Source organism: Equus caballus, chromosome 1, assembly GCF_041296265.1.
Source record: "Equus caballus isolate H_3958 breed thoroughbred chromosome 1, TB-T2T, whole genome shotgun sequence".
In the NCBI taxonomy this organism is placed as follows: domain Eukaryota; kingdom Metazoa; phylum Chordata; class Mammalia; order Perissodactyla; family Equidae; genus Equus; species Equus caballus.
Window position 1 is genome coordinate 52,103,353 of NC_091684.1, and position 288,358 is coordinate 52,391,710.

General features: G+C 40.3%; 1 protein-coding gene and 2 long non-coding RNA genes across 7 annotated transcripts in view; 2 read left to right on the plus strand and 1 right to left on the minus strand.

The window, feature by feature from the left end:
- The first annotated feature begins 11,289 nt into the window (after positions 1-11,289).
- LOC138923570 (uncharacterized) lies at positions 11,290-15,608 on the plus strand. Its single transcript, XR_011437328.1, has 3 exons — positions 11,290-11,581; positions 12,028-12,058; positions 12,381-15,608. It is a non-coding gene; the product is annotated as an uncharacterized lncRNA (long non-coding RNA).
- A 36,179-nt stretch (positions 15,609-51,787) lies between these two features.
- ARID5B (AT-rich interaction domain 5B) lies at positions 51,788-227,386 on the plus strand. 5 transcript variants are annotated; one of them, XM_005602398.4, is made up of 11 exons: positions 51,840-52,371; positions 52,803-53,057; positions 82,780-83,005; positions 137,866-138,096; positions 149,464-149,556; positions 184,292-184,404; positions 190,517-190,721; positions 192,648-192,700; positions 202,191-202,288; positions 217,759-217,957; positions 221,290-227,386. In XM_005602398.4, the coding sequence occupies exons 1-11, from the start codon at positions 52,351-52,353 to the stop codon at positions 223,453-223,455; spliced, it is 3,660 nt and encodes a 1,219-aa protein (XP_005602455.1). In that variant the 5' UTR covers positions 51,840-52,350; the 3' UTR covers positions 223,456-227,386. The 5 variants fall into 5 exon arrangements, with proteins under 5 accessions (XP_001503550.1, XP_005602455.1, XP_005602456.1 ...); XM_001503500.6 differs by lacking the exon at positions 149,464-149,556 and having other exon boundaries at positions 51,788-52,371; XM_005602399.4 differs by lacking the exons at positions 51,840-52,371; positions 52,803-53,057 and adding an exon at positions 53,793-54,314.
- Positions 227,387-283,757: 56,371 nt separating this feature from the next.
- LOC138916070 (uncharacterized) overlaps positions 283,758-288,358 on the minus strand; it is an 8,645-nt gene continuing 4,044 nt past the window's right edge. The window contains exon 4 of the long non-coding RNA XR_011422707.1: positions 283,758-283,894. This is a non-coding gene — a long non-coding RNA (uncharacterized lncRNA). The remainder of the gene's footprint in view (positions 283,895-288,358) is intronic.

The following is a 288,358-nucleotide window of genomic DNA, read 5'->3' on the forward strand; positions in this document are numbered from 1 at the left end:
AAAACATGATTAATACAGTTGGGATTTTGAGAAAGACAATACTCTGTAGACTAGCCAGGGAAGAAGTAGGAATTGAGCAGAGGCCTACAGAAGGTAAGGTCTGGGAGGAGCCTCAGACAAAAAGAAAAGGAAATGCCAAAGCCTGAAGGAGAACAAGCCTGGGGCTTGAGGAGCAGCAAGAGGGCACCCCGTGGTGGGGTGTATAGGGGTGAGGGTGGGAGGAGCCAGACCACTCAGAACACTAGGTCATGACAGAGAGTTTGAGCTGTCTTCTGAATGTACAGGGAAGCCATTGGAGCAAATTGTTGGTTTGTTTGTCTGCATGTTGACTTCTTATTATAGAAAATTTCAAACATTTACAAAACTAGAGAAAAGAGTATAGGAAATCCTCATATTCTCATCACCCAACCGCAACAATTGTCAACTCAGATGGCCTAATTCCATCTAAACCTACATCCCAAACCCTGTATAGTATATAGAAAGAAATCCTCTACATCACATCATTTTATATATAAAGGTTGCAGCATATATCTCTAAAAGAGAACTCCCCTTTTTTTTTTTTTTTTTTTTTTTTGGTGAGGAAGATTGTCCCTGAGCTAACATCTGTGCCAATCTTCCTCTATTTTGTATGTGGGTCACCACCACAGCATGGCTTGATGAGTGGTGTGTAGGTCCTCACCGGGGATCCAAACCCATGAACCCCAGGCCACTGAAGTGGAGCACACCAAACTTAACCACTATGCCACTGGGCCAGCCCTGAGAACTCCTTTTTTAAAAAGCATGACTATAATATCATAATCATACCTTAAAAATAAATAAATAAAAATAATTCCTTGATATCAGCAAACATTCAGTAGTGTTTCCCCCCCTCCAAATTTTTATTTATATAGGATTCAACTAAAGTCTATCTCTTAAGCCTCTTTTAATTTATAGGGTTCTCCTCCCTACCCCACCCACCCACCTCCCCTACTGCCACTAAGGATGACCAACCGTCCCAGTTTTCATGCTAAGATCAGGAAAGACCTGGGCAAACAGGTACAAGCTGGCCTCTGCTTTCCTCCACCCTTTGCTATTTATGTGTTGAAATAGCCAAGCTATTCATCCTGCAGCATTTTCCAGTCTGGATTGTGCCGAGTGCATTCCCATTGTGTCATTTATGATGTACCTCTATCCCTTGTATTTCTTGTAAATTGGCAATTAGATCTAGAAGCTAGATCAGATCTGGGTTTAATATTTTGTCAAGAAAACTTCATAAGCAGTCCTGTGTACGTCCATACATGATGTCAAGTTGTCTCTTTTTTTGTCTGAAATTAGCAGTCATTAATGATTGTTGTCTAGAAATATTTTTTTACCAGGCGGTTTTTAAATGGTGGTTTTCTAATTGAATCTTTGTTTATTAGTAGAAATGCTTTTATAAGGAGAAAATTTTTCTCATCCAGTCTTGGTTATCCTAAGATATAGTCAGTGGAGGATTCTGAGAGGGCAGTGACAAACAATGTCTTTAGATGTTTTTTCTAAACATCACCCAGGCCACTGTGTGAACAGCAGACTGTCAGAAGTTAAGACTAGAACTGAGAAAACTGTGAAGAGACTAACCCAGCGTTCTAGGAAAGAGACAATAATGGCTTAAACTACTGTAGAATCCATGGAGATGAGAAAAAGTGATCAGATTCAGGATGGAGAGCCAATGCTGATGGGTTGGATATGGAGTGTGAAGGAAAGAGGGGAGACACGAATGACTCCAAGGTTCTGAGTAACCGAGTGGGTGATGGTGACATTTACTGAGATGGGGAGAAGTTGAGGAGAAACAGATTTGAGCTTAGAAAAGACAGAAAATAAGACGGTGAAACAAAATCTTGATGTCCAAATTGCATCAAGAGATTTGAAACTATTCCAGAGGATCTTAATAATCTCGAACTCAAGAGATGCCTAGGCCACTAAAAATGTGAGTTGTTTTTTTTAAAATTTATGATTCCTGCATCAAATAAGTTGACTCTTCTAAATACTTAGAAGGTGCTCTTTTTCCAGCCTATCACCAAGGCTACACCACCAATGCTGTCTATGAGAGCTATGACTGTCAGGACTCCAAAATGCCCATGTGAACCCATGATGGGGGGACATGGGATCCAAATTAAAACATACGCCACATTCACACATCTCCATTACAGCAAATCAACTTAGAGTGTCAGCTCACATTTCACAGAAGCCAAGAGCAGCAACTTTTCTTCATGTTGATGAGACTGTCCCTTCCAGGGCCACTGTCGATGGTGGCGCGATTACGACTCTAGGGAGGGCCATTCGTGCTGCGATGTATGTTCTTCCTCCTCAAGAAAATCTCACTTCAGGAAAATCCTGAAGAGAAAGAACGGCGACTCACCTAGGTGGAGGTGGTGTCTGTTCTCTCGGCAACCAGAGAAGCCCTGAGCAACTCCTCTTCCTGCGGGTTACTCTGCCTAGAACACCTGCCTTTAGTTGCACTTTTGTGGGCGTGCTTCTCAAAAATGAAATACTACTACTCATATATTCATAAACTAAAAAACGCCCTTCATACAGGGCTCATCTAAAGCTGTTCCTCTCCTCCCCTGTTGTTCAATGTCACGTGACCTTTTGCACTTTGCAATCTCTGGTGCAGTAAACCAAATGTGAGATGTAGGCCAGCAGATATCAGTGGGGAAGAGGAAAAGAAGCAAACCCACTCCTCCTCCAGGCTTCTCAGTAGGAAAATGCGATACACTCTATATTTGTTGGTGTGGGGAGGGATGTGGGTGAGTACATTCATAAATTTATTTGTAAATTTATTCACACTGAAAGAGCCTACAAGTGTTCCATCATGGAGTGGGAGGCCATCTTGGGGAGAGCAAGTGGTACTGAGCTGTAAAATATCACAAGACAAATGTAATAACAGCTCAGAGATGGATAAAATTTTACCCTAAGGAAGCCTTTTTGCATCATCTCTTGAATCCTGCAGCAACCTCGAGAGTTAGGCAGGGCAGGTAGTATTCATCCCATTCTAGAAATGACATAACTGAGGTTTGGAGAACATAAGTGATTTGCTCACAGTCCCACAGCTTATAAACCACAGAGCAAAGCTTCACAACCGTCTTCGGATCTCAAGGCCTTTGGGTTTTCTGGGCCTATTGCTTAACCAATAGCAAGTGGTGGACTTCAGGCTTTAGTGGGGTGGGTACTTCAGGCATTAGTCTTTCCCAGCGCCCCTCTTCATAAGCCGTGGTGTGAATGACCATTCTCGCCACCAATGCATTAGGCCAAAAGTGGACACTCGCCCATACCCTGGACTTCAGCCCCAAACCTAGCTGCCCGTCTTCACTGGGAGCCTCTTTCCTGGAAGATCAATGAACATGAGAAATGATTGTTTTCATTTTCTTTTATAATGTACTATTTATTTTCTTCTAATTTTAAGAAGTATAACAAGTTCATTGTTTCTAAAAATGAAGAATGCAGAAATGCTCCCTCATTTCAGAGATAAAAGTGATTAACATTGTGCTATAAATCATCTGGAATTATATAATACAGATGTTTCCATAACTACTCTACATACATTGGGATCATAATGCTATTCCATTTTATAGCCTGCTTTTTTTTCACTCTATATATCATGCACATAGTCCCAGCCATTAAATATTTTATAAAAACATTACTTTGGACTTCTGCAGAGTAAGTTTAGCCTACCATATGGAAGCACCAGTATGTATTCAACCATTTCCTTTTTGATTGACTCGTCCAATTTCCGTTGTTCGCTTTTCCTTTTACCTTTTACCATAAAGGAACAGGTTCATATGCACCCACACATTTGTCGTACACTTGACTTGACTCCTCCCTATCCCTGATTCCATACATCTGACCAATCACTGAGTCTTGCTGCCTTAACTCCTCCCCTCTTTCCCTCTGCCTCTTCCCCCTTCCATACCTACTACCAGAGCCCCAATCCAGGCTCTCCTACATCTCTCTTCTGGACCGGTGCAATAGCATCTTCCCTGGGCTCCCTAAAGTCCAGCTGGGCCCACCCATATCCATTTGCCAACTCCAGCCAGAGTAATCTTTCAGAAACTCCAACTGGATTGTGTCACTCCCCTGCTTTTAAGCCATTCAGTGGCCTCTCATAACCTAAGGATACTGCTCAGTCTCCATTACGTGGAGCATAGGACCCTTGATGATCAGACCCCTCTGAGCGTGTTGTCAGCCTCATCTCTTATCATTCTCAGCCTCCAACTTTACAAACCAGTTATAGCAATGGCCCCCAGGCCCTGAAACTGCCCTCAGCAGTTACACTGTGCATTTTCCAGCTCTGCCACCTCTACCCATGCTGTTCTTCTGCCCAGAAAAAGCTCTTTCCTCACTTCATTTCTTCACCTGGATAGCTCTTTTAATTGTTCAAAACTCTGATCAGGAACTTTTCCTTGGGGAAATTTTCCCTTAACGCCTCCCCTCATCTCTTCATTACCCCCAAGGCTGTGTTAGGAGCCCCTCTCTGGTGCTCCCACAGGCTCCTGAGCACACATCTATAAAATACTTTGCACACTGTGTTGAAATGACATACACACCTGCATCCCCTGCTAGACGGTAAGAAAATCCAATGCAGAGGCCAATTCTTTTTTAAATTTCAGTACCCATAGGCCTCTACATAATACTTGGCACATCATAGATGCTGAAGAAATGTTTAGTGAACTCAGCTAATTTATTCCAAATAAATAAAGTCCTGCGTGTGCTTAATCTCAAACTTGTCCTACATTGCTTCTGTCTCATTTCTTGAGATTTACTTAATTTGATCATCTATTTTTGAAGGTTTACTGATTATCTACATGCTGTGCATTTTCACATATATAATTTCACTTAATCTTCTCACAAACTGGTTGTAGTAGATTGCTGGTATTTTTACCTCCTTCTAGCATTCACTCTTCCTTCTTCTCGTAACCTTACTCCAGAACCAGGTGATCTGGGTAGAGCGAGGGGTTCTAAGAGTACCCAGCAGTGGATTAGGTATATATGACCAAGATTAAAGCCAAATACATATTACATTGCCCTGACTGCAGTGATTGCTTCAGCGATGGGCACATGACCAAATGAGCCAATGAGAGGCAAAGAAATGTGTCTTTGGGTTGCTAAGATAGATGTACATCTTCTTCTCCAGAAAATGTACTACCAGAATTGCCACAGCCGTCTTGCCCCACCTGAGCCTCCAAATGATGCCAACGAAAAGGAAAGCAGAGCCCAGAGAGGGGAGATGTGAGTTGTGATGACGTTGGATAAACTCTAGACTAAGCTGGGCTTGAAGCCACTCCTGTGATCTGAACTTATCATTTACATGAGCAAATCAATTCTTTTATTTACTTGAGTCAGCTGGAATTAGGTTTTCTATAACTTGCAAACCAGAAGAGTCTTAATCCATATGCCTATAAAGGAAGTGTTGTTGGAAAAAATTTTTGTAAATTAAGACAGCAAAACATCATGTTAGGCAAATTAAAGCTCATAAATAGCGCAGCTAAGATTTGAATAGGGGTTTTCCTAACTCTATACTTTGCTGTTCTCAGTCGTGAGATTAAAAATCTGGCGCAATGTAGATAAGGGAAAGCACACACACACACTCTATACTTTACAATGGGATTTTAAATGACCTCTGTGGGTCATTCAGGTCCTCTCTCCCATCAAGACAAACGATTACACTAGACAACTTTGAAGGTCTCCCTCACACAATACAGAGCAGAATTCCTAAAAATGTGAGCACCCATTGCTTTTTATTAGTCAAGTTTTATTTATAGATATATTCTTTATTCAAAGGGATTTTATCATGATCCTTCTACAAAGTGAAGAATCTTAATTTTGAAAAGCAAATTAGTGCCCTCATTTATATCTGGGCATTGGTCAGTCAGGGTTGCTTAAAAACGTCTGTTTTACAATTTAAAGAGAGAGGAAATGCTGACATCAGGCAGATCATGTGTAAAAGACAGAGTGCTTCCTACCCTCTGTTTCAAACGTTTGGACAAATAGATCATTCAAAATGTCCAAAATGCTTCCAAGGATCTCTTAGGGTAGAGATGCTCAACTGTGTCGGGAAAACCCAGCAAAACCTTCTCATTGGAACAATTGACTTATCTAGTAGGCATTCATTAAAAAAAAAAATTTTAAGCACCTATTAAATTCCAAGGACTGTGCTGGGAACTTGAATACAATATTAAGCAAAAATAAGAGAACTTGTTCCCTTGGTGCTTACAGCATAAAAAGTCTTCTCTGTGCTGTGCTAGAAACTGGGTATACAGAGATAAATAAAACAGACATCATCTCTGCACTCACAGAGCTTGACCGAGGACAATATCTCTAAATTATTTCTCTGTGTCATTAGAAAAACTCTTGAACACACATCCCTAACAAATGTATATTTACTTGTTTATAAATTTTATACTTGCCCTACATTCAAATATGTGTAGTATGAAGTATACACACCAAAAGAAAAGCAGAAAGCAAAAAAGATGAGACGAAAATTTGACATAAAGTATTGCAATATTTCCTTCCCACACTCCTCTTTGGTGACCACTGGTCTACTGGGCTGGGCTTCCGCTGTCCAAGCTTTGGCCTAACCTGAATCGCAGCTCTTGAATCCATGCCTAGCTGCCATCACTGATTCTGTCCAGGATTCACAGACACCTAAAACCACTCTTGAAACGAGGGCAACTATAGTCAAGTCAGTTGTTTAACGGATTGAGTTTTGAACCATTTGCTTTGGCATTGTGTAGACACACTGCTTGAGTGAATATTCCTCACAAAATATCTCACTTACACACCAAGAATAGCTGGTTTATTGACCAACGCCGGAAAACTCAAGGACCAAGGAAAACCTCCAGTGCATTCTCTCCAGAAATACATTACCTGGACAAGGCTGGCTGCACACTCCAACCAGGCCTTCAATTATGAAGCATCAGTATTCTAGTCATCCTCTAGTCCCAGGGCTAAATTGTGCAGTCCATGAACTACAATAAAATGGTGTTTCCTTACACCAGTTTCTACTCATATTCCTGCAAATTAATTCAACTAGCATTTATTGAGTGCCAACCTTGAACAAGACACAACAAATAGGAATTTATTTTTGCCGGATGACTTGAGCCAACATACATATGTGGGTTAAGAGACTCAGTTACATACAGAGGCCCCACTTTAAGAAAATTATTTCACAGAAAATGATTGGTAAGTGGAGTTAGCATGCCCATCCCCAGGTATCATTGTGAGCATACATTAGCAACCAACGGCATGCTTCCTGCCCGCATATGCTAATGAAAAATGATTGCTTGCCTTTCTAAAACCAAACCAATTACTCTTGTTTTTGTTGAATGGAAATTCAGTCTGTGTTTATTGACAGAAGAACTAAGTCAGTCTCATTTGGAACCCGAGCGTCAACGTGGATCCTGTCACTTTGCTGACAGGAAGTGTAACCCAGATAGCTTATTTGATAAAACAGGGCTATTTTGGCTTTGAAACAAAAAACTACACTCTTGCGACTTCAGAGCGAATGAACCACGTGCCCCCACCTCCATCTCTCTCTTTCGCTGGCGTCTGTCCGAACGCAGCACATAAGGAGCAACACTTTACATAACCAGCGGTATCTGCTCTGAGCTGGTATACAGACGCCTACCTGATTGAACATCACCGTTTCAGAACTGCTGCCTAATCACATTTTTTCTGGCTGTGTGAACAAAATAATGTTTCTTTAATTACGTGAACTCTTTATTTTTGATATTTTAATGACATTTTAGAAGATAGAATGGCCGCTTCTCCTAGATGGGGTGGTATTAATCAGGTGTGACAGCTAGTTATTTGATACATTTTTAAATCCCACTTGTATTTTCACACCAATAATCTGGGACTTGATTTCTCAGTCCTGGGTCTGTAATGTCACTTGTGTTTCTGCCCGTAATGAGCAAAATAATTGAACCAAATTAGTACTATCTATAATTCAGTGCTAGCTTAGAGGCCTTATTTTATTTTTTTAAATGAAATTAAAAAGCATTTTCCCCTCAGGATAAATGTTAATAAATAAAGGTCTTGGAGCTCTATATTTTTTATCGTGTGTGGAGCCAAAATACTTTTTCCCCTGGGCCTGCACCCAGGGGCCAGGCTATCCACAGGGCGGGCCATTTCTTCACTGAGCGTGTGTGCTGTGCTGGGGAGTGGCTCAGACACACGTGAGGGCTAAGGTACCTGGGTCAGGATGCTGGGGACCATTTAATGCATCTTCGATTCTGTTTGGGGATCACAGAGTATTAGCATTGAGTACGACCTGGGCATATGTTTGTCCTAAGTGCTGTAATTGTTAATTTGTTTGTCTCCCTGGTCCGCTGAACTGAGAGGCCCCTGAGGACAGCATGAGCTGCCTATGCTTCATTGGACTTCGTAGCCTCGGCGCCTGGCATCGTGTTAGAGACACCTGCCAAGAGGCCACACCACAAGTAAGTGTTTTTGTGACATGCAAAGTATAAATATGGCTCAGTCCTCTCATTTTACAGAGACAGATCATGAGGCCCAGAGTAGACTTGATCAAAGTCACAAAGCTTGAATTCCCTTCTCAAATCCCAGCCAGGTTTCCATCTACTATCCCGGCCTTGTCTCTAAAGCTGAGGGTCCAAACATCCAGTTAATAGTAAGACCTACAGAGCAGTGCTGCTTGAACTTTCATGTGCACGTGAGCCCCTTAGGGAGCTTGTTAAAATGCAGATTCTGATTCAGTAGATCCAAGGTGAGGCCCGACATTCTGCCCGTCTAACAAGCTCCAGGTGATGCTGGGACTGTTTGTCTGTGGACATTTGGAGTATTGATGCCAGACAGCAGAGTGATTAATCCTGCTGGCTCTGGAGTCACACTGACAGGGTTCAAATCCTGGTTCTGGTGCTTTTGCATGTTACTCTATGCCAAGAACAACACTGCTACTGTATGCCAGGATCTTCTCTGTAAGTCTACAGGGACCAGATGAACACAGCGGATAGTAGGGAATGCAGGAGACTAAGGCAAGCTGGAACCCACGTGCCCTTTCTAAGGCAGTAGCTGCTGTTTATCTTTATTTGATTGTTACCACATAGGAACAAGGGTCCTTTGCTGCCAGATCTTCTGAATTTTCAGAGAAAATCTTTACATCATAGGCTTTACATTTGGGGAGGGAAAAGATGAAGATAATTAGTAGAGAGAGAGAGAGAGAGAGAAAGAGAGAGAGAGAGAGATGATAGGTATTTTGGTGATATCTCATAATTTTTAAAAGTTGGCTACTGGGGCCAGCCCAGTGGCGTAGCGGTTAATTTCACGCTCTCCACTTCTGCAGCCTGGCATTCACCAGTTCAGATTCCCAGCACAGGCCTATGCACTGCTCATCAAGCCTTGCTGTGGCAGGCGTCCCATGTATATAATAGAGGAAATGGGCACAGATGTTAGCTAAGGACCAATCTTCCTCAGCAAAAAGAGGAGGATTGGCAGTAGATGATAGCTCAGGGCTAATCTTCCTCAAAAAAAAAGAAAAGAAAAGTTAGCTACTACTTAGAACACTTTAAAACACATTGTAGGCCACCCATGGGCTGGATCCTGCCTCCAGTTTGCTACTTCTTTATAAAGATGTTCTCATTGAATCTTCAAACAACCCCATGAGGTAATTATTATTATGATCATCATTTACTACAAAGGAAACTGGCTTAGAACTATTCCGAAAATCACTCCCTTTATGTAGCTAGATAGAGGCAGAGCCAGGACTCAAGCTAGAAACGGCTGATTCCAAAGTCCACTCACTACACAGCAGTGGCGATTGTCACCAAGGCCTGCCCAAATCTTCCCGGTCTCTCAAATGTCCCTTGGACCATGGCCGATGCACCATGTTCCCGCAAAAGGCAGAAAACACCGATAACCACTGAAAGGAATTTCCCTCTAGGCAACTCCAGCAGGCCTGAAAGATCAAACTTGTGACACAGTCCTCCCGAGCGCTGTGCTATCTTGTTCTCACCACAGGCCCTTCCCTGACACTGTTTGAAGGTAATGGAATGAAATAACTAAAAACAACACCTTGAATGTTGACTCTGCGAGCCACTTAATGTTGATAGGCCTCAATTTGCTAAAATGCTCGCTTCATTGGGCTCATGTGAGAGTTAAATGAGAGTCATGCTCATAAAGCATCTAAACCAGGCATGTAAGTGATGCTCAGTAAATCTCCACCATATGTGTACACAGTCCCTGCAATCTCCAGGGATCTCCCCTAGGACCTGCACACGGAATCTGAATGTTCCTTGCATGTCAGGAGATCTGATTCACAATGTCCCTTTCTTGGTAACTAATCAAGAGGAAATCTCAGGCCACTTGAGCATTGCGCGATGTCCCAGGGTGATCACTTCTAGTCTCCCTCGCTCGTCTCCTCTCCCTCCACCATCAGCACCAGCAATCCACCACTGAAGGTGATGCACTGCAGGTGGAAAAGCCTAGACTGTGGAGACAAGAGCAACCTGGTTTGGAATCTGGTTTGCCCCTGGCTGTGCCACCTCAGTTATATCACTTAAGCTATTGGAGGCTCAATGACCCTGATTGAGAATAAGAATAATAATCTCTATCTCCCAAATTTTCTTTTTGTTTTTGCAGAAATTAAATAAGATGATGTATGTAAAGTGCCTGATACACAGTAGGCACTTTGTATATTTAAGTTCCTTAACCCTTCTTTTAATTTCTATGTCATCTCTGGCCAACCCATCCCAGACTATCACTGGGTAAAGAGTAAGCAGATTATATCAAACCTACAAACATTCCTTTTCCAAGCTTTCAAAAAAGAGGCAATGCCTTGTAAAGAAGGCAAAATTATATCACATTCAGCTGTGGACTGGGAATCAAGAATTTAGACATTTATAAACAACTCATGGAAGTGCAAACTATCATTTACCTATTTTAAGGATGGGGAAACTGAGGTTTAGAGAGATTGAGACTCTTACTTGAGATCGTTCTGCTATCAACCAGCTCTCAGAGAGTCTATCCTATTCTTCAGTGGGTACATACCACTAAAAGTCACTTTGCTTCCTGTGGTCTCAGTTTCTACATCCATCAAATAAAGATATAGGAACTCTCCAACCACATAAGAAATTCACATTTTTGTCCTGGCCCTTGGGGATGTTCCCCATCAAATTCTTCGCTGAGACTAGACCTGGATGCAGCACCAGTGTAAAGGAGCCTGGAGGCAGTGGCTTGCTCTCAAACACTGTTCTCAGGCAATCGATTAAAGACAGGTCATGTTTGGTGATCTGCCCCAGTGTCCTTTCAAGCTGGCTTGTGTGGACAGTTGGGTAGTCTCTCTCTTGGATCTAAACTATTTTCAAGTGGCTCAGATTTCCAGGATGGAAAGGATCCTTTTGATACAGATCAAGTTCAGCTTTGATCATTAAACCGTTCCCTACTTCCCTGTGAATTTTCACCAAAGCCAGGAAACTGAGCCAATGCATGCACATCGGCTCAGAGGGTGGGTGCTGTGGATCAAGGCAAGAGAGAAGCAGGGGAGACAGCAGTCTCCTCTAAGCTGCATGAAGACACCCCATTAGGACCAAAATCCAGGGCGAAAGAGGTACTTTAAATAGAAATCAAATATCGCTACCCTCTCTTTCTCCCTTTCCACTCCCTTGCAGATAAACACATAAGGTTTATGATTTGGATAAAGGTTTGGTTTCTTTCCAAGCATAGAAATGGGTTTAGAAGACTTCAGTTTCCTGTCTCCTAACTTTCCTGACCACAAATATTTTTTATTGTAAGCCACGAAAGCAAAGGGTTATTTAATAAATTAACACTTCAAATGCCTTTAGTTCAATCCCCAGTTAATTCTAAGCTCAATTCTTGGCCTCCTATTCATTTAACTCAGGCAGTCCGGCCTCACCTGTCTCTTAATTCCTTCACCTAGAAAGCTCTAATTCCTATCCTTGCTGTATTTCATGGTTTTACAATACTTTATTGAATTGCTATATTGTAATGTTTCTGTCTTCCTCTCTCCCCACCCTTCAAATAATCCTTTATAAGGAAGCATAGACACCGTCTGGAATGCAGTAAGGTAAGCACAGCAGTTTTTATAGCATTTTACAAATTTCTCTTGGCCTCAGAAATCACAAAATAATCACATTAAAAAAACCTAGCCCTTTGCCTCCAGGACAATGCACGGTTTTTTATTAAAAGAGGAATTTAAATTCCTTCTGTGCACAGACTGTTTTAACTATAAAGACTTAGAAAATTAATTTTTGCCTATAATCTCTTATAGATAATACTATAAAAATAGTTCCTCTTTAAGAAGCATATTTCATGCAAATATCAAAAAGCCTTTTATCTGTGTTCAAGATTTCTTGTTCTATTTCTGTCCCGTGTTTCTTTCTCTGCAGATCTGACTTCAGGAGCCCTGGATCCGGGAACTTGCTGCTGGGAGGCAGAGCCCAGGGGGAGGCACAGGTTGGCCTGTTTGCCATTTTACAAGCTGAGAAACTGAGGCTCCCAGTGGAACGGCCTACTGTGTGCTGGGCACTGTGCCAAGTGCTGAGACAGAGAATGAGTGGATTCAAAGGGCAAGACGGGCAGGGTTTGAGCCAGAAAGATCCTCGGGGCGTGCTGCAGGAATAACAGACTGAGCTGGCAGTGCAGAGGAGAGGAGAGGGAAAGAGACAGAGAACATGTTTTAAGCAGTGTCGCCCAAAATTCCCTTACTCACAAACCACCTTCAGGATTTTTGCATGTCCTAAAACCACCTGTATTATTGTTTATTTAATATTTTTCTTTAGATGAGTCACTTTTTTACTTTAAGTTAGCCTCATCCCAAGCAATAATATTGGTGAAAGTCACTGTTTAATGAGCTGCTCTATATTTTTCTAATATACATTAAAATAAGTACATAACTATTAAAATAAAGAAATGTCCATCTGGGTACCCCTAGAAATTATCCCAGGAATACCGTCAGTCATGCCCACAACACACTTCGGGAAGCCCTGCTGTTACAGACTGAATGCTTGTGCCCCTCCAAAATTCATGTTGCAATCCTAACCCCCAGTGTGATGGTATTAGGAGGTGGAGGCTTTGGGAGATAATTAGGTCTTGAGGATGGAACCGTCATAAATGTGATTAGTGCCCTTATAAGAAGAGACACAAGAGCCCGCTCCAGCTCTCTGTTCTCCACCGCGTGAGGATGCAGTGAGAAGATGGCTGTCTGGCAAGGGGGAAGCAGCCCCTTACCATCCGCTGAATCTGCCAGCGGCTTGATCTTGGACGTCTCAGCCTGCAGAACTGTGAGAAATGAATGTTTGTTGTTTAAACCATCCAGTCCGGGGTATTTTTGTTATAAAAGCCTGAACTGATGAAGATACCTGCTTTAAGATATAGAAGATGAAACCAGGAAAGGGAGGAAATGAGCAAAAGATAGCCAGGACTTGGTATTAGTAGAAAAAGAGTTTCTAAACTGTATCTGATCGTGGTGGTGGTGGGTACCTCTTATCAGTACACACACCAAAGGAAGCACTGAAGTTGGGTGCACAAGATGCCTGCGTCCTCTTCTGATGTCCTTCTGTCCTCAGAGCAGACTCTCCAGGAGACCTAAGGCCCATACCCTGCAAACCCAGACTGTTTGACAGAATGCCGGGCCTGGATAGATTTGCCCAAATTCATTATGATCACTGGAACACCCATCCACATCCTATCATTGGAGTCCATAGGATGAGCTTTCACGGGGAAGAAAATTGGTGCATATTGTTACCTTCAGCTCACAGCAACATAGTAAATTTACTGCCCACAAAGGATAGGTGCGATATCTATCCATGCCCCAAGTATTGAACATATTGGTTTGCTAATTTTCTCTTTTGTTTTAATTATTTTATTGACATCATATTGGTTTACAACATTGTATAACTTCAGGTGAACATTATTATATATCCGTTTCTGTAAAGAGTGTATTGTACTCACCAGAAGTAGTCTAGTTTTTATCTGTCACCATACATATGTGCCCCTTTACCCCTTTTGCCCACCCCCACACCCCCTTCCCCTCTGGCAACTACTAATCTGTTCTCTTTGTCCATGTGTTTGTTTATCTTCCATGTTTGAGTGAAATCATATGGTGTTTGTCTTTCTCTGTCTGGCTTATTGTGCTTAACATAATACCCTCTGAGTCCATCCATGTTGTTTTAAAAGGGATAATTTTTGTCTTTTTTATGGCTAAGTAGTATTCCATTGTGTGCGTGTGTGTGTGTGTGTGTGTGTGTGTGTAGTGTGTGTATATCTTCTTTATCCATTCATCAGTTGATGGGCACTTGGGTTGCTTCCACATCTTGGCTATTTTGAATAAAGCTGCAATGAACACAGGAGTGCATAGATCTCTTTGTATTGTCGATTTCATGTTCTTTGGATGAATATCCACTAGTGGGATAGCTGGATCGTATGGTATTCCTATTTTTAATTTTTTGAGAAATCTCCATACTGTTGTCCATAGTGGCTGTACCAGTTTGCATTCCCACCAGCAGTGTATGAGGGTTACCTTGGGTCCACATCCTCTCCAACGTTTCTTATTTTTTATCTTGTCAATTATAGCCATTCTGATAGGTGTAAAGTGATATGTCATTGTAGTTTTGATTTGCATTTCCCTAATAATTAGTGATGTTGAACATCTTTTCATATGCCTGTTGGCCATCTGTATATCTTCTTTGGAAAAATGTCTCTTAAGATCCTCTGCCCATTTTTTGATCAGGTTGTTTTTTTGTCATTGAGTTGTACAAGTTCTTTATGTACTTTGGAAATTAACCCCTTGTCAGACATATGATTTGCAAATATTTTCTCCCAGTCGGTGGGTTGTGTTTTGTTTTGTTCATGGTTTCCTTTGCCTTGCAGAAGGTCTTTAGTCTGATGTAGTCAATTTACTTTTTCTTTTGTTTCCCTTGGCCGAGTAGACAGGGTATTTGAAAAGATCCTGCTAAGACTGATGTCAAAGAGTGTACTGCCTGTATTTTATTCTAGGAGTTTTATGGTTTCAGGTCTTACATTCAAGTCTTCAATCCGTTTTGAGTTAATTTTCATATATGGTGTAAGATAATGGTCTACTTTCATTCTTTTGCACGTGGCTGTCCAATCTTCCCAACACCATTTATTGAAGAGAATTTCCTTTCTCCATTGTATATTCTTGGCTCCTTTGTCAAAGATTAACTGTCCACAGATGTGTGAGTTTATTTTTGGGCTTTCAATTCTGTTCTATTGCTCTGTGTGTCTATTTTTGTGCCAGTACCATGCTGTTTTGATTACTATAGCTTTGTAGTACATTTTGAAGTCATATATTGTGACGCCTGCAGCTTTGTTCTATTTTCTCAGGAATGCTTTGGCTATCTGAGGTCTTCGTTGTTCCATATAAAGTTTAGGATTCTGTGTTCTATTTCTGTGAAGATTGTCCTTGGGATTCTGATTGAGATTGCATTGAATCTGTAGACTGCTTTAGGTAATATGGACATTTTAAGTGTTTTTTCTTCCAGTCCATGAGCATGGACTATCTTTCCATTTCTTTGTCTTCTTTGATTTCTTTCAATAATGTCTTACAGTTTTCAGTGTATAGGTCTTTCACCTCCTTGGTTAAATTTATTCCTAGATATTTTATTCTTTTTCTTGTGATTGTAAATGGGATTGTATTCTTGACTTCTCTTTCTGCCAGTTCATTATTAGTGTATAGAAATGCAACTGATTTTTGCATGTTGATTTTGCACGCTGAAACTTTGCTGTAGCTGTTGATTATTTCTAACAGTTTCCTGGTGCATTCTTTAGGGTTTTCTGTATAGAGAATCATGTCTCATCTACAAACAGTGAGAGTTTTACTTCTTCCTTTCCAATTTGGATATATTTTATTTGTTTTTCTTGCCTAATTGCTCTGGCCAAAACATCCAGTACTATGTTGAATAGGAGTGGTGAGAGTGGGCACCCTTGTCTTGTTCCTGTTTTCAGAGGAATGGCTTTCAGTTTTTCACCATTAAGTATGATGTTGGCTGTGGGTTTGTCATATACGGTCTTTATTATGTTGAGGAACTTTCCTTCCATACACATTTTATTGAGAGGTATTTTTTTTTTATCATAAATGGATGTTGGATCTTGTCAAATGCTCTCTCTGCATCTATTGAGATGATCATATGATTTTTATTTCTCATTTTGCTAATGTGGCATATCACATCAATTGATTTGCAGATATTGAACCACCCCTGCATTCCTGGTATAAATCCCACCAGAACATGGTGTATGGTCTTTTTAATGTATTGCTGTATTTGATTTGCCAATATTTTATTGAGGATTTTTGCATCTAGTTCATCAGCAATATTGACCTATAACTTTTCTTCTTTGTGTCATCTTGGTCTGATTTTGGTATCAGGGTAAAGTTGGCCTCATGGAATGAGTTAGGAAGCATTTCATCATCTTCAATTTTTTGGAATAGTTTGAGAAGGATAGGTATTAAATCTTCTTTGAATGTTTGGTAGAATTCTCCAGAGAAGCCATGTGGTCCTGAACTTTTGTTTTTTGGGAGATTTTTGATTACTGTTTCAATTTCTCTCCTTGTGGTTGGTCTTGGGAGGTTCAGTTTTGGGAGGTTGTATGAGTCTAAGAATTTATCTATTTCTTCTAGGTTATCCAATTTGTTGATATATAGTTTTTCACAGTATTCTCTTATAATCCTTTGTATTTCTGTGATGTCTGTTGTAATTTCTCCTCTTTCATTTTTAATTTTATTTGTTTGCATCGTCTCCTTTTCTTACTGAGTCTGGCTAAGGGTTTGTCAATTTTGGTTATCTTCTCAAAGAACTAGCTCTTACTTTCATTGATCCTTTCTATTCTTTTTCAGTCTCTATTTTATTTGTTTCTGCTCTAATTTTTCTTATTTCCCTCCTTCTGCTGACTTTAGGCTTTGTTTTTTCTTCCTTTTCTAGTTCTGCTAGGTGTAGTTTAAGACTACTTATTTGAGATTTTTGTTGTTTGTTGGGGTAGGCCTGTATTGCTATAAATTTCCCTCTTATGACAGCTTTTGCTACATCCCATAAGAGTTGGTATGTTGTGTTTTCATTTTCATTTGTCTCCAGGTATTTTTTGATTTCTCCTTTGATTTTTCATTGATCCAGTAGTTGTTCAGTAGCATGTTGTTTAATCTCCACATATTAGTGCCTTTTCCATCTTTTTTTTTGTAGCTAATTTCCAGTTTCATAGCATTGTGGTCAGAAAAGATGATTGATATGATTTCAATATTCTTAAATTTATTGAGGCTTGCCTTATTTCCCAACATATGGTCTATCTTTAAGAATGTTCCATGTGATCTTGAGAAGAATGTGTATTCTGCTGTTTTGGGATGGAATGTTCTATACATATCTATTAAGCCCACCTGGTCTAGTGTTTCATTCAAGGCCTCTGTTTCTTTGTTGACTTTCTGTCTGGATGATCTGTCCATTGATGTAAATGGGGCGTTGAGGTCCCCTACTATTATTGTATTGCTGTCACTTTCTCCCTTTAAGTCTGTTAATAGTTGCTTTATATATTTTCTTGCTCCTGTATTATGTGCATATACATTCATAAGTTGTGTTCCCTTTTATCATCATATACTGCCCCTCCTTGTTTCTCATTTCTTTATCTTGAAGTCTGCATTGTCTGACATAAGAATGGGAACACCTGCTTTCTTTTGCTTCCTATTTGCTTGGAGTACAATCTTCCATCCCTTCACTCTGAGCCTCTGTTTGTCATTAGAGCTGAGATGTGTTTCCTGGAGGCAACATATTTTGGGGTCTTGTTTTTCAATCCAACCAGCCACTCTGTGTCTTTTGATTGGAGAAATCAATCCATTTATGTTTACCATGATTATTGATATATGAGGGCCTAATACTGCCACTTTATCTCTTGTTTTCTGTCTGTTCTATATTTCCATTGTTTTGTTTCCCTTGTATTTCTGACAGCCATTTCAGTTCGGTGGTTTTCTATGATGGTTTTCTCAATTTTCTCTTTATTTATGATTTGTGACTCTGCTCTGATTTTTTATTTAGTGGTTACCATGAGGTTTGTATAAAAGATCTCACGGATAAGATAATCCATTTTCTGATAGCCTCTTATCTCCATTAGTCTGAGCAGGTTCCATCCCTTTCCTCTCCCTCTTCTGAGTTATTGTTGTCACAAATTATTCTTTTTTGTGTTGTGAGTTTGTGACTAAATTGAATTATTTATAGTTATTTTTGATGCTCTCCTTCTCTTTATCTTTTGTGTTATAATAGTGTTTACTAACCTATTCTGATATAGAGCTGTGATTTTCTGATTTTATCTTTCTACTTATCTCCTTGCTCAAGGTTTTGTAAACCTTTGCTTTTTAGTTTCAGATGAGAGGGCTCCTTTCGATGTTTCTTGTAAGGCAGGCCTAGTGGCAATGAACTTTCTCAGTTTTTATTTATCTTGGAAAACCTTATTTCTCCATGATATCTAAAGGATAGTTTCACTGGATAGAGTATTCTTGGCTGAAAGTCTTCGTCTTTCAGTATTTTGAATATATCATTCCTTTTTCTTCTAGCCTGTACGGTTTCTGCTGAGAAATCCACCAAAAGCCTAATAGGGGTTCCCTTGTAGGTTATTTTCTCCTCCCTTGCTGACCTTAATATTTTTTCTTTGCCTAACTTTTGCTAATTTTAATATTTATATGCCTTGGAGAATGTCTATTTGCATCGATGTAATTAGGAGTTCTATTGGCTTGATGTACTTGTAAATGCAGTTCTTTTCCCAGGTTTGAGAAGTTCTCAGTTATTATTTCTTTGAACAAGGTCTCTGCTCCTTTCTACCTTTCCTCTCCTTCTGGAAAGCCTATAATCCTTGTGTTGCTTTTCTTAATTAAATTGGATATTTCTTGAAGAATTTCTTCATTTTTTAAAAATCTTAGTTCTCTCTCCTCCTCCACCTGAAGCATTTCTATATTTCTATCCTCTAATTCACTAATTCTGTCCTCCATAAAATCAGCTCTATTTTTTATGGTTTCTAGATTATTTTTTATCTCATTAATTGTGTTCTTCATCTCCAGAATTTCTATTTGTTTGTTTTTTTAGAGTTTCAATCTTTTTTGTGAAGTATTCCTTCCACTCATTAATTTTATTCCTGAGCTCACTGAACTGTCTTTCTAAGTTTTCTTGTAATTTGTTGAGTTTCTTTGTGACAACTATTTTTAATTCTCTGTCATTTAGATTGTAAATTTCTATGACTTCAGGATTGGTTTCTAGAGACTTGTCATTTTCCTTCTGCTCTGAAGTATTACTGCAGTTCTTCATGTTGTTTGATGAATTGATCCTTTGCCGACACAATTGTAGCAGTATCAGGTTGCAGATTCCACCTGCCACTGCTGGGGTGGAGGGCAAGAGCTGTGTTTTCTGATCCTGCCTCATCTGCTGGAAGTTGTATGCCAGTAAGGCTTCTCTGCATTTGCACAGGCTGGCCACAGCTGCTTGACAGGCCATGCCCGCATGTACAGGCAGGGCCTCTGTGCTGCGCCATGGGTAGCTCTCATGCGGGTGATCCTCACCCACCCACTGTGCTCGTCAGGGGACCAGCCGAGCTGCTGGTCTAGGTGGGAGGGGCACTTTCTTTCACACACAGGCAGCTCTGCGATCACAGGTGGTTCAGCTGAGCTGTTGTGATTGGTAAGCCGGGCTCCTTTGCAAGGGCTGAGACACTGCCACTCGGTGGGGAGAGTTCCCATGTGCAGGGCCACCACAGCACAGTGGGAATTCCTGCAGGCCGAGCTACCACTCTGAAAGCATTTGCACACAGACTAGGCTGCCCCTGCCTCCTCTTACAGTTGCACCAGCTGCTGTCTGAAAATCCACAACTTGGATCACTGCCAAAGGGGAGGAGAAGAGGAGCTAGTTCCACCTAGTTCCACTGCTTCCTGGGGATCCAGTCCACCCACCTTCAGATGTATGGCAATGTGGATCTCTCAGGCATCCTGTTGTGCTGTGTAGAGAATGCTCTGTTGGTTAACAAATGTCCATTTAGTTGTAGCTTAGATGGGAGAGACAAAGGGAACAATGCACTCTGCCATGATGCTGATGTACCTCTCCTTGGTTTTCTAATTTTCTGAAGGTGGCTGTGGGATAGTGGAAAGAGCCAGGGTATGGAGTCAAGTCTATCTTGGCATTTCTGCCCAGAAACTGACCAGATGTGTGATCTTGGATAAGTTACTTAAATCCAACAACTCTCGACTTCCACATCTTTAAAATGGAGATAATGATACACACTTCTAACAATTTCTTTTTATGGAGGGGAGGACAAAATGTCTAATGCATGTAAAAACATAGTACCTAGCACATACTTTGAAATCACATGGTAAATATATTTTTTAATATGAGCTATGCAGCCATTAGAAATGACAGAATCACAGTAATGAAGACTATAAAAGCAATATCAAAAATCCTTAAGATAATTTTAAAATATTCCAATATTCCAGTGTGTGTGTATATTCACTCTAATTTCACATGAGAAAAATTATGCATACTAATAGACAAAGATAAATAAAAATATGGAAAAATAAAACTTTCAGTGTGTTAGAGCTGAGAGGCAATTTGGTGTAGAAGTTAAGAACATTTGCTCTTGAGTCCAATAACTGCGCTTAAATCCCAGTTAGGCCACTTCCTAAATGTGTTATCTTAGCTAAATTACATCATCCCTCGTTAAGCCTTAGTTTCCTTTTCAGAACAACAAGGATATTAACAATAGTATCAACCTCATAGACTGGCTTAGCTGGTATTGGTAAATTCTGGTATCGAATAAATTCACGATAAATAGTACCAACATTAAGATGGTAGGATTTGGGTGATAATTTTACCTTCTAAGACAGGATATTTGTTCATCAACGGAGACTGCAAATAGCCAAATTACAATGACATTCACTGAGTTTCTATTGTTCCACTCCAAAGTTGTACTGTGAGAAAGAGAGAGAAAAGCAAATGCACCACCACCACCAGGCTAACCTACACCTGGGCAGCTTGTGACCAAACCAGAGGGACAAAAGTTCACCTCCCACCTGGCACAGTCAAATGGTACCTAATGATCCAAGTGCTTTTTTCTCACACAGAACAAATGCATCTGAAATATCCCTGGGTGGTGTGTCTACCACTGCCACTTCCAATTTTACTTCACAGCTACATTGGAAAACTTTAAACCCTCTTCAATTTAGGCTGGTTTTATTTGTATTCAGACTACGATGGAGTGTGTGTGCCAAGAGACAACTTGACCATTAAAAAAATTCTGTTTGACTACATATATATTTATCAATTTAGGAAAGCTATCAAAGCAGACATTTTCACTTAAAAGCTTGGAAATAAAACTGATATTATCTGGTTGGGGAAAGGCTGAGGAAATCACTATAGCAAAAAAAAATCCTTTTGTGTATCCAATTTCACATTGCTGTTGTCATGTACAGGATGTATATTCAAATGTGTTTGCATATTTCTAAACTGATCATACATCAAAATTAGAGCCATATTGTTCCTTTTACAGTGAAACTGTTTATATAGGAAACATTGTACCAAACATTCCTTGCCTCCACCCTGGGTTGTGACTGATTGCGGAGTGAGATAAAAGTACTTATGTCCACAAACAAGAGAAAAGCCTATATGCACGCAAGAAATCAAAAGAAGGTGTGATTTTAACACAAACACTATTATCAACCAAAAAGATAAAAGATTACTGGAGTTTATGCAAATTCAGGGAAAGCAAAAAGCATATACTTACACACTGACACACTGAAAATTAGAGGTTGGGTTAGATAACAGGAGAATTCAGTTTGGTACAATTCAAAACAGCCTCTGGATGCTGTTTTACTTCCATGTGACCAACTGAATTAGAGTCATTTACACAAGACAGATATGACAGATATGACCCACTAATTAGGAATCCATTTCCTAATTCACTATGGGAAATGGTAATTTAAAGCTGGTCACTTGGTTCTTTAGTGTATTTTCTGGAAGGGCTGAGTCGACTTCAATAAGTTCAGTTGAATTTTCCCTCCTCCACACTCAGCCATTTTTTTCCATCTTCTTCTTGCTCAAAAGCTTGCTCCAAGTACAAAGTGAAGTGGGAAGTTGGCAATTATCCTATAAATCTGGGTTATATTGTTAGGTCAACAGAATTGTAGATTTGATGGAGCTTAAAAGAATTTTAGAGATTATCCTATTCCATAGCTTTCAAACTTGAAATATTTTATTAATAAAATCACACGTAGAATTCCAATATATAAATTAGGTTTTTAAGAGTATTTCACCGGTATAAATTTACTTAAAAAGCAAGCAAAAAGAAAACGTCCTAATTTTAACATTTACCTTTTATAAAACCAACAAATAAGAATGATAAAATTGATTTGACAAATCCAAAATATTGAAATTTGGGCTTATGAATGATGGTTAACAGTCTTGTATCCACCTCAGCATCTGTTATAAGGTCTTCATAGAAACAAGATAACCTGGCCACAGAAATAAAAGGGTTGCTAGACTCTAATATATAGAATTTAGGGGAATATGATTTTTGTTATTGCAATTCTTAAAATTAAACAGAAATATACTTTAAAATAAAACTCGAATTAAATTGCTGCAAATCCCTTCAATATGACTTGAAAACCGTTTGTCTAGTCCATCCTCCATATTTAGAAATAGGGAAGCCAAGACCCACAATTGAAATGACTTGCCCAAGTATACATTGTGAAGTAAGTGACAAAGCTTTCTCAGCTGCCTCTCTTCTTCTTGCATCTCCCACCTCTCCTTCTCTATAGATTATTCCTTTAACAGTAAAAAAAGTATGTTTTATTTTCTCCCATCTTTAAAATAAAGAAAGAATAAAGAAACAAAAAGCCTCAATGACCCAACATCCCAAATCTTAACATCATATTATTACTTACCTTTCTACTCCCACTTTTTGTCTCTTGAAATGTCTACGAATGCCATCATCTCCTCCTTAGTAAACTCCAATCTAACCATCCCTCCTGCTCTGCCACCAATTCCCACAGTCTACTTTCTTTTTGCTAAACTTTATTAGTCAATCTAATGTAGTCACTAGATTGCAAGCTTTACTGCAACAGAAATTTTTATATTCTGCTAATTGATCCATCTGATTACCTACTACAATGCCTCACTCACGTTAAGTGCTTAATAAATATTTGTTGAATAAATTAAGTCATGTTAGAGTCTCTATCACTTGTGAATCAGACAGATTATCAAAAATCTCTAAGAGCAGAGTTCAGTTTTCAAATAAAACTTGATAAGCGGCCAAAAGAAAAGGGTGATGGTTGGTCTAAAGCAATTGTCCTTCAATTATAGCTCAATAAATTTTTTAATTAAAATAATGTTTTTAGGAAGCAATTGCCCAGTAAGGATCACTACAAAAATAATCATTCAATGGCTCTAGAAACACTTGTATTGTTGTAAGAGACTAAGTTTTAATCTGACTTCTTCACTCAAAGACCTTCTCAGTTTTCCATTTTATCAGTGTAGATAACAAATGCTTCCACTTTCCATGAGTCTTGCAACTTGGAGGTTTATATATGACCTTTTGATTGTTCCTGTCAACCTGCCAGTTCATTTTCCAGCTCTTCTCCTTCTCATCAAATGCAGCCAATAGAACCAAGGCATAGTAGCATTATTTTGTTTCCCAAACTCCCATACTTTCAAGTAATCACAGATGACAATTTTTACTTCTGTGTATTATGTTATTTCACCTCCATATAACATGGATTCCCATCTTTCTATCTTCCAATAACAATTAATTGTCCATTAGCCAGCCCCAAATAGTACATAGTTTGGTGATGCTTCAGTAAGAAATGACCACAACAGTCTCGGTGGCTTATGATAATAAAGGCTTATTTCTCATTCATGTCACACGTCAGCTGTGTGACAGCTGCAGCTGTGCTCCATGAGTCTTCTTTATTCTAGCACCCAGGCTCAGGGATCAGACTCTATTTGAGATATTTCATTCTTATGGTAGAGGGGAAAAAAGCAGTGGTTCCTAAAGCTTCTGCTCAGACATAGCATGTGACACTTCTGCTCACATTCCATTGGCCAAAGAAATTCACATGGCAAAGCCTGATGCCAATGAAGTTCGGAATATATTTCTGCCATGGGGAGGAAGGCCCTATAGTGGAAGAGGCCCTGCAGGGATGGGACCAGTAAAGAGGTCCTGCAGGGATGGGACCAGTAAAGAGGGCCCTGTAGGGATGGGACCAGTAAAGAGGGCCCTGCAGGGATGGGACCAGTAAAGAGGGCCCTGCAGGGATGGGACCAGTAAAGAGGGCCCTGCAGGGATGGGACCAGTAAAGAGGTCCTGCAGGGATGGGACCAGTAAAGAGGCCCTGCAGGGATGGGACCAGTAAAGAGGGCCCTGCAGGGATGGGACCAGTAAAGAGGCCCTGCAGGGATGGGGCCAGTAAAGAGGGCCCTGCAGGGATGGGACCAGTAAAGAGGGCCCTGCAGGGATGGGACCAGTAAAGAGGGCCCTGTAGGGATGGGACCAGTAAAGAGGGCCCTGTAGGGATGGGACCAGTAAAGAGGTCCTGTAGGGATGGGGCCAGTAAAGAGGGCCCTGCAGGGATGGGACCAGTAAAGAGGGCCCTGTAGGGATGGGACCAGTAAAGAGGGCCCTGTAGGGATGGGACCAGTAAAGAGGGCCCTGCAGGGATGGGACCAGTAAAGAGGGCCCTGTAGGGATGGGACCAGTAAAGAGGTCCTGTAGGGATGGGACCAGTAAAGAGGGCCCTGCAGGGATGGGACCAGTAAAGAGGGCCCTGTAGGGATGGGACCAGTAAAGAGGGCCCTGCAGGGATGGGACCAGTAAAGAGGGCCCTGCAGGGATGGGACCAGTAAAGAGGTCCTGTAGGGATGGGGCCAGTAAAGAGGGCCCTGCAGGGATGGGGCCAGTAAAGAGGGCCCTGCAGGGATGGGACCAGTAAAGAGGGCCCTGCAGGGATGGGACCAGTAAAGAGGGCCCTGCAGGGATGGGACCAGTAAAGAGGGCCCTGTAGGGATGGGACCAGTAAAGAGGGCCCTGTAGGGATGGGACCAGTAAATATTTTGAAGGGAAAAAAAAAGTGATAATTCTGTCCTTCAAAGTCACAGTTGGAATAGTGGGAATGAGAGAAAGACTGAAGTCTAGAGGGACTCCCATGTTTCTCATTTGGAGAGTAGAGCAGACAATGGTGCCATTCCTCCGGTTCAGAAGTATAGATGGAGGAGCAAGTGATGAAGACAAAGATTATGGGTTCCATTTTGAACATGTTGAGTTACTGAAGGTTGTGAAATCTCTAAATAGAAATGCTTGTTTGACACCTGTTTTCACTAACTTGGACTAGAGGGACAGTAACTGTGCTGACATATAGTTCTAGAGTCATCTGCATGTAGACACGTGTGTGGATGAGATCTCCCAGGGAGTGTGAAGAACGGAAGAGATGAAGACTCAGACAAGCACATTCTTAGAGCTCCAAATTCAGTTGTCAGGAGTAGAATGTAAGCCTACAGAAAAGACTGAGAAAGAGAAGAAGAAAAAGATCCAAGAGAAGGCCATGTCACGGAAAGTGATTTCAGGAACTTGTCAACAATATCAAAATACTAATAACTAATAACTATCTAATGCTTACTAGGTGCCAATCACTGTTCTAAGCCCTTCACACATATTATCTCAATTAATATTCACAACAGCTCTAGCAAGTAAGTTCTATTTTGTAGATGAAGAAACTGAGACAGAGACAAGTTGGGTAACCTGTCCAGGGTCACACGTAAGTAACGGTGGAATGATGTGGAACTAAATTGTAAAGCTCCAGAAATCACTCTATACTTCAAAGGTTATGTAGGGAAGGAAGAAAAAGATGGGAGGCCGATCGTCAAAAGCTGAAGAGTACACAGGAGTTGAGGAAATGGAGTAATGTGAGAATCCAAAGGAGGAAACGATTACTTCTGGCTGAGCTAACCAGGGAAATCTTCATAATACTGGGACCAAAGGTGAACATAATGACATTCTTTCCTCCATCCACTCACCCTTCCTTGTCAAAGATATAGTTCAGAATTGTGATCTTCTGAGAGCTCCATCTAACGGGCAGACACACGGGAATTTTTTCAACCTGAGGAGGTTGTCACTTCCCCATAATGCCCATCCTGCCTTTGGATCCTGTGACAGAGGTTGCTGGCTGGTCACCAGTGCTTCCTCTTTCTTCTCCCTGTAAACACAGCTACATTTCCTAGCTTCCTTTGCATCAGATACAGCCATGTGAATGCATTCTAACAATGATATGTGGAAAGTAATGATGTATTCCAGGCCTGGCCCATAAAAAACTCCACGTGCAATCCCCCATTCTCCTCTCTCCTTTGCCTGATATATATGGATGCCCAGCATGACCTGCACTGAGAAGCCACGTGTTGAGCACGGCAGAGCCTCCATTCACCTGGATACCTGAATGACTGCATGAGCAACCATGCACCATTACTACTGAGCAACGTCTGCATGGGACGGTTTCACGAGTGAGAACATTTTATGGTGTTAAACCTCTAGTATTTTAGAATTTGTTACTGCAAATGTTACAACCCTAATCAATACAGATCTCTTTTTCTATTAGAGCCACCTCACATTTCCATTTGTTGAATGCCCTTGCGTTTTCCTGTGTACTTTTCGTATATCTCTAATCTTTCGTACACCATAAATTGTATAATCTCAGGAGAACAGAGAACAAGAAGATAAAATCCAAGTCCCTTTGGAGGAAGAGATCATGTTTCCACATGGGCGTTTGACTCTAAACACCTCTGGGCCCTTTTTCGTTATAGACAAATAAAAGCATGAAATAGACATGACCTAAGCTTCTTCGCAGCATGAAAAGTCTGCTTCTGTAACGCAGTGACAAAGGTGTCAATGAGAGCATGCACTGGTGCAAGGATATGGGGTCAATGAGAATGTGCATTAGTCTAATGGAAAGGTCACCAGATTCAGAGACAGAAAACTTTATTCCAGTTGCATGACCTCAGGCACATCACCTAGTCTCCCAGCTTCCTCATTTGTAAAATAAGGGTAAAGATACCTACTTTGCAGACGATATTGTTTACTTATTCATTCAACCAACATTAGTGAAGCACCAAATAGGTTGCAATGCTACATGAAATGAGCCTGTATACCTGAAGGTGCTTTATAATCCATAAAGCACTCAACAGTGGTTGGTGATTATGTTCCTGTATCTCTCTAGCTAGCTGGGTTCCTGTTGATGTGTGTCTGTGTTTGAAACCAGTAAGAGAGAGATGAATATGCAATATCATTATGTCCAAAGGATCCCAATCTATCTCGGAGACTGCAAAAAAGGGTTTTACAAAATTGGTGCCCATATCCCACTGACCACTTTGCTATTTCCTCAGCTTCAAAACATTGATTTAATTCCCTGCCTCATCCATGCATGCCAGCATCACCAACTCTAGGTTTCTTCCTCATTTACAGACTCTACCATTCCCCAGGTACATAAGCAAGCAAGAAACATAATTTCAACCAATGGCAAGTATGGAGCAGAGCCCATCAGCTCATGTTTCACTCACCGAGGCTGCTCCATCAGCATTAGGTAGGCAGATCTCACTAACTCTCACTAGATTTCTAGGCCATGTAGAAATCTGGAACCAAAGAGCTTTACTCTCTCGTGACCACCTGTCCATGCTACTATGATCATAGACAAAGAAGGCTGCCATCCTACTTCAGATTTGGGATCACTGAATGTCAGGACAGCACTGGAGGGCAAGGCTGGCAGGCTGTTCTCTGGTTCAATTTTTCTCTTCCAGAAAACATTTCAGTTTGTGAAAGAATTCTGCAGCTAAATAGCTACACAAAGGTTTGCCAACCACTAAGGCAAGTGTCATGAGGCAAGTGGCTTATTCTCTAATCATCAGTTTCCTCAACAATAAAATAGGGAAGTAAGACTTTTTTTTTTTTTCCTGCCGCACAAAATTGTTGTGAAGCACAAATGAAATCATTTGCACAAATGCAGGAGGTATTATCATTATTGTTTTTATCACTGTCTTATTGAAGACCAGCACCAAGATCTCTGCCTCAAACTCACATCATCAGCAGGGCATATTCTAGGTCAACCATACTGGATGTAAGACTACATTATTTCAGATTTAAAATATGTAAGATCTCTCTGAAATTAAGGCCTTTGATATTAGTAAAGTCTCAGGAATCCAGACTCTGCAAATTCAGAATATATCACCCCTTGGAGGGAGATAAACTAAAATATATCTTTGCACCAATTATGAAATAAGGACTTAACGTGTAAACAAGGCTTCAGGGGGAATATTGACCCCACTCTTGAGTTAGTCTTCAAGGCATTTTGCTCAGAACTTTAAAAAATGTTTTCAAAGCAACCTCTGCCTATAAATAAGTAATATAGCAATTCTGAAATATTCTTACCTTTTTGTTATAGCAAGTCCCATAAGGACCTGCTCATGAAGATTTTTGTTAACTGAGTTTTCCTAATGAAAAATGTATTTGCTGAAAATATTCTATAATTTAGACTTTACACCAAGAATAAAAATTACCTTTTATTGCATGCTCATTGATGTTAGGTCTGTGTTTTAAGCGTTTCCACACACATCATCTCATTTAACCCTTTTGACAACACAACAACTTCGTGATGTATTGTAGAGACAATTACTTTCTTTTCAACAATAGGAAAGCCAGACTCAGGGAGTTTAAGTAACTCCTCCACTCCCCTGAAGCTAGAAAGTGACAGAGCAGGGGTACAAACTAAGGTACAAACTCTGGCTCTAAAGCCCTTTCTCCTAACTATTTTTTTATTTTGTCTCAATTAATATTACCTTTAATCCACTTAGGTCAACCTAGTAGGGAGTTTGTTGCAATGAAATATGCCAACAGGGTCAGTTTCCACACCATCAGCTGGTATGTTCCCAGAAGACAGTAGCCACACTTGACCAAATCTTTGTTTTTTTGAATTTTTTTTAACTTTTTATTGAGATTATGATAGTTTACAACTTAGTGAAATTTCAGTTGTACATTATTGTTTTGTCAGTCATTTGTAGGTGCACCACTTCACCCTTTGTGTCTACCCCCAGCCCCGCTTTCCCCTGGTAGCCACTAACCTGTTCTCTTTGTCTACATGTTTAACTTCCACATATGAGTGGAGTTGTACAGAGATTGTCTTTCTCTGGCTTATTTCACTTAACATAATACCCTCAAGGTCCATCCATGTTGTTGTGAATGGGATGATTTTATCCTTTTATATGGCTGAGTTGTATTCCATTGCATATATAAACCATATCTTCTTTATCCAATCATCAGTTGATGGGCACTTAGGTTGCTTCCACATCTTGGTTATTGTAAATAATGCTGCAATGAACATAGGGGTGCATGGGGCTTTTGGAATTGTAGATTTCAAGTTCTTTGGATAGATACCCAGTAGTGGGATGGCTGGGTCATATGGTAGTTCTATTTTTAATTTTTTGAGGAATCTCCAAACTGTTTTCCATAGTGGCTGCACCAGTTTGCATTCCCACCAGCAGTGTACAAGGCTTCCTTTTTCTCCACAACCTCTCCAACATTTGTTCCTTTTTCTTTTGGTTATTTTTGCCATTCTAATAGGTGTCAGGTGATATCTTAGTGTAGTTTTGATTTGTATTTCCCTGATGATCAGAGATGATGAGCATTTTTTCACGTGCCCATTGGCCATTCGTACATCTTCTTTGGAGAAATGTCTATTCATGTCCCCTGCCCATTTTTTGATCGGGTTGTTTGATTTTTTGTTGTTGAGTTGTGTGAGTTCTTTATATAGTATGGAGATTAACCCTTTGTCGGATATATGACTTGCAAATATTTTTTCCCAATTGGTGGGTTGTTTTTTTATTTCAATCCTGTTTTCTCTTGCCTTGAAGAAGCTCTTTAGTCTGATGAAGTCCCATTTGTTTATTCTTTCTCTTATTTCCCTTGTCTGAGAAGACATGGTGTCCGAAAAGATCCTTTTAAGACTGATGTCAAAGAGTTTGACCAAATCTTTATTAAGTCCATTCAGCCTGGCTGAATGTCATTGTGTGTGGATGCCATGGGAGGTTTGATACTCATGATGACTTCCAAGTTCCCCTCATTGTCAGGGAACTGAAAAGTTTAAGAGATGACCTGCGTAAGGTGACAAAATCTCCCAGCAAATGGGAAGTGAGCATGCAAGGTTAACTCAGGGGCTATTAGGCTCATCTCCCATCCTCCCCTTGACCCTCTGCTGACATTGCTCCATGAAGCAGCCCTGGCACTTAGAGGGAGGGTAAAGGCCAAGAAGCATTGTCTTTCTCGATCTCTCCCAAGAAAGAAAAGAGAACCAGCTGGAAAGGGCAGTGCAGTTGTTGCACGGTACTCTAGGCTTCAGAGGGAGCTGGCCCCAACATCAGGAATGTGCAACTCTATCTGCTGCTGATTGTCTCCCCAAAGAGAGACCCTGTGGAACGTAAACTTCAACCAAAAATTGGATTTTTCTTACAATGTCAACAATTACTTTGTTATTAAAGAAAAAGTCTCAAGGGAGACAGCAGATGGGCACATCTGACAGGGGACAGGGAGGAGGGAGTGGTGTTCCAGGTAGTGGAGAAATTGTTCAAGGACAAATTTGTGTGTGAAAATATAACCCCTATAAATCTGCCAGAGCCAACAGGGCTGAAGACGAATCACTTACAGAAATGTGTCATCTCTCCCCAGCAAAGCTGACCACGGGCTTAATTTAGGTGCACACCCTGTTTGTGCTGGGTTTCAGATATTTTTTTAAGTAAGGCATGGGCAACAAAGAAGTAAATTGATATCAGTCTCCCTGCCTTGTCCATTAATAGCAACTTTTGCCTCCTGGTATTTTTAGAGCTTTGATTCAAAATATAAAAGTCTATGCCATAATCCAGACCAGTGAGCATATCATTGCCATGGCAATAGAATACTGGCCTAGGAGCAAGAGAGCCAACTTTTTGTTCCCAATGCCACCATCAACTTTCCTGTTCTTGTCGGCATGACTAAAAAGGATGGAAGAACTGATCCATTATTTAGCCAGTTGAGAATTGCCTAAGAAGCTCATTCAACCTATTAGGATATAAGTCACATTAGGGCAAGGATTTTTTTTCTTGTTCAAGCTGTATCCCCAGTGCCTGAACCATGACTAGTTCATAATAAGAGGTCAATCATTATTTGTGGCATTAATGAATGAATCATCCATCCAGTTATCCATCCTCAAAGACTAACGCAAAATATGCAGGGGTTTCTCTTCCACGGAATTGCAAATGATGCTCATTATCTCATGCAACTTTCTCTCTGAGACCACGGGTGGACAAACCTCCATATTATTTTAACTGCTGGTCCACGAGTTTGGAATAAGAACTCATCTCTGGGAATATCTTGCACCAACAAATACTTCCACTTAATTTCCAAACCCTCCCCTACCAACTCTTTATTGCTGTGGTCCACTTTCTTAACTTCATGTGTTCACCAGCTTGGATAATATAGGTTACAGACAATTAAACAAAGAGCTGTGCTGAGAATCGTTGCTCTCTAGATTATCAGATTCCAGATTCATTCCATCATGTTTCTTAAAATGAATGATCTGGTCAGCTTTTCACAGGAGATTTTAGAAGAGAGACTTCTGATATGATCTTGGTTACTTCACTTCTCCTTTATGGGACTTATTTCCTCATCCTGGATAGAAGACAATTGGACCAGATCAGAGGCACCAATACGGCAACACCAGAGTGGATAGAAACCATAAACATTTCTTATTTAACCTGCACAGAGGTTTATTGTTTTCTGTTTGTGTGTATGTGGTAGAAGGTGATGAGGGGCGGGAGGGGAGGGAGGGGAGTTTAGTTGCTTAGTTGCCAATAGATAAAGAAATTTTCACATAAAAATCCAGAAATCTGGGGGGCCGGCCCCATGGGCGAGTTGTTGGGTTCACGCCTCCAATTCAGTGGCCCAGGGTTCCCCAGTTGGGATCCTGGGCGTGGACCCGCACATCACTCATCAAACCATGCTGTGGTGGCATCCGGTATGGAGAACCTAGAGGGACTTGCAGCTAGGATGTACAGCTATATGCTCGGGCTTTGGGGAGCAAAAAAAGGAGGTGGATTGGCAGCAGATGTTATCTCAGGGCCGATCTTCCTTACGCACACAAAAAAGCACACCAAAACTCCAGAAACCCAAATTTCTGTCTTCTTTTAGAAATCACATCTGACAACCCTGGATCCAAAGTCTCACAAAGGGACAGTTAGGGGCTGTCCCTTTTCTACGTAGTTTGGTCTCTCTGGTTATCCCAGGGACAGCAGATTCACATCCCTCCTTAATGCTAGCTACCTGACCCCTGAATTAGGAGAGCTCTGAAAGTCCCTCCACATTGAGCATTTTCTTATTCTAGAATTGTATGAAATACTGCCAATTGGTATTGGGTCACTAATAAGAATGTAACGAGGGTCTACAGTGGGTAAAACTCCGTGTTGTCACATTTATGATTTATTTATTACTTAAGATCATGAGGACGCTTGATGCTCTGAGTTTCAGTTTCTTCATCAGTAATGGGGGAATATGCTTCTAAACAAGGGGCTATAAGCCCAAGGTCCCATGCAACCCATTGGCCTCACTTGGAATGTTAAAGCTAAAGGATTAGAATGCTACCTATGTTACTGCTTCTCAAATAGACTCAGATCTTAACTTTGAATGACTAGAAACTGTAACAGTTTTCTCATCGGAATTCTTCTAGTCAATGAAGTAGACAGTATAAGTTATAAGACAGTACATTTTTCCCATCAGACTCAATAAAGCTATTTTTATTTTGAATGGAAAATAAATGCTGCCCATAAATTTTGTTTATTTTTTATGAGTAATCCCTTCCATTTCTCAAATTCTGTGATTTTGTGTTTTGTTATGCCTTTTTCCACCCAGAAAAAAATACTCCAAAACTGGAGATGTTCTACAAATATCATATGGGTAGAAAAGAATAAAAGTGAAATTGCCTAAATATGTTCTAAGTACTTTTCAATATGATCACATTCTGGCCTCATAGGAGCCCTGCGAAGTAGATATTAGCATCCTACTTTTACTGTGAGACACCGGTAGGAGCAAGAACTCAGTGTGGTCTGATAAGAAATCCGAAACTTTTCCTACCATACTTCACGGCCTCCTAGAAATGTCTGCTTCCCAAACTGTAGGCAATTACATGATCTTAGATGAAAGCAAACAGCAATAAGCTGACTATCCCTCCATTACTATTAATAAACAGATCCATTCTTCTCAAAGAGGAATGTATTTTAGGTGTAGAAGTTTGTAAATCTCTCAGGTTTATCAATAACTACTTTCATTGTTAAGTTTTATTTTTTAAAACTTTTTAACAACATTTTCGTTTCCATTTACTTATTTTTATGGTTACCTTCTGTTTACTACAAGTCACATTGATTTTTGTTTTAGTCATGAAAAGTTTTAAAAGTGAGTCAATATAAATAACAAATAATAACTACGGGGAAAACAGTACAGGAGGCCAGCTGATGAGGCAAAAATCAAAAAGAAAACATGCCAGTGTCCGAAGTTGGAGATACACTAATCTGAAGGAGGAGGTGTGCGGTCTGGGCTCTTGGGAGGGGTTTCCTCTATCTACAAGTTAATTAAAGTCCCTTCCCAGGGAGCAGCCATCTTATTGGCTGAATACGGAAAAGAGAAAAAAAACAAATACTAAGTGTCCACAGGGAAAGACGTGAATCAAAGAGGAGACTCTTTTTGTCTTCTCAGCGTTCCTCCTCAATACACCTCTGTCTGGTCCCCCAACTCCACCCAACCCAGGGCCTATTATTTTTCTATTAAGAAGCTCATGCATTTTTAAACCCAGCTTAATTGGTCCCTGGCATATCTGGCTCCTCTCTTGAGCGCTAAAGTCACTCAACTCAAGTAAAAATTTTCTTCTCTCCTCAGTTCAGCAAATGGAAAGTATCAGCTTACAAAAAAAAAATAAAATATATAAATAAAAATTCCTTCTGCAAGAAAGAACATCAGCAAGACCACAAAGTAGAAAACGCCAAGTATTTAGAAAGACAAAATCAACTTCATTTTATTTAAATCCTCCATTGTTTGTAATAAATTCTTAATAGCTTGGAAATATAATTTTTTCCACTACCAATTTTATCCTTGACCGCTTGGCAAACACTGGCTTTTTTCTTTTCTGCCTCTGTTACCCCAGTGAAAAAGCTAGAGATTTGGATATTGTGAGTCCCGAATTATGAACCATTACATTAACAATATCAGCTCTGGGGCCAGCCTGTGGCTGGTGGTTAAGTTTGCGCTCCACTTCGGCAGCCCCAGGCTTGCAGGTTCAGATCCTGGGTGTGGACCTACACACCACTCATCAAGCCACACTGTGGCAACATCCCACATACAAAATGGAGGATGATTAGCACAGATGTTAGCTCAGGGACAATCTTCCTCAAGCAAAAAGAAAGAGGAAGATTGGCAACAGATGATAGCTCAGGGTCAATCTTCTTCAAACATACACACAAAAATTTCAGCTCTGTGCTGGGAATAGCACCAAGAGGTATAAAGACCCAGACTGTTACAAGTTATTGGCAGCAGACTATCTCTCCACCCTACTATAGAAGACACTCATAACACACAGAGAATAGAGACAGAAAGCCTGTAGGGGTAGTTGATCTGTAGTGAAACCCTTTTATAATTTAGGAGATACAATTGCATCTAACTTTTCAACTAACCACATATTACTCATTGCATGATTATTGCAGGATTGAAAATGTATGACAAATGTGCCATAACTCCCCCCACCCACACCATGGCAGACATTACTAATCAATCACGGAACTCTTTCCTACTAGAATAGAACTGAGGAAGGAAGGCCAGAAAGGGCAAGAATCTCCCCTGTTCCTGATGTTTGTTTCTTGAGGAGGCAGTGCCATTAGTGTAACACTTCTGGTTTCACTCTTTCTCCTCACTTACTCTTCCCCAGGGAAGGAAAAGTGACATAATTTGATCGGTGAGATTAGAAAGAAGCACTAGCCATGAGTTGCCAAGCACACGCACCCAAAGAACACGTGCTCCTGATTCTTCTCCACCAGCTACTGAATTTACCAGTGAAAGCCTTGGCCTGAAGGAGAAATTTGCAGTGACCCAGTGCTGCCTAAGACTGCATGTTGTTTCCTTAATGCCAGAGTTCAGAATGGGGAAACCCACTTGCACAGCAGGTATAATTCACATTTTTCACTATCGACTTTAACAATAACAAAGGTGATGTTCTGATTCTCTCTGTCTTACTCTTTTGCCCAGTTCTAATTGATTCAGACCCTGGGCCAAAAAGAAGGGGGATATTTACTGGGTCTTTCAAGATCCCCCAAAATAACAATTGGCTAGGGTTTTCACAGTAAATTCTGTGTGATCTAATACACTCCAGAAGCCAGAAGGTGCTCCAGTTTAAGTTAAAGAGAGACATGAGGTCAGTGTTGTTCAGAGCAGCCTGCTGACCACCTAGACAAGACCCGACACTGGAACAGCTCTTTCGTCACCAAGTTCCAGAGGCTTTGCAGTCCAGAGAGTCAATTTTGTCATTGCTGCAGACATAATCCGTGCCAAGCAACCAACCCAACTGATCAAACCCATATGCTTCTGGTGCAAGTGTAAATTTGTATCATTTTTTTATGGGCCAATCTAGCAGCATATAGCCAAATTGTAAATTTATTTATACTTTGCCCTGGCAATTTCATTTATGTGTATCTATCTCAGAGAAAATGCACAAAAATATATGTCCAAGTTTATTGCAACACCTATTGTAATAATGGAAAATTGGAAACTACTTAAGCGTCCGGCAATAAACGGTTAAATAGTTATGAGATATCATGCACTAGTCATTTTGTTTCTTAATGCAGTATATCTATACTATGTGTGAGTGCCTGGCATGGGGATAGGAGCAAAAGGAACACCCACTTATTATTCTATATTTCTTCCATTTGAAATTTTAAGTGAAGATGTTTTAATTTTATAATTAATAATTAATCAGAAAAATTGAATGCTGATTTAATAGTTTTTAATTCACGGTATTTTTTTTTCTGGGCACAGGATGCTGCTGCTCATCATTTAGGTTGTTACCCATTATGACAGTGCCTGGAAGCCAAATGGGTAATCAGAAGGCTGGTGAGCGAGCATAGAGTTGGGGCCAAGGTAGCAATTGTCTGGAGGAAGATGTCTCCCAGACCCAGGTGTGCCTGAGTAACCCTGTCCCTTATAATAGAATCCAGCTTTCCAAGGACTAAAGTCCTCATAACTGCCCAAATCAAAGTCTCCTCCTTTATAGTGCTGGATAAACAGCATTCAAGTCTTCCTCTTTTAGTTCTTGTTTCAGAAACGCCAAGCAGATCACGAACACTCTCTTTCTTCTGTCAGACCCTAATACAACAGGTTGAGTTTCAGCTTTGGCCAGGTTACTGCGCTTGAGAAGGTTGAAGATGCCTGCCTATCTCCCTCTTGAAGAGTCACGTGAGCGTTGTAAAGGCTGTGAGTGAAAATCCTATTTGACTTTGTCTAACTCAAGCTTATTTGACTCATTTTTCTTCCTGAAAAACCTGTCCTGTCTCACTTCAAACTTTAGGTAGCACTTCAGAAAAACTTGCAAGAATCTATTTTTCACCATATTAATATTCTCTCTTGATTGGATACGAGCTGTCCTCATCTCCCTGTGACCTCTTCAGCCACTCAGGCTTTTCCTTAGGGGATGTCAGTTCCAGCTAGTTGGTTTCATTGATCATATGTGAATTCCAGGTAGTGACCACCCATCCTTATAACAGCAATCTCCTCCTTGACGTAGGATTTGGTTTGTGATTTACAATAATGCCTTGGATAAAGGCTTTTTCACATCTGTTATTTTATTTTGTTCTCACAATAGTTCTATTAGGTATGAATGACTATGTCGTTTGTCCCATTGACAGATGAGGGAACTAAGGCCCCAAGAAGTAACTGAGGATATGTCTTACTGATGACCGAACCACACCTGTAAGCTGTATCTTCTACCTTTCAGTCTTGAGCTAGAAAACAACTAAACCTTTGCACAGAATAGGTTCTCAATACACTGGACTTTTCAAATCACATGAAGTCTTGTGCACTGAAGGCTTAGTCTGGTAGATGATGTCTAACTTCAAACCACCAGGCTTCTCTCTATTGAAGTAGACAGCCTTGCTCCACACTAGTTGCCATTGTTTTGCCATTGTTGTTATTTAGTAGAGTTCCTATCCCTCAAGGGAAGAACAATATAACTATAAAACTTATTCAAAAAGCCATAGCAAAGGAAAGTAGTACATGCTGCCTATGGAGTTCCAGGAATTTTGAGACAATTCTCAGCTGGCAGCACCAGATTTCTTTCTAGAAGATGCCCTTGAGTTGGGTTTCAATGAATGCTGTGGAGGGGAGAGATGAATAGAGGCATTCTAGGAACATAAACGTCATGAACAAAAGCATGACAGTCATGAAGGTTTTACCGTCCTTTCACAATCCTGGTTGCCACTATTTGAGAATATTGAGGATAATCAGAGGCAATAGTGAAAGCAACTCCTCTGTGTCTGAAGGTGCCCTGAGTTTAGACAGAGACCCAAATGTTAGGGCACTAGGCTCATTTTCTTTGCAGCCTGGACACTGATTCATTACTTGTCCTTGGGACTAAGTCACTTATCAGTGGCCCATTCTTTGATTTACACAACTGATGTTTTCTCATTCTGATGCTGAGTCCTGTGCAAACACAACTTGAAGAGAGTCACTCTTCCAGCTGTACCACCACCCCCAGAGCCCTATTGTTTAAAAGTTCTAGAGTACTACAGCATTTAGGACTTCCGTGTCTGCATTTCCCAACTAAATTATGAGAATGTAGAGGATGCAGAAGAGAAGATCAATGTTTATAAAGAAGGTATTGGGAAGCGGAGCAATGGGTGCCAAGCCAAGCCAGATCCCCAAGTTAGCAAATGAATAAAATTGATTTACTCCCAGACTCCTCTTCAGACCAGATGATCAGATATCCTTTGTGTCATGCTCAATTAAAACAAAACAAAAAATAGACACACACACCAGTAAAGCACTTTCTATCTGGCAGAAATGTTAACTGCCCCATCAAAAGTCACACAATATAGTTATTTACCCATCCTCGGTTCCTTCAGGGCTCAATCTCTAGTAATGGATGGTTTGATTTTTAACCAGATAAATGTATCCTCTGTGTTGGGTTAGCTAGCTACTATTCCTTTCCCCAGGAGAGGATGTCTTAACACCCAAAGGTCAACTTTATTCCTTTTTTTCTGAATCCTACAAATTATTCACATCCCCTTAGAAGCTTCCTCCTCAGTGAACTTGGGCAGGTTGTTTAATCTCTCCATACTTCAGCTGCTCAAAAGGACCATTGAGAGTGCTTATATCATAAGAGTTGTAGGGATTAAAAGAAATAATTCAATCAAAATATTTAGTAGAGCTCCTAGCACATAATGAGTGCTCAATAGATGTTAGCTATTAATTTTACTTTGAACGTTCTCTGGTTACAGTCACTGCCTGTTTTGCACATCTGCAAAAAGTTTTCCAGTGGCTAAGGCAAGGAAGTTCTAGTACTTTTTCTTTCTTAAGAAATAAATAAATTTTCTATATATATCGCATAAGCAATACATTGTGGAAAATTTTGAAACTACTGAAAAGTATAAACATAATTGACTTCATTCTACTATTGACATAAACTTGCATATTTTAAGTGAAAAATATTTTCTTTTTAAAACAACAGTATTTTGAATATGTTTCCATGTCAATAAACACATTTCTATTACATTAATATGTGCATATTTTTCCTTATTAGGGTTGCACCATGATTTATTTAGCCAATTAACTATTTCAATTACTTATGTTGCTTCCAACTTTTTGTTATTTTAAACCTTGTTCTGGTGTAAACTTATTTTCCTTGTTGTGAACTTGCTCAAAATTTTCCTTAGCATAAATTCATAGACATGAAATTTCTGGGTGTGAAGGTATGCTGTATCTAAAAGACTGACTATATACCACCAACTTGTCTTTCAGAAGGACTTTTCAAATTGACACTCCACAGTGGGGCAAATTCCATTCTCTTACTTCCAGCCCAATACTGGCTACTATTTAAATTCTTTGCCAAGTTGATCAATCATAAATCTAATTTCATTTTTTAATTTAAATTTTTTATCAAAAGTGGTAATGAAAACTGTTTAACACATTCATCAAACATTTGAATTTGTTCTTCTGCGATGTCTCTGACAGTGTCATCGAAGAGATGGTAAAATGTGTTGTTAAGAGTAGACTCTGGACTGATTACCTGAGTTTGAACCCATGCTCTCTTTCTAGCTGTGTGGCCTTGGGCAAAGTTACTTATCTTCTCTGTGCCTCTATGTCTTCACCTAAAATGTGGGTAATACTAGTGCTTATCACATAAAGTTAAGTACACGCAAGCATTCAGGACAATGAGCTGCTGTTACTGTTTGCCTATTTTTTAATTGGTGTGTTGGACTTCTTTAGGTGGATATGGTAAAGAAGACGAGGTGGGGGATATGGAGAAGAAGTAATAGCATAAACAAAGGCATAAAGGAACAGGGAGTGTCATATCAGCTCCTACATTTGAACCTTACCAATATTTTCATGTGTTTTAAAGAATGAAGAACAAGAATGTTTCATGCATTGTCTTCCAATTCATGAAACCCAGTTTAAACCAAATTGGGAAAATCCTGACAAGTCAACAACATGAAGTTTTCTTGGTCTGTGCATGACACTGTCCCCCAGGGTCTAGCAGCTCCCAGGTTGGGCTGTCTTTCACCTATAATGACCCATGTTGAACAGCCATGGTAAAGTATAGCCTTATGTCCCAGAATTCTATGGGCCCCAGCCTCTGGATCTCAAGATGCAAATCATACAAAAATGCCTCTCCTCGCCTTGTTACACAGCACAAAGGGGAATTATTAGAACCAACTTTGTGCTCTAATATTGTCCTCAAGATTGGAGGAGACTATCTAGAAATGCACACATTCCCGGAAATTTCATGGAGGGTCAAAAGGAACCTCAGAGCTCATCTAGTTCAACTTCTTCATTCACAGAGAAGGTTCTGGATCACAATAGTCACAAGGGATCCAAGAAGGAGGAAGCAGAGAGCTCAAGGGGCTTTCTAACTTTTGGAGTTTAGGAGTCTTCTATGTAATTTGTTTTAAAATCCCAGTGTTGATGGGATCAGCTACAGATGGAGGAGCCACAATTACTCCAGCCCATACTGCCCATACATCCTACCCCAGAATGGCTTGAGGAATTTTATGAAGTTGGAATTCCATAGCATATATTTGAGAACCATTTGTCTAATGACAATAAACCTCCTCTTTCTCCCCCCACCAATGTCCCAAACCTTTCTTTTAGAGCTTTGCCTTACATAAGTCACCCAACATCACTTAGAATCTCTGGGAGTCAGTTTCCTCATATGTAAAACAAGGGTGCTATTCTAAAAGATTCCTTCTGGAACAAACATTTCATGATTCCATGTACGGGCCTATATATTGACACTACATACTTTCCTGAGACGAAGTACTTTATGACAACGGAAAGTCACCTCCCCCATAATTACTATTATTGAAAAACAGCCCAAAGGCTCAATACAAATTCTCAGCCAGGCACAGGATACAACTCAGCTCTCCTTACATCCAGACCTTGACAAGCCAGGTACGCTCAAAATGGATACTCTTCAAAAAATAAAAACACGGGTACTAACTTAGGCAAGCGGGGGATTTAAAAATGAGCTTACCCAACTTTACAAACCAAACTTTTCAATAATTCCATGTAAAAATGTCAACGTTGTCTTTAATATTGCCTTCTCTGTGATGTCTTCCCAAGCTGCTGCAAATCCTCCTTTCCCCCCATGGTACCACGGTCCTTAGCGGCTGGACCATGATTCTCACCTCTGGTTGCACAATAGAATGCCCTCCTTGGGGGAAATTTCTATGACCTGTGTACCCACCCTCAGAGGTTCTGATTTAATTGACCTGGGAGTGGGACCCCAATGTTGCATCTTAAAAACTCCCCAGATGAGCCTATACTGCAGCCAGTGTTGACTGCCACTAGTCCAGATGAACTGGCTCCAAAGTGGGGTGCATAATCCATCAGCATGCTGAACAAAACTTTTAGAATGTATGTTTATATATTTTTTATATCATTCTTTTAAATTTCTTTATAATTTATATCTTTGAGTATATTAGTACATTTGTAACATAGTAGTGCAATAATAAGTATATAATTTATAAACAAATACACATTCATCTAGTGTAAATTCTAAAACAAGGATTTTCTGATAGAAGTATATCATCCAAAAGTTTGGATCTAAATAATTCATTGGGTAAGTACCATTTTTACTAAGAAGGCATTTCTTTAATTATAGTCTTTGCGGTCTACTGTTAGCTAACTTCTGTATTGTTATTTGCCTTTCATTTGCACATTATGTCTTGTCTCCCAACGTAGAATGTAAATGCCTTTAAGGCAAAGGCTCTGTTTCTTGCTTTTTTACCATCCCCCATATTCTTGACACGGTATACGATGCATGGTGGTTCAACCTTGGGCAAGCCTTAGTTTCCTCACTCAAAAAATACTGATAACAATAGTACCCACTTCATAGTATTATTATGAGGATTAAATTTGAGACAATTCATAGCCTGGTTCCTAATATATATTATGAACTCAGTGAATGGAAACTATTTTTTACTTATTTGTTGGATTGAAGTCTTACATCCCATACATATGGAACGCCAGGTACCATGCTGGAAAATGAAGAAAAAATGTATAAATGTCATTCCCCTTTAAGGAACTCATTGTCTAACAACAACAATAACAAAAATCTGGCATTTATACATGCAATCATAAGGCCACATAATAGATGTTCCGATATGCATATATATAAAGTACTATGACAATATAGCTAAGGGAGCAATTAATTTTTCCTAGTGCCTTGAAGAATGAATAGGAGTTTCCTTGTAGACAAGAAAGGGGTATATGCTTGGAAGAATAGCATAAGCAAACTCATAGAGTTCTCAAAGTGTAGTCTGGGGGTCTGTGGGAATCCCTGAAACAATTTCAGGTAGTCATAGAGTTAAAATAATGATCATAATAACGCTACGACATTATTTGCTTTTTTCACTCACATTCTCTCACAAAAGTATAGTGGCATTTTCTAGAAGCTACATGACTTGTGATATTCAACAGATTGAATGGTGAAGTAGCTCTGAGCATCCAGCTGTCTTCCATTAAAGAGATTTGTAAAAATGTAAAACGGTGCCTCTCTTTTCACTGTTTCTTTGTTTTAGAAAATATAGGTTTTTAATTAAAAAATACATTATGTCAACATGTAATGGGTTATTATTATTTTAAAATGAGTTAATGAATATTTTAAAATATTTTTCAATAATTCAATTATACTTTCTGATTTGGCAAATATTAAGATATCTGTATTATATATACATATATACATATATATACACACATATATGCATGTATATTTATATATGCGTGTGTGTGTGTGTGTGTGTATATATATATATATATATATATATAAAGCCACCATAAACAAAAGCTCTTTGAGGTCCTTAACAATTTTTGAAAGTGAAAAGGGTCCTGAGACCACTGGCATAAAGGCATAAAATTGCATGGTGGGTTCAAGGAATAAATGAATAAATGAATCCATGCAGTTAGCTGCCTCCAGTTCTTTCTGGAAGTAGGCAGAGTGTAAATTATAAATATATACATCACACATTCATACACAATGAATATGATTATTATATCCTCTGAGCCCATGAATACCAGATAAAATAAGCCAGAATGCTGAAAGGGTTAACCTGAATTTATTGGTGATTTTTGGAAAGGAGGAGGGAGCAGATTTAGTTAATCCAGTAAAAGTCATCGCATATAAATTTGCAAACTAAAATACTCCCTGAGCTGAGGTCATGTGTTTAATTTTAGCAAGTAGGGTGAATATGTTTGGGTAGGTATTTATACTAAGCAGTGGACTGAGCTGGAGATAGGTTTGACAGTGGAAACAGTGATATAACCTTTATTATTTTCAATGCAAAAAAAATGAACTATTAATGTGATGTTCTGGTTGAGAATTTAAACTCTCAAAAAATCTGGAAATTCAAAGTCATGGTACCCATAGCAACCATAACTCTGCCCCCTTGCATGCCCAGTGTGGAGTATTTTGTATTGCAGTACATGCTGTGAAATCTATGCCTAAATGTGCTATATAGCAGAGTTACAGTTGCTGTGGGAACTGTAACTTTGAATTGCCTGCCTTTTGTGTCATTAAACTTTCAGCTGAAGTATTGCATTAAAGGAATTTTTTTCCTCCACTGTGTTTCCTCATTTGAAAAAAAATTGATTGGGTATTTTTTTTTTAAAGAATATAAATGATGTTACATTCAAATGGAAAAATAATGCATTCTTGTTTCCTAGATATATGCACAGATATAGCATTAGTGAATTACCGCATTTACATATTTCAACCTGCAATAACAAGACATAAAATAATCCTCTATTTATATAGCACCTTTAATCCTGAAGGGTCCCATCACACACAAAGACACACAGTAACTGAACCACATTGGATGAGAAAACTCAATAAATATTCAACAGCACCCAACAAAATTATACAACGCTTTAGGACAAGTGGTAAGGAAGAAAGGCACTGTCATCCAGTGGTTGGCGCACAAACCAAGGACTAGGAAATCTCAAGCTCCATTTATATTTTTATGATGGCATTGGCTCTCTCCTTGACCTTGAGTCAATAATTTGAATCCCTCACAATTCTGAGTATTCCATTTCTCTATCTGTTTACTGAGGAAGTAATTCTAGGACCAATGACAAGAAAAGACTTCAAAAGGTCATTTGGTTGTGTCTGCTACTCCCAGCCAAGGAACGTACCTACATATTCTAGAACGGGCAACTTCTACTACAAACTTCTACTACAAAAGGCAAGATAGTAAATATTTTAGGCTTTGAGGGCCATGCAATCTCTACTGCTACTACTCAACTCTGCCATTTTAGCGTCACAGCAGCCATAGACCATGCATACATGAATGTGCATTGCTGAGTTCCAATAAAATTTATTTATGGACATTGAAATTTGAATTTCATATAATTTTTATATGTCATGAAATAGTATTCTTCTAGTGATATTTTTCAACTATTTAAAAATGTAAAACACATTCTCAGCTCATGGGTTATACAAAAGCAGAGGGTAGGCTATAGTTTGTCAACTCCTGCTCTAGAAGTTTGGGTTGTACGTCAGGCTCAAAGATACCTTCAGATAGAGGTGTGCTTCTAAATATGTAACTAGCTCCCCATCGCCCAAACAGTATGTATGTTTGTTTATATATATCCAGAGATAGATATAGATATGTACGTATGTGTACATCTAGATTTAGATATACACATATATATGTAGGTGTATAACTTCATTATACATTTTGCTGATATACAGGAAGTATAGCACACATGTACAAATAATAACAAAATATACATATAAATATATACATATAAAAATATACATATAAAATTCCATATAGCCAATCTATTCTCATAGAATCTTTTTGTTAACTATTTGCTGAACTCTTGCATCCATGTGATCACAATTAATGAATGAGTGTAGTTTCAACTTGAATGTTGGCTGATGTTTTCGTATACACTGAGAAAGACAAAAGTGAAAAAACAAAGATGTATCTCAGCGCTCACTCCTTCTTCAGAGACTTGAGTAACTTCTTTGCTGAATCAAATAATAGTTTTCAAATATTTTGTCAAGTTTTTGTACTATTCACAATATAATTGTCTACAGACTTGACACACTTTTAAGTTTAATCTATGGATTATTCAGGGCTCTCCAAAGAAACAAGACAATAGAATGTGTGTGTATATGTATGTGTCTGTGTGTCTATGTATATATATGTGTGTGTGTGAATATATAAATGTATGTACATATAGAACTGGCTCACATGATTTATGGAGACTAAGAAGTCTCCAGATCTGTAGTTGGCAAGCTGGAGACCCAGGATTGCTGATATGTAGTTCCAGTCTTAGTCCAAAGGCCTGAGAACCAGGAGAGGAGATGGTAGAAGTTCCGGTCCAAAAGTTGGCAGGCTCAAGACTCATGAAGAGCCAATGTTTTAACCTGAGTCCAAAGGCTGGAAAAGACCCACGTCCCAGCTAAACTAGTCAGGCGGGAGTTCCCTCTTACTCAGCCTTTTTGTTCTATTCAGGCCTTCAGTTGATTAGATGAGGCCCACCCACACTAGGCAGGGGCAATCTGTTTTACTTAGTCTACTGATTTGAATGTTAATTTCATCAAAAAGCATCTTCACAGACACATCTAGAATAATGTTAGACCAAATATTCAGGCACTTCATGGCCCAGTGAAGTTAACATATAAAATTAACCATCACAATCGCAATATTAACATTTTCTCCATCACTTTCTTAAGTCTAAACAATCAACAAAACAATAAATCAAGTCCTGATTTATAATATTTTCTGAGTTCCATGGTCTAAATAATCCCATCACAGCCAACTTCAAGCTACCAACATAATGCCAATGGATGTGGATTGGGAACAGATGCGCCGTAGCACACCATTATGTACTATTGCAACCATAACAATACAAAAGGTAAAAATAACCTCAAGACGGGCCAGCCTCATGGCTGAGCAGTTAAAATTCTGTGTGCTCCACTTCAGCAGCCCAGGTTTGCAGGTTAGGATCGCCAGCGTGGACCTACTCCACTTGCCAGCCATGCTGTGGAGGCATCCCACATAAAAAGTAGAGGAAGATGGGAACAGATGTTAGCTCAGGGCTAATCTTCCTCAAGCAAAAAAGAGGAAGATTGGCAACAGATGTTAGCTGAGGGCAAATCTTCCTCGGAAAAAGAAAAGAAAAACATAACCTCAAGAGTATAGATAGCAGTAAAATGTAGTAAAATAATCAGAAAGTGATGAGTTTTGAGTACTTATTACCTTTGTTTTTAATATAATTTACTTTGTTTAATTGTGAGTTTATATAATTTAATGTTGAATAATAGAAGTGTTTAATAGCTATCTTGTAAAATTCCTGACAATGTAACAATCAGCTCCGGTGAGTCCATAAGAGCTGGTTCCCGCACACCCTGAGGCTGGCGTAGTGTAAGCCCTGAGAGAGGCTCGCCTGGTCTCCTACCTTCTTTGTGGAAAGCCTGCCCAATTTCATTTTGACCAAAGCTTATTGAAGATGAGAACAGAAACAATCTCACTATTCTTCTTGGTATTATTTTTCTTCGGAAGTAGTCAGATCTCTTTACACCCTTAGTTAATTACTACATTTACATATTTCAACCTGCAATAACAAGTTATAAAATTATCAGTCTGTGGCATGACAAAATGTAGGTGGAGGCAGCCAAGGGACTTACTGGCGCTTCCGTGGGTTTGGTTGACGACTTAGCACAGGGGGCTGCCACTACACAGATGACCAGTCTGGATAATTCTGCCACAATTATCTGAGAAATTCCGACAAAGCCAGAATTAGGGTTTGAGTCCCGCAGATAATTATAGCCACGGACAGGGAGACATAGAAAATCAGTGAAGAATGGTCCCCTTGACTTTCAGTCTAGTGATTTACCTACCATACCCACTCCACTTCTAAGTAATGAGTTACTTAATGCTTGTCAAGTAATTTTAAGTTATAAATCACCAAATACAAGGCATCATTAACGTCTATTTGAAACTGCACAGAGAAATTTTTAGTAGGCAGTATATGAGTCCCCCAGTGGAGCCAAGATTCCACGTCTGTACATTTTCTTGTCTTCTTTTTTAAAAATCAGGTATGGCAAGATGTTTTAATCACCTCAGATGGCTGGGACCTCTGTTTTCAGTATGACCTAAGACAGCCTTTCCCAGCAATGCCTTTAATACCATGCAGGGGGTCAGTTTGATTGAACTCTTTATTAACATGTAGATCACAAATGAGTCTGAAGAACAAGGAGCCTGTAAGTCAGCATCACCCTTTTCCCCAGCATATCGCCACCTGCAATGGAATGGTGCGGCATTCCGGATAGAGGAACAAGGTCACAACGCAGTCAAAAGTCACATACACACCACTGCAGTGCATGCAATTTAAAAAAGAAGAAAAAGAAAAAAGAAGCTTAGTGATTTCTAAACTAAATAACCCATAAATGTCAAGGGCACTTGAAGGCAATGAATTGTTAAAATTAAGGGGTGTTTGTATGTATTTGTGATTGGGGTGAGGGAGTGGGACTTGGCTTAATTTACAAACAAATTAGAAAAAATAAACAGACTCAGCATTGTTATTGTAACTGGAAATGGCTTGGGCAAATTTAATCCAACTTCCCTGAGAATTCTTGATTAATCTCAGACCCGGGAGGAAAATCAAGATAAGATAGGAAGTCTCCATCTGTACCAAGGGCAGAGGCACTTGGGGCCACCAGTGCCCGCAAAGGGCATCACATGACTCCTCCCCAAGGGATCCCTTTCTCCGAGTTCTCTGCTTCTCTCTTGGCTTTGGCCTCGAGTCCATGAGAAATCTGTCCCAAGCTACCGGCCTTTATTGCCTGGATCTGAGTTGGAGACCCACCCCCCACCACAGCCTAGGAGGCAGGCGACAAATAGGAGCCCCAGATTTAAGATGTAGCTCAACCTTTGACCACTAGAGGTCTCCTGGAAAGCAATGACCCGTATAACCCGGTTTATCCTCCTTCTAACCAGTAGACTTGTTGCACTAAGACTTGGCGAGCCTGCTCAGCTGGAGGCCGCCTTATTAATAACACCACCCACCCCCAACGCTCACGATGGCGCCAGACTTGGAAGGGGGAGGGGACTAGGCGGTGGCTGACCCTCAGACAGTGCTGGCCTTTCAAGCCACGAATCCGTCTGCAGATTCCGTGGCTACCTCTTTGAATCCCACATCTTGACCAAGCAAGAGGAGAGAGAGCCCCTAACTCGAGGTCCCCAGGTGGGCAGCGCGCAGTCTGTCGGACTTCCAACCAGCGATGGACTAGCCAAAGGACCAATGTGTAGAATCACCTAGCATCAGGTCCACCGAGAGGCCAGGATCCTCCTCTCGCTTCGCCCCAGTCTTCCTCCCCGCCCCCCATCACCTCCTCCCTTTGCCTCGCGATCGTCAAAGTGGCCCGAGTTTAACCGGTGGAAGGAGATTAGGGAATCATTCACCATCCCTATTCTGATCCATGCGGTATTTTCTGGAAAAACTAGCTGCTTCTAGCTGGAAGAGGAAAGAAAAAAAGGAAGGGGGGCGCCGAGGGGGAGCAAGAAAGGAAACAGCCAGGTTGAATTCCCAGTCTTTATCAAGCAATTCGCTCACCAATGAAAGAAAGCTGCAGTGGCAGATTCGAGCCACATGCGGTAGTGTGTAGCAATTAGTAGATAAAATGCTGACTAAAGTGCTAAAACATGAAGTATTATCGTAGCCAAGGTCAAAAATGCTTCAGTTGTCTTTTGCAATTTGGGGGAGGGAGAGGCCCAGAGGTGCGCAGAGAGGTTTGAATTTTCGAAATGGTCGCCTTCTTTCTTCAAACTGTACTTTTTTTTTTTTAATGATCCTGTTTATTATAGCCCAAGCTGCCTAATTATGTCACTGCTGGTTTTTGCAACTAACTTAATCCTCCTGATCCTTTATGAAACGATTCACAGACACTGAAAAATGTGTCTACTTCTCCCCCATTCCCTTGAGGAGTGAGAATGATTTTTAATTTTTTACCTTTTAAATAAACCAAATAAAATAGAGAGTTGGAATTTTGGCTAGCAAAGCTGCAAGAGTATAGATGTGTGGGTAAAGGTTCCCGTGTCTCAGGATAAGAAAAAGCCCCGAATTGTGGGTCTTATAAACATATACTGCTTTTTTTTCCACTCTTCTTTTATACACAGTGAGTCCCAGCTACAAGGTTTTTTGTACATAAATAAAGCAGTTGCTTTCATGATTATAACTGTCCTGAATGGATTGTCTTCTTACAACATTCAATCTGTTTATGAGTATTTACTTTACATTAGCCCAGGGACCCTGCACTGCAGGAGTTTGCCTCTATTCCCCTGGGTGTCGGTGTCTCAAGTCTTACATCTGCTCTGTGATTGATGGAGCCTTGAATCCACGTTATTACTCTCTCACAAGCAGAAATCAAACAGGCTATTAACTACATTACTTCAAAGAACTGTTTCAATACAATCTCCTTATCTTAATTGAAACTTTCTTTGTATGGATATTTGCTACACAGATAATTTACAGGTGCCTATCAAGCGTCATATTAAAGAGGTAAAATAGAGGGGGGTTTTCGATTTTTGTTTTGGGTTTTTTTTGGTAAACACACACCATTGTGATCTATAATCTTAAAAGCCATTCACAAGATTGGACCGGTTTGATTGATTAGATTTTATTATTTTCATGGGGGGGGGGGTGGTGCTGGTGGTGCTGTAAAAAGAGAGGGAAGATACCCCTGTGATTCAGTTTTGAAATTTGTCTGATCTGATTACAAGACTGCAGATATTCAGAAATATTCAGACCTAGAGTCCTGAGATTGTTACCTTCTCAAAAACCTTATCCGGAGTTTACGAGAAGAGAGATTACACAGCATGCAGCCTAGTTCAGCGCCTACCTTGAAGAGACAGAAACAGGGTTTCTAATTAGGTGAAGTCTCTAACAGATACTTGAAGACTAACAGCACTGAAACCAGCAGAAGTTGCTTAGATGCTTTAAAGAGCTGTGTATTTTTTAAGAGAGAGATTTAATATACAATCGAGGGATACCCTCAGGCATTCTGTTGAGGTTTCCTGCATAAATGCTGCTGCATTGGTCATACAGGAAACTGACTCAGAGTTGATCTCAAATATGATCTTGTCAAAATACTGCAACTCAAGTTTTTTAATATAGAATTTCTTGAACTGGATGTATATATTTATGCTATCAGGACAGAGACTAACTGAAGCCTTAGGCATCTCTCACATATGTAAAAAAAATATGTAAAATGCCCTTCAGTCAAGTCCATTCATATGTAAAAAAATGAACAAAATGGGTTATTCTAATCAAACGTCTGCACTATGCATCATAAAGTTAGAGAGAGAAAGCGCGAGAGAGCTGTAATTTCTTTTTGTAACCCATGTTTATAAAATAGAAAGATCAGATGAAATTTCAAGGAAGATAATTAAAGAGTGATGTGCAAGTCATAATTTGACTAATGCAAAAGATGGGAGACAGCAAATTGTGACATTGTCCTCCTTCATGGTGCAGAGTTGTGATATTACTTTAAATTATTAAAATAGTTTTCGACATCTTTCAGAATACCGGCTCTTTGGCATGAGCTTTTATTACTTATTGTAATTGGAGGATCTGCCATTTTCTTTCGTTTATCTCAGTGTGTATAGAAACGAGATAGATCTTGCCTTTTATTACTTCCCCATGTTCTGAATCAAAAATGTGGTTTAGATAATGTTAAGTGTCCTAATTCTTACTGCAGCGGACGCAGACGTTATGAAAAGGCGTAAAAATACACACAGAGGGTCTTTCCACCTCAAGTCACTGAATATGAGGCATTTGTGCTCTGCCGAGTGTATTAACTTCAGCCATGTGAATATAATTTTCATTAAAGTAATCCTGTTTTAACTGGATGCTGTGACTAGAGGTGAAACGTTGCGAAAGCGTTAAAAATAGCTTACTAGTAATTTCAACATCCTGTAATTTTATCACAGATCAAGTTTCAACTGTCATACTATACAGACCTTATTCCCCATATAGTACATGTTTACTTTTTTAGCATGCCAGACCCACTTTGGAAAGATTGGTGCCAATATAATAAAATCGGGGGTGGGGGGGGGGTGTGCTGGAAGGAGTGGGAGGAGAGCCGGGAAGGGGGTGGGGGAGCGTGGGGGAAGCGAGTACACCATTTTACATCAACACTGCGAAAATGCAATCTAGCCTGGCGGAGGACCGGCAGCTGGGTCAGAGCGAGCGAGGGCTTTGCAGTCTCTGCCTGTTCCTTGTTCTGTCGCTCTTAAGTTTCTCCGTGTTTGCATAATAGCCGTGCATGCAAACCTCGCAATGCTCCAGGGCTCCAGAACAATAAATATACACATTTAAAGCTTTTATTGTCTTACGGTTCATGCCCCCGGTTTTCAACAGCTTAATTTCTGGTTGTATTTAACTAGTTTGCAAATGGATTTTTTCAGTTTCAAACTATTATTGAGGAAGCTCCCCTCCCTTTTTTTGGCGGGGGTGGGGGTGGGGTAGGAGTCGGTATATTATTCCTGTAGCGCTGGGTTATATAAACACATTATCATTTGAGAGCGCCCTTGGCGTCCATCAGCATTGTAAACACGTACTAGTGTATATACTTCAAAATTAAAGAATGCACACGCAGAACCGGGAGCCTGAATTCATATTCCGAGCAGACTCGCTGCTCGCATTTATTGATTTATCATGCATCGTTTATTGTTCCAGTCCCTAAATGCAGTCGCTGTCCGTTCAATATTGTTTGCAAAATCCCGAGATGTGTGTGCACTGCTCACTTGTCTTTCTGTTCTTTTTTTTTTTTTTGCTGAGTATTTTTTTTGCGAAGCGAACAAATGCATTAATATTTATATGTTTATATAATCGATAACCCACTTTTCCCTTCCATGTAAATAGGCATCAAAAGATAATTTAACAGATTAGTTCTCGAAAACATGGCAGTGAGGAAGCGTAATTTAACTATCAAACAAATCTACATGTCTAATAACAGCAAATCTGCTAAGGAGCATTAGAAAGAGGAGCAGCGCCCCGGAATCTCTGCAGGAAATGTTCTTTATATTAGACATATACAAGCAGGTCCTGTCAGATGCACAGCGGAGCTCGCTAGCACTGGTCTCCTCCAAAAATCTCATCAGACGACACCCCTAGACAAGGGAGACTGAGAAGAGGGCGATCTCATCTTTACACAGTTTTAGGGTGGATTTTATTTTTACAAACCTTCCTATAGGTTTTTTGCCTTGATCCAGCCTCTTCCCGCCGAGATCTGATGGAGCCTTTCTCCCGATTATGAATTTGATCAACCCACATTTGGAAGGAAACCTACACAGTTTTGACAGGAGCTGAAAATTGAGTCGTCAGAGAAATATTAGGACATATTTTCAATCATTTTGGTGCCGAAGGGGAGGCAACAGCTCAGTTTTATATTGAGACATTACGCCGGCTGAAGGCAGAGAATGTTTTTCCCTGCCAGGACCTGATGCAATCCATTCAAGCCAACAAGTTTGGAGAGAATGTTGAGTTCAATCAATTCAGAACGTCGAGATGGAGCCCAACTCACTCCAGGTATTTCGCTCTCCTCCGCTCCTCCGATCCCGGCCCCCCCCCCGGCTCCCGCCAGCCCCCCAGCTCACCCACACCTCTACACCCACCCACACCCCCCACAAACTTTTCACCAAACTTTTACCCTCTGCATCCCCCCAAATCATTTTTATTGTTTAAAAAATTCCCTGCACTGATCATACATACATAATGTAATTTTACCGCCTCAGATGGAGAGGTAGGGAGAGGTGGCGGTGGGGGGGGCCCGGAGTTTTTTTTTTTTTTTTTTTAAGGGAGGCAGAAAATTTGTGGGCTCTATTATTTTTCCACCCAGCTTTATATCTGTTGGCTCCTCTGTATTAAGAGTGTGGATGTCTGTGTGTAAATGTGTCTGGGAATAGATGTTTGTGCTCTGATGGCTACATTATTTATTTGGTGCTTTTTTTCCCCTGCAGTGGGTCGGCTCACCGTGTGGCTTGCACGGACCTTACATTTTCTACAAGGCTTTTCAATTCCACCTTGAAGGCAAACCAAGAATTTTGTCCCTTGGCGACTTTTTCTTTGTAAGATGTACGCCAAAGGATCCGATTTGCATAGCGGAGCTCCAGCTGTTGTGGGAAGAGAGGACCAGCCGGCAACTTTTATCCAGCTCTAAACTTTATTTCCTCCCAGAAGACACTCCCCAGGGCAGAAATAGCGACCATGGCGAGGTGGTAAACTTATCTCTCCCTCTCCTTTTTCTTTATTATTCCCCCCCCCCCCCGGAATGCTTATTACAGGGCAAGCTTGAAAATACTGTATTCACTTCTGCAGGCGAGCAGGATCGACTCCTTTTTTAAAGGGGTAGCGCCACTAGCTGGGGCTCGAGTATTTTGCCATTGTCAGAGTTTGGCTGTCAGCTTTACAAAGAGGATCCAACTGCTGATTTTAGTCAAGATCAAATAACTTGTTCGAGGAGGGTTTTGTTCAAGGTTCCGTGTGTGTGTGTGTGTGTGTGTGTGAGAGAGAGAGAGAGAGAGAGAGAGAGAGGGAGGGAGAGAGGGAGAGAGAGATTGTTCGCTCTCCTGCTACTGCTGCTTGAACATCACATGCTTTTTATATTTTTTGCCGTTTGAAAATTTACCTTCGCGTCTGGCTCGGTCGGGGCTGGGTGGATTTCTTTCGGTGGGTTTCGATATTGTTCGCGTTTTTTTTTTTAAGTAAGTATTTGATATGTTTAAGAGGGCGGAAATTACGAAATGGAGGCAGAGTGAGATCAAAAGCTATTGAGTTGGCAAAGACGTGTTGAATAAAGTGATAAATGACAGGTACTGGAATAATACATTCAAATAACTTGCAGATCTGCCCGGGCGGATTTCAAAGCGGTCGTGTAACCGGCACAAACACGTTAAGCATTAACAACTATCTCTCTCCCCCACCCCCTCCCCCTCGGACAAGCCATTTGATGTTCTAGTTTTCAATTACTCCACGCAAAGTGGACGTCTTCTAGTGCGATCTTTGGGGATGTGTGGGACGGGGACCGGGGAGGGAAGGGCAGAGGGGTGTGTATTCGCCCACTGGCCCTGCGGGCCCGGCGTCCTCCGTGCCCAAACCGCGCTCCCGGGGAGGGTGGGGAGGCACCCAGCCTCCTAGGCACGTTTCTGGGCGGCCGAGGGGGCGCTCGCCGCGCTCTCGGCAGGACGCCCGAGGTGAGCCCGCTGTCACCGGGCTCCAGGGCGGCCGCCTCCCTTCGGCTCTGTCATTTCACGTGTGACCGCAGTTCTGCGGGCTCCCCTCGTCAGCTGACGACCTCAGCGCCGTGGTACCTACCGGGGGAACTATTTTGGGGAGGCTGTGCCCTCGGCGCGGCGGGGAGGGAGGGCGCACGACCGCCTGGCAAGGCTTTGTGTTGCCCAAGCGAGAGCAGGGTAATCAAACTGAGACTTTTGAGGGCAGCTAGCTCTGTGACAGGCTCTCGAGCTTTCGAGGTAGGTGCAAGGATCTTTTTGTTAAATGAATGGTTCCCCGTTTAACTCATTCCGGAGCTTGGAGCTGCCTGCCAGTCCTTCCAGAATTCCTTGGGCTTACAGAGTTGATTGTACTTTTGGCATCGCAGTTCACTCCCTCTCCCCGGGATCAAATTACCCATCAGTGGTCTTTGCCGGTTAATTACTGGAGTTCGTCAAAACGTTCGCCCTCGAATCTGCCTCTTCGGAAATAAGCCCCTCCCTCCTCCCCTGACGCCTCCCCTCTTCTCCTCCGCCCTCCCCCGCCAGCTTTGGGTTTTAAACGTTCATATTTCCCGACGTCTGCCTGCAATTTTACAAAGGTGTTGTTTGGAAATACTGTGAAAAATCCTGCAACCTACCAACAGGTTGAGCTCCTTCCCTCTCCCGAGGTCTAGCTCGGCCCCTCCCCCGACCCAACTTTCCTGCGCAGCTGTCTTCCTCCCCCTCCCCCTCCCTATTTCTTATTATTTGCTTTTCAAATTTATTACTTCAACATGGCCTGTGATCTGGAAAAGGGAAGGATTAAATATCCAGAAAAGAGCTGGTGCCTAATAGACTTCTGACTAAACCCAGAAGGAAATTATTCAGTGTTTTATGGGATATTTTGTGGCCACTCTCTTTTTTTTGTTAATTGAAATTGGAATATTTTTTAAAGACCCCGAGTTGACCCCACTTGGTCCAGTTTTAATTGCTGTTGGTGTAATTAAATAGTGAATTCTGGTTTAAGAATAAAAGCAATATTAGCCGAAGGTTGCATCTGTTAGAACTGCTGAGAGTGAATAGATATATTTTTAAATACACGGCTTGAAAAAAATGGTTCGTTATGGGGAAATGAAAACGAACCATTGTAATGATCTGTGCGTTTCGTCGCTTCTACATGAGCCATACCTGAGAAAATTAATCTTGCCATTTAAAAGTAAACTCTAGGGGGCTTGGGGAGGGAGATGGCTCTATTTATAATCCTCAGCTGCATATACATCGTCTAATATTATGCATGATTTGTTTTTTAATGCTAACACGGCTGGTAATTAGCTGTATGATTATACTTGTATATTTCATTAGGACTTTGGCTGATGTCATTGTGAATTATTCAGCCATATTAAAACAATTTTCAATTGAGATAATGACACGCCTCAAAATTATGCAAATGCAGACTGCATTGTGCAAAATAATTATGACAAATGTAAAGCAGGTAGAAAGTTTCCCAATGCAGATCGGTTTTCCACCCTGGTGATGTCATTTCCCCCCTGGCCTAAGTTAGTCATTCATTAGCAGAAGAGGAGCAGCGGAGGAGAGCTTACAGAAACCAGCATTTACTGCTGGCACCTAGAGGGGGCAACAGGGCCCTCTCATTAAGAAATTTGCTTTGTTTTCGCTTACTCCATTAACTTGTTTATATACACTGAAATGATTTTTGTTATTGATTTTAAATAGTTCTGAATGGTGCATTTGCCATTTGCAATGTGTAACTGAAGGAGAAAGGTTTCTTGGTGATGCGCGCTGTTACTTGGAGAAAGCATTCAGCACATTTAATCAGCCAGTAGTTTATTTTAAGTAACCAAATAGAGGTTAATAATTTCTTGATTGACTGACATCAGCATCCATTTTGAAAGGCCAGCCAGGCCTCGGTGTGCTTTTTTGGTTTAAGAGAACCATTCTGTCTTTTTATGATTTCTAGAAATGCAAAGACGTCAGTTCTAAAAGCAGGAAAATTATCATTGGGCAAGATTAGAAATAGCGTCCCTGTGTGGTTTGCTATGATCTGCAGAGAGCTTTTTTAGGGAACATTTTCTTATTGGTCCTTGCAATAATTATAGGAGGCTGCATAAGGCAGGAACTTATATGCCCGTTTTACGGATGGAGACAGAGGCTTGGAGAGGCAGTGTGGTTTGTCAAAGGTCCTCAGGCTAGAAGCTAGCCCTTCTTATTCTTTAGGGTTGGTTTACTTTTCCGCTGAAACCTACCCTTTAAACCAGAGCTTGAATATATCATATTATATTCTAAGGTGTGTACTAATGAGGCCAGTTCCTTGCACAGTTGACTAGTCAATCAGCTTTGCCAAAAGTCACCAGATATTTAGGTAGCAGAACCATTCAGATTCTGTAAAGTTCAGCTAACCCTAGCCAGTGGTATATAACAATAACAGTTACATTTAATGCCAGTATTAGTAATCATTAAGAATTTATTATTAGTTTTAATAGTTATGGTAATGACATGCTTGCTTATATACACTGCTGCCTTTGCATCCTTCCTGTGCCGGCAGCTGGTGTTGAGGGAAAGCATTCCAGAAAGAGTCACATCTTGATTCGGCAACTTACTATTTGTTTGACCTTGAAGAATCATAAGCACTCTGAGCCTCAGTTTCTTCAGCAACAAAATGGGAAGAGTAATAAGGCTGACTGTGGATTGTTGTGGATATCAAGAGGCATTATATGGGCAAAAGTACTTTATAAGCTGTAAAGTTCCTAAATAGAAAAGAGTTATGATCATGGTGGCCCTTATTCTAGATATTCTTAATTTATAAATAATAAACATAATAACTTTTATGTCTGTATGGAGGTTCCTGGCTCTAATCATGATACTGTCTTAAATTACCATGAAAGTGAAGAGTAGGGCCATATGCAAGGAGTTAAGTGTCTTCAGTAATTACCCCAAATTGCCACATTCAGCCAGTAGCTCTTCAGAGGAAGAAAATGGCGAAGTAGGCGGGTAATTGGTTCTGTTACTGGGTAACTTCTGATTACATTCATTTCCAAATTGCCAAGTACTTAAGCTATTGCCAATATACCCTCTTAAAATAGGTGGATGTGCAAGCTTGGATTTCAGCCTGACTGGCCATGGGCTGGATTCTACAAGAAGGTTTGCTGGTCACGTGCAACTGAGTGTGGATGAGTAAGCTAATGATGTCAGGGAGTCAAGATCAAGCACATCTGGGCATTACAGATGCTAGCGTGCAGCCAGGATTTCTAAAAGTGGTTTGACTATCTCCAGCCTCACTATCTGGTTAAAAATTGTTTAAAATGGATATTCCAGAGCCCCTACTGAAATTAACTCAATTAGAATTCTGGAATTGGGGTCCAGGATTCTGCATTTTGTTTATTATTTATTTTTTGGTGAGGAAGATTCACCCTGAGCTAACATCCATGCCAATCCTCCTCTAGTTTGTATGTGGGATGCCTCCACATCATGGCTAATGAATGGAGTAGGTCTGCGCCTGGGATCCAAACCCATGAACCTGGGCTGCTGAAGTGGAGCGTGCAGAACTTTAAGCACTTGGCGGCAGGGCCAGCCCCAGGATTCTGCGTTTTAAACATTTTAAACGGTCTTGCTCTAGCTTTGTGATCTTGGGCAAGTTTTAAACTCTCCATGCCTCAGTTTTCTCATCTATAAAATGGAAATATAGCATCTACTTCCTAGGATTATTTAAGGATTAAATAAATTAAGACATGTAAAGTGCTTACAGCTGAGGTTGACACATAGTAGATTCTGCAATAGTGGTTGGCTCATTATTATTATCATTAATATAGTGTTATTGTTCTCATTGAAGTTTGGGACCACTACTATAGACCTTCCTAAACAAAGCTTTTCTCTATGAGAGGGCAGCATCTAGGTTAGTTTGCTAGAACATAGAGCAATTCAGTTCCCCCCAAATTAGGCTGGCTTTCATCTGTATGTTGAGTTTAGCTGTGTCACCAAAATAAAAGATTCCTTAAGGATTTGCATTTTAGTATTGAAGTATGCTGATTACTGGATCAACAGGCTATTTTAAAAGATTTGCCTGATCATATCACACATGGGGTTAGGTAGACACATTCTGCAATCTAGGATTGTCCTTGCTCTATCTGTGGATAGCCACTCCATCTCTGGTTTGTATTCATGAGCTGATTTTTCAGAAATTTCTGAGACTTCTTCAGTGACTTCATTGGCCTTGGACAATTTCTTTAAGTTTCCTGAGCCTCAGTTTCTTCATCTGTAAAATGAATTTAATGATCTCTACTTTGCTGTGAGAATTAGAAGACATCATAATGAAAAGAGCCTGGCAACTAGCATAGTACCCATACCTGAGAGCTCAGCAAATGATGGATGCTGTTATTATAGTTATTTACTTTTAGTAATGATCTTAAGCTCAGAGAAAGAATATCTTAACTCTGCCTGACAGGCCCTTTAGAACTTGGGTGAGAACTAATGAATTATATGGAGAGAATTTGTCAGACTGTGACAAGTCTCAGCAAACTAAGACCTGAGGGCCAAATCTGGCCCTCTGTCTGTTTTTGTAAATAAAGTTTTATTGGAACATAGTCAGACTTGTTTGTTTATATATTGTTTATAGCCTCTCTCAGGCTTCCATAGCAGAGTTGAACAGTTGTGACCATGACCATATGGCCCACATGGTGGAAAATATTTACTGTTTGTCCCCTTATAGAAAAGTTTGCTAAAGCCCCTGGTTTATAAGGAATGTGATTGTGTACCGTTTTCTCTTTCTTATTTGGCTTTGGAGCAAGATCCAGTAATATAAGAAGTAATTTAACATTAATATGTCAAAACATTTACATATACAAAACTCTTTCAACATTGAGTCTAGGATATTCAAATCTGAGAATCAGTAGAATATATACTAAGTTACATTTTGTATGGTTAGGATTCTAACTCTAGACCTAGTTGGTATCACCTATCTTGAGTTAATCAAAAATTACTTGCTGAGTGCTAACCACGTGCTCAGCGCTCTGCTAGGTACAGAGATGGATACGAAACCCTTCATCATGTGGCCCCTTTTCTCAAGAAGCTTATCAGTCTTGGTAGAGAGATGAGATCAACACATGTTTTTAAAAAATGTATAAACAATATAATATGCTGTATAACACGTTGGTGAATTGTGCTGACAATAAATGTAAAAATGTGTTCAAAGGAAGGCTCACTGCTTGTTTTTGCAAAAGGAATTTATTCAACTCCTCAGATGTTGATTGAAGACCTATTCTGTGCTGGACAATGGGATACAGAGATAAAGGAGAATGGCCCCAGCCTTCTGAGAGCTCATAGTCTACCCCATAGACAGACACTAGTCACAGAGCTGCTGCCAGATTCTTTCTGTCTATGTTCTTTAGTTAAAGTAGAGGTTAACTAAGGTTACTATTTATTTGTAGCCTTCTGTGATCTTTCTGGAAAGTAGAAAGTGAAGTCTCGTTCACTGATCCGTAGATCACCTACTTTGTGTTGCAGCCTGTTCTAGACCCTGGGGCTACAGCAGTGAACAAGACAGACAAGAATCCCTGCCCTCCGGAAGCTTACCATCCAGTGGTTGGTTTCAACCTCCCATGTACTTGGCAAATTGTGCCTTCTGGGATGGTTGGCTGTGTTCTTTTCCTTTTCGCCTGTCACTCCCCCTGTCCCCTCCCCACTACAGTGCTGTTCTCAGGAGCAGAGGGTTGTGCTTTATCCACCTCTGGGTCCCCCACAGTATTCAGTGCTATTCGCTAAGTAGTTATTGAATGACTGACTGAATCACATAATTAAAATACCTTCTTTCCCACAGTCCGCTTTCTTTAAGCATGGCCCAGTTTCTTTCTGGGAAAGGGGCTACGATTGGTCATTCACATGTGGGCCAACTCCAGCCCCCATCCACACTTCTTTCTCTTCTAAAACCCGTAGTCATTTTGCACTGGAGGATGTGAAAAAGTTCTAGGAGCACTCAACAAAGAAATTAGTAAATATTTGGGACTCAATGGTCAGGCTGGAGCCAGCATCTCCATTGCATTGAGTACTTTTCCAATCTTCAGCCATCAGCCCATAAAAAGTCCGGGCTTTGGGGAGGCAATCTGTGAAAAGACTAGACTTCAGGGACGAAGAGTCAGTCCTCACCTGAGCGTTGGTCGGCAGTTCCCGCGAGCAGCATATTTTTCAGACTGTTGGTCTTAACTAGGCCACATGTTTGATAGCAAGTCAAAATTGTAAGCTATTAAAACCTCTTTTCACATTTTGAGTGTCAGGCACATACTAAGGAAATGTTGTTTTTATGAAGTACACGAGTCCATACACGTAAATACTTCGTTATTAATTATTAATAAAGCATACCATTGTTCAGAGTGGCATCTAGTGACACATGATTCAGGCTCATTTATCAAAGTCTAGGTTTAACCAACATCCAGAATATAATTGCTCGAATCAAATGCATTTGCTTGTCATTTTTTATAGCCAGGATAGCTGGATATTTGCCATCTTCTACTCAGAATAATATTGTAGCTAGTGATTACCCATTGGCTTGGCTTTTAAAGAAATTTAAAACAAATTTATCGATTGTTGGCTTAAGGATTCATTCGCCTCTCAGAAATGTGGTCATGGATTCCTGCATTCCTTGATAAATCTGCTCCTGCGCCCTTGCACGAGGATAGCTTTCTTCAGCCACACCGTGATCTTCCCTGGCTTGCTGGGGATTAGAACCTGGGTCTTAACCTTCAGGGAACATGGCTCACACCCTGGACTGTGAGTGTCTGTATTGACAACACATTTCAAACATGCAGATGATGATGATTATTGAAAGGGTGCTTTAGAATCATGCTAATGGCATCAATCTCCAGCACACACTTGCGTAAATTAATTCTGCTTTTAAAATCAGATGCACTGTTAGCTGCGTTAAAGATGGATATTTGAGATTTATCATGCAGACTAGGACGGGTGGTTTAATCACATGAAATTTCTGTAGAATCTTTGTGGCTGTATAAACAGACGCACAGTGGCGTGTGTCCTTGCACACATGACCATCAAGTTCACAGTCCCATCTCCGTCCTTGTGCCACGGTGAGAAAAACAGGGTAGAGGCCACGTGTTGCTAGTCAGTATAGTGGATCCATAAACATCTTTCCCCCCTACCTTTTCTTTCTCATGACTCCGAGCATCCCTGGGCTGTGAAACATGCCCCCTCCTCTCCATGGTTGAGTTCCAGGCCTGATCAGTGGCACTAAACATTAAACTCTTGTCTTTGAGAATAATAGGCTTTGCTTTCTACACCCTCAAGCATGTTGAGCTACTGTGCAGGCTGGAAAATAAAAATGTTCTAATTGTGTCTTTTAAATAAGCATAGGAGTGAATTAATTAGACCATATTTTGTCTTTAGTTGCTTAGTTACACAATAGTATTCCTGAGCACGAGTAAGATAAATTGGCTCTTTTTGTGCTGCCTGTCCCTTAATCATAATTACTGTATTGCTTAGGAGAGTAAAGCATACATAGATTTTGAATTTTTTATTAATAGTCAAAAATATGCATATGATATATAAAGTATATGCTGTTCAACCTGTTTTATATGCTTTTATGTGAGAAGAAGTTTTATTGTGGTGGTAACATTTGCATTAGTTGCTCAAAGATGTAGTTCTGGGAAATACATAATTGAAATGTTTTTGAATTGCTTTTTCTGGCCTTTTCAATCTTATTCAAAATAATAGTGCCTCCAGTCCTGGAGCAGTCATTCTCATTTGATTTAACATCTTTCTTTGCGCCGCATGCGTGGCGCCCAGTTTTAACCCTGCAGAGCCTAGATGAGGTTCTGTGATTCATTGGCCTCATACATCGCTCCTTATGTTTTTGGGCTCACACTGTCCAGGGGCAGGGAGACAGCAGAGCACCTGCATCCTGCAGCTATTACTCCAGTGCCCTTCACCCTTGGCACACTTCCACGTTCCTTGCAGATGGCTCCAGGGTTAGAGAGCATAGGAATTTGTTTTAGCTTAAGCCAGACAATGCTATGTGCTTGCCTTCTGGGGTCTTGCAAAATGGGATGTTGCTACTGGAACTTGGGTTTCTAGCCCCCTACCCCCACCCTCCACTCCACCAAGGAAGGCAGCAAGAGTTGGGCAGCTTGATATAGTTATTGAACAATGGGAAAGTCTGCCTTAAGACCCAGGGTGCATGCTGGGTAAACGTATGTGAAAATTGACCCCATTGTTCTGTTGTATTTGAAAAGCAAGTAAATTATTTACAGATATTTGCTAATTAAAGCACATGTTTTACCAGCACAAAAGAACACAGTATAACTGGAGACAAAGCCCTAAGTGAGAATAATTTAAACTTGTTAATTCTGTGTGTTCTTCTTAATGGAAGAATGTGTTTTAAAAATATGTATATATACCTACATATTAAATTGTTTGTATATGGATATGGATGTATAGGGTTTTGTGGTTTTTTTACCCCTACAAGGGAAGCCTTGCATGCTAAAGAGAAAACAGGACAAGTTACCCTTCAGTTACTTGTCGCTAGGCCTGGCTCAAGTTCCCTACGGAACATCAGAGGTGGAAATCATTCCGATAGAATACTGTTTTCCGTTTGGTCCAAGCTTTGCTTGCCATCATCTAGTTTGAGGCCAGCTCAGAGTACTACTGGAAAAAAATCAAACTAGCGAGATATACCAGAGAATACGAATGTTCTCACTCATTATCTTGACCTCAGACGTTCCTCAACGACAGGCCCGGGTATAATTGTTTTTCTTCTGTGACCACCCAACTTTAAGGACGTTCTGGTTGGAAATTTCCATTGTGGAACGAAGGCCACTGACATGCACTGAAGGGGTCACATGCAGAGAAGGTTGCTTATACTGTTCCCAGAGACCTTCTCCTGGCTGGAACGTTGGCGTATCCATAGTTGCAGCTGGTCCCTCTGGCTCTGCCATCGGCACAGACACATTTGGTTTAAGGTGTGATTGATTGGAGATTCCTTGGCATTGTTGATAAAAACGACCAACAGGACTTGCCGTGGTTATCTAAGAAAAAGACTGGTGTCTAATTTGGCATGGACATTTTAATAGACTGACAGATTGAAGAGAATGCATCCAGCCCCCTTTATTTATAGATGCAGAGACTAAAGCCCAGAAAAATCTAGAACCAGTGAATGACAGAAGTGGAACTAGAACCCAGCGTCCTCAGGCACAGTGGTCTGCTGCTTCGGGGTAGGGCTGCTCTCTTGAGGTTATACTCTGAGAAAGTAGGCAAGTGTTTTCCATAGTTGTGTTTAGGGTGGGTCATTCCAGTCCCCTGTCTTATACCAGTAGATGGTGCCTCTATGGGACATCACTTTTATAAAATCACTAATGCAGAGTATGGACTTTAGTCTAATGACAAGATACTTGCCAAAGGGGCAGTGATTACATAGAAACCAGGCTTGACATTCAGGGTCCCCGACTGGATGTCACCTTCATTGCCTTCATTTCCATATTCTTTCCTGAAGCCGAGAGGGCCCTCTAATGGGGATATTTCTATTGACTTAAGAAAAGCTTTGTCGAGATATTGCTCTTGGTAATAAGTGGAATTGGCATTTTTGCCACCATCTCATATTCATAGATGGTTTCATTCATTCAGAAATGTTGAGTGTGTGCCTACTGTGTGTCAGTTCTCTGCACTGAGCATATAATAGTGAATATGACTAATACACAGATAAAGGTTTCTGTTCTCACAGAGTGAGCTTACTCTCCTGTAGTAAGAAGAAGCAACTTAATTGATCATTCAAAATAAAGGAAAAGCATCTCCATAAATTTTAGTCTCAGAACCACATTCACGCTTCCTCCTTCTAGAGTGTTTTCCCTTCTCTTCTCTATGTATTCATAATCCAGAGAAAATGTCCCAACTGTCTCTTCTTCAAAACCATCTGCAGAAGTTTCACACAGTGTTTTCAATGAAGTCACATTTTCTGTTTATTGAGTAGTCATTATGTGTCAAGCATTGCATATATATTAATATATAAATTAAATATTCATTTAATTCTTCAAGAAATTCTCTAAGGTTGTAGTATTATGACATTTTCATACTTTATTAATGAAGCAAATGAGACCAAAGAGATTAATTAACTTGCCCAAGGTCATATATAGCTAAGACTCAGAGCCAAGATTGAAACCCAGTTTCTTCTGGATTCTGCCAGGACTGATGACCTTTATGTCCCTCTATAACTTTAGAATATATTGAGAGCTCCTAACATTGAGACTTTCATTGTATACTGACCTATTGTCTGATTGAGCCTTTATGAAGAGTGTTTCTTTTGGTCTTTCATTTACTTATTCTGCGTATGGTTCTTGAAGGCTTCTATCTTGTTCTCTAGGAACCTGCTGTCAAATTGGCAGTTGACAGATACACAGATAACTCAGTAATAATACTGTGCACTTGTGTAATAAAATGTTTAAAAGGGCTCTTTAAATCGCACATCCCCACAGCAGGCACACAGTGCCTCTCGATCATTTCACGGGAGAGGGAACTTGGCCTCAATCCCTCCAGACTGCCTTCTCTCGGGCCCTGGAGAGACAGAGGTGGGAGACCAGGCAGATCGTGTCTTCTTGGAGCTTACCATCAAGTCGGGAGCACTCTCATGACTGATCAAACTATCACAAATAAGTGGGTGATTTTCTGGTGTGGTCATTGTGAAGAAGGGAAAATGCGGGGACCTATGATAGGGCTGCCTGATCCTGCCCGGAAGGGCTGTGGAGGCATTTGGGAGGAAATAATGTTTAAGCTCAGCTCTAACGAGATTCTGGGGTGAAGATTGGGAAGAGGTTTCTTGGCAAGATGTGGAGGTGATGGGAGCTGTCTCCCTGCAGGATGATTTCTGGGCTGATTCTAATCTTGGCAAATCCAGTAACAGGTTAGAGATGCCACTGATGCTCACTTGAGGCACGATTGTTCTAGATGTCATTGATATCTAGACACCTAGACAGCATCTTCAGAGCTGATTTACATTGTCTGGCTGTGGAGAAGGTTGAAAATAAGGGTCAGCAAACTAAGGCCTGTTGGCCAAATCTGGCCTGCTGCCTGTTTTGTAAATAAAGTTTTATTGGCACACAGCCATGCCCAGTTGTTTACAAATTGTCTCTGGCAGCTTGCACACTGTAGTGGCAGAGTTGAGTAGTTGCGACAGAGACTGTATGACGCACAGAGCCTAACATATTTACTCTCTGGCCCTTTACAGAAAATGTTTGCCTGACCGCTGGTCTAAAATGATATTCATAAAGGTAATAATAAAACTAAATGCTGACAGCTTTATAAGTGACCTTTTATTTGCTCCTCAGAACAATAACACTATGAGGTAGGTTCTAGTGTCATCTCCATTTTGCAGAAAGGTAATCTGAGAGGTTAGGTAACTGGTCCAGGTTTCGAAAGTCATGCATCAGGCAAATGACAGAGACTGAATGGGAACTCGAACCATCTTAATTCCAAAACACAGATGGCAGAAACATTGTGCTGTTGTGTTGACAAGAAGAGGAAACAGGGTCGGTGTCAGAAAAGGGGTATAAAATTGCTGAGATTTTCCTCTGTGAAATAAAACTGCACAACAGTTGTATCCATCTTTCAAGGTCCTGTTCAAAAGCCGCCTCCTCTGAGATGTCTTCCACTGACTCTAGGGGAGCAGGGAGCCTTGAGCAGAGGCACACGTGTAAACACCCACGGGGCCAGGCAGGTAAGAAGAAGTGAAGTCAGCCAGGTGTGCGAGACAATATAATGTTTGGGGGAACTGGGCAGCACGTGACTCGTTCTAATGATGCTTCTCAGGTCCTGTTCATCATTGCCGGGCAGGAATGTTGTCCCATATTGCCAGAACTTTCCATTTTTCCAGAGACATGCCAGAAATCCAGATTTTTGTGTGATTTTAGTTGGCAGGTCAATCCACTTTTTCAAAAACTGTGTGTGGCTAAACAAAACATGCCTTCAGTCTAGAGGCTGCCACCTTGCAATTTCTAGAACAAAGCTTTGGAGTATTACGATTTTTGAAACTTTTTCATATTTGGCTAATTTTCTATAAATAAAGCAAAAGGAATCTGTTGGTCCTAAAGGGGCAGCAAAGAAAGCAGTGGGGGAGAGCCGGGCTCTGTCCTGGGGGCACAGGTCCGCCTCAGGGAAGGTACAGGGATCGAGATGTGGAAAGAAAGAAGTGCGTGAGTGGGAAGGTGGCCTGTAGCCATGCTGCAGGGCTCCTCGAGAAGGGGAGCTTGTGAGCAGGCCCTTGAAAGTTCCCAGGGCTTTCATATTTGAATAATGAGGGTAAGAGAGGGGGAAATCTAGGCAGAAGAAAAGCTGTAGGCAAATAGGAAGGAAGGACATATGGACCAATACAGATAATACAATTATCTGCATAATGCAATGCAGATAAAGTCTGCATTTGGCAAGAGAGCAGGGTCTAGGGGAAATTAAGGTAAACTGAGGCCAGATCTCAGGGAGTCTAGCAGGTCAGTTTTAGAAGACTGGACTTGAATCTGAAGGCAGTGCTGATTAATAATTTCACATGTGTGTTTTCTCTTTCTAGTTAGAATATAAACTCTTAGTCTTGAAGCTTGGTGAACCAAATGTGACTATTTACTCTGCCAGTTAGTGGCTGCATATTACCTTGGTCAACTTAATCTCTGGGGTCTCAAGTTTCTTTATCTGTGAAATGGGTTAATCTTGCTGCAGTGTGAATATCAAATGCAAGTTGTGTGGGCGTAGAGCACCAAACCATGCCCTGTCTTATCCCAGGCTTTTAGCATATACTAGTCATCTGCCCTGCCCTTCCTGGTCAGGAACCAAATCCTAACTTTATTGTCCCTGTTAAGCCTGTCATGGTGCTAAACTGTTAATAGCCTCTTAATAAGTAATTTATTGTTTGAGTCATTAGACAACTAACTATTGTTTGAGAAACAATAACTAAGAGAACTATCCATTATAAATAGAGTTAAGCTTCCTGGTTCTCCATCTGTCCCAAGAGATGTTTCTGATGTTTAATTTCAGAAGTTTTGATCCCTATTTGAGGTTTCCAGTCACTGTGAAGGGGACACCCTCAAAACTATTCTGTTCTGTTCCATTTAGGTCTTAAAGGACCTTTAGGGGTATCTATTCCATCAGCCACAACAAAATAAAATGAGATGGGAGAATGATGGAGTCAAGAGACAAAACCTGCATTCCAGATGTTCCATCTCAGTATGCCAAAGAAAGTTCAAACCTGGTCTTTCCCAGCCCCTCCCCCGCCTTCATGATGCAACCTCCAAGAAACCTGGTGTTGATCTGCTGAATGTGCACAACATTGAATTTATTTTAAATACCCTCACTTTCCCACCATTTTTTACAAGCCTCTCCTATTTCCTATTCTTCAAAACACCCCTATTTTGAAAATTTGTTTCACCCTCTTCTCATCTCCTCCTCCTTTTCCTCTTCTTTTGGTGCTGGTGGTGGGGAGTGTGTTACAAGCCAACTCCCTTAAGATGGGTACTGCCAGGTTCTTTTAAAAAAGCAGAAAGCATTAGCAAAATGATGTAAAGGGAGAGGGTCCCAGCCAAAATGGCTGGGGATCTTAGAAGAAGGATCTTCAAAATAGAGACTGCCTGCTGAGCCATTAAATCCTTTTGCTTTGGGTTAATCCCACAGTGTATATCAGATTACTAGAATGCAGATGAAAACACTGCTGTAGGGCTCAGTCTCCTCACCAAATTATTCCAGAATCTAGTGTCCAAGGGTTATAAATACAGAAAATAATTGAATTCTGTATGTCTTAAGTGAAATAATCTGTTCCATTCTGTTTCTTGTGAGTATTCTCCATAATAGTCTAATTGTGTTTTGTGCTCCTGGGGGCTGAATGTGTTGGTTCAGCAACAATGCATTGGGTTGTAAAATATGAATCCCTAACTATCTGGGCAGGCAAAAAGAAGGTTCTAATAAAAAAGCTGAAGATGCTTTTCCTAATGCAAATCGCATGAATCATGTAAATGGTAGTGTCTTTTAAAATTATCAACAGGCTCTGTTTTTTTTTTCTTTACAGTGGTAGGTTCTGTTTCTCACTCCACATTTTTGATGTTACTAGATCAGTAATTCAATAGACAGCTAAGCAGGTGTTCAAATCACTTCTGACCCCCAGAATTCCTTAAATGACCCCTCGAAGCAGTGGAGTGAAAACATTCTCAGCATGTCAGAATATTGAGATATCTCAGTTGTCTTAATTTTTTTAGGGGAGGGGGCTTAATTTTTAAAGCCTCTTTTCTGCTCCCCTCCCGCCCCCCTTTTCTCTTTTCAAGCAAAGAGAAGGCTTGCCTTGATCTTGGCCTTCAGGACTGGGGGATTGTGTGTCTACAGGACCGGCAGATTATGCTTATAGGCAACACAGTTCTCACTGGGCAGCTGTGCCAAGGGCCTTTAAAAGATGTCTTGAAAAAGTGGGAGGAGGAAAAGAGACATGAGGCTTGGGATTTTTCGGTGGTAGCTAAGGACATAATATAATATTGCTCTTGAAAAGCATAACATTTCTATTTTTAAATATAGGCCTTTTGACTGCAAACTTTTATTCAGTTAAATTGAAGCAGTATTTATTGGTGTATATGAGGTACTATGGAGATGATAGAGATGGATAAGCTCTGCCCCTCTCCTAGTTGCTTAGAGAAGATGAAACCTAAAGTTAGCCTTACTGGGTAAGATTGTATTTTCCTTTGCCCCTTCCATCCTGAAAGGTATGCTGATACTGTTAAATAGTATTCCTGGAAATTTCTATGGGTATCCAAAAAAGAAAAGATCTCTTGTGTAGGCAGTTGCTTCAGGATTCAGGCAGTTGCATAAAGCATTTTTCCATTGGCTTGTCAACTTTTTAGCAGAAATTAATCTAATTTCCAGGCATGGTTGAAACTAGTATTTAGCACCTTGTTTCACGGGCTTAATTTCATTGTCAGGCAAAAATGTGTAAATGTATCCCACGTTAAAGATTAGTGTATTATTATCCATTGTTGCGTAATGAAGTACTTCAAATTTTGTGTCTTAAAACAAGATTTACTATTCACAGTTTCTGCGGGTCAGGAGTCTGGGAAGGCTGTCTGAGTGCCTCTGGTTCGGGGTCTCTCAAGGCTGCAGTCAAGGTGCCCGCCCGGGCTGTAGTCATCTCAAAGCTCTGTTTGGGTAGAATCCACTTCCAAGCTCACTCCCTTGCCTGTTGGCAGGCCTCAGGTCTTCACGAGCTGTGAGACTGAAGGCCTCATTCCTCCCTGGCAGCTGGCCTCAGCCTCCCTCAGTTCCTTGCCATGCTGCATGGGCTGCTCCACTGGCCAGCTTTCAACATGGCAGCTGATTTCCCTCACGGTGTGCAAGCGAGACTGAAACCACAGTCCTTTTGTAACCTAATCTCAGAAATGACATCCCATCACTTTTGCCTAATTCTGTTTGTTGGAAGTGAGACATTACATCCAGCCCACACTCAAGTGGAGGGGATTACACAAGGGCATGAATACAAGGGGTGGACATCATTAGGGGCCATCTTAGAGGCTGCCTGCTGCAGTCAGCAATGGGACCCATCACTTCAGTATAAAGTTAGTCTGATGAGGGTCGAATGATATTCTTCTTACCCTGTCTTGTTTTTTTTTCTTCTTCTTTTGTTGTTATTATGCATTCTCCTTGGGTGGTTCCTTCCAAACACCTCCCCACTCTTCGGGGTATTTAATTATAGATGACATACAGAGTAGACAGCAGGTTGCTTTAATCTTTTAAAGATTTGTTAGTCTTAGAGCATGTCAACAAGCTGTATTGGGTCTTTCTTAAACCTAATGTCTTGATCAGTGAATTTGAAGAGTTTTGCTAGAAAGGGCATTGTGCCTGGTGTGATGATGAGTCTGCAGGTAGAAGGGGAAGGAGGACCCTGTACCTCGTATAATTAAACAGGTTCCTTAACGCATAGGAAAATAGATATGTTTCATGCACGGTGGTTGAGGAGGGGCATTGAATCAGATTGGCATATGTCCATGTAAAGTGGTCCTAAACATCCAGCTGAAAGAGATTGTTGCCCCAGTTTTTGCCTCTAATGAGTTTGTCTGTAGGAGATGAGCATGTCCCCACCAGGCTTCAACCTTGTGCATATGTCAGGGAGCAGCTGGCCTTCCATCTCTTAAATTCTGTGGAAATTAGCTGATTCCTGGGAAAACTCTTTCCGGGAGGGTGCAACTTGGTTTTCAACAAAATGCTCAAAACATACATACGTAAGCATTAAAAGTTTGAGAAAAAGGTGACATTAAGCAGATTCTGGTCAATTTTTAAAAATGGAACTTGATTTATGGGGTAGCTTTCCTACTAACCCTACTGGAAACTTAGAGAAAAGGAGTCTGGATTCAAATTTAGAAGCATGCATCAGCTGTAAGACAATGCATGGGGCATCTTGTGTTTTTTCTTTTTTTAACCTTGAATTTGACAGTGTACCGTGTTCCTCCCAGCGCCTTTGTATCCCCTGTTCCCTCTGCATGCACAGTGTCCTGTGTTCTGCTCCTGCCTTCCCTCCACTCTTAACCTTGCTAGCTCCTTCTCTTCCTTAGAGTCTGAGCAGAGAGACCTTACCTGACCACTCATGGGAGATCACCCCCAGTTCCACTGCTTGTCTCCCGTTATTGCCTCTTCCAGTTCTTTTACTTTGGATTTTATTATTTTTCTGGCTCTTCTGCCCCACTCCCCTCTCCCTCAAGACACATACACACACACCCCACCCCACCCCACCCCACCACACCCTACACATGACTGTAGGCTCCAGGAAGGTAGGGATTTTTGTCTGTTTTATTCCCGACTGTAACCCCAATGCCTGATGTATAGTTAGTGCTCAATAAATATTTGTTGAATGAATGAAATCACTTATGACAGTTTCTTATTCTATAAATCACGTTTCGCTGAGGGCTGTTGTGTACTGTCTTTCCCTCCAACCTCCCTTCGAGAGTGGTGTCCATGTTTCCCCAGCTGTTCCTAGTGCCTAACACAGCTGAGAGTAGATGCTCAGGACATTGAGAATGAAAGAGTGAATGGCTTCTCTGGCAAAGGACTAGAAACATAGTAACCTTCATTTCCTAGGCAGGGAACAGGAGGCCCTGGGTACTGTGCATTTGAAGGGCAGCACCAGTGTCTTATTCATCCTTATCTCTCCATGGCTGGTATTCAGCTCAGTGCCTGGCACAGAACAGAGTTAATACAGGTTAATTGGATCAGACTGACTTGAGTTGGGGAAAAGCGAGAACAAAATCCCTCCTGACAGTATCCTTGGATGAAGCTCAGCTTGTGAATACTCCCTTAAAGGTGCTAAGCATGGGTCCTTCTGGATTCCCTTCTGCAACTGTTTTGTCGGAACACCCAGTAGCACTCATCCATCCATCCATCCATCCATTCTTTAAGCTCCACCTAGAACAGTACAGGATCTTGGAGGGCATGGAAGGCTATGCAAGTTTCAGCCCTGCCTTCAGAAAATTTACCCTGAGGAAAACCTGGGCTTTATTCTCTGGTTTATACAACCTCCCTGAGGTGGCAGAAGAGTTGGAATCAGGTGCCTGTACTTGCTGGAGTCTGTCCTCTGTGTTGGCCTCCACACCACAGTCTTTGAACAGGAGTAGAAAGGTCACCAACTGTGGCTGCAAATTGGCTCTTGCGTTAATCCTGGCTTACTCAAAAACACTCAATATTTTTCCAAACTGAGTTTAGAGCTTTTGATTGAAGCCTGAATCATTTACCGTGGCAGAGCACATTGCCAATATAGGAAAAACTAGAACTTAAAAATACAAAGCCCCTTTAAGTAATCCAATATAGGATAATTACATTATTAAATAAAGCTGCGGGTCTCAAATTATTCCGCTGCCATTGTACATGTGAGGATAATAATGTGAACTGTGCTAAGTGAACAGAGCAAAAAAATGTTTAACAAGAGGGAGCATGTCTAAATCATATGTTTATGTTTAAATAGAGGCTACACAAAACAGGAAGATTTACTTGGTTTCTACATTAAAGCATTCTAAATAGGCATAAGGCTTTCAGTGATTCTCTGTGAAGACGGCTCTTCTTATTAATGACAGCAGTATATCAAGACTCCGTGCCAGATCAACAATAACCTTGAAAGATTCAGACGGCTTCCACTGTGATTTTCTTATACCAACAGAGGCAAAGACTTTTCTTCTTCCTTTTAGGGTCTGTATGAAATATGGGCCCTGCTAAAACTGTGTACCTGGTCAGAGTGTCATATGCTTGTAAAAACTAGGTGAAAAAAGATCAGGAGATGTAAAAGTAGTGGTTTGAAGTCATTTAGCATTTTAGAACATCTGGATTGGATGGTGGTTGAGTTTGAGTTTTATTGTTATGGTCTTTACTTTTCTAGAATGTTCTTATAGGTAACTCAGCTGGGCCTTACAGGAGACCCTGGAATTGGGCTGATTTATCTTCTTTTGCTTATGTTTTAATGGCCAGAGCTAAGCATATGGGTGCCAAGGTAATTTTTATTATGGCAACCTGAAAGTAGTTAAAAAAATAGACTGTGAGTTAACACCCTATTCGATTGGCCAAAGGAAGGGTGGGCAGGCTCGACCATTGATGTAAGGCATCTTCTGTAGATATCAAATGCTTGCCTGTTTTGAGAGGAAATATCTAGGATGACTTTTCTTGCTTTTCATGTAAGTTGTTTTTAATTTGGGGGAAGGTAAAAGATGCATGCATGGTAAGTCCAAAAGGAAAGACATGGACCTGGGAATTAGTGAGAAGATGTTTCTGGGGCTTTCTTTGAAATTGGACTCCTGTCAGGGGAGCAGGCTGCAGCCTAACAGGTTTTAGATTAGTGTGTATTAAAAATGTATTTAGGAACATAAAATATTTAGGATTTTTGAATTACTTGTTTGATACGCAGACGCCTTTGGCTGTACCATGAAGGATGGTGGCATTACATTTGATGAATGCGCTTCAGAGTGGTCTTCTGTTTGCTTACCCCATCTAATTGTTCCAGGATGGGTTTCCAAAATTCATTGAGCCCCAAGCTTCACCCAAATGACTGGTGAGGGAGAAGGAAACAGTTGGAAGAGAAGGGGCTGGCTTGGGAAATTGGAACCCAATACACTAATGAGCCTCCATGGAAAATCCATTTCATCATGTTAAGGGGGTCAAATTAAACCTTTGCAGACTTGAGAGGATCTCTTCATCAGTCAGACAACATAAAATTCTTCACATTTTTAACCAGCACATGAATGGAGATTTCTGTAGTCTTAGTTTGGGGAGAAAAACACAATACAAGTTAAAAATTAAAATCCTGTTTGTTTCTTTAAACTTTAAATCCCACCCACTCCAGGAAATTGGCAGGATGTAGGGGAGGGTTCTTTTGTCCCAGGGTAGGAGTAGGGCAGAGTGTTACTACTGAAAGGACCTAAGGGACCAATTTCTCAGAAGGATGACGGTGCTCCCAAAGCTGGCTTCTGGTCCCACTTCAGTTTTCTCATCTCTAAAATGGGTCCAAGAATACTTACCTCAGAGAGTCCTCCTAGGGGTTAGATAAGATGCTGTCTGTTAATTTCATAGATTAGTGTATGAGTAAAGTAAAGCATCTCAGAGTTTTCCACTGCCGTATCCTTGAGGGCTGAGGAAAATGACTTAGAAGCTCAGACATTCTTTATTGCTTTCTGGCCCAGCTTTCCCTTGGAGGTACCCAGCAGGAGCTACAAGGGTGTTATTCTTCTCAAAGAACTAGGAAGAGTTAGGAACACACACAGTCACTCACAGGTAACATCTGAATACCACTCACCCTCATTTCCTCATTTTCAGTTCAAGTGATAATTATGGAATAGTAGTAATAACCATCATTTCTTGGACGCCTACTCTGTGCTGACTAGTGTATTGTAACAACTTCACCATTCTAACTACCATATGAAGTGGGTTCTTTTATCCTATTTCCCCGTTGTTTTTAGATGAGACCTTGGCAAGATGATGCCATGTCCCAAGATTAACATGGGTATTAAGCTCAATAGAGCTGCATTTGAACCAGGGTCCATCAGATTCAGAAGCCAGTGCTTTCTCAGCCACCCCTTAGTTTCTCCCAACATGGAACATCCAGAGATGGTGTGCCATTAAAGTAAGTATTTGTTGTATGCTTTAGGCCCAGCACAGTCCTTGGCTCTTTGGGAAGTACAAGAGAAGTAGACGTTAGGCAAGGGCACTTAAAAAGTCTCTGTAATTCAGGTGTTTATTGTAGAAGACAGAACTATGCAATTCAGCATCAAATACTGTTGCAACAAAGATTTAACATTATATCGCATGTAATAAGAACAGTAATTCCCAGTTCAGGGGCCAACTTAGTACTGATATTGTTTTATTTTATTTTTTTTTAAAGATTGGCACCTGAGCTAACAGCTGTTGTCAATCTTCTCTTTTTTCTTCTTCTCCCCAAAGCCCCCAGCACATAGGTGTATATTCTAGTTGTGAGTGCCTCTGGTTGTGCTATGTGGGACGCCTCCTCAGCTTGGCCTGATGAGCCATGCCATGTCTGTGCCCAGGATCCGAACCCGCGAAACCCCGGGTCTCCAAAGTGGAGCTCACAAACTTAACCACTCGGCCACGGGGACTGCCCCTGATATTACTTTATTTTGCCTTGAAAGGACATTAAAAAATAACTACACCATCCGTTGCCATCCTCATTTCAAAGGAAAAAAAGGATATTATGACACCAGATGAAAGGAGGAGAGAAAAAGTCTTAAATAGAAAGAGTGTATGGGGGGGCCCCTCCAGATCAGTGCTGCTCCCTTCTTCTCTCAGCTCTCTGCCTTGGGAGGCTCCCCTGTGTGGGCTCATTAACAGCTCCTGGGCCCTGTGGCTTCCAGTGGGGTTCAGCCACAGAGGTGCCTTGCTAGGAGGGGGAGAAAGGGAGGAGAGTGAAGGCAGGTATTTATTCCCTGTTCTTTCCTGTGAGATTCCTCCAGGCTGTTGGTGTCCTTCTAAGGAAGAGTCCCTGCCACTAGTAGAGGGGTCTGCTCTGATCCTGGTAAACACCCCTCCCGCCTTTGACCATTTGGCCTAGGAGTGGTGATAGCTGTGCTACTGCTAGCCCAGGTTCCGGTACTCTCTCTCTCATGGTTCCTTTACACCCACCAACATCTTTGTCATTAGTCCCTTTGTAAAATCCTCCCTGGATTATCATTATTCAAATATTCTATTTATTATCTGGTGGGATCCTAACTGATATAAGGATAGAAATCTAACAAATTCAGCTTCATGAAATTCTCACGGCATTGTCTTCATTTTTCTCACTTCATGGCTGGCCAGTGCAAGCTTCATCTTGTCAACCCACAGTACCATTCTGTCTTGCTTGACCTTCTTGAGCGTCTAATTGGCAACCACGTGCCTATAGAGTGAAAACTTTTTGCTCACTCTGTGTGTCCTGTTAGCAGAACACACTAATGTGTAACAAGGAGTGTAACAGGGGCAAATGGGTAGGTGCCTCGAATTGCAGTGAGTCTGAGGGAGATTTGAAAGCAAGAGAGTGGTGAACCCAGCCAGGCCCAATGGTGGCACTTCCTTTCCCTTGCCTGAATCCATTGGTACACACATTAGGTACACATGCCTGACATGAGTGGTTAAAGCACAAGTTGATGTGGTTGCTGCTAGTCTTTAAAAAAGTTGACACAACAGTTTTTTTTCATTTTTAGTTTCTATCTTGATGAAAATTTCCCACTCTTGTGGAACCGGTTGGACTATTATTTTGGTTTCACAATTTATTTAGCTAACATCACCTGTTGATGTGTTTAGTGTTCCCAACTTCTATCATATTTCAACTGCTTAAATGAATATTTAAAAAATCCAGGATCTTCGGGGAAGATAGAGGTAAATATGCTGTTTTCCTCTTCTCATTCCATGCTCTCCCTGCCAACCCTTCTGATGTCACACTTATGTGCTTACTGTCCTTTGGACTCTATTAACACAGCTGAATATAGCGCTCCCCAGCAATGAGCTGTCATTGGGGACCATGTGGCATTACAGGGAAGGTCCCATTCATGTTCTCTCTTCTGAGGAATGATATATCAGTAAAGATACAGGTTCAGCTGTGTCTAACAGAGATTCAGAATTACAGTTGTTTGAATAAGTTGGGAGTTCACACTCTTGCCTGTGTCGTAGCCTAGAGGTGGGTGGTTCAGGGCTAGCGTGGTGATCCACGCCATGAGGTCGTCCAGGGACCCAGCTCCTTCAGTCTTTGTCTCCTGAGAAATGTGCCCTCATTTGTAGGGTGCAAAGGCTTACCTATTCCCTTTGAGGGCACGACCTGGAAATTGCACACATCACTAATACTCAAATCCCATCAGTCAGAACTTGGTCATATGGCTGCACCTGGCCATAAGAGAAGCAGAAAAATGGTGCTTTTATTCTGTGCCCAGCAAATTAACAGTTTTTTATTAAAGAAGAAAGGAAGAATAGATATGGGGAGAGGTTAGCCACAGTTGGGGAGTATCAAATTCTTCTTGTGTCAACTAAGATCTTTTCTTACACGTAAGCCAAATGGACTGTGCAGTTCCACTGAGCTTGAGTTGACTCTGAGACATCTAAATTGACAACTAGGGACTAGAGTCCAGATGAACTTTTGGGACCAAACTGTAGAATGTAGTCATGGGCTTAGCGGTGAACATTGGAATCCCCGTAGAGAATGATTTCTTCAGTCGTGATATGCAGAAAAAGAAGACCGGGACCCAGACTGCGTCTAAGGTTATATGTTTCCTGCATTTTCCTAGTAGGGAGATGGAATAAGGAAGAAGAGAAATTGAACAAAGAAAAGAAATGTAGAGATGGTAGTGTTTTTCATGTGTCCATTGAGTAGCTCCACATCTTGTGAGCAGAGCCACTGACTGCCTTTGTTCTGGACTGTCTTTTCAAGGGTGTTTATATAGTGAACAGCCTTGAGAGAGAGAGCCTATGTCTTCCTCCAGAACAAAGGGCAGGCATGCTTACTGAATAGCATTAACAATTTGGGTTCCCTATGATCAAGGTCCTTCTCCTGTAATGCCCCCCACTGTATGTGCAGGTATCATTAGTCGTCTTTGCCTCTCCTTTTGGGTATTGGGAATTAAAGAACCAACACAAATGCTGATACTTTGACTACAGCCATTGCTGTGAGCAATAGACCCTTTTCTGTCTCTGATCAGAGAGGTCTTGGGTCCTCTATCAGCATCCGTGAAACTGTGGCAGGCTAACTTGTCAGTTTGAAAGTAGAGTAAAATCTCACCCCTTTCATAGTTCTTAACAAGAGGAAGCGTTTCAGGTCAAAGGTAGGGTTGTTCATTGTCAAATGTTACTCAGAGGTCAGGCAAAATGAAGAATAAGAAAGGCCTTGGTTTAGTGATCTAATACAGTATTTCTCAAAATTTTTGGACTCAAGACCCTTCACACTCAACTATTGAGGACCCCAAAGAGCTTTTGTTTATGTGGGTTACACCTATTGATGTTTACTGAATTAGACATTAAAATTGAGAAAGAATTTTAAATACTTACTTCATTTAAAAATAAAAATAATATTACATCCATATGCAAAAAAATAAATGTCAGGCTGACCCTCACACCTTATACAAAATTAAGTCAAAGTGGATTTTACTTCTAAATGTAAAACTATAAAACTTTTGGAAGGAAACATAAGAGAAATTCTTCATGACTTGGGATTAGGCAAAGAGTTCATAGATATAACAGCAAAACCACAATCCATAAAAGAAAAAAACTGACCAATTGGACTTAATCAAAATTTTAAACTTTTACTTTATAAAAGACACTGTCAAAAGAATGAAAAGCCAGGCTATGGAACGGGAGAAAATATTTTTAAACCACATATCTGACAAACGACTTGTATCCAGAAGGTACAAGAATTCTCAAAACTCAACAGAAGAAAACAAACAACCCAATTTTAAAAATGAGCACACACTTCCCCAAAAAGGATATACGGATGGTAAATTAGCACCTGAAAAGATGTTCAACATCGTTAGCCATTAGGGAAATGAAAATTTAAAAACATGATGAGAAACCACCACATACATATTAGAATGGCAATGATAAATTAATTAACGGTGACAGTGTCTAGTACCAGCGTGGATGAGAAACAACTGGAACTCTCATACATTGCTAGTGGGAATGCAAAATGGTACAGCCACTCTGGAAAACAGTTGGGCAGTTTCTGTAAAATTAAATATATGCTTACCATGTGACTCGGCAATCCCTCTCCTAGATATTTACTCCAGAGAATTGAAAATTTATGTTCACATAAAAACCTGTATGTGAGTGTTTATAGCAGTTCTATTTGTAATCACCAAAATTGGAAACAGCCCAGTGTCCCTCAACAGGTGAATGGGTAAACAAACCTTGTGATACATCCATACCATGGGATACTACTCAGGAGTAAAAAGGAACAAGCTGTAGATACTTGCAGCAACGTGGATGGATCTCAAAGGCATATGAGTGAAAGAAACAGTTGCAAAAGATTTCATACTGTATGATTCAATTTATATGACGTTTTGGAAAAGAGAAAACAAAGCAAGAACAGATCACTGGTTGCCATGTGTTAAAACTCATAGAACTCTACACCAAAAAAGGAAACATTACTGTAAGTTAATTTTAAAAATAAAAATAACAGTATAGACCCATTATGTAAATGTAACACATTTTAATGGAAATTAACCATATTTTCAAAAACAAAAAATTAGGAAAAACAGTGGCATTGTTTTACATTTTTGTAAATCTCTTTACAGTCTAGCTTATTTGAGACAGCTGGATTCTCATATCTGCTTCTGCATTCGTTCTGTTGCCATACCATCTATCATATAGAATCTGGAAAACCCCACCATGCACACTTGAAAGAGAATAAGAGTGAAAAAAGCAAATAATGTCTTATTATGATCATTCTTTTCACTCTGTGGACCACCTGAAATATTCTCAGGGATTCCCCAGGGTTCCTGGACCATACTCTGAGAGCCACTGATAGAATACACTGTCCCAAATGTCAGACATTTTCATAGCATCTTGACTTTTTTTTTTTTTTGCCATACCCACACGTCCCCTGTGTTTACTTAATGGTTTTGTTCAAATTGACCCATTTTTAAACTTAAATTTATTTAAAGAGGAAACTTTCTATATTTTCTGTAAATGGAAAACCAGTACCACTTTCCCAAAAATGGAAGTAACCACAAAAATAAATAAGCAATGAGTAACTTCTGTTAAAAAAAACCAAGTTTATCCATAAACTCATCTCTGCATGGCGTGCTTTGGAAAACACCGATGCAGAGGACTAATGGCAATGATAATAGCTAATGCTGACTTACCACTCCATTTCTGTAACCCATTTAATCCTTGCGATTACTATGACAGGTAGGTGGTATTATTGTCCTTTTTTTTAACCTATGTTAAAAAAATTGAAGCACAGGGAGATTAAAGAAGTTGCCCAGTGTTCCACAGAGAGTGAAACTCCAGGGCTGGGATTTGAACCCAGGCAGTCCAGCTCCAGAGTCCAGGATGAATGCTGTGTTGGCAGATAGGAAGCCTGGAGTCTTGTCCAAGTTCTACCAGAGGTTGGCACTGGGACATGTCGCTGAACCTCTCTGTCCTCATCATTATAATGACAGAGGTGGACTAAATCAGGGCATGCAAGTTTAAATTGTGGACTCCTGCCCAAGGGACCAGGCAGGTAAGGGAAAGCGGGCTGAAAGTAAAGTTATAGGGAGTGGTGGGACAATGGTAAATTACAGATCTTGCATCTGTCTAAAGAAAGCAACTGTTCCTCAGTTTCAACTGGGTTGTTTTTTGTTTTTTGTTTTTTTGCCAGATACCCCTTTTATTTTCTAAGAGAAGACAAGTCTAGATACTTTGTGCAAAATTTCTCAACTTTTAGAACACTTGGAGAGGCCAGCCATACACACCGGCTGGCTGATTTATGACTTCTTGACTAGATGAACTCTTCTGACTTAGAGGATTCCATGATTGAGTAGCTGTTTTTATAAAATGGTAGAAACAAAATCCAAATTACAGAAATAGGCAGTTTAAAACGATGATGAAAGGGGATATGGACTTAGAAAGTGTCTCAACACAGCCTACATAAATATTGATCAGGAGCTGGGTTAATTGAAAAGCCAAGGTACATTAATAGAATAACAAAGTGTTTTTCTTTGTGTTCCTTTTGTGTTGTATTAGGGTAAATCAGCAATATTTATCCCAGTGCTAATTCTCAGTTTGCGGAGAGCTAATGTAAGCATGAGATGAGCTTATTGAAATTCTTTTCTTAGACATAGAGACTTGCCCAAATGGTGAGTATTAGGAACTTTAGTCAGCACTTGCTCAGAATAGTAAATACGAGCATGTGATTTATGGCATTGTGTGTACAAAGTCATGTTTCCTGAGACATTTTCTATATATATGTTGGCTGCTTTGTTTTTTGGATTGGTTTGTTGTTTTCCCCTCCTCCGCTTATCAGATTTCCTTCTAAATCCTGGCATTTGACAATGTTGCAGGGCCAGTTTCTCTGTGAATCCACAGTAAAACATACTGGTGGTTTCACAATTAATCCAAATGTGGGTTTATGGCTTATGCATGTTTATGTGAATTCCTGCATTTGTTTTTATGTATTGTGTATATATTCAGGAGCTCTGTTTCAGAGAGACAAAAAAGGAGGGAGGACAAAATCTAAAGACTGAATCTTGAAAGATGGGTTTATTCATCAATGACATCATAAGGATTGTATTTTCTCTGGGTTAATAAAGTATTTGTTTGGCGGGTGTTGTAAGCCAGCCAGAGCTAGTCATGCCATTTCTTGGAAAAGATCTGAAGCAACTGGTAATTGAAATGATAATCATTTGATCATAGTTAGAGCTATTTGAAAATAACACTCATCTCCAAACTTGTCTCTTCTGAGGAACCATATTTGGTAACATTATTGCCAAATTCTGTCTTTGCTAATGTTGAGACTTATTAACCATGATACTTAATTATTTTCCAGGATATTCTAAACTTGATTTCTGGTGAGCTCTGTCGAGAAGCTGAGCTGTTCCCATATGCTTTGAAACAATACCCAGCCTGAATTTTTATTCTGACATTTAATAATCACCATGTAATAGCTATAAAAATGCGTGACAACTACAGATCTTTTATTTCAAGAGGATGGTGTGGTGAACCGGAGTGAAATCACCCGTTGAAATAGTACTTTGTAATATGCCCCAGTGTTTATAAAGTATTGAAATTTTTTTCTTGAGCAGAGGGTAAAAACAGTTTCTCCTTTGTCTCCCATTTAGTGGAAGTTCACATTTAATTGTGATAAGAGAGAAGGTTCCATTACAGAAGTTTCACTTTTTATTTTTGATAGAGTATTTGTTATTTTGCTGCTCATTAACAAACTTCCTTCTCAAAAGCAGCTTGGAATTGGATGGGGAAAAATGAAATTTTAGATCCTACCTTTTAAAAAAAAACTCTAAAAACTAAATCCAGAGCTTCTTATTGTGTGGAGCTTATCTTAATAAACGCTTTTTTGTTTGGTTTGGAGTAGTGTGTGCAATACTGTGTAAGTGTGTGCGTGTGTCTGTATGTGTGTGTGTGTAGGTGGGGGAGAAGGAGGAAAGAGTCATGTTTGACAGCAAAATTAGCCAAAATCACTTGTGAATTCCTTTTGTTTAATAGCTTTGAGACATCTTCCTGTTGTCGTTGGTCAAAAATATTTCTAAGATTTTGTAAGCTTAGGGGTTTTCACAGTTAAGCTTTCTTCAGAAATGTGAAGTAAAAGAAATGAAAGAAGTCGCTTCAAGTTGAAATGTCAAATGCTTCAAATAATTTAACTTAAAACCCAGTGAGATGATCTTCTTAAGCCTTTTCCAAAGACTCTTTGGGTAAGAGAGCTCCCCCCCCTTGGCTCCATGTGTGGATATCTACTAAATATCTTGCTGGATTAATTCTGAGTCAGAAAAGTTGGTTGTTTCCTGGAAGCAATTAGAGATGCTTAAAATTCAAATTTATGATCCATAGGACAAACTGAAGTTTCAACTACTTTGCTTAGATTCAAAAGCTTTCTCCTCACTCGCCCTCTCGCCTCTTACCCCATATGTATTAAAAGAAAAAATCAGTTCATTTCTCAACTTACAAAGTTTTTAAGAAACATGAGAATGTGTAAGTTTCTTTCAGTGGGAAGCACATAACATTTATGAAGTATTTCTTTTGGGATTACATCACAGTTTTATTTAATTTTAGGACAAAAGTTAAATTCAATATTTGTGTATAAGCCAAGGGAAAATGTACCATAAACATAGGAATTTGGGGGTGAGTCAGAGTTCCAAGAATCCCAGATTTACTTAGGCCATTTATATAGAGACAGGCTAACCATTAGTCATCTAGTTCTCACTTTTTATTTTTGCAATTAATTGCACCTAAAAATTAGCTTTCACCCAAGTGGTCAGATAGGCAGAGTGGGCACTGGCAGCCAGCATTAAAAATGGCTATTAGAATTACTGCAGAGTTTTTGGACGCTTTCTAGTCATAGAATAAATATATCCTATAAATTACTCCTCAACTAGACTACTAGCGGTGAAAAGCCATTGAAACGAATTGAGTTATTGAAGATTCTCTGTCACTGAAAAGTCATTGTCTGCTTGCATAAGGTTAAACCACTCAAATGGTATTTCACATGGGCTTGTTGAAAATTTATCATTTCCTTCAGAACCACAAATAATGTTTTTTGTTCTTTCCTAACCACCTCTTGTAGGATGAAGTCATTGCTGTTTCCGAAAAGGTGATTGTGAAGCTTGAAGACCTGGTCAAGTGGGTACATTCTGATTTCTCCAAGTGGAGATGTGGCCTCCAGGCTGGGTCAGTGAAAACGGAGGCATTGGGAAGAAATGGACAGAAGGAAGCTCTGCTGAAGTACAGGCAGTCAACCCTAAACAGTGGACTCAACTTCAAAGATGTTCTCAAGGAAAAGGCTGACCTTGGTAAATATAATTTGTACTTCGAAATCTAATGTGTAGGCGTATCCAGTAACTAACTTTTTTTGTTGTAGATTTTTCTGGAAACCCTGTTTTATATATATATACATATATATATATATATACATATATGTATATATTTATAAATTTTTTTTTAACCTCAAAGGAACCTGGGAATATGGATGGACAGATAACTGGGTGGGTGAGGAACAAACGTTACCTATTGGATCACAGGGCCTTCTATGTGTGGAGCCCTGTGCAGGAAACTAGGTGATACAACACATGGCCTTAAGCAGCTTCCAGTCTGTGTCAAGGCATAAGACTTAATTAGGGCACCTAAAATTGAATTAATAAGGAGTCTAAATATTTGGTCTAAGCAGACAGCATGACATCTATTAACACCGGGTCAGAATTTCATGTTTTATGTTGGATGGAAAGCAAAGTGAGGAAGAGAGATGAGTCAGTTAATGTGGAGCCGGAGAGCAGTGTCAAAGCGGGGGAGCCACTGGTTGGCAATTTGTGGCATAGGTTTCCCTGAGCTTTTTGGCATTTAGTCATCACCGTCAACTGTATATTGTTTTTCTTTCCTTCCTTCCCCTCTTCCAGTATAAGTTTAGAGGAGAACTTGAGATTTGGAGTATTCTGATTAGTGTTTGAATCCTGACTCTGCTGCTTATTTAATAGTGTGGCCTTAGGCAAATAATTTAACCTCCAGGCCTCAGTTTCCCCATCTGAAAAATATGGGAACTTTACAAGGTCACTGTGAGATGTAAGATATAAAGGGTCTAGCACAGTGATTGGTGGATATGAGAGGCTCTATAGTTATTTCTATTGCTCTTTCTTAACACTTTCTTCTCCAGTGACTTTTTGTGTCCCTACCTTGTTTTTCTCCAGTTTATATCTCCCTGTGGCATTCACTGACTTACTCTCCAAGCATTGCTCAAGACCAGAGTTGTTGACCTCTGATTTAGACTACTTATTTCCTCTTTAGACAAAGAGGAACTTCGCTTTTAACATATTAAGGCATCTTTTTCTTTCATTCTAGCACAATGCTGATTTTTTCGTAGCGCTATTTTGTGCCTTAATGTGACAACTTCCTGTTTTTTTTAACCTAGAATTTAACTGTTACAATAAACCTCGACTATTTATTTTAATTGGCATAAAGAGACTGAATAACACCAGTAACTGACGGTGTCTTTCATGTGATTCTGGTCTGTGATGAACTGTGTTGTGCTTTGGGAACAGCCTTAATGTTTTCTTGCAGTTTGAGTTTAACGATCAACAGCTTCCTGGCATCTTTTGGTAGATGTCAGACAATAATATTTTGGACATGGCAGCCTGATTGTCCTGTGCACATTGAGAGAAAATTATTAATCTAATGGTTTTCCTTTTAAAGCCAAAGATTTTTTTTTCAGTAATCTTCCTATATATGCTGTTACCCCCCCCTCAATTTTTTGAACACACAATGACTAGTCTTCTGACGTGTGATAATGCTGAATAATACATCTGTTGTGTTACTTTCCTAATGCATGATCTAAATTGTATTGCTATTGTCTTATGTTTTCCTTAACATTAAACCCTTTCTTTTGTTTGTTTGATTTTTTTTTTCTTTTAGTTCTGGAATATACTGTTACTAATAAAAAACTAAACAGGAAACCCAGTGGGGGACAAAAGGATGTGTAGATGGTTAAGCTTGATGTCACACATATAAACAAGAGTATTTATAGCAGAGTTGTTTTGTGTTTAAAATTGATAGTTTATCAATGAATATAAAAAGAAACCCAATCTCTCAATTCTCTCAAAAGATTTAGAGGTTTTGATCTTCCTGAATTCTAAAGAATGCCCATAATATACCCTTTTAATAGTTGATTCCAGAAGAAATTAGTGAATATTCATAGTATTTAGTGGTTTTAAAATCTAGTTGTTTATTAGATTCATTTAGGGGAATTTTAAAAATAATACTGGTTAGTGAGTCCAGCTTCCTCAGATTCTTCATTCAGTAGGACTGAGGCAAGACCAAGCAATATGTGCTGATAAAGGGCTTCTGGGTGATTCTGATTTTTCTTTTTTTCATTTTCGGGGGGGCTCTTATTTGGGAGACAGCCATACGATTAATGCTGAAGAAGGAAAAATAATCAACAGATTTGATTGGGAGGCTTGCCTCTGGTGAACAAGCAACACCATGTACTTTTTCTTTTTGTTTTTAATGTAAAATACCCCTTTAAGGATAGAATTTGGGGCCTTGAAATTCTACTCAGTTGGTATGAACTGTGGGGAATTCGAGACAAATAGCTTTTGTAATTGGAATGCACACTGTGTTGTAATAATGTGGAAAGAGAAACAAAAACTTTCCTTAATGTAATGAGTTTCCAGTATCTGCTTGATCTGAGGTTTACAAGTCTACATGGTTAGGATTTATGTTGGGGAGATAGGGGGTGTCATTTGCTGTATGCGTTCCTGTCCCGGCAAATTTCTCTGCAACCTCTTCCCTTCTCTGTCTGCAACATCAAAATATTTGTTGTCTGTACTTTTCTTTCTACACAGTGGTTTTCTTATCTCCTTTTCTCTTGGCCACAATGAAACCACTTCCAATACCACATTGTTAATGGAAGTTCACACACTTATTAGGTTTTTCCTTCTGTAGAACACTTCCAACTCCTCATTGTTCTTACCAAAGAAAGAAGATGAACTCTGAGATTACTTAAGACCCTCCTCTTTTTTTTCTGGTGGAACTAAGCAAAGAATGAAAAGATCTCACCTTTCTGTGGATAAAGTAAAACTCCGATTTGTTATTTTTTTCACTGAATTATTTCATCATGTTAAAATCAGTAATAAGATAATAATTAAGTTGACAAAGAAGGGATTTTACCATATAAAAGCTAATTAAAGAACTCTTCTTGCTCAATGTTTAGGTAGCATAAGTTCCCTTTAATCCCAGTTTGTGTCACTTCCTGTCTCTGTCTGAATAGTAAAAAAACAAGAATGTTCTGAAAAATGTATGTCTGCCAACAAATTAATACTCCACAAAGAGAAACTCTGCCCCAAATGGCAGCTTCCAATAACTGCTCTGATTCAAATCACAACTCTTTCATTTTTTTAAACCCTTCCTCTTCAAGGACAATATTTGCGGATGTCATGTTTGCTTTTTAAAAATCTCTGGAGTTTTCATTTAAGATTCTAAATGACTGGTGACCGAAACTACAGATCTAGATAGTGGGAAAACTAATCATCTTCAAAAACACTTCTGAGATGTGTTAGAGTACATTCGTCCCCTTCCTTCCTCTTTGTCCTTTTCAAAGAAAGAAAGTTCAATATGAAACCAATTCAAATTGTGACTTTACTCAGTGAAATGTTTTACCTTCTTTCAGAGAGTTTCATACTGAAGTTTATAGAAAAAAAAGAAAAAATAACAGTGTTAAAATAGAAAGGTTTAAGGAATGTATTATTCATAAGCATAAGGAACACAGGAACCTGTTTTTCCAGAAGAATCGGGTTGATTAAATCATTCACTACATAAGCCTCTAGTTATTTATTTTTGTCTTTAGAATTACAGTACTTAGCTTTTGTAATAAAGTGGACTTGATACCCATATTTGGTATGGCAGTTGGAAGTTGTCAAATGAAGAATTATTTCATTTTACAAAATTTTTAGCAACTAAGAAATATAAACACTATCAGTTAAACATAGCAAACTTGCATTTTTTATTCCTTGGGCTATACTTTGAAAAAAAATCAAATTATTTTATATAACACTGCTTCTTACAGAGTTCCTTTAAGTGAAGCCTGAAAGCTGCAGTGTAAGCTTTATTGGCCTATAAATATGTCATTATAGTTGGACTACATTTATATGCTTTGGATTGTTGTTTAAGCCAAGAAAATATGTCTCTACAGGTTGACTTTTTATTGAAACCCTTTGAGGCATACAACAGAATGTATTTTAGGCCAAGGTTATTAAAGCAGCATTTTCATTTTTTTTGCAGCAGACTCATTGTCAATTATGCTGCCACAAACTGTCTGTGGATGGGCAGTTATGAATGGTTTCATCTCCAAATGTGTCTCTAGAAAAAAAAAGAAGAAAGAGAGGAATCTGAGCTGAAATCGAGAAAAGAGACCAAAAGATGTGGGTGTGGGTACGGCTGAATTTAATGGTGGGAGCTCCCTCAGTTCAATTTCTGTTTCTAAAGTCTCATCAAATTGAGAAAGAGTGACTTCCCCTATCCCTTCTGGTTCTGGGACTTTGACTGTACGGTTGGGGAACAGACAGCATGGCAGTGTTGAAAGACCGGTGGATGAGAGGTTAGGGGAATCCTGACTCTACCTGTCCTGTAGATCTGTCATTTGCTGGAAAAGGCATTATATGTTTACACCTTCAGATTCCTTGTGTGTAAAATGGGTAGCTTGCTTTATCTCACTTGATTTTTGAGAAGATCAACTGAGAAAAAATTAATTACTATCTATGGAAGCACTTGTGATACTGAAGTCTAAGATGGTATTATCATCATAGGATCATTAGAAGGAGGGTCTGTGTGTTAGGGAGCTCTGTGTGATTTAGGGCAGGGTTTACTCGCATTACTATCAGCCTCAATAGAAGGCAGGTAGTTAAAGTCCTTCAAGTCCTTGCTTTTATTTATACATATATATATTATATAATATATATTATATTGTCAATATAAATGTATATTTTATATGTTCGTCATGTACAGATATATGTTTATAAATCATATTGTATAACTTTTCTCCTTGAAAATTCTGTCAAAATAAGCTGGGCCCCAAGTGGCCAGTAGTGAAAATGACTTCTCAAGTACATGTAGTTAGAAATTGACTATGGTCTTTGCTTGGAAATTTGTATTTTAAATGGTTGTTTCGGACCACTTTTGAGTTTGATGTGTCAAGCTGCTTCCTAGGATGTGGATGTAGGAAGGATTCTTGCTCTGTGTTGAAGATAACAGTATAAATGTCTCTAATAAGAAGCATGCTAAGGGGTTGACAATTTGTCATAATAGAACAATTTGTCTTACTAGAACAATCCTTTCCTTCTTTCCTTCCTAGATGTAAATTTTGTATGTCCATTAAATAATCTTGTGAAGGTATTTGTTTTTTATGTTTTAACTCCCATTGTTGGGCTAGCTGTACTATTTTCCCTAAGACAGAAATTTGAGAGGTTTCTTAGATGATATTCTTTTGTTTGCTTTTGGGGTTTTTTTTTTGGTGAGGAAGATTGGCTCTGAGCTAACATCTGTTGCCAATCTTCTTCTTTTTGCTTGAGAAAGATTAACCCTGAGCTGACATCTGTGCCACTCTTCCTCCAGTTTGCACATGGGACGCCGTCATGTGACTTGATGTGCCGTGCATAGGTCCGTACCTGGGATCCGAACCCGGGAATCCAGGATCCCTGAAGCTAGTGCGTGAACTTAACCACTATGTCACTGGGCCAGCCCCAATATATTCTTGAATTATTCTATTCATGAACATGAGGAATCCCTACAGAAGGGCCTCTTCACTGAAACAAATGTGGTCTTTATAGTATCCTTCAGTTCAAAATAGAAATCAGTTACATATGGGGCTTATCAAAAATTTGTAAAGATACTTTCCAAAGGACCTTCTCACAAGGTCTCTGGCAATATTGTTGTGTGAACCATACATTCTTTAAAGAATCTAATCATAGCACAGTTAACACTGTGGAAGCATGCTGTCCGAGTGCCAACATGGCTCTTTCTTCAAGAGGTTGCTTCATGCAATTGCAAAGTGACAGCCCAAAGGACTTTTGACAGGAGAAGTTCCCACTTCCAAGAATCTGTATCCAAGACATTCAAGGCTTTAGAACAGCTTAGTGACAGAATATTTTCCAAGGACCTGGGAACACATAAGGGAGGTTATTTCCTTTCATTTCAAAGTTAAAATTCAGCTTGGCCATGTAATCAAATAGTTGAATATTGTCCTGAAATAATGGCAGAATGAGCATGTAAAAAGTGTCTTGAATAAATAACAATCATGTATGCTGTCTGCACTCAGCTATCGCGACTATTCCTACTAGAAGAGAGGCCGGCAAAATCTAACCATATGTGAGCCAGTCACCAGTTGGTCAATGATACCGCTGTCTAGATATTCATACTGCCATCGCCCATGAAAGCTTATCCCAAGTTAAGACCCCTTCATTTGGAATTTCTCTTGACTTGCAGATCTTCTAGTGTTTTCTAGAGTGATGAATTCATTTTAGAACACCAGATTCATATCTTCTTTTGATAATGGACTGAAGATGGATAGTCAACTGAAAAGAAGTTTGTAGAATTTAAGAATTTATGCTCACTTTTAGAATTGGAGATGTTGGAGCAGAAGTAGGAAGAAAAAGTGAAATTGGAACTTTCGGTGCTATTTTTAGTATTCAGGTTACCAGTATTCACTTCTTGGATATAACGTATGAACAAGGTAAGAAAATGATGCTTTTTCGGAGCTGTTCATAGAATTGTTAGGCTGGACCTTGGTACAGTCGATGTTTCCTCCCGTTTTCTTGAAATAGTCCTCAATCCTCTCTTTATTTGGCTAAACAATCCCAGTTTTTTTCAGTTCTTCCCCAGAATCTGTTTTCAGAATCTCTCACCATCCTTGTGACTCATCTCAGGACACACTTTAGGTGTTCTTTTATATATAAAGGAATGTAAATGTAAAAGCTGGTACCCCTTTACATTGTATGAGCTCATCTTTGCATACAGCCTAGACTAGGAATGCTTCCAGTAGAAGAGAGGCCGTGATATATCCATCAGGCTTGGCGCCCTCCAGGTAGGACATGACACTGGCAAAACTATTAGACTCACTTCCCTTGAGCTGTATGGCTTTAGCTTTTCAACTGCTCAGAGCAAAAGGGGGAAAAAGATGCTATGCAGCCTCTACACCTTCTGAAGTTTAGCTACGTATCTTTTTTAAACAGTAGTATTAAATATAGACTATTATCCAGTGAACATCATTGTCAACTAATATGGCCGGAGCCACTGTGGCTCAATATCAGTGCTGTGCCTTTTGAGCTTCTGTAGTTCCTGTTGTTGTATACTGTAGCATTTACGGTAAGACTTCCCCAAATTGGTTTTTGCCTCAATAAAGATCCACAATTGAATAGCAGCTTGGTGTTTAGCTTGTTGAAGCTGCTCTGATCAAATAAGATAAAGACCAACAAGTCTTTCTTAAATTATCATATGTTAGTTTGATTCATTATCATCCTCCTGGACGTCAGCTGCTCTTGCTTTTTTTCTTTTTATTTTCTGTTTTTCTGGTGTTTTGTCTTTGATCGGGTACTCTATGGCCATATCTGTGATAAAAAGACCATGATGGAGAAGGCAAACCCCCCCATACTTTTGTTTCAGCATCATTAATGAGAAATGTTAATTTCATGATAAACTGTTTGTGGTGGTCGCCATCTGATGGTAAGATAACCAAAGGTGAAAGAAATTCAGCTGTAGTCCGAGTCCCTTGTAACATACAGGTCACCTTTAGTCTCTCGTTACATCCCTGATGTCTACTGGCTTCTTGCAAGCTCACAAGTTTCTGCTATCTGTGATAGATTGGCAAACTTGGAGCAATCGTTCTATTTGCATTTGGTGATAGGAGTCTACTGTGAAGAACAAACCCAATTGGTCCACATGGTCTATTAAATATCCTTGAAAATACAGCCTTGACTCTGCCTTAAACGTGCTTTAAAAATGAGAGTTGAGTCAACAGTTAGTTCCTCTTCCAGTTGGAGGTGCGTAATGCTCTTCTCCTTTTATTGTAACTCTAAAATGCTTTTGTTTGCTTCCCACCTCTCATTTCTTTACTGCATGATTACTGACTCTAGGCCATTCTTAGAGCTGTGACCACCATAGCATCACCTTGGAACACAGAGCACATACATCCTACGGGTGAATTGATGTGGCTTTTGCAGAAGGTTTTGTGAGCAGATATTTGATTTGGGCATCTAGGCTTAATTCTCTTTAGTACTGACGCTGATTCTTCCAAACAGCTCGTTTATCTTTTAGAGTACTTTAAATGTGAGGTTTTATTACAAAACATTCGTTTTCCTGAATGTCAAAGATTCACTCCCTTTCTGTCCCCTAACATTATGTGTTTAAGTCTATAGTTTGTACAGGTCACTGCAGAGGAAAGCTGAGGTTTGGACTTTTACCCCATTTTAATAGATATATTTATTTAGGGAAGACTGGAATAATAGTGGGTTTTCAAAGGCTTTCCATGGTGCTTTATGCTCGTAGTTGCTAAGCAAATAGTGCTGCTGATCCGGGGTTTTCCAAGTTGCCTCTCTGTGTGTTTTCAGCTCGTGTGCTGGGGTGAAGTGGCGAGGCTTCATTCTTCCCTAAATCCCCAGAGCCATGCCTTGGCTCAAACTCTTTTCTTTGCACCCCTCCACTTGCTTTTTAAATTTTTAATCATTTCTAATATCTTTTATAATTCTGACCCTTTTAAAATATTGCCTTTCAGCCTGTAGCCCCCCTTTCTTCACTAACCTCGTGCCTACTGGATAAAATACAAATGTAGGCGAGCATCCAGCGAACTGTTTAGTCCCGGCCTCCAGTTCTTTTATTTTTTATTAAATAACTTTCATTGTTGTTGTATTGCCAATGTTATTGGCATTCCTTTTGGAAAATGTAGGCAACATAGACAAGCAAAAAAGCAGAAAAATATAAGTTGCTTCCTTTCCTCCTACCCAGAGGTAACTGCTATTTGCATTTTTACACATCTGTATGCCAGTGTAGATGAATGTGTGTCTAGGCAAGAATTTATTTGTACACTCTTTTCCCCCATAAAAATGAAATCTAGTGTTTGCCTCTCTCCCAATTTAACTTCCTACAGTTGTATTGTGAGGACGCCTCCATGTTGTAAAATACTCTACAATGTTTCTTTCTGCCCGCATAAGGTTTCATTATAGAGGTGTTTGTATTGATGGACATATCAGTTGCTTCTGTTTTCCCACAAATTCTATGAAATTCTTGTAGCTCTGCACACGCCGGTGACTATCTCCTTCTCCATTCATAGAGGTGGAATTGCCAGCTCGAAGTGCACACAGACTGTTAGGGCAGTCTCTCTCTCTACCTTATCCCGTCCCTTTGTAAACCTTCTGCTTTACCCTAACTGGGCTAACTGCTTGGTCTTCTTTCGCTTTAACCACATGCACGCACTCCCCTGCCCCCCAAACTCTCCAGTATGTTTTGAGTGCTCATGCCTTTACTCATTCTCCGAATGCCCCCTCCAGGACTCTTACCTGTAGGAATTCTCTCTTTACTTTAAGACTCGGTTTAAGTTCTTGAAGCCCTTGTTAGCCATCCAGCTTACAGGATTTTCCCTGCTTATGGAGCTCTTATCACATTTAGTGTCTCTACCACCTTATTGAACACCTTACTCTATAACCAGCAATATAATGCAGTATCTTTTTTTTTTTTTTTATGTGTTTGTCTTATCTTCCCAGTAACAGTCTTCACTCTCTCGTGTAGGTGCTCTGACTTCAAAGCTCTACCTAGTAGGTTAAGTAAACATACGACTTTTATGATCAACCTCCTCTGAAATCTCTGGAGCTCTCTGCTGTGAGTGTACTTGGGACGCCTGTGTGCATTCAGGGGTTGACTTGACCTCTTTTCCAGCACTTCCTAGGACACCCTCTGGTGGAGGGGCTCTCTCATTGGTACCTGGTGGGAGGAGCAACAGACTTGTAATATTTAGTTTGTAACTATTCGTGGCTTAATTTGTAGTCAAGCGCCTATAGACTCACTTTGGGAAACTTATTGAGAGAGCTCTTGAACATGCTTGAAGCTGGACCCCTAGCCTGAGAATTTTGGGTGTTGGTGTAGGAGTTTGCTGTGTGTGGACATTTTACATATTAATACTGACACTTATTCATTCCTCCTTCCTCAGGAGAATCTTTTTCATGTTTCAGGATTAGAGCAGGGACAAAAATGTGCAGGGAAATAAACAAATCCAGACTGAACTTGCTCTGCCTTATCTTTTTTGACTATCAGCTTGTTTGTAATGTCTTTTTTTTTAGGTGACAGGTTATTAAGGAGAAGGTTTTAGCATGACATCTAATACTTTTTATTCTAGGCAATTGCACCGTTTTAATCCTTACCTCCCTTAAAATGGTTACTTGCTAATCGTGGTGGAGGATATCTCCACCTTCCAACTACCCATTCTACTCCTTTGGTTCACAAAGAAAGTATTCTCTTAGGCCCTACAAAAACAATGCTTCATGCCTGGCCTATTCACTCAATAAGAAATAAAACATTGTTTTCATAGCAGTGCTGATAATAAGGCAGATTTCAAAGCATGATGAAACGTATACTTTTCTAGCAGAGAAAAACCTATAGTTACCTGGTTAATTACCCATCACGTGATGGCTGTGTATAAATATAGGCTTTTCACATGTGCAGCCTCTGTGTGGGTTTTTTTGTTGTTGTTGTTAATTGAGAATTCTCATTTAGTTCCCATTGTTTTGTATTAATGTTTTCAATCAAAAATTTAGAAGAATGAGTAAACACAGAAGCTGCCATTTTAGGGTAGCTTCTTTTTGACCACTGTGCACAACCTTTGTAGCCAGTTATGATGTAGTGGAAAGAGCGTGGGCTTTAAAATAAGACAGACTTGGATTCAATCCTTACTCCGTAAACTGGATGACCTTAAAAATTTTCAGTTCTGCTTTGATTGCTTATCTGTAAAACACAGTTAATAATACCCATCTCCCGGGACCTGGGAAGATTAGATTAGATCACGTATGGGGGAGCACACAGTGGGAGCGTTTAGTTAAGAACATCAGTTTCCTTTAGAAAAGTAAACCTCACAAAATGCTGTTTTCTTCCCCACGAAAGTAAAGTGGATAATTACAACATAAAAAGGATACCAAGATATAGATAACAGGAGTATGTGACTTCATTCGGGTTAATTCACAAATATTTGAGTATCTATTATAAGGCAGTGAAATTGATTCAGGGTTAAATAAGCCATGATCTCAGTTCTCTAGGTGTCCAGAAAACCTTGAGGGTTATTTTGAAGTGCTTTTAATATGATGTTTCAAAATTTAATTCTCTATGCTAGAATTATCTAAGTGTTTATTGTCCTGCAAATCATCTGCTTTTATGTCTTTAGATCATAATTAACAGCTGATTGTAGTTGCTTAGAAAATGTGGTGCCAGGAATTCTAATGTATTTTAGGATATCACAGGTGAAACATGTAAATTACTGGCCTTGTCTGATGCTTCTCTGGCTGTGAACTGGCTCTTTTTGCGGTTTATTGGATGTGTAGAGGTGGATGTATGATGCTTGTGTGTTTGTGGGATAGCCCAAGCTGGAAATCCTGTTTGTCCTTGAGGTGCCTAATTATTCCAAAAGAAACCAAAGTACACTGCTATGGCCATGGTTTTGTATCCTATTTTCTCTTGGAGGTCATGAGCAAGAATTTTTGATGTATGTCAGGACAGCATGCGTTATGCTACAGTAACAAACATCTCCAAAATCTCAGTGACTTAACACAACAAAGGGTTATTTCTTGTTTATGCACAGTTCATTGTGGTGTACAGGACTCTACAGAACAAATTTTCCCTCTGTGATGGGTCCCCATTGGACTTGGGTATCAACGTTTGCTTCTACGCTCATAGGAAAGAGAAAAGAGAGGTAGAGAGTTCAGTACTAGCAATGAAATGTTTACACTCAATAGTAACATGACGTAATACACATCACTTCTACTCACATTTTATTAATCAATGAAGTAATTAACTCCATGGCCATGTCTTACTTCAAGGAGGTGAGGATATATAACCCTACGACATTCTCAGAATAAGAGGAAAATTGGATGTTTGGTAAATATTTGTAATATCTCACACATGCCCTTAAGATGATGATAAATCTCATAGAATAATACAATATTAGGGTTGATAATCTAGTTACAACATTCTAGTTATGACACCTTTCCTGCACCTACTACTTCTTAAATATCCTCTGTAGAAATTGTGATTAGTTGACTTTTTAATATTTTCAGTGATTGGCAGCTCATTGCCTTATGAGGCAGTTCAAGTCCATCTTTGATCCATCTCTGTGTTAGAAATTCTTACTTTTGATGAATTACATTTGAAATGTATGGTTTATAGTATAAACTATTGGATTAATGGTATACTATTGTCCCTAGTTCTATTCCTGTAACAACCAAGAACAAATCAGATTTTTCTTCCTCTTGACAGCATTTCAAATATTTGAAAATAGTTTCTAGGCCTTCTCACTACTCTCTGCCTCCACCCTCAATTTTCCATTCTCCAGGTCAAACGCCAGCAGCCTCTATCCCACATTCCTTATATAGTATGACTACTAGTTTCTTCACCTTTCTGGTAGACCTTATCTGAAGGAATCTAAGTTGTCCCTGTCACTCCCAGAGTGTAACTATATTTGTCTTTGTTTAAAGACAAGATGATACTTCAATCTGTTTTCTCCTCTCAATTTAACTTTTTGTATAATCCATGTAAAAAGTTAAACCATTCAGAAGTAAAAGTCCTTCACCTGCTTTCCAATTCCACTCCTTCTCCCAGAATTAACACATTGCTAACAATTGGTGCTTGTTTCTGCAGTTATGTGTGTGTGTGGTGTAAATTGCTCTGCTTTAAAAATAGGGTCTCACTGTGTCCTTTATTTTGCAACTTGTTTTTGTCAGTATTTAACTGAAGCTAGAACTGTGTTGTCGAGTATAGTAACCACTAACCACATATAGCTACTGAGCACTTGACATGTGGCTACTGCAACAGAGAGACTGAGTTTTTAGTTTTATTTACTTTTAATTAATTTCAATTTAAAATTAAAATTGAAGCAGTGTAAAATTTTTTTGTGTTAAACATCACTTTATTATTTTGGTCGGACTACCTATCACTTTACTGAATATTTAGCATGCAAATTAGATGTACTGTAAGTGTAAAATACATCCAGATTTCAAAAACTTAGCATAAAAAGGAATATATATCTTATTAATGGTTTTTATATTGGCCACATGTTGAAATAAGTTTTTGATATGTTAGGTTAAATAAGATATATTATTGAAATTAATTTTACCTTTTCCTTTAAAATTTTTTTAATGTGGCTACTAGGAAATTTTAAATTATATGTGTGGCTCACATTGTGTTTATATTGGATGGTGCTGATCTAGAGAGATTTGGCCAGCTGTGATGTTTAGCCAAACCTTTTATTTTCAAGTAGAATCACTGTTGTATGCATGAGTGCTTAAGAAGGCCAGGGCGCTATACTTGCTATGGAAGGAAGATAGAGATGAAAGAGATCTCAGGAACTCATAGTGTAGGGGGGTAGATGGACACAACCAAGTTATAAGATAGGGGTGAACCACTGCACGGATGAAGACGTACTCAAAGTGCCCTGGGAGCATGGAAGAAGGTTCGTAAGTACATGTCTTGCACGAGAGCAAACTTGTACATGCTTGAAGAGCGGGGATTATGACCACTGTTTCTTTGGCAGTAATCTCATGTACGTGATTGTTGAATAAAGGAGGAGATTCTAGCCCATGTGATCTCGCCATTCTACCAGGATATTACTAGAAGTGAAGAATCTTGTGGTCATTTCTGGCTTAGATCTTTTTGAAAGGCCTACTCATCCCACTAAGAACTTTAACTTAGTTCAAATTTGGCTTTCCAAATATTCCTGTGCTTGATGTTAAATGCTAGCCTTTCATTGTCTCCAATAAATACATAGTGGTTCATATTAAGTTTGTCTGGTTAGTAGAAAAAATATGTATATTATATATTCCTCATTGAAATTCCTAATATTTTGCCAAAGCTTTAGCACTTCCATGTGGAAAGTGTTCTGAGATGTTGAAGGGAAGATAATTAAGCTTAAGACTCTTGATTTATTTCGATTTATAGAGTTTCATTTGTTTCATAACAATGAAGTGTTTTCAAGCCTACCAGTACATGCTCTGGTAATAAAAGGATACCAGTTGAAACTCAAAATGGTAAGTCTTTATCCTCTCATTGGTTGTCCTTGATTCATCAAAGCAATATTTTCATATCACATTCTTACCTTGTACTACCTACAAGCTAAGAAAAAAGTTAGCAATTTTAGATTGCAAATGATAGAACTTTACCATGAAAATGTCAACTTTATGCCTGGTTACATTATTTATGGTTGCACATGGGCCTAGTGTGGTTAATCAAACCAATTCATATAAAACAGTTTCTCCTGAAGGCACTGTGGATCTCACAAAATCAGAGAATTTACCCTGGGCAGAGCTTTCTGGCTTAATGAAACTTCTCCTGTCAATCTCTGCTCTCGGAGTGAAGATAGGGATGGTATAGAATCTGTACCATAGATACCAGGTTCAGCGTTTGGCAGGAGGTATACTGAGAATCATCAGCCTCCCCTCACCGCCCCGAAAAACTATAACTTAAGCTGCAAGTCAACTGCCTGCATGTTCTTCTGGGGAATCCACTGGGTCATGGTTTCCTAATAAAGGACCAATGTATAAATTTTTGTGGAGATACCTAACAACCGCTGCCCCTTGCCCAAATCTCCATGCCGATTTCAGTATATAAATACACGTTTTCTTGGGAGACATTTCCTAACATTCATCTGATTCTAAAAGGGGTCTATGACAATAAAAAGGTTATGAAATACTTTTTCAATGCCTGCTTATCAGTCGCCCCTCTCCCCAAAAAGCATTTCCACCAAGTTTTCTTTACTGCATTTTCCTAGTAGCCCATGCACATGTGACAGGGAGGAAAGTAGGTGGATTCACCTGTTCTGATGGTGTTAACCTTTGGAGGGGGGTCATATAGATGACTTTGAGAATCAGAAGAGCACTGTGGACTCCCTACCCAGAAAATATTTACATCTACAAGATTAGAATGACATTTGAGGACAACCATGGACCCCCTAATGAAATTGGCCTGTGAACTCTTGGTTAAAGACTGTTGGTTGCTTCCTTTAAAGAGTACAAAATCATCAGGGTACGAAGAAGAAAAACAAGGATGATGTATGTCCACCCACAAGGTTGATAGGATTCCACTTTCAGACATGAGGATTTCTGGTTTTTCATGCATGTGTGGGAAGGAAAAGCGTGTCTTTCTCATCTCGTGTATTTTTCTTTTATATTTTCAAATTATAAATTTTGACAGCAGGGATGGACAATAGGTAATTCTTATTTTCTACTGTCTGGATAGTCCGGATATGCTGTATACATGTTATGTCTTTATTAGCTACTTCCTCTTTAGAATGCTCTAGAGGCTTGCAAGAGTGGGAAGCCCTCTGAAAACTCCCTTTGGCGAATAGAACACCCTTTTGTAATGAAAATATATTTCCTATGGCTTAATTTTTATATATCAGGTTTTCATAAAATGAGGCCTGCCTGAGGATTCTTTTGAAAGCCTTTTTGTCAAATCAACCCAGTGGCCACTTCTAAGAGCAATTTGTTTATTGCGTGAATCAGTCTCATGCTCACTATTCTAAATATTTATAGAATAATGACTTTTTGCCTTTTACTTAGGAGGCTCTGCATATTGTTTGTGGGTCTAAATACAGTCTCCTTCTTGGGAGCATGAGTTGAAGCCCAAGATGAGAAACTTTTCTTTTTTAATTCTCATCAAGACCCTGTCTGCCATTGATTAGACTAAACTACTTACAGGAAAGGGAACGAGGGTCCCTCCCCTCCCCACTTTTAAGCTAAGATGCTGTCAGGCCTGTAGTAGGTGCCCAATATATATGTTGCATGAATGGATGGATGACTATGCTTTAAGTCTTATACCTGGAGGCAGCATAATGTAATAGTAGAAGTCTGGCAGACCTGGACTTGAACCCTGGATCTCCAATTAAAAGGAAAATCTGTATAATAATTCCTACCTCATAGGGATGTTATAGGATTTATTAATATGTTGAATTCCAAATGTTGAAGACAGTGTCTGGCGCAATAAAACATTTGATAAATGGCAGCATTATTAAAGTCTCAGGCCTTAAATTAGGATATGGTAGACTTTAGTCATTTATAAACCAACATCACAATTTTTGTCATATCAGTAACTCCCTATTTTATTATTTACTTAATATTTTTATTTAAATTAACTGCTTTTTTTACTTTATTTAATAGAAAATTTTGTATTACTACTGTAAATGGAAAATCTGTATCACTTGCTATTAATAACAGTGAAGATAAATACGTAATTCTTAACATAAAAAATGTTTGTTCATGTACCACCTAAAATTGACTTGGGTACCACTGGCGTGTACCACACTTAAGTCATTTCCTTTGAGGCTTTTCTCTTGGGCAACAGCCCAGCCTAGGTTATTGATAGCAATGAGACCTGCTTGGGCTGTGGCAAGCCTCATGTCAACAGCAGGCTAAGGAAGGGTTGGAGCCAGTTGCACTGAATTAATCTATAGGCTCAGAAGTATAACTGCCACACAGATGTGAAGTCTGAAAATAACCCACCATGCACCTGCCCTTATTTGTGTGTCTGTTACAGTGTTAATTGAGCACCAATAGATTAGACACTGTAGGAACATTAGAATAAAGACATGAATCTTACCCTCGAGATGCCTGAACTCTTATGAATGGTTTAACACTGAGCTCTTGAGTGGGGATGCAGGCTTAAGAATCTCCACGCTGGGCTGTTTCTGAACACAGATCCCAATTGGGTGAGGAAAAGGGTAATTGTTATTACCACCAACTGGCCCAAAACAGTGATTGCGTAACTTTGGAAAACTGAGTCCTGGGTAAAACTAGTTTCTTTAGGAATTTGCCTAGCCAAAGGTGATTTGCTGAGATAGAATCCCTCAGGTTGTCTAGATTAGAAGAACTCCCTTGCCAAAGAGTTGGGTTTGAGCTAAGCAGAAGGAAATAAACACAGCTCTAAAGGGGAGTGTGCTTCACGGCACATGAAACACCAAGGTGAAGGCTCACATCTGTGTTGTGTTGCAGAATTGATAAAAGCTGAAGCACCATTGGAAACAGGCTCATCGTCCGTACCGCTCTCCTAATTATTAAAATATGTACAGAAAGTTCTAGAATGCTTGTTAATAACTCTACAGGCACGTTGGTAGTCAGAACATCACATGTGGTTTGAGAAATGGGTCTGGATGTGTTTGCCAGACAGTCCGATTCCAGTCGTGTACTGGCGGCCCTCTTCAATTTGACTGTGCTCTGCTCTGTTATGCTGTGAAAGAAAAAGATAATTCAGCTGAGTGTTGTGCCGTTGGCTAGAAATACCACAGTTCTGAATATAAATATTACTAAAGGTAAATGATTCATTAAAAGAATAGTAGCATAAAATATCTGACAAATGAACTCCTGAAGTTGGGACTAGAATAAATTTTACCATCCATGAGCACTACCTTCATCTATTGACTAATAGCATTAGTTGTCCCTTTAAGTCGCCAAAAAACATTTATGGTCTTAGAGTAAATGATTGGTAATTAGAACTTACAAGGCTATAAATACATAGCAGGGATTTGGTGATATCATAATAAACCACGAAAGAAGCTAGAGTGGTTTCTGATGTTAGTAGAACCTTGAGAAATATTTAGAGCCGTGTTCTCAGCACCACAATTAGGTTTTTATTGGGGAGGAGGAGGGGTAATTGGTGTTTTATCAAAAAATATGCAACTCTTTTCCATTAGGGCCAATGGGAGTATCCCACTGTCTAGAGATTAGGCCCTCAGTTTGTATAAGGCATGAATCTTTTAACAAACAGGATATATGCTTAAAGAAAAATAAAATATTTTTGTCCCTCTCTTACTTTCCTCACTTCTGGTCCCCTTCCTTTGAATGAGTTTTGTGTAAGTGAAAGAAGACAACAACTAAAGATCCCTGGCCTCTCAGTTCCTTGTCCCCAATTTGGCTGGTTTATCTCCAATTTCATAGTCTAGGAAGTAAGGCATTGATCATGCCAGCCCTGGACTTTGTTTCGATACCTTTTTACCTGCCTGTCTGCTAACAGTAGAGACATTGAAAGTGGTGGCCACCCACATCTGCCTCCTGGCTTCACTCACAGCCACAGGAAAGATGACCTTTCAGTGCGGTGGTGGGAGATAGACTGCATCCAGAGCCGCCCCTGGTGACATCACGGCAGCATCTCAGTTGAAGATCCAGCCCAACAGCTGATATACAGGCCAGCGTCACTGCCCAGCAGGACCAGCCTGGCACAGCATCCTATATTTGAATAAGGAGCAAGACAATTCTTTGTAAAGTCCATTAGTCCCACAGAAAGTTCCACAGAATATGATGCATACCAAGTGTTGGCAGATGTTGAGAATTGCTCGCCATTCTAGCTGTCCTCTTAACTTCTGTGCCTGCATCGCAGTTTCAGGAGACTTCCATCATCTTTAACTACAGCATTTCTTGAGGCCCTTCTGTGTGCACTTACTGTAATTGTATCTAGTATGTGCAAGGCACTGGGAAAGAAATGACCTGTGCAGTCAACACAACTACATTGGCGCCATTAGCATCAGCTAGTTAACGGAGCTTACACACAGGGTCAGGTGTGCCTGGTGTGAAAAACACTGCCAGGATCTGCCCCAGAGTAATTTTACTTTTGCGCATTTCTGTGGTCCTTAAATCCCTTTTAGATTTGCACCTTTCTTGATTTTGAAGTCCGGAATCAGACTCCAACTTACTGGATAATCAGAGTTAAGGGTGATAATCAGCACATTAACAGCTGTAGGGCACATGTTGGCACCAGTTCAAATGGACATACACCCCACGGTGGGAGCAGCACCCAGGGACCCCTAGTGTGTGGCAGAAGTTAAGCCTGCAGTGCCTGGACTGTGTCAGTGTGTTGGGGGGCGGTGGGGAGGGAGTCTTGAATCTCCCGAGGGAGGATCCAGGGATGTGGAGGAGGTAACAGGGAGCACTGGGGGCAGTGGCTATTTGCTAACCTACATGAAAGTCTCTTGCTATTTTCAACTGGCGATGCCATCCTGGTGTGTACCAGCGGAAGGGCTGCCCTCCCTCTACCGTCCTGGTGTCAGTGTGTTAACACAGGGTCCAGAATCTATCTAGATTCTGAACTGAAATCCCACCCTACAATGCTTAACTGAATAGTGCTCTTCAAAATGCACCGACTAAAAATAGTTTCATCTGCAGTGTGAACATAGTTTCATATTTATACTAGCATCTGGCCTAAGGAATTGAATACTCCATTCTTTAAATAGCTTCACTCCAGCTCTTGAATACTCTGAGAAGAAAATCTCCCCTAGTCAAACACCTTGTTTACATACCCATGTTTAAATGCAAACAAGCTCCCTTTTTAAAATTAGAGAAGAATATTAATTTTGGAATTAATGGTGCTTTGGGGTAGTCTTTTTGGTGGGGGGGAGGTGAGAGAAGAAGGGGTTGAATAGAGAATGAATTTAAACTATGCCCATTTAGTAAAAGATTTCTGAGACATCTACTATATTTCAACTTTTGTATTTCCCTAAATTTGATTCATAGACATTTAAACCGTAGGTGTGAATTCAGGGTGCCCTCTTTACCATCATATGTGAAGCCAGTTAGAATGAAGTTCTTGGGAAGAAAAATTTATGCTGCTGCTAATGCCCAACAATAATAGAAATATAAGCCTAGATAGACTTTAACTTTTTCTACCAGCAAATGCTTTGGGGCCGGAAATCATTTGCCAGCAGGCAATGAATGTGCTTTTGTTAGCCTTGGGGGATACTAATGGTTAGTCCCCGTGAAGAAAAATGTGAAAATAACACACTAAAAGGTAAACATTACGAATGGATGGCTAATGATTAGCTGCTATCGTCCAAAGGGGCAGAGGATTTTTTTTATAGTTTATGACCCTTGCCTAGCCTTTATTGAAAGAACATTGTATATTCAGAGTTATATGTTTCAAACTCACACCTCCTTTGAACATCCTTCTTTAAAGATAATAGCAAATATTCTTCACGGTTGTTTGTATGTTGTAGGGGAGGAGGATTTTAAATGTGTACTAGTTTTAATAGTATATTGAAGAAAAGGAACAGACAATTATTTTTAAAAATCCAGTTCACAAACCCACAGAGTGGGATATAATAATAAATCTTCACCTCCCCATGCCCCACCCATCCCGAAAATTAAGTAAGGGCAATACAATTGTTCTGTCAGATAGATGAGTTAGTATTTAGTAAATTATTGCCACAGTTGAGTCAAGATATATCCCTGTCTGAAGTGAATAGCTTTTGTGCACGTAGGCCAGTTCAGAAAAATAAAAATGTTAACGGGTTGCATTTTTTTTTTCCTTATTTAAAACAAAAATGGCTTTTTTTGAGTCCCTGGGGGCTCTAGTTTTACAACTTAGATTAACTACTTTAGTAAATAAAAGAATGTCGGTAGAACATTGCCCACTAAAACGTTAACATGTGGGTATATTTGAGGAGTAGTAACATAAAGCAACTTTTCAGTCATTGATGTTGAAATTAGATTTGAGGCCATGGGTAGTTCTTCACGGTCTAGGAAAGTAAATGCTTTGGCTGAATGAAAACTATGTATATTCTCTGGGAAACATTGAAATGTCATAATTTAAACACCACTTTCATTTTTCACCAGTGGGACTTTTCTAGATAAAAATCGAATCTAATTCTAAATCATCCTTTTAAAATGTTTTTTCCCGTTACAGATGTAATATGTTTTTATTGCAGGAAGTAAAGATATGCAAAAAGAAAAAATAAAAATCCTTCAGAGTCCCACTACCCAGAGGCTGCCATTGTTAACAGTTTAATTCCAATTTACAATATTTTCTTGATCCTAAGATGCCACTGCTTGTAAATATGCTCCATTGATTTCACGACAGCTTTTGGGGAACAAGAAACAATTTCACTCCAAATATAGACATAGTTTTTAGATACCTACTGATTTCAGAACATTAAAAAGTGGTGGAGGGAGCGAAAGAATGCATTTTAGGATCGATTTTAAAAGGTCCCCCTCTGGCCCTCCTCCCCCAGGGGCTCCCTGGGTTCCCAGCTCACAGTGAATCCTGCCTTAGTCCAAGACTCTTACAACTGTAAGGAACCTCAGCAATTCCATCTAATCCCATTTTATATCCATCACAATAGTCCTCCCATGATTCTTCCAGGGATACTGACTTGACTTACCTTACACAACCACGGATTTTTTTTTTTTTTTTACATGCTCTGAATTTTAGAAAATTCTCTGGTTTTATATTAGACCAAATACTATGCTCCACTGCATTTACCCATTGGGATCAGTTTACTTAAGAAACCCCACAAGAGAAGGGTATAAACTCTTCTCCCACATAAAAGTCTTTTAGATACATTAAAGGCAGTTCTCATGTTGCTTTCAAGAGCTCCTGAAATCTTCCTGGTTCTTCTGACATTTTCTGATTTCTAGGTTAAACATCTCTGGTGCTTTCAACCTAGAGTATTCTTTATACTCCTCTTCTATTGGTGCACTTCAGTCAATCAATGCCCACTTAAAAATACTGTCTACAGACTATAGATGTTTTCCAGCCAACGTGGCATATCATAAGGCCATAACATTCTTTATTCTGGACCTATATTTCTATGAATTCTGCTCATGTTTTATGGTTTCTCCTGAGCACTACTTTCTTTTGACTCATATAGAAATTATGATTAGCCTAAGGAAACTGGGTCTTTTTTATGTGAAATGTTAAGATGGGCCACCACCATCCTGATTCTGTACAATAATTTTTTTCTTTTTTAAAACTAAGTGTAAGACTGCATTTTTCTTTATTATATTTAGCATTATTTGTTTTCAGCCAATTTTCAACCTTTTAAGAACTTTTTGCTCTGACTCTGGTGTATTTGGATCACATCTTCCAACTGTGTCATCTGCAAGTTTGAGAAATCATCTGTATCTTTACTCAAGTAGTTGATTAAAACAAGCGACCACCCAATAAAAACAAGCCATTATTATTATTTGAATGTGACCATATTCCTACTGGGATTTCTTTTTAAGGTATATCTTCCTAACTTGACTCCAAGTGTCTTACAGGAAGAAACTTGTCTTACTTGTCAATATTTGTATCATCCAGAGCTCCTAGCTCAGAGTAAATTTTTGATGGATCCGTTGGCCGTTAGTGAATCATATGTCTATCTTGCCTTACTTTCAGCCACCACCACAATTCTTTGTACATGAACAAAGGGGAAATAAGTGGCGTGAGACCACCCAGTGTACCTCGGTGGAGATGGGTCTCACAGTGTCATGTATCCTAATGCAAAAAAGTCCTTTTCTTTCATCCATGTGTTTTTTTGTAGAATGATGAACAGAGCTGTTGATGGACAAATGCTCATCTTTCAGCTACATGATTTATATTGTGTAGACAAACTGTCTGAACATTTAACTCAGTTTTTCCCTTTCCAAGCAGATATTTTGCTAGACTGTAGACACAGCCTCCACAGATACCTTTCTGGCCTGTGAATGTTAATGTCTCTGTTAATATCTGTGCCATGTACAACAGAAGAATGATGCTGGCACTTTATTTTGACAAAGTGTTGGAAGTGTAGCTTGATGCAGTAAAGGGGAGCTACCCAGGCCCATGGAGTAGTTCATGTAACCTTTTGATTTGGATATGCTTGTTTTTTCATGTAGATAACCTTGTTTTTTCATAACCATCTGTTTGTATATTCTTTATTTATTCACTCATTGGTTTATTCAGTAAACACTTAAGGGCCTATTATGCTCAAGCTCCATTAGACTTTAGCTTTTTAGAAAGATCCTTGAAAATATTAATTTTCTTATTGTATTGGGAATGGATCATTTCATGAGAATTACCTAGGTAAGAATTTGTAGGTATACAAATATACCTAATCTAATGTTTCATCATCATCATCATCATAATAAATTTAACATGGTGAGTCAGTACACAGGCTCACACACACACACAAATATTTATATATATGTCTATGTGTGTGAATATGTATACATATGTATTTGAACAAATAGTTCCACCAACCCTACTTAGCCCTACTATGAGTGAGGTGCTCTAGCATTTTCTTTTCTCTTATGTTGTATTTCATTCTTTAAAAATGCTAGTTGCAACCTACCTAATAGGTTTTGTAATCCTGCTAATGGGCTGCAAACCTCAGTTTGAAAAGAACTGACTTAGAACTAATCATTTTGCATGATGTCTTCTGTCTGGTTAAGCACACTTTTTCCTAAGTATTTTAGCTAAGTGTTTATGGATCTGAATTTGGCCAACTGTTACTTAGGTTCTCCCAACCCTATAACAATCCCTACAGAACTTGTGTTTCTTTTCCAAAGTCTAAAAGTGAGCCCTTCCAAGGTATCCTATTTCTAAGGCACCATTACTGGAACAGTTCTATGCTCTTTTTGGTAATCTAATATAAAGTATTGTCATAAGTAATTAAGCTGCTCATGTCTAAAATAAAAAGAGAATCTCACAATATAGTCCATTTATGACACAATGCCCTTGATTTTTCAAAAAATGTGGACAGGTTGGCTGTTCTTCCCATATGCAGTGTTTTTAAGGAATCCATCTTTTAGGCATTGTCTGAATTGGTGTGTTACTCCTCGGTGGAGAAAGAGCAATAATTTCCTGCCTCTTTGCCTTGGACCTAAGAGAAACTGCTTTCAACATCCCAAAGACAAAGAAAAGCTTCTATTTATAGGATTCATGTGGTTTCTAAAGTTTTAACCAAAGTGAATAGAACAATAATAAATTGCTTTCACATTTCTGCCCATGGAATTGTTTGTTTAGCATTTTCTGTAAAACAAGAGACCTTCCATCCACATGAAAAGACTGTATTTTGATTGCCTGGGAGATTTGAAATGATTTCTAATCTTGCCACAACTGTCTTCTGCTGTATAAATGAAATGTTTCATTTTCAAAGAGACTGTCAGGATATTCTGAAGACAGTTCCTTCACGGCTCTGCACATCCCCCCCAAAATAAAATGCTTTGCTTTGTATTTTCCAAGAGAACAATGGCATTATTTCTTATATTGGAAGATATGACTTCCAGCAAGTCCTAAAATGCTTATTTTCTAGCAGTTTCTTTGTTTCACCAAGTTGCTCATAGGATCCTCTTCTTTGATTCATAAACCACCAAGAGTTCCTAGTTTTATAGGATGGACAAACAGGACAGTAGCCCTTTGGATATGGAGCAAGAATTGAACCTACAATATTGCATGCATGCGGCCATTGTTTCTTTTAGTGGGGGATCAAGGCGATAAGTATCTACAGCAAAATTCCCTTTCTTTGCTGAAATAGACAGGTCTTTTCTTGATAGCTGAACAAACCATACCCAGGGACCTGCCATTTCATAAATGTGTTGAAAATGACTGAGTTGAGTTTATCAGTCAGCCTTCCTTGACCATAGGGCTTAGCATTTTCAAATTATTTATATGCTCAAACACCCTGCATTGCTGATCTCTAGACCCACCCTGAGTATGAAAGAGGCTTGTCTTTTCAATGACCCTTGACCCAACCAATTTTCAATCAAAAATCATCATGTTCTCTTGTCTCACAATCAGAATAAATTGGCATTTTCATCACTCAATTTACTAGGTGCTTTCATTTTGTTTAGAAATAGCCTTATGATTCTTTTGAATTTTTTTTTGCCCTGAAGTTTCTTGATTTCCATGCTAAACTACCTGACGAGACTCCCTCTCTTCATATCCAATAAAGATATTTTTTCATAATTATGCTTAAAGAACTGGAAAAAGTTAAGTTTAAGCATATATTATGGCTTGTCATTACCAGAGAAGTGACTGACATCCAAGCAGAGAAAAATAGTTAGCCAGTCCACTAATTATGTTAATAGGATCAGGTCTCCAAGCTGTACTTAATCACTATATCCAGCTTTGATTAGCCATATTGAAATACTTGAAACCCTGACTTGTAATACGAAATTCAGATATAAATGCCAATAGCTTTTATTTACTTAAAGTCAACAATTGATGAAAAAACTCTTACTTAAATAAATTGACTTTGAGAACAAGGATGCAAACAGAAACATAATTCATTCATTTTGTAATTGTTCCTCCCTGGTATGGACATTAGCCTTTTGCCTCTGGTCTTTGATCTATGGCTAGATATAGCCAGGGCCCTGGAGGAGTGCTAAGGTGAACTCAAATTGGCTAACACTTGAGAATTGCAGTTAAAACAAAGTTGACTGAAATCTAAAACACACTGTAATATAGACAAAGGAATTGTTATTATAGATTAAAGGTATGTCGAAGATATAGAAGGATTATTGTGTCTGTTTCAGATGTAATTTCATGCCTGAGAATTTACGTTGAAGGAAAAATGGTCTGGATCCCATTAGCAAAAGGCCCTGTTTTGCTGTCAGTTTAATTAAATGGAAACTGCTGGCAAGAGCCGCTGAGGAGGTTGATAGAAGCAATACTATTTTGTATGTTGGAACAGGAAACTGTTAGGTCTTCCAGTTTGAAAAGGATACAAAAATGAAACCTGTGATTCATTTTTGTTTACAAACTCCCTCCTAGTTTACAATGACCTTAGTGATAGATTAACTACAATAAGTTATACATAGTGTGCAGGACAATGGCTTGATCCCAAGATATGAAATGCTAATCTCTGATGAAGAAGGTAGAACTTATTTTAATGTGACTTTTCCCCTAAACAATGCATTCTTCAACAAAAGTAATTGTTTCCTTTGGTTTATTTTTCTGTAAGTAGATTGAAGGGTGGGGGATGGGTGTTCAGTTTTCTTTTTAAAAGTGTGTGTGTGTGTGTGTATAGCAAAAGAAAGGGAGAAAAAAAAAGAAAGGGGAAAAAGAGTAAAAGAGAGACCCTGGAACAGTGATTTATCTGTTAAGTGTGTTTGGCATCCTGCCTTTTGGCTGCAATTTTTGAGAGAAACATATTTGGTTTACTTTAATGGGCAAAAGCTCTGAACCTCATTTGTAAAAAAAAAGAACATGTTTTCTTTTCCCTTTCTCAGTTCAGTTTATTATATCTTGACATTCTGTCTTGTAATTGAATAGTAACTTGGAATTTAGAGCAGGAGAAGAAGGAAATTTAAGTGGGTCCTCCTCCTCCTCCTGTTTCAGAAAAAAGGACTAGCTGATCCCAAAGTTTTATCTCTATTCACAGCCACCCTTTGAACTGGCACCAAAAACCGATTGTCTAATTTTGCTGAGACTATGTAGCTGTCTTTGTACCTTGGACTGTGCTCAGGGTTCTTGGTATGTTTTTATCTATTGTAATAAAGGAAATTTTCAACCTCAGTTTGAAAAAAATAGATAACCAATGAAAGTATTCTATATGATATTGTCGTGGTGGGTACATGACATTATGCATTTGACAAAATCTGGAATTGTATCACAAGAGTGAACCCTAATGTAAAATATGGATGTGATTAATAATAATGTATCAATATTGGTTCATCAGTTGTAACAAATGTACCACACTAATGCAAGATGTTAAAAATATGTTTTCCATGAAGATAGCAGCAGAAGAAAAGAAAAGATATGGCATTGGTATGTAAACCAATATCCGTTTTTTTTCCCCTCTTAGTTTGGTGCAGCTATTTTCTCACTATTATTAACTAAATATATTTATTGGATTGTCATTCCCTTACTAGGTATTTGAGGGTGATTTATCAGAGTTACAAAAACATGAAAGTTGAGTATATTATTTCAAAAAGGACTGATCAAATATTTGGACTACCTGACACTGGAGAATTTATGTGGAGTTATTTTCTTTCTCTAAGTCCACATTTTTCCCTCCTCATCTCTTTTAATTGTACTTATTTTCTTATAATAAAAGTAATGCGTGCTTATTATGTTAACACGATACATGGAAACAGGAAGGAAAATTTTAAATTATTCCTAATGCCCCCGTACTGAAATAGCTAGCATTGATATTTATTGTCTGTCATTTGGGTCTTTTTTTTCTCTGCCTATATGGGAGTTTTTTTACTTATACAGTATCTTCAGTTTTATATCAAACTTTTTTACTTAATTTGCTCTTTTATACACAATGGATGTTCATCTCAGTATCATTTTTAGTAGTGGACTCCACTGTATTCCGTTATACAGAAGTGCTGTAATTTATGTGGCTATTCTTCTATTGTTGGACTTTGGGGATTCTTTTTTCCCTAGCCTTTGACTTTGATAAACAGTGCTCTCAGGAACATCCTTGAAATTATATCATTGTTTGTATCCTTGATTATTTCCTTAGGATAAATTCCTAGAAATGGAGCTTGTGAGGTCAAAGTTCAGAGCAGAATTCTGACACTTTTGCGATGTATTGGTTAAATTGTAAAGAACTTTTTTCATGGAATTAGGGTATCATGTGTATTGAAAAATTCCTCAATGCTTGGCATTGCTGAAGCCAATGTAAAATGAAAAATATGTTATCAAGTTTCAGGAGAAGTTGGGCAAATTTAGATATAGCCAATTTTGGGCAGACTTGTACTTTGTGTGTAGAACATATTTGTGTACCCAGAATTCTCTCTCTAACACTCACGCTGTGATTAGGAAAAGCAACTCAGCTCTATGAGAACCCCTAACCATTCCCCTCTCCACCTGCCAGAACCTCCCACAATGCCCCTTTGGGGGCCTATATCTGGGCACCAAACCTTCCAGTGGAAGAGACACACCCCCTGCCTTTTAGAATGTTCTAGCTCCATGGTGTGTGTGTGTGTGTGTGTGTGTGTGTGTGTGTGTGTATGGGGGGAAGGGGTGTTCTTCCCCATTCTCTCTATGCTCTCATAGGTGAATATAGGCGACTCACACAGGAGAACTAGCCCGTGATAGGCTGGGGCATCTTTGAAAGGGTGAATCTGAAAGGCTGTTCCAGCCAATAAGCATTTTTCCGGATGATGTCATAATGGTGATATCAGAAGCTCCGGGGAGTTTATTATGAAATTACTCAGAACTGGAAACATTCATTCTGCTCTTAGTGGCTTTTTTTTTTAGTGTGACAAAAACAAGGATAAATTGAAGTTTTAATAAAATAGGCCTATGTGTGTTGCTCCAGATTCCTGAAGATCATTATTTTAAGTACAGTTAAATTAACACGCACACACACACACCCCCAGATGCAGGTGTAAAAAAGGGGAGGGGGAAGCTTTTAACCTTTGTTATTGATCTTCTATGTGTACAGCTCAGTCTGAAGACTAGGGTTTACTAGGCATTGTGGGCTGCGCTGTAAGGCCAATGAAAAGCTTTGGTCCTTAGAAAAGAAGAGGAGATATTCAGGCAGCTAGTTTATTTTCATTTCTTTTCCTTTCCACTTCATGACTGTATTTCAAATAATGAGGTTGATTTATGATTACAGATAGTTTTAAGATGTAGGATGCTTTAACAGTGCAGTGCCAGTTTATTGCATCTGGCCTTATCCAATTATAAAATTGAGTTTAGTCGTTTAATGATTCTCTAACTAAACTATCAATCACCACGAATGGACTCTGGCGATGTACATACTGGGAGGCGATTTTGAGCTTCTCTCTTTAAGGCATCTTCACATCTGAATATGCTTACTTGGCTTTACTCTTTAACATGTAAGAACACATGAAACTTTGGCTAAATTTAGCCTCCTGAGTCTAATGCACATGCTTGGTGACAGCAAAGGGGGAGGTTTTGACGACGAGCAGGATATGATAGACTAGAGTAATTATTTCCGCAAGAAAATGAGCATCCTACGTTATTTGTACAAATAATACAAAGTGATTATTTGGCTGTGCCATTGTAATGAAACAATAAAGATCATACTTAATTTAAAACAGTATCCCCCAGGGTCTTCTTTTTTATTCAGAGCATTTTTGGCTACGAAAACAAACATGATTTGCTGCTACGGTTAACAACAGCAATTTTCAAGGAGAGACAGAGAGGCAGATCTTTTCCTCTCTTTAGCCTTCTAGAAATCACAATAAGGGCATGTGGGGCAGGAATGTGGGAATAAGTCACTTATTGAAATAAGTCGCTTATTTCACTATTCTTTCCATATTGTTCACATAACCGTTTATTTACAATAATTTGAGTAATCTCAGAGTTCCTCCTAAAGGCTTTTTTTGGCCTGGATAAAAAGTGCAGCTTTAAGATATTTCTCCTAAAATAAATTTGAGACGGTCTCATTTATAGTCAGCAGCGCCTTGATTACTTGCAGACACACTGGAAATTTACATGCGCTTTTCTCCTTTATAAAACACTGATCTGTTCATATCATTAGTTCCCTCATGACTAGCGCTTGGCTGCTCGCCAAGCGGTCTAAATCTGTAGTTGTAAATCGTGAGTTGAAATAGCAGAAAGTGGATTTGTAACTTAAAAAGTGTAAACAGTTTGGAAAATGAAGTAATTTTGGAGTATGATTGATTGCCTTGTGATTGTACTTTAAATTAGCCCGGGGTCTCCGGGGCAGGTATGTGCTCTAACTGCTTATTATACATTTTCAGTTTTCGAGGGAATAATAGCATTGTTGGTAGGCTTTTAAACAATGTATGCATCTCCTGGAGTGACCTTTTAGGAAATGAATAGTTTTATTGTGTGTCCATTACTTTGCCTGAAACAACATTTTTGAGTTATTAATTTGACTTGTTCTATAAATAAAGAATTCAAAATGCAAAGCAGCTGTGCAACCCAGGGCACAGTATATCATGCTTGGGCTTCAGAACCACTGTTTGAGATTGATAATCCACGGAACAAATGGTTTCTTGGCTGATAAATTAATAATGTTTTCTGGAGCCCATGGTTACCAAAGATTAGCCCTTCAATATTGCAGAAGCCAAAAATTATTGTTAAGGGGGACAATCGATTAGTTGACCTTTGGGGGGATGGAAGTATAGGTCCACTTTAAGGGATCTCAATTCATTTAATGCCATAGATAGAAAGTGGGAAGAGTCCAGTGGGTAATTTCTGGGCAAAATGTAGCATCTATGATAGAGCAGAGAGACCTGGAGGCAGAAAGCCTGAGCCCAGATATCTCTTCTCCCAGTTTACCAGCTGGGTCATCCCAGCGAGTCACTGAGCCTCCGATCCTCTTTTTTCCCCACCAATAAAATGGGTATAAGAATCCCAACCTCACAAAACTGTTGTGAGATTCAAATGAAACAAGATGTGAAAGGGTGTTGTAACTGTAAAATGCTCTATATTGCATGAGTATTATCAGCACCACCGCCATTATTTTGATTGCTACACCATTGCTATTGTCTTATTCTTACGTTGGCTTTGGTAACTTTGCCTGTCTATTAATATTGTGAATGGCTCATGGATGTAAATTTTGAGCAACGGTCTTATTCACTTTTTGCTTTCATAAGGAAGAGGTTTAGGAATGGTTTTTTTGTGCTGACACGAGAATTCTGGTTTTTGTTTATGGAAACAATTTTCCCAATATAGCCTTTTCTTTGTATTTTTCACTTCTTCCTCATCTAACTCAACATTTCTCAGGGATCACATTTTGTTTCCGTGTTTAGCGATGAAGAATTTGGGTTCCGTAAGCATTTATGGGAGCTTTTCCTGCTCCTATGGAGCATCAGGGACACAGTGGTAGAAGGTCCTTGCCAAGCATCCAAGCCTTCAGGCAGCTCTTTCAATAGAACTTTCTGTGATGATGGACCTATTCTATATCTGTGCTTTCCAATAAGGGACCAGCAGCCACAGGTGGCTGTTGACCACCTGAAATATGGCTAGTGAGACTGAGAAACTGAATTTTTAAATTTGTTTTTATTGAAGTATAACTGACCCATCATATTAGTTAGAATTTTCAGATTTTTATTTTCATTTGATTTTAATTAATTTAACTTTTAAATTAATAATAATTTTATTAATAATATTAAAAATGATAAAATAATACTTTTAAATTAATTTAATTTTAAATAGCTATATGTGACTAGCAGCTAGTGTATTGGACAGCCCAGCTCTAGAGTAAAGATTTGCTAGTTTAATTGCCAGGTTGGGAATTAAAGCTAAATATTTTGGAAGCACTTGGAGACTCAATTACCCATCTTTCTTTCTCCTTAATGAGACACAATGCCAAAGCTCTAGAAATTAGTATTTGGATAATGCCAGTGGACAAAATGGATGAATTGCTTTTGAGTGTATATGTTGTTGAAACAGGGAGTTGGTGCGTATCAATGGGGAAAATGAATGAAGTTCTCAAACAGAGCCTAAACTCTGGTGAACGATCCAATAGTGGTGCTGCTGAAACAGGGGATGTTCATTTGCTTCACCCCTGGGGAGTGAAGGCAATTTGTGGTTATTGGCACCCAACAGTCCTAAGGGTAGGATTTACAAACATTGAACTACAGAGTATAGAGCTCCCGGCCCTGTGGCGAAAATGTAGCCCTCCACGTTTTCATTTTGAGTTATCAGAATTCATTCATGTCCGTGAAACAGAAACTTCCAAAGACCTTGGATAGGAAATGCAGCCAAGCAAGACTTGAACATGCACATCACTGGGAGAACACCCTGTGAGGCCGGAGCCCACGTGACCTGCTCGTGGGAGGCAGTGCATCCGCACCTCTGTCCCATTGGACAGTGATGCATCTGTGCAAGCAATCCATGTTCCTCAAAGTCCTTTCTTAGTTCCTGCCTTGGTGAGTTTCTTCTGGGAGAGGAAGCTGCTTTTGGCCTTGTGGAACAGTTATTTAAATACTTGTGGTGAAAAGTCTAATATTAGAGCAGGAACAGAGAGACTTTAGACATCATGGAATGCAATCTCTTGATTTTGCTTTTATTTTTTAAATTAAACATTCCTGGTGAGCAGTGGAGATCTTCCTAAGGATTTCACCAAGTAGATGGGAGAGACGGCAGAGGGCTTGGTTTCCATCGCACACTCCGTACTCAGTTCCGCCGTCATCCTTCCCGCCGGACGCTTCTCCTCTCCCCTTCTCTCATTGACTGGGACCAATAGGAGGACTCCCCTCCACTCTTCTCCCACACAGAACTTTCTTTGGCAACATTGCTCAGGCCCAGCCCCTCCAAACTTGCTTTCCCATCTCCAGGCCCTCAGCAAACAAGGGGCGGGAGCTTTATCCAGGGCCAGCTCATCCAATGGCTGCAGCAGGCATAGGGCCCGCAATACTTGTAGGGGCCCACAAAAATGTTTTCATTCCTTTTAAAATTATAGGAAAACGCAGTAATCCTCTTGGTTGAAAAAGATGTTTTAATACCAATGCAGTCCTAAAATATAATTTTTAATGTTTTCCTATGGAAGACAAACATGCCTACGGGCCGAGGGAAGTCATAACCTAGTGCCGCCTTTACCTGGTCCAATCTTCCTTAGAAGGCAGTGACCCTATCTATCATTTTACCGAGTTGGAACTTGAAAGCCCAGAGAAGGACAGGAGTCTGCCCAAGATCACAAAGCCAGTGCCTGGGCCAGTGCTCCCTTCCAAATGCTGCTCTTCATAGGACTCACAGAGATTTATTCCTAAAATGATTTATTCCGGGACTGGTTTTCCCCAACTGTAATGTAATTGTACTTTAATCAATAAAAAATTTCCTGTGGAACAACTGGGAGAGGTGGAGAGGAGAGAAGCCCAGCAAAGTGACTTGTTGTTTATTTGTCTCTCTTAATGTTTCACGTTAAACCAGCTGCAAATGAAATGAATTGTATTATGACCATCTTGGAAAAAATAGCTGCTGATCTCATAAATTTATCGAGCTTCCTGGTTCCAAAGGCCTGTCTGAAAATAAGAGTAAACGTCCCGTCCCGTGCTCAGTAAATACCTGCCTCCATTTAGCGGGCAGTGAAGGAATTAGAATTGTGAAACCAGAATGGGTCCCTCCTGCCTCCCCCGAGGTGGCAGGTTCTGTGCTGACCCTGAACGGGAGAGGGGAGGATTGTGGCTTTCCAGGACTGTGCCTCCTCTCCTCCGCTTTATATGATGCCTGGATCCCAAATGTCGTCACTCAACTAGTAGGCTGCTCCTCAGGGCATCTCCCCTGAATAGCACACAGCTCACAGCTCTGTTCTTCGCGCTGCTTCCGTGGCAGCTCCGTTTGTGTCACAGGTTTATCTGGGTGTAGGCTTCTCTGAGGCATCCTAAGCAGCGGTTATGACTGGGGACTTTGGACTAGACAGACCTGGGTTCCAGAGTGATCTTGACCAAGCTGCTGAATCGCTCTAAACCTCAATTTCCTCATCTATAAAATGGAAGCAGTAAACATATCCTTCATAAGGTTGCCGCCGTGATTAAATACACACTAAGGGTTTAGCGCTTGCCTGTCAATAGTGTACGTTCAATAAAAGGCAGCTGTGCTCCTACAGGACAGTATTTGATAACTGAATGTTCTGACAGGTAGCCCGGAGGTTTTTATTTGTATTTTTCTTTAGTTTGGCATCATGCATCATGATGACTGCAGTGTTGATAAATATCAGGAAGTGTACTCGGCATTTTGCAAACGGGACTGTATCTTATCTGTCCAGGTGTGAGATCTTTCTCAGAAAATTCTTCCAAGTCAGTTGCACTTGAATGTTGTCAAAGATGCGGCAAGCTCGTCAGGTTTAAGAGCTCCTCAAAGCCTACAATGAATATTCCTCAACGCAGGTCTCTTAACACCTGTCTATTGTATTATGCTGGGCGGACGAGGATGCATTAAGCAGAGAGAAACACCTGACTTGGGTGTTACTAAACTCATTATCTTCTGTCAGATGTCCATGGCTGAAGAGATGACTTCGGTCCCCACCAACCTGAGTTTCTGAAGGGTTTCACTAACTGTCTTTACAGAGTCTTGTTTGAAACAAATGGCATTTTGAAATGTTTTTCTTTTTGCAGGTTTAGAAATCTTATTTAAATCAATGTAATGAGACACTTTGAACAAAATGTAATCTCCATGTGTTGGAAGAAGCACATCACAGCTAGAGAGTTGGGGTTACATGGAGCTGGTTGTTTTCACACAGACCCGCCTCCATGCTGTGTGCGCCGACGCGTCACAGTGTACTGTAGAGGTGGGATTTTTGTGTGTCTGTATTAAGTAAATTATACTCTGGGAGAATTAAGAGGGCTATTATCTCACTGATTTTTGAAAGAGTCAGAAACCTCAGAACTGAGCAGAACTGCTGGACCGGGTCTCTCCTCTTCCTTTCCAGGCCCCCTTCATGTCTTGAGAACAACAGTTCTCCAGTTTTCAGGAAGGGTCTATTGAAGTGGAAGTGGAAGGTCCCGTTAAAGTTTGAGAGTTTGTACAGTCGAAAGAGTCTTCACTTTTACAACAATGATATGTTTATATATTAGTTCTGAAATTTAAAAAAATTCTTAAGGAGTTGTGAGCAAGGATAAAAGAATTATCTCATTTCTTATGACTAAAGAAATTTGGTCTCTTGACAATTACCTGTGAAGGAGTAACTCGTTGGTTGACACTTAGAGGACAGCATTTTAACCCAAGATATCAAATGGTGGGAAAATTTATTGGAAGAATCTTCTCCACTAATCTGTGTATGAGAACATTTGTCCCAGCTCTGAAGCCCAGCTTATTGTTAGAGAAAGGTGAGAAGAGATTCGGCCAGCCTGGGGAAATGGCGACGTTGGAAGCCCCTTGTTTTGGTTCTCCATGTTGTGCGTGGGAAGACGAGATTTTACTTCCAGATTTCAAAGCATGAGCAACCCACCCAAGGTGGTAAATTATGTTGCTTTTTAATCTAGAAACAGGCCCCCTAAACAGAAAGAAAGGAATGACTTTAAATAATCTGATTGATTTGAAGGCTGGGGGAAGAGAGAGGGATGCGATGGGTCTCAACGTTTCTTTTCTCGGCTGCCTAAGTGCTGCCTGGTGAGGCTCCTTCAGACACTGCTCATGGTGCCTCTGACTAAATCCTTGGAATAACTGGTGTTGGAAGTCCCCTAAGCTTCAAGATTTGTTACTGGAGCAAGGAGAGGGTGTTTTGGGCGTCCCACTTGACTTGAAGTAAGGACTGAAAGCTTAACAGCCAATAAAAGGAGAGTTGGTGGGAGATGAGTGGTAATTTGAGACAAGAGCAGACCTCTATTTTCTCATCCAAGCCGTACCCTTCGTCCTCCCACTTAGAATTGAAGAATTGCAACGGCTTTGTCTTAAGGTAGGATGAGAGAGGTAGGTGATTTTCTTAAGTCAGAGAAGGAGACCAACATGGAATTTTTATAATATGTAATATTTGCTGGTATTTAAATGTACTTTGGCGGTGTCTTGGCTGGTGTTAGAGACTGTTGAAATCATCTTGATTGTGAAGAGTTGCTAAATGGAGCTGTGAAATTATGCTTCACGGATTACATTTAGCTACAAAGTATTGGTTCAGTCTTGGCCTCGTGAATGATAACACCTTTTATCTAGATGTTCTCTGTCCACATCCCACCTGAGGAAAAAAATCAAATTGGGTTTGAATTTCAGTCGAGGCAAAATATATTAATAATATCCTTGATTATTAAAAGAGATCTCAACTGCTTTCATGCCCAGAGTGTGAAACGTCTGTCCCGTTGAAGATGTGGGTTATTTGCAAGGCAAGTGCCAGAAATAAAAATGAAAAAGGAAGCATTTAAACCGTAGGGGACCTAGTTGGTGTATCTGTTTTTCTTCTGCATGAACCTGGTCATAATCCAAATTGCTTTTTTTGTGTGTGAGGAAGATTGGCCCTGAGCTAACATCTGTTGCCGATCTTCCTCTTTTTTTGCTTGAGGAACATTGTTGCTGAGCTAACATCTGTGCCAATCTTCCCCTGTTTTGTATGTGGGACACCGCCACAGCGTGGCCTGCCGAGCGATACTAGGTCCACATCCAGGATCCCAATCTGCGAACACTGGGCCACCAAAGTGGAGTGCACAAACTTAACCACTATGCCATCAGGCCAGCCCCCCAAATTGCATTTATTAAACCCCTTTTTGTTCAAGCTATTTCACTGACCACCACTTTTGAAATTTTAGCCTTGAAGATGAAAAAAAACATGGCCTTCAGAGCTCGGTCATAAACACCTCCCAAGCGTCGGGCTCTGTGGGGTGCTTTGCATTTTCATTCTTCATCCCTTAAGCTCTGTGGTTCCTTTTGAAGCCATCATCCCTCCTTCCCCGGGAGTCTTGTCTCCTGTCTTCTCCACTGGAACACAAGCCTGGAGATCCTTGAGGGTGGGCCCTGTCATGTTCACCGGTGGAAACCCACTGATGAGCACAGTGTCTGGCACTGAGTAGGAATTAATTAAAAACTTGTTGAATGAATGACTAAAGCACAAGACATTATTGTGTATCTAATTAATCCAGTGTACGTTACCATTCCTGGGATCTTGCCCCTTAAATGCTGGCCACCCATGGTCTCTTTCTGCCTTGAAGGGACTTGCTGGGACATTGAACATTGTCTCCCCTGAACCAGGGTCAGTGAAGCTTGTGCAGGCTGCCTGGACAGGTGGGGGGCTTCGGTTACCTGAGATGAAAAGAGGAAAATGAAAGCCAGGGTTTGGCTCTGGCTCTCCTCTAACACACCTTCCACTCTTTCTTAAATGGAAATTGGGGCTGTAACTACCATGCTTGAATGGTACCTCCCAGTACCTTCAGGATTTAATAAGAACCCCATAACATGACTCCTGGAGTTCTCTGTCACCTCTCAGAGTGTCAACCATGTGCTTCAGCCACAGCAGTTTAATTCCAGCGTCTTCACTGGCTGACTCCGGCTGCAGCCCGAGGGACTGGAGATGCACCTCTCCCCTTCTGAGGCAGCAGTGGCAGGCAGACCTGGGTGCTGGGCTCGGATTCCTTCTCCAGGCCTCCTTAGCAATGTGACTGCTGGCAACTCACTTAATCTTTTTTATGCATCAGTCTTCTCCTCTGAAAAATGGGGATAATAATAACTTTCTGTAGAATTGTCTGAAGGAGGAAAAAGAATATGTCCAGTGACTGACACAGAGGAGGGACTCAGTGAGCAATGGTGTTTTTGTCTGCTTAGGGAGTTTCTCTGTGTCCTTCAAAACTCAGCTTGAGCTTTCTCTTCCAGAAGGCTTTCTTGACATTCTTTTGGTAGCAGGGACCTGCTTCCTTTGCCGTGCTTCTTGTCAGGACACTTATTTGTATATCTGTATCCATGTCCACCACCTCTACCAGGCTGTACATCCTTGAGAGGAGGGGCACTGGCTCTTTAATCTTTGTCCTCCTGCCACCTCCTGATCCACAGGAAATGGTGTCTGACCGGTCCATGGATGGATGGCCATGTTGACATCAGATACTATCTTTTTCATGATGCAGAGGGTGCGGTTGTGTGAGCTGTGTGTGGATGAGGGGCAGACGGATGTGAGTCTTTGTCCTGGGATCCAAAGAGGGGAGATAATAAAGAAAAATAACACTCTTGCCTTCACTGAGGCTAAAATTTGCTTCCTAAGGGGTTAAAAGTGGAGAAGTGTGCTGATGAAGGGCGTTTTATACAATGGCAATCTCTTTCTGAGATTGTCTTCCAAATAAGGCAAAACCCAGCTTCACTTCGGGCATTGTTTTGAACATGAGACAGAAAGGAATACTTGAATAGTACAACCTGAAACAAGAGATTTTCTTCTCATTAGTTCATAAAGTCACCAAGATTCTCAAGGACACCAGCCCCCTGGAAAGTCTCTGGAAGACTCTCAGACTCTCATGAATCTGGCAGAGCCCCTCTCAGAGGTTTGGGGCCAAGCAGGAGGCAGGTGGGCTGTAATGGGGACAGCATGGTATTTAGTGCCAGGTGACCAGTCCCTGCCGTTAGCTGGGTGACCTTGGGCAAGTCATTCATTGAGCTTTCCATGTCCTCTTGGATAAAATGGGGGTATTCGTGATAAACTTCACGGGGGGTTCTGGCAGGATTAAGTGAATCTAAACACACAAAGGGACGTTACAAATTCTGTAGTGTTATACAAATGCGTGATTATACTAAGCGTAATAAACTATTTGTAATTGCACAGTGCTAAGCAGGGTGTGTATGCAGGAAGAGGAGCTGAAGGGAGCTGAGGGGTTGCTGTAATCAACATTTGGGTGAGCAGTCCCCAAAATGTGATCAGAGAAACACTAGCCTGTTGGGTTGAGCCTTGAATGACTGAAAAAAGAATGGGGCGGGGAGTATGAGGAAGGAGGTGAGAGAGGATTTCATGGTAAAACAAATTCAGGAAAAGCAGTGTACTCCCTCCTGTAGTTTAAGATGCCCATTAGCATGTTAAAGGCTCCAAGGAGACTGTCTGGAACTTTGTAAACTCCTGTGTTCATACTCTGGTACCCTTTTCCCACATGTCACTTGGTAATATGCTCCCTTCTCTCCCCAGGAACTAGTGTTCTTTGGAATACTTTGGGAAACAACTTGCAAAGCAGCAACAACGGTGAATATCTATCAAGTGTTTACTATGTCCTACACTGGCCTCAGTACATTTCATGTTTTAACTCATGTATCCTCCCAGGAAGGCACTATTTTTGTGCCCATTTTACAGATTAGGAACCTGAGGCTCTGTGAGCTCATCACTTCCCAGATCACATAGTTAGCAGGTGGCAAATGTCATGCCCTGCTGCGTGTCATTCACACCTGCTACAAACGATTGAACTGTGGGGCTCATGCTTTTCCAAATCTCAAGGCAATTGATCTTTGTGCTCACCATGATACCAGTACTGACGAATAGATAGACTGTGGAGGCCAATATTTTGGAATGTATAATTTTTAAGTGCATAGCCTCCTTTAAAGGGCTTAACTGTGTTACCAAGGGAAATGGGTACTTCCCGTTTTTAGCTTCAGCACCACCTGTGACCTTCTGGTGGGTAGCCCTGACCCCCTTTTTCATTTAATCCTTCTGAATTTATACATCTGACTTCCAAAGCTTTCAGACACTCTGCAGTTGCTTCAGCCTAGTTTTCTGTTTCTTGTTTCCACCCTGCCCCCAAACCTGAATTTCACCATCTGTTTCAGTAGGTACAACGGCCCCTGAGGTACTTATTACAAAGCACTAATCCAGAGACCCAGCTCAGACCTCCTCGTTCAGCATGGCAGGAAGGGGGCCCAGCAATCTTTATTTAAACAAGCCCCTCAGTGGTTCTGATGTGACTGGTCCACAGAACATGTGTCCTCTCTTGGTTTTCTTTAACCTCTGAGTGTGGGGACATCCTACTGAGTTACCACTTGCCAAATGGGAACCCTGGAGGAGTATCAGTCAAGGTCAAGGCAAAAAAAGATTTCTACTCAGAGGGTTCATCTCAAGAGATGTCAACAAAGGGAAGACTTACAGAGGCGTAGTCAGGGTGAAGAGAACCAAGAAGGGTGGTTGAGGCGCTAGGGTCTAGTTACAGCAGGAAGTAAGGGGGAGGAACTATTGCTAACTGGTGAAAGCTGGAGTCCCAGAGGAACCACAGCGGTGGAGGGGCGAAGCCGTGGCCAGAACTGTGATGCCAAAGCTGAGAGGGAGGCGGGAAGAAATACCCCAGCTTCTCTCTTTCCCACCGTCTGACCTCCTGTTGGTGTCTTCCATGTGCTGAACTAAGAAAAGCCAGAGTGTGAGGGAGCCCAGTGATAGAACCTTCAGGTGTCACGCAGCAGGGGAGAGAGCTTAGGTACTGGATGCGGGGTGGGGTAGGAGTAGGGACACCAAATAGTGAATAACCAGAATACATTAATTTGAAATATTAATTGAAATTGACATTAATTGAAAACCTACCACGTGCTTTACTTGTATCCACAACGTTAGGGATTCAGAGATGCTAGAAACCCAGCTCCTGCCTTTCGAAGAACACACAGTCTAGAAAGGGGAGCCTCACATGAACAGGAAAGTTCAATGAAGTATCACAGAGTAACTGTGTCTCAGGAATTAAGCTGATATCAGTGATCCAGACTAATATTTCTGGAAGCAGTAATCTTCTCCAGAGCAGGGGTCACAGAGACAGAAAGTAAATAGTTCAGACTTACAGGCCATAAGATCTCTGTCACGATGAATACACAACTCTGCAACTGCACAACTCTGCATAGACGAAATGTCAACGATGGGCATGGCCATGCTGCAGTAAAACTTTAAAAACTCGCTTCAGGCTGGATTTGGCCTGTAGTATGCCAACCCTTGCTTAACATAAACCATCTCACGGGATTATCTAAGAGGTGACCAGAACAGGGATCTGTAGCACTGGTAACTCGTGGTCTGAAACCGCAGAATTATAACTGGAATTACTATATTAGTCACCAGCAATTTGTTTATTGTGCCTTTTATGAGAAATGGGAAGTATATTTGGATATTAGAGATTGGGGAAAGGAAGACTTTGCAGTGGAAATGATTTCTAGCAGTTGATGGGTATTATGGGAAATGTGAATAAACCAGATTCTTCCTCCTCCTGTCTTACATCAGCTTACTCACTACTAACACTGCACAAAAGGAAGTAAAACAGAGCATATCCGTATCACCAGCTTTCAGTGATGTTCTTTCACGGTGCACTGTGAGAGCACATAGAAGGTGCCAGAGTTTTTATATGATTACATCGCCGTGAGACTGAATAGGGGTTTCAGTTTCCAGTAGGTTTTATAAGTATCTCTTTCCTTCAGATGTTAAACTAATTTTCGAATTGCATACACTAGAGAAAAGAAGAAAGATAAAAAAGTACCTGCTCTGAACGACTGATGTTCTCCTGGCATTGTGACAGAAAACAGAGCTGACGGTTTGTGGAAATGGCACCAGGTGAACCTGTAGCTAGTTATAGCAGGAGAATAGTTACAACCCCGAGGAGAGGGCTCTTACCAGGTTTTATAGTTGAAGCTTTTTTTTTTTTGAATTGATCTTTATCATTCGCCAGAAACTGAAGGTGGCAAGCAAGGCTCTCTACTGAAATAACGACACAGGGTAGCCTGCTGCCTGCTGGCCTTTGTTGGGGTTTTATCAGAAGGATGAAATAACAGCCGCAGTAGTGGCTTTTCCCCATTTCGTTCTCTTCTCCCAGTTGTGTTTCTGAACCTCTTCTCGTAAGGTTGTAGGGTCCTGGAGTCCAGAATGAAAGGCACCATGGGGACTGTGCCAGGAGCCCAGACCAGCCCTGCTCCTCCCCGCTGCCTCTTCAGGCCCAGGTTGTCTAACACAATGGCCTTCACATTTCTTTCCAGTGGACTCTCTAAAGCTATGCCGTCCAATAGGTTGGCCACCAGCCACATGTGGCTATTAAGCCCTTGAAATGTGGCTTAAGAGATGCTGTAAATGTGAAATACCTAACAGATTTCAAAAACTTAATATGAAAATAATAACATAAAATATCTCTCCAATAATTCTTTATATTGCTTATGTGTTGAAATAATATTTTGGGTATGTTGGGTTCTAACCCAATCAATAAAATAGATTTTAAAAAAAAGTGCACTAGAGAAACTCTTGTAACATTAAATAAGACAAAATCCTTTTGCTATATATACATGTATCAAATCATGATGTTACACACTTTAAACTAATACAATGTTCTATGTCAATTATATCGCAATAAAACTGGGGGGAGAAAAACAAAATTTTCATTGAATTATTGCTTCTAATAAGAAAAAATAAGAGCTAAAAAAATTGATTATTAAAATTAATTTCACCTGTTTTCCTTTTACTTTTTTAATGTTAATTACATATTTGGCTCATATTATGTTTCTATTGGACGGTACTGCTCTAAAAGGTTTTTGAAGCACTGTATATATTCCTTTGCCCAGTTTTAAGTGGATATCTAAATATTTTTATCATAAGTTTGAATGAGTTTTTAATAGGAGGTCGAAAATGTTAAACATGATATAGAATGAAATAAGATGATGATTGACTATCATTAAACTAAACATTATATATAATTTGATAAAATCTTAATTTTTAAAATCTGTGCTTATTAAAGCATAGTAGTTCTGAAATAAGTCATGTGAAGTTTTTAGCCTTAGGTTTTATCCAATTTACTTAAAAAAATCTGGTAGCCTTGCAGAGCATTCTAGCTGTATTTAAAGCATCGTTAACCTTTATTGCTCTGGCTTTTCTGAATTCAGAGCATCCTAACACAGGCCAAAGTACTCCATTTCTACTGCCAAGCTTCTCCTTTAACAGAAATTGGTGGAAGAAGGGAAAAATCAATGCCTGAGGTGTAAGATGCCTTGATGTATCAATAAAGGAGGCTTCTCTGAAGCCAGTATTTTGATTTGTCTCTTTAGTAGTCATAATAAAGCTAAGGATGAGAGATGGGCAAAGAAGGAGGTTGGCTGTGCTGAATGCAGGCTCGTTCTCAGGCAGATGAATTGAGGAGGGAGTAATACAGATGTTGAGGATCTGTCTCCTTCCTACGCAGGGTCCCCTAGGAAAGTCTTCCTGGACTCTCTGGGTAAGGGTTCACCAGTCTGAAGACCACTGAGTTAAGATGAGCCACTGATAGAAGAGAGAGGCCTCTGTCCTCCTTTCCTTGTTAAGCCACTCCAGAAGCCCTATGATAATAAAGAAACAACGCTGCCTATACAACTCTCGTCACCTTAGGATGTGAGCTCCAGAGGTCAGTGCACTTGTCTGGAGATGGCTCGGCACTTTGAGGTGGTCCACAAAGTCCTCCAGTGGTGCGATTATTCCCCCCTCAAAAAAATGAAATGACTGCCTAGACTCATGACCCTTCGTCTAAAAAGGCCTGGCAGCCTATGACCACAGTGCTGTTTGATGGATAACTTCCTCCAGATTCCTTCAGCCTTTTAGGAAGAGCTGTTGGTCCAGAGCCTAGGGTGAACTAATGATATGACTGCTCTTACTCTTTGACAGAAGGTCCAGTTATTTATTGCAATGCTGTCTATGGGCAATTACATTTGTCACTGCTCCTTCAAAGGTCTAGGAGGGATAACGAGAAATCAGGACGCAGATTCTCTGCCCTCCAGGAGTTTATATTTTAGCTGCTAGTTGGAGAGGCTCCTCCTTTCCTCCCAAGAAACAGATAAGAGTGCATCCACATAGAAAATATAACCCTTGCCAAGTAATAGCTCCCTCTTTTAATTGTGCAAAATATACGTAACATAGCATTCACCATTGTAACCATTTTTAAGTGTACGATTCAGTGGCATTAAGTACCTTCACAATGTTGTGTAAACATCACCATTATCTGTTTCTAGAACTTTTTCATCATCTCAAACAGAAACTCTGTACCTGTTAAGCAATAACTCCCCACTCCCTGCCCCCATCCCCAGCCCCTGGCAATCTCTATTCTATTCTCTATAAGAATTTGCCTATTCTAGATACCTTATATAAATAGAATCATACAATATTTGTCCTGTTGTGTCTGGCGGATTTCACTTAGCATAATCTTCTCAAGGTTCATCCATGTTGTAGCGTGTATCAGAGCTTCATTTCTTTTTATGGCTGAATATTATTCCATTGTATGCATGTACCACATTTTGTTTATCTGCTCATCTATTGATGGACACTTGGTTTGTTTCCACTTTTTTGACTCTTGTGAATAATGCTACTATTGGCACTGATGTACAAGTATCTGTTTGAGTTCTTATTTTCAATTCTTTGGGGTATACACCTAGGAGTAAAATTACTGGGTCCTGTGGTAATTCTATATGTAATGTTTTTCTTTTTTTTTTTTTGCTTTTTCTCCCCAAACCCCCTCAGTACACAGCTGTATATTCTAGTTGTGAGTCCTTCTATTTGTGGCATGTGGGATGCCACCTCAACATGGCCTGGTGAGCCATGCCATGTCCGTGCCCAGGATTTGAACCTGCAAAACCCTGGGCCACTAAACCAGAGCATGCCAACTTAACCATTTAGACACGGGGCCGGCCCCTATATGTAACTTTTTAAGGCACTTCAGACTGTTTGCCACTGCGGCCACACCATTTTACATCCTCACCAGTAGTGCACGAGGGTTCCAATTTCCCCACATCCTTACCAACACTTGGGACTTTTTGTTTTTATTTATTTTTTAAATAATAGCCATCCTAGTGAGTGTGAAGTAGTATCTCATTGTGCTTTTGATTTGCATTTCCCTAGTGACTAATAATATTGAGCAATTCTTCATGTGCCATTTGTATAACTTCTTTGGAGAAATATCTATTCAAGTCCTTTGCCCATTTGTAAGTTGGATTGTTTGTCTTTTTGTTGTTGTAGGAGCTCTTTATATATTCTGGATATTAATCCTTTATCAGATATATGATTTGCAAATTTCTCCCACTCTCTGGGCTGTCTTTTTACTTTCTTGAAGTGCCCTTTGGTGCACAAAATTTTCAAGTTTTGATGAAGTCCAGTTTACCTATTTTTATTTGTTCTTGTTGCCTGTGCTTTTGGTGTCATGCTTAAGAAACCATTGTGAATCCAAGGTCATGAAGATTTTTCCCTATGTTTTGTAGTTTTAGCTCTTAAATTCTAGTCTTTGATCCATTTTGAGTTAATTTTTGTATGTGGTGTGAGGTAAGAGTCCAGCTGCATTATTTATTTATGGATATCTAGTTTTCCCCTCACCATTTGTTGAAAAGACTGTCCTTTCCCCATTGAATGGTCTTGGCACCTTTGTCAATAATCAATTGTCCGTATATTTGAAAGTTTATTTCTGGACTGTCTGTTCTATTCGATCACACTTGATCCTTATGCCAGCACCACAGTTTTGATTACTGTAGCTTTTGTACTGAATTTTGAAATAGGGAAGTGTGAGTCCTCCAACTTTGTTTTTTACAAGATTTTTTTGACTATCTAAGATCCCTTGAAATTCCACATAAATTTTCCAGATGTTTACATCTTCTAAAAAATTGCACAGTTAAGAGGCAGCCCTGATGGCCTAGTGGTTAAAGTTCAGTGCTCTCACCACTTCAGCAGCCTGGGTTCATTTCCTTGTCGCAAAACCACACCACCCCTCTGTCAGTTGCCGTGTTTTGGTGGTGGCTCACACAGAAGAACTAGAAGGACTTAGAACTAGGATATACAACTACGTACTGGTGTTTTAGGGAGGAAAAAACAAACGAGGAAGATTGGGAATAGATGTTGGCTTGGGGAATCTTCCTCAGCAAAAAAGAAAAAAACGAACAGTTAAAATACAGGCAAACAAAGGAGAAAATAAGAATTGCAGATAATCTCGCAACCTAGGGGCACTGACTGTTAATGATTTTTTTTAAGTTTATTTATTTTTTTGAAGAAGATGATTAGCCCTGAGCTAACATCTGCCGCCCATCCTCCTCTTTTTACTGAAGAAGATTGGCCCTGAGCTAACCTCCGTACCCATCTTCTGCTACTTTATCTGTGGGATGCATGGCTTGGCAAGCAGTGTGTAGGTCCACACCCAAGATCCACACCAGCAAACCTCAGGCCACCAAAGCAGAACATGCGAACTTAACCACTGCACCACCAGGCTGGCCCCTGTTAATGATTTTTAAGCACTAACCAAGACAACATAGGATACCATGTCATACCCTCTAAGATGGCTATCAAAAAGACAAATAATAACAAGTGTTGGCAAGGACATGGTGATATCAGAACCATCATACATTGGTGGAGAGAATGTAAAATGGCAGAGCCTCTTTGGAAAGTAGTCTGGCGGTTCCTCAAAAGGGTAAACATAGAATTACCATATGACCAGGAGTTGCATTCCTAGGAATATACACGAGAAATGAAAACATATGTCCACACAAAAGGGTTTACACAAATGTTGATAGCAGCATTATTCATAGTAGCCAAAAAGTGGAAACAACCCAGATGTCTTATCACCTGATAGATAGATAAATGAAATGTGGGATATCCATACAATGGAATATTATTCAGCCATAAATGAAATGAAATTTTGATACACTCTACTCTATGTATGAACCTTGAAAACACTATACTGAGTGAAAGAACCCAATCACAAAGAACCACACATTGTAGGATTCCATTTATATTAAATGTGTAGCATAGGCAAATCTATAGAGACCAAAAGTAGATAAGTGGTTGCCTTAAACTGGTGAGGGGCGGGGACATGTGTGAGCAGGAGGGTTCAGGGTTTCTTTTTGGGATAATGAAAATGTCCTAAATTTGATTGTGGTGATGGATGCACAATTCTGTGAATATACTAAAAGCTTGTACTCTTTGAATGGGTGAATTGTCTGATAGGTGAATTGTAGCTCAGTAATACTATTAAATAAAAAACATGGGGCTGAATACATTATTTCATACCTTCCTTATTTTCACTGAATATAATAGAAGCATCTTTGCATGACCTGAAATGTTATTTACTTTTATTATTTTTAATGGCAACCCAGTTTTAATGAAAGTAGCCATACCACTCATTATATATATATGTGCATTATATATATATCTGTATATACACAAACACACACATACACTTGTATGTATATGTGTGTGTGTATGTAGATATGTATAGAATGCCTTCAAAATGCTAGGCATTAGGTAATCAATATTAGTCCTACACTGTTTGGTATTTGGTTCTCCACACACACATTTTTTTCCCCTGATATAAATCATGTTAGAAACTATGAGATTTAGTCTCGTCTGTGTTAACTACTTGTGAAATAATCATGTCCGTGAAAGTCATGGCAAATAGTGATTAGTCATTTTGTTAAGGCACAACTGTGGATCTTGGATGCTGAGAGAGTAATGTGTGGAAGTTAATCATTTAGCTATTGATCTGTCCAGGATCACACCTTAATTAGCTTTCTTCGTCAGTTTGGGGGTTCAGGAAAGTCGCTCAAGTGTCAAAGGTTTCTACAGCTGCTACAGTAATGGAATTGTGATTCTTGCAATGACGGCAGGTGTACAACGCAACTTGAAAAATAAAAAGCCATGTAGGTATTCCACGAGGAAAGATGGCAGAAGTTATTATGATTTTTAAGGCCAGTTGCGCTAATGATGGTCAAGTTTCCTTTTCTTATAGCAGCTTTGTCCTGGAAACCATAGAGGCTGATCGGATCTTAGTCATAGCTCCTTGTAAACCAACAGAGGGTTGAGTTTAATTAAGTTCAAATCCAATATAATAGCCTTACCTGGGTCACTACGAAATAAATAAATGCATAAATTAATCTCTGAGAAAACATTTGGCATAATTTTAGAGTAGGAGAAATTTTCTCTAAGCCCTGGCTCCCAGGTGTTCTCATGGGTCCTTTATATTTTCTTCTTCAGATACTAAAACTCATTTATACTAACAGTGAACGGTTGACTGTGGCTTAACAGTTAACTCTGTGAAGGGGAAGCAAGTTAAGGTAGGTCGAGCGCCTTAGGATCACACCCCAAACGTAGACACCGCTTTACCTATGCGTCAGTGTGGCCATGTGGTCTCAGCAGTAGATATACTTATTGCATAATCCCTGTCTTGTGTGACATTTAAATTTGGCTGAGATGAGCCATATGGAAATAAGATGCAGAATTCTCAAGATGAAATCTAGTGTAGCTCCTGAATGTGGCTTAGAACTCAGTGAGCATTTGGGAGAACCTTGGAGGTGGAGCTGGCTGGCTTCCCAGTGGGTTCATTTGTTACTGGGAGTGATGGCAGTGTTTGCTGTTAGTTTAGCTTTGTGTTGTTTTCTTTTCTGAGTCATGAAACAACCATAAGGGCAAAGGCTGATATTAACATATTAATCCATATTTTTATATTTGTGTGTGTCCATCCATTTGAAGTGACTTGTGTTTGGAAACAGCTGGCTACAACCCTGGGTTTTGCATTTGAAATATTCTTTGTTCCGTTTGCCACCGTGCACTGATATATTTTCCCACATTTTCTTTTTATAAGTTCTTCAGTGATGTTTTTGTTGCCTATCTTGGGAAGATCTGTCTTTCCATTTATCAAAACAAATGGCAAGCTGGGGACCATTTAAAGTAGTTTTTTAGTTAATAAAGCCAATCTTCTTGTTCTGTTATGTTAAAAGTACATTATCTTTTTATTGCCAGTTCTGTATGGCTAGGTCTGTTTTCTGTCTTAGCAATCTCTGGGCTGCCCCGCTTGCTTACTGTGTAGAGAATTACAAAATCATTAAGGGTGGGGCAGCACCAGCTGACTTACAGTACAAACCATTTCTCAAAATAACCACAACAGTGCAATACTGATGTGTAATTTACGTCACAGTATGTTTTTATGAAATAGTTTGTGGCATTTTCATTTCTATTCCGGATGGAATCTTGTTCTCTTTCCCTTTTAATCAGGCGTTTAATTTATTTTTATTATTAATATTTTCCACTCCTTGTCTTGGCATGCCTCCAATTTAACAGCTTTGATGAGGGAAAAAAAGAACGCAACTGATCTTTCCCCACCCCAGCTCCACGACATCAGTTTAACTGCAAATGTATTTTCCCCTTTGATGTGTGCTCACTTTGGGGACCAAGTTGACTGCCTTAAGAGAGGTTTAAAAATATGGTGGGACACATTACACATTTACACAGCATTGTAATCAGGAATTGATAAAGTTGAGGTACAACTTTGGAATTTTAAACATTTTCAACCAATTCAAGCCATTTAGTCCTATGCACGGCTGCATTTCCCTTTTACAAATGTCTTTCTGTATAATGTCCTGTAATTAGAACAGGAAATCATTGAGTAACTGTAAGATGAATAAGAGCACTTAGACTGAAAGGAAAATTACCTTCCGAGAAATTATATTCTTTTTTTTTTTTTTATGCTGCATGTTACAATGTTGGTAATGATAGTAACAGCTGTGGCTACTCTTATCTGTACAATTTTCATGCTTAGGTTTTTCTGGAATAAAAAAATTTCATTTTCAGTAATAATCAAAAATGAATGGACGGAAAATAGGAAATGCCTAATTATGACAAATATTCAGTGTCACAACAGAGCAGCAATTAAATGGAAACTTCAATATAATTGTCAATAGCAGTAAGAATTGGAATACTGCCAGGTATATAAAGTTGATGCTTTGCCGTGGGTTGGTTGCTAGGAGCACAGTGAAAAGTACAAAGCTTTGAGAAAGGAATGTCTAATGTAATAAAGTAACAGAAAGAAGCATAAATCATTGTAAGAGCCTCTCATATTGACATTATTTTACTTAAATTGTCTCAAAACTAGACTTCAAGTTTTATAACATGAGCAAATTCATATTTGCTTGGGAAAAAAAAAAGAACACTTTATGTTGTCTTTGAAGGACTAGGGACATTGTGCCTCAAACATAACCTTCATACATATTTGGAATCTTTTAAGTGAAAATCTTTAAATGTTTGTTTCTATTGGCATCCAAATGCATTTGCCCTAATACGATTAAGAGAACTAAAGGGCAAAATACTTGGCAGATTTTTCAGTTGAGGTAATTAGGTACAGGAAGGAACATGCATACTTTTTCCACCAGGCTCTCTAAAATCCCAGGGCGACGGTTTTTTTTTAAGATTTTTTTTTTCAAGCTTACTGATGTTAGAAGTAGATTATAGCGGTTTTCAGTAAGCATAATAGTGTGATGTTTCCGAAACAAGCCTTCCCTCATCCCCCCAGAATGAAAAAGAAAGTTACATTTCTAAATTGTTGTGCAAGGGATGAAAGCAAATTTCTCCTCCAGAATTTATGTTTTCAGCCTTCTGTGCATTTGGCCACCATTATCTATTTAAAAAAATAGCATTATGGATATTTGAAAGTCAATGCTCCATTAATTCATTGTGTTTGCCATTTCATGCATCTCTCTTTGTGCAAAGACAACTTGAGCAACGTGCTATTGAGAATGAATGCCTGCTCTTACCCTCTCCCTCCACCCCCTCCCCACCCCCAGCCCAACTCTGAGGATTAAAGCAATGGTATACAGTTACTGTTTGAAAAGCTTGGGTGGAGTCTCATGTTATAATTACAGTTTCTCTGTGGAATTCTGTTTTGGACTTTGAAAATATATAAATAAGTGAAAAATTGACATTGGGAGAGGTTAACAAAACGTGTAATTATGATATAAGCGCAGGATTAGAGTAATTTTGGTTGAGCATTACAAGCAGTGTACTTTAGGTATTAACTTTTAATAGGCAAAGTTCTTTTCATTGAAGTTGAAATGAGGTTTAGTAATTTGGGGTCTCTTATTCCCTTTGAATATTTCGTTTTAAAATAGGCACGTTCACTTTTTTTTTTTGGTTGAGGGGGAATTGAGGAATGAGATGACATTTTAATAGAATAGCATAATCATGGTTTAAAATTTCAGTCTTTGGTACCAGCAATTTATTGCTGATCATTTTCTGTTGACAGAAATCAAGTAATGTATATATAACCCAACCAACTGCCACTGACCAGAGTGTGTTAGAGGAAGACTCCTTAGGGTAATACTTCGATTTCTTTTCCTATGTGGGTGTGGTTGAAAGAAAATCTCTGTTCTAGGAACACTTTGTTTGTCTTTTCCTAAACAAATGTGCAATTTATCCATTCTTTATTCATTCTTAGATTTGTCTACTAGACCTGTCACGAATTGGAGAGGGAGAAATGTCCCACACAACATTTATTGGCAGCCCTTCTTCATGAGTACCTTTGCCCAGGAGTGTTTGTGTGTATATGAAATGCATAAGGAGCAAAGAAGTAGCTGAGGAATTTAAATAAGAATTCTGGGAAGAGTTGTTTGGCTTCATTTGTTTCTTAGCGTACTTGGGCAAAATAAAATACGACAGCTGTTGAACAATTTAATATTTTTGTAGCTGTATCAGGAGGAAGTTAATGTAAAGGCTTAGAAGGGAGTTATAGGATCATCGAATTTTAGATCTAGAAAGCTCTTCCAAACTCATAATTTTACCCTCTGTTATACATACCTTTCACATTAAGGTGACCACACTTTGTCTTGAGAAAGATAATGTTTTTCCAGTTAAATAAATGTCTGCCGAGACTACAAAGAAGAGACTCAGGCGTCTTCACTCAGTGAAACTTTGACCTGGATGAATTGCTGGTACTTCCAGGTCCCACCTTCACTCTGGATCTTCTCTTGACTCTCACTGGAATGCTTTGTCCACCTTCACAGGAGTCCTGAGGGTCTCATGGGGTTTCTCTGGTTTTTGTAAATATTAAAGGCAACTCCTCTGGGAAGAGGTAATTGTAAGGTTGGAAATTTGCCGCTGTCCAACCAATGCCAAAATTTTGGTCCAAATGGGTGGTTCTGCTCATAAGCAAGAAAGTTATCATCATTTTTGTTTTGGCATCACTAAGCATTGCCACATTAGCCTGGGTTCCAGCTGTGCCTCTAGCCTCTTAGTGTGGAAAGAGGTTAATGAAGGGCTGGGGTTCTGGGCTTGCACCGCCTAGAGTCAGCTTTATTTCCTATCACATGAGTGGGAAGCAGAAAGTTGATATACATGAAAAGTGTGTCAATAATGTTGTTACATAATGGGGAATTGCAGTGTTCCAAAATTATAACAAGCTAACTTAACCAGAATAGAGTAATTCTGGCATACCACTGGCTGAATTCTACAGTTCTCAATGAAACAGAAGTCTCAGATTTCACTTGATCAAAGGCCACCATCCTTATCCCTAATATTGTAAATTAGTTAAATCTCTATTATTATTATTATTGTGATTCGAGACATTTTGTCATAATGAAAAGCTCATCGAGCTTGGAGTTAAAAAATTGGGTTATAGTCTCCTCTTCATCACTTTCTAGTTCTTTGAGATCCCAAACTAGTCACTTGGGTGTCTGAAACTCAGTTTTCCCAACTCTCAATTGGAGGATGTTAAAAAAAAATAGTAATCCTACTACTTGTAGGATTATTGTGAGGAACTAAATAGATACATAGGTTTTATTATTTATTATTTTCATTTTAGTGTTTTATTATTAGTACCATAAAACGCAGTAGTATTTGTTCTGCTTTCTAAACAGGAAAACAGTACCTCAGTCTCTCATATTTTTGGTTAAGAGGGCTTTTTTCATTTGCTGTGTTCAGTGATGCCTGCAACAATCCTGGGAGAGTGGCAAGGGGAAGGGTATTTGGTCCTGTATTCTGTTCTAGGTATAATGCGGGTTTGGATACAAGCATATACGTGAAAACTGAATGTATAAATATATTTATATCTGTCTATATATCTATATGTATATATAGAGAGAGAGAGAGGCATCAAAATCCAAACTAAATAAATTACTATAAATCTATGCAAAAAGCTAAAGTCACACTCAGAGGTAGTTTAATGTGCATGAGCTACCTGGGAGCTTGTTAAAAATGTAAATTCCTGGGGCTGGCCCCGTGGCCAAGTGGTTAAGTTCGTGCGCTCCGCTGCAGGCGGCCCAGTGTTTCATTGGTTCGAATCCTGGGCGCGGACATGGCACTGTTCATCAGACCACGCTGAGGCAGCATCCCACATGCCACAACTAGAAGGACCCACAACGAAGAATACACAACTATGTACCGGGGGCCTTTGGGGAGAAAAAGGGAAAAAAAAATCTTTAAAAAAAAAATGTAAATTCCTAGTCCCAACTTTAGAGATTCTGAGTCAGTTGTTCCTGATGGACCCCTGGATTCTGCTTTTTTAGAGGCACCCTATGTAATTCTGATGTGGACAGTCCCAGGAGCACTCAGAGAGATTTTCTCCAGAATGAATGGTCATCGTAGGACATGTTTCCATGACTTGAGATCGGGGGAACTTGCTGTTTTTCTTCCAACAGGAAGAGAAGGATTCCTGGCTTGTCTAGTGTTTTGGGAACTGCATGAAAAAAGAAGGATAAGTGTTTCAAGCTAAGATGAGGTAGAGAGAGAGAGAGAAAGAGGTCATTTCTAATCGCCAAGGAGTTGATTCCATCCAGAACAGAGAATGAGGAAGCGGTTAGAGATGGCATCATCATGAAAAATGGTCAGAGAAAAACAGAAGGAGAATGAAGGCATAGGAAGGAAGTGAAGTGGTCTCGAGTCTAGGTGACACTTTCTGCTGTGAAACTAACTCCAAAGCATCAATTCCTTTGCCCTCATTTAACCTAAAAAGCACAACTTTCTCCATTTCGTTTCAAGAACACTTGGAGAAACTAGTGCAACTTCCCCCTTCACAGAAAGCCAATAGCACAGCCAAGGTAGAATTTTGGAAGCTGTCATAGTATTTGCACAGTATTTCTCATTGACAGGAGTTGGTATTAGGTGCTGGGCATACTGCCGTAAGTCCTGGGGGTTCATGGTTATTCCCCTCTCTCTCATCCTCAACGTCTTGGACAAATAGAATAACAAATATTGAATGATAGAATTGCCACACTGGGGGCTCCTTCTTCAACTAGCACTTAGATACTCTGGAGTCCTGATGATGTTTGTGAGTATTTCCACTAAAACTCTTTGTGCTTTAACTCTATAGAAAGCACAGATTTGAACCCAAAGTGTGAACTCGTGTCTTGGTCTGCTGTAAAAATCTCAAATTGGCATGTCTTGGGACATATATCAGCATCTCAAAACCACTTTTTATTTGGGGACTTTCCTTCAATGTAAATATATTTCCTTTTAATTAAGTGTGCCAGCTGACAAAGTGGCTACCCACAAACCAGGCAGGAGTCTAAGAAATGTAAACTGTTAAAAGATGTCATCTTGAAAGCAGCTAAACATCTCCATTCTTGAAGAAGCCTCCAGCCTGAGGAACTAAGTGAACATAATTAGAAATACATCTGGGGATTGGCCTCCTATCTGAAAAGGTCACATGCACACCTTCCACTGGTACTGGTTATGTTCCATCATTATGTTCTGTCCTTACTCATTCGTCTCCCACTGGTTACCAGATGGCCACGATAATGTTGGTATCCTTAACAACTGTCTTGTGCAATTCCCTGCAGCAGGGTAAGAGCTCGAAATATGGAGTGTTTTCCCTTTGGATAAGCAAGTGAGATATCTGGGAATTGCTTACAAACGCCCTGATGGTGTGGTTACACAGAGCAATGTCAAACTGGGTCATGGAGCCTAAATTCAGCTTGACGTTGTGCAGGTGGCAGGCCACCAACGGCGAGTGTTTGCCATTTCTCAAGCTTAAGACGAAGGAAAGATTCATCCATGCAGAATCTGGTTTTTATAAATAAGCATTAATATAGTGAGATGTAAATAAGCGTTAAGATCATTGTTAGAGGGAGCTTCATTAAAGTTGCTGAAATGTCCTCCTGAGTTAAGTTGGTTCTGATGGAGCTCTTTCACAAGCGTGCTTGGGAAGTCCTCCCGGTGTGGTTCTCTGAGATGTGCCAAGTTACCAGATGGATTTGAGGAACATTAGAAGATGGGAGGTATGGGTTCGGGGAGGGTGGAGAGGTGGGCATATTAATCAAGTTGAGATAGATCATGCTGCAAAAACAAATAACCCCCAAATCACAGTCTCCTTTAAAACAACAAAGGTTTGTTTTCTGCTTATGCTATATGTCCATTTAGGATCAACCAGGGGCTCTGCTCCATGTTATTCTCCCTCCAAAACCCAGACTGGCAGAGCAGCAACTCCCTGAAATATTACAGATGTCCAGAACAAAGGGAAGGAGAGAGTGTGGTCAGTTACACACTGGCACTTAAAGGAGCCACCCACTTCTGTCGTATTTCATTGGCCAAAACAAGTCACACAGCCACTTGACTCCAGTGGGCTGAGGAGCACGGTCTCTCCACAGGGTCCGTAAAGAGAACAAGAAATATTTGTTGAACAGCACGAAGGACCTCCAAAGCAGATGATGTATTTAGACCCATGGACATCTCTCTGGGGCCAGATGACCTTTCCAGAGCCTTCAAGCACCGAAAGACTATATAATCCAAAATAAAAGTAATAGCTGGCTGTGAAAATAAGTATAAAGAAGCTCAAGAAAATTCTGATTTTTTCCTACGATGATGACTTTAATGCTTAAAATATATATAAAATTCTTTCGAAACAGTGTTTTGGTTCTGCTGCTTGATGGTGACCGAAGCATTACTCTATCTGTCAATAGGGTCATCCCACTCTTTCTTTTCTCCACTTTTTCTTTTCTCTGCGGGTAGCCTGAGTGTTTGCTGTGGAACTGGATTGGTGAGATGGGGCTGGAGGGGATACTGGCATTAGCCAGACTGTGATAAGATGAACTGGTATAAGAGTCTTGTTGAAGACTACATTTTTAGTACAAAACCAGAAGTAATCATTGAACTTGTATCATGGCTGTGACAGTTCTTTGTTGGAGGGAGAAGGGTAATGGAAGTGTTTTCTCGTTTGTCTAGGGGAGGACGAGGAAGAAACGAACGTGATAGTTCTCAGCTACCCTCAGTACTGCCGGTACCGCTCGATGCTGAAACGCATCCAGGATAAGCCGTCTTCCATTCTAACGGACCAGTTTGCATTAGCCCTGGGGGGCATTGCAGTGGTCAGCAAGAACCCTCAGATCCTGTACTGTCGGGACACCTTTGACCACCCAACTCTCATAGAGAATGAGAGTATATGCGATGAGTTTGGTGAGTCTTTTTTTTTTCCTACATGAAGCTTGTGCGTGTGTGTTTAGTTGTTCTCAGTTCTTGTGGAGAGCAGTGATGGAGAACAGGGCTTATTTTCACGAGCCCAATGTGCCACTCCACCCCTCCCATCCCCCAAATTACTGCATTATACAGCATCATTGCCTCCTTGGCAGCCTCTGTTTACCAAGATAAAAGATTGTTATTTCAAATTTGTTGTTCAATATAGAGTCTGAAGTTGCTTGGTCGACCTTGAAATTGGACTTTAGGACAGGAAACCTTCATGTTAGTGCTTTCTTAAAAGGCTTTGGCTATTCAGATACTGATTTTTTTATTTAACTGATCGCTCCCTTTTCAGTGTTATAAGGAACTGAAAAAAATGCACCAATTGTAACCGCTTTAGTATTATCAGGTGAATAGATAGACAGACAGATAGACGATAGATACCCATGCCCCTGAATTTTTTCATGTGTATGAATGTATTTGTATACATATATATATTTCCATCTTTGGTGGGCACATGGATCTTTATCTGCATCTCTGCCTAACTGATTGGTCACGTGTCTTTATAGATAGAAGGGAAGGAGGAGAAGATACCACAATATCAGTTTAGGAGACCTTGCATGATTCAGTGAATGACTGGAGGCAAGCCAAGATCGCATCTCTCGAATCTTCACTTTCTCATCTGTTTGTTGAAGAGATTCGACCATATCAGTGGTTCTCAACAGGCTAGGCAGGGATACAGAATACTCCCAGGGTACTTTACCAAACTACACATGTTCCTTGGAAATTCCTATCCTAACAGAAGCATGAACATCCCCCACCCTCACCCCACCCCTTCTCTGGAATCGCTACAGTAGAGTGACCAGTGTGACGACTGAGCCATGCTGAGTCCCTCGTGAGTACCTGGGTGGAGAAGAGGTTGAGACCTCTGGTCTAGAGAGAGTACAGGGTCCCTTTGAGCTGGAAAAGTCCTTGATTCTGTTGGCTAATGTTTTCCTAAGGATCCCTAGTTTGCAGATTATTCAAATTCAGATTATTCTGCTTAACCACTACAGGCCTCGGCATGGTTTTGGGGTCCAGTGTGGCCTTTCCAATGTGATTATTCATGATCCCAGCAGCCCTGTAGCTGCTGTGGGAGGGATATTGTAAGTAGGTGTATGGGCAGAGGAGGGGCAAGGAGGAGAGGCTGGGATCTAATGATTCAAGAAGGCAGGGAAGAAAGAGAGAAAGGGGACGTAAGTTCACTGGACATGACTTTTTTTTATTATGAACCATTTTTTCAGATGCCTTTCACACTCTAGCTTATCAAATCACTGTCAATCTATAAGGGAGTACTAGTGTTTATACCTTATCTTTTCCTTCTTCCCAAAAGAGTTTATTGTCATATTTGTAATATTCAAATAACCATTTTATTCAAGTAGATGAACATATCCAATACATTTTTAAAAGTACTTCCTCTTCAGATCAGCATTTACAAATCTTCCCTTTTCAATACTTCTTTTTGGAGTTCTTCTTCCATATTTCTACTCGCAGACCATCCGTCCTGCCTGCTGCTCAGGAGGTCTCTAAATTCCTGACACAAAAGAAAACTGAAAGAATGCTTTCCCTCATTTAAGAGTATTCAGAATTAGAGTTTCACAATGTAAAATAATGAAAAAATGTTTTAACCTTTGGCTAATTTGAGTTATTAGTCATTGAGTTTCAAAGCTGTTACATCTAGAATTGGTAACAGAAAGAAGTTCCAATTTAATAGTGATCACAATGGTTGTTGAGTTACTAAATTAGTTTTAAATGTTCTCACAAACACAAGCATCTGACTTTTGAATGTTTTCCTGAACTTTCTTCTGGTATGGCTAATTTTAATGCTCTTTTTCCTCTCCAGCCTCTTAAAGTGGAAATTTTCTTTTGGAATAAGGTACCTTTAAAGAGCTCCTAGATGGCTAGTATAATAATTAGAGTATTAGATTTTCGTTTTTCAGTTCAGTGTGTACTTCAAATAGTTTGTACTTCTTATAGTATTTCATTTTAGTAAGTGAACAAAAACAGCTCATTTTGACTTAATTTGAACACCCTCACTGGCATCCCTCCCCCACCTTCCACTTTTGGTCACACAGCTAAATTTCCAGAGAACGCTCTTTGAAACCTCCAACTGGTTGTATTTGAAATCAACATGGGTTAAGACGTTCCTCAGAACGCGGGCTTGGGTCTCTCCAACCGACTAACAGTTGGTGGAAGAACATAAATTTAATTAGTGACTAGCATTAAACAAATGTTCCTAATATTAAACACTGCCAGATGACTGAAACACTTCTGTCAGATTACCACGAGTGCCAGGGGGCCCACAGATGAATTTGCTACACAGTATATATTCTGTACCACACATTTGGTGACTTCAGTAATTGGTCAAATGTAATTTAGGTAACAGTATGCCTAGGCTGTAAAAATCAAATTTTATTAGCCATATCACCAGGTGGATGAATGGTGGAGCTGATGGCAAAGAGTTTATAGCATTTAGCAGCTACACCTTTGACACATGAAATTCATAAATTGCCCTAAAATACCTCCAAGGCCCTTCTCAAAAGGACAGTGTCTGCTTTCCTATGATTAAATAATGTTTATTTTATTAACTAACATATTTTTTGCTTTCTTCTGTTAAATGGGATTAAGGAGTGGAGGTGGTTGAGGGTGTTCAAAAGATAAATAAAACACAGTCGTTGCTTGTTTTGAGAATTTAAAATCTAATTGGGGAAGACAGGATTAACGCACCTGAAAGGTTAACTAATGTTACAAGAAAGTCAATGATTAAGTATTTGGTGAGCGTTGCAGAAAGCAAGTACGGTAGGAATTTCTCAGTAAGCCGGGGGGTGGGAGAGGTGGCGTGGCTGGAGATGGTGATCATGGGGAGGGTGGGGGAAAGTCTCACGGAAAAGGCAGTACTGGATCTGGTTTTAAAGGATAGAGAGAGAGGGTAATAGAAAACTGTTGGAAATATCTAAATTATAAAATGTGCTGACTCTCCACATTAAGAATGGCTGCCTTCACCCTGGGTCAACTGTTGGCCTCTCTTAGGTTTGTTTTCCCTTAGTAAATGGCCTGATGCTCTCTCTACCAGAGAGATATGAATGTGAGTTGGTGGACCAGGGCTGGGACGAACCCAGGCAGTGGCTTTAGAAGTGGAACTGGGCTTTCCTTCTTGGGCAGGCCTGCCCCCCTATTTTCTCCGTGTGCTGGGCAGCTTCCTTGCCTTTCCAGGGCTCGTCTCTGAAAACGGACTTTGCTGTGTGTGACAACCTTGCCTGGCTGCTCAGACACCTTCCCCTTGCCCATTGTTTTAATGTCCACTGAATAACAAGTCTAATTGAACAATAAAAGTAAGGCTTTTAAATCTACAATGAGTCCCTGTAAATAAATTCTCCATGGAATTTTATGAAGCTATTTAATGAAAAGTTTGATTAGAAACTATTAAAGAAAAAGAGAATAGATGAAATTTCATCATTTAGTTCCACATTACAGTAGTGTCATTTTGATTTTTATTTACATTGAGATATTCAGAATAGAGTAAATATGTCCTGGTTCTAATTAACTATCCTCCTAACTTGGGAAAGGTTATTTTAGGCTTGAAGGGTTTTGATAGCATACCATCTGCTTTCTTCGTTATATTTTATTCAAGTCCCTTCCTTGCTTACAGCACTGTGCAATGTCTAAACCTATGACATAAGCATAAATTGAATCATATTAATGGTAGGTGATTGAAAAGCTTCAGCCTTGACATCCTGCCCGCATTCTTCCATCTTGTCAGTTACAAATCTCTTAAAGGCAATGTGCTCTTTTCTTAGCACAAGAGAATTGGCTCTTTTTAAAACTAAAGCAATGGATTCCCCATTAAAGCGTTATGAAAACTGGTTGTATTGCACATGCAATTAGGAAATGAGATTATAATAAGAATGAGGGGAAAGTGACATTAGGGATGACAATATTTTTCATGAAAATCTTTACCTGATGCATAATCCTGCCCCACTATCCTGTTAGAATCTCCTAACCTGAGTCTTCTCCAACAGCTTCCCACTTTCCTTTTACCTCTTTTTATAATTCGATTCCTCTTTTGTAAAAACACATACTGTCATTTATATTGTGTTATTGTCTATGCTGTAGAGAAAACACATACATGCAAACATTTTGTCTATTTTTCCTGTTGGAACGATAAAATGTCCACCAGTTTGTAATGCACAATGTTTACATTAATATCACACAGATTGATTTCACATGTGTGAAGTGTTGACAGCTAAATCCAAACAGAGGCACACACAGTACTGCAGATAAATGGATAACTTTAAGGTATTGGCTTCTATCAGAGAGATTGTCAGGCAGACCCAGTATGCATAAATGAGATGAAATGAGTCCTCAAAGGTGGGTAGGCCTAAATGGATTAAGATAAGGTTGATTAAAAAAATAATAAAAATTCAGTTTATTTTGGTTAGAGTTTTGAATTGCAAAGAGACATAAGAAGTTGTGCTTCTAAGTTCTTTGGCAGATGGTTGTGTGTGTGAGTGTGTTTCTTGACCGAATGAGATGGGGTTAGAGAAAGGATGTGGTAATTTACCTGAGAGGAACAGAGATGAGATGGACTGTCATCTTGGTGTTTAGTCCATGTGTTGAACACAACGAGCTCTAATCTTCGGGGAGAAGAAGTTGGCTACGTCAATATTAAAACATATACTCTGCCAAAGGGCTAGGGGGGAGCAGTGGGACAGTATGGTACAGTAGAAAGAGTACTAGGCTTATAGGCAAATAGCCCAGGTTTAATCAAGGCTCAACTGTCTGATTTGCCGTGCCAATGGGCAAGTGACATAAGGTCCCTCACTTGTCCCTTCTGTAAAATCCAGGTGTAACAGCCCACTCACTAGGCTCAGGAAAATTTGTACTCACTTGATTAAAAAAAAATCTTGTTGGTAAGTGCAGACTCTCTACTGTTTCTGCTAGGATCTTCGGCCGTGGACAGCTTGTAGTCATCTAAACCAATCTTGCTCTTTGAATAATAGGGGAATCGTTTCCCTAAGGCTCCGAGGCTCTTACTGGAACCTTAATGGAAAGGAAAAGTTTTCTACGTTTTACAGTATGATTTAAAGAAGCTTTTCTGCACTGAACTTTCCCTCTCCGTTTTCCTGTTGGGTGAAATAATGACATTATGGACAAAAGAAAAGGCAAAGGGGGGTAGGGAAACAGAAGAGGGGACGAAACCTTGACTTTTTTATGAAAGAAAACTCAGGATGTATAAAATTATTTTGAACCGTAAAGGACGAGCTGGACTCTGCCTCTTCCCCTCTAAACATCACATGTTTTGCTGGAAATGAAAGGAAAGGCAGTTGTTTTGTTAAGGATCATGGGAATTTGTAAGTGAGTAAACACTTTTTTCCTTGCCAGAGTAGGTTTCATGGTCACAGTGGATGTCAATGATCAAATGGCTTTGTTCTGGCCACTGTCCACACTCGGGCTTCTGCTGCCTGCCCGCGGGGCCCACCGAGCTCCAAAATGATAACAAGGCAGCCGTTTCTCTTTCATTGAAGCCAAGTGGGGAAGAAGTTGTGCTGTTTATGCAGAAGACCTTGTCCTTCAGAGATCCCATTTGGAGGACTGCTTTGTCTTGGAAATTTTCTAGAGGTAGTATTTATCATTAGAGAATCGTCTAACCAAGACCGCTCTTGGTGCCTCCTCTTTATGTGCTGCCAAAGTGGGGACAGAGAGAATGTTAAGTTCATCATGCAAAATCATAAACCAGACCCAAATAAATCTGCTGGTTGAGGTGTATCGGATGTGCTCATAGTGCATGTAATGATTAACACATGGCCTTGGTTTCCAGGACAGTAAGATGCAAAGAGGGCTGGAGGGCAGACCTCCTTGGGCAGAGACATTGGAAGCTAGGGTACCATCTCTCTTGGGGGTTAATGAAAAGAGTTTTTATGTTGCTACCGTAAATTAATTTACAGAGTCATATGGAATGGGTAGGATTAGTGGATTTCTTTTCTATTTTTGGAACTTGAAAGGATATTTTAAAATAACTCTGGACTCCTTTTGTAGCTGAGTGGACTCAATGGGTTATTAAAAAGTTATTTGGACTCATGAGTACAATAAACTCTTGTTCACCCCAGAAGAAAGGATTTGTGTCTATATTGGCTAATATTTCACCTAGCATTTCATCTAGAAAAGCAAGAAAGTTATATCCCATTACATTAGCAATATCAACATATTCCTCTCTAGGGTGAAACAGATATTTTTATCAATTAAAAAAAAAAACCACACACACTACAGAAAAGAGCCAGGTCATTGAAAAAATCACAGGCAAAATTGCTAGTGAGGGTTAGGGTTGGTGGAATGAAGTTCAGAGTAAGTCTGTATTCACTTGATTTTTAAAATCCTCTTGATAAAAGAAGATTGTCTCTAAGCTCTTTCATCCTTTCCTGTCAGGGGAACTGGATTGATTTAAGTTTGTTGGACTGTAGATTAGGCTGTGGACTGAGGGATGCCTAGAGCCCAGCACAGTGCCTGATACACAGTAGGCCCCATCCATTCATGCATTTCACCAGTATCTATTCCACACCTACTATGTGCCAAGTATTGTTCTTGTCCCTGTGCACACAGTCATGAATAAGACAGAAAAATTCCCCACTCTTAAGGAGCTTACAATGTAGTATGTGGGGAAGATATTGGCAAAATGTGGGATAGCCGTGGACCATACCTCATAAATATAGACCATACCATAATCTTCACAGGGTGGTTCTGAAGATTAAATGTGTTAATGACTTAAAGCACTTAGATGGTACATGGTAAATACTACTTAAATACTCATTGTTAAGTATAAGAATCTTCTCTTACCTCTTGCACCACCCAACACAACCTTAACTACATATCAGGTCCATAGTGGTTCCTCAAAAAACACCCACAAAATTGTTTCATACCTATACAGACTGCTAGGGAAAATGAGGGATCATTTGCCACCAAAACTCATTCAACATCCATTCATTCCAGAAATATTTGTTTGTTTGTCCTTCCGCATGGAATGTGTTTCCCCAGATATCTTGGGTCTGGCTCCTTCTCATCATTCCAGCCTCAGCTCAAATGTCTCCTCCCCAGAGAAGTCTTCTCTGACCTTCCCCTTTCCACAAGTTGGGTTCTATCCCATCACCAAATGTATAATTATTTTCCTATAACTCATCGCTATCTGAAATTAACTCTTATATTTGTTTCTTTACATGTTTATATAGTCTGTCTCCCCCCTGCCAACCCAGACAAATATGTAACCTCTTTAAGAGTGGGGAAGTTTTCTGTCTTGTTCATAACCGTGTGCCTGGGGACCAGAACAATACTTAGCACATAGTAGATGTGTAATAAATATTGGTTAAATGAATGAATGGATACATGCATACTGTGTGTCAATATCATTGCTCTCCCTCATTTCACAGGTATGCACACTAAAGCACAGCAACATTACACAGCTAGCAGGTGCTAAAACCAGTATTTGAACCTAGAGAGTCTGGTTCAGCATCCATGCCATTAACCATTACACTAGACTGCCTCTCCTCTTAGAGCTAGCTCAGAAAGATCTTTCAGACTTCCTGAGATCAAGATGACTGGAAACAGATAACTGACCACCAGGTCTCTACACAATGAATGTACAATCGGTTCTGTAGGATGCAGAGAGCTTGGGTGTGTTGGAGCGGTTGGGACAGGAATGATCATAAAGATTCAAAATCTGAAAACCAGTGGCTTGGGATCAAGAAACTCTAATGCCAGCCACTATCCTCTCTTGTCCTCTCCATCTCCCTGCTTCAGGCCTTGCTGTCCTTTCATCTTTTTTCAGCACACCAGCTAGAATAATCACTTCCCTGCTCCAGTCGCTCAATGGCTTTCCATCTCATCAGAGAAGCAGGTATGAGTATAGAGCCCTTTAAGAGCTGGAACAATTTAGAAGTTGAAGGGGGCGGTAGCAAACTGTCCTGTGTTCTCATGGACTCTTTTTAAGACATGGGATTGCAATGCTGACAGGACTTTCATTATACACCTCTCTGTAATTTTCTGCTTAGAACGCATTGGCTTTCCCAACTTGGCATCCTCCTTTAATGAAAAAATTATAGGTCTAATTTCAAAAAATGAAATGTATGCAAGCTTTCCTGCTTCTGTCACTTCTTTATTCCTGTAGCACATAAATCATTTCCCTTTTTAAAATTAAATTTCGCTTGCCATGATTTGGTAATGGGTTTTCAAAGGAGGCAGAATAGCCAAGCTCTTGGCACGAGAGCCGGCTGTGCTGCCTGCTCAGGAAATCTTCTCATTGCTGGCTGGCGTGGACCTTGATTCCATCATCTGGGCTTTATGCTCCCTTTGGAAGTTGCCTAGAAATTCTCTCCCCAAGAATTTCTTCTCTGATCTGCCTTTTTGGCTCTCCAGTCGCCATCTTGGAGGACTAAAGAACAGATGGGATTTGGGCAGAAAAAGACTGATGTGTTCCAATGCTTCTTGGGTACTTGTTCTTTCATTCACTGAGCACTGACTCTGTTTAAGGCAGAACTCCAGGCATTGTTGGTCTCTGCTCTCAAGACACTTAAAAATCAAGTTGGCTGAGAGAAGACATAGAGCAATGGGCCACTGCAAATATTATCTGTGGTTCCTTAACAATTCTGCATTTTATGGTAACAGTTACTACAAGGCCACAGACCTAGCATGTTCTGAAGTGGGAGTTAGTACCTCCTCCTGCCCAGTCTGCTGACCCCAGTGGGCACACTTTTCCACCACAAAGTGAGAGAAGCGTGGAACTAAGGGTCGGGAGTTATTTTGACGTTCAGAGGAGATGACATCTGCCAAGCTTCGTAAGTGGGAAAGGTTTGCCACATAATGGACACTGCCAGGCAGTCTGCTAAGGGCTAACTGAGGAGGTCAAGCTCTAGGTGCCACCGGAGTTAAAAGATGTGTGAAAGAGGGCCCAGATGTCAGGGGAGGCCTCGTAGAGGAACTGGATCTTCAACTGGACCTTAAGGGATTCAAAAAGGAGGAAGTTTTTTCAGGTGAGGAGATGGAAAATACTTTGAACTTCGAAGCTCAAAGACAGAGGTTTTGTCCTCTGTCATTTTTAGCTTCAGCATAGACAAAAAACAGTCTCTACAAGCAAAATTCTTTTTTTCCTTCCTAGAAGATGTCACCTTACCCTGAGGGAGCACGTGCTCCTGAGCCCTTCTCTCACGGGCCTCATTGTGGTTTGGACCCAGGGGAAGCCTCTTGGAGGAAAAATCAACTTGTCTCTTATTAAATTGGAAATTTTCCCCTGGGTCTATAAGAAAGAAAAGGAGGGCTGCACCAGCTTTGCAGTAGGGGATATGAGAGTGAGGTGTCTGCTTGGTTTCCTGGCTGCTTAAAGGGCCACTTCTAGGCCAAAAGAGTAGCTTCAGAATAATCAGCTTTGACACTTTGCTCTTTGTCCCTTCTGTGTTAGTACTTTTCCAAAGTTGTTTTTTCCTTGTGCTTGGTATTAAAGTTAACAGCTTCAATTGCATTTCTCTTCACTAGATTCTAAGCTCCTAGAGGGGGTAAGAATCATGCCCTACTCATCTTTGTATCAACATGTGTTTGCTGAAATGATATAGAAACTCTGCTAGATTCCAGACAGCTTCAAATCTCCACCATCTTACTTCCTTTCTTAGAGTCAAGTATTTCTTGACCTCAATCTTTAAGCTTTCGCTCATTGCCAGTTGATTGAACTCTCAAGAGAAAGTGTCCAGCACAAAGGAAGTGGGTTTTTCTCAACATTTCCTCAACTTTTCAAACCAGAAGCACGTTGCTCATAAATTGGTCAGTGTCTTTGGTTGAAGATTGTTCATTTGTTACAACGCTTAACAGGCCCTGGAGATGGCACAACCTAGAAGGGTGTTCTTTCTGAAGAAGTTGAGGAGCATCCTTAAGTTAGGGCCATCGGTAGCCTGTACCCAGAAGTCAGCTTATCGACCTTTCCAGCCTCTAAACCACATATATCAGAATTCTTTGTGGAAATCAAGGAACAGTGACAGGACCATTAGCACATTGACAAGTTCTAATTAAATATGGGCTCTATGGGTCAGGAACAAGATGTAGATCACAGTTCAAGCTGGAATCATATCAGAAGGCATTGGGGAAGAAAAGGCTTAGCCAGTATAATGTTCATTATTAGGAAAACTACTTGATGGATGGCACTTAATGGCCCAAGGATATTTTATGGATCATTGACATGCTCTGTGTTATTTATAGATGAGAATGAGGCCTTCTGTTTCTCAGGAGAGTTCCATGGAGTATCCTGGATAAGGCAAGTTCACAACATGCAGGGTTTAGCAGGACACACTTTCTTCCTTAGAGTCCCAGACGTGAACATTAGGTCTTTAAAATAGAAGATTAAATATTTTAACATTGATGTCACACACAGTGCCAGAAACTATATTCTATCAGGACACTGACCCCTGCCCCATCCCCACACATAAATGACTTCAGAAAGAGAGAGGATGTTGGCACTCGTTGGTTCTTTTGAGGGTTGTCTTTACACATGACAGATCTTTGCTGTGAAGAATGCCTTGGTCCCATTGTTCCTGAGAGAAAGGAAATTGAAATGTGTCAGGAGTAGAGCAAACAGGCAGTGTTGTGGAGCCCCCATTAAATTGTCTTGCTGACTCTTGGTGCCAATGTCATTTGCCTGAGCTGAGGAGGTGGCCTCAGAAACGCAGAGATTGTGGCCTCAGCAATCCCAACCCTGGTGACTGCTCATCCCACTCTCTGCCCTGGTATTCACACCTCATGAGAGGAATGTCCTTCACATGGAAGAGCACTCCTCATACTTTTTAAAGAGACTTCACCCAGTCCATGATGTCTTGCCTCTAAACAACTCTGTATAACCAGGAGGACAGGTGTCATTGATTCCATTGGGCAGTTGAAGAACTGATCAGGAAAATCAGTGGCTAAACATTAGTGCAGTAATGGTAAGACCACAGTGGGATTGGGCATCAGCTTCTCGACCTGTGCTCTTAATGCCATACCCGGAATGTGGCCCAGTGCTGAAGGGCATGGCGTCGCAGCAGCAAGATTATGTGCAGCAAACCCTAATGAACCAGAATCTTCAGTTAACCAGTTGCTCCCAATCCCTCACCCTCTTTGTACACTATTTCAAGGAGGAAAAAAAAAGTAAATAGTAAAAACAGCTCATATGTTTTTCCAAATATTTTTCTCATTATGAAATTACTTCCATTATGAAAAGCACAAGTATACTAATAATAATAATTGCCATGCTTCTGTGAGCATGTACCATATGCCAGGCCTTATGCTAAGCCCTTTACATATGTTGTCTTACTTATCCCTTAGAGCGCCACTATATGGAAGCTCATATTAACCAGCACTTCACAGGGGACGAAACAGAGGCTACAAAAGCTTACATCAACCAAAGTCACAGAGCTAGTAAGTGGTCATGCTGGATTCTTGTTCAAGTCTGTCTGGCTTCAAAGCTGATATGCTTATCCACTCTTTGATATCATCTCTCTAAATAATCATCAATAATTGCATCAGTGTTTATCTATTTCCTTCCAGTCTTTTTTTCCAAGCATTTTTATTTACTTGAGAACATTTTATGTATGCAATTGTTGTATCTTAAAATTTTAGTTATTATAAAATAAACATTTCCCCACATTATTATAAACACCATTTTAATGGTTGCATAATACTGCATAAAGTGAATTTATCAGGGTTTACAGAATCCGTTTCTATTAGAAGTTTATATTGTTTCCTCCAGGATTTCATTTTGTTATGTTGCTTTGATGTGTAATGTATAATTAATATTGTAATGAACATCTTTATCTATAAAAGGATCAGGATTTTGATGGTTTCTTTAGGATAAATTCCAGGAATCTCTTATTGCCAAAACTATTTTCCTTCTAAGTCATAGCAGAGAGATCAGATAATCAGAGCCTGCTATGGCTTAGTTCACGAACAGCCCCATGTACCGAACCTTCTAGAGCTACGGTTGAGGACACTGAGGACCAGTGTTCAGAAGGAAGATCCAGAGATTCTGCGTGGCTCTAAAGAACAACCAGAAAAAATTTCCTCAATGAATACTGGGCTTAGGCAAGAAGGTGAGCTCAGGCAAAGATTTTCACATCAGCATCAGTCTCCTGAAGAAGTTACTAAAACTTTGATTTTTAGTCTCAGACCTCCTGAATTTGAAAGGGTAATGTCCTGTTACCATTATTTTAAGTCCACTTTATACACATTAAGATTGAAACTCAGTGCTGTAGGAATGCCTAAAGTTGGAGTTGGTGGCAATGATAATGGAGAATGGAAGTTGACATAGTAATTATTACCGTCAGCTCCTCCTTCCTTAATTGCTTCTGTCCAGGTGTGGTGGAGGAACCGTTGAGCTACAACCGGTGTTGACATGCGTGTCAGATGTGGTGAGAAGTAGCAGGAGAAGGCACGGTGTGTTCCTTGGACAGTCACAGGCTCAGGTAGAAGGCCTTGCCTTAAGGAAAAGTGCAGAGCTGTGATTTTGGGGGGATATACTCTAGTGCTATTAAATATCAAGAAATTAAGAAAAAGCACAACATAATAGAAAGGGCGCTTGACTGGGACTCAGGAGAACTGGGTTCAGAGTTTGACCCTCATACCAAATAGAGAGCTTTGGTAACTCTGTTAACTCTGTCTATCTGTGTCTTTTATGAGAAATGGAAGGTTGGACCAAATTTTTGAGCCTTTTTGGATCTCAGCCCCCTTTGAGAATCTGATGGAAGCTGTGAATCTTCTTCTCATAAAAATGTGCATGCAAACATCATCACCATCATCATCATGGCTTTGAACAATGTTATTAGCAAAAATTAACATATCGAGTAAATATAGAAAATTCTGCATATATTTTTCAGGATTCATAGACAATGTGAAACCTTAGATTAAGAACTCCTGGGCTGGAGGATCTTTAAGATCCCTTTCTGTTCTCACATACTTATATTCTATCAATCAAACAAATCACGATGTGAAATGATTCTCTGTAAACTTTACATGTTGTTAAGTAGGACAGCTCGTTCCCTGAGAATTCTGGTTAGTTAAAAAATAACAATAATACCAGTAGCTCATACCTTTTATTGAGAGTGTGCTGTGCATCAGGCACTGTGTGAGATGCTTAAATATAGTTTGTGTCCCTAAATGATACCCATTTGATGAATTGTTTTATTAAATATGACTGATCACTTCAGAGAAAGGCTTAGTGAAGCCAACTTTATCTAACATTTATTGAGCAGCTACTATATACATTATCTCCTTACACTCTCACAACAGGACTTTTAGGTAGGTATTGTTATCCCTGTTTTGCAGATAGAAAACCAAGGCTCAGAGCTGTTTAAGGAAGTCATCCAACAGTGCTGGTTAAGTGGTGGAGCTGGGATTCGAACCAGGCTCTGTGTACTTTACGGTCGGTGCTCTTACAGGGTGTGCTGGGCTCCTCTTTATAGTAGACTGTGAACTGTTCTAATTCACTAAATAATAATTATAAGAATCCTACTCAAAATTTCCGGGGCTTTTGTCAAATATATAAAGCAATTTTCCCATGGAGGTAGCCTGGTACATTCTTCCCATTCACCTGCAAAGTCTTTGCTTCCCCGCCCCTGAACAATGTCCGTTTAGTGACTCATGTGAGTTTAAACATGGCCAGTCACTTCAGCCTTATCTGACATATATTGAGCACCTGCTGTAGGCGAGTCGTTAGACTGGGAAGACTGCGAAATATGGCAAGGTTCGTGTTTCAGCAGGTACATCACCAGGCCTGCTGTCCCATCAGTGTGCATGGCTGGTCCATTCTCACAGGTCAGCGTGCTGTTTACAATCTAGTTTACACTGGACAAACTACAGGCCCCGGGCCACATCTGGACTGTCGCCTTCAATAGAGTTTTATTGGAACACTGCCACGCCATACTCATGAGCTTATGTCTTAATCTATGGCTGTTTTTGTGCTGCAATGGCAGAGTTGAGTATGCCCCACAAAGCTGAAAATATTTACACTCTGACCCTTTACAGAAAAATTTGCTAACCCTTGATACAGACCAAAAACTAGGTACTATATTTCATCAAGACAACATTGTTTGTAATACACATTTTTATATATACCGTTAGGAAATAAAAATCGTTATAATTGTAGGATGCCATCACTTGGGAGACCACGGATTCTGGAGACATTGAGATGTGAAAAGAATTGTGCATCTTACAATCAAAAGTCGGTACTTTTCAGAGAGATGTTCTAGAGACATTTAAAAAAATGTAAATATGGATTATCTGAAAGACTATTTTTCCCCTGCCCATAAGTCACCCAGTCTGTTGACTCCCCATGAAACCTATAATAACAGACCATGTGAGGGGACCCAGTGAATTAGAAAAGTGCTGGCTTTTTGGCATCTGTCTTCCCCAAGACTGTTGCTATTAATGAGTGCAAGAAATATTTTGGCCTTGTTCTCTGATACTATTTTCAACTCCTGTTAGTATAAATATTTAGGGTGTTTCAGTACAGTGGCTTGTGTGGCAGTAAAATTGTTAGTTCTTTTATCTTAGGACTGGAATATTTGAACAGTGTGCTTGTTCTTAAAATGTGTGATGAGGCCACGTATGAAAGGCTTTGTAGTAGATTGGAATGGAAAGCTTCTCAGATGCTGCTTATGGTCAGATTCTTACCAGTCTGAAAAATATGCTAATTACATACAAGGCTCTGAGCAGAGAGTGAACTCAATATTACAATCTTAAACTTCCTCCAAACAAAAACGGGACACCACTTAAGGGGAGGTAGTGAGTAACACACAAACAGCCTGTGCCTCGTATGTGTACACAAATTGACCATTACGTGTACACATGTTTGCATACTCACGTAAACTGCCCAGGGAACATCCATATTTGCAAATATGTCATAATTTGTTATGTTTTGTTTTTTCTGTTTTTCTTCAAGTATAGAAATTTAGGAATTCTGAGTCAGGCCACGTATTATTTGGCTAATTCAGCTGCAGAGTAAGTTATTAATGACCCCCAGATGTTGTTTATAGTGATCGGATATTTTCAGTTGTGAAATAATATTCTCTTTTTTTATGTGCAAGTGATATTTCTTAATATGCTTTCAGCATCTGAATAAAAGTTTCATGGCAGAACAGTTTGCATGTCCAATGTAATTGCTTCTAAGTGAGCTCTTCATTCTTCACATTTTTAGCTCTAATTGCTTTTTTTCCCATATGTCTAAAAATAAATATTTGCAAGTTTTGCGTTCTGCTCTTCATTGTAATACATAAAATATTTGTACACTGAGCAAAATTCACTGATAATGTTCGCAGTGGGCTATTTAGAGAAAGTAAGGTTTGTGTGGTAAGAGGAGATAAAACACGTTTTTGTTAGTATGAATGCCAAAGATAGCCATTTATCGTATTTTGAAAGAATATTTTTAAAGGAGGGGCCAGATATTTGACCTCTGGGACTATTTAAATAGATTCAGGTGGAAAAAGAGATCTAGGGTCACAAATAGTCTGTTTTGCTATATAATGGGTATTTTAAATGATCTTTGGAAGGTGGCAATTAATTTTTGATTATGAGGGACAGGGGCCCCACTATGTAAATTATCCAAGTCCCTGACTTCCTGGGCAGGCCTCCTCTGCCTTCATTTGAGTTTATTCCAGCTCATTAGCACCTCCATCCGAAGGCTGGCAGAGAAAAGGAGAGGAAGAAAAAATGAAATCACTTCTGCTGCTCTTAATGGCCTTTGGAAAGAATGGATCATGAATGAAATAGAAACCAGTGGGAAAAATAAGCTATTAGCTTTTCTGTGTTTTCTTTTATCCTTGCCTTGCTTCGTCGACACAGATAATCAATAGGTGGTTTAAAGACTTTTAAATGAACTCTACGGAAGAAGGCTGTGCAGTTATAATCGCAATATCACTATTCTCTTTACACTCCCAAAGACTGGGCGAATCCAGAGAAGTAAGTATTGACCAGTCTCCATGTTGACATGTTCTGAGCTTTAATTTTTGGGTAAAAAAAAAGCTTCCCCCAATCAGTTTTATGCACAGCATTCCCTTCCCCCTCCCCCATATTAAAGGTAACAATTATTTATGTTTGTTCAGATATAAACATCTGCTTGGCCACCATATCCTGTGATCATGTCTCATGATCCTGACCCGGCAATATTTTGCATTAATGAAGGTTGGCAGGTTTGGTCTTCCTCATCATATTTGCTTCTTAACGTGTTGCTGTATTTACAGTTCACCCAGAATGATCTGTGACAAAGGTTTGCTTTTATCAGAATAGCTGCCAGATTTATCCCACATCTGAAGGTTCTCTTAGATGCGACAATAAAGTAATTCTTCAGTGTTTGCGTTGCTTAGCCGTCTTTTTGATAGGTATTCTTTAAGGTGTCCTGGCTGCACGAGTCTCAAATTTCAGTCCCTCCTTTGGACCACCATGCAGCCCAGAGCTTTTGAGCTTTGTCTTGGAAGCTCCTTCCATCAATCAGAATACCAAATTTACATTGTTAGGTTCCCTGGAGGTGTTAGAGCTCTGGATTCAGCAATTATTGTGAATAAGAACCTTGCAGCTAGGGTGGGTGCCAACATTCCAAGTGCTAGCACAATGGAAAAGAGAAGTGGTTTATGTTAGAATATGGTCACATTCTTGTGATTAAACCCACTCAAAAAAGACAACATTGTAATATTTTCCAATGACTGTTTATCATGAATTACGTCAGCCTTCGTTTAAATTGCTATTATTTCTCCTTAATGCTTCTTGGTGCCTGCATAATTTACGGCACTGGCAGCCTCGGGTCTATGAAATAACCTTTCACAACCAACACACAATAGTAAAGAACATGGCGTTTTTGTTGTTAATTATTATAGGAGTCCTTTAACTTTTACAAAGTGACATAAAATATTGTTGAGGTATTTATGGTTCAAGCTACTTTTACATGGATCTATTTTGCTTCTGGCTAGTTCTTAACTAAAGCAATCATTTGTGGTTATTAGGCCGCCGGAGATATTATGTCAGAACTGGTTTAAGAGTATTATTATGTATCACATGTCATACACTACATGTCAGCACTTGAGGCTGCCTTTCAATAAAAACAAATGTAATTTTAGTTTGCGCTCTTTTAGGGATCGGCGATTTGTAAGCGAACCTGAGTTCATTCGAAGGTGTCCCAACCGTTTAGGAGGGAACCTGTCTCAGCCTTCCATCATACACTGTTAGTCTCTTTCCTGTGGATTTAAGACCTTTCCAAAACAAACTTTGGCAAAGGTTTGATTCAGAGTGAAGATTTGCTTCTGGGGAGCAACAGAATTAGCAAGGACTGGTTAATTGCCCATGGCTGAGCTGGTTTTGATTCCTCCATTTTCTGGTTTTCCTTATAGATTTCTTAAGCACTGGGTCTTCTAGTTAAGGCACTCTGAAGGGAGGAGGAGGAGAGCCCCAGCCCATTGAAGACCCTGCCTCACACATTCAAATAGGCGGCCCCAACATTCTAGAGAGGAGTCTTGGGTAAAGGGGTGGTAGAAACAAAAAAGATGGGAACACGTTTGAGTTTCCACACAGCTACGCTTCCAAGCAAACTTTGAATTAATATGTCACTCCCCTGGGTTCCAAATACTGTGCATATTTTCCAGTCCTTGCTTATTTAAAGCAAGAAAGGAAGGGCGTGCCAGAAAGTTTTACAAAGAATGAAAACACATTAATGACTCATGTGAACAATTACTGATTTTCTTAACATATAATTTCTTAATTACTGTCAACCAAAATAATTTGCATGATAATATTTTCCCCTCCCCTCCCCCATCTGTGTTTAAGAGCCATAAAATAGTGATCAAAGAGCCCGTTTGATCAATAGTAGGGAAATTTAACTCCTTAATTCTTAGTGGATTGATGGGACTCTGACATTGGATATTCTTTAGAATAATCACCTCCAACACAATGGGCAAAATGAGCTTTCCAGTAAAACAAACAGCTTTGAAAAGAGCTCAGGGGCATTTACTTTAGCTTGAATTCAAGGAGGAAATTGTGACTTTTATGAAACTTGCATAAATTTACATGTATCCTGTCAGAGTTTTAAAATTAGACAACATGCCTGAATGCCCTGGAAATGAGTCTGCCATCCAGATTTAGAGTGCTTTTAGCTTTTTTAATTAAAGACATTTCACAAGCCAACCCCAGAGAAGAAGAGAATTACATAAGAATGTAGCAAAGTTTGAGATTTAATGAGTGAATATTACCAATTTATAAAGGAGATAAAAGGTGTGAAAGGAGCAGTTATTGGGAATTTTCTGCTTTTTTTTTTTCTTAATGTAAAAAATGGGAGAAGTGAAAAGGCCAGGCTGCCATTTGCTGGAGCCCTCTTTCTGGAACTGGTTCAAAGCTCCCAGAACTGACTGTGGGGCTGTGAGGCTTGTTAATGAGCACTTGTGGCAGTGAACTGAGATCATGGGTTTGTCACATGAATATATATATAATATAACTCACAGGATACAAGAGTTGTTGCTGCCATGTGGTTGTGAGAAACCCAAAACAATTAAAATCATCCTAAAGACCACATTTGTAAGAACTCAGGGCCAAGCCCTACAAATGCTCATTTTGAATTCTTTAATAACTGCTGATAGTGAAATATAGTTATTGAAAATTGTTTTTAGCTACACATGTTATACCATTTAAAAAACTTAGACTAAATACTGTCAGCCCGTGTTTGCTTTCCTAGTATGTTATTCATTTATTGAGAAATTCAGAATGTAAAACATCTGGAAATAACTTGGTGTGTGCAAAGTCATCTTTAAAATGTGTATATTTCAGAACTTCTTTTGTGTATTTATTTAGAAATATGGGAAAATTCTGTAAACATGTTCTGGAATATATGTAGCATTTGAATATGAAAAAGAAAGTTGGCAAAACTGAAAACCCAAATTTCATTTTCTATAAATACTACTCTGTTGGAGGAATGGGTTTCTGGAATTAGAGAATTCAGATTATGGTTAATGATATTTACAAGGAAGTATCTCTCTTTGCCCTGGACTGATTGCGTGAACCAGAAACGTCCATGCTGGCCCCTTCTGGGGTGTGATGTGATGTTTATGTCTAAATAAAGGAGGTAATTTATTTCAGCATTTCCAGGCCTGAGTTGGAGCTGTACAAGCCAGTGGTGTAGATGTAACAGACCGTGGCCAGAGGGGCTGCACCACTGCGGTGTTAATAGCTCCCTGGTTCTGTTCAACAATTAGTCCATATATTTTATAGGTGGGCCTTGAAGAAACTGGCGCCATCAGCACAATCTCGGTAATTGGGAGATGACACAACATAGAGAGGAGTCAGAGAAGGGAAGTTATTAATGATTTGTAATTTTCTCTTTTTGGGAAAAGTAGAAATAAGACACACTATCGCATAGCTCTTCTTGATTCTTATAAATTTCTCACTTGGTAACCATTTTAGTAGCTCTACAGCCCCCTGCCCCAGGCTCTCTAATCCTCTTCTTTTTCTGAAATAGAATTCATGTGATGTGAGCAGAGCTTATATACTTGAGTTTGTTAGTGTAGTCCAGTGGACCAGACTAGATGAGCTCGAAGATCTTCCAAACACCACTTTCCTGAGACTCTAAAACCCATTCTGTGGGTGAGGATTTTTTAGACTGCATGTGCCTTTCCAGGTTAGGGGCACTCTTGCTTTATTTCAACCTGTTAGGGCATGGGGTCCTTTGAAATCCTCACCACTTTACTTGTGCCTCCATATGCTCCCATGTGCCACCATGATCCCTCATTGGTAGCTTTGGCTCTGAATTTGATGTGATTTGATGGCCATCATCAAAGGAATATTAAAATCAATGTGTTTTCCGTAGGCATATATTCCCTGAGTCTTATAAAGAACTAAAATGACAGAAAGGAGCTGGAAGCATACTTTCTAGCAAAGAAATTGACCCAAATTTAAACTAAAAACAAATAAAACAAAACTCCTCAGTGTGAACATCCACAGAGTTCTCTTATAACTGGGTACAGGGTTAAATTTGTTCATTGACCAAGGCAGCAAAACCCATTGAGCCAGTGTCACTAACTTCCCATCTATTTTCTTAAGACTTTAGATAAGGTCTCTAGATGAAGGAAATACTGGAAACAAGTGAAAGAGACATGGCTCTCTGTTTATCTTTTCTCCTGCCTGGACTTTTGACACATTGGGGCAAGTCTCCCACCCCTTCCCCAGCACCTAGTAAGGAAGCAAAGAAGGATAAGATGGTTGCAACTTGGATAGAAAGACACATAGTGAGATATAATAGTAGTCAAGTGAAGAGAAGCCTTACTTATAAAATTAATAAGAATGGTACTTTCTGACAAAGTTAAGAGAAATATTTCTTATCTCCCAATCAAGCCACAATACTTATTTGGTGGCAGTTGTTCTGCCCTGAGCTGTGCCCTAGGCACATTGGAGAACACAGCCAATTTGAGAACACAGCTTATTTGAGAGAGTCAGTAAGTATATTTGAACTGACTCATAAAACAAATCGTGCATAGAAGAATAAGGAGCTAAGTGTGTTTTGAAGACTATGCAACTGAAAAAAAGGATAATAATTTTGGCCAGAGTGGTCAGGGCGGCTTCCTGGATGGTCTTTAACTTGGAGGAGGACAGAGAAGACTTAGGTATGTCCACGCTGTTTGGCATACTCGGACTGACACTGGCTTTGAACCTGATAAGACTTTGTGTCCTACCATAAGGGTGGGCATTCAGAGCAGCTTATCTTTACAGCCACCTGGGATTGGTGGAGTTGTGGGTGAAATAGTCTACAGAACACAAAGCCACTAATCCACAGAGATGAAACCTTTGGTTGGAGATTACGAGGGCTTTAAGGGGAACTTTTCACAGCAATGCTCCACCTCTCTTCCAAATTGTCACAGTATCGTTTAGCTGGTAAACATGATTCTCCTTATCTTGTTCTTCCAAGAGTCCTTTGAGTGAAGGGAGGGAAATAATATTAGCCCATTATCACAGATGCAGAAATAGTGTTATTGGGACTTATGGGATAAAATGTGTTAATGGGAGAGTCTGGAATAAACCAGTACTTGGTTCAGCCACCACTGCTACTCTTGTGTTCTAGTAATGCGATGCAGAGCTAGAGGCTTCCTGTGGCCCTTAGAAATAAAGCCATCACTCTGCCATTGCTGTTGTCTACCCACTTTTGGGTAATAGATAATAGATATTTAGGAAATTTACCCCCAGGTTTTCATAATACTTGGTCTGCTCTCTTGTTCATTCTATTGTTGTCATTGTTTGTTAAGTTAGTTAACTTTACTGAGTTTTCTATCTTGTGTACAATAATAACACCTGTTTCCCATTGTTGTCATAAGGATTAGCCAAGATAATGTATGGGTAGTGTGTAGCACTGTACTCCTGGTATAGTAGTCTTAAAATAATAGCAATAGTAGTTATGATCAAGGTCACACAGCAATGAAGCGGGTGGTGTGCTCTCTCCTGCTTTACACATTTTGTGTCTTGGATAAAGATAAGAGACTTCTCAGCATCCTCAGCAACACCCACACAAAGATATGGCAGACATTGATTTAAGTGCCTGCCCCCTCTGCTTAAGCAGCTTCACGTTCAAGCCTCAGTTTCCATAGCTTTAAAATGAGCATGATAATCCCCTCAGAACAGAGTGCCCTATTCCTCCATCAGTCTATTCTTCTTTTGGTTGAGGTCACCATTCTTCAATTCAACAAATATATTTAGGGAGAATTTATTATGTACCAGACATTGCGTTAGACCTTAAGTCAACCTTAGTGAGTTAAACAGACATAGGTCCCCTGCCCTGATGAAGTCTAGAGTCTAGGGATGTGAATAGTAAGTAGATAAATATATATAATTATATATATAGCCACACATACACACATATACACACACAGAATTACAGGCTGTGATAAGAGCTACAAACCCAAAGAGATTGCTGTCTGGATTAAATGACACACTGTATGTGAAAATGCATCATAGGCTATAAAATTTAGACCTTCAGAGACTCTTAATTTTGACTAGTGCAACACCTGCTGTCTTTGTGGCAGCCAGTGGTTACTGCACATGCCCAAGGCCTGAAGTTTAATGGTGACACCACCACTCCTTTCTCTTTGAGGCTTATTTCAGAAAGGAGAGTGGAAGGGAACCTTTCTGTTGAGTTTATAATAGCAATTACAAGCTGATAAGGGCAGAACATTCATCAAAGGATCATACCTCCGGACTTTATCTCTTTGGGTCAAATGTTTCCTGATTGATATTGACTACCATATCTTAAGCAGCTTTAAACAGATAAGAAGCTAGAAAAGAAATTCCTTTGAAGGAGATTTGACAAAATTATGTTTTCTGATTTTTTTTTTAAGGAGAGAGATTAACTTCTCATTGTTCTTCCTAAAAAGTACAAAAGCTACCAAACCATTGAATTGAAGAAAATCCAGAAAAGTTTTCATGGGTAGATATTGACTGAGTTTCCACTGGATTCAAATTATCTTCCGTATTGATGTGCTTTTCCTGTTCTGAAATCGTTTGGAAAGAACTTTCAAAATATTGAGAATGACCCTGTACTAAAAATAGTTAAGAATAGACAATTATCCCAAGAAAAGATGACCCCTTGATATATTATATATAAACGTCCTACTGGAAACAGTGCTGTAAGCAGAAGTCTTATAGGTTAAGTGTAATTCATTTTCATAGAACATTATTTGTAGAAGCAGTGTTTTAAAGGTGGGGAGGGTAGGTTTCCAACCATGGGCCTGATATCCAGCTTTTAATTGAAATGACCATAAACATTGTAATTAATCAACTATGTACTCAATTATAAAGTATATAATTACATTCTGAACAGTAAAAAGCTTCCTAAAGTGTATATAAATCAATTAAACAGGGCAATACAGTAACCGATCACATAAAATTGCATTTAATGAGATGTGTCATCTATCACAGTGTTTTCCACACAGTTTTTATCTTACATCTTTGTGATTCATCTGTGCCTTATTTTTTTGCTACAACAAATCTCACAGTAAACGAACCTCTTTATCTTGGCTATAGCATTTAGTAACATTATTTTGAGCAGATCTACATGGATGTCTTTAAAGAGAGTTTAGAAGACTTTGGGTCATTTCTAATGACTTTTTTTAGAAAGGCGATCTGGATTTGTCTGTCTGCCTTTACTTGTCAAAAATTTCCCTAAAACAACCTTGGGCATTTGTACTTAAGTTGTGGTCTTGCTACTGTATCCACAGTTGGCATCTGTTGCTTTAAAATTAGCTAGATGGACCTATGTTGGCTTGTGTACTTCTTGCAATAGCTGCTAGATACTACAACAGAGGTGTAATTAGCAAAACATGCTACATACAAATCACTCTTGATCAAGTCTCTTCATGTTGAGAAGTATAGGTATAACTTGTGACCATATTGTGGTGCCTGTATTTACATAAATTCTTCAAGTTTTCTGTGTATAATCAAGCAGGTCATCCCAAGCAGGCTGACCTGGGGGCACGATGGAATTGAAGCAAAGGAAGAGCATGTTTGCATTTTTAACTCTGGCAAATTGGAAGAATTTCTCAAATATCTTGATAAATGTATTCCAAAATGAATTCCAGAAATTTCATTGAGTAGATGCTCAAGAGGTGTTTTTATCTGGTGAAGATACATCAAAGACCCTGGTCTTACAAATTCTGACAGGTGCCTCAGAATGGATAATAAAGAAATATCCGAGTAACTGCTAAAGGGCTGGCTTTCTAATAAGGTGGTGATAACACTCATTTACCTCCTTCTTACCCTCTTCTGGTGGGTCCAGATCCCAACTGGCTTTTCCGTGAGAGGAGTCAGACTCGTGCTGAGATTATTATACCCAAGCCTTGTTGCAGGAAACAGAACCATATGGAAGAGCTGGCCAGGGCAAGACTGCCCAATAGGGTGACCTGAAGGCCTTCTCTTCCATCTCACTGGCAGCTCATGTGGGCCTTTGGGTCCTCCACATTCCTGCATTACGTATGAGCAGATACTTGGGGTGTGGACAATCGGTTTGTTCATTTATTCGTGTGTCCCACCAGTATGTATTGATAACCAACTATGTAATTGTGTGTAACCCTATGTAAGGATATAGAGCGAGTACAATTAAGATCACAGTGCTACCCTTTGAGGCACTCACATGCCAGTGGGGGCACCCTTGAATTAAACAGTCACTTCTAACAGTGTTGAAGTACTATGATAGAGCTAAGCAAATCCTTCTTCTCAGATTCAGTGGACAGAAGGGAAGGTACTTATTATTTTTTTATTTTGATTATTCCCTTGAATATTTTACTGGGACTAATGTAATTGAGGGACTGGCAAGGTTTATAAGTGACTAATATATTAATCCCACTCTTCCCTTCTGCCTTGTAGGATTGTCAGTTGAGTCAAGGCTTAAAAATGGAACTTGACGAGATTTGCTCTGACAATGTTGACTAATACCAATTAAACTCCTAAACATCACTACACAGATTGATTATGTCTTTTTCACTCTTTTCAAAGACCTAAAGATACACCTAGCTAATAACCCACTCCATGTTCTTAATAAAGAACAGGCTAATTAAAAATCGTTTGCCAGCTGAAAATGAATAAAGGAAGAATCACATATTAAAACAGGCATCATCAGCCTCCAGAAGGAGCTGAACACAGGCTAGTGGGGAATGAAAGGAGTGATTGTGAGCCTTTTATCACTGAGGATGACGCATACAAATGTGAAGTTGTGTCACGGAGACAGAGTACTGGGGGAACGAGGCCCTCGGCAGGGTGGGCAGCCAGGTTAGTCTCCACCTGTGTCCGTGTAATACAGAATGAAAGAGCACAGAAGGAAACGGAGTCTGTGTTTCCTCTCTTCCTTCCACCAACCCTCATAATCCTGCCTATCCAGCAAGCCCCATTCTGCCGCAGTCCTGTCGCAACCTCCTTGGATCCCTCTGTGTGTCTCCTGAAAGCCTGTAGCATGGAGGGTCTTCACCAGTGGGATGTACTCGTGTCACGGGGTCTGGTGTGCTCTACACAGCCCGGCAATGTGGACTTTTTTCAGTTTCTTGACCTTGCTTTTGTCTCCCTTGAATCTAAACCTTTGCATATGTCCTTCCTGGAAAAGAAACCTTCTCATCGTCATCTCACCCTTCAATCTGGACAGCTTCTTCTGTCCTGCAGATCTCAGCTTAAACATCACTTCCTCAGAGAGGTCTTCCCTGATGTTTCCACGAGTTCAGCATCCCCTGGATGTTCCCAGAGCTTCTACAGTTGCTCCTTGATAACACCTACCCATCCACTCTACCATATCTCTCTATTCTCCATACCGGAACCTCAACTTTGTGAGAGTGAGGCCAAGAGGCGTCTTGGAAACTACTGTGTCCCCAGTATGTAGCCTCTATATCCTAGGTAACCGGTGAATGTTGAAGGAAAACCCTCGGTTCTATCTCTCAGCAAACAAACTCAATTCCACTTTCCTAGAAAAGAAGAATCCTGTCTCGTGTTTCTTTGGTGACCCTCATAGGTCTAATGGATGCCAAAGAAATATTTGTTGAAAATAATTCTTAGTTCTGGTATTATATTTACCTTAGCTAGGAATGAGAAGAGTTTCTTCTGATGATGTGTGGGACAGGGAGAAGAATGAACAAGCTTGAGCTTGTTTCTTTCCTAGTTTGAAGGAATTATGTAAGCACAAACATCCTAGTTTATAGTATTGAGTGAGCAGTCGTATGTGAAGTGTGTGCCGGTTGTCACTGCACTCTCTTTTACGGCCTCCCTCCTCCTTGGCCTTCTCGTCTCAGGGGACAAAGTCTCTTCCCCAGTAGGGTCTTTGAGCAGGCTCCTCTGTAGAGGCAGGTAGCACAGGGCCCAGAAGATGAACTCTGAAGACACATGAGTCTGGATCTCAGCCTCCATTCACTGTTACTTACCACCTTGGTGCTCCCAGGCAATTACTTCACCTCGCTAAACCCCAGTTTTCTCATTTTTAAACTGGCAATAATGATGCTGCCCACCTCAAGGGGATATTATATGAGGATTAAGTGAAGTCTGCATATCAAGCTCTGAGCACAGTGCCTGGCATACAACACTTGTTAGAGATTTACAGTATAGACCACACTCACCTAAACCGAGGGAGATCTGCTAGCCTCCGTCTCCTCTCCAGAACTGTTTGTGGGACACTTTGAAGTGGCAGTAGGTGCACAGAGAGGCCTAGGATATATCTTTCTAGAATATTCCAGAGCCATGATGTTCTTGCCTCCATTTTTATTCTCTTCCTCCCTTCTTACCACCCTAACACTTGCACACCATCCAGATCACTCTCTGTTCCAGGTACGCCATGCCCTCTCTGATCTCTGTGGCTTTCTAAAAGTCAACTTGAAGGTTTGGAATCATATTTATTTATTTAATATATTTATATCTCTGGTAGCAACCTCTTTTTTTCTTTTGGCTTAAGTCTATTATCCTCAACGTTTTTCCAGATTGATTTCATAGGGAAGACATAATCTTTGAGTGGAATTAGCCAAAATGAGAATATATGATCAAGAAATAGGGAAAGACATGGGGCGGCCCCATGGCCGAGTGGTTGAGTTCGTGCCCTCCTCTTCGGAGGCCCAGGATTTCGCCAGGTGGGATCCTGGGCAGGGACCTAGCACCGCTCATCAGGCCACGCTGAAGTGTCATCCCACATAGCAGAGCCAGAAGGGCATACAACTAGAATATACAACTATGTACTGAGGGGTTTGGGGGAGAAGAGAAAAAAAAAATAAGATTGGCAACAAATGTTAGCTCAGGTGCCAATCTTTAAAAAAAAATTTTTCTTAAAAAGAAATAGAGAAAGACAACTGTAGGATTGAAGGCCCAGAAATAATAATATTAACAATAATAATAATAATAACACTTATATGTCATCTATTATATTCCAAGCCCTCCTCTGAGCCCTGAATCATTTTTTCCGTTTTACAGATGATGACACTAGTTACCCATGTAAACTATATAGTGGAAAGAGTATGTAATTAGCCTACTTTGCCCTTTGGACTCCATCCTGATTGAAAATTATTTTTCTCCACTTAATATCCAACAAAAGAGGGAGATCACCCTGCCACAATTCTACCCTTGTTTAGTTTAGACATTTGACTCAATTTAGAGAAGTCTATGTCTTTGTAGCTTGATCATGATATTGGAATGTCAAAAAAAAATTTGCAAGGAAAGCACACTATAAAATGAAATCTACATTTACTGGTAAGAAGTGCAGAGCATTTGGCATCAGCGGAAAGCTTAGTCTTTGATGTGGAAAATAGAAGAGTTCTTGCTGTTTCCATTTGGGTCAGAGAGACGATCGCTCTACGATAAGTTTAGTGGGTTCTAAAGCTAGATGTAATAATGGACGAGCCACAAGTTGTCCTGCCCTGAGGATATGCAAGTATGACATACACATGTCAGGAAAATTGTGGTCAGCGAGGAACCACACAACAGGGAAAGCAGAAAATATTTAATAAGACAGATCCCAGTTATCCTGTTTGCGAGACTTTGTTACAAGATGAGGCTACTTACATATTTGAGTGAGGGGTTGAAGAGGGGTGATAGGAGAGACAGAGAAGTGTAGATGAGTAATTTTTGGTGAATCATGTTACCCCCTTGACATACAGAAGCCAGCAGTCTGCAGTGTCTCTATTGTGGACAGCTGCCTAAGGAGGAAATGTTTTATTTTAGGTGTGGCAGTGTCCTCAGTTTTAAACAATTTTTTCCCCTGTTTTAGAAAATGTTCACACAATTAATATCTCTTGCATGTATTCAACAATAGTTGCCTAGCAACCATCAAGAAGCATTTTTGGAGCGCAAAGGGTCTAAAAATGAATAAAGAGCAAATACAGTTTGAGTTGCAGCTGAGATGACCAGGTTTGTGATACCAGTTTCAAAGCAGATCCCCCAGGAATCAGGCTATGCATCTTTAAGAGTAACAAGATCTTGTCTGGCATCCGTATAGACCCACTGAAATGTCCTATTCATCTTGGACACATACAAAGAGGGAATGTGTAAGCTATAAGAGGGACCTCTAAGTGTAGCTCGATATACTTTTTTATGTTCAAGGAGGGCTTGCCTCTTACCTAATCCCAAATACGTGTGTAGATAATGGACTTTTGCAAAACTCTTAAGAAAAAGGATTATAACACCTCCTCCAGTATCCCACTTTAGGATCTTGCAGGCTTTGGACTGAGACCACTAGGTAAAGAACATGGGTTAGTCAAGGAATTAACCTCCTCTCTGCAGGTTACTGATTTACCCATTGGTTGGCTCTCATACTCATAGCTTATTTGAAAAGAAATGAACCTAAGTGACCTTCTAGATCATAGGTCACAAACTCAGGTGCCCAGAGGTGTCAGCAGGGAACCTAGAAGGAAAAGGCTGGAGAGGCCTATAGGAAACCAGGAAGCAGGAGATACTCATACTCTGTCAAAAGGAGCAGCTGATTTTCAGCTCTAGTCTTTAGTTGTGTAGTAAGAATTTGAGCCCAGTGTAGTTAGATCTCTCAACTCTTTAAGAAAATCCAGACATACTGATTTTTATGTGAAAATCTCATGATTTTCAATTGATGGCAATAATAATAAAATTGCGCAAGCTGAATGAACTATGCCACCAGACAGATTCGGTCCGTGTACCAATCCTGTCTAGTGAACCCCTAATATTACAGATGAGAGAACTGAGGCCTCGTGAGTGAGGATACTTGCTCAGATTCAGTGAAAATGTAAACTCCTTAAAGTCAGGGCCTGTGTCGTCTTCTCTGTTTTATCCCCAACTGGACTAGCACAGGGTCAGAAATATGATGGCAACTCAACAAATATTTATTGAACCAGCAAATATTAGATGTTAGAAGAAAAACCAGGACTTAATTTGGCCAGCAAGAAATCAAGACCTTAAATGCTTCTTCTTAAATGACTTTTTTTCTCCTAAGTGAACTGCCCTTACTTCTGTATAGATAAAATTTGCTCTTCTCTTTTGCCACGTAGTGGTTTGTTTAAAGTGAGATTTGATTAATAAGAACATCCTAGTGAAAACCCCAGGGGAAAAGCCTTGGACTCTCTGAGATTCAGCCTCCCCATAGATTTGTCTATACCAGGACTCCCAGAAACAAAAGGCTGCTTTTCTTCTTGGTCTCCCATATTCAGTTTCATTCAATTGGTTGTCTATTTATTGAGCTCCTACAATGTGCAGAGGTCTCTGCATGGTGATTCCAAGATATAGAGGATTCAGATGAGTGTGGGAGCGTCAGAAACAGTCAATGATTAATTTAAAGAATGAAGATACTTGGCATAGTCTCTTTTTTAGTTTTATTTTTTGGTCCTATTTAGGCAACACTTTACTGTGGTAATTTCCTTTCTTCACTTTTTTTTTCTTTAAGATTGGCACATGAGCTAACAACTGTTGCCAATCTTCTTCTCTTTTTTTCTTTCTGCTTTTTCTCCCCAAAGCCCCCAGTACATAGTTGTATACAAATATATTTTAGTTGTGGGTCCTTCTAGTTGTGGCATGTGGGACACTGCCTCAGCATGACCTGATGAGTGGTGCCATGTGTCCGCGCCCAGGGTTTGAACCAGTGAAACCCTGGGCTGCCGAAGCGGAGCACGCGAACTTAACCACTCGGCCATGGGGCCGGCCCCTCCTTTCTTCACTTTTTGTTTTGAGATTTAAAGTTGCCCTAGAACATAGAATCAATTATCACCAAGGCATGTTCTCCCTTTTTAACAACCTAGTTATTGCCACTGTAATGGAAGGCTCTGCCCTAGCAGACAATAGTCAGCCTCCAAGGAGGTATACCAGATGCTCGTGTCAAATGATCCTCTAGCTTTCATTGCACCTTCTCTTTTTTCCTGGATTCTACAAGGTCCTTACCTCTGGGCTGAGGGTTCAGGTGTTTCTAGAGTGTCAATAACTCTTCCACCAAGGAACTACTGGCCTCTTGAAATGCTTGAAGTGATGTATTACTTCCTTGTGTCTGTGTATATAATAGTAATAATGATGGCATCCAGCATTTATTAGTGTCTCCTGTGTACCGAATGATGTGCTAGGCATATTGTCTCATTTTATCTCCTTCATAGTCTTTCTCCATCATCATGTTTTGATAAATCGGCAAATTCAACCCCAGAGAGAGAGGATGACTTGCCCAGGGTCATCCAATTGCCTGTTCTGTAAAGTGAATGAAGAGCTACCTGCTCTCAAATCTCGTGCCCTCTTTACTTCCCTAGGAAACTTGGGTCTCCAGTAGCAATTTTACCAACTTCACCGGCATTTTGGAGATGAAAGGAAAGATGCTGTATCTTTTTTCGGAAGCGAACTCTAGGGGACATTTTAAACAAAGTGGGTGATTTTGCATGAGACTGTGTTTAATTTCAGAACGGTGTCCTTTGCTGGCGAAGATAATCAGATGTAATGTCATCTGCAGCCTCTCTGCGTGCGTGATTTCATAAAACTGGTGTAGTAGTTTATTATTATAAAATTAGTATGGCATAGAACAAAGCCGGGAGGCAAGCCAGACAAAATAGACAATGAAGAGTTATATAAGGTTTTGGAAGCACATGGAGTAGAACACAAGCTCACTGTATTTTCTTCTCAATTGTCTGCTGTTTGTTAATGTTTCCTTTTCAACATGATTGCATCTCAGTTTAATAGCACTTGCCATCTCAGGCTTTATGGTGCCAGGCCTGACATAGTTACATCCCCTCTGTGCTAAAAATATTGCATGTATATATTCAACTACAGCCCGACATATTTAGCTAATGGGTTACTCAGGAGCTATGCGCTTATATAATTAAGTGATGTATGTAATTTTGTGTTAACACATTTGCAATGTGTGTTTCCCTGGTGATTGCAATGCTTTATTCTGTGTAAAGTGTGACATTTTAATTCCCGCTGAACAATTTCCTACCTTGATTCACCTTGTTTTTGTGGCAGGGGATTATTTTGCAATCAAGATAAAAGCATTATTTATGAAATTTCTAGACGACCGCATTACTGGGAATTTTTAACTGCAGATCAATCTCCTATTTTATTGATCTTTGTTAAAAATCTTTATTGGAATTTCAATTTAATCTCTATGTTATAGATTTACCCACACTTTTGTCTGCAGGCACATTTTTTTAGGCAGCTTTGCCGGGATGAGGTTCCTTAAAAAGTCGTTCTCACCAGGCAGTCTGCCATCTCCCCCTGGGAACTTTCTTTCTATTAGGTGTTGCTGACTTCTTTCCAGTTTAGGGTTCTCCAGGAGAGAAAGCATCCCTGTGGGTTGGAGGGTCTTGGCGAAACAGGGTGGATCTATAGATGCACAGACAGGGCAGATTTCTGTGAAGCAATTAGGTGGTTGACAATAGTCGGGTCTCAGAGTTACATAGTGAGAATTAAAAGGTGGGCGTACACTTTTCCCCTTCTTAATTGCAATCATGATCTAGGGGAGGTGCTACAGACAGGACAGTGAACCACCCAGGACAAGCCAGCCACCTTGCCCTCTTCAGAGGTGTTTATTTTCTCCAGTGGGATCAGCAGTCAGTACAATTTAACCAACATTTGCTAGACTCTTATCAAGTACCAGACACTGATTTCAAAATATGGTACAGAGAGAGTCACGTGTTCAGTAAATGTTTATTGAGTGCCTACAATGCCAGTGCTACAGTGATCAAGATGGACAACATCTCGGGGCCGGCCCCGTGGCCGAGTGGTTGGGTTCGCACGCTCCGCTGCAGGCGGCCCAGTGTTTCGTCGGTTTGAATCCTGGGCGCAGACATGGCACCGCTCATCGGGCCACGCTGGGGCGGCATCCCGCATGGCACAACTAGAAGGACCGACAACTAAGAATATACAACTATGTACCGGGGGTTTTGGGAAGAAAAAGGAAAAAAATTAAATCTTTCAAAAAAAAAAGATGGACAACATCTCTTTAGAGTCTGAGGGAGAGACACATCCAATTTCAATACAAGGTGATAGGTGCAGGAGAGAAGCCTACTTGATCTAGAAGCCACGGACAAGGGGCTCCTCCCCCCACTGGCAGTGAGGAAAGTAAGGAAAAGCTTTTTAGGGGATGTGATGCCCAATGTGAGTCTAGGAGAACAAGTAGGAGTTGGGGCAGGAGGGACAAAGGCAAAAAAGGAAGGATATTGTTGTCAGAGGAGCAGGGACACACAGGTGTGAGGCCACGTGAGGTGCTGAGGACCTCCAAGGCATTTGTGACTGGTGGAAGATAAGGGGCCCCTCCAAAGTGAGGTCTGCACTGGCCCACTTCTGGCCCCCAGAGGTCCTGAATTCCCAAGGCCTTTCCTCCTCCAAGGAGGGCCCCTTTGTTATACAGCACAGCCCAACAAAAGCAAGCAGGTGGCAGGCCCTGAGGCCAAATACCGATTACTGCCCTCATGGCTTCGCAAGTGCTTTCCTCTTAGTCCCTCCCACTTGGGTCTGAGCAAACAGCTGGGAGTGTGGTGCACAGAAGTCCCGCCAGAAGGACCCACAGTCCGTGCGCTCCAAGTGAGTTTTCTCAGTTGTATGTTTTGGCATTTGAACACAGTGGGAATGTCCTTGTCAGCTCCCATTTGATTTTATTAATTGCAGTTCCTTGGAAAGTGTGTTTTGGTAACGTGGTCTTGGGATGACAGAGCTCACCCCGCAGAGACCCAAGAGGAGGTATTCAGGGCCCATTGAAAAGCCATCTGCTGCCAAGGCTCTGCTGCTGATCCCACGCAGCCAACAGACATCAGCGTCTATTGCAGCTCTGCCGCTAGCTGTGTGACTTTGGGCAAACTGCAAACTCTCTGGGCCTCCCTTTTCTGATGTGTAAAATAAGAGTTTGGACTGGATGGTATCTAAGATTCTGCTTAAGCTCTGGAATTTCATCATTTTATAAATTACTCAAATGAAGAATCCTACTGTCATCACATCTGTGGTTACACCAACTCCTAGCAGTGACCATTTGAAAAGCCAAGAACCACTGTCTGCACTTCATGTCTTATAATGATTCTCTGGCTCTGTATTTTAGGAGGCCGTCTACACTAGCACTCAAATCTAGATTTTAATTTTTTTTTTTTTTTTGAGGAAGATTAGCCCTGAGCTAATTACTGCCAATCCTCCTCTTTTTGCTAAGGAAGACTGGCCCTGAGCTAACATCCATGGCCATCCTCCTCTACTTTATACGTGGGACGCCTACCACAGCATGGCTTTTGCCAGGCAGTGTCATGTCCGCACCCGGGATCCCAACTGGTGAACGCCGGCCCGAGAAGTGGAACGTTCGAACTTAACCCCTGCACCACCGGGCCGGCCCCTAGATTTTAATTTTTTAAGATAGAAAAGTATTAATAACAATATTAAACTTCTGAATATTCCTAGAATATATGGCAGTATGGCTCAAGTAATCCATTTTATTAGCAATGTCGCAAAAGGCTGTCACCTAGCAGCTCTGTATTATTTCCAGGCCCCGCCCCCCACCCCCACTTCCCTAAGCCCTGCGGCTGTAGTTAATAATGTCAAAAGAATGTTTTAAAATTGCTCTTCTGTTGATTCCAAAGAGTCAGAGCCCTCACGTGGTTAGAGTCCTGGGCTAGGAGTCAAATTCTAAATTTAATTCCAGCCTCTAAGAACGTCTTAGTTCCTTGCTTCCTCACCATTTATCCATGTTTCAGTTTTCTCATCTGCAAAATAGGCATAAGATATCTTGCCCCACAAAAATATTTGCAAACGGCTCTGTTGTACACAAGGATTGGCATTATATTGGGGCAGAATATCATTTTCCATTCCATAATAGGAGTTAAACAAAAGCCCTTTGAGCCTGCACCTTGTGTAAACGCCCTGTGTTTAAATGCTGATGAATTTCAGAGGTCAGCAAACACCGCCCCCCTTCTTTATTATTTTTTTTTTAAGCTAAACAAGGCTAACTAGGGAATTCATTTTGGAATAAAAAGACATGAAAGAAAGGGTATTTCAGCTTGCACAATAGTACAAAGAACAAGAATCATCATGTTTGCTAAAGAACTCACAGCTGTTTAATTTTATAGTAAAATTACTTTAAGAACTTTGCTAATTCACAGACAAAACCAAACAACTGTTGTTGCAACACTGAACTTGCATGTGTGAGTGGAAAAGCCAAGTTAAGATTAATCTGCCCTGAAAATCATATTAAAAATACAGAGCATTTTTGTTAATGCTGGCTGAAGGAGCGGCTTTTATCTAAAGAGAAGACACATAAAAGAGGGAAATGGTACGTTTACTGGTAATAAGAGGAAAAATAGTTTATGTTCTCATGTACTTTGCCCCCAGCTTTTTCTTAAGCTGCTCAGTCTGTTTTAATACCAGGTTTGTTTGCTTTTTGGGGATGGGCCTGTTGGGCAGGAAATTGTCAAGAGGCGTACAGCAGAAATTTCAAATGGTGTTTTTAAAAATTAAAATGAAATACCAAATTAGGTAACCGATTATTAAATTTGGAGTTCAGATTTTTGTAAAATTTTATTTTTAGAGGACATGGATAAATTCTCTACCTACCCTTGGTTCTATAAATTCCAAGTTTCCATATGTTCCTTATTGTCAGAAACAAATAAACTGTTCCTTTTTTAAAAAAAAAAAAAAGTGGTTTTCTTCCATATTAGGGAATTATTCAGACTTCTTTCTTTGGTTCCTATAATTCCAGACCAGTTGGAACATCAGTCTATTTTTGGTTATGAAGGAACTTTTAAAATGTGGGCCTGATTTTTTTTAAGGTTCTAAATCTCATAAAAATCAATTTGCCGCATATAGAACAGTTATGGTTGTAAACATAGTGAAGTCATTGTATTCCAGAAAGACAAAGTTCTAATTTCCATGTAACAAGCCCCTCCTCTCGTCCCCTCCCCTCATCCTTCTGCATGTGGGAGGGCTGCTAAATGTAAATTCTAAAACATATAAAACAACATAAGATCGTGATTTGTGGCTATTTCTGTCAAGGATGAATCTTCTTACCTGTATCTGATTAAACTCTCTTGTTCCTTTCTGGATTTTTATGGTTTTCCCACCACATCACATAGATTCACCACCAGAGGGCAACCGAGAGTTTACTTCCAGCTAACAAAGCTAGAAATGGTTTTAATATCAGCTAAAGTGTTTTAACTTGCTAAGGATTTATTTCCCCGCCTTCCAGTTGCCACACAAGCAGCCTCTGAGTTTCCACCAACAGCGAATAATAATCCAAATAAAGTTCTTCTCAGGGAAAATATAGACAGACTGGGGCAGACAAGAGCTTTTGCCCAAATAAGGATCCCTTTTGTGGAGACCCCATGTGTTAGATAACCATCAACTGACAGTTGGTCATGAGTTAATAATGTTGGATGCTGAAATATGCATACCATGTGCTATAAAAGAGTTTGGAGGACAAAGACAAATACTGCTATAGTTAGATATCGGAAACATACCAGAGGTGTGCAGACTGCTTCACTGGATGTATGATGAACCCGCCAAATGATTTCACAAAAGTTATTATGAGTATTATACAGTAAAACGTATAATATTCATTGCACATCTTGTTTATTTTGCTGGGATTTTGGTCTTAATCTCTCTGCATGTTACTCCTTTAAATGCTATAGCAGCTCTTGCCTTCTAAGAAAAGAAAATAGTTCCTAAGCTTATTTCCACCGCTACCATTGCTGTTCTTCTATTTTTACAATGGGATCCCTAAAAGGGGGGTAAGGTAGGGGTTCCATAAAAGAATCCAGGTGGGTGTGTAGCCCTTTGATTGGCATGTTGTATTTAGAGAGCTGTTAACATCTAGTTATGTTTCTGTGTTGCTGCTACCACAGGAATCAAAAAGTGAGGGGGTGGAGGGAACAGGCTTTGATTTCAGCTACTGTGCCCAGTTATTTGGGAGGATGGGACATTGGGCCAGCTGGGCACTGAGCAGCCATCTTCTCAGAGTGATGCCCCGTAGTATTTTGGTGCTAAGAATGACTGGGGAAAGAATGTGTCGCCTCCCCTGCCTGCTAGAACTCAAACCTTTTTGTTCTGTCAACTTTTCTGGGCTTATTGGAACGCCTTTCTTCACCCAGTAATCTCACTTTCTGTCGTATGAAACCGTGGGACTCGAAGCACCTTGGTAAAGCCAAGAAGGCCATGCCCTTGTCTTTATGCTTGACTGTATCTGATCTCTCTACTTACTTGCAAATGAAATCTCCAAAAAGAAAAACACAACCAGACCATGAGTTTATTCAACAATTTGTGGTTAAGAAGCTTCTTCTTTCCAACTAGCCAAAATCACCCAAAATCTATTTTCTCTTTTTTCAGTTTGCGAATGGCTTACATTATACCCAACCCATGTTGGTAGCAGGAGAGAATAATTAGTGAAATAAATAATTAAACAGACTCTCCTTCTCTCTCTCTCTCTCTCTCTCCTCCCCTCTCCCTCCAAGTCTGTTGTCAAGGCTTAACATTTGCTTTGACATCTTAGTTAAAGAAGTTAATGAAATAACATCTTCATTGGGGCCATTTAGTAACCTTGAGTTAATGATTGCCAGATTTGAATTTTACAAAGGCGACATCTCAGCTTGGGCAAAATTTTCAGATACTAACAGCTATACATGACTGTTTTCCATAACAGTGAATAAAATCTTATATTGCACTGAAACTTTGAATCATCACTTTTGCTGATTATTCTAGCTTCACGTTAATCTTATTCTGTCTGCTCTTTAACACGTATTTCCAAGGACATATCTGTAATCACAACATTGAATTGTTGACTAAACAGCATCACCCAAGAGAAAGATAATGTAAGCCACATGTAACTGAAAATTTTCTAGTAACCGCATTTTAAAAGGTAAAAGAAACAGGTAGAATTAATTTTAATAATAATTTAATTTAATAATATATTTTATTTAATCCACAGTATCATTTTAGTATGTAATCAATAGGAAATGCTGTTAATGAGATATTTTACATTTTTTGACATTGTCTTGGAAGTCTAGCATGTATTTTACACCTATGGCACGTCTCAATTTTGGATTAGACATATTTCAAGTGCTCAATAGCCCCGTGTGGCTAGTGGTGACCATATTGGACAGAGTGACTCTAAACAGTCATAAAAATGTTTCATCTTACACTGATAAAGTGAGAAGAAGTTCTAACCTCTTCTGTGCATTCTCTTTGTTCATCCTAAGATTCACGTTAGGATTTCTGTTGTTATCTGTCTGTTGTTTCTCCGCAGGGTGACCTGCACTCCCTCCGATTAACAGAGGCCTTGCCAGGTTATAATCACCTGTCCTTATTTAGAATACTGTCGAGTATTATGGACCTTGTCACACACTCTCCACACACGACCCAGACCCTTTCTCTTCTCATCTGGACCCTCAGTCCACACTGCTCCAACATACACATTCTTCCTTCTCCACTATCTGTCAGTTCCTTGGTATCACAGTAGAGCTTATGAAGTCACTTTCCAGTGTGGTGGCTCATATATATCCACAAATAAGTGAAGGTCAGAGATGGCAGTGGTGGCTCATAAAAGAGGAGGGGAAAAGTGGGATTTACCTGAGCAAAGAAAAATGCCTCCGAGTCTCAGACAAACAAGGATAGTCCTCTTTTTAATTTAAGTAACAGACTACCCCACTTCTTAAATTATTCTCTCTGAAAGATAAAAAAGCATAAAGAGAGTGAAAACTCCCCTTTAAGTACAAATTCCTTTTGGGATCTTTTTAAAAGAAATTGGGAGCCTGTTTGTTGATGACCTTTTTCATATGTGTATTTGTTTGAAAAACTGAATTGTCTCTCATAGCATATTAGTCCAAGTCTGTGAGAAGTTAAATATCTCTACGTTAATCCACATATACACACACAAAAAAAGTCTCTTTTACTTATTTCCAAATGGAGAATGTTTTCTTTAGAGATGTAGCGAATCAATTATCCTCAATGTTGAAAATGGAATATCTCATTTCTAAACCTGGAGAAATGGCTGAACAAGAATGTTCTGTTTATATATGAGTTTAAAAACTGCCCTGATATTTACTGCTCCCTGCAAGGCTGTTCCATACAAAAATGTAGCTTTCACTTCTGGGCTGTCATGTTCAATAGTAACACCACAGAGCATATTGATCATGGACTAGAATGAGTGGGTTTATTGATTGTAACAAAAAGAAGAAAAGAGAGAGACAAAAATTAATTCTCTATGTTTAAGAGTTCCTATCTTTATAAACTTCATAAATTATAGAAATCAAAATGTCCTTAAAAAGTATATCCAGAGTGGCTCCTTAAATAGCCTAAAAAAAAAGAGACAAGTATCAAGTGTCTTAAATTAATACTCTATTCTTATTATAGACAATCGTACTAAGAAAAACTAAATCTATGTTTATGGAATAGTTTTAAAAAAATTAAAACGTGAGTTATTTCGAAATCTTAAGAAAAAGTATATAGTAAGCATTGAAACAGCACACTTATTCTAATTATAATAGCTTTCATGCAGTTTCTTCCTCAACATCCAGCCTGATCTCCATTAAGAGAGGAGCCTAGGGTCCAGGGCCTAGAAATGGCTCCTGGGTACCTGGATTCTGGGGAGATGAATAGTGGGAGAAAGGAGTTGCCAGGTAAATATAAAAGTGGAAGTTTGAGTCACTATGGTATTCTTAGAGTCCATTTTTGGGTTTGCTGTGTTTGTGACTTTATGACAAGACCTTGCAGTGGGGAAGGAAATCAGACCCTTTGTGTGCAGTATTAGCCCTGATACAGCACTGCCACCTGTGCCTTAAAGAGCAAGCTAAGTCCTCAGGTGTCCACTCTGCCCTGATGTCTCTTTACAGGCTATTTGGAATTTTAAGGCAAAAGAGTTTTCCCATAGGCTCCTGATGCCATGGTACGTAGACCTCATCGCCCCAAAGACGAATAAGCGTTTGCAAAACTGCCATGAGCCACCACCTCCAGCCCCTTGCGGGTCCTGAAGGTGTCCTTTCACTGAGAATTATCTCACTGGAGGATTCTGTGGGTAGCCGGAACAGACCAAAAGTAAGGTGAGAGTTTGAAAGGCATGGATTTCAATCTTCTTCCCAATAATTCCAAAATTCTCTCCTTAGAAAGTCCATCTTCTGAAAACCCAGAATCTATCCTCACTCTACCTAGATTTAGCTCCCAGATTTTCCCTTTATTCCAAAAGTGGTAGTAAAAAGAGTCTATAAACCCCTTCTTCTTTGCCAGCGCCCTTGTAGACAAGCCTATTATAGACTTCTAGAACATTTTTGCACTCCTTTGGATTTCACTACATCATTTCAGAATAATTATAGATAACATTTGGTCATTTAAATTTCTCTCCCTCTCAAGACACAGAGGGGAAATAAAGATAGAAATGTGCCCATCACTGCTGGTAAAACTTGACTGAAAAAGAGGTTTGCTTGTGTTTTAATGGCAAGAATGCATGGAGTCACATGCTTCCAAACCAATTAGCAATACAGATGAGCTAGCAAGCCGAGCTCCATTTATAGGGTGGGGGAAGGGGAGAAGTCAAATAATCTGTGTTTTTAAGTGTTTCTGAGAAATGAAGACCTCCAGGGCAGAGAGAAGGCGGATCAGGAAATAGCTATGCAAATCACATGCCTATGAAATTACTAAAACTTTGATCAGGGGCATTAACAATTGCTCCAGCATTCATAAGCCTGAAACAAGGAGTGAGTAAGACTAGGCATGTTTTGGAAAGGATTACAAGAGTGTTTACTTACGTGGTTTGTTGAGCAGTCAATGAAGTCCACGGCTGTTTTGGACTTAAGCTGCCTGAGAGCAGTGCAGGTATGACAAATGCAGTAATACATTCCACTCTCATTAGTGACTCTCGGGGATCTCAATGATTTTGACAAAGAGCCAAAGTGACTGGACCTCGTATAAAGCCTGCTTCATTCCCCCCCCCCCCCCGCCCCTTTCTAACAACACAACTGCTTCCCCTTCCACAGGAGGTAGAAGGGGACCTGGATTCTGTGAGAGTGCAGTTCACTGGAAATGCTAAACTGTAGTTAGTAGGCACTGTGGTTCAAGCAAAGTCAGGGTATGGTTGGGTTAAAACAAACTTGGAAACTCAAAGCAGCCATGACATCCAAAGTGGCAAATGGACGCCTTCCTCTGGGGCATGTCCATTGGACATTGTTCGTGACTGTGTGGTTTTGGGTTTTGGTGGCATTTAAGAGTGAGGGTGGCTCTCGTCTGGAGTCATAACTCCCAACTCATCTTTCTAATGCCTTTATTGGAGAAAAAAATTATTTTAAAAAGGGAACTGTCAGAAGAATTGCAGAAAATAATAACTCTCTTGCAGCATTTTTTTTTTTTCACCATGCCTCTTGCTTTAAATTCATCATTTAAATGAGAATATCCCAGAAGATGGAGTTGTGCTTGCTAAGGGCCCTGTGTGTTTATATCTCAGACAACACAGTAGCTTCTCAAACATTTTTATTGGGATGTGGAGGATTGTTTATAGGAAAACAGAATAAAAGTAAACTTGAATATTCTTAAATCTGTATGTAATTAACGTTCTGTGAATTCAGGAAAATATTCAACCAATTAACAGACGTTGAGTACCAGGGGCCAGAGTTTTCCGGCATCACTGTGTTGGGTATGGAGCAGTGACTGTATGGAATAACTGTGGATTTGAAATCAAAATTTCAGGGAATCATTTATGAATTTTTAAAATAAAAATGTTGGCTTTAAGTTAAAACCAAAATGAGAGCTGCTGTTTTTCTTTTCTTTTTTTCCAGGTATTTGAAAACTGAAATTCTGTAAGAGATTATCTGTGAAATGCCTTTCTTTTATTACACCCATAAATTTCAGGAGTGGCTTTGATCAAGCCTCCTGCCATTCTTGGTTTCTAAATCTTTTCCTCATATGTTAATACCTTTAAAAACACTCATCTTATTTTTGTTGTAGTGAAAGAGGAAGTTTCTAAATAGTCGAAAGGGAAACATTGAAAATAGAACACATTAAGTGATAACTAAATTAGGGTAGGGTTGTTTTTTTTTTTTTTCCAGAAAGAGCAATGCTCCATGCTGAAACTTGCCAGAATATTTTAAGATTATTGTCTATAAAGAAAATGTACCAGAGAATTGAGGTCCTCAGAGGAAAGGCATTACAGAAATGCAAAGTATTATCAGTAATGCACACTATACATAGAACGTTTGTCAGTCTTTAATACTTCCATCAGTGGAGTTTAGTTTTCTGGCTCATGTTTAGCGTTTAAAGCACACACATGCACACCACACACACAACTTACAAATCAAATGAGTTAACGCTCTGCCGACTTCCTCTAGACATTGACCCTGGGGGTCAAACTCTTAGGAAAATGATGCCTGGTTTTCCATTCCTCTAATTCCAGTCCCCACCAACAAGCAAGTCCTATCTCTGAGTGGAAGCTCACAGAGAATTTCTCGAGAGAATATGTAGCTGCGTTGGCAACAAAATCCTCTCTGCAAAATAAGAAGAAAGTGTTGTTAACTGATGAGTCAGTCCAGCTTTTATAACAGTTTATCTTCGTGGTATTTCCAAGAGCATAAATGTTATAAAAAAGAGAGATGGTCATGACAGGAAGAACACAGTAGAAAAAAAACAGGAACATTTAAGCCAAAAGCAATTGACTTTGCCAGTAACTGGTTACATTTCCTTTGTTTTATTATTATTATTGCAAGAGTTGGGGTTGAGATGAAAGTTTCCCACACCTGCACTGCCCTGACACATAACTTATCAGAACGCAGAGTGAGGTAAATATATTATGAAATGCCTGCAACTCTCTGCTTCTAAACTCTTTAAGAAAAAAACCCGAAAACTTGTTTTGCTACATTGTCTTTCAAAAAAAGACTGTAATTCATTAATAGTGGGAGGAGTTCAAAAAAGGAAAAAACAGAATACACGGGTTGGATGTCAGAGGAGTCTGGAGCACTGGCGGTAGCTGAGTCTCCTGGGATTAGCACCTATAGAAATAGAAGTGACCTCACAACGGTGAATAGTAGTTAATTTCGTGGCACTGAGTAAGAGGAACAGATGGGCAGTCAGAGAGGAAAGATGTTTTTAAAACCACAGAGATCTTTCACTGATTTAGCAGAAGAGTCAGTGGCTGTCTGCAAAGGGAGAATGTGCATGGTGCTCTGACTAAGTTTTATTGGAACTCTGTGGCTGTAGTCTTATCACCCACCGCCGAATCAACATCGAGGGGGACCCTGCTCCCTGTCAAGTGTACAGGATGCTGTTTGCTTCCTGGGATGGGCTGCAGCGCCCTGGAGCTATGTGGTACTTGAGAGTGTTTTCATTTGGGCAAAGCTCCCTGGTGACTGCCAGCCCAAGTTAATAATATAAATATCTCATTATGAGACAGAGTAAGTGTGTGTGTCGGTCTGTTGAAGAGAAGTTACTTAAAGTAGGGGCTCTGAATAAACTCCAGCTGCCTCATTTGGAATCCTTGTGCTACCAGTAACCAGTTGCATGACCTAAGACAAGTAATTTTATCTGGCTCTCAATTTCCTGGTCTATAAAATGGGAATAATAATCGCACCTTACGGTTGGCTTGTTGTGAGCTTTAAATAAGTGATTGTATGCAAAGCGCTGACTAGCACAGAGAAAGTGCTCAGTATCAACTATAATTATTATTCGTGTATAATATTGAAAATATTTGTGCAAAGAACATTGACTGAACTCTATGATGAGTCAGGCCAGGGCTGGGCAGTGGATTATATACACATGTAAAGGTAATGGGGCATTTATTGCTTCACGCTATTTTTTTTTTTTTTTTTGGAATAGAATTGACTAGAGCCAGTAACGCTCTCAGTAGGTGTTCTGCTGGCCTTCCAGAATGGTTTTGCTGGTAGAGATCAATCTCATTGAAAGCACTGGAGCTGGTGTAACTCTGGAGTCTTAAGATTTGGATTCTCTCAGTAGGTACAGAGCCCTTAGCTGTCAAGGAGAGGACAGGTTTAGATTGGTCCAGGGCTACTGAAAGGAGGTGGAGCTGTTTCTTATGTAAAAGAATTAAAGGCGAGAACCTCCAGCCTACCTCTGACACCACCCCACTGTAAAGCATTTGTTTTCACTGACCCACCTAGCAGCAAATGATGTGTTTTCTTGACCTTGTAGGAAAAAAATGTAGGGGCCAGAATTTTTGCTCTCCCCTAAAGCTAGCCCCTCAATCCCAAAGCTTCACCTGGGGTCTTGTGGATCCAAGAGATCTCGAATTGTATTATGGGACTGCCACCCTGTCCTGCGTGCTTCATTCCCCCTGGGACTTTGAACATCTGCTCTTCAGGGCATTTGTGCACTGTATGTGGGACAAGATCATGTCAGACACAATGGCTTAACAGTAATCTGCAACCAAAGGCCTTAGGTTTCCTGTCTCAATTCCCAGAGCAAAATCAAGTCCCTGGTGTATGTTCCCAGAGTTCAAGTATACATAGCAAAGATGAATAAAATTTTACCTCTGCCCAGAGTGACAGGTATATATAGGCGGTCAGGTTGCAGGTCCAGCTCGTGAAGACACGAAGGATGTATATGTGGGCATCTGTATTTCTGTTAATTACTTGTTCATTCAACAAATTCATCTTATGCAATGCCCCCTCCTCAGCGTGTGGGGGGGAGGTAAGAGAAGAATCCGTTATGTTCTTACCCTTAAGGACTCTCCAATTTAGTATAATAATAAGCCATAAAACATAGCTACAGTACAAAGAATACAGTGACACCCTCCATAAGAGAAGGTCAGAAAAGGAGTTCAGAGGGGAGACTAAAAGAAGTATTTGAGTTTGAGACGTGAGCGATTGGTGGGTTTTACCTAACTAGACCTGAATATCTGTGTTCTCGCCGTATTAGGAACAAAAGGCTTTTTCTCTTGATCAAATCCCATTTAGAGTTTAAGTCTGTGTGACTAGAATATTAGGTGCTAGTCTGTTCTAAATTTGTCATTCTCAGAATCTGCTAGGGAAGGACATCAGCTTCTCTGGTTTCTGAAAACAGCTCAAAGAATGGAGAAAATAGACCCAATTTGGGGATGACTTATTGTCGGTTCCCGGAACTTTTGCCTTTATTTAAAACAGCCTGTTCAACGCAAGTTCTATCTAAAAGGCCTTGGGGATTTGAAAGCTTTTCTGGAAATAAATGCCTTTTAGGTTTAAATGCTTTTTGCCAAAATGTTAGGAAGGAAAGATCATAGTAACAAGTCTTAGAACAGAGGCGATATTGTTTTGTTTCTTTTAATGAAATGCCTCAGACCTACCCAAGTTCTGTTTATTTCTGTCAGCTTTCTGCTCGGCTGTTATTTTGATAAGGGACGTGAAAGGACATCCTTCCCTCACGGTCATTAGAGTCTTAGCACTTGGGTCAGTTGTGGAAACACTTCTGTGCTACACTAAGTCTTCAAACCAAAACAGTCCACGCCCTGGCTCCAGGCTGAGGACCGACCGTGTCAGTTCATGGAAGGTGGCATCAAATTGACAGGGAGCAGGAGGTCAGGATCCACAAAACAGGCCGATGAAATCACCAGCCCCGTGCAGGGAGGTGGAGAGAGCAGAGCCCTCCCTGCCAGTCTGGCAACTCCGGCAAGTCCTCAGAGCTCATCCCACACACTCCGTGCTAGTCACTGCTGTGTGTTTACATGAGTAATGGAGCTGCCGGGGGAGGGGAGTTGTAAGCAGAGCGCTGAGCCTCGCAGCTCGCATTCGCATTCGCGGGGAAGCTGACATCCACACCAAGTCAAGTCGAGACTTCCAGGGAAGGGCCGGGAAGCAGTCACATGCTGTAGCTTTCATGAGCACAGACATCATCAGGCAGATGTTTGTCGACTGGAATGGGTAATCGCTACTTTCTCTTTGCTTGGTTTTTGTTTGTGAGTTTGTTTACCTTTGCTAATTCCAGGCTGGCTTTCCGGGATGGCCTTTCAGAGGAACGTTTCGGGGAGATGAGAGGAGAGTGGATTTGGGAAGGGAGAGGCTGAGCCCCAAAGCCACTTTTTAAACTTTTGCCTGATGGAGAAGGCGGCTCTACTTTATTGAGCTTTACCAACAGCAAAACTGCAATCCACACTAGAAGATCAGATGAGTGGGATGATTTTGTTTGTAAGATGAGCACAATGTAAAATGTCCTAAAACCACTGGCTAACTATGTGACATAGTAAGATGAACAACATTTAAGAGGGTTCGAGTTGTTCAGATTTGGCACAGTCATAATCATACCTTAAAGTACTAAAAAGTGTGGGTACCTTGAAAGGTCTGAAAGAAATTGCTTGGGGTATAATTCATTAGTTTGGAATTCTTGAAGGGCTAGTTGGTTAGTTGATTTGTTTTAATTTTGTTTGACTTGGGTGACTGATGAAGTTAAATGTAAAAGCTGACGCCAGACAGTCGTAGCCCTCAATAAACAGCAGCCTTTTTTTCTTTTCTTCCTGCTTTCTGTGTGGATCTTAAAGGGAATCAGGCTCAACATCAAGGATAAAATAGAACTTTGATTTGTGTCTTGTCTACAGCTTTTAAAAAGTATAATCTCCATGGAAGCAGGCTAACCCCAGTGTGATCTTTGGAAGTTCTTTTAAATAACCTTCAAGATCTTCATAAAAAAATATATTGAAAAGGAAAAGGGAGCACGCTGATTTAAATATATCTGCCAGATTTGTTGAGATTTGAAACATGCTGGTCACAAGATTATTAGTAAACCCATAGAATAATATTTTTCAGATTGTTAGCGTGATGCCTCTCTCTGTAGCTCTCTCTCTACTTATTTGTATCATAATTTTAGAAAATGCTTATGTCTCCACTTTTGAAGAGAGGTGTTTTCAATCGTTACATTACTACGATACCGTAATGGGCTGGCATATCACTTAGATTTTCTGAAAACAAGATAGAAAACAAAAAACAAAGAATAATCTCGGAGCCTGGCTCAGGGCTGTGTTTTCTAACAATGGGGAAGTGCATTTTCCTTATCATTATCGCTTAGAGCTAAGGGCTTCCCTTTATTTATATTAATTAGACATGTTGAAGTGTAATAGATCAGCTTTGGGAAACATGTACAGAAGTGTGTAGTCTACCAGGATGCAACCGTTCAGAGAGAGGAGCCTAAAATGAGGGTTGGCTGCCACAGACGTGTACATTTCTCGAGACAATCAGAGGGGACCACTCCTGTAGTACGCTTCTCAGTCTTTAATAAGGAAACCTATGCAGATGAAAATGTTTCTGAATTGTTCTCCATCTGTTTTCAGCGCCAAATCTTAAAGGCAGACCACGCAAGAAGAAGCCATGCCCACAGAGAAGAGATTCTTTCAGTGGGGTTAAAGATTCCAACAACAATTCCGATGGCAAAGCCGTTGCCAAGGTACGTTCGTTTGCTCCACGGTATTCGTTTGCCTGCATCTTTTTATTTTTCCTTTTTCTGCTTTCTCTCTGCTCCTGTGTCCTGGTGGCAGTTTTCAACTCAGAATCTGACTTTGGTATTCACAGCTCTCTGCTGAGTCTGTTGCTGCCACCTCCCCTCGCCTGGTGTCGGGAGGAGGGGGAAGTGTAGGCATTTTGATTAGTCAACACAAAGACTTCCCACCTCCCAGTTTGGCCTGTTGGGTAAAGGACAGATGATTAAGCGCCCACGTCACTGAGGCTGAGATTTCATAGTAGGTGACACAATGACATAGTTTACTCTGCTTGTATCAAAAATAGACCAGCTGAACCATCCTCTTTCTGAATGTGTTCATTTAAATATGTTTGAGATTAACAGAGGATGAAATTAGGAACGGCTAGAATTAATCTTTTCAGCTATTTTTTTTCAAAGTCACCTCTAATTTACCTTAGAGTAAAATTGAAGACACATAGCAAAATATTTACATGTATACATATACCCATGAGTATATTTAGATGTTTTTAAAGATCTCTCATAATGCAGAATGAAAGTCCAAATTCTACACTGTTTTTCAAGACCCAGCCCTGTTTTGCCTAAGCCTTCTTTGGAATCTTGAAAATGCATGCCTGAGGTATTTAGCACTGTGAAGGGTGAAGTGTCACTTCATATTTTTAGACTTATCCTTTTGACTTTTGTGGGCTTGGGTCAGATTTCCCTGGTTCTCTTTACGGAGTGTTTGCGTACAGGTGTTGTTTCTGTGCCAAAGACAGCAATAGCCCCTTTAGGACCTGAATTGAAGACTGCATTTCAACTGACATCACGTTTCCAGATCTAAGGACTAAACCTATGAAAATGGGAACATTTTGATTATTGGTGACCTTGGAAGATTCTGATGTAGAAAAACGTGAATTCAGTTCTATGTTGACCATCTACTGTTTTTCTGCCGCGTGCTCCACTCCTCCTACCAGTGTAATGAAGCAAATCCTAGACGAGCACATTCTAGAAATCTTTTCAAGGATGATTGCTTCATGGGGAATTTCTGAGGACTTTTTGATTAGGATTTCTTCATGCTTCTGAGACTGCAAAGGGTTAAAAAGAGATCGATCAGTAGAAATGTATATTTTCTGCCTAAAAACAAATCTGTCTTTCCCTCAAGTGATTTCTGTTCTGTTCATTTAACCTTGTGTGAGTGAGTCTACATGGATTCCAAGAATGACATTTTCTAGTAATTTGGACATCTCGACCCTAGAACTACCTATGTAGGACTTCAGCTTCCATGATCTTGAAGGATGTCAGCAGGAACAGTTTATTCCCTGTGTTGTGGTTTGCAAGATGCTGCAGAATGGAGCGGGAATTTAGGATCATAACATTCAGCAGAGCTTGTACTGCCAATACCTTGTGTTGGCACCCTGCCCCATACTTCTAAGATGACATCATGTGTTTATGCCAGCATGTTCTGTACCTGAGCCCAGCAGGATGAAGCTCCTTCTCATGTCATTTGGAGTCACTACCAAAGTATGCCTCTGGGAGTTTTGCAAAATTCATACAATTGATCGGAAAGAACAGCACCTCCAATATCTTTCTCCATGGAAGGCAGCTTCAGGACTCACACTATGACCCACAAAACTGCAGAGAACAAGAGGCTGTTCCATATTTGATGTTCACTGACATATCCTTCTTAGGAGGGGTAGTAGCCAAGTGACTACTGAGTTTTTTAAGTGACCCTTCCCACCCCACCTCCCACCAGTGCTGCCATTCAGAATCTTTATGAGGAGGAAGATCATCCTCCATCGTTGGTTGCAGTGGTGAATGGATGAATGTCAGGCTGCAGTCAGCTGCTGGGGACTGGTCTAAATGCCCAGCTCTTCTCAGAGCCTTGGATTATGGTCCTGCCTTGGCTGCTTCCAGTGGGTCTGGCAAGACCACTTCACCTAGAAGAGAGAGACTGGTAGGTATGAAGTATGGTGGGCTTATCTATTGGCACCAACCGACAGGTATAAAATCCCTACAGAATGAACAAGCCACATCTGGGGCGAGGACAACAACTAAAGAGTTTTCTGCCTTAAAGTGGTCTTTTCTCATGGAATGCTACAGTAGAAATTACAAGCCTGTGACCATCTGATCATTTGCTGAACTAGAAGCAACATTTCAAATGACAGTTTGGCTTTATGACCAAGACCTGTGTGACTGTTTTTTTCAAAAGTGCCTCAAATCAACCATTTCTAACTATGGATAAGTTCCAGCTTCCTGCAGCTCCACAGAGAAGAGCTCTTAGAGTGAGAACCCACTAGGTTTGTTGTGTGCATGACTGGAAAAGCAAGTCAAGCAATTTGCCTGTTCCTGTCAAAAGTTTGCACTCTCTTAATGAGAACATGAAAACTAGCTCTGCAAGACTCTGTTCTCCAAGGGACAGAGAATTTCATGGCTTTCCAAAGACAACAAAAGTCACATGGGGAAGAGGCTACCACTTCTCTGCAGATGCCATGAATGGGTCCAACTCAAATCCTGCCATTTCGCTGGGATCACCTTACAGCAGCAGATGTAGGGACCAAGGTATCTCAGCCTGGGTCTACAATGAAAGGCCTCCGTTGACAGAAAGCAAGTGACTTTTCACATCCTGTAAGCACTTTCCAAAGGCCAGAAGTACCTAACGGGTGATTTGTATTCCAAAAAGAACATAAAAAGGGAAACCATGGTGTGTAAAATGCTCTTTCATTTCAATCACAAAAATACTTTCGGTATTTCACAAATGGGATACTTTCATTATTTTCAGTATTTTTCCTCCCATTTGATCCTCAGAACTACTCCCAGGGATTATCCTTCCTGCTTTCCTGAGGGAGAAAATGAGGTTCTCCCAGCAAGTTAGTGACCAAATTGAAACTAGACACTGGCTGTTCCCCGCTGGTTCAGCACATCTTGCTGCCCCCGTTGAGGCTGGATTAGTTATAACTCTATCCAGTGAAAGGATGTGGTTAATATCAAATAGGTGGTGGTTCACTGAAAACGTTAAATGTGGATTCTTTAATTAGTACTTCCTCAGTCACTTTGGAAACCCCAAAGCTCTTAGTGAACTCAACAAGTATAAGGTGTTCAGGTCGGGAAAAACACATCTAGTAATTAACTGTTACCATCAAAAGGTTGGGCTTTCTCAAGGTCAACACGAAGACTGGTTCCTGTTGAATATTTCAGTAGATTAAAATGCTGAGAATGTTTTGGATAAATGTGGAAAAATGTAGAAAGGAACTTGGCCTGGTCGTGCCCAGAAACAGAATAATACCCTAAAGGGCTCATTTATGTTAACGGAAGAAATGTATGGAGCTGATCCAAGAAAGGAAATCACTGTTCACTTCCTTTGAAGCACCTGTTCCTCCCCCCTCCCCGAGGAACCTGCTGGGAAGCCCACTGACATTCAGGATGGGGTTCAGCAGGTGGCAGCCTGGCTTCACCTGGAGCCTTGTCTACGAAGCAAGGTGTCTGATTGACTTTGGGCCTGGTTTGCACACCCCCTCCATGCTTTCCTTCTGTTTCTGGGTGTTTCCGCACAGGTGAGGCAGAAGCTTAGGCAGCTATCTAGATACTGAGGGGGGCAAACTTCATACCCCCTTAACAGTAGTGCTTCTGATCTAGCAATATAAATAATGGCCCATTATCACTGCCAATTTCAGACTCAGCCTGTTTTATATGCCAACCTTACATCATCTACTCCTGTTTATACAAGACTGGGGCTCGGAAGGAGGGACACTTGAGTTCTAAACCCAGCATTCTGTACTAGCTGAATGAAAAAATATGTAACCTCACTGAGCTTCAGTTTCCTGGACTGTAAAATACAGCCAAATACCTCTCTTTTATGATTCTCATGAACCTTAGGCAGACTATGTGAAGTCCGCGACACTGTGTCTGGCTCAGTGCAGGTACTCAGTTGATACTGGTTTCCTTCCCTATGCTCAATATACAATAGAAGGAATGGGGCCCTTTTACACTTTGAAAACCACCTAGTTGTATCTTTTGCTTCTCTTTTGATAGATTACATTTCTAAGCTGTGGGTTTTGTAATACCTCATAATAAGATATACTTTTTTAACTGGAAGTGTGTTTTGACTATCAATTGAATCTTTTTTTGTAAGCGTCAGTAAAGTCTAGTGTTTAAAACTATAAGCCCTAGACGGAGACTACCTGGCTTCAAACCCCAAACCGGCCACTTACGAACTTGGATGTGATCCTGTGACCTTGCACATATTACCCATCCTCTGTGTACCTCTGTTTCCTCATCTCTAAGAAGAGAATAATAACCTGCCTCACTTGGTTGTGAGTGTGAAATGAGATAATACCTAAAAAGTGCTTAGAATAGAGCCTGGCTACATGATAAGCCCTCAGTAAAGGCTAGGGGGACAATACAGATTAAACTAAAGTGATTTTATGATTTCAAAAAGCCATTAAATTGTAGATTTCATCAGAACTTTAGACTCAACAATCTAAAATTTGGCAGTGAAAAATGATGATTACATCAAGTTTCCCGGGATGTTTGCCTTAATACAATGTTACAAAGTACCAAAGTTTGAAAATATTGTAAGTAAAAATTCTACATGGAAAAATGTTTTAATCCCATTTCCACAGCCCCTTAAAAATTAAAATCCTATCTACAGGCCCAGTTGAATGAGTTGTGCAGGAACCAGTTTTATTTTTAAGAGGACCATTCTGAAGATATTAAATGAGCCTGATCACTTGAGAGAATAAGCAATAAAGAAAACCCTTGCAGAAAATACACTTCCCTTTAATAAATAAGCATAACCTTTATGTTCTTAGCGCTTGGGAAGGAGAATCTGAAGGGAAAGAAAAAGAAGGGTCAAAAATCTGAAATGGAAAACATTGTCGAGTATGTGGGACATTTTAATTCATAACGTTTCTCCAGCACTTGCCCTCTTTCCGATGTTGGATATGGAGATGTAAAGAATACTGGAATGTACACATTCCCCGTGGGCGCACTTGAACTCAAAGTTGACCCTTTGTACTTCCCCTTTTACAATTAAAATAGCTCAGCAACTTAGCGTTATATTTAACAACCATCAAAGGCCTCTTGTAGAACATGGCAGCAAGGAGGGAACGTAGGTTGGCCGCTCGGTGTGCCGAATTCCATATTCGCCTAGAGTGGAAGGAGGAACATCTGGCACATTTACCGCCATTTATTTTTTAATCATGGAGCTTTTCACTTTTTTTCAAGCTTTTTACTCTTCTTGGGTTTTCAGCTGACCTCTAATCTTTCCTTTGAGGCAAGTTAACATCTCCTATTATATTCTCAGAGCTGACTGAAAAGCAAGAAGCCTTCATTAAAGAGTGAGATCTTTCCTTTCCTACTGAGGGTGTATCCGGGCATCGCCCTCAGGTGACAGACAGCAGAGACCTTGTTGATGTTCCTGATGCCAACATCTGCTGGCATTGACATGTTTTTCCAGGTTGCTGTAAAGGGTAACAACAAGATAAGTTTACTATAAAGACATAAACCTGCCTTTCATTTTGATACAAAGTACAAAATATGGGACTGTTTATGCAGAAGGCAGAGTTTATTCAATGACATTAACAGATGGTGCCCCTTAGGAAAATAAAGCGTATAAAGAGGCAGGAGAATGGTCTCACCAGATTCAGACACTGTTTCAGGAGAATGGTCTCACCAGATTCAGACACTGTTTCTGGTTTCACGTCAACATACTTGTAAAGAATCTAAAAGAGGCTGGCATAGTTTGGCAAACTATGGCCCACTGACCGCCTGTTTCTATAAATAAAGTTTTATTGGAACACAGCCACACCCGTTGGTTTACATATTGTCTGTGACAGCTTTTGTGCTAGAGTTGAGTAGTTGCAACAGAGACTGTATGGCCCAAAAGCCTACAATATTTACTCTCTGGCCCTCTACGGAAATTTTACCATCCCCTGGTCTAAGACAATTTATATTCAATGATGCCTCTAGAAAGCTATTTCAGGGTAAGGCTAATTTACTGGTTCGCCCTTCCCACTCAGTGAAAGATGTCACTAGCTGTGTCTTCATAAGCATTCCAGGGCTGCGCTTGATTTGATGTGGCATATTTTTTTCCCTTTTCCAGGTGAAGTGTGAGGCCAGGTCAGCCTTGACCAAGCCGAAGAATAACCATAATAACTGTAAAAAAGTCTCAAATGAGGAAAAACCAAAGGTTGCCATTGGTGAAGAGTGCAGGGCGGATGAGCAGGCCTTCCTGGTGGCACTTTATAAATACATGAAAGAAAGGAAGACCCCTATAGAACGAATACCCTATTTAGGTTTTAAGCAGAGTAAGTATACTTGTTTTCATTTCTGAAATATCAAAACTGCTTAGAATCTTTGAATTGGAAAAAAAAATTTGACTCAGGATTATGTTGAAATCCTAATCTAGAGATGATGCTCTCTGTTTATACTAAATCTGCAAATCATCCAAGCCAGGAATTTTTTCCCTGCCTTTTTCCGCTACATTGTTCCCTTCTGGGGCAGTTGCAGTGAGATATTTATAGGCTTGAATCCACTGATTATGACTGGAAATAGACATGTTGAAAGTTTCTCATTTTCTGTTTTGTCAATCTTGAGTGTCCGTAACGCCTTTCTTCTGAGATAATAATATGACGTAGCTTTATCAGGCACAGATGTTGCCTATGAAAAGACAGCCTTTAAAAGGAAGACGTTTAAAAGTGGACAAAACAACCACAAAAAGAAAACGTATTCCCTAAGCCCCAAATTTGTTAAGCAATAACAAAAACCTGATGACTTCAGAGGAAACAAGAAATACACAGATTTGAATCGAGGGTCCCGTTTTGAATTACTTTGACATATTTAAGTGTCATCATATATTTTTAGGTGGAACAGGGAACTCATAGCTGAACAGAATTCCATATAAAAAGAGAAGAAACCCAGATCCTGTCCTGATTTCACAACTGAATATATATTTTGCCTCTGTCTGGGTTTTGTGGCACACAAAGCGATGAGCCCCTGGCTTGAAATAGTATTTTCTCCAAATGTATCTTCCTAGATTAAAACCATGTGTCATTTTGATGAAGAATGTCAAACCTGTATGTTTTACATAACAATTTACATACCTAATAGCAATTGGCACTGATTGCAAGAGAACCCTCACAGCCATTATAAACTTATATAACTACGAATGATTACAATGTTTGTCTGAAAACTGGTTGCTTGAAATAGAAGTAAAATTAATGTACTATGAACAGCTTTGTTGCATTATGCATTGGTTCAGATTAAATCAAGGCCGAGGCAGGGCTCTTGATGGCTTTGAAACAGTGCAAGGTTCAATGAGGCTTTTCGAACGTGTTGTGTCAAAGAGCCTTTTTTGTTTTTTTGATTTTAATTTTATTCTTCATTTCCCTTACCAAGGAATTACTTGAAGTTCAATTTTCCCCTCTTGTAAAAAGAATCAAAGCCATAGCAGTCCCATTCCATGGTATTTGGTACAAATGAACAGGGTTGCTCGCAATTTGGCATAATTGTTTAACAGCGTAAACATGTGCACACCCTGAAAAAGAAATCTGTTTGAAAAAAAATGTTTACAACATCACACAGGCAAGTTAGGGCAAGGAGTGGACTCATGACTCAATTCCTCTGTGAACGAATATCTTCCTTCCCTTTGATCTGTTCTATCACTGCTGCCTCGAGGGTGACATACTAGTTTTCCTACTCATTGCAAGGCGCCACGTGTCAGTGAAATATGATATGAGCTTTTAATATAGTCCTGCCATCAGACATTCTATTAAGAAGGCAATCATATATTAAAGTCACTCTTATTTTTTGATTATGGAGAGTTCTTATCTCAAGGAAGCATTATATATTACCATTTAATCAATGGCTTCTAAGGGTTGAACAAGACCAACCCCAATTTTGAAATCCCACACTTTTCCCAAGGACGCTGTAACGTAGCTTCTCTTGGTCTGCTGATGGCAACAGGACTAAAACTGTGGTGTCTTTCATCCCAAAAGTAGAACCATTTCCATATTTGTGACTGTTTGTTAAGAAATATTTTAAGTGGTAATAATATATCCTGTTGTTGAATGCCCTTTGGCAAATTGTTTCCTAAGACATAGCTCTCTGGGGTACGTTAATATTTCTTTTTTTCTCTTTCTCATTGAAAAAAGAACAGCAAAATGTTTTAATTGACATTTCTTGGAAATATGTTAATGCAATGCTTATCTAAATACTTATTGTCCCTCTAACAGTTAACCTTTGGACTATGTTTCAAGCTGCTCAAAAACTGGGAGGATATGAAACAGTAAGTGTTTAAGCAACTTAAATGAAATAATTTTGCAATCTAACTCCCCCCACCCCCCTTTGACCAAAATGGAGAAAATGCAAAAGCAAACCATCATTGACTGCCTTTTCAAATGGCTCTACACTTTTGGGGGTTTATTGGGCCACTTTTGGAAACAGTCCCAATTAGTTCCAGGTTTGGCAAAATTGTAAACTTGTCGTAAAAACTACAAGTGGAAAACATATGTAACTCTCCCCTGTCAGGGAAATTAGTTGGGTCTGTAATTTTTTCCCATGTTGAGAAAGGGCTATTATTGTACAAGCAGCCAAGATTGCATAAAAGAAATTTCCCTTGGCAACATACCTGACATCTGTTCATGTCTAATATGGGAAATGTATTAAAGGCTTTCAAAAGTAATCAGTATTGGCCATTAAGGAATAGAATACAGCAGAATCTCCTCTCATTCTAGAGCAAAGAAGCTTTATTAGACAAGGGTCAGTGCCGCATAAACAGGAAGTTATCAAACTTATTCGGAACAGGCTCTGACACTCTTTATCAGCTAATTCTAACTGACAGGAATGGGTTATTTTTAGCCCACAGGAAAATTTGATGGCCACGGATTTTTACAGCATGTATTTTGAACCAATAAAATATTAAAGCAACAAACTCAGATTAAAATCTTGAAAGAAGAAGAAAGAGCTGCCTTAATGTAGCGCACAGAGATGACATCTGTAATAAAATCAATTGACATGGGAAGATGTCATCATTGGAAATATTTTCTCCACACAATGATCAGATTAAGTTGTGCATTTTCTTCTGCAATTGAATAAGAAATTATTTTTTCTTTTCTTATGAAGTAACCTGGGATATCTCTGTATCATAGTAAAATGACAGTAAGAGACACAAAGTCAAGAAAATGAAATTCATTTTAGCCCAAACATAATAACTAGTGTTTCTTGCCAGATAGAGCATATTGTTCCACAAACTAATATAATGGTTTGATGTCAAGGGCTTGGGATGGGAAAAGATGGCAAGCGTTATGTGATTCAGATCGTTGGGTATTTGCTATAGAGATATCTACTATGAATTCTGACTAAAAATTCTTTGATGTGGGAAAATATGCTTGTAAAATGTTTATTTAGCTTTAAATATTTATTTACTATGTGGGCTATATATATATGTTTATAAGGAAATACAATACTCATGTGAACTACATATAAAATGTGCGTTTCATAGACACGAATTTTCTTAAAATACTCGTTTTATCAAGTACCCTATGTAAAAATAAATACTGTAATTTTTCACTTGGTTGGATCTCTTGATAGGATGGGGAGATTGATTCCTTGCCACTGTGAGGTTCTGCAAAATCTTGAGCTAATTATAGCTTTTGTCCATGTGAAAAAGATGATAACTTATTCAGAGTTAGTCTCATAAATTTAGGAGTCAACCCCATAATCTAGACTTTTAAGTCTTAACTTTTATGGTTAGGAACAGAAATACACATTTTTATGAACTGTGACTGCAGATAAGTTACATGATATTGCACAACATTATGAAATGTCTTTTTAAACCCAGGAACTTTTTGTTACTCACTGATAGGGAGAGTGCCAGCAAATTTCACAGAATCAGCTTGTCCTGCTTTCATATCTTCTGTATCTTCACAAAGATTTTTTTTCATGCAGCAGCAAGTTGGTGCAGAATATACAAAAGAAACTTCTGATAAGTTTCAGGGAATTTGCAGTACTCTTTGAGCAAATAGTATTTATTCTTTTGTTAAATGAATGAATGACCACACAATTAGCAAATGACCTGATCACATATTTACAGAGTGTCTTACGTATATAAAGCATTGTGTTGGATGTTCTGGGAGATGCAAAAGTATCTAGACCAGTGGTTCCAGTTACCAGAGCCTGCCAGAGGAGGACGTAATTAGAATAATAAGACAAAGGGGGAAAAGATCAGTGCCCTGTTCAGGTAAAGTATTTCCCCATTTAGAGATGAGGGAAGGAAGACTTATGGCTCTAATGCCATTTGAGCAGAATTTTGGAGAAAGGGTAGAGTTTAGATGTAAAAGACCATGGTCTTCCAAGAACAGAAAACCAAATGGGGAAATAAAATGTGGAGGTAGAATGAAGTTGGTCCTAGAGAGTTTGAGTAACTTAAAGTAGAGTGACTAGGTGCCTGGGACAAATGGCCATGAAGGAAAGTCTAGAGGGAAGGATGGAGCCAAGTGAGGGAAGACCTTGGATGCTAGGCCCTGGAGTTATTCAGTAGGCAGCAGGGGCATGGGGGACACGTGGAAGATTGATAACAAGCTAAGTGCTGTGCTTTGCCACTTATTCTGCCTTCACTTTGTGTGTAGGTGGAGTGAAGTAGAGAGAGGCTTGGATGGGGGAATATGGAAAACCAGATTGGCATCTGTCTTCTGTCTGGTTATGAGCTTCATGTCTCTTCAGCCAAACCTCAAAAGGATGGGTGACCTCTGGGACCGTCCTTTTCTTCCTTCTCTCTCCCCTCACCCTTCAACTCCCTCATTGTTTACTGGGTCCCTGCCACTCTTCACAACACCCTACATCTTTCATCTCAGGCAGTGAATCTACATAGCCATCTTACTATAAAATCTACATCTGGTGCCATAAACTGGATGAAGCCAATTGGTGGGGTTTTTCCTTCCTTCCTCCCTACCTCCTTCCCTCTCTCCCTCCCTCTTTCTCCCCTCTCTCCCTTCCTTTCTTCCCTTCTTTTTTTTTAAAATGCCTCATACTACCTGTTGGCCCTGTAGGCACTGAGGTTTGCCAGTCCCATTCTACATTTAGGCTTTTGAACCTCCTGAGTACAAAATCCATTTTACTCCTATTATATTTTGACTAATAAAACTGAGATGTTCAGTAAGGATTCAGTTTTGAAGTCAGTCCAGGAGATGTGTGAATAATATCCAAAATCTGATGACTTAAGTTGCCATCATAGTGTTACTGGAGAACACTTAACTGTGAGATTATCTGATATCAGAAGCAAGTGTAGACTTGTCATTAGAGCTCAAAAAAGATCTTAGAATATTCTAGATCGGGGGTTCCCAAAGGCTACTCAAGATCTGGGGCTCAGATTTTCAATAGGGAACTTGAAAGTATAACTAGTTGTCTAGGCCTCCATACTGAGATGTTAACTCTGGAGTGGAGTCTAGGTCTGCGGACTTGAGAATCCTTTTCCTTAAGCTGCCCAGGTGATATTAATTCAAAGCTAATGGTAACAATGATTATTAACACTTAGGCTGCTGGCCCTCATGGCTATTAGCTTCCAAATGTGGCCCCCATCTAAGTCAAGTATCAAAGATTAGAAAGTTGTCTTCGTGCTATTACTAAATAAACATGCCAGAATATTAACATTTCCTTGGCTGAAAAGCAGCACAAAGTTTCCAGTGAGGATTTTTCCATTTGGTAAAATGGTAATCTAAATTGGGACTCGATAAGCTATTTTCATTTTGAATGAGAAAAAGTGTAGTGCCCTAACATTTTGATCTTTTGCAAATTGGCCTTTGTGGAGAGAAAGATCCTTGCCCTGCTGCAAATGAAGAAACTGAGGTGCAAGGAGATGAAATGAGTTGGATGGGGTCATCGTGATGTTCTTCAAGTTCTGACTTGTGAGAATTTGGGGCACAATTGTCTCAACCTCCTGTAGCATCATGGGAAGGAGATTCGTAAATGATCATTCTTCATGCCTTCCATTCCCAGCAGTCTCTTCTGGATCTGGAATGCTTCCACATATTTTGGGTGATGTTTTGGAAAAAGGATCTAATAACCTACCTTCATTAGTAGCATCTTTTCTCTCAGTTCTTCGTACCTATCATGAGCCTTACCATATATACTAACTACTAGCTGAGGTTTTATCTGACTCTTCAGAAAAATGTGTGAACTTAGGAGATGGGTCAAGAAGTCTGGATGAGGAAAATATTCAGTAATAGTAAAAACTTGGGAGTTTGAAATTTGTAGATGTGTCTCTTCTGCTGTTAACTTGTGATTGGATAAAGACATCTCTTTGGAATTCCTTTTGGTTATAAAAAGAAGCCATCTTAATTGGCTTGTTTTTGTTTGTGGTTATAAACTATTCCAAACCTTCTGGTTTGAATTGCGAATTATGGATTATTTCATTTCAGTCCTTCACAACCCTCAAATTGAATTAAAAAAAAAAGAGCCAAAGTTTTATTTTAAGCCTTTATAGCATTCAACTAATGGCTATATTCAGTTCCTTGGCCTCTTCTGCCTTTGCTATAAATTTATATTTTGTCTCTACATCCTTAGGTTTACAGATCATTAATGTATTGAATGGATTTGATTTCCCAAAAAACAATATCCTGGCATTTTGAGTGGTTGGCAGTGAGGACCCTTCCTTTATAGTCATATGTCCAACTTCCCTTTCCAAACGTTTTAGAGCATGGGTTACCTACAGTGGAAGAGGCAGAACTGGATAAAGCTTTGCTGATGAGCTAAAGAGGCCTTCACTTCAGTGTCTGGCGAAGCAATTAAAGCTTGCAGAGTAGCTTGGGGTATTACCAGGAATGCAGCATGTAGAGGGTGGTTTGCTAAAGTGATTTCCCTTTGGCTAACTATTTGATGGCGAGCCAAAGGCAATATTTGGAGAGAAGGTAGAGTAGGGAAATGGGTCTTGAGTAAATCTCATCCTAGAGGCAGAGGACCATGCAACTGGTGCCTTCTAAGAATGTCAGCTAGCAGCCCCGTCTCTCCCCACCGGTGAGATGGGACCATTATTTCTCATCTGGAAGAAGTCACTTGTCTTCTTGCTGGAAGGATTAGGTTTTGACATCAGACACTGGCTTTGACATCATCTCAAGACGTCTTCTGAATCTAACCCTAGTTCTCTGGACAGACAAAGCCTCTTGCTTAATTCAAAATTCTCGAAGCCAAAGATGATGTCATGTAGTTTTGAAAGGCTCCAGTTCCTGGAGTACTACCAGGAAAAAAAAGTCATCTTCCTTGAATTCAGTCCGCCCTCAAGGTGTCCCGAGAAGGAAGCTGTTTCTCAGAGCAGCCTGAGCAACACTGCTTGCAGGCAAACTCTCCTTTCACTTCATATTTCCTACACATTCTCAGGCCTTGGAAGCACTGATGTCCTTAAAGATTTCTGATTGCTCTGTCCTCACCAGCCCACAAAAATTCCAAGATTATTTCATCCCTGCAACCTCCAAGATAGAGAAATCAAGGTTCCAAGACCAGGTCTGGAGTGAAAATGGTTTTCTAAGTTTTTTTTTTTTTTAAGTGACAGGATATTTTCATCAAATAAAATTGTGGAAGCGAGAGATTCCTTTCCCACTCACTGGACCCGTTTTCTTGGAAGGGATGGGCACTGTGGAGAATTCATTTCAGGCCACCTGTAAAACACCACCTGGCTTCTAAAAAGCAGTTTGAAAGCCACTATATTTATAAGCAATGAAAACTTAATGAACATGCTAGATACAGAGTGCTTTTCAGTTTCTTGGGTCTTACCCACACTAGGAAAAGAAGTAACTGTCAAGTGTCTTCAAAGTGAGATTAAGTATCGCACACACCTAGATGGGTTTATTTTGCTTGGGTGTGGTCTGCTCAGTTTTTCCTCTTGCTTTACAATTAATTTTATGGGGTTATGCTTCCTGCTAAATTATGAACTCTTGAAAGCAGTCACCTCTCTTTCTTTTCTTGATATCTCCTGACCCTCAACCCTCCATCCTCCCCCTTCCACCTCCATGCCTCTGTACATGGCACAGTGCCCTGTAATGGTAAGCCATAGAAGATGGATTGATGTCAGGGATTCCTGTCAACTAAGTTGAGGACCTTGAAGGGGATGACTGGGGAAGCGCAATCCAAGAGAAATAACTGCTTGGATGAATTTGGCCATTTTCTTTAGGAAACAAAGAGCCAGAAGTTCTTTGTATCCTTAAAAACCTAAAATAACAGAAGGTCAGGTTGAAACGTGAACAGGACCAGCAGGCCTGAGGCTTAATAAGACAGTTGATCAAACTCAATCCATGGCTAGCTCAAACTTTCCAGCTGGATGGGGCTGGAGGCTAGATACCAGGAGGCAGACATCAGTTTTTCTCCTCATGGGAGTTTAAAGTTAACACTCATGCAGAGAAGACATTGGACAATAGCGTTAAAACCTTAAGCAAATGCATAATTAGGCACGACAAAAGCATATTGGTACAGAAGGCAGATTTACGTGGGTGGGAGCACGATGCCCAGTAGCTGGGCCAGGAGGAGTTCTCATGTCCTTTCCTCTCTCCTTAGGGCTCTGAGACCCATTGTAGGTTTGGACAATGAGAGGATTTAGACATTCCTCGCTTTAGAGCTTATGGTCAACGTTTGAATTAAAAGCACATCTGGGCACAAGAATAGAGATGTGTACCCCGGAGAACTGTATACTTAAAAGCATGTAGCAGTTGGAAAGAGCACATTTTATGACTTTTCCTGTGGAAAGAAAATATCTCAAAATGGCCTGATTCATCCAGGCTGGCCAGTGGGAGCTCGGTAAACAGAGAGATGACTTCCTTGAACCCCCAGCCCTTGTCTTTGCTCCAGATGAACCCTCGCTGGTAAAAACTATTTAAACACCAGAACCTGCTAGCAGGAGGCTAACACAGACCCCTAGCCAGCTGCACGTGGCTTATTAACATTGAGTGATGCTTGATGCTGGCTTCTTGCTGCCACAGTTTCAATCCAAGTGTGAAGAAGATTTTTTTTTTCCTTTTGATAATGCATTATTTATTCTTAAAGAAGTTTTGTCATTTCTGTGATAGGCAAGTGGTGGACAGGGCATTCCTGAGTCTACATGACAGGTTGTTGGAGGGGGACACGGTCAGTTTCCACACATTAAATAGCCCTCAGCAGTGGTCTCTGATTCATTACATTTTCACAATCTGTATTATTTTGTTCATATATTTGGGCACTTTATTTTTGGCATCTCCCACTAGGATGCAGTCGTGTTGGGTGTTGGGTCTGGTTTTTATTGATGCATCCCAGTAACAATGGGAGATGTTCAATAAATGTTTGGTGAATGAATGGGTGGGTGCATGGATGGATTCCAGTATCACTGGGACTTATTCATGACTCCATGATGAACATAATACAGAACCTCTGTTCTAACTAGAGACACAAGTGGTCAGAGTAGAAGCAGCCATAGTTTTACTTGATACTTTAAAAGAGTAAAATCTCAGAGTACTGGTAACCTAACTCACCCCCTGAGATTCTTGCTGCCTTCTTAGCTATGCTATTCCCCACTAGTGAGAGACCCAAAGCTCAAAGTTGAGAACTTGTAGCAGAAGCTGTGATCCCCACAGTCACCTGCCTCATTTGGAGCAAAAGGCCCCCAGAGTTCTGTATTATCACCCTGCTACACGCATGAGCTAATCATCAGGTCATTCCGATGAGGAGGCTGCTTTGATGTAGTGGAAAAAAGTCTGCTCTTGGGGCCATAAGACGTTGGTATGCGTCCCGGCATTGCCATTCTGCTGCTGTGTGTCTTGGGCAAGTCGTGCAACCTCTCTGAGTCTCACTCCCTTCATCTGTGAATGAGATTTCTATAATCTGCCTCACAGGCTGATAGGAGGATTAAATGATATCATGGATGTGAAAACTCCATAAAATATGAAATATAGTGCACACAAGAGATACAAGAATGACAGGAGTGATGGTTCCTTCTGAAGTGATTGCAGGGATGTACGTTGGCTGTTTTCTAGCCCTGCGGGGCTCCCCACACACCTCTTCTGAAGATGGGGCATGTGGAGGTGTGTTTCAAGGGGTCTCAGTATCCTTGGGGCTCTGAGGAAGGACGTAGACACTTGGGAGGGGGTCCTGCTGCTCCTTCCTTCATGCATAGGTCTCGAATAGATCAGCCTGAAATTGTATTATTTAAAGGGTTAGAGGGAGATTGTAATTAAATATAAAATAATTACCAAAATAGATATTGTGAGTGTTTTGAAAGGGGCTTGAAACCATTTATTATAATCTAAACCAAGCTACAAATAAAGGAGGATTTTAGTTTAGTTATAGCTGCTAGTAGATATAAGAGGTGGTTCTGTCTGCCGAGAACTATTGAAACAATTTGGTTCAAGAATGCTTCATGGGAAATTGAACAATGCAAAACTCACGTTGTCTCCAGGACCAACTTGGGCCTGTTGAGAAGGGTTTATGGAAATGAAGGAGTTCTTTTTATTTGAAATGGAAAAGGTACCGTTTACCCTATAATATTTAACCACCCTTCCCCTCCTCCTTAGATTGCAATTACAGAGCCCCTGGTTGCAAATTGAGATTTTTTCCCCCAGCTTGTTGCCTTTAGCCCCTAAGTGAACTCCGCTGGCAGCTCTGCGGGTATTTTTCAAAAGAAGCCTGCAGCTCTGATTGTATTAAATGCCACTGGCACCTCTGCCACGCCCTGCCCCCTGCACATTCCAGTAACAGAGTTTTCCTGTAACCCTGTTTAGAAACATTCACAAGGACCTCAGAACTTGTTCTGTTTTCCTAGTTTCAAGGAAACACTAGACTTGCTCGGATGCAGTAAATGACGTGGTTTCCCCAGATTAATCATTTGCCAGATCATGCATCTGTTATTTTGTAAAATCTTCATTTACGTACCAAAATAAAATTAAAGAAAAAAAATAAAACAAGACCATAGTGTGCCGTTCAGTATATTGCAAGCTGTTTGTTTTTATGCACCCGACTCAATAATAGGCGTAGCTTGCATCTTAGCTTTGGAATATGTTAGTTTGCATAGGCTTTGATCGATATCGCATTTTCCTGATCTAAGTGAATAAAAATAGACAGCTTGCGACATATACAGTTTCAAATTTTGGTTTTGTTCTGGTGGGTAGAGGCGCTGGCATAAAAACATACCCTAAGACGACTGTAAATTCTGTAACTAAACAGTTTTCCCTAGAGATTGCCTTACTTGACAGTCTTATAATTTGATCAGTTAATTAATTTGTGCAGTAATTTTATTTAGTTTTTAAAGCAGGCAACACGTCGCATAGTTCAAAAATCAGAAGATACAAAAGCAGGTTTGGTGAAAAGCCTCTCTCTTACCTATGTAGTCAGCCACTCGTATCCACATCCCTTAAGCAACCAGTGTTTATTCTGATTTCATTTAAACTGACGTCCTAAAATATATTTTAGCTAAAATCTTATTTTATTTTGATGCTTTATCACATGACAGAAAGGAACAGAGTATGAGTTTGGGACCTTGGGAGCCAATAACGACCTGAATATCCAGGGAGATGCCTTAGATGAAAATGCACTAAGGGTGACAAAATATAGAGCCAAAAGCAGAATTTCATTTTTATTGTAAAGAAAAGCGTTGAAAGTGAAATCTCACTACAGAACCGTAGGTCTCCCTGTATACTCATTTGGCTTTCTCTGTTTCTGGATTTCCAGAACAGACTGTTCTCTTCTGATTGTTGCCTATGTATTGAATCCTGGTTCTGTGAATCTCTTCTGATGCGAGATTGAATTTCCCATTGCCACTTTTTCAGATAACAGCCCGCCGTCAGTGGAAACATATTTATGATGAATTAGGCGGTAATCCTGGGAGCACCAGTGCCGCCACTTGCACCCGCAGACATTACGAAAGGTAAGAAACCCTTTCTTAGAACGTCCTCGCTTCATTCAAAGTGTGTTAATTGGAACAGCTTCTGGTCAAGGATAAGACAAGAGGAAGTCTTGCATACCGCCTGGTGATTTTCAGGGGACGTGGCTGTCTCTGGTTACAGGGGCTAAAATTAGATGGTCTTTTAGTTTGGTTTTATCCTGTGACCACCCGCCCGACAATACTTTTTTCTCCCCACAAGCATAGATTACTCACTATGTTCTCTGTAGGTTCATTTACTGTGAGAACCTTCAACTTCTGGAAACATTGGTCTACAGTGTTATTATGAAGTTACCAAGTAACTGTATTAACATTGAAATGTATTCACGTTGAATGTATTAAGATTGAAAAGTAATCATTTCTTTAATAAGAAAATTGGCCCCAGCTAAGATGCATTGTTTTTTCCCATCTTGGTATTTTTCTTCTATGGGTATGCTTTGACCCAGGAAGTCCCTTCTTGCCAAGTTCTGTGTGGGTTAGTTTTCTAACAATTTCAGCTTCTTTCAGAAAGGTGATAATAATGCAAACAAGAAACAGTGGCAGATTAGCTTATTATGAAGGTTGTATCCATAGGAATATTTCCTCTTTGCTTTAGGACTATGTTATCCACAGCATTGAAGAGCAGTTAGAAAATTCATGCGTTATCCTTGTTGTGTGCTTCAAGCCCATACTTAATTTGTTTAGGTCTTACCAACTTCCTTATCTCTGGTATTTCCCTGCTGAGGTGTTGACTGACTCAGCTCCCTAGTTTCAGATTCAGAGCTTGTGAGATCCAAGTAGAGGCGTGTGTGCGCGTGTGCGCGTGTGCCTATGTGTTTTAATAACTGCCACAGATGGGATGAAGTCAAGACACAGTCAGCTGAACAAACAGACCAGTCAGCTTGCTCATTTGAAAGGTAAAACACAACTGCTAGAGTTGATGGTTGCTCTTCACATAGTTACCATTCCAACTTCAACCCAGATGCTTAACACCCACCTTTGGGTCATACAAATGCATCTTCGGATAATGTCATCCAGCACATCAACTCTTAGTCATATTTCTTTTGAGGTCAATTATACTTTTATCTGTATTGCATTTAATGCAGAGCATCTTTTAGGATGGCCATTCAGTGAAACTTAGAATGTTTTTGTAGGTATAATCATGGTAAGCAGAGTTGAGTTTAGCATCCTATGAAAAATTCCCAGTTTTCCCTAGAGATTGCCTTACTTGACAGTGTCATAATCCAGAAGGATTTTTAAAAATTGGTGACAGGAATTCAAATCATTACTCTTCATAGCATTGTTTTCAATATAGCGCACGAATTTTTTAAAATGTGAGTGCTATTTCAGTATTTAATACAAAAGCCCACCTTCTCACTGAACATAACAGGTACACCACTGAAATCCTCATACAAAATAGCTTTGGTATCTCATGTGGGTGTTCCGTAAATAGTATCTAACGTACCAGAGGTGACTTCTCTTTCACTTATGAGTCAAGGCTTTAATCAGAACATTTTCATTAGAAACACAGTCTCCACTTTCAAATAGCTTCTGTTATGATGGTGAACGTTCCTTACCTCCATGTGCAAATGTCCCCAACACCCGAACCATCAAACTTAAAGGACCAGATAGCAAGTAAAATTTGATAAAGGACTGTACCTCAGCTGTTAGCTGGCTCACTTAGTTAAAGAATGAAAAATTAATCAAATGTATTACAAAACATCACATGGTCAAAAACAAATAAATAAGGTTTGAGATGGAAAAAGGATTGGATCTAATAGAAGTGTGTGTGTGTGCACGTGCGCATGTGCGCACACGTATGTGTTTAATTTACTTAAGCAGTTGTGTGGATAAAAATAGCCTCAATCTTAAATGAAATGCCAAGATACATTCTTTTGAAGATTGTGTACTTTATTTCATGATTTACCTCTTCCTGGAGTAGCAGAATCCCAAATGCCTTCAATCAGTCAAACTGGAAAATTCTAGTAGAGATGCCTCAAACTTTAGCAACTAAGGAACATTGTTAAAGATTTTTTTTCTAATTTCTCTTCTCGCCTCATTCTTGGGAGCAGACTGGATATTTCGTAAAGGTTTGGTCTCCCACTGGATTAAATTTTTTGAAAAGCTGTGTCACTTACTCTTCTAAATCTAGAGTTTGTTTGGTCAGTGTATCCGCCAGGATCCAGTAAGGAAAATAAAAACCACCCTAGGTATTTAACAAAGAGAATTTACTATGGAGAATTGGCTGAAACAAGTGTGGGTGTGAAGCACTATGTTAATGTGGAGGTAATAACCACAGGTTCCCCGGGGCTCAGGGAATAGAGAAAAAGGGTTAGCTTATCACCACCCAGATGTTTGAGAGTGAGTCTCACAGAGCTGGGGTTCAGATCCCTTCCAGGGAGAGGCACCCAACCAGTGCTGATACTTCAGGGGCTCAGAGGAGGAGCCCTGCTGAGCTGGGCTCAGCCCTGAGGAGGCAGTGCTCTGTGGCTGGTGCTAGACCTCAGAGGAAATGCACTGAAACTATTCTGGGATTGTTGAAAGAAGCCAGAGGCTGGAACCAACTGCTGCTGCTAAGTTATTGTTGGGATGGCACTGAAATGAAAAGCAAGCAAAATAGAAGGAGGTCCCCTTTCCCCTTCTTTGGCCTGCTAGGGCCCCATTTGGAGAACCCCAATAGGAAGACAGCTGACAAAAAAAGACACGTAATTTACAGAGTCCCAGCATCACCAAGCAGAGCACAGAAGGGTGGATTGCAAATAACTGATTTTTTTTTTTCCTAAATCAGACTGTACTTACAGGAATGCCATTCTCACTCATTTGAACCAATCATGACCTCAAAGGAATCACCCATACTTCTGTGTTTTGTGGTGGGGAGAAAAGTCTGGGAACTACTGCTCTAGATGTCTTACTTCTCTTCAGTGGGTCTACCAGAGAAGGGCAGAGGGCACTTGGATCTGTCCAGGGACTTGAAACAATTGTATTTTGGTCGAAGAAGAGACTGAAGCTCTTGACTACAACTGTGTTTCGTGCTTATGGCAGATTTCATCCATTCTTGCTAGTTATAGGCTGTGATAACACAATTAAAATGGTGATGACTAGATTGCTGAAGGACCAATGTTTTCAAGAAGGTTCAAGGAGTTCAGAAGGGTCAAGATGTTGTAGGCAAATATCTAGTCTGGACATGCCTTTGGAAATTTTTTAAGCCTTCCAGACTAGATCAGAATCATGGGAGCTCCCCCTCTACTGCCGGATCATCTGGTCTCTCGTTCTCTTCACTTTAATATAGACTGACTTCTTTTCCTATCCCTACCTCCAGCTTTGCTTTCCTAGAAGAAGAAGACATGAGTGCCCTATTGTGCATTATCCACTGATTTATTCTTCGTGCAGCATGGTTCATGTTTCCAGTAAATGTTTTCATTTTCCAACAAGAAAAAATGTAGCCAGTTCCTCAGTAAATGTTACTTGTATATTCGTTGGGCACTTTTGGTTTATTAATGAGTGTAATAATGAAAGTGCGGGTTGTTGAAAAGAATCAATGGGTGTTTTTATTTAAGGCATAGCAGAAATGGTACAATGCCTGTGAATGCATCATTGTCGCTGAAGGCCTGACTCGTCCAAACTTGCCTCTGATTGGTTTAAATCAAATAGGTCTAAGCCACTTCATAAAAATGTCTTTGTCAGCCTGGTTTTGCTTCCAAACCTATTCATCTCTGTCAGTTTTTAATATTAGTACCAGGCTCCTGGCCATAGTCCATTAGTACTGTACTTAATTGCTCGTGTTACAGATGATCACCAATATAAAAAGCATTAATGCTTCCCCATCACAAGACTCTTGCTATGTAGATGTCTCAAACTCAGCGAAGCTTATGAAGTGTGGTTACTCTGGACATTTCTTGCTCAGGATTTATAGATAAAGTTCCTGTAGGTTATAATGCAAAAAAAAAAAAAAAATGCCTACCTCCTGGGCAGGACCCTTCTAAGTGGAATATTGGCTTTCTTGTCCAACTCTTTATTCAAGGTACCTCGAATTGCTTTCTTTTATCAGTAAAGGAACAAAAAGGAAAATGATTACTTTCATGGAATTCTCTTCGTTTGATTTTCTGGAATAGTAATTCACTTTAAAGGCTTTGTTTTCACATGCAGATTTGCTTTCTTTTTTTAAAAAAAATGTTTTTTAAGCACATGCAAGGAGAAAAAATCTTTACACAGAATACCAGATTACTGGTTTTAATTTTCCTGAATAAATTACATAGTCTGTTTCTGCGGTGCACATGAAGTTGTTATTAGGGATTTAAAAAGGAGCGTTAAGGCAAAAAGTACTTTATGATCTGCTTTTCTGAGTATTTAGAAAATCAAAATCATGACAAATGTATGTGTTCGGGGGGGGAAATGAGCAATTATGCTTCATCTTCTTGCATACTTAATACCCAATATCAAATTCTGACCTTTTGCTTCTCCCTTAAGCAGTCCTCGGGCAGGACTGTCATGCCGCATCCTGAGGCAGCTTCCTTTGCAGTGGCTTGGGGTGAGCTGTACCCAAGCCAGATGCACTTGGGCAGAACCCGAGTGACAGTCAGCTGGCGCTTCGGCCTTTATTCTCTGAAGGTGGAAGGCAGGGTGTGGGAGGTTCATGTTTTGAGTATAAGTATGTGCTTTAAGATAAATGCCAAAAATGTATCAGGTTGTCAGGAACTCAGCTAATCGTATTGTGGGTAAAGGCCAAGGGAAAGTAAGGTGAGCTACAGTTCTGTTCATGTCCAGGACACGATTTGGCGTATTCGTGCTCATTTTAATACCGTTGCTGTTAATCGGTGCACAGTTCGCAAAGTCACAGGCAGGCTCCCAGCATTTTAGATCTGAGCCATCCCTTCACAGTCCTGCAGACCAATGCCGCTCAAGTGAGGTGACCCATCCGTCAAGTGACCCATCCGTGAACTGTGTGCTCCCAGCCCGCGAGGGGCAGGGCACAGCCACTGCGAGTAAGCATTGGTACACTTACAAACCCATTTGCCAGAATAATTTTATGTCCATTCGATCTAATAAAAAATTGGAGCTTGGATTTTGTAGGCCTTTTTAAAAATTTCATTTTTCTAGTAATTCATTTTTAGGGTGTTTTACAAAAGTATCAGCGGGCAACAAATGGGAAATTTAGAAAACTAGTCCTTCTCCCCAGGTCATTGGAGAAGCACAGCCCCACGCCAGTGGTCACAAACTCAGATGTTTATGGGAGCAGGTAGCACAGGTGAGGGCAGGTGGCCAGGCAGGAAGGTGGGAAGCCGGCACACGCAGCCCAGCCAGAGGGGGCAGTGGGATCAGCCAACGCTCTTGCCTTAGGCAGGTACAGTCTCTTTGCTTCCAGACCTTCCATGTGTTCAAGGTAATTTTTATATGAAATCACCTGACTTACAAATATTGGCTCCATTATTTCTGAAAATATTTTACATAAGCTAAACTAAACATGCCCGTGGGCACAATGCGCCCACAGGCTACCAGGTTCCATGAGCACGATCTTTGTCGCTGGGCTAATGCAGTCTCTGCTTAAACACCCTGTCGTGAGAGGGCAGGGAAGAAGCGCCACTGTTGAAGGCACTCTTCCTCTAAACGCTCTTCCACATGTCGAGCAAAATGCCTTGTGTGGCTTTCCATGGACCCCTCCTTGCCTTTTGGGGTTGACTTGTTCTGTGTCTCCCTTTTCCCAGTGACAGGCCTCCATATGCTTGGTAAAGCTCCTCTCTCGCTTCAGGCCTTCCTATTCCATTCAACCAAGCCTCAGAGCATGATTTATGGACTTTCACTAGTTTTGCTTGCTCTTGTGTAGATGCCTCCAATTTGTGTCATTCAGAATACCCAAAGCTAATCCAGATGTGACATATAGTACTTGGGATGTGGGCAGTGTCCGTCCATCAGCATAGCCTAAGATGACATTTGAAATTGGTAAGAAGCCCTCTTCTAGGGGCCAGTTTCTTTTTCTTGGGTAGGATACATTTGCCATTGGATTGACTGCCTTTTTCCTTTGCTGCTGCCCTCAAGAGCCAGTTGCTGTTTTTTGAACATCTGCCATGTGCAAAGCACTCTCAGGGATATTGTAAATGTAGGAACCAAAGAGTTTAGAATAAGGCTGGCAAACAATGAAGAGGTTGTTACCACATTCATGGCAGAGACTGCTCAGGGAACTTGATGCTGCTTCCCATGAGCCCAGGGTCAGCCTCAGAATTCTTCTCAATATGACACCCCCAGGCACACTACCAACTCATCAGACCTGGGAGGTGCTGTGATCCTTGGCTTACCCAGCTTACCATATGATCCAACTCATAGTCCATACATACATGAAAGAGGGTTAAATATTTAAGTCTATCAAAACCTTGGGAAGTAAGAGATACAAATAATAAGTTCAACAGGGGTCAAAGAAAGAAGAGAGGACTTCCAACTAGAAAGAGCAGAGTCTTCCAGGAGGATCTAGAATTTGAACTGGATCTTAAAGAGGTTAGGTTAGAACTTAAGATATATCCTCCTACATTGCTTAAATAATTCAATTGTGGAATTCAGGAACAGCAAAGAAACTGTTTTTGAGGGCAAGGACTATGTGGTATTGCTTTCCTTAAGACTCCCTATTGCAGCCAGCGCAGCAGCATGAACATATCAAGGACTCAGGAATTAGGAGTTGAATGAATTAAGTTAAATACAAACAAAAAGGACAGTTTCCTCAAGGAAATGTGTGCAAAGAGGTAGGGAATGAGGTAGTAGAAGGGGCTATCAGGAGAGTCCAAAAGTTGAACTTCCAAATTGGAGACACCAAAGGCAGGTCTTGCAGTTTATCCTCTCGGTGTCTGTTAACTCTCTTGCCTTGAGGTCCAATGGGTAGACCATGCTCCATCCTCACCCGTGGTGGAGTTGACCAATCTATGAATTTGCGTCTCCTTTCTAAACACTGTCTTGATAATCAGGGCCCTGGCCAGTGGACATTCTGTTGGTAACACCTCTGCAACATGCTACCCAGGCACTCTCATCTTCCTTATCCCCTAAACCCACAGAAGGCCTCCTGGCCCTTATCAATAACCGGCAGTCCAGGAAATATCACACAAGGGGCTGAGATTAGAGAGGCTGAGGCTGTGCTTCTGTTCCTCCATCTATACCCCACCATTCTTACAAGGACCTGAATCAGGTAGATGTAAGCACCCTACACCTGGAGTAGCTGCTTCTTATCATCAGTAAAGAATTTCTCCCTAAAGGAGAGTCAGGTAATTTCATAAGCAAGAGCCTCCCTCCGTATCACTCAGCATGCCTAAAATGCTCTGATAACTTTCCAATGCCTGGATATTTCAAGAAACTTTTACAAGGGAAAACAAAACCCCAGCCAGGCCCTGGAGTAGAAAAACTGGTTTCTGTTTAAAAAAAAAATAAACAACAGCCTTTGAAAAATCTCTATTTAAAAATTCTTAAATTTGCCTCTAAATGCAAGTTGTAATTAATAGAAGTTGGAGTTTATACTGTTGATGTAAAAACACCCTCAGGCACAAACTAATCAAGTGTGTATGTCATGCTGTAAACTACAGCAAGTTCTTTGTCTGACCCAAAAAAAAGCTTGCCAAACAGCAGTTTTTCTTTGTCTAGCTCCTTTATTGTCTCATTTTTGTTTTCGCTCTACCTCACCCGCTTTGAACCTAGCTATAGTATTTAAGAAACTTTGCAGGTCCCATGTTTTATTGATAGTTTTCATCAAGCATGAATTTAAATTTGAGAATAGATTAGGTGTCTTAGCCCCTTTTCTTTTTGATAAATAACAAGAGGTTTCTACTTATGATTTTCTGTCCTCGGGGCTTTATCATTAAGATTAAATAACTACTCTCAAGCATGCCACTGCACAAACATCTTTTCAATTATGTGAGTAACAGATGCCTTCACAAAGGAACTATTGAAAATTCAGAAAGCATGTTTCCAAAAAAGAAAGGAAAAAAAAAAGTATCAGATGACAGAAGAATGTAATTGTTTACCATTAAAATATATCCTTAACTCTTCCACTGAAAACCTCTTGGAACATTTTGTTTTTGTACAAGTGATTACAGAGTTTGATCAAAATAATAAATGTTTGGGGAATTGTTGAACCTTCCAGAAGCTCTGGAACCTGTGGTATCTTACATGCATGGGACTTGAATGCAATAGTCGTTTGCCTGTTGTTATGTGTGGAGACTGCCTTCCTTCCTTCCTTTGTGGGGTGTGCATCGTGTTGAAAACACTGTAGTTATATTGGTCTATTATTCTTGAAATAATGTTGATGTGCCCTTGAAATGGATCCACACAACTTGAATCTGAGTTGGTCATTGTTTAATCATTGAGAATAATAATTGCTGCCATCTTTGCTGGCTGGCATTGTGGAGGGCTGGGTACTGTTTATGGTCCAGGCCCTCTGTTGTGAGCATGTATTTTAGCCCCTGGAGTATACAGTCAGCCTTTTTTAAGTCCATTCCAACTTTCTGCATCGTGGTCTTCATTTGAAAGACATGGGGCTAACATCAATCTAGACCCTCTTAGAAGTGGCAAGGAGGCATCATAGAAACAGATTCCCTCATGAGCTTTCAGTCTAGTTAGAGAGACCATGGGAAGCTCAGACTCAGTAAGGTTAAGTGCTACAGGCTGGAATTCATGGGGGACATGATTCTTAAGGCCTGATCCAACTAGGATTACTACCTTTGGAGAGCATGGGCATGATTATCCTGGAGTATTGTAAAAGGAGTGGTGTGCCCAATGCCCAAGCCATAGGGCTGCTTCTGTTGTAATGGGTCAACCCTTTGTGGAATGGCCACGTATGTATTTTGTAGGTCTGTTGCCCCTGAGAAAAGGAGAATGCTCACCCTGATTAAGACAGACAGTGCCTCAGGAGCTTGGAATTTTCTTAACCCAGGGGTAATCATTTCAGTGTCTCCCCAATGTTGGTGTTTGTGAAACAATGTATGAAGATGCACAACTATCTTGCTGAGATAAAAGCAGCTCGGAGAAGAGGCAGATCTGCGTTTGAACTCAAATTTTGGCACTTACTAGCTGCATGCCTTTTAATGGTCATTTAATTATTTCACACTAAACCTCAGTTTCCTCATCCATAAAATGAGGATAAAATAACATATCTGTGTATATTCCTTTTTGTAATTGTTGAAGTCAAGGCATACAAAGTGCCTCGTATTAATAGGAATTTAATACATGACAGCTGCTATTAATATTGTAATGCCGAATCAATATATAAGAACAGCCAGAACTTTCTCTCCCTACCCTCCAACCTCACCTTTAACCCTGGCCCCCACAGCCCATATAAATCCAGTTCAATGGGCCTGTCACCCTTGAGCCGCCTCTCTCACATTGACACAGCTTGATGGGAGTCAAGCCACCATCTTCCTGGATCCCAACACCATGTACCTGTCTTTCCTCTCTTTGCTTAGTTAGGGTCATAGTCACTCCAGGACCATGGAAGAAGATGTCACAGTTATCAACGGGCCTAAGAAACCACTCTCTCACCACTTCTAGGGGCAAGTGGAGAGTATTAATGCCTTAAATGGTTTTCCTGTTCATCTTCTGCTGCCCTTTGAGTAGGTAATGAAGCTCCTGGTGAGCAGATAATTTTCCCAAGGAAGAGCTTTTCTGAAGACAAGTGGCCATGTTTTGTTGTTGATGATAATGGGCCATATACCTTTTAGGTATCTTAGCATAGAATACAAATGATGGTATTTATACCTACTTCCCCCCCTCCCATTTTTTTTTTTGTTTTGCTGAGGAAGATTCACTGTGACCTAACATCTGTTGATGATCTTCCTCTTTTTGCTTGAGGAAGATTCACCCTGAGCTAAGATCTGTGCCAGTCTTCCTCTATTTTGTATGTGGGTCGCCGTCACAGCATGGCTGCCAACAAGTCGTGTAGGTCTGTGCCCAGAAACTGAACGCAGGCTGCCGAAGTGGAGCATGCCGAACTTAACCACTAGGCCACAGGGCCAGCCCTGTATACCTACATCCTTTTTAAAGAGCTAGGTACAGTTTACCCTTGGTAGCTCACAGGCAAGCTAAGATTTTTACACAGAACCCATGTTGCATTCTCCCACCATTTTCTTGGCTCAGATGGGTCCTGCCATACACTCATTCTCCATAGCCTACATATCAGCATGGCATCTCCCTCCATGGTTTGGTGCTCAAAGCTTTCAGTTCACATCTTCATCTGTTGGAAGGGGACACTGGAGGCCTCATTATCAGCTCTCTTGGTTACTGGTATTTTGCTCCTCACACTCGGCACACTAATTTCTCTACTCTACTGAAACTCACACCATAAAACAGAGGAGATCTTTATCCGGAGCCCACATCTTTTTCAGATGGAGCTTGGCTTTTAAAAGAACAGAAACGAGGCAGCACAGTTGCGACTGTACTTAGCAAGTGTTGTGCCCACTGAGGCAACAGTGCCACTTCTTTGCACGTTGACGTAGCACGTTTATGTATTTGACTCTTGTTTCGGTGCCTACTCCCCAAATGCTCTTCCGCCATTTTTAGTGTCATGGTCTGGCGCCCTGAGAGGTGAACAGTATGTGAGATTAGAAACTTTCTATACTTCTTGGAACGTTAACAAGTGTGTGTACTTCATCTTCAAAGAAGAAAAATATACCTTCTATTGGCTGCATATTTTGTGAAAGATTGCTTCCCACACTTCACAGTGAAGTTATATTTTCAATTTCTGGCTGAGAAGGGAAATGTCTGGCCAAGCCTTAGAATTTATCAACCCTGGAATCAACTTGGTGGTATAATGACTCCATTTGGGATCAGATCAGGTCTGAAGCCCCAGTGGAACCAATATGTCATTTCTTTTCCACTGCCACAGGAAAACCTAATAGTATAAGAGTAGCAGTAGCATTTTTGCCCTGACATGCACACTGACTTTATTTCCCTCTGCCCCTAAAATATTCTGCTCCAAGGGCACCAGCAGATCTCTGGGCCTGGAATTTTTTACTGGTTTGATACCATAAACGTGTCTATGAAGTAACTAGGGTGAGTTTGAGGTTCGAATACAACCCTAAAGATTTCCCACTTCTTTCCCCCACTCTCCGGGTTGAATCAGTTCCAGACATTATTATAATACCATTTTTCAGAGCTCTATAAATAGATGGATTCTCATTTCTCCTCTTAAGCACTGTTTGCTAAATGTTTTGGCCCAAAAGTTCAGTCATTCCATGCAAGCATTAATCAATACAGGAGACATTAGTGGTTACTTGCTCAGATGAGATTTGACATTATTTTTCCTCTGCCTGTGGGGAGGGGAGGAGAATGTTGCCTAATAAAGATGAAGGGTCTTTTCTTCTTTTGTATGAAATGCAAATGATGAGGACATGTGCGACAGACATTTCTCGAATGTGAGGCTGCTGCTTTTTGTTGAGAAAGAGAGGCAAGACCCTGGAGGATTTTAGAATTTGTAAATATAAAATTATCTGCCTTGGTGTTTAAAAAAATAATAAAAGGGAGAACGAGTTGGCAGGTTGCCAGATTACTTACATTACAGTAATAGATTTGCTGACCCCTGACTCCTGCTGTAGAGAAATGTATTGAATTTTTCATAATATCAGATGAGGCAGATCTAAAAGCCTAGTATACTGAGCACCATTATTTAACTTGAGATTTAACAAAGCCGAAATCTTTTCAAACCAGCAATTTCTTGTATGATGATAATTTAGTGGCTCAGACGCTAATAAATCAAGGTTACAATGCCATTGATTTGTTAATTTTAACTTGGGTTGATTTTAAGTCGTCTTTATTTTAAAAAAAAAAAAAAAAAGGAGGAGAAAAAACCTTGCTGTTCACAGTGACTGAATTTAATAAGAATCTCCATGATAGCAAAAGGCTCCCCTACTGTTTCTGCTTTGGGGTGGAAAATGTTATTCTTGTATTATTCCTAGGGAAAAATAAAATCTCATGCTGCTACAAATCTTATGCCTATGGAAAGATGTTATTTTTTAATACATGGTGGCTTACCTATTTCAGATCCATTAATGGCATCGTAAATAAGCATTTTGCTAATCTGAAATGTGAAATCTGGATAATAATAAAGGCCCATTTATCTGCCCAGCTTTCAATCCCCAGACTGGATGTAGACCGGGGGAAATATCTCTCTGGATTTTCTAATGAATATATTGCTTCTCTTCCCCATTACTTCCACCCACCTAAAACCCAACCCACATTCTTGGAGTTGTAGCCCATTGAAAATATTTCTCCTGCGGAATGAGTTCTTGGGGGCGGGGGTGCATTTTTGCTTTTATCTGTACAGTTTAGAAACTGATTAGATCTTTGTTGTACTAAAAATATTTGAGGAATAATCATCTGCAAGGCGCAGGCATGTTGCATTATACTAAATTCTTTGTACAGTACAAACCTACTCAGCTTCCTGCATTAGGCAATGTTGACCTTAAGTTGGCTAACCTGTTTTTAATGGTGTCGCATGTACGTTAAACATTTAAATGTTCAGAAAACTGTAATAGCTTTCGTCCTGTTGTACTGTAAAAACTTCTAATAATCAGATGATAAGATCATATCCTGTGGGGTAATTGTGTTGTACCATGACAGGATAACTGAAAAAACATTCAGTGAAAATCGCACCAACGGAAATCACTACATGAACAGCGATTGTGTGCGTGCGAGACCGTGCCCTGTTCTTCAGGGCTTAGCTGGTCATATTTCTACTTGTTTCCTTTTAGCTGCTGCCTTTCTTGTTTTATTTTGGGAGCTTTTTTTCCCTGAGCCACTATAATTATCTTTCAGTGATTTAGAAGGGGAAAAAAAACACTCAATTGACCTTTACACGCACACACTCACACACACTCACATACAGTCCTTCTGGAAGCCTTAAACAAGCAGGGCTTGTGTTTGGATTCAGTTTTACCTTAGTCATGCCTCTTTCCAGATACAAGAAACATTTAATTCCAGATTTCCTGCTTCTGGCTTTAGGCCTTTGACCAGCAAAGTGAAATGTATTTTTTACTGCTGTCGACCAGCCAGCTGCTAAGTTGAGTGAAGGGAAGAAAAAAAATGAAAGCAAAGGGAAAAAAAAGAAATAAAGTAGAAATATTGCCCTGCCTCTTGAACTTGCAAAATTGTATAGGGAAATTAAAGTCTCCTTAGCACATATCTAGAAAGCTGGGTTGGCCCAGGACTATCAGAATCTGAGGGGTTCTGAGGGGTCCCACCTTGGGTGTCTCTCCCACCCAGTTCTCTGCTTCCTCTCACGCAGCTCCCCACACTCAGAGGTAAAGCTTCTCAGTGAAGAGGGTCCCTCATGGTGTCACCATCTTAATTAGAGAATGGAGTTCGAGGGAGAGTGGTACCAACAAATGGTAACCATCGGAATACCCAGACTTCAATGCTCCTTTGGTTCCCATGGCAACCAAACAAAAGTAAAACAAACCTATCTGTCCCAACAATGAAAATATAGTTTCATTAAAGTCAAATTAAAATATTTTTGCCAATTTAAAGTATTCAGTGCATTTCGCTCTCAAACAAAAATCCCCAACCTGCCCATGTTGAAGAGGATAAAGTCCCTGGCAGAACCACGCAGATGAAAGGAATTGGGGGGAATGTTGGGGACTTTACAGATGAGACGGAATAAATTCAAGTATGAACAAGATTGCTTTTTTCTCTCCTCTTCTGCTTAGTTATGCTTTTTATTATATAAACATTAACTGTAATATTACAGTGGGAAGCAGGTATTTGGCAGCCATATATTATTTTAGTAAGTCTGCATAGAGAGAACAGTTTCCAGTTTTAGCAGCTGTAACATGTTTAAACTCAGTTTGTAATGGGATCTGAAGATAACTATTTCCCATGGGCTGTGTTGATCTTCATGGCTGGCCCGCTGCCAGATGTAGGGCTCGAAACTATTATTCACGCCTCCTTGCACATACCTTGTCCAAGCATGCTCAGTAAATGAATTTTGTTTCTAATATGCTATAAATTGGGATTTGATTCTCCCATAATTTACTTGGTATTTTATTAAAGAGTGAAATATTATGATCACAAATGTCCCCACGTCTGTACTCGCAAACCTGAACAGTTGTGTATGTTTAAGTAGCTGAGAGCCAAATTGCATAGCTAGAAACCAATTTTAGGAGAGCGAACAAATATCCAAACCAAAGAAGTTTTTGCCTGGGAGTCTTAGTTTAAAAATAATTAGGGTTCCCAATATTTGAACAGATTTATGTTGTTTATAAGCCAAGTACATTTTCTTCATTGACTCAACTTGTCTTATTTAAAACAAATTATGTTTGCTGTATTAAAGTTCATATTTTTAGGGCTGAGTCTTGTATTAATCCCACAGTGAGTCATTAATCATACCAAATGCATTATAAAAACTTTAATCACTGAAGTTGAAACTGAGATTGTAATGCAATCCATCCCTTTTAATTACATCAGCTATTTTTCCCTTTCAGATCAAGTGCTATGTCGCAAAGGGAAAACAGATTAAAACTAGAGCTGTTTGATGTTTCTCTTTTTAGAACAATTTTATGTACTTTGTTTAAAAAGTTATATAATTAAAATGCTTGAATTTTTCAGCCCTCTGATTTTTGTGGCTTGAGTGGTCTATCTGCTTTCCTTCTCACTGGGGGCCTCTTTTACTTGGCACCCCAAAACAGAGCCCCTCATAGTGGCGTCACCCACCCCCCTCAGAGTTCTGGATGAGACAGCTGTCTCTTGGCCATGCTGGGCTTGCCTCCCATTAACCTCTTTATCTTAAGTGTCTAGTCTGTATTTTGACATGAATGGAAATATAAACTTCGGAGACAGGCAGAACTAGGTTCAAATTCTACCTCTAACAAATGGTGTGACTCTTACACAAATTATGTAAACTTTTTGGGCCTCAGTGCCTTCATCTGTTAAAAAGTGAATAATAATAACGACAGCAATAATAGTAATACTCCATAGTGATGTTGTACAGATTACATGAAATAATCTATATAATGTACCTAGGGCATTACCTGGCACATACTAGTACCTACTAGAGTATAAACCTCTTGAGGTCAGGAGCTTTGAATGTTTTGTTCACTGCTGTATCTCAGTGCCGAGAACACTGCCTGGCACGTAGTAGGTGGTCAATAAATAATTGTTGGCAGAATGATAAATGATTGGCAGCTGTCATTATTGTTGTGGTGTTGTTGGCACTTAGCCGGGTTCCACGGGCAGTGATAATGATATAACTTTAGATGCTTCCATTGGTATGCTTGGTATATAGATTCACAAAATCAGAAAGGGGTCTTGCAAAGAAGTATGTAAGTTACCAGGTACTGGTTTTGACCAGAGAAGTAGATCGCTACTTTGTGAAATACGTTTCTAGAAATGCTTTGGTGTCATTGGAGATGAAGTCATTCCTTAAATTGATTGTGTTAAGAAAAGAAGTAAAGCCCCATAGCATCAGTGCGACTGGAATTACCTCCCCTGATTGATCCTCTCTTCTAATGTCCTTTCAGATTAATCCTACCCTATGAAAGGTTTATTAAAGGAGAGGAAGATAAACCCCTGCCTCCAATCAAACCTCGGAAACAGGAGAACAGTTCGCAGGAAAATGAGAATAAAACAAAAGTATCAGGAACCAAACGCATCAAACATGAAATCCCTAAGAGCAAGAAAGAAAAAGAGAATGCCCCTAAGCCCCAGGATGCATCAGAGGTGAGTTGCTCTCCTCCGCAGAAATTCTTCTGTGAGACATGGCTGCCTCCGGGTCTTCCAGAGCCCTGCATCCATAGCCGTGTCCCTGTGCAACTGCAACGCTCGACTAAGAAATCAAATCATCTAAACTTCACAGTTCCCCAAATAGTGGACCTTTTGGTTCGCTCAGGAGCTGAAAGGCAATGCTGGTATTGAGTGGGATAGGCCAAGAATAGGATCTAGAAAGATGTGAGCATCCTGCAGAAAACTGATAGCAAATGTCGACTTTGAGATAGAAGGAGCCAGAACTTCAGCCATGGGACTCCGGTACCAAAGATGTGGCTTCTGTCTGGATCTATCTGAGGAGCCAGTGTGACTTTGAAACACACTTTGTGGGATCCAGCAAGGAGAGATGCTGAAATGGACGTGCTGTGTCTCTGCAGGACTGTCCTGAGAACTTGAGAGATTCTGTTTGCCTCCCGTAATTAACCTCTGTGCAACAGCCTTGGGTTGAGACCAATTTAGAAACACCTTAAGTACATATTATTTATAGGAGAATTTTGAAACGGTTCCCCTGAAACCATTATTATCTCTTGTGGTAACAGGTAGTTTCTGAACCTTTTAAAACAAGCCCCAGCTACCCACAGCCCCCACCAGCTCTTAGGGAGAAGCCATTACTGTCAGCCTACAGTCAGCCATGGAGACTGATCTGGGCTCTGTTTCAACATGAATCATAAAAACCTTGCTGCCCATAAAAAAAACTTAGCAGCCACATTTGGAGACAGCATGTTCTAGGATTCAACCCCAGAGGGAATTTTGGTGCTGATATTAAACACCCCCTAAAAATCAGGTTTGTAATGAACACATAAGAGACTCCGTAATTAAACACTGGCTTAAAACACACACACAACACACACCAACCTCCTAACTAGAAATTAACTTACCCAACTGACTCCTGTGTAAGAAGATAGTATTAATACCAAGAAGAGAGGTGGGGTTTTTTTGTTTTTATTTTTGTTTCATAATTATCTTAATCTCTAGTAATTAAAAAGGGGGAGAAAAGATGTTGCAGAGATTTCTAAACATCTGCAAGCTTGCAACATACATGGCCGAAAGCAAGGAAATTCCAAGTTAAGGCTTACATTCCATTCTTCCTTTATCCTGTTGGCCTGGTGATTTATTATGGTGTTTTGGATCAGCGAGTTCTATTAGATACCATATGTACAGCATTGCCAAAGCACCAGGGGACAAACTGAGGACCAAGAGGCCGGCTGACCTTTGAATGGCTCCACTTTGGGGATGAAGTTTGAAACAGTTGGTTTGTGAGTTGGGGGAGGAAGCCTCAGCTCGTGCGCTGAGCCCATCAGCTTGGGAGGTGACCATTGCCGAGAGCACGGCCTGACTCCCTGCCGTCTTTAGGTTCCTTGTTTCCTAAAGACCCCATGCTTCCCTGCAGGGAGCTGTGTCTTGAGTGTCAAAGGTTATTATCATCATCAGGTTATCCAAATTACCTGGAATCTCATACCCTCTCCTAGGTTGACCTTATGGTAAGAATTGCTCCCTACCTCCAACATAGACTCAGGTTATTGACCAAGTATCATTCTCCTCAATGACTGTGTGTTGGGGTTCAGATTTTATTGTTGTCATTGTTATTTTTATTGTTTTTAATGTTCGATGTTTTCAATATGAAGCAGTGAACTCAGTGATGATATAGGAAGGCTTATAAAGCCCTTCTGCTCAAACCCACTGTCTTAGGTAATTGGATTGCAAGTTGCTTGGTGGGTAGATAGCGTTTAACATACTAAGGCAGCTCATAAAATGACTTCCTAGAAGAGAGGCCCTTTACTTTTTTCTGCCTAGCTTTCAAAGACCTCCTAAACCTGTTTTAGAGCCAAAAGCATAGAATTCCGTGTAACTGAAGGCCTAGGTCATAGCAACTTCAGTAGGACTAAGCATAGCCCCACTTCAAACCGCAGCCCCAACAGAAACTAGCATTTAAATGCAATTTGCCTTTTTTCCTTGCTGTACTCATTTTTCTGTATTTTTATGTAATGCATAAACTCAAGAGACCAATGATGATTGTTAATGTAGAACAAGTAATGATATTTGCACTGGAAAAGGCAGCTATTAGTACAAAAAAAAAGATGATAAGCAAAGGCTCTTAGATATAACAGATCTCTAAAAAGCAGGGTAGCTTCAATTGGATTTAGGCGAAATTATCTACGAAATGGGTGCGATTCCTTAAAATTTTTGTTTCTATGCATCCCTATACCAGCATCCTCAGTCTTACCCAAAGATGCTAATGTGGCCGACTCTTCTTTTCTTAACAAAGAAGAACTTCAAGGGATGAGATGGAGGGGGAAACAAAGACGACCAGCTCAATACAACTGTTTTGTGATTGTTCTCCACTAAGACATGTCAGGGCAGAATGACATGAGTTTTGAAAGGGCTTGTCAGTCAGCTGGGTCACAGATGGAAAGTTAAAATGGCCTTCTAAGGTCAAAGTTTGCACAGCTACATAATGCAATGAATGGGTCAAATTGTGCCCACAACTTCTGTCAGTAGCGACACATAAAGAGCATCCATCTCATTGACTACAATTTATTTCAATGAACAGAAAAGCTGTATTTGTGGTGGCGCTAACTGCCTGAATTTTGACAACTTCATTTTTAGCTTTAATAGAAATGTACTTGGCTGCAGCCTAGAAGGACTTAAAGTCCTTCTGTCCCTCAGGTAGACAGGCTGACGTGGCATCTGCATAATTTTTCAATATTTTTGCCTTACCTGCATGTCATATGGCACCGAGTAGAAATTATTAACACTTAAGCATCGCAAATTTTCATGCATCACGTTGAACACGTTAAGACAGGATTTGCTGTCTCAAAGAATGGCGAGGAGTTACCCTAAGTTTGTTGTTGACATGGGTTTGGTTGGATTTTTGAAAGAGAGATGCTTAAAAAAATCTCTCTCCCAAGTGTCATAAAGCACAACATGTAATTTAAAACCCATTTGGATAATTGACTGATTTGACAAGAAGACAACCTCAGAATTAAAATATGTATTAGAATCAGGGAGCGGTACGATTGTACGCTCTCAGTACATAACGCTTTGCTATCTTGATAGGTGTCTCATACGGGACCAGAGTGAATATACATATTTCCCCTAATGTTTCTGTAATTTAGATTTCTTTGTTTAGAGCTGTGACGAGGAGTAATAAAGCTTTACAAAAACTCCGTGAGCTGATTGACAAGCCTGTTTTCAAGAAAAACTGCTGTGTGTAATATCTTATTTCATAGAAAAATGTGTCAATGCATTTGGCTTCCTTCTGACTGTCTTCTGAAATATTTTTTCAGGTTTCATCAGAGCAGGAGAAGGAACAAGAGACTTTAAACCAGAAAAGCATCACTGAGCCTCTTCCAGTAGCAGACATGAAGAAAAAAATGGAAGGGTACCAGGATTTTGCAGCCAGGCCCCTGGTGTCTAGAGCAGACCCAGAAAAGGACAACGAAACAGATCAAGGTGCCAACAGTGAGAAGGTGGCAGAGGAGGCGGGAGAGAAGGGGCCTGCTCCTCCGCTCTCAGGTGCCCCTCCGGCCCCTGAAAGGGATCCAGCCCCCATCCCCGGGGCCGGCAAACAGTCACTCACCTCTCCCAGCACTCTCATGGACTCAAAACAAGAATCTAAGCCCTGCTGTTTTACAGAGAGCCCTGAAGATGAACTCCAAGAAGTATCCTTCCCTGGCTTCCCCACCACACAGCCACCGCTGGCAAACCAGAGTGAGATGGAGGATGACAAACTGCCCGCCATGGCAGATTACATCGCCAACTGCACCGTGAAGGTGGACCAGCTGGGCAGTGACGACATCCACAATGCACTAAAGCAGACCCCAAAGGTCCTGGTGGTCCAGTCATTTGACATGTTCAAAGACAAAGACCTGACTGGGCCCATGAATGAGAACCATGGACTTAACTACACCCCCCTGCTCTACTCAAGGGGCAACCCAGGCATCATGTCCCCACTGGCCAAGAAAAAACTTCTGTCGCAAGTGAGTGGGGCCAGCCTCTCCAGCAGCTACCCCTATGGCTCCCCACCTCCGTTGATCAGCAAAAAGAAACTGATTGCAAGGGATGACCTGTGTTCGGGTTTGTCCCAGGCCCACCATGGCCAAAGCACTGACCACATGGCGGTCAGCCGGCCGTCAGTGATTCAGCACGTCCAGAGTTTCCGAAGCAAGCCCTCTGAGGAGAGAAAGAGCATCAATGACATTTTTAAGCATGACAAACTGAGTCGATCGGATCCCCACCGCTGCAGCTTCTCCAAGCATCACCTTAGCCCCCTTGCTGACTCCTACGTCCTGAAGCAAGAAATTCAGGAGGGCAAGGAAAAACTATTAGAGAAAAGGGCGCTCCCCCACTCCCACATGCCCAGCTTCCTGGCCGATTTCTACTCGTCCCCTCATCTCCACAGCCTCTATAGACACACTGAACACCATCTTCATAATGAACAGACATCCAAGTACCCTTGCAGGGACATGTACAGGGAATCGGAAAACATTTCTTTTCCTTCCCACAAACACCAGGAGAAGGTCCATGTAAATTATCTGGCGTCTCTACACCTTCCAGACAAAAAGTCGGCTGCAGCGGAAGCCCCCACAGATGATCAGCCAACGGATCTGAGCCTTCCCAAGAACCCGCACAAACCCACCGGCAAGGTCCTGGGCCTGGCCCACTCAGCTCCAGGACCCCAGGAGAGCAAAGGCATCTCCCAGTTCCAGGTCATAAGCAGCCAGAGTCGAGACTGTCACCCCAAAGCCTGTCGGGTATCGCCCATGACCATGTCGGCCCCTAAAAAATACCCTGAGTCACTTTCGAGATCGGGAAAACCTCACCATGTGAGACTGGAGAATTTCAGGAAGATGGAAGGCATGGTCCACCCTATCCTGCACCGGAAAATGAGCCCTCAGAACATTGGTGCAGCGCGTCCAATAAAGCGCAGCCTGGAGGATTTGGACCTTGTGATTGCCGGGAAAAAGGCCCGGGCAGTGTCTCCCCTAGACGCATCCAAGGACGTCTCCGGGAAGGAGAAGGCCTCTGAGCAAGAGAGTGAAGGCAGCAAGGCAGCGCACGGTGGGCATTCCGGGGGCGCATCGGAAGCCCACAAGCTTCCCCTGTCCTCCCCTATCTTCCCAGGTTTGTATTCTGGGAGCCTGTGTAACTCGGGCCTCAACTCCCGGCTCCCCGCTGGGTATTCTCATTCTCTGCAGTACTTGAAAAACCAGACTGTGCTCTCTCCACTCATGCAGCCTCTGGCTTTCCACTCGCTTGTGATGCAAAGAGGAATTTTTACATCGCCGACAAATTCTCAGCAGCTATACAGACACTTGGCTGCGGCCACACCTGTAGGAAGTTCATATGGGGACCTTTTGCACAACAGCATTTACCCTTTAGCTGCTATAAATCCTCAAGCTGCCTTTCCATCTTCCCAGCTGTCGTCTGTACACCCCAGTACAAAACTGTAAGCCCAGCTCTGCCCAGCATCCTAAATGGCATGGCTGACAGAGCTGCACTCCTTACCCTGGGGGGCGATGGCTTGCAGAGTTAGAAGTCGGTATTTCTCCTAATCTAGGGGTGAGATCAGTCCCTGCCAAAGGGGCCGAGAGGGGAGGTGAACATACATGATTTTTCTGGGACAACTCCAGCCTTGGCTGGTCGGTCTTGAGCCCCTTTTCCAACCCAGATGCCCTGGAAGCCCAGATCGTTCACTTTGCACGGGGGTCTTGTGAAGGGATTGTGTGTATCCAGGAAGAACTTAGAGGACCCCGCCTGAGTTCTGATGGTCAGGAAACAACCTGGGCAAAAAAGGCGCAGGCATTTCAAAGAAGGGGCAAGGAAGACTGGCAGACATATGCCAAGGGATGCCCCTCTTTTCATAAAACTCCAAGGTTCAATCAATGCAATGTATAGTGAAACTTCAGCAGATCTTTCATTTTGACACTATTAAACAATCCAGAGAAGTAAACACTGTTAAACTGACTGTATATATTTGCTTCGTAAAACTACCCGTATCACTGTTTGCTCACCTAATTTATATACAGGTAGTTCCATTTTCTCCTGGTTCCTTCTTGTCCTTTTTTTTTTTTTTTTTAATTAAACAGTATCGCTTTTGTTTGCAGGTCTTTTGTTTTTGTTTTGTTTTATTTTGTTTTGTTTTGTTTCAAAGGCTGACTGACTGTCCGAGTTGTTGACGTGTGTTTGTAATTTTTCCACATCTTATCATTTTGAGCAGCTTTGGGTGGTCAAGTTATTGTTTACAAATTGAAGCAACTGATTCTAGTGGAACAAATGAAAAAGAAACAGTTGAGCACACAATGGTGCAGAGAACGTTCCTTTGCAGATCCGCAACTTAAGGATTTTGTTCCTCATAAATGGCATAGTTGAAAGAGCTTATACACTGCTTACCCGGCCAAAGGCTTTGCTTTGAAGTATTGGGTTACGTGAAAATATCAAGCATTGTACTTACCTTATCTAGGCTGTGAAACTGTCCTACATACCAGAGGAATCGTAAAAACAAAAACCTCACTGGCAGCACGCTGCTGAATAACAACAGAGTCTAGAGGACATATTTGTGGGCTGCACAGATATTTTAGGAATTTCAGAAATTAGAACAGGAGCCAAAATGATTTACATTGGTGTTGGCACTGATCCCTTTAAACACTCTGGGAAAGGGGGCTGGGAAGAGGATGGCACTCCACTATCCAGAAGCAGATGAGCAGCAGCAGGTGGCCCCCGCGCCAGACACCTTCCCTGGGCCGTGGTCTCTTGGGTAATAGGTAGTCACATGGCCTTCATCAAGTTGGTTTCTTGTTGTTCCCAAGAAGAACCTCCCAGGCCACATCTTTGGGGAAAATTGGCATACTGGATTACCCGTTTCAAGAGAAAGTCATCCTCTTTGGGTTTCCGGGGCTTGAGTTTTGTGTGCGCGCGCGCACACACACACGGTGGCTTCTGTCATGTTTTTAACCACCTGGCAATACAGCCCGCTTTATGAGTTCTTTTATTGTTGGAAAGAAATGGTCAAGCTGTTCAAGCAGTCAAAAGATGTGGAGAATGTCTATTGTCATTCTTGCCACTTTATTTCATTTGCTGCCAAGATGTAACATCAAGGTGGATGCGTTTTCTAAGTGTGTTAAAAGTCGATCGATACAGAGAGTGGATTTTCTTTCCAAGCCCCGTCCCTGCTGCTAAGACTGCTTTGATGAACTCCCCCGCCAGCCCTCCCCTCCCCCAACACTACCAGTAGACATTAGAACCATAGTTAACCAAGTCTTTTACCTCTGAGATATTTAATTCTATGAAAATTGATGACAATTTTCAACTTCTAAATAGCTAACTCGACTGCAAAATAATCAAAACTGGTAAACAATGAAACTGCGGCTCTTAAACAAAGCCATGCATGCCGTGCATTTGTATTGAAATGTCTCCATGATACGAAGCCAAATATTCAATGTAACATACTTAATATCCAAAGGTGGAAACAAAAGAATGTAGAGATCTAGTGTTAAGAGTTCCATTTGCTTCAATTAATTATTTACCTTCCTGTGGAATAATATATATATATTTAATAGAACCATAGATAGACTAGTAGAATTTAGATTATAAATGTGTGAATGCAGATTATCCTGCTATTGCACAAGATAGAAGGGGGGAAAAAAAAATCTCAATTCCAGCTGGCAGAATGCTAGCCAGGACACATATAAGAATGTTGCACTAGATTGAATGGTCCCGGAATCAGAGGCCATGGAAGAACAAGGAGACTCCAGTGGTTCTGCAGCAGACATGGGCTAGATCGTACGTGGTTACTGTGAGTTGGTTTCTCAAAGAAAACGGGGGCTGTCAGTCCCTGGTGGAGCTCACCTAGCCATTTGGAATATAGGCCATTTGTTTTCCCCACTGCAGTGATTTCAGTCTGGTTTCATCATGTTGGAATTCGATCACACCATTTTCAAACAATGTTAACATAGTCCAGCTTTTGTTTTTCTCATCTCTTCCGAGAGGAGACTCACTGTTTCTGTCTGAGGAAGCTCATACCCTCGGCAAAACATGAGGACAAATAAAGAGAAACGGGGGTATACATTCCCAGCAGAAGCAGTGTGTTATTTGTTTTAAAACTCTGAGCAGAGATCTTGGAAATCTTTCAAAAAGACCATTGAATTCTTCATTGGCTGAGAACTACGTTTTAAAAAGTCTTAAATAGGGCTTTGTTTGCATTGTTCGAGTTCAAGGGGCCTTATTATTGAATGGAATTGCACAAGCCTTTCTTTGTGCAAGCAAACCATTGTTATTGGTAGTTCTGTAAAGGAAACTGTGGAATCTAATTGGCAATGGAGTCATAAATCTATTTACTGAGTGTGGCTTCCAAGAAATGTTGCAATTCAAAATGCACTAAGTCCGTGATTTACTGGAGATTTGGAGATTCTAAATAATATTTTTTAAAAAGCCTTTCCATGCAACTTCTGGTTTAACTTTTGGCAACTCAACATAAAAAAAAAAAGAAAAACAGCCCAACTGAGTTTCAGAATTAAGTATTCTCCTAGTAAGTGATTCTAACTTGTAATATTTGCCGCAGGACTGACTTATTTATTTACTAGCTAGAAGCTCTTAAGTTCACTTGTTTATCAGGGCATATACAGAAGGGTTTGTTAAAACTCAATGTTGACTTTACAACTTTCTGACCTGGTGCATGAATTCTCAAGTACTGTATTTCACTGTGTTGGTGTGTCTGATGGAAATTTCGAGGTGATCCCACAAAAATATTTTATGTAGTGTGCCTTCAAAGAGAACCATTTCTTTCTCTTCACTTGTTGTCCCACAAAGTCACATTTGGTGGTGGTCAGCCAAGTCCCATCTGGTCCAGTTTTACTCTTGTCCCAGTTTTAAAAAGAAATGGGAACAAGTTTGCCCTGGTGAGACCCACACCATTGCAATGATTATCTTGAGCACTTAAATTCCAGTGTTGGCTGTTGATGTATTTGATATTCTGCTTGTCTCCCCATGGTTGAAATATGTCTCAAGAATAGCAGCATAATCTCTTGGCTGTTTATACTTTTTTAAACTTTCCTGTGTTGTAAATATTGTATACTTTTGGTGATTCCAGCTATGTAACCTCTATGCTCTGTAAGGTGATTATTTGTATATAGCAACATGGCCCAGTGATATTATACAGTTTCCCAATGGAGAGGTTATTGAGTAACCTTTGCATTAGTTTAAACACTACCAGAAGAATGCTGAGCCAAGTATAAACACTCAATTTTGTATGTTTTCCAAATTGTACTTATTACTGCTTTTGATACTGTATTACGTGCCAATAGTTTCCCAATCACATAGCAGGCAAGAGATATTTTGTACTTTTTGATCCACTGTAATATTTAATAAAAAATGTTACTATCTGTTTCCTTTTGGGTGTGAGTAATCTGTCACTTCTTCCTGAGGAGCCCTGTGGCCTCACCAGCGTACTTTCCACCCTACTGTCTTCAAATTGGATAAGAACAATAATGATGATAATGATGATGATGATGTCTGTAGTTTGTAGAGAACCTGTTGGGTGCCTTTAATCTTCACAACCCCCTGTAAATATGGTTACTCTCATTTTACTGATGAGAAAACTAAAGAGATAAATCAGCCAGCCCAAGGCCACCTGACTAACAAATTGTAGGAGTCAGGATTTGAACCCAGGGCTCTTAAGTCTATGACTTCCTTTGTATACAAGATGCTTCTCTTGGCAGATAACAAAAGTCATTGTTTATTTATTCGGTCAACAAAGATTTACCCATGTCTCACTTGCCAGGCATAGTTTTAGGAGCTGGGAATACAATGGTGAGTAAATGATAAATATTGTCTCTGGAGCTTATAAATCTTATAGGAAAGAGAGTTAATCAAATAGTCACCCGTATAAATACAAAACCTCAACCTGACCTAGTTCCAGGGAGAGGAGTGTGATGACTAAAGCGATACATGAAGAGGAAGTGGTGGTAAAACCGATACAAGAAGGATGAGGTGACCAAGTGGGAGGGAATTGGGAGAAGGATCCAAGCGGAGGGTAAAGACCTCAAGGCAGGGACAAGTTGCGCTTATTACAAGGATTGAAAACATGCCTGTGTGACAGAAGCATAATTACAAGGTCCAGGGAATGAGGTTGAGGTGAGGTTAGAGAGTATAAGCAGGGCCCAGCCAGGTAGGTCCTAATAGACCAGCTTGAGCATTTTGGTCTTTATCTTAAGGAAAAAGAGGTTTAAGCAGAGAGGTGACATATTCAGATTTGTCTTTTTCAGTGTCGCTCTCAGCTGCTGTATGAAGGCAGATTGAGAGTTGTCTAATACCAAGATGGTGGTCATTTCGATTGAGGTGGTGAAATAGGAAAGTGGACACATTTCAGAGGTACCTAGAAGGAAGGATGAACAGACTTCGTGATGGATTAAATGGAGCAATTGATGGATATTCAGGAAGGGTTGAAAAGCTAGGAAAATAGCATATTCTGACGTCTGGTGATGATGGACAAAGATTGCTGACCTTTTGTTTCCTTAATCCTCTGCCTCCAGGCTTTCCCCTGGTTTTGCTCAGCTTATTATTAGTTGAAATGAGGCATTCACGAAGTAGCACCCGGTGTGCTCCCTTCTTAATGGGTCCCAGAGATTGTGGCCAAGGAGAGGGCGGCCAGACTTTGAATGTCTTGGTTTACAGCCCACACCAGGTCAAGATGAACTTTGAATAGGCAGGAGAGAGTAAGCTGCTATCAAGCATGTTGCCACAACTCTAGGGGAAAAAAACCCACACATTTTGGTAAAAGCCACAAGACCCTTTTCTTATCAAAGTATCCTGCCCACCCCTCAGGCCAGCAGGAGTTGTAGCAACAGGTTGGGGCCTCTTCCCTTTGGTAATCCATACACGCCAAACACAGGAAGAACACCTAGCCCCCATGATCTCCTTGCCCTCATTCTGATTCATGTGTATTTCACCATATCATGTGACTTGCTAGGAGTACATCAAAAGATTGTTCTACCATCTATGACACATTCAGCATTTACAGATCTGATACTTGAATCATACACAACAGGAAACATCATGATAAGTTATCTATTTTTACCAGGCCTGGCTGGCAAATACCGTTGGGAGGGAGGGTGCTTTTGCTAAAGATGTCACTCATAGTGCAAAAGCAATGAAAATGCCCAATGATTTATTTTAGGAAAATGGCCAAAGTTGACAAATGTTTTAGAGCTGATAGTGACCAGGAAATAGGTGACCATTTACATCAACAAGTATGTAAGTGGCAGAAGGGGGGAGTGGGGTGGGGAGTGACCTCTAGCCGGGAATAATATGAAAGAAAGCAGAGGCTTCAAGACTGACCTAAGGATTATAGTAAACCACATTAATTTGGAATTCTCTAATTCAGAATTCCTAAATTTTGGAGTCTCCAGGCTAATTCCTGGGATAGATAACATTCCAAAGCATTTGTCTAATCTGCTTAAAAGAACACACTATTTTTAATCATGCTAGCTATAACCCTAGGCATTCAGCCAGCCCAGTAAGGACAAGGTGATCTGTTCCCTGAGGCACCCGTATAAGAACTGCTACTATAATTATTGTTGAAACGTCTTCTAGAACAGAGCTGTCCAGTGGAACCTCCTGAGATGGTAGAAATGTTTTATAATTTAGAGTTCTCCAATACTGTAGCTATTAGTCCATGTGGCTACTGAGCCCTTGAAATGTGCCTAGAGTGATGGAGGAATGGACTCTTTAATTCTATTTAATTTTTATTCATTTCAGTTTAAATAGCCACATATAGCTAGTCTTTACTATATCGGACAGCACAGCTCTACAAGGTACAGTTGGCCATGTACACATAGGACAGACCCAATTACAGATAGGTTAATATCTGCACATAAACTTCAACAAACACTAAAGCAGGCAATGTTGCATCTCTTCTTAGCAAAACTTCATTAATCGATCAGGGGTGGCAATAGATTTAACATCTTTTCACTCAGGGTTTACACATCATAGGCATTTAAATACTTACTAAGTGAACAAATAAATCATTGAGAGAGCATTAAGAAAAAAGCCTACAATTACAGAATCTTGTAATCCAGTCCTTTCTTTTATGTTAAATCTGACTGTGTGAAGCTTGAATGCAGCTTCTGGAAAGTCTGTGAGTGTTACTGTGGCCACGTTCAAGCCACACTGCTTCACTCCACAATAATTCTTGGTAATTCAGTATTTATCTCTGGAGACTGGGAGAGTATTCGGCAGGAAGGAGATGGCCAGGTGGGAGAGGGGGCCCCAGGGACCAAGTGTGGAAGAATCTACAACACACATATTTTTAGTATCCTGGTCCTTGTACTTCTGTCCAGGGTTTGCCACTTTATTTCTCCTTTACACATAATAATAACAAGAACAACAACTAATGGCACAGACTGACAACTCTGTATGTGCCAGACACTGCTTTAGATAGTTTTTTGGTATCAATTCATTTGATTCTTATAGCATCCCATGATGTAGATACTAGATTTATTCCTACTTTATAGTTGAGGGAAACAAAGCAAATAACTGGGCTTTTGATGACCAATCAAAATGTGTTGTGCCTGCCCCGTAGTATCAGAAGATTCCTCCTGAAATTTGTTCTTATTGTATCTCTTCTCCTTCTTTGTCTCCCACCCTGACCCTGAAAATTCAAGTGATGAGCCAAAAATAGCATCAGAACACCCTAAGGTTGTCTGTAAATTAATGAGGCAAAAAAGAATGAAGGTCCCAAGAAATAATATTAGGAAGGAAAAACAGACGCAGTAGAGTCTTTTGAAATTATTAGAAAATAGTATTAACTTTAAGCCTATAAATAGGAAAACTTAGATGAAGGAAGTTGTTTTCTATAAAAATAGAAATTAATAAAATTTTCCTAAGAAGAAAAACAAAACTCAAATAATGATTAAAAATTTGATCAAGAGTCAAATAGTTCCCCACAAAAAGCACCAGGCCCAGATGGTTTCAAGAACTGTGTCAGAGAATTGAAGAGGAAGAAAAGCTATCTAATTTTTCTTGTGAATTTATTTTGACCTTATTACCAAAACTCAAAAAAGACAGTGAAAGAAAAAAAAATATATAGACCAATCTCACTTATAAATCAGAGGCAGAAATCATAAGTAAAATATCAGAAAGTTATAAAAGTTTATGTTTATATACATGTACATACATATACACACACATAAATATGTGTATATATGCATACACAATATACTAAAATAACATACATATTTGAAATGTGTTAAAAGTAATATTACATTATGACCAAGAAGTTTATCCTAGAAAGATAAGGATGGTGAAACACTAGAAATTCTCTTAATGAAATAACATGTGAAAGCCATCTGGAAAAAAATTAAGTTGGATCCATACCTCAGACCATACCCAGATGAATTTCAACAAAGAAAATACGAGAGAACTATTTTATAAGCCTGGCATGGGGAAAGCCATTCTAACTATGATTCAAAATTTAGAAACTATAAAATATTGATTATTTATCTACATAAAAATTAAATCCTTGTATACACAAAATAAGCAAATTCAAAATGAAAATTTTACTTTAGTATTGAATATTTGCAATGCACATCACAAAAGGCTAATTTCTTTAATATATAAAGAGTGCTTAAAAATCAGGAAGAAAATGGGCAAATGACAGTAAAATACACGAATTTTAAGTGTCCTGTTCAATGAATTTTGACAAATATGTGCAGCCATGTGACCATGACCAGGAACGAAAGATAGTACACCCCCCATTTGGACGGTACGTTTTTTCCTGACACATTCCAGTCAATTGACCTTTTCTGACCCAGTAGGTAATCACTGTTTTGATTTCTATCATCAGAGATTTGTTACACCTGTTTTTAGCGCTCTTAAAAATTGGAAACACAAAGATGCTTACATCACGTCACTGCTTTTATTTAACCGAGTACTGTAAGTCCTTTGCAGTGTAATACGACAGGGAAAGGAAATAAATGACATAAAGTTTGGAAAGGAAGAAATAAAATTCGTATTTTTCATAAACAATATGATTATTTATCCAGAAAATCCAAGAGAATTTACAAATACAGTATTATAATGAATGAGAGAGCTCAGCACATTTGCTGGGCATAAGATTAAAATACTCAAGTCCATAACATTTTTATCTACCAGCAACAATTGAAATAATACTTTAAAAAAAATTTCTATTCAGGGGCCAGCCCCGTGGCACAGCGGTTGAGTTTGCACGTTCCACTTTCTCCACCCAGAGTTCGCCGGTTCACATCCTGGGTGTGAACCTACCCACCACTTATGAAGCCATGCTATGGCAGGTGTCCCACATATAAAGTAGAGAAAGATGGGGACGGATGTTCCTCAGGGCCAGTCTTCCTCAGCAAAAAGCAGAGGATTGGCAGCAGATGTCAGCTTAGGGCTAATGTTCCTCAAAAAAAAGAAAAAGAAAAAAATTTCCATTCACAATAGCAATAAAACCAAAAGGGACCTAGGAATAAATCTAACAAAATAATTTGGAAAGCAATTTGGCAAAATCCAGTAAAGCTGGAGATGTGCTTACTCTAAACTCGGCAGGAATCCTTCTGGGTATGCGTAAGAACCCTCACACTTGTGTTAGAAAGAGTAAGTAGGGGATGCTTGTTGCAGCATTGGTTCTCATAACTCACAGAGAAACACCAGACACAAAACAACATAAAAGTCCATCAGTGAAGGAGGGATAAATAAGTAAATGGAATACATACAGTAGTCAACATGAATATTTTAAATACCTATGAATCAACGTAAAGAGCAATTAGAAACTAGATGTTGAGTGAAAAAAAAAGTTGCAAAAGGGTTCACACAGAATGATAAGAAGTAAAAACATAAATTAATAAGGTAATACTGTTTATGGATATATTTAATGGATATATAAACACATAAACAGCAACACATCAACTTCAGGTTATTTACAAGAAGGAGGAAGGATAATCTGATGGGGGAGGAGGCAGCCTTTTACCCTCTGTAAGATTTCTTTCTTTTGAAGTCTGGGACAAGATGGCAAATGTTAATATTTATTGAATTTGAGTGGAAAGAATGTGGTCATATATTATGACACATTTTTGTTGATTTGAAATTGTTCCTACTTTGTAAAATCAACTAATCTACATGTAACTCTGCACATGGAGTAAAGACACATGGGTTTACAGCCTCCGAGCCTCAGTTAACTCATCCGTAAACTGGAGGTAAACCACCCCTGCCTGATCTCTCAGCAGTGTTGTCAGGATCTGAAAACTTTTAATGAGCAGTGAAGTTCCACGCAGCTGACACCAGTGTCATTGCTGATGTGTAGGACCGCTGCATTGCACAACTCCAGAGGTCGCCATTCACGTGGCATGTATCTATGCAGCAGCCCCCTGCTAAGAATCTCCAATGCTTTAGCCCATGTGAGCCTCACAACAACCCAGAGAGACAGGTACTGCGCTATGACCACTCTCATTTCGCAAGCAGATGCAGGCACAAAAAGGAGAAGTGTGTGACCCAAGGTTCACTGGGAAGTGAGTAGTGGAAGAGACAAGGTTTGATCCAGGTCCATCTCATTCTGAAACCCCTGCTCTTGATCGCTAGGTAGCTGTTTCCCAGCCCGGGCATGTCAGTGTTCACACAAAGTGGTCGCCCAACACTCTAACCTGTGTTATCAAGACTCCTGCCTACCTCCACCCTTCCTATCCACCTCCCACCCACCTTCAGGGCTGGTGAACCATTTTCCTGGTTACCTAGTGCAGGGAAGGGCCTGGTTCCTGGAATCTCATTAGAAGGTCTCAGATCCCCCCAACAGCACCAAGAGCACATCCTTCTGCTCCTTAGCCCTGCCCCTCACTGCTTCCCAGCTCGGGGCCTCAACAGTCTGACCCTTTGCCTCAAAGCCAAGTGGGGCTGGGAAGCAGTTATTACAGCAGTGCCTGTGGATTGAAGAAGAGCACCTTTCTGCATTTCTTCTGGAGCACAATTTTGCAGATTTCAAGAACATGACGGAAATGATCGCCAATTGAGGCTTCTAATCCATGTATGGGCGGGATGCTGCTGTGCATGGAGCAGCAAACAGGCCTGCCTGGAGTGGGAGGGATCAGGATGGGGGAGGGGTGGGTCTCCAATCTCTCTCCTGAGAAACTGAGGCTACAAAGTAATGAACCTAGTTTCCATGAGCTAGGAAGGAGCACTCACAGTGTGTGTGTAGCACATGCACTGTACTAAGTACTTCCCCATATATAATCTCCTTATAACAACCCTCTGGGGTTATGTTATTATACCTCCTTTACAGATGTGGAAACTGAAGCTCAGAGAGGTTAAACAACTTGACAAAAGTCATCTAGAGCATTTATGGCGAAGCCGTAATTCAAGCCCAGATCTTCCAGCTCAAAGTGCGCACATCTCAGTCCATCATCTCTTCTGTTTCATAGACATCCCAGTAGGAATAATGTTTTCTTTGTATGGTAGAAAAATGTCCTATTGACTCCTTAATCCTTGAGCCCTGAGGTCCTGCCCACACTCCCTCACTCTTAACACTGTCTAATTCCTGAAAGTTGCTCCGTCCCTGTGTGTAAACCTAGTCATAGTCAGGGAGTAAGTCAAGCTTCCTTTAATGTGGGAAATTCTACAAGGGAACCAAAGGGCAGATGCTGTTTGCAGGCATTGCTCTTCACCAGATTCAGCATCTTCTTAAATCAGTAAGCAGCTTGGGTCCAAGGATGTCAATGTTGGGGAATGAAAAATGGACTTTTTTGAAAGCTCTGATTTAGTGCCCTTGTAATAACAATGTCTGCTAATCCTTTATTGCAATATGAGCAAGGCACTGAGTTCTTCAAACATATTATTTCATTTTTCCATTAAAACTCCTTAAAGAGGAAAGTGGGGCTTAGAAAGAGTAAGTAACTTACCGGTAGTCAACCAACTAGTAAGTGTCCGCGCTGACTGTGAACACAGAATGTCTGGTGCCAGTGTCCGAAAGCCCAGCCTCGACCCTGAACGGACACAGCAGAACTCCCCCCTCAGGATTTGCACTTTGCTGCCAGGCTCTTGGCATGAGTGAGTGAGGCCTGCACACGCCACATTGGGCTCTCTCCATCTGGCCTCTGGGTGACTGCTCTTTTTCAGCTTCTCTGGGTCTATCACCCAAACTTCGGGAAGTTCATCTTTGGGAAGCTTATTTTTTATTTATCAAATACTCTTGCCCTACTGCCACACACACAGTCTGTGCCAGGTTTGTGCTGGGCTGTTTCCTCTGCGCATCTGAAGCCCACCCAGACATTCTGAACCTTTCCTCTCAGCCGTGGCATGCCCCCGTGTCCTGCTTCATGTGGGTGGCATGCAGGAGCCTACAGCAAAGTGTGAATGACAGTTTTCCTTCACTCATCTCAAACTAGGATATGCTGATCCCCACAGTGATCATTTTGGAAAAAGATCCTCATCCATAATATAACTTCATTGGGAAGCTAAATCATCATTAATCTTTTAAGTTAAAGATGGGGAGTTTTCATCTCTAGCAATTCACAAAGGAATGGAAAAACCATGGCTATCTCCTGTTGTGCTAAATTACTCCATCATTAGAACACAAAATTATTTTTATATTGAAAATAACAGATGCAGTATGTAATAGAAGGGAAAATTCTTCTGAGTTTTAAGACAAAACCAAAGATATCAAAAAATGTCACATTTGCCACAGGCTGCTTCTGGCTGCAGTCCAACGAAGGCTCATTGGGTGCCTCCTGTGTCCGGGCACAGGGCACGGCTCCCCATCGCGGCACTGAGTAAGGCGGCAGCTTTCTGTTTCTCCCAGAGCTTGAAAGTCTAGCAAGGAAAACAGAGATGAAAGCAGTACGTCTAAGTGGGTCAAGCGTTGGGAAAGGGGACAGTCAAAGAGCTGTAGGAGCACAGAACGAGAGAATGGTAACTGCAACTAGGATTCAGGGAAGGCTTTTTGAAGGGAGTGACTTGTAGGCAGAGATCTGGGAAGTGATTAATGGGAAATAAGATATATGAAATCTCACAAACAAGAGAGAGCATGAGGTGTTCTAGGAACTGAGAGATAGTGGAGGAGTCAGTGGTTGGGGTGGTGAAGCAGGACTTTTTGGGGAAGTACCTGAATAAGAAAGTATGAGAAGCACTGACTTATTACGTTACAACTGTACCGTAACCTCCCATAAAACAGGAATAGTCAAATAAATGACTTGACAAGTTTTACCCCTTATGGGACAATTTACATTCTAAAAGAGAATACCAGGCCCAGAAAACCTGAGAGAACCAACTGGAAAACCATATGAAACAGTAAGAGAATTAGGAGATGACTTGCAAAGTAGATATACAAAACCCATAGCTTTCCTAAACCACAACTTGTTAGAAATTGTGGTAAAAGAAAAGATCTCATTTAAAATAGCAACCAAAAAGAATTCTAGGGATAAATGTAACAAAGTAATTTGCAGGGCCTTTATTGAAAAAACTTTAATAATCTCTTGACAGAAATAAAGATGACAAGACATTGAAAGACAAACTATGGTATTCCTAAATTAATTTATAAGTTTAATGAAATCCCAATTAAAATAGTAATTTTTTAACATAACAAGATGATATTAAAGTTGTTTGTAAAACAAATTATGAATATTAATCAGAAAACGTCTTGAAAATAAAAAAACAATAACAACTAGCCTAGTCTAATACTAAAATTATTTTACAGCTACAATAATTAAAATTGTTGTTAGGGAAAAATCAGTGAATAAGAATGGAGGGTCATAAATGAAATGAAATTCATGTGAAAACTTAGTATATGAATTTTAGCACTTCAAAACAGCAAGAAAAGGGGCCGGCCCCGTGGCCAAGTGGTTAAGTTCATGCACTTCGCTGCTGGTGGCCCAGGGTTTCGCTGGTTCAGATCCTGGGCACAGACATGGCACCGCTCACCAGGCCATGCTGTGGTGGCATCCCATGTGCCACAACTAGAAGGACCCACAACTAAAAATATACAATATGTACTGGGGAGATTTGGGTAGAAAAACCAGAAAAAAGAAAAAAAAGAAGATTGGCAACAGTTGTTAGCTCAGGTGCCAATCTTAAATAAAAAACCACTGCAAGAAAAAGACAATTAGTCAGTAAATGGTGTTGGAGCAACTGGCTGATTGGAGGAAAAATTAAGCTGGATCTCTACTCTACTTATTACACTAACATCAATTTCAGATGGATCAAAGGGTTAAATGTGAAAAAGAAATTATAGGGGCCAGCTCGGTGGCACAGTGGTTAAGTTTGCACGTTCCGCTTCAGCAGCACAGGGTTTGCCAGTTTAGATCCTGGGTATGGACCTACATGCTGCTTGTCAAGCCATGCTGTGGCAAGCATCCCACATATAAAGTAGAGGAAGATGGGCACGGATGTTAGCTCAGGACCACTCTTCCTCAGCAAAAAGAGGAGGATTGGCAGAAGATGTTAGCTCAGGGCTAATCTTCCTCAAAAATAAATAAATAAGTAAAAAAAATAAAGCAAATCCTAGATAGATTATTTCATATCTAGATATTTCAGCATGCATCTCTTAAAAATGTGGCCACTTTCTTACTGACTGAAATGTCAATATCAACCTAAAAAATTTAAGAATAAATCTTTGGTCTTGGCTAATATCCAGGCATGCATTTCTCTGTCTTAAAAAAAAAAGAAACTATAAAAGTTCTTGAAGAATAAATCACTGAGCTTATACACCAAGAATGGGGAATCCTTTTCTAAGAAGGACCCAAACCCAGAAGCCATAAAGAAAAAGGTTGATGTTTGACTGTATAAAAATTGGAAATTTTTTTGTAAAAATATACCATAAACCAAGAGAAAAGACAAGTGACAAGTTAAGATAATATTTAACTCTTGTGACAGGAAAGGGGCTAATTTCTTTCATTTTTAAAAACTCTTGCTAATAAAATAGAGAAATGATGAACCAAATGCATATCAGTAGTGAATTACCAAAAAGTGAAATAAAAAGTAGTCAGTAAATATGAAAATACGCTCAATATTACTCATAAGTAAGATACGCAAATTGAACAGCAATAAGAGACTGTTTTTTTTAACTCAGATTGTGAGAAACTGAAGTGATGAGGCCCTATTCTGAGAAGGCTGTGGAGAGGCAAATACTGTTAGACACTGAGCTGAGGTGAGGGGTGGTGAGCTGGTTCACTTTGGGAAGGAAACTTGACAAAATCCACCTAATTTTAAAGGTATTGCTTTAGACCGAATGTTTGTGTCCTCTCAAGCTTCTTGTGTTAAAGGTGGCTTGGAGGTGGTACCTTTGTGTTAGGAGGTGGTAACTTTGGGAGGTGATTAGGTCAAGAGGGTGGAGCCCTCAACGAAAGGGATTGGTGCCCTTATAGGAGATCCCAGAGAGCTTCTTCCTTCCACCACGTGAGGTCACAGTGAAATGACAGCCATCTACGAAACAGAAAATGGTTCTCACCCAACACTGAACCTGCTGACGCCTTGATCCTGGACTTTCCAGCCTCCAGAACTGTGAGAAATAAATTTCTGTTATTTATAATTCACCCAGGCTATGGTATTCTGTTACAGCAGCCTGGATGGACTACGACAGATACATATCATTTAACTTAGCAGTTATTCTGCTAGGAATTTACCTCTATAAATATACCCGCAAGGGCTGGTCCATAAATATGTACAGGTATGTTCATTGTGGCATTGTTTGAAATAGCGAAAAGGTAGAAGAAACCCACCAATTAGAGGTAACATAAAGCATGGGGCTCTCATATGATGGATTCTTAAGCAGCTATGAAAAAGAACGAAGTTGGGTTTTGTGTACAGAGATAGGGAAAAAAGTACAGAACTGTGTGTACAGTGTCATCGTTCTTGTGTCAGTTTTATGGGAATAGAAAGATAGATAATAGATAGATGATGATAGGTAGATAGACAGACATACACACTGGTACAGGCATAAACAAATTTCCTGAAAGCATCAAAAATATTTTATCTGTGGCGACCTTTGGGCAGAGGCATGGGCCTGAGGGATGCAGGATTTTACATTTCATTTTATACTTTGCTCTACTACTGGAATTTTTTAAACACTATAGAGATTAACTATTTTCATTAACTAAAATACAAACATGGGGTCCGGCCTGGTGGCATAATGGTTAAGTTCGCCACTCTGTTATGGCAGCGGGTTTGCATCTTCAGATCCCTGGCACGGACCTAGCACCACTCATCGAGCCATGGTGTGGCAGCATCCCACATAAAATAGAGGAAGATTAGTAAGAGATGTTAGCTCAGCGACAATCCTCCTCAAGCAAAAAGAGGAAGATTGGCAACAGATGTTAGATCTGGAACAATCTTCCTGACACACACATACACACAAATACAAACATGGATTACATGGGTAAGGAGATAACAGACTTTTTTCTTCTTATTTAAATGTTTGTAGTTTAAAAAAAAAGTTTGAGGAGAGGAGCAATAAAGAAAAAGACACCAGGTACTGTCTTGACCCAAAGGAATAAACCTCAAACGGTGGCCTGTCCAACAGTTGTAGAGCTCCAGGAGGAGCTATTTCTAGAGAGGGGACTTTCTAACATTTTACAAATTTCTCCACTTGCCTCGAATAGTGATGGTCTTCTCATATGTAACCATCAGGGAATTTGGCTTCAGTGTCAATAGGGTTAAAATAAATCAAAGGAAATCAAGCTTAAAAAGAATGTCGTTATGATTTGTGCAAGCATTTCCTCTCTATAGATAAATGTGAGCGAGATGACAAAAACAGATACAGGCTCACCTCATGCCTTTTCTTCCCCTCTGCTTAGCGGGGCGGACTAAGATGGCTCACACCCGTTCCACTTTCTTATGGGCCCTCCATGCCCCGGTGGGCTAAACATGCAACAGGTTTCAGCTGGATTCCAGGATCCCAGGAACACGTCCTGTGATCCCAGCTGAGTCTTCTCCCCTGCATCACTCCTTTCTGAGGCTTTTCCTCTCCCCTGTCCTTCTGAGAAGGCAGTTCTGTCCAGTCAATCTGTACTGATGCCGCTCTGTGAGGCCAGTTCTGTGTGGGGTGCAAGAGATGTTAAAACACGGCCTCTGCACTCAAAGAACTTCTGGATGCTTCTGAGGAGCCTCAGAAAACAGTTAGGTGGCCATGTAAATATAGGGATCTAAAGAAAGAATTTCAGCCAAATTGCCTGACTCAACCTCCGGCTAACCTCCTCTTTATCCATACAACAAGGGGCAGCCCTGTGCCACTGTTCGGGCAAAGAGATATTTGGGTGAAAAAAGAAATCATTTGTAAAAAGGACAGACCCAGTCAGCATGTTCCTTTGACCTTTTGTCCTTTCCCCTTTCTCTTCGTTTGAAGATGTGGCCCTGAGGCTGTAGGTGAGGTGGCCATCTATCTTACAATCAGTGGCAACATCCATGAGGGTGAAGCCAACACGTTAAGGAGGGCAGAGTGGAAGAAAGGAAGAACCGAGTCTCTGCTGATGTTGTTGGGCCACTGCACCAGCCCGGACTACCTGCATCCAGATTTTTCATTATATGAGAAAAATAAGTTCCCATTTGTTTAAGCTGCTACTAATTGGATGTTGTGTTATTTGCAGCCAAATCCATGATTAACCGATTCACTTGGTCTTGAGAGGAAATAGTTCGGAGAGTGGAACGTGCATTGGTCTTGGAATGAAAGGATTTGGCTTCCAATCAAGCACTGTGGTTTACCAGGATACATTACTACTTAACTTTTCTGGGTCTCTGTCTCCATAGGCATAGAATGGGGCTAATAAAGCCGCTGAGACAGAGGTCTGAGGATTCCATAAAAAGGGGAGGCAAAAGTAACTGCATATAATAGGTCCCAGCTCAATAACTCTGAAAAATTTTTTGTTAAGAATATGGAAGGATATCCAGGAGGTGAGGCTTACCTGGAATACAAATAGAGCAAGGTGAGGTGGAATGTAATCCAGAAGGAATAAATAAGGGAAAACCTCAAGAAATCTCAACACAAAGGGGCAGTGGGCAAATTATCTTGCCTCTTGAAATGGATCTGGAATCTAGTCTCCCATAGAAATCTCAGAGCAAATGGAATTGATGTGGACCAGAAGAATCCTTCCTTCCTCCCTTCCTCTCTCTTTCAAAGGTAAAATCTATTTCAAAATCATGCAGACCCAATTTGCTCTTATTTGCAAGGGGGGGATGATAGGGTCTGGTTTCTCAACCGTTGAACCCACAAAGATTGTTGCATTTTTCCATTCCCTCCCAATGGGACAAAGCACCATAGTATGGCCACTGTGTGTCAAATAAAGAATCAGGAGCCCTTTGTCCTGCCCTATATGTGTTCTTGGATGTTCTCCTAACCTGAGCTTCAGTTCCCTGATCTGTAGAATGGGAAGGTGTGGAAAGAGGTGGGAGATAGAGGAGGAGTTGCTTAGATAAGCTCCTGAGTTCATTCTCCTTTGATTTGGTGGTTTCTTGCAGTCTCTGGGGCACAGGAAGGAACGTTTAATGGCTCATTTATCCCATAAATGTCTGTTGAGCACCTACTCTGTACCAGGCACTGGTTTAACCACTGGGAATACCATCATGATGAAATAGACAACATCCTGTACCCTGATGAGGGAGAAAGACAATAAATGAGCAAACAAATAAAGAAATCAGATGATCCAGAAAATGATAGGAGCTGTCAAAAAGAAAATAGGACTATGTAATGGAAAAGAGCACGCCTAGGGGTGAGGGTGAGTGAAGGTCCCTCTGCGGGGGAACCTTTGTCCTTAGCCGAAATGAGGAGCCAACCAGACTGTGGGTCTCTGCAGGACTTCTGTCCTGATCCTTTGACTGGGTATCCAGACTGGTCCTCAGCGCAAATGTTTTTCCAAGACGGCATGCTCCAAGTCCATGATGGCATCCTAATGGGCCCAGACTGTGGGTCTTCATGGCCCATTGGAACCATCACAGCAGGCACAGTCAAGCCTGGTGGTGTTCAAAGGAGAGGATGAGGAGGCCAAGGCAAGCCAATCAAGGAAGGCAGGTGGGAAATACCACACTTCTGTTTTATCTGTTTGTTGATCTCATCTTTTTCATTTTTTTAAGGGGGATATTCTTTATAGCGAATAAGATATAGTACTGGGATAACACTAATAGCAACACTTGATAGTGCTTGCTATATACACAGTCATTGTTCAAAGTGCTCACATACATTAACTCATTTAACCTTTATAACCACTCCATGAGGTCCATATTGATACTATCTCCATTTTCCACATGAAGAAACAGAGGCACAGTGAGGTAAGTCACTTTCCCAGCTCTTGAGTGGCAGAGCAGGACTTGGAGCCAAGCAGTCTAGCACTATCGTCAGTTCTCTTACTAACCCTTACGCTGCACACCCTATGGGCAAAAACCTTGTTTGTTTGTAAGCATACTTATGGTTTTATTGGAGGTTCAAGTTCAAATTTTGTAGAAATCATCCATCAGAAAAGTTGGAGACCATAGCATTGGCTATGAAGTCAGAGAAAACTGGGTTTAAATCCTTGTTAAAGAAAAATATTATTTATGGCACTTGTTAAAGACAGTAAGGCAGACTTTATTCAAGAGGGGCTACTCCAATGGGGCTTAGCGGTAGGGGAGGGAGATTGGGCACAACACTGAAGACAACAAGGACAAGAGGAGATTTATAGCGAAGGAGCAGAGGAGGGGTTATTGGATGGAAAATTTCTAGAGGAAATATCGGGGGTAAGAGGAATTCTGGGTAAACCAACTTTGATAGGATTTTTGCTGACAGTAGACCAGGATAGGGAATGAGAAATCTGATCAGATATCAAGGGTGGAGGATATTCACTAAACTGACCCAGCAGGATTTTGGCTAAAACTGGACTAAATGGGCCAAGGTCAGAGCCCAAGGGTAAAGTCTAGTCAGAAAGAGGCCTCAGAGGAGCCCAACTCGTTTGATTAAGGAAAGTCTCTGTCATACCCAGAGCAGCTATTTCCTGGCCGAGTTAACTTGGGTAAGTTATCTACTCTCTCTGAGCTTCAGATTTCTCATCTGGAAAGTAAAGATAATAATATCTCCCTTACACACTGTAAGGATTAAATGAGAGAATGCTCAATAAATACTTTGCACACTGCCTGGTCTGGTAAGCGCTATTAATATGATTGTTATTGTGAAAGCTCTTGCTGGGGAATTAAGTCATTCCTGATGAAACCAGGCTTTTAGGACTCTTAAATACCACTGGTAAGAGTATAACTTGGCACATTATTGAAGTGCAATTTTGCAATATCTATCAAAATATAAATCATGGCATATATTTAGAGGCAGTAATTTCATTTCTGGAAATGTATGCTAAGGAAATGATTGTACAAGAGTACAAAGACATGTCTGAGGATGTCCAGTGCAGCATTATTTAATATAGTAAAACTTGGAAAATAACCTAAATGTGCATCAGTAGGAGAAAGGTATTCATATGGTGGAATGCTATGCACCATTAAATGTGTTCAGTGATAAGTAAAAACAGCCATGATATATAAAGTGCAAAAAGCAGCTTACAAAATAATACACATAATATGATTCCATTTTTATAAAAACAAAACAGACAAAACCCAAAATTAATACGAAATGTCTGTTTTTATGTGTGGAAGATGACGTAGGCACACGTGCATAAATAAAAAAGCCTCGAAGATAAACACTGAAATGTTAGCACTACAGCTCTAATTGGTCCTGGTATAATAGTAACTTGTGCTCCTGACTGGATATTTCTGGCTCCCAACCTTCAAGGCCTACAGTAGGAGTGCACATCGGAGCTCCGTTGTGTTGGGTGGGACCATAGGAGTACTCTGGCCAATGAGTTTTAAGCAGAAGTACATGTGTCACTTCTGTGTCAAGTATTTAATTGGTGTGAGACTTTCCCTTGCTCTCTTCTTTTCCCTCTGCCACAGCAACCAGCAATGTTCCAAATGGTAGGAGCAAGCTCTGTCGAGCTGGGTCCCAGAGTGAGGAAGATGATGACATTGGAGTAGATGCCCCAAGGCAACTTTCTGATGTGATGATCACGTAGCTTTTGGGAAAAAATACCAGTGGTTTTAAGCCACTGATGTTGGGAATTGTTTGTTACCTCAGCAAAACCTAATCTGTACTGCTGACAGTAGGCATTATGGTTGATTTTTATTTTCTTCTTTTACGTTCGTTATTGTAATTTCTGATTTTTTCCCTCTGGTTAAAGCCAAAAGATGGGCAGGATTTGTGGGTCAGTACAAAAGCCTACTGGAGTGTTTAGACAACAAGGACTAGTTTGACTCCTCTTCCAGGCTGGCTGTGGACCACCTGACCCTTCGGCAGTGGGTGGTTTGCCAGTGGAGGAGGAGGAGAAAACCAGTGTGAAGAGGAGAAGGCAGGGTAGGCTATTGGCTCACTAGGGGACAGGCCTTGGCCAATGGGAGGCTGGAGGCCTAAGGACACCAGGTACCAGGATGGAAAGTAAAGATACAAAAAGGGGTTGTGTTTCTAGGAAACCCTTAATGTTACTGCCAGCCTAGCCTGAAGTTTAGAGCCTCCCATCAGAGAATACAAAGGCCCTCCTATCTGCCCTCCACTTTCTATCCAATCCACAGCCTGCTGCCAGAACAATCCTTCTAAACAGCAGTCTGGTAGTATCAGTCTTCTGCTCAAAAACCTCCTCCTTGAGGACAGGAACAAGACAAGGGTGCCCACTTTCACCACTCCTATTCAACATAGTACTGGAGGTGTTGGCCAGAGCAATTCGGCAGGAAAAAGAAATAAAAGGAATCCAAATAGGTAATGAAGAAGTAAAACTCTCGCTGTTTGCAGACGACATGATCTTATATATAGAAAACCCCAAAGAATCCATAGAAAAACTATTAGAAATAATCAACAACTACAGCAAAGTAGCAGGGTATAAAATTAACGTACATAAATCAGTAGCATTTCTATACACTAACAATGAACTAAGAGAAAAAGAACTCAAGAACTCAATCCCATTCACAATCGCAATGAAAAGAATAAAATACCTTGGGATAAACTTAACCAAGGAAGTGAAGGATCTATACAATGAAAACTACAAGACTTTCTTGAAAGAAATTGACGACGACATAAAGAGATGGAAAGACATTCCATGCACATGGATTGGAAGAATAAACATAGTTAAAATGTCCATACTACCTAAAGCAATCTACAGATTCAATGCTATCCCAATCAGAATCCCAAGAACATTCTTCACAGAAATTGAACAAAGAATCCTAAAATTCATATGGGACAACAAAAGACCGCGAATTGCTAAAGCAATCCTGAGCAAGAAAAACAAAGCCGGCGGAATCACAATCCCCGATTTCAAAACATACTACAAAGCTACAGTGATCAAAACAGCATGGTACTGGTACAAAAACAGGTCCACAGATCAATGGAACAGAATTGAAAGCCCAGAGATAAAACCACACATCTATGGACAGCTAATCTTCGACAAAGGAGCAGAGGGCCTACAATGGAGAAAAGAAAGTCTCTTCAACAAATGGTGCTGGGAAAACTGGACAGCCACATGCAAAAGATTGAAAATTGACCATTCTTTTTCACCACACACCAAAATAAATTCAAAATGGATCAAAGACCTAAAGATTAGGCCTGAAACAATAAGTCTTCTGGAAGAGAATATAGGCAGTACACTCTTTGACATCAGTTTCAAAAGAATCTTTTCGGACACTGTAACTCCTCAGTTGAGGGAAACAATAGAAAGAATAAACAAATGGGACTTCATCAGACTAAAGAGCTTCTTCAAGGCAAGGGAAAACAGGATTGAAACAAAAAAACAGCTCACTAATTGGGAAAAAATATTTACAAGCCACTTATCCGACAAAGGGTTAATCTCCATAATATACAAAGAACTCACATGGCTTAACAACAAAAAAACAAACAACCCGATCAAAAAATGGGCAGAGGACATGAACAGACAGTTCTCAAAAGAAGATATGAATATGGCCAATAGACACATGAAAAGATGTTCATCATCGCTAATCATCAGGGAAATGCAAATCAAAACTACACTAAGATATCACCTTACACCCGTTAGATTGGCAAAAACATCCAAAACCAAGAGCGACAAATGTTGGAGAGGTTGTGGAGAAAAAGGAACCCTCATACACTGTTGGTGGGAATGCAAACTGGTACAGCCACTATGGAAAACAGTATGGAGATTTCTCAAAAAGTTAAAAATAGAAATACCCTATGACCCAGCCATCCCATTACTGGGTATCTATCCTAAGAACCTGAAATCAGAAATCTCAAGAGTCTGTTGCACCCCTATGTTCATCGCAGCATTATTTACAATAGCCAAGATGTGGAACCAACCTAAATGCCCAGAAACTGATGATTGGATAAAGAAGATGTGGTATATATACACAATGGAATACTACTCAGCCATAAAAAAAGACAAAATTGGCCCATTCACAGCAACGTGGATAGACCTCGAGGGTATTATGTTAAGCGAAATAAGCCAGTCAGAGAAAGACAAACTCTATATAACTCCACTCATAGGTGGAAGTTAGTATATTGATAAGGAGATCTGATCGGTGGTTACCAGGGAAAAGGGGGGGTGGGGGGAGGGCACAAAGGGGGAAGTGGTGTACCCACAACATGACTAACAAAAATGTACAAATGAAATCTCACAAGGTTGTAATCTATCATAACATTAATAAAAAAAAAAAAAGAAAACTCCTTGAATAAAAGATGTCAAAGATCCTCTTAGTGACTTTTAGGTACCCTATAATGAGGCGATGAAGACCTCAGATTTATTTCCTTCTCTCTTTCCTCAGGCTCTTTCATCTCCTAGGAATGTTCCCCCCTTCCCCTTACACCACACCCCTCTCAGTCCTACCCAGTCCTCAAGGTCCCAGATGTGTCCCATCGCCTGCAGGTAGCCTTCCTAGATGACCACAGCCCTGAGGAGCACCTTCAGAGCCCTGAAGCATTTACTTCCTCTCCAGCAACCTGGACTACACTGTTTACCTACTACTTTTGATCCAATCCAACTGACAGCTCTCCTTGAGGGCAGGGATCATGCCTTATGCATGTCTGTCCAAATGCCAGTACTTTGGACAAGATGCGGCCCATAAGCACTTAGCTCGTGGTCAGACCAGGGCTCTGACAGGGAGGGAGGGAGGTCAATGCCCACTACCTATGAACCACCGCCCCCAGCTCTGCCTTCAGAAAACCTCCCCAAACGCAACATTTCCTCCAGTGCTTCAGAGAGGCTTGGGAGACACACGGAATCATTTCAAGGTCATTCTTTGTATCTGTTCTTAAAAGCTGGTAGAACTGTCTGATCAGATAGCACTACTGGAGAAAACATTTCAAGTATATTTTAAGAAAATGTGGTGTACTCCATCTAGTGTTTTACCTAAAGAATGGTATAATACTTCAAAAATCAAGGGGAAGGAAAATCCTCCGCAAAGAGATACTATTGCATTGGATTTGCCATAACTCTTTGGGAACAGCTAGCATGATCTTTAAAACCCCAAAAGACCCATTAGGATGGTTATTATCAAGAAAACAAAAACAACACAGAAATAACAAGTATTGGAGAGAAATGGGAACCCTTCTGCACTACCGGTGGGAATGTAAAATGGTATAGCTGCTATGGAAAACAGTATGTGGGTTCCTCAAAAAAATTAAAGATAGAATCACCACATGATCTAGCAATTCCACTTCCGGGTAAAAGAATTTCAAAGGAATTGCAAGCAAGGAATTGAGTAGATATTTGTACACCCATGTTCATAGCAGCACTATTCACAACAGCTAAAAAGTTGAAGCAATCCAAATGTCCATCAACGGATGAATGGATAAACAAAATGTAGCGTATATATACAGTGGAATATTATTCAGCCATAAAAAAGAAGGAAATTCTGACACATACTACACATAGACGAACCTTGAAGACATTCTGCCAAGTGAAATAAGCTAGTCACAAAAGGACAAATATGGGGCCGGCCCGGTGGCGCAGCACTTAAGTGTGCACATTCCCCTTTGGCGGCCCAGGGTTCACCAGTTTGGATCCTGGGTGCAGACGTGGCACTCCTTGGCAAGCCATGCTGTGGTAGGCGTCCCACATATAAAGTAGAGGAAGATGGGCATGGATGTTAGGTCAGGGCCAGTCTTCCTCAGAAAAAAAAAGACGCAGATTGGCAGCAGTTAGCTCAGGGCTAATATTCCTCAAAAAAAAAAAAGGACAAACACTGTATGATTTCACTTATATGAGGTACCTAGAGTAATCAAATTCATAGAGACAGAAAGTAGAATGGAGATTGCCAGGGGCTGGGAAGAGGGGGGAACAGGGAGTTACCTAAACCAAGTTTCAGTTTAGCAAGATGAAAAAGTTCTGGAGACGGATGGCAGTGATGTTTCACAACATTGTGAATGTACTTAATGCCACTGAACAGTACCATTAAAATAGCAAATTCTATGGTATGTATATTTTATCACAAGAAAAAAAGAGCAAAGAGAAGGTGATAGACTTTTTAAAATTCAAGAAATTTTCAGAGGCCGGCCCCAAGGCCAAGTGATTAAGTTCGTGTGCTCTACTTTGGCAGCTTGCTGATTCAGATCCTGGATGCGGACCTACTCACTGCTCACCAAGCCATGCTCAGACGGCATCCCACATAGAAGAACTAGAATGACTTACAGCTGGGATATACAGCTGTGTGCTGGGGCTTTGGGAGAAAAAAAAAAGAGGAAGATTGGCAACACATGTTAGCTCAGGGCCAATCTTCCTCACAAAAAAAGAAGAAAGGAAGAAAGGAAGGGAGGGAGGGAGGGAGGAAGGAAGGAAGAAAGAAAAAGAAAGAAAGAAAGAAAGAGAAATTGGTAAATTGGTTGAGTCCACTGTGGGCACATCACCTGTTGCCTTTGAACCTGAGGATTAAATGAATCTTTAAAACTTTGTGTCCCTCCTACTCTGAATGAGACAAAAGGTACAGTAATTTGTTGATTCAGTGAGTCTCCTTTCGTAGTCCAGGGCTGGCCAATCACGACCTGTACTTGCAGTTCCTCACTACCATTCCAAAAGCCAACAGGGCTAGTCAACCACAAATTTTTCCCACTGAGACCAGTGGCAGATTCAGAATCTACAACACATTTCTGTAACTGTAATACTAGTAAGTGGGTGTTAGCACGAGCCAAACATAAATTTGCCATCGCTAGGTATGGAGGACCTCCCTCAGGGCTTGTAGGCAGCTGGCATCACATTCAAACCCAAGGCAGGCTTTGGTATCAGGAGCTGTGGCCTACAGAGAAGGAGAGGTGAGTGCGGTAAGTAAATGGTGGTATGCGGCCTCGCGAGAACCCAAAGCCAGGCTTAGCCATGACTCAGCTCTTTAAGCAAGTCTCCAGTGCCAGCCAAGTGCCAGTGAATAAACGAAGATATAAATCAAAATCAACATTAACCTAATTTCCCCTCCACCCCCGCAGTTTGTATAGGATTATGTAATACAGACTTTGAGGAAGAAAAATAGGAACCCAAATCACCTGTTGTGTGTTGGTGTGGGCCTTCTTTGCTATGATATTTCTTGGTTTAAAAGAACTCAGAGGGCAGAAGGCTCCTGTGGAACTTCCATCTTCAGTGTTGCTGGATTCTCTTCTTCCTCCAATTTGGTTCTAAAGGAGGAAACTTTCCCTTCTCTGCGTCCCTCCCAATCATTTAGAAAGAAGCTCTCCTCCTTTTCCTTTGCCCACCTCTGCCCTGGTTCTGCCCACAGTTTCCCTGGCTCTAGTGTCTACTGCGAAGGCCCCTCAGGGCAACAGGTCTGTGCGGACCATGGCTTGGGTGGGCTCCTGGTACACGCCCAGGTCCCACCCCCTGACTCACAAGCCTGAATGGCTGCAACAGGGGAGTAGGTTAAAAAGAGCCAATTCAAGGTCTCCCTTCTCCCACTCTGCTAAGTGCTTTAAATCTAGGATCTTACTCATCACCATAATAATTCTGTGAGGTAGGTATTATTATCACCTGCATTTTACAAATGAAAAAGCAAACCTCAAAGAAGTTAAGTACCTACCCGAAAGTCACACAAGCAGGTAACAGATCTGAGATTCAAGCTCAGCTCTGTCTGCCTCTGAAGCCTGAATTGACTCCTAATCATTCAACAGGATTCTTGCCTGGATTCCCTCACGTCTTGGCCTGATTTGCTCCTGCAGTCTTTCAGAAGGCACTGATTGAAAGGAATAAATCTGTAATAGTGGAGTTTCTGGCAGTGGAGCAGCTATTTGGGGCCACACAACCCTTTTAAATCTACCTAATGAGAACGTCTGTTCCTAGAAGGTGCATGGACTCAGGCTTTCTCAGCTAGGACGGTATATGCTGGAGAGTTCTGCAGGAGGAATTAGGGAGCTCCAGCTGTATCCCAGTCCTGTAGCTAACTCACAGGCAGGAAAGGCTCGGAGTAACTCCGATTTCAATGTCCTTAATAATCTGAGGGTATTAAAGTTAGGGGAAGCTTTCAAGGGTTTCTAATCCAACATGGTAAAAATCCTTAATGTCATCTGAAGTTTGTTAATTCATTCATTTGCAAATACTTATTGAATGCTTACTGTGTGTCTCTATTTCCACTGATCTGATTCATGAGGAAACAGACGCACCTCTGCTGTCATTGACTTGGCAATCCTTCTCACTCTTCAAATGAACTGGATTTTTTAGTGATTGAATGAAAAACTGAACCCACGCAAGTGAAACAGCTTCAACATCCATGTTAGTTTAGAAATAGGCGTAAAACCAACTCACTTCCAACCGAAGTCCTCTGGAACAGCAGAGAAACCATAGCATGTTTCCTTGGGCTTTCTGGACTTGAAAATCATAAGAAATCTGTCTTCTACCCAAAGTTTAGACCTTAATTGACATTTTTTTCCACCCAAAAATGTCAGTTGTTAGAAGTAGAAGGGAACTTCCTCAGTGTGATAGAAAATATCTATGAAAAACCATAGCTAATATATTTAATGATAAAAGACTGAAAGCTTTCCTCTGAAGATCAAGAAAAACACAAGATGTCTGTCTCCCAACTTTTATTCAACATTGTAGTAGAAGTTCTAGTGAGTGAAATTAGTCCAAAAAGAAAAAAAAAAAGAAGAAAATAGAAGAGTCATTCAATTGGAAAAAAGATGTCAAACTACCTCTATTTGCATGTGGCATAACATTATATAGAGAAACCCTTAAAAAATCCACACAAAAAAACTTCAGGGCTAGTAAACGAGTTCAGCAAGGTTGCAGGATACAAGATCAATATACAAGAGTCCATTGTATTTCTATGCACCAGCAATGAACAATCTCAAAATGGAATTAAGAAAACAATTCTATTTACAACATTATCAAAAACAATAAACTATTTAGGAAAAAATTTAATCAAAAGAAATGCAAGTCTTGTACACTGAGAACTATAAAACCTCACTGAAATAAATTTAAAAAGACCTAAATACGTGGAAAGACACCTTGTATTCATGTATTGGAAGACTTTATATTGTTAGGATGCTAATATTCCCTGAATCGATCTCCAGATCCAATGCAATCCCTGTCAAAACTCCAACTGTCTTTTTGCAGAAATGAACAAACTGATCCTAAAATTCATATGGAAATGCGAGGGACTCAGACAAAACAGTCTGGAAAATGAACAAAGTTAGAGGACTTACATTTCTTTTTTTTTTTTTTTTTTTTTGAGGAAGATTAGCCCTGAGCTAACATCTGCTGCCAATCTTCCTCTTTTTGCTGAGGAAGACCGGCCCTGAGCTAACATCCATGCCCATCTTCCTCTACTTTATATGTGGGATGGCTGCCACAGCATGGCTTGACAAGCAGTGCCATGTCCGCACCTGGGATCCGAACCAGCAAACCCCAGGCTACTGAAGTGGAATGTGTGAACTTACCCAGTGGGCCACCAGGCTGGCCCCTTACACTTCTTGACTTCAAAACTTCCCACAAAGCTACAGTAATCAAGAGTGTGGTACTGGCGTAAAGATAGATGCATAGATCAATGGAATAGAATTAAAAGTCCAGGAATAAACCCACGCATCTATAGTCAATTGAGTTTTGACAAGGATACCAAAACTATTCAATGGAGGAAAGAATAGTCAACAAATGGTACTGAGACAACTGAATATCCATATGCAAAAAAATGAACTTGGACCCCTGCCTCATATCACACACAAAAATTAAGTAAAAATGGATCAAAAATCTAAATGTAAAACTAAAACTATAGAACTCAGAGAAGAGAACATAACACTACAAAAAAGCAAAAGGACAATTGAAAGAAAGAGAGAAAATATTTGTAAATCAAAATGTCTGACAAGGGTTGAGAATCCAGAATATATAAAGACCTCCTACAATTCAGCAATAAAGACATGAATAACCCAATTTAAAAATGGCAAAGAATTTGAATACACGTTTCTTCAAAGAATATATAAAACCTGACAATAAGCACTTGAAAAAAATGTTTAACATCATTAGTCATTAGGAGAATGTAAATTAAAACCATGAGATACCACTTCACACCCACTAGGATAACTATAATATTTTTTAAAGGGGAAATAAGTGTTGGCAAATATACGGAGAAATTGGAATCCTCATACGCTGCTGGTATGTATGTCCATACAATGTCCAATGGTGCAGCCAGTTTGGAAAATAGTCTGGCAGTCCCTCAAAAGGTTAAACATAGAGTTATCACGTAACCCAGCAATTCCACTCCTAGCTATATACCTAAGAAAACTGAAGATAGATTTTCAAACAAAATCTTGTACATGAACGTTCATAGCAGCATTATTCATAATAGCCAAAAAATGAGAACAACTCAAATGTGCATCAAGTGATGAATGGATAAATATAATGTGCTATGTCTATACAATGGAATATTTTTTGTTATTGTTAGTCCCTTCCAGTTGATTCCAACCCCTAGAGAGCCTGTATATATCAGAGGCGAAACTCTGTCCGGTCTTTTGCACCATCCTCTTACCTTCCAGCACTATATCATACAACGCTCCACTGCCATCACCTGGTTTTCATGGCCAGTTTTTTCCGAAGTAGATGGCCATGTCCTTCTTCCTAGTCTGTCTTAGTCTAGAAGCTCTGCTGAAACCTGTCCACCATAGGTGACCCTGCTGGTGTTTGAAAAACTGTTGGCATAGCTTTCTGCATCACAGCAATACACAGACACCACAGTAACAACCAACAGATGGGTGGTGTGGTTCCTGGACTGGGAAACAAATCCAGCCTGCAGTGGTGAGAGCGCTGAATCCTGTCCGTTAGACCACCAGGGCTGGCTATTATTCAGCTGTAAAAGGAGTGAAGTACCGTTACATGCTACAACATTGAAAAACCTTGAAAACAGTACGCTAAGTGAAAGAAGCCTGACACAAAAGGCCACATATTGGATGATTTCATTATATGAAATGTCCAAAATAGGTAAATCTATTGAGATAAAAAGTAGGTTAATGGTTGCCAGGGCCTAAGGGTCCAGGGAAATGGGGAGTGAATGCTAAGAGCTATGGTTTTTCTTTGTGGTGTGAAAATGTTCTGGGATTATATAGTGGTGATGGTTACACAACTCTGAATATACTAAAGGCCACTGAATCACACATTTTAAATTGGTGAATCTTATACTATGTGAATCATATCTTAATAAAAAGGGTCAGTTGTAAAAATAATTCCTATTCAATATTAATGAAAACTAAAAAAACAAAACTTTGGTTATTTTTTAATTTATGCCTTTTAGTCAAGGAAAGGGATTTTGTTGTCATTTCTACTAGCTGATTGAGAAGAGCAATATTAAGATCATAATGACTAAGCTAGCAATAATAATGAGGGCCAGGAAATTCAAGAAATATTGTTTCCAATGAACTCAATTGTCTTGGTTTGAGTTTCCCCAGAAACAGATTCTAAGATTTAAGTGCAAACAGTCTATTTGGGAGGTGAAGGAAATACCAGCAGGGGAGCAGGAAAGTGAGTCAAGGAAGGGAAGGCAGCCAATAAAGTGCGAATTATCGAGCACATCACCACCGAGGGTAGCTGGAGCTTGATCTTCTTGGGGAACTAAGTGAACCAGTGTAAAAATGTGCCTCAGAGATACACCTTCACCCCCAGGGACAAGGAGTTGCGGTGTTTATACTGCAACTCCCATCACTGGTTGAGAGTTAGCTCCTCCAGCAGCAAGAGAAAGCCCTCAAGCAAGGAGAGGCAGAAGCTGGGAGTTGGAAGCTGGGCAGACTTTCATGGGGATGGAGAGGCCCAAGGAGATGCAGGCAGGGCCTCCATAGTTTACGTTAAATCTGTCCATCAGAATTCTCCACAGATGGTTATGAATCATGGGTTCTGAAACAAAAGTACCTGGATTCGAGTTTTGGCTTCACCACTTGGGGCAAGTCGCTCAACTTTCTAAGACTCATTTCTTCAGATGCAAAATGGGGGAGGAAGGGAGTAAAAGCATATGTCTCACAGGATTGTTATGAGGAAGAAACAAAATGATATATATATGAATGTTCCTGGCTATATACAATTTTGTTATTAGGCTCTCTATTTTTATTTCATTTTTTAAAAAATATGCAGATGACAAGAAGATACTGAACAAAGATAAAACTTGTGGAGTTGGAATGAGTCATGCTAATCTTCTTTAGCTCTTGAACAATGAGCATCAATTTTCAGAATGATAACTCCAGGGGCCCTGCCAGATTTTATCTTTTTAAAGAAGATTCAATTTCCTTCATCTACCTATGAACATATAGATTATTGTGGCAGAGGCTGCTAAATGTTTAGAAGATTTGTTTCTTCTTTCTGGACTCACGATGACTTCTAAGCCCCCCTTGCACTTAGGGGAGGCCATGTGACTGAAATGTGTTCCATTGCCAGGCTTGGTCCATGTAACTTGCCATAAGCCATCTTCTGTGTTTTCCCCCTTCTGACGGGCTGAAATGGAGAAAATTGCCAGGGTGACTTTGGAAGCCACATGTTAAAGATAGCAGAGACTCTGTCACCGTGGGTCTCCAGATGACCAACCTGATCACCCTTCCAGTACTGTTAATTGAGAAAAAATGCTTGATACTTCTATTAGGCTCAAACCACTGTAAATTTTCAGGGTTATTTGTTGTAGAAGCTACTATTACGCTACCAATTAAACCCATAATATATTAGAAAGATTTGCACCAAAGGGGTTTTGGTTTAACCCTGGTTTCATTGAGTGGAACTGACTTTCAAACATTCTGATAACTGTGGTTGTGCTGGAAGGAGCTAAGACCACACAGGGCAGCGTGGTATGTAATCAGTGTGTCATCAAGTCCACTCCCAACCAACAGGCTTTCGAAAGCAGCCCTCCAACTGGAAAATTCATCACATCCTTGGCTAGCCCTAGGAAGAGAGCAGGGAATCATTTCCCCACCAGAGCACACATTTTCTTCCTGAGAATCTTCATCCTTAGGTATCTCTTAGATGATGACAGGTAGGAGGTATCCAACACATTTTGGATGGAAGGCCATTTGGGGTGAGACAAGCGATTTCTCCTTCCTTCCTGATCTAGTGAAAGATCTCTTGAAGGAAGCAACTGAGACTCTGTACTTGTTTTGTTTTGTTTTTACTTTTTGCTTAATAATTAGTTCAAAAGGACAATAAACATCATCTCCGCTCCAGTTATCCATTGTTGAGTAACAAACTACCCCAAAATTAGTGGCGTAAAACAGCCATTTTATTATGTTCATGGACTCTTTGGAATTCAGACAAGGCACTGTGGGATGGCTTGTTTTTGCTCCAGGATGTCTGGGACCTCAGGAAGGAAGACTGAATGACTAGGAGTTGGAATCATCTTCAGACGGAGCCTTGTTCATTCACATGCTTGGTGCTTGGGCTGCGATGACTCAGTGGTTGGGTTCAGCTGGGGCTGCTGACTGGCGAGCCTGCACATGGCCCCTCCGTGTGGCATGGGCCTTCTCACAGCATGGCAATCTCAGGTTAGTTGGATTTCTTACCTAGCAGCTCAGCGCTCCAAGCGTGAGTGTCCCAGAGACCAAGGCAGACGGAGCATTAGAAGTCACATAGTGTCATTTCCACCATACTTTTTGGCCAATGTAGTCCTGAGCCCACTCAGATTCAAGGAGGAGGGGCGCAGATACCACCTCTAGAGATGGGGAATGTTAAAGAATTTGCAGCTATGTTTTAAAACTGCCACAGTCTCTAATCCCACTATCCTAATATAATTGCCATTCATATCTTGGTTTATTTATTACCAGTTTTAAAAAATCTCCAAACATATAAAATAAAATTGGGAGAAAACTTTTGTATAATTTTGTATTCCAATCGTTTTGACTTTAATGTAATATCCTGAGCACTTCTTCACGTCATTAAAAATTCAAAGATATTTTTTGGGGCCAGCCCGGTGGCGGAGTGGTTGAGTTCACACACTCTGCTTTGGTGGTCCTGGGTTCATGGGCCCGGATCTGGGGCATGGACCTTCACACGGTTCATCAAGCTGTGCTGTGGCGGTGTCCCACATACAAAATAAAGGAAGATTGTCACAGATGTTAACTCAGGGACAATCTTCCTCACCAAACAAAAAAAACGAAAGAAAATTCCAAGATATTTCTAAAGAGTATATAATGTCCTATAGCAAGGATATATCATAGTTTATTTAATGCTTCACTCATTGACATTTGACTTTATAAGTGGTATGATCAGCTTCACTAGCTTGGGCACAAATACACTCAGGTCTAATTTTTTTTCTTCTTTGTTAAAATTGAGGTAGAACTTAAATGCAGTACAGTGTACAAATCATAAGTGTACAAATTGATACATTTTTGCATGTGTGTATGCACTTGAAACGCAACCCAAATATAGATACAGAACATTTTTATCACCTGAAATTTCCCTTGAATTCCTTTCCCAGTCATCTTCCCCCACCCAGAGGTAATCACTATTCTGACTTTTATTGATTAGTTTTGCCTGCTGTCAAATTTCATATAAGAAATCAAAGTGTATGTACCATTTTGTGTCTTACTTCTTTCATTCACACAATCTTTTGATATTCATCCATGTTGTCATGTGTATCCATAGTTTGTTCTTTTCTTATTGCTGAAAATTCCATTGTGGGAATATACCACACTAGATTTATTCATTCTCCTTCAGATGGACAGTTAGTGGTTTCTAGGTTTGGGCTATGACGAATAAAGGTGAGCCAAACATTCTTGTCTACAACTATTTGTGGACATATTTACTCAGTTCTTTTTGAACTGAATTCCATCTAAGAGTGGAATTTCTAGGTCATATAGTAGATGTATATTTACCTTTAGTGGCTACTATTAAATTGTTTTACGAAGTGTTTAAATTAATTTACATTCCCATAAGCACTGTATAAAAGTTCCAGTTGCTTCATATCTTCGATAACACTTGATATTTCCAGTTTTTACAATTTTAGTCATTCTAATGAATATAGATTACTATTTTACTGTGGTTTTAATTTTCGTTTCCCTGATGAATAGCACTGTTTAGCACTTTTTCACGTGATTACTAATCACTTGGATATCCTCTTTTATGAATTGCTTGTTGAAGTCTTTTGCTAATTTTTATTTGTGAATTTTTTGTCTTTTTTATATTTACTTGTTGGAGTTCATTACATATGCTGGATTCAAATCCTTGCCTGTTTGCATTCTTGATGAAGACCTTTGATGAACAGAAGTTTTTAATTTTAATCAACTCCAATTTATTAATTTTTTATGATTAGTGCTTTTTGTGTCCTGTTTAAAAAATCTTTACCTGTTCCAAGATCATTAACATGGATGCACATCACACATATTTTGTCTTCTAGAAAATTTCATCTTTGGGTCTATATCCATTTTGCATTAATTTTTGTACATGGTGTGAATAATGATTAAGGTTCTTTTTTAAAAAATGAATATGTGTTCCAGCATCATCTATTGAAAAGGCTATTCTCCACTGAATTAAAGAAAGAACTTTTCCAAAAATCAAATGACTGTATATGTGTGGGTCTATTTACAGCCTCTCTATTCTGCTCAGCAATTCATTTGTCTATCCTTGTGCCACTATGACATTATCTTAATTACTGTAACTTTATAGTAATATTCCAGGAAGTGAGGGGGCTAGAGATTGAGTTCAGTTGTGTGAATAATCATTCAACCATTCATGCCTTCTTAATGAAACCCAGATTAAAACTCTGGACACCAAGGCTTGGATGAGCTTCCCTGGTTGGCAATCACACGTCAACGCGCTGGGGGATGCGTCCTGAGGACGGGACGCTTCATCTTTGGGACTCTCCCAGACCTCACCATATGTATCTCTTCATCTGGCTGGTCCTGATTTGTATCATTTATAGTAAAAGGACAGCACTTCTCTGAGTTCTGTGTCATTCTAGCAAATTATCAAACCTAAGGGGATAGTGAATTTGTGGCCAGTTGGTCAGAAGTGTGGGCGGCCTGGGAACCCTGGAGCTTGCAGCTGGCGTCTGAAGTGAGGGGAGATTTGTGGAGAACAGAGCCCTTAATCTATGAAATCTGTACTAACTCCGGGTAGTCAACACCAGAACTGTGTTATAGGCACATGCACATTAAGGATCATTATGCCTTTTTAGAGAATTGACCCCTTTGTCATTATGCAATGCTTCTCTTCACCCCTGATAATTTTCCTTGTTCGGAAGTTGCTTTGTCTGAAATTGAGACAGCTACTCCACGCTTCTTTTGATCAACGTTAGCATGCTCTACCTTTCTCCCTTTACTTTTAATCTATCTGTGTCTGTGGGGTTTTCACTGACAAGATACAATTGTGGGTTGTTTTTCTGTTAAATCTCTCTGAGAATCTCTGTCTTTTTCATTGGTGTATTAGACCACTGACATTTAAACTGAGTATTGATGTAGCTGGATTGATATCTACCACATTTGTAACTATTTTCTATCCATTGCTCTTTCTGTTTCGTTTGTTCATTTGTTTGTCTTCCACTCTTTTTCTGCCTTCTCTGGTTTTAATTGAGTTCTTCTTCTTTTTTTTTTTTTGGTGAGGAAGATCAGCCCTGAGCTAACATTCATGCCAATCTTCCTCTATTTTGTATGTGAGTCACTGCCAGAGAATGGCTTGATGAGTGGCACCTGGGATCCAAACCTGTGAACCCGGGCTGCCAAAGCAGAGTGTGCCAGACTCAACTACCACGCCATAGGGCCAGCCCTTTAATTGAGCATTTTATACGAGTCTGCTTTCTCTCCTGTTTTAGCATATCAATTATGCTTCTTTTTAACATTTTTTTAGTGGTTGCACTAAAGTTTCTAATATACATTTCTAACTAAAGCAAGTCAACTTGCAAATAACACTAGACCACTTCATGGGTAGAATAAGTACCTTGAAACAGCTCTATTCCCAATTGCTTCCTCCTGTCACCTTTAATATTGCTGTCATTCATTCCACTTATCCATAAGCTATAATCACCCAATGTAGTGTTGCTATTACTATTTTGAGCAAACTATTATCTGTCAGAACAATTAAGAATAAGAAAAATTGAAGATTTCATTTTACTTTCAGTTGTTCCTTCTCAAATGCTCTTCTTTTCTTTATGTAGATCTGATTTTCTGACTGAATCATTTTTCTTCTCTCTGCAGAACTTCTTTAACATTTCTTGTAGTGCAGGTCTACTGGCACAAAATTCTCTCAATTTTGGTTTGTCTGAGAAAGTCTTTATTTCTTCTTCACTTTTTTTTTTTTTTTAAAGAATAGCTAGTTTCTTTTTGCTGGGAAAGATTTGCCCTAAGCTAACATCTGTTGTCAATCTTCCTCTCTCTCCTTTTTTTTTTCCCTCCCCAAAGCCTTAGTACATAGTTGTATATTCTAGCTGTAGGTCCTTCTAGTTCTTCTATGTGAGCTGCCGCCACAGCATGGCTACTGACAGATGGGTGGTGTGGTTCTGCACCCAGGAACAGAACCCAGGCCACCAAAATGGAGCACACAAAACTTTAACCACTAGGCCATCAGGGCTGGCTCTCTTCTTCACTTTTGAAGGATAATTTCACTGGTTACAGAATTCTATGTTGGTGGGGTTTTTTTTCAACACTTTAAATATTTCACTCCACTCTCTTCTTGCTTGTAGGGTTTCTGAAGAGAAGTCTGATGTAATTTTTATCCTTATCTCTCTGTTGGTAAGTTGCTTTTTCTTCTCTGGCTTCTTTCAAGGTTTTCTCTTTGTCTTTGATTTCCTGCATTTTGAATATAGTATGTTTGGGTATAGTGTTTTTGGATTTATCCTGCTTGGTATTATCTGAACTTCCTAGATCTGTGGTTCGGTGTCTGTCATTAATTTGCAAAATTATCAGCCACTATTTCTTCAAATACTTCTGTCCTTTTCTCTCTTTTTTCTCCTTCTAGTATTCCCATTACACATATGTTATACCTTTTGTGAAAGTTCCATAGTTCTTAGATTCTGTTCAATCTTTTTAATTCTTTTTTCTCCTTGCATTTCAGTTTTTGAAGTTTTTATTGACGTATCTTCAAACTCACTGATTCTTTCCTTGGCTGTGTGCACTTTGCTGATGAGCCTGCCTTCATTTATTTTACAGAGTTCTTGATTCTCAGCATTTCCTTTTGATTCTTAGGGATTCCAAATCTCTGCTTATATTACCCATCTGTTCTTAAATGTTGTCCCCTCTTCCACTAAAGCTCTTAGCATATTAATCATAGTTGTATTAATTCCAAAATCTCTGTCATGTCTGTGTCTGGTTCTGATGCTTGCTTTATCTCTTCAGACTGGGGTTTTTTCTTTTGCCTTTTAGCTGCCTTGTAATATATCTGTTGAAAGCCAGACATGATGTATTGGGTAAAAGGAGCTGAGTTAGCTAGGTCTTTAGTGTGAAGTTTTGTGTTTATCTGACTAGGACTCAGGTGGTGGTTACTGTTTGCTATAGCTGTGGTGTCAGAGACTAAAATTTCCTCTAGTCTTCTTGTTTTGTCTCCCCTGTTGTTTGGGGTTTTCCTAGAAACTTCTTGAATAGAGTCTGAGGCCTGAAGTTCTTTTAGCTGTAGTCCTCTATTATTACACAGGAACTGGATTGATGTGGTAGTAAGGTGGGGGAGAAGGGAAATTTTCTACAGTCCTATAATTAGATTTCAGTCTTTCAGTGAACATGAGTTGGGTATTTCCCTTTCCCCAGGGTGGTTAGGCTTTGGTAAAACCTCAGTAGATTTGACTCTTGTAAATTAGTTTCCCTTGAGGGTTGGCCTTGTTGAGGAGAACAGAGAACTCTGGGTAGATTTGAAAACGGTTACTTTCCCCCTCCCTCTGCTGGAAGCAAGAGGGCATTTTTCTCCAATATTCACAGTGACAAACTGGAAATAAAACTCACAAATATGTGGGGTCCCCCCAAAAACTGGAGCCCCATGAGAGTTTCCAACTCTCATGCTCATCCACACTGAGCATCCAGCAATTTGTTAATTACAATTTAAAATATTTCTACCAATACTGGCTGCAGTAAAGGGTTTCTGTTCCTGAGTTTCTGCCCCATGTAAGCTGTGGTTCTCCATATTGGCTTGTCTGTCTCCCCAGTTTTCAGGGCTGCAGTTTCCCCTGGGACCCCAGTTCTCTGATGGATCTAAGAAGAGTTGCTGATTTCAGTTCTTTTCATGAGGATGGGAGTGGCGACTTCCAGGCTCTTTACGTGTTAGACCAGAATCCAGAATTTCACCAGATCTGTTTTTAAAACTTGAGTTAAGACAGTGAGCCAGAATATGTCCATGTTGGCAGGAAGTAGTATGTCTTTATCTTGGAACCCCTCGGCTGTATTGTCCTAGCATCCTAGCACTCACTCTAGTTAGTTGAGCTTTCAGATATCCCACAGGGAGGAACTGCAGCATCTGATCAGTGCACTAACAGATGTCTCTTTTTAACCCTTGTTTCTATCACTGCAATGACCATACTAGACTATGTCACAACTGGAAAGACGTGGCTCTCCCAGACCAATGCATCCCTACCTACTACTGCCACATTGTCACTCTGCCTTCAGTCTGTAGTATATTTTTGAGGGGCGAATGATCCTATTACTTCAGTGTCACACTTGTCTATGTGTGTGCTGCCCTCGGGCTCCTGAGGTTATAACTACCTCACTCACACATTCACCAATGTCCCATAGTGAACCCACTAGGCGAAGGTCGATAAGTTAATAGGGGCACCTACAAACCCATATTCCCTTGGGTTAATGGTGAATTCCCTCTCACTTGAGCTTCCTTTCCTATAAGTAGGCCTCACTCAGGACCGCTTCAGTTCATCAGATCTTCAAAAGGGAAGGATTCTAGGTCTAGATCCATTTGATTCACCCACTTGCTATCCAGAGACTAGTTTTGTATTCTAAGAAGAATATAGAGAAGCAGCATAGTTTAGGCACCTGTGAATCTTCAGAGGACCACCCTGAGCCTGGGGCCACGTGGCTTGCATTTGAATACAGCTAGAAGTGTCTGGGAGTCTACGTCCAGCTTCCTGCATCGAGTGGCCCTTTACCGTATATAAAACTCAATTCCCTTGCCTCAAATTGGATTACAACTGTGAGGTGCAATTAATATTCCAAAGTTCCTCTGGGGGATCAGGGTGAAGCTGCGTGGACTCCTTGATTGGTTTCCTTCCTTCCATTGCCCTGCTTCCTCTCCATCCTTGCCCATCCTCCCTGGAAGTGCCTCCCTAATCAACCACTTCCTCAGGGCTCTCATCGCAGAGTCTGCTCCTGGGGAACTCAACTTAAGATACCATCCAAAGGGTTCAAGGTGGTAAATGCCTTCTGGGCTTACATTTTCATAGCTAAAAGGATCCCCTTAATCTATTTCAAAGTGATCTGCTTCCTCCAAGTGAAGTGGCTGAGACCATTTAAATGGCAGCTGCTCACACAAATAAACTTTTCTATTCCTGCCCAACCAAACTCTTGGAATTGGTTGTTTCCAATCTTTTTACTTAATATTTTTCTTGTGACTAGCCCTTAGAGGCCTGAAAAGTTCAGTACCCACAGTAGCTAAATAATTCGCTTGATTGATCACTGTATTCAAGGAAGTTGGCTTGAATATTTGCTCTGAAATCAGTTAAGTCTTTCTGACTCCTCTTTTCCCAGCCTATATTTTTCTCTCTCAGTGCCTTCATTCAGGCAAAAATGCCACCCATATTTCTCCCTACTTTCCCAGTCAAAACCTGTTCATAAGAAATGATTAAACCAGACTGTGGCTGAAATGTACAGATTCTACTTTTCTCTCTCAGTCAGGGATGGAGAGGAGAAAGTGAGGGTATTTAAAATATTCTCTTTCCTTAAGTAATGAAAAGCTCTGGATGTTCTTCAAGATATTTCAGGGATCAGGGGGCCAGCCCCATGGCCGAGTGGTTAAGTTCACGCGCTCCACTTAGGTGGCCCAGGGTTTCGGCGGTTCGAATCCTGGGTGAGGACATGGCACCGCTCATCGGGCCATGCTGAGGTAGCATCCCACGTACCACAACTAGAAGGACCCACAACTAAAATATACAACTATGTACTGGGGGGCTTTGAGGAGAAAAAGGAAAAATAAAATCTTAAAAAAAAAGATATTTCAGGGATTGGACAATAGGTGTGAGGAGAAATTTGGAGGACACAGGTCCTGGAAGATACTGCCTGGCATCTGTCTCTAGTAAGTGAAAGCTGGTTGTAGGCAATTCCTTACTCACAGAGTTTGTAGATTAATCAAGTGGAAAGGGAAGTAGCTCTCTCTAGATGGACCTCCCTCTGCCCCGTCTCTGTACCTCACCTGGTGCAGCTAAGAGGTTAGGAACAGCTCACTTTGGCATCAGCTCAGCACACTGGTGGCCAGGGGAAGTCCACATGGCATGGTGGACAAGGCTTTGGGTTCAGCAGAAGACAGCCTTGACTCAAATCCTGGCCTTGCATTTGCTAGCTGTGTGACCTTAAGAAAGTCACTTAAGCTTTCTGTGGCTCCATTTCTCTGGATATAAAAGAAGATAATGATACTGATCTCCGTGAATTGTTATATACCATAGAAATGAGATCAAACATGTACAAAGTAAACTCCTGAGAGGTACCCATGCCTCCACTCTGCCTAGATTGGTTCAGTAACTCACGCTTGGCTTATCTGACTCATCGTTCTGCTTCCCTGGTTTAGAAACTGACCCACAATTAACTCCCAAAAATAACATTCCGGAACATCAAAATTAGAAGGCATTTTTCTATCATCTTATTCAACCCATCCATTTTGCAGATGATGAAACTGAGGCCTAGAGGGTTCGGGGTCTTCTTCAAAAGCCTGCTGTTCTCTTTTGTTGCTCTTTTCTCTATACCTCATTAATTATCACCTTTTTGAAGTCTGTGTTCCAAATCTGGGCTAATGTTTAGCTGTTTGCATTTCCGCAATTATTTTGTGAGCTATTGCTGCATGGGGTTATTTCAGGTCTGTTGCACTGGTCTCCCAAAGGGGCAATGCTGTGGATCTTCACAGCTCTCCAGAGGTGCTGAGCTGGTGCATGGCCACTGGCCGCAGGTCCCAGATACTTACTTCCTGAGACAGGGCTGTTCTTTCCGGGCACATCTGTCCTCGGGTAGAAACGCATTCTTCCACGGCCACAGCAGTGAAGCTGGAGGAGAGAGTCTCACAGAGGCTGGAACAGTTCAGTCAGCTTCCTGGCCTTTAATGTGTGGCTTTGCCAGACAGCTGCGCTCTGGGGAGGCAGCCCTCCCTCTGTCCCAACCCCGGCGTCTGTCAGAGATCCAGAGGAGCATCGTCAAGGCCAGAGGCCTCAAGCAGCCTCAAGAGCTTCCTCGCCAGCCAGCTTGCTCATTTTTGCAAAGTAGCCCCACCAGTGCTCGAGGGCGCACAGGTGCCTCCTCAAGGATTCAAATTATGAAAAGAACCCGATCAGGACACAGTCAGGAGGCTCCAGCATCTTCTGAAAGAGTTGTCCTCACGGTGTCGAATGCAGTAGGTTCCACCAGAAAGAGAGGTCACTGAAACCCCCTTGAACCCTTGTCAAACCATAGCACCCCATGCTGCACGGCACCCCCATAATGCCACCCTTACCCCCCAGCTTCTGGGACAACTTGGGATTTCAAATCCCAAGGAAACCTTTCAGATTTCAAATTCTGAACGTTGGCAGTTGGTAGGTAGACACATGGGAATCTGGTTGTGGGTGGCGGACAGAGGACAAATTTGCAAAAGCTCCCCAGATGATTCTGCTGTGCTGCCCCCACCCTCCAGGGCTGCCAGAGTTAGCAAATAAAAACACAGGACACCCAGTTAAATTTGACTTTCAGATCAACAATGAGTACTTTTTAGTGTAAGTATGTCCTATGTGATATTGGGGACACACTTACACTAAAAAAATTTGTTGTTTATCTGAAATTCAAATCTAACTGGGCATCACGGATTTTATCTGGCAACTCTCCCACCCTCTCCACCCTCAACCAGGAAAGTGACATTTCCAAATGCCATTCTAAAATAACACACACTCACTGTCACAAATGCAGAAAAATATGAAAATAAAATTAAAACCAGTTGTAATTTTACTACCCTGAGTGTTCTTAATCAGTGTTAATATTTTGGCCTATTTCTTGTGTATATATTATATATACATATGTTATATATATACACACACACATCTTTGTATGTGATTTATTTTCAGTCATATATTTATAAAATTGGATTATACCAAATATCCAAATATTCTGTTTTATATGATGCTTTTTCTCTGTAACATTATGTGTAAGTATGTATATGTATTATATATAATGTTTTATTTCACATATCATTGTATATATTTACTATTATATATTTTCCTATGTCTTTAAATATCCTTCATTAGCAGGTCTTTTTTTCCTTAAGATTGGCACCTGAGCTAACATCTGTTGCCAATCTTTTTTTTTCCCTTCTTCTCCCCAAAGCCCCCCGGTATATAGTTGTACACTCTAGTTGTGAGTGCCTCTGGTTGTGCTATGTGGGATGCCACCTCAGCATGGCCTGATGAGTGGTGCCATGTCTGCACCCAGGATCCTAACCGTTGAAATCCTGGGCCGCATAAGCGGAGCGTGGGAACTTAACCACTCCGCCACAGGCTGTCCCCTAGCAGGTCTTTCAATGGCTGAAAAATGCTCACTCTAATTCCTAGCTCGGGCATGTAGAAGAGTGAAAGGAACCGATCTTCTCAGACCTCTCCATTTTTGCAGACAGCAATTAGCCATCAGATGCTTATGGCAAATACCCAGGAGCACGCCAGACCCTTAGGAGGGATTCCAGAAATGCTTGTTGATTGAATGAATAAATAAATGAATGAACTCCTTTAGACCCTGGGAGCACCTTAACCCAAACACAGTGCCCACATCTCCACTGGACGTACAGGTTCTGCTGAACAGAAGGGGAGCTGCTAAGACTTGAGCAAGGCGTTGATGACACCAAACTCAGCATTCTGGCCTCTGGTGTTGAACTCAGGCAAAGTCCTGCTTTTTCTTTACATTTCATAAAATAGTCAGCATCCATTTGTTGCCAGGCCCCATTGCAAGTACTATAGACACAGAAGTGAGCAGGACGGAAGAATCACATTCATGGGGAGCTATATTTCTGTCTGTGGTGGTGGTGGGGAGACAGATACTAGAAGAGTACGTAAACATAACAATTCCATATAGTGATCAATGGGAACTGAAACCATTATAGCCGTACAGCTTACTGTCCACGCTAACACGATGCGACTATTTGACTCTCAACATTAATAGGACTGCATTATTGCCGAAAAACAGCCCCAAAAGCTGAAGTTTCAAATAATGTTACTATTTGTTTCGGGAACTTCCTCAAAATCCATTTATCTGAACAACAGACGCTTCAACTAGCCTTCATCGAGGTAGTCGTCCCCTTCTCAGAACAACCCGACTCATCTACGTACTCTTCAAGGCCCCCTGCAAAGCCCTCACCTCACTGTATTCATCAGTCCTAAACTATTATATCACAATCTTTGCACAATTCCAATCAGGGCTCCACACTGAAAGACCCGCCTTAAACTAGACCCTCAAAATCTTATCACTGTTCTACTCTTGACCTCCCCTTCTAGGAACCTTCTGTGATTCCATCAAAGTAATGGTATTCCTTACCGCACTAAGCAATAAATTTGGCTTTCTGCAATCAGCAGGCTGTTTCAGTAATCTATGTAGGAACCGGCAGTCCACGTGAGTGGTCTGAAATGAAAGAAGCAGGGCCATTCAATCCAAAGTGCTGGAGGTGGGGCTGTCAGCAATGGTACTTTCATTTGGATGAAAGTCTTGCAAAGGTAGTAACATTTGAGCTGAGACCTGAAGGAAGAGAAGGATCTGGACTTGCCATATCCTGGGAGCAAGACCTGCCAGGTACTAGGAATAGTGAAAGAAGGAAGGTTGATAGCAGAGTAAAGGAGGTCAGAGAGGTGGGGGGTAGATGGATGCAGATAATGTAGTTCATTACAGGCCAATGTAAGGAGCTGGGTTTTATGCTAAGTGTGACTTGAAGAACTGGAAGATTTTTTGTAAGCAAGAAAGCTATATTCCCTCATCATCCATCAGGTCAGTGAACACTACTTGTGACTCTTCTCTTGCCTGGCATTTGTGGGTATGAGCTATGCTGCAGATTTAGCATTCTAGAGGAAAGACAGACACAAATAGCCAGCGTGCAGGATACCAATTCCTGTACATTGCAGGAACTATGGGAGGGAAACGATGACCCATAAGCCACAGAACCAGAAGAGGCGGCTCTTCCTTGTTACGGTTCTGGCTCCCACATCCCCAGAGTTCAATGTAAGTGCAGTTTGCCTGGTGGCAGCTTCCAGGCTCCAGGTCCACAGGGGACTACACCAAGCCCGGGCTGTGGACTCCCCAGGAGCTGCTGGCTGTGTTATTTGTATCTATGTGACTCAGGAGCTAGCACAGTACATAGTGTGGAGTAGGTGTTCAATAAATATTGGAATAGATGGTCTGCTTTTTAAGTATTTATACTCCATCCTATTCCAAAAAGTTTTGAAATTGTGTACAGAGCTACATACATTATTAAAACAAAAATAAATGAGGAAATCTGAGGAAGAGAACGTGAAGCTGGGAAAATAAGATAAAATCAGGGTTAAAGTGAATGGTTAAAAATCCTTAAAGGGTGATTTTGAATAGAGGTGAATTACAAAGTCTTCCAGCAGCCAGTGAATAGAGAGCAAAGGTCAGTTGCTAGATTCACAGAAACAAAATTAAAAATAATAAAAAGAGGCCAGCAGCTCAGGAAAAGCCTAGCTCTTTCAGTATTGAGTCAAAGAAAAGTTTTTATAGGTCTTCAGAAAGTGATTTTCCCTGAGATAGTCTATAACAATATCCCTAAAACAATATAGTTCTGAGTTTCAAAGGGCTATTTCTCGAATACCCTCTGGGAGCATATTTAGGCAACACTGAGCATAATTCCATCAAGGTGACTTCGGCCAGGGAGGAGAAGGCAGAGCGTGCAATTCTGATCCGCTGCTTGCTGATGACTACAATGTGGAATAGCAGAGGGACCGGATGGAGGTTGGGGAGCAGTGGAGGATCACGCTGCCCGGGACCCCGTGGTGTTTGAGTTGGTGGAGCCAGGTGCATGCATACATCTTGCACACCTTTGGAAAGGAGCAACTGGGAATGCAGGAGATACCTTCCCCTCACACCCTGGGTGGAGCAATTTTCTGCCCTCCTGGAACAAAGTAAGGAGGAGGGAGGCCTCCATAGCGGAGGGATTTCTGGAGGGGGTTCTTCATGAAGTGCTATAGTAAACACCTCATATTTCAGCTCTGTGAGGAAAGCATCTCCTGGCAGACAAGCTCACAAATGTGCACAGTTAGTGGTGGGGTCATCCAGGGCCTGCCTGTGGCTCCATCAGGGTCTCCCATTTCCTGGGCCATAAAAATGTGCTCCTGACTGATGGCTGACATACGAGGTGACAGGCAAGGAGACGGTTTCCTTTGGCTGCGTGTAAGTGTCCCAATTTACAGCTCCCCTGGAATTCGCCAGGGCAGACGCCTCCACTGCTATTGCATCAGTATACACTCCCAATGGCTACTCCATGGAAGAGAACACTAGTTTGGGAAAGAAAATCATGGTGAATCCAGAACAGAAAAGTAACGTCTCTTTTTAAAATATTATTTTTGAATGATTGTAAGCACAGTTTAAATTCACTGGATTTTCTACCCAGATCTGTGTGTGCAGACGTAACCTGTGCTGTGCTCTGATGATGTCAAGCACTTCAGAAGAAAGAGCTTCATCTTTTGCCAAGTGCACTGTCTTGTTGGATCCTGACGTTGCTTGTAGATAGGATAATGGAGGCTTGGCGAAGGTTAAGTGATTTCGCCACAAAAAGTGGCTCCTAAATTCCCAGTTTCTTAACTCCTAGTTGAGCACTCTTTAAATGAGATGACGTTGATGGAGCTCCCAGCCCTATGCCTGACACTAGCAGCAAGAGCCCAGGGATTATTCATTTCCCCGACTCGTACCTCCCTCTCCTCCAGTTCTCTCCTAAAGGGATACTTTCAGATTGAGGGCTAAAAGAGCAGCTGCTTTCCTGGTCCTACCCGCTATTTCCACTTTGCCAAGATACCTGCTTTTCCAGGAGTCCCAAGTGGAAATGCTCTAAACACGTGTGCTTCATAAAACGCCTCAGAAACCAATGAGGGTTGTGCATGGTGGTTGAGCCAGAAATCAACAAGGTAGGCATCAGAATCCCCTTCTAGCCTTCTGAGCCAGGCTTGTCACTGACTCTGTGACCCCAGACCTGTCACTGTGTCTCTCTTTTCTATACAGCATTACCAACACCACAAGAGCTTGGTGAGTGCTCACATCTAAACGGAGAAGCTGGGAGAAATATCAGTGCCACAGGCTGCCCATTCTGGTGAGGAATATGAGGCAAGAGAGACATCCGTAAATTCTTAGACAATAAGGTCGAGAAAATTAGTTTTTTGGATGACAATAAGGGGAGGGGGAGTGGAATTTATTAGCACGATTATAGTATTGGATTTGTACCGTTTTCAGCTTTGACTGGAAAGTTAACAACCATGCGATGTTTGGGGCACTCTGGGATCAAGCTCCCTCCATTAGGCATGTATTTTAGTAATTATTTCAGGCTTAGGAATGCATCCTGATTTCATATTAGGTACATACTGGTTTTCGGTCCCATTGCAGGGGAGGGAGGAGAGGGGATAGAAAGGGGAAGGTCAAAGACACAGTGTCAACCAGTGCTGACCCTAAAGAGGTTATTATCTAAGCAATTGTCCCCTGATGGTCCATCTGTTGCAAAAACAGACCTAGCTCATGAGGGTTGCCTGGTGATACAAAGGACTATGGAAGAAATATGTTTATGTCATTTTTTTAATAGCAGAAGAAGAACACAAATATCCATAGAGGACTGCAGATAAAGAGGAAGGGGACACATATGCAAATCGACCAGTGTCCCGAGTATAGGGAAAGAGACTAAGGTCCTTTCAAAGGATTTCAGCATCAAGAGTTGGAACAAAGGAGGTTTTGCCTTCTAGTCACCAGAACACTCTATTGACTAGATCGGGCCATTCCCTGACACTTGTCTATTTGTAGACTCTGATCACTAAGTCTCTTTCAGCAAGCAAATTCTCCAACTATGATTACCTCCAAGATGTGAGCTCATTTCTCTGCACTCATTCCCAAACGGTCGACTTCAATTTGCAACGTTAATGAAGTAAGTACCCAACTATCCTCGTTCATGAGCTATTACCTTGGTATTGATTGTAGCCTTAATTGACAATTACTTGAATGGGCTGGGCTACACTGAGCTTTTATTAATTTTCCATTGTGATGCTTATTACCAAACTTCATTGAAATTGTGTAACAATGTAAACTCCCCACTGTGGCTAACTGAACTGGAAAATTCCACTGGCCATTTCCCAAATTTGTTTATCCTGGAAAATAAAGAATTTGGTATTGTTAAATTTGATATCAGGATTCCAGGCCTCAATCCTGTGGGAAGAGGATTGTGACTTTGGCTGTGAAAATAAATAGCATTTGATAAATTATTTTTCCTTCACTGTTATTTCAGAGAACATGTGGTATCCAGAGATTGATTCTCTCCCTCGCTGCCTAGAGAAACAGTGAACTCCATGCTACTGTAAAATTATATTCGTTCTTCTAGCTCCCTTTTTTTTAAAAAAATTAGGGGTGGGGAAGGGGCAGCGAGGTAGAGGAGATTATGCAGCTTTAAGAATTTTCATTTCCTTCAGCTGAGCCCTGTAAATAGATTTTTTTTTTTCTTTTGCCACTCTCTCAAACAAACAAAATCTCTGATTTCAAACCTTCTTGAAATAATAAGCAAAATATATTAGAACTATCAGGACCCTGTAGGAAATGAAAGTCAGAGCTTTGAGGAGCTGTTAGGAAAAGGCAGGGCTTGCTCACCACTACACATTTAGATATCACTTCTCCCAAAGACGCATTTGGGTATCGCGTCCCTCTCAGAGCCAGACTCAGAAGTCAGAAACGACTCTGGCCTTTGCCTCTGAGAGTGCCTCACGCTAGCCTCCTTTCATCACCCTGATATGCCCTTGACCCTCTCTAACCATGTTGGGATTATAAACGTGCATGTTAGGCTGAATTACAACCACATCTGGAAAATGGAAAAATGCAATTGTAGGGGCCACTCTTTCTAGTCCATGGCTGGGACCAGCGAGTTTGGGGCATATGATGGGAAAAGATGCAGGGGAGGAAAACCACTTTTCCTTCACCCTTTTAGGTTCAGTCCCTGAGGCCTGTGAATTAAGCTAACAAATGACAAATTAACAGGAGAAAATTCATACATATTTAATTTTAATTTGATGTGTATGAAGACCTCACAGAAAAGAAGCGAATATCTAAAGAAGCGGCTAGACTTGGAAGCTTATATACTGGTTTTTGGGAGGTTTTTCTTGAGGAGGATTAGCCTTGAGCTAACTACTGCCAATCCTCCTCTTTTTGCTGAGGAATGCTGGCAGTGAGCTAACATCCACACCCATCTTCCTCTACTTTATACATGGGACACCTGCCACTGCATGGCTTTTGCCCAGTGCTGCCCTGTCCGCACCCGGGATCAGAACCGGTGAACCCCGGGCCACCGAGAAGTGGAACGTGTGAACTTAACTGCTGTGCCACCAGGCAGGCCCCAATATATACCGTTTTAACAAAGGGCAATAGACTGTGGAGAAGTGACTAGACAAAGGAAAGAGGAGTTTGGGCTTCTAGGGGTGGCAAATTGTGGGAAGGCAAATATCTGCAGAAAACTAACAGTAGATAAGGATTATTTAGTAAGGTTTGTTTATGCAGACCCGTGTCAATGCTGTCTGTTTCCAGAGATAAGGGCTGTTGTCCCCTTCCGGGTATTGGAGAGCAGAGGAGAACATCTTTACAAAGGAAAATTTATGCCCTGTTCTTAGGCAGATCGGGAGAGGGCAGAGAGCTCCTCCTGTGCCCACCATTTCTCATTTGCCTTCAGCTCAAGGTAATCTTTATATCAAAGTGTTGTATTTTAGGGTGAAATAGTCTGATCTCCTTCAAAGGTGATTCAGAAATGTGACGGATGACGTCTGATTGAGCCAGAGTAATGGATGTAACGTGATATAAAATGGACTAGAGTTGGAATTCACACTGTTACAAGGTAATAAAACGGAGCCACTGCTGTGGTCTTCTGGGAGAATAACTAATGTAGCAGAAAGGGAGGGGATTCAAAGGTTTATCCATAAAGAAACGATCTTGCTGCTCTAGAAATATGACCAGTGAATATCCACAAAAATTTCAGGAAGAATATTGATGGCATCCAATAAATTCAACTTTCAATGAGTCAGACTGGTGCAGTTTCTGTTCATTTTGTTTTGTTGACCATTACACACTCATGGGAAGTCAACGATAAGAAAACTAGCTCCTATTAGAGTGGATGTTTTGAAAGAAAAAAATTAACAGAGATGAGTTTGCTTTGAGTACAATCCTCTCTACCTTGTATGAAAGGCTGTGCAGTGTGGTGGAAAATGCCCTTCACTGGGAATGAAAATTCTTATGGCTTACTGTCTCTAGACCTCATGATGAAGTGAAGAGTTTGGCCCACATAACCTCTGAGGGACTTTCTGTGCTCTTAAATGCCGCGATTTTGGTCTTAAGACATTGAGCTGCATGAAGGTAAAATAGTGGGAAGAGCACTGTGCTGGGAGGCCAGAGCATGGCTTTGAGTTTTCGTTCCCCAGCCACCTGTGTGACCTTGGGCAAGTCACTTCACTTTCCGGGACCTCACTTTCCTCCTCTGTACCACGAGGAGCTATTGAGCCAGGTAGCCTGTGTGATCCCTTCCACTTCTCAGGTTCTTCAATTCAACGTGGTAAGTAATGACTCCTCTTACGGTTACTTCTATGCGTGGACTTGGCGAGGCTATAGTACTCAGTTATTTAATTAAATACTAATCAGATGTCACCGTGAAGGTTCTTTTGCAGATGTGGTCAACATCTACAATCAGTTGACTTTAAGTCAAAGAGTAAAGGAGTAAAGAAGATTGCCCTCAGTAATGTGGGCAGGTCTTATCCAATCCATTAGAGGTTCTTAAAAGCAAAAACAGAGGTTTCCTGGAGAAGAAAAACTTCTGCCTCAGGACTGCACCATTCATTCCTGCCTGATCTTCCAGCTTCCCAGACTGCCCTATGGATTTCAGAATTCACAATCACATGAGCCAATTTCTTAAAATAAATCTCTTTATATATATGTGTATATAAAATTTCCTAACATATGTACATTGGTTCTGTTTCTCTGGAGAACCCTGACTGACACAGCTCTCCAGGTGAGACGGTAAATTCGTGGCCATCAAAGGAAGATGCACCAATACTTCTACTTATTATGGGATAGAATCATGAGCACAGGTTATTTCAGTGGCTATATTCAGCCCACAGACATTTTTTTCTTGGGCCTGCAGAATTTGTTTGTTTGTTTTGAATTGGTTGAATACATTTAAAAATGAAGAGATATTACTTAAAAGTATGTATTTCTCATTCTCTTAAATAATTGGAGATCTAGCAACCTAGGAAATAATCAGCTTGAACTAAACTCTCAAACTGGGTTTCTTGTCACCCTAGGGGCTCACGAAGGCTTTCCAAGGACCATCAATTTCCAGACACTCAACTTCCATACGTTCTCATTTCTAAAGCTGATCTACTTGGCAACCTGCTTGCCTTCTGAGCCTCACATCTGTCCTCTTTCTCTCAGTTCCACTCACTTCACAATCATCTTTCTCCCACTTGACACAATGTGGTAGAAATGAAGATACGCTGCTCGGCTACCCCTTCAGCAAAGGGCTTCCTGCCTGGACTGGGTTGAATGGTGACCTCCAAAAGGTATGTCCATGTGGAACCTCAGAATGTTACCTTATATGGAATAAAGGTCTTCGTAGATAAAATTAAGGTAAAGATCTTGAGATGGGATCATCCTGGATTACAAGTGGGCCCTAAATCCAGTCGTGAGTGTCCTTATAAGAGACTGAACAGTAGACAAGAGACACAGAAAGGAAGGCCATGTGAAGACAGAGGCAGAGATTTGAGTGAGGCATCCATGAGCCAAAGAACGCCAAGGAGCGCCAGGAGCCAGCAGAAGCTGGGAGGAGGCGTGGCACAGATTCTTCCTCGGAGCCTCCAGGAGGAACCAAGCCTATCGACACCTTGATTTCAGACTTCCGGCCTCCAGAACTGTGAGACAATAAATTCCTATTACTTTACGCCGCCAAGTTTGTGGTAATTGGTTACAGCAGCCCTAGGAACTAATACACTGTCCCTCTGTGGAGAACACCACCAGCTGACAGCCTCCAACGCTTAGCGTCTTCAGGGCCTGCCTCGGCTGCAGAGGGCCACCCTGCCTGAGGTCACACCCTTCCCAGGGTAGCCCCACATCTGGTGACTGAATGCGTAGGGGTATAAAGACCTGCCATCTCAGCCTGTCACCTAAACAACTCTAACGGGCGGCATTCACTTCAGAGCTGCCTGCTGGATTGGCCAAGGCTGCACCAATTTCTTTTGTCCAGGCTTCCTTCCTCCTCCTTCTCTTCACAGGTGTTGCTCTATAACAAACATCTTGCCCCCACATTCTGTATCAGTATCTGCTTCCAGAGAACCCAACCTGCCATGCAAAATAAATGCATACCTTCTACCCATCTCAAATCTTACTATGGTGCATTTCCTCAGGTGTTACCAGTTTCTGGGTGACAATAAGACAATTCAAAATATCCATGCTGATGTCGCTATAACCAAAAGGTTCCTATTCCCATTTTCTTATTTTACAAACCAGGTTTCTCAGCCTTTGTATCTATAAACACCAAACATAGGAACTGATTTCGTGCTAAACCCTATCTCATTCTAGCATTAAGCAATATTCATCCATGCACACATAAACTAATTGGAAAAAATAAAACCCCATCCATCTCATATAGCTATGCATTTTACATAAAATTTTAATTTTATGTTTAATAATTATTCATAAAAAATTTACAAGTATATTTAGGTTGTTTTAATCGGTTTTTCCAGGAGAAAAAAATTTAACACCTATGGCCTTATGGTCACAGGAAATAAACTTTCAATTTGTAATTTTATTTATGTTGTAGAGAAAGCAAAGTGTGATGAATAAAACACTTTAAACATTATATTCGAATAAAATTTTGTGGCAGAAGAGGAATTAAAATATGGGTTCCGGGATAAAAAGGAAGCAAAATTTCTGTTTTTCAAATAAGAACTTGTTTGTGTATCTTTTTATGGTTGATAGTGGTTATCAAACTGCTACGGAGCTGAAATTCTATTTGAGTGATGTAAATTTTTTATTTTAAAATGTCACCATTTATGGTACACTGCTAATTACCTTTTAAAAAATAACCATTAAGCTTATAATTAAAAATTGTAGATGTTAACCTAAAAATCTGATAAGGAGTGCATGTTTTTCCAAAAAGTTTTTGGGGGGTTAATGAGCAAAAAGTTTGACTACCACTGATTTGCGTTGCCTGCTGGCACCTGCAGGCATTCCAGTCTATGGCTCCTGCTTTAGCTAAACAACGAAAGCCCGTGTTAATCCCCAAGTGCCGTTTCTGGAGTGTTATCTCCCCAGATCCCCGAGGATCCAACATAGCTGCTGGGGAGGAAGGGGCTGAAATACAGCGGTGGGCTAGCTTTTTCTAATTCCCACAAAAGTTGGTTAAAGGCAAGGGCCACAGAAGGATGCTCTGAGGGACAAGAGAGACTGACTTACAGATTCCCCCAAAGGAATTTCAGAGAAGCTGCTCCTTCAGCATCCTCCTCGGACCCCCCTCGCCCCTCAGCTTCCTCTCTTTCCTTCTGTACATCAATTCCATTCCAGGTGGAGGAGAATGAGACTTCTGAGAGGAATGTACTAATTTTGCACCATAGCTGTTCCTTCCAGAATAATAAGTATAACCATGATAATGGCTGCCACTTGTTAAGTGCTTACTAAGTGCCAAGGGGAAAAATGAATTGTCTTAACAGCTGGCATCAGAACTCCTCATAAGAAGGGAACTGTCTTTTGATCATCTCTTTTTTTTTTTTTTAGATTTTATTGTTTTCCTTTTTCTCCCCAAAGCCCCCCAGTACATAGTTGTATATTCTTCGTTGTGGGTCCTTCTAGTTGTGGCATGTGGGATGCTACCTCAGGGTGGTTTGATGAGCAGTGTCATGTCCGCGCCCAGGATTCGAACCAACAAAACACTGGGCCGCCTGCAGCGGAGCGTGCAAACTTAACCACTCGGCCACGGGGCCAGCCCTTGATCATCTCTTGATAAGCCCTCTTAGGGACTGGTTCTAAAAAATCTTCCAGAGGATGCATAAGGGCAGCAAGAAAATTTGGGGAAAAAGTTATGAGAAATAATAACAGCCAATGCCTTTATAAATGCTTACTATGGACCAGGTATTGTTTTAAGTACTTTAAATACAGAAATTCACAAAATCCTCACAATCACCCTGTTATCCTTGTTTTAAAGACGAGGAACTGAGGTACAGAGAGATTAAGCAACTTGTCTCAGTGTTAGTAAGCGGTAAAGTGTGCCCTGGTTCCGGAGTCTGCGCTCTGTTCTACTCTGCTCTTAACCACTGTGCTATGCTGTATCCGGACTTTCATAAAATGATAGTAACTAAACCAATATAGTGCCACTTCATCATAGAGTAAGGAAATAGAATAGAGATCAGAAACAGACCCATATATGGAAAATTAACACATGATAATTAGGCATTTCAAATCAGGGGAAAAGTGAAAATAAATTTCTACTTCACACCTAGACCAAATTTTATTCCAGATGGATCAAATGTACAGAAATGTAAATGTATCAAAAATTTTAAGTTCTAGGGGAAAATATTGGAATATTTTTATAATGTTGGCATTTCCTTCTAGGCATTTGAAATCCAGTATCTATATTAAAAAAAAAATTGTACGTTTAGCTACATAAATAGTAAAAACTTCTATATGCAAAAAAATACACTATAATCCAATTTAGAAGAAAAACAATATTCAGAAAATATATGATAAACAGAGAGAGAAACCATAATATATAAAGAGCTTCTATAAATCAACAACAAAAAACCAAACTACCCGTTAGGATAAAAAAAGAAATACAAACATGAAGTCACAGAAAAATAAATGCAAATGGCCAGTAAATATATAAATAGATGCACAATCACATCAAAAGTCAAGGGTGCAAAATTTAAAAATATGGGAAATCATTTTTAAGAAAAAATAGCAAATGTTAAAAGGTTTGAAAATATGGCAGATGGAAAACTCTAAGATCTATTGGCATATTGGCGGTAGTATAAATGGCAAGCCTTTCAGAGGGAACGTTGGCAGTAATTGTTTTCACAGGAAATGCATATTCCGTTTGTCTCAGTAAATACAGGGAGGAATTATCATGTCTCCTATGTTCAAGAACATAGAATGAGTCCACATTTTCCTCTTGGGTCAAGTTTCTGCATCTCTCCCTGGTTTGCAAGGCTCCCCATAATCTGGGTCCACCTACCCATTCAGTGCTACTCCCCCACACCAACCTGCACCCTGGGCCGGATAGGTCCCAAATAGCACCCCCTCCCCCATGCCTTTGCTCATGCTGTTTCATCTTCTCGAAGGACCCTCCCTCCTTGCTTCCACCTCTCCCCACTTGTTTCAAGGCCAAGCCCAAGCTCCAAATCCTTCATGAAGTCAGGTCCATAGTACAGCCCCTGCCACCACGTAAGTGCTCAATAAATGCAAGCTTTTGTTACTTTAATATCATTAACACTTAAACATTTACTCTCTCAGGTGACAAAGGTAATTCTTTTGGGTGTGTTTTCTTACAATGAGTCTGAAAGTTTCTTGAAGACAAGACATACTTGGGCTTCCCATGTAAACACAGTATAGTTTACAGAGTTTTAACATCAGACAGACCTGATTTGGACCTTAATCAACCCTTTTCTATCTGTTTGAAGTTATTTCACTTGTATGCACTGGCCCATAATACAGGCTAAATCAATGGTTACTTTAATGATCGAGGTTGCTTACCTGCTCTCTGCATCATCCTTGCCCCATCCCATCAATGCCAAAATAGAATCAAACCCATGGAAAGTGGTCAGCAAACTCTTCTTGCTAGTTGATTAGCTGGAGTTCCAAATTGTCATATGTCCTATCGAATACACTCTAAGGGACACTTTGTGTGTGTGTGTTTTCGTTCATTCATTCATTTATCTAATGAGAACTCTTAGTTTCCTTTCAAGTGGCCTAGTAACTGTTCTCATTTTAGAACTAGCCAAAGAATCAATCTTGACCCGGTTGCTAGGAAACTGTCTTTGGAGCAGAAATTAAGAATCAATTTCCCCATGCTTTAAAGAACATATATTTAAGTAAATGACTTCCTCAGAAATATTGATTCATTCCAAAAGCATTTAAATAATATAGAAAACAAGAGGATTTTTACGAGGAAGCTGCATCTTGACAGTGAAGTAGACATGCTTAAGAAAAACATTTACACACATAATCTACATCTTGTTCAGAGAGAAAATAGACTTTAATGTAGTAATAGGACTATTTGTGTAATGAACTCTCATGGGCTGTTGCATAAATAATGATTCCTGAACTGTATGAATGTTTTTATGTGAAAACTGCCTGCCTTTGTGAACTTTCATAAGAATTCAGTTTTGTGATTACATCAAAGGCTGGATTTATATTAGCAAATGAAGCTTTGTGAAGACATGAAGACATTTTCTAACAAAAACATCATAATTAGAAGCACATTTTCTCAAAAGATGCATTTTGCAAATGTTTGCTCCTCTTCAGGGCCTCAAAGTCTTGCAAAGGATTCTCTTGGTCAGTAACTGGCTCCACAAATGTTCTCGGACCTCAGCAAGCCCTGCTCCAGGGAGGGATGCCAGCCAGCCTGTGAAATTTTTCTGCAAGAACTTTTGGCCGCCTTAACCGCCTAAAGCAAATGTTTGTTTGCTGCAGTACGTGAATCAAATGCTTTTGTGTGAAAACACTTGCTAGAGAAACAAATGTTTGTTTTGGTAATCGACATTTGGACTGTTGGAACATTACCACTTAAGATATTGGTTTGAGAAATATACATTTAATTTGGAAAGCACCAGTTAGGATCAAGCATGTGACACAAATCCAGGCTGTAAGGAAATGAGGTTGAAATTGGACCCAAATTTTTCACTTCCCCTTGTCAGATCCGAGTAGGAAAATGGTGCCTTGTTTCACATGTTACTGTATAATGTTACTGAGCAACAGCATAAAAGAAAAAAGTGATTTACTTCTTTCTAGAAGTGTATGACTTATAAATTATCCAAGATAGCAGCAAGGGTATATTTATCTAGTATTAATATTTAAATGCCATTTTCCTATTGAATGTATCACGTGCTCCATATTAATCTTTTAGATTGGTCTTAGTACAAATAGATGTTTCCTAAATGGAAGATTTCTCCTTACAATTCACTTTGATTATCGATGCTCACTGTTGGGAGGAAAGGTACAGATACTCCAAAACAGTAGGCGATACAGAAGTAAGCTTTGGCTTCACAGAGCGTTAAATTTTTTAGTAGCAGAAAGAAACTGATTACATTTTAAGAGCGAAAGATGTTCAGAAGGGACAAGACGGTCATTTTATTTTAAGTATATCATATTTGGTCATAGATAACCCATAAATAGAAAGTTGAACTATAGTAAACTGCGGTTGAGGCTGAATACTGGAGAAAAATCTTTTTTTAATTAAGTATTTGATTTCTTTTCTGTACATTTTAAAGCATATTTTTAGTTCGGATGAAAGCCAGGAATATATGTAAATGCATTTGATGTTTTTACCACTATGTTTGAGTTTTTCTCTTTTGTGAAAATAAACTGCAAGACCCAGGTTCATCTGAAAATTTATGAGCTGAAACCTATAATCAAATTGCTATGTACTTAATAATAAAATAAAATTATAGCCCAAATTCTTTGCTGCTGGCCTTAGTCCTATTTGATCTTTAGCTGAAAAGAAATATCATATTTTGAAGTAGAAAAGGAAGCCGGTATCAGTTCAGCATAGCCAAATAGAAGGATTATTCATCAGAACATCAAGAAACATGACTTTGTATCCTGAATCCACCCATTGCTGTTTCCATTTGTAAATTTCAATCTACTGTTGAGAAAGATAAGTGATATAATTCATGTATATTTGAAGTACTTTGAGCTCCCCAGAACTTAATAATTCAAAGTGTTACAGTAAATTCCCATTTCTTCTGAATCCAAACTACCAGAAAGCTGAAATAATGAGAATTTCTTGTGCAATTTATAAAATAGTAATGTCCCTGGAGCATTAAAAGATTCCAAATTCTTTTGAATAGCCACAGAAAGATTAAATTTTGTTCAGCATAATTTTGTGGTAAGAATGTTTGATAGAGTTCTAATTCTTTGAAGACAGCAATTAATCTATGTGTAGCCTATGGTAATTCTTCTTTCTAACTTCAATACAGAAACAGTATCTTTGCATTTCCAGGAAACTTTGGCTTTGTATTTCTAGCCTAATCATACTCTAAAATGTGTAGCACATCATAAACTTCACAAAGTTTGATAACGGATCACAAGTGTCCTACTTTATTAGCTATAAATGATTCATGTAGTTTGAGGTAAGAGATGCCCACTCAAACTAGCTAAAGGAAAAGGTATTATTTATTACTATGATACAGAGCTTTTTCACAGAACCCAAGCCTGTACTCGGGCATAAACTGGAACCGAGGACTGGATATCAGTGGGAAACCCTGGGAAATTAATTTTCTTTCCGCCTCTCATCTCTACTTCTCTTTGCATATCTGCTTCATTCCTTCTTGGTCTCTTATTCCCTCCACGAGGTGGAAAGTTGGGCTCATCTGGTAACTGACATCATGTATTATGGCATCAGGCACTGGAGGGACATCAACATGCTTTTGGCCCCACTTGAATTATAAAAGGAGAATAAGATAGGCCTGCTGGAGTCAGGCATCCACTCAGCCTCTCCACCTCCCTACTCTTCTGTCCCCCAGGACACTGATGAGGAGGAGGGGAAGGAGCATGGCCTGGGTGGATGATAAAACCCCGAGGACAGAGGAAGGGGCAATTATCAGTGTGAGCTGGAAGGTCTACACCAACAGTTCTCAAACTTTTAGGTCTCAGAATCCCATCATAACCTTCAAAATTATTGAGGACCCCAAAGAGTGCTTGTATATGTGCGTTAGAGCTAGCAATACTTACCGTGTTAGAAATTAAAACTGAGAAAATTTAAAATATTTAATTTTTAATTTATTTAAAAATGATAAACCCATTATATGTTAATATCAAGAACATTTTTGTTAAAAATAAAATAGTATCTTCCAAAATAAAAAGAAATCAGTGAGAAAAGCAGCATTTTTTTACATTTTGCCAATCTCTTTAATATCTGCCTTGATAAGAAACAGCCTAATTCTCATGTCTGTTTTTGCATTTAATCTGTTATGATATGTTATTTTGGCTGAAGTGTTTGTAGAAAATTGGCCTCAAAAAAAAAAAAAAGAAAAGGAAATTGGCCTCACACAGATATATATTCGGGAAAGGGAGGAGAGTTTTAGCAGCCTTTTCGTATAGTCGTAGATAATCTTTTTTGATAATACGCCAAAACCTGACAAGAGATATTTGCAATCTAGAATTGGAAATTGTATCAATGAATATTTTGTACTCTGTTACAAAATTATCCATTGGTTTATCCTGCACTTTCGCCCACGCAGGATTCTGTAACATCATGCATTGGACATTTGGAAAATGTTGGTTGACTGAGTTATGCAGATTTTCCAAATGTTGAGGCATTTCATCATACAATACACAAAAATCACATTTCCTAATATCACTACAAATCTCATCAGAAAAGTTCTTAAGTATTGGGAAGCTGTCATACTCATGATGACAGACACAAGTTTTCAAAAATTCTAATTTTCACTTGAAAGCTTGAATTTTAGCATTGGCAACAAATACTGTCAATTGTATGACAGGCTGACTTCATTCATTTTAAAGAATATGTCTGCCAAATAATCAAGTCTAAATAGCCATAATTTGTCTGTCAGTTGTTCTTTTAAGTAAAAATGTTACATTAAAAGAAGAAAATAAGAGGCTAGTCAAGCTCACAACTCAAGCAACCACACAAGTGCTTTTCCTGGAGACAGCCGTCCACTTTGGTATGCAGTGATTTATACACACTTCCTAGTTCATCGACAGAATATTAAAAACACATGTAATCAAGAGTCAGTATTTAAGAAAATTAATAATTTTTAACTGACCCGTCAAGGACATTAAATGAAACTGTCTCTTTTTCCTCTACACGGCAGTTAAGAATATAACGACTACTGGTGTAGCCTGGTGTGTCTGCTAAGATGCCAGCAGTTTTATCCAGTATTGCTTTTTTACTATCAGTGCAAATGTCAACATAGTAAAGAAGGCAAATTATCTTTTTAGTGTTATTATGAAAATAGTTTTGCTTTCTCATTTTGCTGAAAGGGTCTTGGAGGTCCTCCCACTACCACCACTGCCAGGGATCTGTGGACCACACTTAGAGAACCATTGTTGTACACCTTCCTGCTAAACATACACTCGTATTAGCTGAAATCATTGAACAAACGAATCTTATTCTTTTGGTATAATATCTTCTTAGCAACAAGAAAATGTACATCCGTATTACATGGGAAAACATCACGTTTAAAAAATTATAAACAAATTATAACTTTTTAGTAATCAGTTCTGGAAAGAATTTTAAAACTCAGACTGGTTAAATTGGTAAAGAACTGCAGAAGTGATGGAATAACAACATAACATCCAGCAGAATAATATTTAAAACAATAAATGCTGTGGTTTCTGTTTGATGGATTACTTTGTAGGAACTGAGAGAGCCATGCGTGGAGCCATGTGGTATGGCAATTTTCCAAATCACATAAAATTAAAAATGCAAGGAAATCCTTAATGCTTAAGCTACCACAAACAGGCTTGTGAGTTAAAATAATAAAAATAAAAACAATAACACAAAGCTTAATTTTTTTTTTTAAAGATTTTATTTTATTTTTTCTCCCCAAAGCCCCCCAGTACACAGTTGTATATTCTTCGTTGTGGGTCCTTGTAGTTGTGGCATGTGGGACGCTGCCTCAGCGTGGTCTGATGAGCAGTGCCATGTCCGCGCCCAGGATTCGAACTGATGAAACACTGGGCCGCCTGCAGTGGAGCGCGCGAACTTAACCACTCGGCCACGGGGCCAGCCCCCACAAAGCTTAATTTTTAAGGAGGCAGTTACCACATATAGTGTTGATTTGAGGCCACGGCTGTGAGTTTACTGAGACCCAGAGATGCAGGGTTAAGGGAAGAGTGATTCAAGCCGGGCTCAGCAATTCACCAGCTGCGCAACCTTGAGGAAGTGCCACTGAACTTCTTCGGTCTGTTTTCACCTGTGTAAGCGGGAGCAATAGTCCTTACCTCACAGTCTTGTTGTATTACATGAACTAATAATATCTTTAACACGCTGACCAGTGCTTGGCACATAGCAGAGATTGAAACATGTTATTTCTGTAAAAGTTTTAAGAGGCAGGCAGCGATATAGCAGAGAAATCTCATTGCTTATCTAATAAGATGGCCTTTATTATACGCTCTAAAAGAACCACTAAAACAACAGAAGTTATAGCTAATAAGCCAACAAAGTTGATAAAATAATAATAATAATATTCAGTTATTCTAAAAGAAGGCAAAAAAAAAAAGGAAGAGGGGAACAATGAACTGATGAAGCAAATAGAAAACAAATAGCAAGATTATACGTTTAAAATTTATCACAACAATAATCACATTAAACATAAATGATCTAAATAAACAGCCCAAATAAAAAGCAGAGATTGTCAGATTTGATTAAAAAGCAAGATCTTAACCATATAATGCCTATGAGAAACTTGCTTTACAAATAAAGAAAAAAATGGGGTTAAATGTAAAAGGCTGTAAAAGACTGAAAAGAGATGTACCCTGCTAACACTAATGAAAGGAAAGCTGCAGTGGCTATGTTAATATCAGATGAATTAGATTTCAGAGGAAAGACAGTGACAGGGAGACAGAAGGCCATTTCAGAAAGATAAACAGATCACTTCATCAGGAGGACATGAAAATTCTAAACTTTTATGAACCTAATAGCAGATTTTCAAAATACCTGAGCAAAAACTGATAAAACAGCAAGGAGAAATAAATAAATCCACAATTAGAGATTTCAACATCCCTCTCTCAATAATTGACTAAACAGGTCAATACCAGGTATACGGAAGACTTGAACAACACAATCAACCAACTGGACTCCACTGACATTTATAGAATACTCTACCCAATAAGAGCAGAGTGGACATTCTTTCCAAGTGCGCATACATGAAACACTTATCAAGAGAGACCACATTCTGGGCCATAAAACAAATCTCAATACGGAATTCAAGCTATACAGAGTATGTTCTCTGAAACAGTGGTATTAAATTAGAAATCAACACCAGAAAGATCTGTAGAAAATCTGCAAATGTTTAGAAATTAAATAACACTCTTCTAAATAACCATGATCAAAGAAGAAATCAAAAAGGAAGTTTAAAAGTATTTTGAACTGAATGAATGAAAACACAACATGTGAAAATTTGTAGGATGCTGCTAAAGCTGTACTTAGAGAGGAATTTGTGCACTAAATGCCCATAGTAGAATAGAAGAGCAGTCTCAAATTAGTGACCTCAGTTTTCACCTTAAAAAACTAGAAAATAAAAATAATATAGAAGTAAGTGGAAATCACTGATTTTGAAAACAAAGAAGCAATAAATAAAATCAATAAAATAAAAACTAATTTTTTTGAGATCAATAAATTTAATAAATTTCTAGCCAGATTGATGAGGAAAAAATAAGAGAAGAAACAAATTATCAATATCAAGAATGAGAGGAGACTCCACTATAGAGTCTGCAGCTATTAAAAAGATAATAAAGGATAAAGCTTCTAAACTCATTTTTGAGGCCCCAAATTAATCTATAGATTAAATTTAATCCCAATCAAAATGCCAGCATGAATTTTTTAGTTATCGACAACTTTTGTAGAAATTGACAAGCTGATTTTAAAATTCATATGGAAATGCAAAGGATCTCAAATAGCTAAAACAACTTTGAAAAAGAATTAAGTTGTAGGATTGACAACCTGATTTCAAGACTTATTATAAAACTGAAGTAATCAAGACAATGTGGTTTTGATATAAAGACAGAAAAATAGATCAATGGAAAAAATAGAGAGTGTCCGAGTCCAAAAATGACTTACAACATTGAAATCACTGTACAGAGAATGGACAGCCCACAGACTGGGAGAAAATACTTGAAAATCGTACATTTGGTAAAGCTCTTGTATCCAAAATATGTAAAGAACTTTCAAAACACAAGAAGAAAACAAACAATCCAATTTTTTAAAGAAGCAAAAGATTTGAACAGATACATCACCAAAGAAGATATACTGATGGCAAGTAAGCGCATGAAAGGATGTTCAACATCTTTAACCACTAGATGGAAATGGAAATTAAAACCTCCATGAGATACTACTAACTATCCATTAAAATGACGACAATGAAAAAGACTGGCCACTACTATACATGTACACTGGAACTGAAAAATTAAGTAGTTGGGTGGTGGAAGATGGGAGGCAGTTCCTATCTGAGTTAGAGGGTACAGATAGTCAAGGGGAGGAAACTAGACTGATCTATGTGGTAATGGTTTAGAGTTGGAGTTAAACTCACGTTTAGCTTAATATAAATACATGATTACCGACAGAAATATTTACAGATGTGGATACATATAAATATTAGCATATACACATATATTTTCGTATATATTATTTCTCATATATTTTCAGAGCTAGAAGCAAGGATGCCTCAGTAACAATGAGCACGATGAGCTACGAGATCTTCGTTAAAAGGACCCAGGGCTCTTTGGAGAAATGGCTGATTCTAGGATTAGGGTAAGAAATACACAGATATGTCTGGAGAATTTTGTAGTACCAGAAAGTAAGGAAGTGCTTAAACAAAAACACAATGATTGAGGTTTGTATGTCAAAGGAACACAGGGGCCAACCGAAGGAGCTCACTCGGCTGAGGTAGTGTTTGTCAGGTCTCACCACTCTGAAGTTACTCTTCTGTCCCCCCTTTGCATACTGGACTCTTTGGAAGGAAGTCACTATGTGTAGCCCCAGCTTAAGGAGCAGGGAGTTATACTCCACCTCCTTGAGAGGAGTGTCGACATAAATTATATATGTATATATATTGTATGTATAACATATATATAAAGACATTGGAATTCTCTTCTCAGTTATTTATTCAATCATTTATTTATATCAGCATGGATTCATGAATAGTTATTTTCTACTTTTTGTTATAATCCTATATGACTTTATTCTTTCCCTCAAATGGTCCCAGCTTTGGCTATCGGGAGCCTTACTTTCTGATGCAACAAGATGTTCCAGACTCATCTTGCGCTGCCCCTATCGCAGCAATAGAATCAGTCATTTCTACAAGGCGCTGTGGTTCCTTTCAGTGGGGAATAGCATCGAGAACCAAGATCTGGGCACTAGGTACTCTCATTGCTAGTGGTATGTCATTATATCCAGGCCTTCTCCTGGATGGAGACAGGGTATAGATATATACGTAATAAAAGGAGTTCACGGTGACACTTCCAATTCCAATCCAACACGGCAGGGTATGTTCTACTCTTCCTGTTTCCATGCTTGTAACTCCCTCCCCCAACAGTGAGAAACCTGGCTCCCATTACCCTCAATGTGTTCACTCATTTGCTCAAGCCTAAAATGCGCAGAAAATAGTTTCAGAATTGCTAGCCTGGTTACTGTGCTGCAACGCAACCATGCAGCACTTACAGACAATGAGCGGGATCTCTGCGACAGAGGCAGCAGAGTTAAGCGTAGCTCTGGAGTCAGAGTCTGACTCTATCATTCCCGAAGTGTTTAACTGGGGACAAGTCATGTCACTTATTCAAGCCTCAATTTCCTCATCTATAAAATGGGAATAATGACGATATCTACCTTACTGGGCTGAGGTGAGGATCAAATGGGCTATTGTATGGTGGCTATAGTAAGTATTCAGTAAATGGAGGCTAAATGTTGTTTTAGGTACATTTAGGGAACTCTAACGCACTATTTAGAGTGAAAAAAGTGAGGAACAGAATAGGATGAATCTTAAGGGCCTATTTGTGCCTAGACATTCTCTAGACTACTGCCAAAGGAACTGTTAACAGAGGGATGAAGATGAGACTTGCTTTTCATCATACAACTTCTGTGCTGTTTAGAAATTTTATTATGTGTCTGTGTTACTTTGATATTTAGAAAGACAAACTTCATCTTAAAAGATTATTTGGGGAGCCAGCCCCATGGCCTAGTGGTTAAGTTTGGCACACTTCACCTTGGTGGCCTGGGTTTGGTTCCTGGGTGTGGACCTACACCACTCGTTGGCAGCCATGCTGTGGTGGTGACCCACATACAACATAGAGGAGGATGGGCACAGATGTTAGCTCAGGGCGAATCTCCCTCAGCAAAAGAAAAGAAAAAAAAAAGATTATTTGGTTTACTAAAAGATTGATTTAATATTTCAAATAAAAGTTTGAAGACAGTGTCTGTGAAACTGGTTTTTCTGAGATGCAGTGCCAAGCATCCTCTGAGCCCTGGCCAGCCTGGGGAGTTGGCCCTGCAGGCAGTACCACAGCCACTGATTTCTATTCTCGCTGCCATAGTTAGGATCCATGTCCCATTCTTTCACAGCATTAGAAAGAAACATGGAGCCACCAGCAATGTTCTCGTTATTATGTTCTCTCTCTCTCTCATTTATTTATCCATTCACTCAGCAGACGTTTACCTTGTTCCA

Coding starts and splice junctions, on each gene's coding strand:
- ARID5B (XM_005602398.4), top strand. CDS start 52,351: ATGGAGCCCAACTCACTCCAG. Junction 149,557..184,291: donor CAACCAAAGTCACAGAGCTA/GTAAGTGGTCAT, acceptor ATCTGTTTTCAG/CGCCAAATCTTAAAGGCAGA. Junction 190,722..192,647: donor CTATTTAGGTTTTAAGCAGA/GTAAGTATACTT, acceptor TCCCTCTAACAG/TTAACCTTTGGACTATGTTT.